General features: G+C 40.9%; 1 protein-coding gene across 1 annotated transcript; it reads right to left on the reverse strand.

Moving 5' to 3' along the window:
* Positions 1 to 172,001: 172,001 nt before the first annotated feature.
* On the reverse strand, positions 172,002 to 174,861 carry LOC147466009 (farnesyl pyrophosphate synthase-like). The gene is made up of 13 exons (XM_086523350.1): positions 174,599 to 174,861; positions 174,439 to 174,463; positions 174,210 to 174,325; positions 174,030 to 174,116; positions 173,710 to 173,826; positions 173,544 to 173,632; positions 173,347 to 173,398; positions 173,183 to 173,248; positions 173,033 to 173,077; positions 172,864 to 172,953; positions 172,712 to 172,783; positions 172,551 to 172,631; positions 172,002 to 172,405 (listed from the first exon to the last, which is right to left on the reverse strand). Exons 1-13 carry the CDS (start codon positions 174,749 to 174,751, stop codon positions 172,358 to 172,360), a joined length of 1,041 nt encoding a protein of 346 aa, XP_086379476.1. The 5' UTR covers positions 174,752 to 174,861; the 3' UTR covers positions 172,002 to 172,357.
* Positions 174,862 to 288,358: the final 113,497 nt, after the last annotated feature.

Genomic DNA, 288,358 nt, shown 5'->3' on the forward strand with positions numbered 1-288,358 from the left:
ACTCAATCAAAATACAAATAATAAAATTTTGTAATCAAAACATATTCTCATATACAATTGGTTTGAAGTATACCTTCCAAAGTAGTTGCGCAAGGACAGCCATTGGCAATTTTAGCCACTTAGACTTATTTGGACCTCTAAAATTCAAAGCCCTTTCGGCTGCCAAACGCGCTCTTTCAGGGAATTTTTGCAGAAGTGATGTAGGGTCCGCCAACCCTAGCTTTCTCATCATGAAAATATCATGAGCAGTCGTATGAGGCACTGAAACCCTCGTGGCCCTGTTTAACAATCGATTGTAATTTATATAGTTTACAAGTAAGATGCATTTACATTAGCAAAAAAACAAAGGGCTCACCTATTGATCATACCCAAAACCAATAGAAACTCCGCTGCCTCATGTGGCTGAAAGTCAACTAGAACGCACTCCACCTTTGGCGCTTTCTCAATTGGAATGTCATTCTTGTTTATCCACCGCATCCATGCCTCCAATCGGTGATTACCATCCCAAACCACAAAGTACCTCTCGACCATGTGACTAAGCTCCGGGATTTGGCGAAGCTCTTCATCCAAATCATATGATATTGCAAGATCCCTCGTAGCGTGACCATGGCGAGTAAATTGTTTGTGATCCTCCCCAGGATTTCGTTCACTAACAATAAATCTTGCCATTGTTGGTTGGTAGCTTTTGTTTGCAATAGAGATTTGCAAATCGGTCACATGGTCATCATGCGTGCGGATGGCGGGGTTTGAGAGAAGTCGACAAAGAGGCAATCGTGGAAGTTTCCCATCGTATGGTACTCTGTGAGAATCCACCCAACCCAAAGAAATGTGTTTGTCGACAACATTTCCAAACACTTCGTCTTTGACATTTTCAATAGCGGTACATGTTTCCACAAGATGACTGGGTCCGGCGCTTGATTGTGATGTTCCAACCACTCCAGTTACAATGGATACAATACGATCCAAAGAACTGAATGCCTGAGATTGTTGGGTATCCTCTGTGCCTAACGAAGGTACTTCTTGTGAGGTAGTAACATCCACCTCATCAATTGCACTAGTATTTTTTGTTTGGTTTCTTGTTCTCATGGTTGCAAGAAAGAAGAATAATGTATAAGAAATAGATATAGGATGATTTATGAGAATTTGTAGGTTGGAAGTTTGAGATGTGAACTTGAGAGAGAGAGAGACAGAGAGATCTGTGTAGCACAAGAGAATAGAGAAGAAGAAAAATGAAAAAGAGAAGGTCACTTTATAAAGCTTTTAATTTTTTTTTAATTTTAATTTTAATTTTTAATTTTTAATGATTGTGTGTGTGAGAGAAAGGAATGTGTCTCTGTGTGTGTGTTTTGCCATGTCCGTGCGTGTGCTTTTGTGTGTATGTGCAGCGTGTGAGCGTGTATGTGTATGTGCAGCCTGTGAGCGTGTGTGTCTATGTGTGTGCAGCGTGTGCGCGTGCACGTGCACGTGCGTGTGTGTGTGCAGCATGTGTGTGTGAGTGCGTACGTGTGTGCGCGTGTGTGTGTGTGCAGCGTGTGTGTGTGTGTGCGCGTGTGTGTGTGTGAAGCGTGTGTGTGTGTGTGCGCGTGTACGTGCGTGTGTACATGTGTGTGTGTGTGTGCGTGCGTACACACACACGCTGCACGCAGGCGCACGTGTGTGTGCGCCATTGCGCCACACACACACACGCTGCACTGAGGCGCGTGTGTGTGTACACACACACGCACCCGTGTGTGTGTGTGTGCGTTTAAGTTTGCGTGTGTGTTCACACACACACACGCTTTTTGTGTGTGTGTGTGTGTGTGTGGACACACACACGTGGCTAGCCACGTGGACACGCAACGCAGGTGACCGTTGCGTGTCCACGTGGTTTGGCCACGTGTACCGTCGCCAACCGACGGTACACGTGGCCTACCGCGTGGTCACGCGCACTGCCACGGAGGTAGTAACGTGGCCACGTGTCCCGCCCCGCCTCCACTCCTGCGCCCACGGCCCCCCCCCCCCCCCCAACCCAACCTGCGGCCTCCGCCCGCCCCCGCCTCATCTCGCCCCTGCCTCCGCTCCTGCGCCCACGCCCCCCCCCCCCCCAAACTCAACCTATAGCCTCCGCCCGCCCCCGCCTCATCCCGCCTCCTCAAGTTTTCCAACCAGTAGATGGATTTCATAAATGAAGTTGCCTAACTTAGTCTAGCATACCTTATTAAAATTGGGCTCAAAATTGGGGACGCCTACTACAGAGAATCATTTTCTCAAATTTCGTAGGGATAAAACAAAGCTTACACTTCGTACTCAATCAAGAGGACATTCACATTGGCAACGGTTAACATGACTTCAGCAAACTTTTTTGGGTGGGTTGTAACTCTATTGATTTTGCTAGAATTATGAACCCTTCTCTTCTACGCCTGCGTCTTTCTAGGCGAATGCAACAACAAAAGGACCATCTTGCGTTTAGTGCCTTGCTTTCGTCCACGCAAAACGCTCCAGCCCGTGATCACACACACAGTCACAAACAAATATTTTGTAATTTTTTTTTAAATTTTCATATTTTTTAACATTAATTTTTTAATTTAATAAAATAATATTAATTTTAAATTTATAACGGCTACTTATTAGACGTGAGTATATAATCAATTTGTTTTAGCTTATACAATGTGATCTTGTGCTTAATTATTTGCTTAGCATATTATTATGGCTTGCTCTTTATATTTCTTGGGTAAAGAGTTTTCTTATCCTTTTTACAATGGTAAATTCATAATATCTGAATCATTTCTTTTAGAATTAATTTCTCCAATGCAATTTACAACTTTAGATGCTGTTATCGAAGTAGGTGATATTGAAATGAATTTGCCTCTTGAGAGGACTCTCAACAATTTGTGTGAATTCATCTATGTATTGGATGAGCAGCTTCCACGTAAATACAAAGTCAACGTATCTCATCAAACACAGTATGCGGGCTCACCTAGCATGATTCCTATTTTCATTGTGGATAGTCCGTCAAAGATGCAATTTGGTCCGAAGGAGTTAATAGATCTATGTACCCCCCCTCGAGTTTTGCCCTTAAACAGCTTCAAAAGGAGTACAAGACAAAAGCTCTTATAGGCCGAGAAGAAGGGCAGATTGACAAAGCTGTTAATGCAAATCGCAGTAGTGGAACAAGTTACAGAGATTCCAAGGTCTTACAATGGCGATCTCGTTCTAGAATTTCCACCTACCATGGGAAAGTTGCACCATATGGATGCGATGGAGCATAAGTATGATCCTCATTTGTGGTCGAAGCCTACTACATCCAATATTGTATTTGCAGGTGTAGTGCGTCTTAGTCATTGCATAGGATCTCTCAAGTGCATGAATGAACAATGTGTCCGCTTGGTTAATTACCATATTCCCAATACAAGTCATTTCAACGGATACATACAAAAAGCAACTAGACCTGGGGAATATTGTAAGATTGGAGATAAGAGCCTTACATGCCATTTTTGTAAGGCAATTGCTTTTTGTATTGCAACATGTGATTGTGTAGTATACTATGTCATGCCATCCGATGAGACTGCCACTAGAGTCATGATTCATCGTGGCACACATCGACACGATGTGCGCAGCGGCACATCCAAAACACTAATGGACAACACCAAGCTGATGGTGCAAAGGATTTTGATTGTTGACCCACACGTAGGAGCCAAGAAGGTTCAAATGTGTTTGGCAAAAGAAATTATAAGTACAACACTTCTTCGCAACAACACTAATGAAGGTATTTTAGGCGAGCAACAGCTATTTGCAATCGCTGAGGAGTTGGGCCCGTTGGTGCAAGATAACTGGTATGAGCATTTCGTAGATTCTTATTTTGATGCAAAACTCTATGCTAAATTATTTTTTAATCTAAACACTTTTAACATTGACAGGTTTCGGAGGTCAGTATCTATTTTACGTAGAGGGGTTGACAAAGAATCTTTTGGCATTGATGCACTCCTAAAACTGAAGCGAGACTGCACATATGAGTTTTTCCATGGAAGCCGGTTTCCTGGTCAAGGTATGGAGGGGGAGAAATGTTATGTCTTCAAAATGTCCACAATTGGTCCGGCATCCGGTGTGGACCTAGTCAACCGAATGAGACAAGACCGGGATGGTGATCTTCGACGTGCGTGGATCCAATTTGATCACACCAAACGTGTTAACGATTGGGTGACTATGGCCTGTCATGTCTATGATCCAAGGTACATGGCCTATCTTAAGAGCTTTGTGGCTTTCCATTTACTCTCTCTAAAACAATTTGTTTGAAGCATGCAGGACCTTTTGACTATTGCAACTTGTGAAATGAAACGGGAAGACATGGAAACACAATGTTTGTTTTGGGAGTGCCTTAATGATGTAATGATATCATGTGGATGTGACAAAGCAAATTTGTTTGGCTACATGGCTGATGAAGCTCAAGAAAATTGGAATGCAGTTCAAATTGTTTTCAATGGTGGTGACAAGACCAATACAATGAGCGGCCGAGAGCGTTCTTGTCTTTTCCATTGGAAGCAAAGCTTGAATCAACACACAATGAAGTATGTGGTGCAAGCTTCTCAACACACACACAAAGAAATGTGTGAGAAGTGGAGGCAAGCACCAACAAAAGAGGCTGCAGCAGCAGAGGCTCGTCTGATACGCCAATGGTGGCGTAACGGTCATTACATAGACCGTAACATTCCATACATGGATTCATGGCTTAGTTGGTGGGAAATTTGTATTGCACATTGGGGTGGCATTATGACATGCGTAGAAAGTAGCTCTGATGGACCAAACACTCCACGCACTAACCTTGCGGAGAGCAAGCATGGCAGCTGGCTAGCAGGGGAGGGTTTCCGTAAACGCATATCATTATATGATGCATGTACAACCGACCTTGCAAATTCCATCTTACAGAGCACAAAGGCCATTTCATACAGCCATGGAAAACACATTGGGAAGGGTCCATCAATACAAAAGCTTACGGAGCGCCATGAAAAACGTCCTAGCCAAGTGATAAGAGCAGTGAATGCGGCTACTGAGGGCACTCCAATGTATAAACAACCAACTCCATTAACAGGAGATAAGGAGACATCAAGGCAAAAATGGAAGACAAATGAGTTTATCAACGTGGAAGATGATGCATCACATAGGCCTGAGTACAACTCGGTCACCAAAGATCGCAAGAAGTGTGGAAGACCACGTAAGATCAACTTTGCAGAAGAAGGGATATCACAAACCCCAAAACGAATTATAGGTTCTAGTGGGCAGTATGTAGTTGAGCGCAAGGTCAATGAGGCAATGTGGGCCATACGTCGAACTCCACAAGGTAGTAGGGTCACATGTAGCGGCACACCAAGAGGCGGACGCAGGTGTGGATGCAGTATAACAGGTTCTAGCCTTGGTATACCAGCCCCATCGTTTGAAGGATATCAAAAACATCCAAATGGTGTGGTGCGTCAATGGTTTTGGTTTTGTCCGGATCATGTCTTGCATTGTCATATAGTAGACCAAAACATTGAGCCGCAGCCTCTTCATCCACCACACACTTGGCCCGTGCATGTGGGCACCAACCTATCGGAGGATGAGGTGCAAATATTGCATGAAGGGGGGTATCAAGTGGAGCTAAGCAAAGAAGGAGTATGTAATGTAACGCCAGTTGCTCAAGAAAAAAATATGGCAAACTCTCCTTTCAAGTCAAAAGATGCATCCACTCCTGAAGGCAGTGCAAGAGCCATAGTGCGAGATGGTCTACGTGTACGGTATTGGACTTCCATTTCCGAGGATGCTGCTTGCAAGATCAGTCTAGCACTAGCCTTGAGAGCGAAGGTCGTAGAAGAGATATGTGCAACAGATGGTGTTAGTGAGGTCTTCAAACTAAAGACGAACAGTGAAGATGGTCATGTCAGGATGTACAAAGTTTGTATTAGCAACCAGCCATCGTGTACATGCCCAGACTTCATGGAACGGGTGTCAAAGCAAAAACCATATCTTGCATGTAAACATTTGTATTTTATTTATCTGTGTGTGCTAGGGCTAAGCCAAAATGAGAACATGTTTATCCATCAACCAATCCTGGCAGATGTTGATATCTTCAGGGCAGTAAGTCGAAGCCGGACTTATCCAGGCATGGATGCATAGCATTTGACAATGCTCACTTCTTCTTAGTATGCTTTACCTAAAAAATTGTACTACTTTCTAATTTTATCTTAGGATGGTCACATTGGGATACATTCATTTGCAACTTTTTTTCATGATTGAGTACTAGTTGTTTATGTGTCAAATCGTGTATAAAATAATATAATATTACCACAGTGGCTATAAATTGCCATAACTTGAGTTATTTTTTGTGAAAGCGTCCACTAGCTTCCTAGCACACCTCTCCTTCTTTCACTATGTCCGACGATCTTGCGAGTAAAACAAAGTCTGCCTGGGATGCCATGGAAGCCATTCCAAATGGAGAGGCATTGTATGGAGCCGACTGGTTTCGTCAGGCTCTCAAGGCAACCATCAACGTGTATCGCCTCTATCAATGCCGAAAGGAACTCAATATGCGGAGCTTAATCAATTTGAACGAGACAGGACAACTAGATTTCTCTTGCTGGAAGAAAATTGGGCTCATCACAGAGGAGGATGAGGAGGAAATGAGGCAGCAGCTAAGCAACGTGGTGAATCTTAATATGCCAATCGAAGGTAGCACATCAACTACTAAAACGGGGCCTTCCAACAGATGAACACTTCTTGTTTATGTAATGCAAGTTTAATAAAATGTAACTTTTTTATTATTAATGGGAGTTCTTGTTTTAAGTACCCCTGTCTATATTGTTTTTGAAACAATTTGTCTAGCTTCCATACCTATAGTTCTCTCTCTCTCTCTCTCTCTCTTTGAGAGAGAGAGAGATAGTCCACAAAGAGGAAGGGAGAATCTTTTTAGGAATCTGCTCACCTGATTCCTAAAAAGCGCTCGTCGGAAACTGCTCGCCCAGAAATATCCCCTAGGAAATAGCAGAGCCCAAAAGTGCAGGATCTGTATTGGCAGACAAGGTAAATGAGCAACTGGATGCGTTTCTAAAAGCTTATGAAGCTCGACTTAAAAACAACCAAACCCAAGAGCAAAGGTGGATGACTTATCCATATGCACAAATAGAAAAACAAAGGTTGGATATGTGTAAAAAGATGATCGAGACGGCTTAATCATTGATGGAAGACCCGTTGGGTAAACCGGCAAATTTTCATGACGCACCAGCTCCAACCCCTATCCATCCAATGTTAGAGAAACATGAAGAAACAAAGGAAAGACTCACTAATGATTATGAATCCAAAGGAGAGCCTATCATAGTGCCAAATACCACCGATGGGGCAAGTGACGGGGTCCATCCTAAAATATTGGCAGAAATGGAAAAGGACGGTAACGGTCTAGATGATCTGTGGAAGCAAATCCGAGAGGCCAACGAGGCTAATAGGATGAGTAACCACATGAATAGCATGAAAAAGGAAAAGAACGTGATCTTACCTCTTATTGAAGAATTTGAGGCAACATCACAAATGAACTTTGAGATACATTCACAAGGGGGAGACCAAGGATCTATTAGTTCGGGGCACAGCCAACCAGACTCTTTGAGAACTTTACCCTCTTACCTGGGAGAATATGAAGCTAAGTCGGAAGTGAGAGCACTCCCATCTCAAAGACTTCCTTCTAACAAGGTGATGAATTCACAAGGATTGATTGAGCTGTTATCCACCCCGGTGGCATGCACAATCACGTTAGTAGAACTCCTAAGGTTAAGGCCAAACATGTGGACCACAGTAGGAAAATGCCTAGAAAAATTTGGAGTGAAAGACCCCACCTTGAAGCTACAAGAAGGAATCAGGGAGTTGGACAAACCTAACTTGAACACTAGACCTGTACCATTGAATAAGGTTGGAGAATATTGCGAGGGAGAAGACGGAAACACGACGCTACCGGTAGAATTCCAAGGAGTAGTTTCCAAAGCTATTCTTGACAGTGGAGCGGGAGTTGCTATCGCCACCAAGGAAATCTAGAAAAAATGGGGAAAACCAGCTCTGAGGGCTACCAGAATGAAGCTGCAGTTGGCAGATGGGTTCATGGAGAAGCCTCTCGGACTCTTAGAAAAAGTAATTGTCACTTCGTGCGGGATCGAGTATGAGCATACATTTGCAATAGTCGATTTTGACAAAAGAACAATTATGAGATAATCTTGGGACGACCATTCATGCGACAACTGAAGATGGTCCAAGATTGGGGTTATGACCACATATACCTCAGACATGGCGATACGACAACTAAAATACACCTGAAAGACCATAGTTACAAAGATGTAAACCAAACACCAGTGGAAGAGTTTGATTCGGCTACAATAGCAGGATCGGAACTACCAGCATGGTTAGGGCAACCAAAAGAGCTATGGATGTGCGGAGCTTCACATTGTGGAAGCTTAAAAAAAGAGGAATGCGTCTTAGAAAGAACAATTGAGGACAAAGAGTATACTCCGGAACCTTTCCCTGAAGATGCCTTGGAACCTCTAGAATGGGAAGACATACTGGCAACATTAGATGTCTGTACCATTACCGATAGTCCAACAACAAATTTTTGCGATAAGGATGGCTACGATGTGCTACCCTATTACATGGTAAGCGTTGTACCAGAAAAAGAGACGGTAGAACCTCCAGAACAAGAAGAGTTTTACAACTCCTCTGAACAATTGGAAGTAAATGATGAGGCAGATAATGAGTGTTCAGACACCTCAAGTGAGCGTGGGAATGAAGCCGAGAATATCAAGTTTTATGATTTTGCTAATCAACTCCCTAGACGCCAAGAACGCTTTAGGAGGAAAAGAGCAGGAAGGAAAGCGAGAGAGAACTTGATGCCTAGGATAAAAGGTAAAACTCACTATTTGATGCTTGTAAAAGCAGAGGATTGTGTGAAAGATCAAATATCAGGGAAATTCTCAGAAAATCAAAAAGAACGAACGCCAGAAGAAATAAAACAGGTAAGAAAAGCTAAAACCGAAACAAAATCTGAAAAATCTGAAAAATCAAAAAAAGAACCAACGAAAGACTAAGAGTGGACCAAACTGGAGCGTAAACAGAAATACCAAGAACTGAAACGGTCTTTGAGAGAGATATGGACTACTGAAGAAGATAGTGATGGTAAAGGGGAGTCAGAAAAGGGCAACATGAACGTACCAGCACACTATCGGAAATTTACTATCCAAGATAGAAAAATCATCATGACACCACCAATCAGGGAGAGAACCAACCAAGAATCTTACGATGGGCCTGAAAATGCCAAAAGAATAGACCTCGCAGAACCGGGTGAAAAGCCTCAGCCGGTCTATATAGCTAACGATTTAGAGCCTGGGGAGGAAGCTCAAGCCGAAGCACAAGAACGCATTGCAGAAAGACGGCTTCAGTGACAACAACATCAAAGTAAACCACCATTGAGATTCAATGCCATCCGACTGATGAACTTGGAGAAGGAAACAGTAGAGCCAATAATTACAGTCAAAGTGGGCAACAATCAAGTTGAATCAACAACCTTGCTTGATTCGGGTGCTCAAGCAAATTTGATCTCTTACGGATTATACCAACAGCTCAAAGTCACATATGAACCTTATCCTACCCCCCAAGTGCTGGAAAATAGCACATCACACCCATTGAAAACATTAGGATGGACTATATTGCATGTACAACTACCTCAATATATTTACCCACACAAATTCTATGTGGTGACAGATGAAAGCACACAACACCCAATGATGCTAGGGCAACCTTGGCAAAAAGCATACAATGTCCAAATAGACTGGAAAGCAAAGGCGGTCAAAATTCAGCACGAACATGAACAACAGGTGATAGCTTTTGCTCAGAAATACCATCATGATCAACTGCAAGCCATGCAATCACTGGCAACAGAGACAAAAGAACAAATACCATCAAAGACCACCATGAAACCTGAGACTAACAACTAGGTAAAAGCCAACCATACTAATTACAGATAGCTGAAGTCACTAGCCACAATGCAAAAATTTAGGCTACCAAAACAAGGTAAACGAGTATGGATGCGGAAGGATAGAAATGCAATGGCGACAAAAAAACAATGTAACAACCGGATTCCAACAAAGCAGACGGTGCAACCCAAAACCAAGGTCATAAAACAGATATGGATCCCAAAGAAAATGCTTAGCCATAACCCAAATGTCACTCACATTTGGATACCAAAGCAAAAGCCAAAGGAATTCCTACGGTACAAGCAACAATGGAAAGCAAACATCTGCAGGTCAACAAGGAGAACCGATATATGTGGATACCGATGACATACAAACCAGTGGCAAACAAGAAAGTGCCAGACCATCTACAAAAGTCGGCAGCACCAAACTACCAATGGAAAGACAAGGCCATAAGAACCATAACTATCACATCCCAGCCAATTCTATCCTCAGAAACAGCTATGACTCCATCAACCGTGTCGGCAAAGCAATTGCCTCTTGCCAAAAAGACAATTAAACAGAGAGCAGTAGAGTTACAGCTGCTACTTGCAAAGAAAGTAGGAAGCCTCGACGGCGAATGCCAATAAGCATCTTGCTTATTCCCTTCTGTTGCACATCATTAGTTTTTCTATGCATTGACCGAGTATGCATAAAATAGGGCCACATTAATCGGCCAGGCATTAGCACAATTTTTTCAACCTATGCACGGCACATACTCCAAGGCGAAACCTTGTCGTCCGGGAGGACTCCGACTAGGAGGGGGGGAGGCATTCTCAATGCGGAACCAATAACAGAAACAACAAAAAAGGGCATGATTTTCGACTATTTTAAGGGTTGACGTTTGATTGCGAAATTTTCTGGAGTAACCAAAGTATATATGCCCTTATACAGCATGAAGCTACAGGTATAGGGGGCCAAACGCCAAATCAAGCCCCTAGAAGTGTGTATATAAGTAGAAATAGAAATTTTTCAGGCAAAATATTGGTAAAATGGAGAAATCCGGCCATAAAAATTGCATGTGAGTGTATATAATGTGTTGCGGTGATGTTTGTGATCTATTATGATTTTTGGGAATTTTCTGTGTTTGATTTGCTATTTTCCTTTTAATTTTGCTAATTTTCGGCAGAAAAACTTCAAAAATACAAAAAGCAGGTGAAAAATAGTCATAATGAAAAACAAAAAATATGGGGATGACCAGTGACTAAAGGAAAACCTATGGTACAGTGGGGGTGCAATTATGAGACTGGAGCGGAAAGCGTGTTTTGGCTAGGTTTTGACCGAAATGACAAATTTCTGGTAAACAGGGCAAATGGAGTCCAAATCAAGAAATTTTTTAAGCCTAAACTGCATCTCGCAGAAAGATAGGAGCACATGTCAAATTTCATGAAAAATGGTTCGGGGACCTCCATTATAAGAAATTTCCACCCCATTTTTAGCTCATTCTCACTATTGACCTTGTGGAGAGAGCTTCTGCCATCTAGAGCGGATCGACCTTCCAGCAGCTTCTACGACGTGCACGTCTACCCGACCAGCTCCAGACATGAGAGGTAGGCTCACCACCTTGAGCTTTTCGCGCATGTTTGTCATTATGTCGAGCGGTAGAGACCTACAAGTAGAGACGGCGGCCTAACGGCTAACCCGAAAGCAACAAGACTTCATCAGCAGCTTACCCTAGTCTAGGAGACCACTCCTTGATAGCCAAAGGCAGTGGGAAACCATCGGGAAAAACTCTAATTCCCAGAAACCCGCAAGAGGCCACCAAATGGGAAATCAGCGAAATGGCGACCAAATGCTACCAAAATTTATGGGTAGGAGCATCTCGACATGCTTGACAAGTCCATATGACCCGCATGACCAAAAAGTGACCCGAAGCGGCACTAAACGTCAGAAACGGCATCAGACACACAAAGCGTCAAAAGGCACTTGCGGCCAAACTGCAAGTCCGTTTGCCACCAAACTTCACGAGCGGCTTTCCTAGACCATCAACAACCAAGTCCTATGGTGGTAGACCACCACAAATTATCAAAGGTATGTAAACGCAACCACGGGTGCTTCTAGAGCGACAAATTGCCAAATGGAGCTCCGGTGAAGCCAAAGTCGACAAAAACCATACGGCAAGGATCCCGAAGGGATTGGGAAGCTATGGAGACCAACATCGAGAAATTTCATCGCCAAAAAGCACTCCAAAAGTCAGAAAATGGCTCGGAGGCTCTGAAGTCCACACAGGGAGTTATACTCTATCCATTTGACTTTTTTGTTGAAATTAGGCTCAAAAGGGACTTAGGGGGGCAAAGGGCAAGCACTGGGAGCACCAACACTGAAAAAATCATCAGGAGACATCCTACGCGTAGGATGTCTCAAAGGCACTTTTGGCACAAAACCCAACAATTTTTGTCATGCACATGTTCTGAATGACATTTACAAGCCCTACACCAAGTTTCATCACATTTGGACCAGATTTGACCTCATATGCATGGAAAAACGCAAAGTTAGGGCATAGAGGCAATAATGGGCCATTGACCTACCAAATCTTGTCCAAATCTCATGAAACTTGCACAACACATTCACATACACATCAACAAACCATCTGTGTGGTCAGGGAGTAAAAATGATGAATTAAATTAGACATCCTACGCGTAGGATGTCTAATGGACCTTTTTGGCATGGAAGGGAAGTTTTGTCATTCCAGATTTAATTACCTCATCAGCAAGAGCCCATATGTCAAGTTTGAAGCCATTCTAATCACTTTTGACCCCCAACACCTTTAGGATACACTTTTTGAGCCCAAAAACACCTCACAGAGCCCTACAGGCATCAAATCTTATCCAAATTCAAATCCAAGAACATGGCCATGCTCCATAGGCAAAGGACAACCCACAGAACAAGTTTCATGCAATTCTGATGAAAAAGACATCCTACGTGGAGGATGTATTTAGCACATATTTAGCCTTCTGTGCAAGAAATGACATCATAGGAGCCAATACCATGATGCATTGAGCCCAAATACCAAGTTTCAACCCATTTGAACATCAATTGCTACCCATGATGGACAATCTACCCAACTTGTGACCTAAAGCCTAAATCAGCCCAAAAATCCACTTTTTGACATCCAAATTCAAATCCAAGCTTATAACCATGTTCCATGAGCCTTACACTACCTGCATGTCAAGTATGAACCAATTCTGAAGAAAAAGACATCCTACGCGTAGGATGTCTAGATGGAATTTTTTGGCCAGATTTGCACTATGAGCACATGCACAGCTTCACAAGTTCCTTTTAAGCTATACTTTCAATTTTCAAGTCATTTGGATAAGTAAAACTCAGTTTCGCAGCTAATATGAAAAAAACGCAAACTTTGGATTACTGAGTGCAACAGGATCTATGGCAGCCTCGAAGTCACCGGAAAAGAAGAAAAGAATGACAATCAAAGATTATATGGACGAGGTGGAACCTTTTGTCATTCCAGAGGGAACATGCTGAAAAAGAACGGGATAATCTGACACTCCAGCTAGCAAAGGAAACTAAAGAAGTAGAGGCCATGAGGAATGCCAAGGAAAAGGCAGAGATAGAACAAGAAGAAAGCCTGTATGAAGTCCTTGAGCTCAAGGACCAGTTAAAAGTCAAAGATCAACCCATCCAGAGGCTGCGAGCATCACCTGCTAGAGTTAGAGCTACGAGATCGACTCAAATCATTTCCGAGAGTCAAATATATGAAGAGCAGATGCAAGAACTCCAGAAGGAGCTGACTCTCGAGAAGAAGCAGAGGTTAATGATGGCTAAAGGTTCTATTGCAATGCAAACAAGAATGGAGGACAGCCAAAAAGCCCTACAAGAAGAATTGGAGAGCATAAAGATAAAGTTCGAGGACGCTGAAAAAGTAAACGCTGAACTCAATGACCTCCTCGTGACTATGGGCGGAGAAGCCGAAGCGGAAAAGCAGACACTCCTCAAGAAAATTGAGGAGTTGAAAGGCCAGCAACAAGCAGAAGCAGAAAGCTCAGGGCCAGCTGCCAATGAGGGCATCGACCTTGACAATGTGGCAGATCCTGTGGACACACCCATGCCAGAGGAAAGCACATCAGGATCCTCTCAAGAGCCACAGGATCTAACACAAGAAGAGGAGGAAAAATTGCGTAAGGAAATAGAGGCAGAGCTAAGAGAAAGCACAAAGGAAGCCTTGGAATGGGAGCAGAGGGTCTTCAAATCTATGACCATTCAGAAGATCGACGCCAGCAATCTCAAGCGTGAGTGGCTTCAACCCTCTCTCCCATATCCATTGCTGAAATATGAGGCAACAACAATAAACAGGCGAATCAAAGAAGAGCCAATGGTCCCTCTCTACAACGCAGACACCTCGAGGCCCGAAGGAGTTAAGCTCATACTAGATTCTCAGCCAAAGTGGAGGAAGGCTTGGCTTACCAAGTACCCACAATACCTAATCCACTTGGTAGAGGCACCTAAACATATCAGGGACAACCTCAACTTCTGTCCTCTACCAAGGGTTAGAGCGTGGAAGGCACAAGAAATCTTACAAAGAAGCCAACCCACTTGGCTGAACTACCCAAAGCTGCCGGGCGTGAAGGCAGGTGAGAGAATAAGTGTACAATACATGGTGAAAACCCTAACGGGCGCCATAAAGTTGTTCACTGGCTCACCTGACCTTACATGCATTATGATGAGAAAGATCTGCAGAACCATCCTAGCAGTGTTCGAGACCTTCAAGCCAGGCCAGGTGACTGACAACATATTCTTCTCCCAAGACACATACAGATGTGCTTATGATATGTCAGGTCAGCCTTCCAAGGAGGTGATACATGCATTGTATCAAAGAATTATGTTTCTACCATCCTATCACCTCCAGGATTTTGAAGAAGCATTCTACACGGGGTTCTTCACCATGCATACAGATATCTTTGGCCCAACAATGCTGAATCTACATGCAAGGTACGAATCACTGCTAAAGATGAGGGAGACCATAAGATGAAGCAAAGGATCAAGGCCATGTCGGGGACGACATGAACAAGGAGGGGGGGGATGTTAGAAGCTGGACACACCCCACGGCATCTAACTACTCGCGGACTATTATTTTTGTAATTATTCATTCATTGAGGAAAACCCGATTTTTCACCTTGTAAATATTGGGACTTACAGAAGTTTCCAGATTGTATCCCAGTTTTGATAGTTAGATTGAGTAGATGGTTGATTTTGGAACTTTAGGGTTTGAGAAGTTGTAAGGTATATAATTTTTGACCTTAATGAAGGACCTTTTGTCATTTAAACAAGTTGGAAGTCTGTGAGTGAGCGTGCTGTGTATGTGAGAGAGAGTGTGAGCTTCGTCTTGACGCTATATGTGCTACGGTGGTCGAAATTGAGTGCGGAGAAGTGCAGCATGTTGCCCCCGACTAGAGCTACGAGCCGATACCAACATTGCGCGCGTACGGTCCGGTTTTGGGAGCTCTTTCTACGAGCTTCATCTGTTGTTTGGGTGAGCATACGTTATCTGATTTCGCATTGCAACATATCCACGCGTTCACATTGAGTAGAGCTACATATTCAGCACTTCGGATTTCGGAAACGAAGACCTGCAGATTTCGGCCAGACATCCTACGTGTTTCTGCACCGGGTGTTTTGGGTCGTGATTTTGGTTCATAGACCTTAGGGAGAGCGGCCTATAGGTATTAGTAAGGTCTCCTTCAAGTTCTATGGTGTTTAGAAAGTGTTTGATGGGTGTTCGGCTCTAGCAAGCGTTGTAGGAAGTATCCTCTTTTGCACTCTTGAAGGCTGTGACTTAGACAATTGGTAGGGACCTCTGTAGGAATTAGTTAGGAGTCGGTCGAGTGTAGGTTGACACCTTATGCTTGCTTCCACGCGCCTACGGGTCGAGCTTCGTCCTTAGCTGAAATTACTTGTTAGGTGAGTTCTCGCTGTGCTGACGTCCGTCGCGGCGTATCCGTCCAACACAAATCTTTGCCATTTTCCACTCCAAAATTTACTTAAAGTTCAATTAATCCCAATAGATATCATATGTAAAGCATATCAACCAAAATTCCATCAAAGGCATTTTTGCTTCCATATTTGGTATACATAATGAGAAAATCACCCTCAAGATATTGATTAACCTTGGTCAAATTTTCATATTTGAATAATAGAAGTCAAATTTCCAGCATTTTAAACAAAAATGAAGCATCTTCTTTGAGCTTCTTCTCACCATGCATGTAATGCACCAATCATTTCACATGAATATGCATATCCTCTGGCATGTGCCACCCCTTAAAATCATTTTGGTCTTACCCTTAAGGTAAGCATATTTTCCTGTTTAATCCTCTATCCCAAGTTAATATTTTCAAGTTAACATCTCTTCCTTTGTAGGAATAATCGGCATTTGCCCATACTTTAGCTCTACTCACAAATAACTTTTCACAATACTATGAATATCATAATCAGCCCATAAAGCATACAATAATAACCTTGGCCATTCTCCAGAATGTCATTCACATGCTTTTACCAATGACTTACTAATAGATGGATGCTGCATCCACTCTTACCATTTCCCTAAGGGTGATATGGGCACAAAAAATATGTCGTGTTTGGCAATGCCTTGGTCCATATGTATGTCGAATGTGGTGCCCATTTTAGAAGAAGGTCCAAATTCTTTGTTTGTTTGCGTGATCTGATTCTTTCCATGGTAGTAGTACATACTGCACAAACTATATGGTGCAAATCTAGCAAATCCTTGACTTCATGGCCTTTCCAGAGTCACAGTCATGCATGATAGGTGCCCCAACATTGAATTTGTTAAGCTTTGTGTCATCATGCTCATGAGCACCCTAGCCAAGGTAAACTCATGAAAGCATGAGAAGTTCCTAATTGATGTCATGTTCAAACTATCATCACTATTATAGATAAGCCCAACTTGGCTATAACAAAGAAGCACTCTGTTGGAAAGAAGTGAAGGCCTCTTTCCAATTGTCCATATGCAATCACTTATGGTTGCTTCTTGAAGGTGTGTGGTTTTATGCAAGACATTGACATGGGTGAGAGTGAGATTACTAGTTAGGGGCTATTTGAAAAATTTATGATGCTTGGTAGTGCTTTGCTCGATGTCATCATGAAAGCACAAAAAAGCCTTGATGGGAATTCTGTCAAAAATGTTGGAGCATGTTGATTGCAGGATATACCTATCAAGAACCTTTTGTAATAGACCAAAGCTTCCTTGCCACAATGTCATGCTTGGCAATGCCTTGGTTGATATGTATGCCAAATGTGGTGCACTTGAGAAAGCACAAAAAGTGCTTCCTATTCGGAATGATGCCTCTTAGTATGCACTAATTGCGGGATGTGTGCAACAAGAGCAAAGCTAGAAATCTCTATGTTTTTTTTAGCTTCCTATCCTCGGAGTGTGGACTCTTGGAATGCATTGATTGTAGGATTTGCCCCAAGAAAAAGCTCTAGTCTATTTTCAGCAAATGCAATCACCTACGCATGCATCTTGAAGGCATGAGGCTTTGCACAAGATGCTGATATGGACACAAAATTCTAGATTGATATTGTTAGTCAAGGGCTATTGATGAAAAAAGATGGCGTGCTTGGCAATGCCTTGGTCGAAATGTATGCCAAATGTGGTGCGCTTGAGAAATCATAAAAAGTGCTTGAGGAGCTTCCTATCTGGAATGTGGCCTCTTGAAATGCATTGATTGCGGGATGTGTGCAACAAGAGCAAGGCCAGAAAGCTCTAGGCCATTTTCAACAAAATCAAAGAAAGTGTATCCCTCCAAATTCAGTCACCTATACTTTTGTCTTGAAGGCTATGCTTACATCTTGAAGGCATGTGGCTCTACCCAAGTGCTCAAGGAGCTTCTTGTCCGAAATGTAGACTCTTTGAATGCACTAATTGCAAGATAGTTGTAGTCCATTTTCAACAGAAAAAAACCGAGGGACTCTCTCTAGATTCTGTTTTTAAAAGATAGCATTGGAATGCACTGGTTGTGGGCGAGAAAACTCTGGGCTATTTTCAAATTCCTATCCAAAGTGTGGACTCTTGGAATACATTGAATACTAGGTTTTCCACAAGAGAAAGCTCTAGCCTATTATTAGCAAATGCAATCACCTACGCACACATCTTGAAGGAATGTAGATCTACTCAAGATGTTGATGTGGCACAAAAATGCACAATTATATTGTTAGTCCAAAGGTTGTTGTAAAACAATGTCGTGCTTGGCATTGTCTTGGTTAATATGTATGTTAAATGTGATGTGTTCAAGAAAGCACAAAAGGTGCTTGATGAGCTTCTTGTCTGGAATGTTGCCTCTTGGAATAATGCACTAATTACAGGATATGGGGGACAAGAGGGGCCCCAAAAAGCTCTAGGCTATTTTTAGCAGATTCACCCAATCCAAAATTCAGTCTAAATGCATATGCTTGCACCTTGAAGGCTAGTGACGTTATGCAAGCTATTGACATGGGTAAGAGAATTTAAAAGAAGATACTTGGTCCGATGCTCTTGGTGAACGATGTAATTCTTAGTAGTGCTTTGGTTGACATATATGCCAAATGTTGTATTGTTACGAAAGCATGAAAAGTTCTTGATGGGAATTCTATCTCGAATGTCATCACCTGGCAATGTGTTGGTTGCAAGATATGGCCAATGTCATAAAGTCTCCAACCCAAATGCTTTTCTCATATTAAAATGATCATTTAATGTGGGAGAATAAATGGGAACAAGGGTTAGAATATAGAAATGGCTTATAAATCTATCTCAACATGGGCCAAAGTCAAAGGGTCCAAATGAAAGATGGTCTGTCAAAGAGCAATGCAAGAATGGAGCTTAAAGACCTTAGGTTTAACTTCATTAAAGACCTCCAAAAGGTTAGTGTTAAAAGTCCTTAGACCTTAGGCTAGGGCTGAGCTTGGGGTGGGAACCCGACCCTTGAGGTGCTTATTGTGCTTGCTGACTAAGGTGCTTAATGACTAAGGTGCTAAGATGCTTCATGACTAAGGTGCTTGATTGGACGCTTAAGGTGTTCCAAAAGTCAACAAATATCCCTACTCATGGGGAGGGCGAGCCCTCATTGTAGGGGCATGAGAGACACACCCTCACACAAGGCAAGCCTAGTCTAAGGAAGCAACAAGGACACATGTCAAATTCCTCTCCATGTTGCCCTCATGGTGTGCCTAAAGCCTATTGGCTGGCCTCTCAAGGGGTCCAATGATAATTTAGCTAATTAAATTAATTTTGTATGAATTTATCAAGTCCTCTCTCTCAAAGGGGAAAGGGGGACACTTGTCCTAAGGCTAGCATGATTGCTTGATATGCACTCTACATGTGATTGGCTAAGCTTGTAGGGGTACAATCATTTTGAAGCTTGAGGTACAATGAGGGGTCGACCAAGGAAGCTAGGGGCTTTCTTGTAGGGTATACCCCCCCCCCCCCCCCCCCCCCCCCCCACACACACACACACACTCATTGTGTAAAGTGAAAAGTGCAAAGTGCAAGAGACCCATGTCCTTCTCCAAGCTTGTTGAGAAGCTGAGAGACTACATCAACACTCTTGACTATGGAATGCAAATCCAATGAAAAGCCATGCTTCACTGCTTAAGCTTGCCATCTTCTTCATCATTATTATGCTATTGTGCTATTCTATGCAAGAAGAGTGATGATAAGTGAGGAACTATCTCTTTCTCGTATGTTACTTCTTCTTCCTCTTCCCTACCCTCTCATTCCCCGCTAGCTCTCTCCACCTTTGAAGGTTTTTAAGGCCTTGGGACTGAGGCGGGGGATGGTTAATCCTTTTACAAAGTTTATGTTATGCTGGTGATGCATGAAGCTTTCCATCTTCATAGCATCACCTAGGTCACAAGAAACACAAATATTGTCTCTCTTTATGGGAAAATCTATAATACAAAAGCCTATTGGAGGGGGGACCGACTCCACATTAATCTGGTCCTCAACTATTGTCTTGTTCTCTAACTCTCTCGCTTGAAAAAGTATTGTTTATGCCAAGTTAATTAAGTATAATGGTTATGTTGCTACCGCTAATTAAGTTCACCCTCTATGTTCTCAAAGTAGTCTCATAAAAATTCTCACTCTTATTCTCTTAATTCCGCTATTGTCAAAGTTCATAGGCCATTTCCATTACATTGGTAACAGAGCTATTGGTTTCTCTTTTCTTGCTTAAGAAGAGAGGTCCTTAAGTTGTCCATGAAAGTTTGGGCGTGTTTATTGCAATAGGGTAAGTGGGATAAGGATCTATTATCTTGGTTGAAAAGGACTTAGTTTGAGGTACACCGTTGTGAACTATAGTTTTAATAATGGAGTCTCTCGGGGCTTGCCTTTGGCTTAACCATTATTGAGCTACTAGCAAGCTCAACAGGAACATAATCAACCGAGCAATGTTAGACCCGCTCCACTAGTCTTTGCCATCAACAATGTCTAAACCATGGTTATGGCTGCTTGAGAACTAATTTTCAAAGGTAAAGAAGAGTAGTGACTAAGGTTTTTGAGGGTATTAAAGCACAAAGTAATTAATACATAATTTTAATTAGCATGGTTGACCATAACCAAGAGAGTAGAATGAATATTAACAACTTTGATTTTTCACATGAAGGTGCTAATGATGATGCCCCCATGTTTGTTTATTATCTTGTTACTAGGTTGCAACAAGCTATGGGAAACCCTGCTTTGCAAGCCAAAGTTACTCAACAACTTCATGCTTATGTGATCTCCCATCCTCTCCAAGAGGAGAGAGAGCTTAGGAGCCCTTTTGATGACACTCCCAGAAGAAGACTCTCTCCCATAAGAGAGGAGGAATCCAAAGAACGAGAAAGAAGAAAATCATTAAGATCTGGCTCCACAAAGACAGTGGTCTAGACGGTCGCCAACTCCTCCCAAGAGGAAATGAACAACCCATAGTGCTTCTCCTCATCACTCCACTAGGGAAGAGAGGACACAAAAGAAGAAAAAGGCAAGAAAGAGGTTACCCTCTTCTCCTTCTTCTTCAGCTTCCTCCTCTTCCGACAAAATCAATAGCTATTCTCCTAGAGAATACAAGAGGAGAGGACATCACAAATCCTACCCTGCATGACGAAGGTCCCAAAAGCTCAAGAAATTCAAAGAGGGAGGAAAGAGTATCTCTTTTCTCACCTATGATGTCAACTTTGGTGCTATCAACAACATATTGTCCTTCATCCAAAAATTCAACGTGGCCTTTGGAGAGGTGTTCTTCACAGAGTCCTCCAAGCTACATCATGTAGCTATGCACTTCCAGAAATCTTCTTGTCAATGGTGGGCTAGTATTTGTGGAAATGACAAAGCCCCAAAGACATGAAAAGCTCTATGAGTTTCCATTGTGAAGCATATCCCTGCAAGCAATGCAAAGGACAAAGTGCTTATCGAATGGTGGAGTTTGAAGCTACTCTCCAACGAGTCTATCCACAAATATGTGGACAAGTTTTGGGATTTACATCTCAAGACTATCGTCTCTCAAAAGATAGACTTCACCGAGCAAAAGCAACAATTTTGTGCGGGACTACCTGAAGAAATGGCCAAGTATATCACCTCCCAAGGGAGTGATTCTGTTGCTGAAGTAATCCACCACACTATGGTTACTTCACGCATCAATTTCCAACAAGGGGCTAAAAGGAATGCCAAGCCCATGGGAAACAAAGATCAAAATGATGCAAAGGTGAAGAACAATGCCTAAAACTCTTCCCAAGGCAACTCTAATAACAACAACAACAACAACAATCGGTCCAAGGAGAAGGGAGTTTACAAAGGTAAAAATAAAATCTCTCCTGAAGAGCTCGAAGCTTTTTGTAAGGACCACAAATGCTTTAATTGTGGGGAGCAAGGACATGGCTATGATTCTTGCAATGAGACTCTTAGAGCTTCCATGATTGAAGCTCCAAAAGAAGATGCTCATTGCAAAGGATCACCTCTCTCCTATGCTTGCGGATTCATCCTGTTTAACCCTAGCTCTACTCACAACTTTATATCAACGGAGCTGGCCACTAAGTTGGGCATTCAAGATTTTGAGATGGGAGATACTGTAACTGCATATGGATCTTTCAAGGGATAGCAAGCCTCCATTACTCCCTTGATTGGGAAGTTGAGGCTTCATGCCCAAAGCTACGTCAACAAAGAAGATTTTTTCATCTCTCCTCTCCAACATGAGGATGTTATCCTAGGGGCACCATGGTTCATGGCTGCCAGCATGAAGTTCCCTGAAAGGAGAATCTACTTCACCTATATGGAAAATAGCATATATATAGATGCTAATGAGTCCGATCGTACTATACCGCTTGTAAATTCACCTGCTTTTGATAAGTCAATGAAAAGCTCAGTTTCTATGTACATGATTTCGGTCAAAGAGTCTCTACATCATACTAATATTTTAACAAAACAAAGTGTTAGGAATCAAGAAGAATTAGACTTGTCTAATAATCTAGATGGATTTCAGGATGTTTTTATCGATGATATCCCTTTCGACTTACCTCCAAAACGAGGGGATGATGATCATCAAATTGAGCTCCTACCAGGAAGCTCACCGCCTAACAAGCCTCCTTATCGAGTTTCCCAAGCTCAACAAGAGGAGATCATGAGGCAAGTACAAGAATTGGTAGACAAAGGGATGGTGAGGCCTAGCTCCTCTCCCTTTTGTTCTCCAGTCCTTTTAGTGCAAAAGAAAGATGGTATATACTGCATGTGTGTGGAAAATTGAGCGCTAAACCATATCGCTATCAAAAATAGAATTCTCGTACCACGGGTAGAGGATCTGTTTGATAAGCTACAAGGTTTGAACTACTTTAGTAGGATTGACCTTAAAAGTGACTATCATCAAATAAATATAGTGAATGAAGATATTGTAAAGATCGCGTTTTGTATAACGTTTGGTCTTTATGGATATCTTGTCATGCCTTTTGGTTTGACAAATTCTCCAGCCACGTTCAGTCATTTAATGGAGAAAATATTTAGACCCTACCACAAACTCATTGGCTTTGATGATATCATCATCTACTCCAAGTCCTTGGAGGAGCACAAGAAACGTCTCCAGGTAATTTTTCAAGCTTTGAGGGAGAACAAGCTTTTTATCAACCAAAAGAAGAGTGAATTTTTCCTTCACGAGATTCAGTACTTAGGTCATATTATCTCTCAAAATGGTATCCGTATGGATCCATCAAGGTTGGAGGTAAAAAGCATGGCCTAATCCCTACATGAGCTACAAAGCTTTATTGGTATGTGTGCATACTATCATTAGAGAATTTGGGAGGTTATTTGGAGGGCCTTATTGAGGAGAAAGAAAAGAAGGTGCATCCATAGAACAACAAGCCAACGTAACATAGACATAAGAAGAAATAAGTCAAAAAATACAAAAGAAAGAGCAAAAACATGAGGTAAAACCTTGTTTTTATGACATTTAAGGTATCTATATGTGGGCGCAGGGTCTGAATGTAGTTAAGGTACTAATAGACAGCTACGATAATGTATCATACTCCTGCCACCAAAAGCTCTTGCTCCATTAACCAAGCGTTCAAAACTAAATTTCCCTCCATTGGAAGCAAGTTCATGCTCTCTTCTACCACTCAAAAAGAGCCATGGTTTCTTTTACTTATTCTTCCCGCCCTCTAGGGGTTGTAGTGCTCTCTCCCCATCTAGCCTCGCCATTAGTCTCCCAAGGAGGCCAAGTAGCATCATAAACTCAATCACCATCTAAAACTATATCAATATAGATAGTCAATGGCAACAACACACAATATACAAAGGTTCTAGGGTTATTATGCGACCAAGAAGGAGGAAAAGATCCTCAACAACAAATCTATTTCGTTTGGCAAGGAAAGTAGAGTGCTAGATTCAAAGTGGAGGTGGGCAAGAAAAATGGAAAGGAGGTTTTGGTACAACATGTCTATAGTCACTCCGATGTGATTGCTAATGGCGGAGATGTCTCATTGAATTATCATTCTTGATGCAATTGTAAGTGTGTTCATAGCCTTCCATCTCTATTCTTTCTTTGAGACCTTGTTGTTCTCTTAATCTTTCTCTTTTTGAAGAGGTAGAACAATATTAACAGAGGTAGATAAAGTTCTCATATAGTGGAGCGTATTATAGGTCTCATCTCTATAATCCACGCTGACGTTGGTGTTTTACAGTATGATGGAAGAGCTAACAAGAGTCTTGCAGACGAGGGAATTTTCTTCTATGAGCACTTCTACCAGCTCAACCAAAAAAATAAAAAGGGTACTCTGGTTAAACTCCATGTCCCTACCAATTGGAGCTGTATTGACTGGCCAATCCCGGACACCACAATGTGTGACGCTCTTAGAAGCAAGTTTTTTAGGGATGTGCATAGGTCCCTACAAAATTCAATGCCCACTAATTTGGTTAAGATTGCTAGTCGTATAAGTTTATTTGTTGAACTATTTCACACCTGCCACATACATGTTGCAAAGACAATGTTGGTATGTAAATCTCTAGAAGCTTGCTTCTGTGACAAGATTCTTGATAGAGGGTGGTGTGTTAAAGAGATGGATGACATACATTGTTAGGTTGCACTGGACACTTTGGTGGCCAAGTACATGATTGGCACACAATCCCTTCTCATCTCCTTCTGGTATCAACACTCTCAAATTGTTGCAGGCTACTCTAAGTTTATTCCTAGTGATCAAGAGTTGGCAAGCATGGAGAACAATGGGGTCATAGATGTGGAGGTATTTGACAAAGAGCTCAATCTTGTGACATTGGCCACAATAAGAGATCAATGCAACCTTCTGCAACTTTGGTACGACATCGTGGACGAGACCGCAAAGAACGGGTCCTCCCAGTTCTATTTATTAGTTGGTGGATGCAAAGTAATGAAACGAAGGGAAACAAAGATTTTTTATAGAGAACTAACTGGCCAAGTCCAAATCGTGCCAATGTAGCTTGAATGAATCTATACTCATAACTTCCATTCCAACATTTGTTAGTTGGAAGTGTGATTACTGTATGCAAAGTTTGATGTATAATCTCTCTCTCTCTTGTAAAGAATGAGGATGCAAGAGAGCTACACAAGACAAGCACAAAGCACACAGAGATGGAAAGCTTCTTCTTCTTCTTCTTCACAGAAAAGAGAGTACAAAATGACTAAGTGCTAAAGCTGAAAAGTAGCACACATGTACATGCGGTCACTAAGTGTGAACTCGCTAGAAGCATACTAGGCTGGCACTATAAGTGTAGTCTAGCTGTAGAATCACTGGCAGAGATCCTCCGTGTCGGTCACCTAACGCGCCAGTGAGTAAATGCCGTAAGCGGCCAAGACCCGTAGTGGATGCCAGCTCAAGGTGTAGAGCTCGACATCTCAACACTCCCCCTCGAGCTTTGCATGTCGCAGAGTCCAAGCATAGTCCGGAAACGTCGAAGCTTCTCAGCTCCGAGGGCCTTGGTAAAGATATCCGCTATCTGCTCCTCTGTGCTGACGTAGACCAAGTCGATGTCGCCCGCCAACACTCGCTCTCGAACGTAGTGGTAATGGACCTCTATGTGTTTGGTCATGGCATGGAACACTGGGTTCCTAGCCAATTGCATGCTGCTGAGGTTGTCACAATGGATGAAAATCTGCTGGTCCACCTGCACTCCCAAGTCCTCAAGTAATGTGCGTAGCCAAGCTACCTTGCACGCCGCAACTGCTGCACCTCTGTACTCGGCCTCTGTGCTCGATAAAGCAACCGTAGGCTGCTTTTTGCTGCTCCAAGTAACAGCAGCACTCCCAAAAGAGAACATGAAGCCACTCGTAGATCTCCTATCAACAATGCTACCTGCCCAATCTGCATCTGTATACCCATACAATGCTAATGGTGCATCTGCTGCATAGAACAATGCGTAGTCAAGAGTACCTTGCACATACCTAAGTGTGCGTCGTACTCCATCCAAATGTGGCTTCCTCGGAAGTTGCATGAACTGACTCTCCAAGCCTACTGTGTAGCTCAAGTCTGGCCTTGTGATAGTCAAGTAGATTAGACTACCCACAATCTTCCTGTACATGTTGACATCCTCAACAACATCACCCTTCTCTGCACTCAGCTTTGCATTCACATCCAAGGGAATAGAAATTGGCTTACAATCAGCCATACCATACTTTGACAACATGTCCAAAGCATACTGTCTCTGTGATAGCCATACACCCTCTGGAGTCCTGATCACCTCAATGCCAAGAAAGTAGCGCAGCTCGCCTAAATCTTTCATTTCAAACTCCTGTTTGAGAAGACCCTTGACATGGTCAATCTCCATAGCATTGTCACCAACAATAATAAGGGCATCTACATATATGGTAATGACCACAATCCCCACATCACTCTCACGTACATAGAGTGAATGATCAGCATGAGCTCTCCTAAAACCAATACTGACAAGATACTTGGCAATCCTGTCATACCATGCTCTAGAGCTCTGCTTCAAACCATACAAAGCTTTGAGAAGTCTGCATACATAATCTGGGTAACCTGGATCGACATAACCAGGTGGCTGATCCATATACACTTCCTCTTGCAACTCACCATTCAAGAAGGCATTCTTTACATCCATTTGATGCATAATCCATCCTCTAGATGCAGCCACTGCTATGACAGCTCTCACAGTCGTCATCTTTGCCACTGGAGCAAAGGTCTCCTCATAGTCTATGCCATACGTCTGTGCATAACCCTTTGCGACCAGCCTTGCCTTGTGACGCTCAATGTTACCATCAGCCTTATGCTTGGTTTTATACACCCATTTGTAGCCAATAGCTTTCTTGCCACTTGGCAATGGCACCAACTCCCATGTGTCATTTGCTTCCAATGCAGCCATCTCTTCATTCATTGCATCATCCCAATGCACATTTCCAACTGCATCCTCAAAACATGTGGGCTCCACATCCTGTATCACCTTAGCCATGTAGGCTTGGTGATGCACTAGATACCCATCATAAGTCAATTTCTGAACTGGATTTCTGACTCTATTAGATCTGCGCGGTCCTGGGTCACTCCTTTGCCCTCTAGCATCTTCTTGTACTTTCCTTACACCAGGTGTCCTGACAGCCGGAATTCCAAATTCCTCATCAAGACTTTGTTCAGAACCATCTGAATCCATGTCTACATGTGAAAAACCTAATGATGTATCAGCCATAAAGGGAGGTTCATCAACCTTTTCCTTTCCTTTTCGTGATACATTCCCTGTACCTGTTGGTGGAGTAACCTGCGTACGTAGTCTACCATTCCATGGTTTCTCAACAGAGCCACGAGAAGAGGACTCTTGTGGTCCACTCAAAACCTGTGACTGTGGCCTCACATTTTGTACAACCACATCATCTTTTACATCAGCCCCAATAGTGCCATGTGCATTACTGTACCAGCTGCTCATCTCATCAAAGACTACATCTCTGCTCACTCGTAATTCTCGTGTAGTAGGATTGTAGCACCTGTACCCCTTTTGTTCAAGGGAATATCCCACAAGAATACATTTCTCTGCTTTAGGATCCAATTTCCTACGCAACTCATCTGGTACATGCACGTAAGCTATGCAGCCAAACACTTTCAAGTGTGCCAAATCAGGCTTTGTACCTGTAAACTTTTCCTCAGGTGTTACATCATGCACCGCAGCTGTAGGTGTCCTATTCATAATGTACACAGCTGTATTTACAGCTTCAGCCCAGAAATGATGAGGCATGTTCTTCTCATTCATCAATGCACGTGCAACCTCTGCAATGTGCCTGTTTTTCCTTTCTGCGACCCCATTCTGCTGTGGAGTATATCTGCATGTAAACTGCCTGTGTATACCATGCATTCGTAGAAAATCTGAAAAATCATTGGAGAAGTACTCTCCCCCTCCATCTGACCTCAATGTCTTGATTTGCATATCTGTCTCCTTCTCAATCATGACTTTGGAGTCTTGAAAGTGACCAAACACTTCACTTTTGTTACGCATGAAGTAGACCCATACTTTCCTTGTATGGTCATCAATGAAAGAGACATAATACCTGCAACCATGTATACTTGCAGTATCGGTTGGACCCCAAACATCTGTGTGCACCACCTCAAGTGGATTTTTACATACATTGCGCTCATGTGGAAATGAGCCCTTTGACTGTTTTCCAAACTGGCATGCTGCACACACTTTATGCATACCATCCACCTTGAATTTGGGCAAACCTTTTACAATCTGTTTTGATTTCATGCTGCGCAATCTCTGCTCATTGACATGGCCAATGTGTTTGTGCCAAATGTCAACATCAGCCACAACACCTGTGCCCTGTGCAAATAATGCAGCTTTTACCTCAGGCATGTCTACATTCAGCGTAAACATTCTGCCCACACATTTGCCCTCTGTGATCAGCTTACAGCCATTCTGGAAATCTTCTACATAACAGCCATTTGGATTGAAGCGAACCTGCAAACCCTGCTCAACCATTTGTCCAACAGAAACAAGATTCTTTGTAATGTTTGGGACATGAAGTACATCTGCTAAGTACTTTGATTTCCCATTCTTTGTATTTAGAGGTATGTCCCCTACATGAGCAATGGGGTGAGCTGTGTCATCTTCTGTCTGCACATAGCCTGACACATCTGGTTTGCACATATCTCTAAACCACTCTCCACGAGACTTCATGTGATTAGAGGCACCTGAATCCACATACCAAACATCATCTTGGGTGGAATTCTCTGCAGTCATTGTATTCATTACATGCTGCATAACAAACATGCGCTCGTTTTTGCTGTCATCTGCATCTCTGCTAGTAGATGCATAGTTGCCCTGTTCTCTCTTTCTACTTGCTTTTCCCTTTGGACAGTCACGTGACTTGTGACCTCTTTCACCACAAGTCCAACATTCTCTACTATCTGGAGTATGTTGCTGCCTGCTTGATCCTGCACCACGACCTCTTTGACTCCCCCTGCCTTGAGACTGGTTTCCCCTGCCACCTGTATTGTTTTGATTTGATTGACCTTCCAGAAATTGGCCCCTGCAACCCCTTGGGCCTCGACCACGACCTCTACCTCTACCTCTGTTGGAGTTAGAATAGAAGGCCTGTTCAGAATTATTTCTGCCATGAGAAGAAGATGTGTCAAGGTTCTTCTCCTCAAGAATAAGCATAGAAATCAAATCTTGGAACACGGGGATGTCGTCTCTTGTATTCATGGAAGACCTAAAATGTACATACTCATCTCCTAGACCATCCAAGCATGCACGGATAATGTCATCGTCTTCCACTGAGACTTTAATAGATCCATGAGCCTCAATGATACTCTTGATCTTCAAAGCATAATCATTGATGGAGAGGTTGTTCCTCTTAACCTGATTTAGCTCCGACTTTAGTTGAAGCTTCCTGGCCTTGGTGTTCACCTCGAACACTCTGCCTAAGTTTTTCCATGCAATGGCGGGGGTTTCAGCATCCTGTAGATAGCCCATCATGCCATCTGTGATGCTCATAGAAAGCCAATACATCACTTTGCTCTGGCCTTGTTGCCAGTCCCTCAAAGCTTTCCTTTGTTCTGCTGTAGCATTTGCCTCGGGAATCTCTGGTTCCTTTTCATTGTCTCCTTCTACATAGTCCCAATAACCTTTTCCTTTTAGGAAATTTGTTATTCTGAACTTCCATGCAGGGTAGTTATTTTTCTCAAGCTTCTCAGTAACAATCTGACTGAAACCGTCAGACATCTTGAAGCACCAAGACAAAATAGCTGCAATCTGCAAAAACCTGCAAATCTGCTGAACCTACTATCGTGGTTCTTGTAACGCTTTCTACACTCAACGAGTGTCCACAATCAAGCGTTTCACAACCACTATACTTGTACAGTAAATCTCTGTATACTGCACTTTGGATTGCGAACGAAGGGATTGTGATGCTCTTGCTCTCTTAGCCTCTCTTGCCTGCACCAGGCTCTGATACCATGTAAAGAATGAGGATGCAAGAGAGCTACACAAGACAAGCACAAAGCACACAGAGATGGAAAGCTTCTTCTTCTTCTTCTTCACAGAAAAGAGAGTACAAAATGACTAAGTGCTAAAGCTGAAAAGTAGCACACATGTACATGCGGTCACTAAGTGTGAACTCGCTAGAAGCATACTAGGCTGGCACTACAAGTGTAGTCCAGCTGTAGAATCACTGTCAGAGATCCTCCGTGTCGGTCACCTAACGCGCCAATGAGTAAATGCCGTAAGCGGCCAAGACCCGTAGTGGATGCCAGCTCAAGGTGTAGAGCTCGACATCTCAACATCTCTCTCTCTCTCTCTCTCTCTCTCTCACACACACACACACACACACACACACACACACACACACACACACACACACACACACACACACACACATACTCACTTCCATGGCACCACATTGAGAAGTACAAAGAATCATATTAATGTAGATAGTTAGCATTTTGGAGAGTATTTGTTAGTACAAATTCTGAAACAGTCAATGGGCTGAAATACAAATTCTGGAGATAAGAGATCAAAATGTCCTCTAGATAAAAGTCATGGTCATGAACTTCAAATGAGGGTGGGGAGAGAGTGGTGCCCGATGGATTTAGAAAACCCTCATCTATAAAAAAAAGTGTTATATCATCATATGGAACATGATATCATCATTTAGCAAACCCTCATCTATCAAAAAAAGTGTTGATATCATCATATGGAACATGGAATTGAAAAAAAGGTTTATAGTATAGGAATACATTTGGTTTGGTAGGGTGATAGTGGCCATCAATGTAAACACACTCCTTTTGTGAATACAAAAAATCAAATTGCAAATGTTTGATTCCTGCTACAGTGCGAATCATATTTACAAGAGGATTGAGGTTTCTCTGTAGTATAGAGGACCATATCGCAACCCATAATCTTAGAAGTAGAAATTGTATAAATTCCTTGGTTCTCGGATGCACAATGGATTTGAATCGACTATTCTGAAGGTGCGCAGGTTGAAAAGTTTTGTGTGGGGATCATACGGCTCTCGAAACAACAAAAATCCAAAATAATTAGTCTTTGCAAATATTTTGTAAAACAAATTAGTAGTTAGACAATATGTTGACTTTCATATTCTTTTACATTGGTTATTATCGAAACAATTGTAATGGAATTGGCCTATTTAATTTGAGAGTAGCGGAAATTAATGAGAGTACTTTTGAGCAATGACTTTGTGAGCATAGCGGGTGAACATAATTGAAGATAGCAACATAGTCATAGCAATTAGTTAACTTGGCATGAACAATACTTTTGCAAGAGAGAGAATTTAGAGAACATGACAAGAGCTGAGGACCGGATTTATGTTGAGCCGGTCCCCCCTGCAATAGGCATTTGTATTATGATTTCTCCCATTAAGAGAGACTTGTTACAATACAATCTTTGTGTTCCTTGTGACCTAGGTGATGCAATGAAGATGGAAAGCTTCATGCATCACAAACATAACATAAACTTGAAGAAAGCTTTAACTATCCCAAGCCTCAGTCCCAAGACCTCAAACACCTTCGAAGGTGGAGAGAGCTAGCAGGGAATGAGGGTAGGGAAGAGGAAGAAGAAACATTTCGTAGGAGAAAGAATTACTTCCTCACTTATCATAACTCTTGTTGCTAGCATACATAATAGCATAGTAATGAAGAAGAAGGAGATGGCAAGATTAAGCATTGAAGCATGGCTCTTGGTTAGATTTGCACTCCATATCCAAGAGTGTTGGTGTAGGCTCTCAACCTCTACTTGCTTGGAGAAGGAGAGGGAGCTCTTGCACTTTTCATAGCACACAATGAGAGTGTTTGTGAGTGTGTGTGGGTGAGTATACCCCCTAAGCAACCCCCTAGATTGCTTGGGTCGAACCCCCCTTGTATAGCTCATGCTTGAAGCTCATTAGACCCCTCCAGGCCTAGCCAATCACAAGCAGGAGGCATTACAAGCAGCAAGGGTAGCCTTGAGACAAGTGTCCCCCTTTCCCCTTTGAGAGAGAGGGATAGATAAACGCTAAATCAATTAATTAAATCTCCTAAATTATTATTGGACCCCTTGGGTGGCCAACCAATAGGCTTCAGGCACACCATGAGGGCAACATGAGGAGGGACAAGTGTCCCTCTTGCTTTCTTTGTACCATGCATGCCTTGTGTGAGTGTGTGGGTGTTCTCTCTCATCCCCCCTCATGTAGGGCTCGCCCCCTCCTTGTAGGGATTGAATATTTGACTTTTTGACACCTCAAGCCCCTCATACATAGGCCCAGTTACCACCACAAGCTTGGCCGTTAAGCACTTTAAGCTTGGGCTAGGTTCTCACCTTAAGTGCAACCCTAACATCTCAAGCATGTCAAGCACCTCAAGCATCTCAATAATTAATCACCTCAAGCATCGCAAGCACCTCAAGCACCATAGTCATCAAGCAGGACAAGAACCTCGAGCTGGGTCGGGTTCCCGTGCCTCAAGGTCAGCCCTAGCTTACCTAAGGTCAAATGACTTTTACACACATTATTGGAGGTCTTCAATGAAGCTAACCCTAAGGTCTTATGCTCCATTGGTTAGCCTTGATCTTTGATAGACCATCTCTCATTTGGGCCCCTTTACCATTTTCCCCATGTTGAGATAGATCTATAAGCACATGTCTATATCTTAACCCTTGTTCCCATTTATTCTCCCACATTAAGTGATCAGTTTAATATGAGAGAATCATTTGGGTTGGTTAGATATTAGATATTAGATTTTATGACACAATCATGCCAAATGTCTAGCAAAGGTCCATACTGGGATTGCCTACCATTGAGGTTGTCTTGTCTAGTGTTGACATCCTCGAGCTTCTTCTCTTGTTCTTTTGCTGTTCAAGACTCTTGTGTCTCCAGTGTTGAGGGCTCCATTGCACATGAATTAGCTTCTAATGTGCTATGATATGTTTGTGTGTCAGGCATAAATGACTCTTGATTTTCAAGCTCATTAGGTGGAATTGTGGCAGAGGTATTATTTGCTTAAGGGTTAGAGTGTTCTTTCTCAGCCCCTCCCTTTGCATAAACTTCTTCCTTCTGAAACCCTCCAAGTGCAGAGGGAGTTTCATCATTTATTTCTGTGTCACCCCTCAATTTGTGTGATCTTGGTCCTATATAGGCTTTCCCTCATTTGGAATTTTCTCCTTGTCAAACTCTCCCTCTGCAACATTTCTCTTCTCAAAAGTTCTTCCCTCCTCTTGCTCCTGTCCTTTCTCAGCTGTCCTTATGAAATTTGTTTGCTGTTGTCCCTTATCTGTCATCATTAACTCTACAATGTGGTCGTCCAATAGGGTCTGTTCTGCATCCATGCTCACGGGATATGAAACTGCAAGCAGATTCTTGATTAGGGTGGCATGATATTGGTGCAAATACTCTACAATGTACTTCTCCAATGCACTCTGCAAAAGACAAAACAAAAACAAAAAGGAACTAAGACACATTTTTGTCCAAACTGTCACAATGTTATAGTAATGCTGTGCAAAATGCATACCTTGGACATGAATGGCTTTAGTGCAAAAAAGCTATGTAGTATATATTCAGCATGGAGGAGGCATCTCCATCCACACAAGTTGCCATCCGCCCGTAAAGGCATGGTGACTTCCTTAATTTTAGACCTGTACAGCTCTAGATTTCTCATAGCCTTTTATATACGTGCAACAGTCTTTTTATGCATCTGCAAGCAGGAGGAGTTGGTATGAGCCCATCACAACTGTCTCCATACTTTATCCAAGATAAAACCAATTTATAATTCTGAATTCTCACAGTCTTAATTTTGGATGCGTTCCTCGAATTGAGTTTAGTGTCCAAACACTAGCTTGTCAATTTCAATGCAAACAAGGCTCCAATGGCGGTTGGTCTCATATGGTAAAATTATGGTTGTTACTTGCAGTATTGGACAATGGGCAAGCCACTTCTTGAATGTGCCGATATGGGTGTTTTAGGAATCCAAGATATATACTTTTGCATGGCTTTGTGCAGGTAGCTAGCTCTTGATCAAACTACAAGATAACTACTAGTTGTTAGTCTCTAGCCTCAAGGCTGAATAAAAATATGTTGAAGCTGGTGAAAGCATCTTACTTCAGGAAGATATATACAATTGAATGTGTGATTTGAGAATCTGGATCCTGTAATATATTGATATTTCTAGAATCTAACGAAAGTCTTCTTATACCAACTTCTAGCTGTATATCTACTGTTAGTCCTTCCTCCGTAGATGATAAAATATTGTTGTTGCTGAGACCGATTTTGTGTGTAACAATGTGGTAGCTGTTAATCTCTTCTTCTATAGCATTTGCTGCCTTTTCCTTCTCTTTCAATTTATTAATCTCCTCTGCACACTAATTTTCCTGCTCAGCCCTGGCCCAGTATTGACATCATGGGGACTTCTACAATCTTCACCACCTTTGGCTTTGATGGAGAAATAAGCAAAATTTCCTTCATTTTATTGTTTATAAATTCATTGTGTTGGAGCAGCTTATCATATCTCCACCTTACTCTTTTAAAAGTTTCACTATCCTTGTCCATAATTGTTACCTTGTGTGAATGTGCTGCAACAATTATTATGTCATTGAAATACTCTAGCAAAAAATCTTCTGCTACCTCTTGTAGTGCCAGCAGTGCAATAGGTTCCCACCTCATGGTCCCAAAACATGCTTCCTCACATATTCACCTGAGTAGTCTTTGGAATGGAAGCTTTGGTACTAGAAGCTCAATACATTTCTGAGCCTTCCTAATTTCCTTGAACAGCTTGATGTGTCTTTGTAGCCTCTTCATCCTTGGAGCTTTCAATATTTTCATGGGCTTTCTTGGTGTATTTTTTAAACTAGCAGTTCTTCCTCTTGCTTTAGCAGCCAAAACCTGGTCCTTTGCCTGCCTTTCTCGCAGTCACCTTTGTTCTTTCCATTTACCTGTAAGCCAATCTCTCTCTCTCTCTCTCTCTCTCTCTCTCCCCCCCCCCCCCCCCCCCCCCCCCAATGAAAGTGGCATTATGACGCGCGGGGGTGATTTAGCAAAAGATAGATTGATATATGCCCTCCATTGTGCACACTAGTCCAAGTCATTGTGCCATAGCATTAAAATTATTTTTTATTACACATAGGGATACCCACACACACACACCCGCTCCTCTCTCTCTTCCTTTCTGTACCATAGTTGTACTTCTCCTTCGTGGTTTTATTCCCATATTTGACTCTCTATCTGCGACAAAGTGGTAGTATGGCACGTGTATGATGTTTAGCTAATAATAGAATCGTCTCTGTGCGCCATTGTGCAAACTCAACAAAATTATGTGTAGTTGTCTTATTGGCTTATGTACTAGTCCCAATAACGTACCATTTCTAGTTTAGCACGCGCGCGCACACACACACACACACACACACACACACACACACACACACACACACACACACACACACACACACACACACACACACACACACACACACACACACACTACTCTCTATCTCCCCTTTCCCTGCTCTTAATCTACTTCCCTCTCTATGTCTCTCTCTCATACCTGCATGTATATGTAGAATTTGGGTTTCTCTGATGGAGAGCAAGACCCTCTATGTTGTCACCTTGTGTGATGCTCTTTTGTGTTGTGCTTTCTTTTCCTGTCTCTCTCTCTCTCTCACACACACAATGAAGTGTGTGGGCTGTATCTTCTTCTTCTTCTTCTCCTCTCTCTCTCTCTCTCTCTCTCTCTCTCTCTCTCTAATGTGCTACAATAAGCATGCCAACAAATATTATACAACCCATTATGTGTGAAAGTGACCTTCTCAATCAAAATTATATGGTGCAATAAATGCCCACTAGTTAATTTTATCCGTTTGACATGTGTAAAGCATGTAGTTATTTTCCATGCATGTCACCAATGGTACTATGAATGATTAGATTATGTGTGTGTGTGTGTGTGTGTGTGAGAGAGAGAGAGAGAGAGAGAGAGAGAGAGAGAGAGAGAGAGAGAGAGAGAGAGATACACAAAATTAGAGAGTAGAGAGTGAAGGCTTGAAGTGTGCCCAAGGTCCCAGTGAGGTTTTCATCTCTGGGAGGTTGCCATGCCAAGCCCATGAAAAGGTAACAACTACAATTGTTTATTTTTTATAGGCGTGGTTTAATGTAAATTTTGAGAGAGAGAGAGAGAGAGAGAGAGAGAGAGAGAGAGAGAGAGAGAGAGAGAGAGAGAGAGAGAGAGAGAGAGAGAGAGAGAGAGAGAGAGAGAGAGAATGAATACATTTACTTGTCTTATGGCACGCAGACGGGGGTTGCTGGTCCAGTGATTGTTGTTCGCACGCTGTAGAGCACAAAATAGGTATGTAGGGGGGTAGGCACTCAAATAAGAGGAGATGCTCTACTAATATCTTTAGAGACCATACATTTTCCTCCATGACATTGAAAGTATATGTTCTTTAAGGGAGGACTTTGCACTTGCCACCATATCCAAATTTCAAGAGGGGAGGAGTGTATTTGTATGTGATGACAATAGTGACGACAAGGTGATGGAAACCTCCAATAACCCGGGAGTGTCTCAAACTCTGCTTTGACGAGGGCGAGAAGTATAGAGAGACACTCCCAGATAAGGCTATCCTCCAAGCTTTCAAAAACAGCCTCAGGCCACGAAACAGTACTCAGGAAGTAGAGGACTGGTTTACCGTCCCGCACAAGGGACCATGAGGTCAGTGGACCTATGGAAGGATGACTTATATATGCAAGATGGGAGCTACATGGAAGCCCCCCCCCACCCAAAAATTCTAGCTGTCACTATCTTTCTCTAACTCATCCTTTTGTGTACAATCATGGATTACTAAAAAGGATGACTTCCTTTGTCGTTGGACAAGAGAGTATCGTGGAAGGGATGCAGCACTAGATGCAACTGATATTCTTCCAGGAAGCTCACCGCCTAATAAACCTCCTTATAGAGTTTCTCAAGCTCAACAAGAGGAGATTATGTGGCAAGTGCATGAGCTAGTTGAGAAAGGCATGGTTAGGCCTAGCTCATCTCCATTTTGTTTATTAGTGCAAAAGAAAGACGGCACATATTGTATGTGTATCAACTAGTGAGCACTAAATAGAATCACTATCAAGGATAGATTTCCTGTTCCATGGGTAGAAGACCTATTTGATAAGCTACAAGGGTCGACCTACTTCAGTAGGATTGACCTAAAAAGTGGCTACCATCAAATAAGGATAGTTGATCAAGACATTGTAAAGACCACATTTCGGACTACATTTGGTCTTTACGAGTACATTGTCATGCCTTTTGACTTGACCAATGCACTAGCCACATTTAACTGCTTGATGGAGAAGCTATTCATGCCTCACCAAACCTTTACTGGAGTGTTCTTTATATTCCAATTCATTAGACGAACACAAGCAATACCTCTAGTTAATATTTCAAGTTTTATGAGAGAATAACCTTTATATAAACCGAAAGAAAAGTGAATAAATTAGTTTACAAGAGATTCTGTATTTAGGTCACATTATCTCTCAAGATTGCATCCAAATGGATCCATCAAAGTTAGAGGTAGTAAAAGGATGGCCTAATCCAAGGAATTTGCATAAATTAAGAAGATTTATAGGTATGTGTGCATACTATAGACGCTTCATAGAAAAGTTCTCACAAATCGCGGGACCATTACATGACCTAACAAAGAGAAACGTTAGGTATATATGGTCCACCAAGGAGAACAATGCTTTCAAAAAGCTTAAATAGAAGCTTATCTCTCAACCTGTGCTTACACTGTCGGATCTCTCAAAGCCATTTGAGGTCCAATGTGACGCTTGTGGTGATTTCCTTGGAGTTGTTTTGCTCCAATAAGGGCACACCATATCCTATGAAAGTCGAAGGCTCGACCCTGCTCAGCAAGCTCTAGGCATATATGAAAAGGAACTCTTTGCAGTTCTACATGCTCTAGATTCCTGAAAGCACTATTTATTGGGGACTCCTTTCATTCTATGAACGGATCAACAAATCCTTAAGTACTTCATGACGCAGACCAAGCTCTCCAATATAAATGAGGTGGGAAAATTTTCTTTCGCTGTTTCATTTTCATATTGCTCACATTGTTGGCAAGAAAATCAAGTAGCCAACGCACTCTCAAAACGATCGAGAGTGAATGCGGTATCCATAGCAACTCACAATGATCTATCTTCTATGATAGATGAGTACGCTATCGATCCCAATTTTAGAGATGTGATTTCAGCCCTTGCACTAGGGAAGAAGGAAGAACCATTTACCCTACAAGATGGTTATCTTCTCTATGGCAATAGACTATGCATTACCTACTCACTATGTGAGAAAGTAATGTATGAATGTCATGCTCCTCCTTATGCAGGGAATAGAGGGATTCAGTCTACCCTAAAAGGGATAGAAACATATTTCTCTTGGTGTGCCATGAAAGCAAACATACAAGAGTATGTTTCAAAATGTGTGGTATGCCAAAAGACAAAGTTTGATAGAGGGAAGCAACCTAGATTGCTTCAACCATTGCGAATCCCTAATTCACCATGGGAGAGAATATCCATGGATTTTATCTTTGGCTTGCCCAAGTCCATCCATGGGAATACGAGAATATGGACAATAGTAGACATGTTTAGCAAACAAGCACATTTCATACCTGTCAAGAAGACTATCAAGGCCCATCAAATGGCAACCCTCTTTATATCACAAATCTTCAAATACCATGGCTTGCTAATGTCTATAGTGTCGGATAGAGATCCTAGAATGACCAATAATTTTTGGAAGGGGCTCTTTCAGAATTTAGGTCGTACAAGGTTAAACTTCTCTTTGGCCTATCATCCCCAAACGGATGGCCAAAGTGAAATAGCTAACCTAACCATTCTTGATCTACTAAAAGATTATGTCACATAAGTAGATCAAAAATCCCAATGGGAGAAGTACTTACCCTTAGTGGAGTATGCCTTCAATAATATTGTACATACTTCCATGGGAAAAGCACCTTTTGAGGTCATAGAGGGAAGATAAAAAAGTCCCTTGCTACTCAAGGTACATGGGAAGATCTTCACTGCAGATGAATAAAGTCAAGACCTGCAAGAATCTTTCCAAAATATTAAAGATGCTATATCCATATCTCAGCAAAGGCAAAAGGCTACTGCTAATAAGCACAAAAGAGACCTAGCCTTTAAACAAATTGATTGGGTCTTGCTTAAGTTTCCCAAGGCTTGATTAAGGCACACAACGGGCAAGAATCCTTTAGGACACCAAAAGCACTATGCTAAGTTAGCAAAAAGGTACTATGGTCCCTTCCAGATTCTTAGGCCAATCAATCAGATGGCCTATCAACTCAAGTTGCCCAGCCATTGGCTCATACACAGTGCTTTCCACGTGAGCCTACTAAAGCCTTATAAAGGAGAGCCACCTCAAGAAGCAATTATTGAAGGTCCATTGGAGATTAAGGACCAAGAAGAGCTGCTGCAGCTCGAGTCCATTCTCCGACACGAAGACAAGGTATTACGAGGTGGTAAGACTATCCGACAATATCTTATAGAGTTAAAAAATTATCCTTTTGAAGATGCTAGATGGATGCAAGGCATACAATTAAAGGATAACCTAAACCTTGTCAATGCTTACAATGATTCCCTAGAGTATGTTTAAATGAACAAAGTTTTTGTCTTATAAGAGTCTCTTTTTCTTTATTGTGCACAAATGTCAATGATTATGCATGCTTAGGATCATGTTTGTGGAGACGAAGTCTCCCAAACATTAAGTAGAGCTTGTCACTCTACTATAGAAGATTGATACGGACTAATGTGCAGACATGCTTGCGGCAGCACGCTCTCAAGCACCAAATGGACTAGTCATCCATTCTCAAACTATGTCGTAGGGTAAAATAGGGATCCTCTACCCGCTAGCAAACGGGCTAATGACTAGGCTTTATCTTCTCTACCTCGTAGTCGAGGCCGACTATGATTTCAAGAGAGAGGTAATGACATAAAAACTAATATGTAATACTCTCAAATGATTTTCTCATGTTAAACTGATCATTTAATATGGGGAAGTACCAGGGGAGTAAAAGCTAGAATATTGGTAAGGCTGCCAAGTCTCTGTTCGAGATCCAAAGGAGGGAGAATAGGGATCCAAAGGGGGACAGTCTCTACAAAAGAGCAATGTGCTTCAATGGGGCTTAAAAGACCTAAGGTTCAACCCCATTAAGACTTCCATAGGCTAAAGTTCCTAATTTTAATTGTATTGTCCAAAGGCCAAAGTAGGGGAAATATTGGATGGTCATGGGAAGACTAAAAAGTCTTCCCACATCCCTAGGAAGGAGGGGGCGAGCCCTTATTGTAGGGGATGAGAGAGAAACACACACACTCCAAAGCTCCCCCTTCATACAAAGGGAATACTGGACACATGTCAGGCTCCTAACCTAGTTGCTCCCAATCTCCCCTCAAATCCTATTGGATGGCCATAGAGGTGGACCAATGAGAATTAGGTTAAAATAAAATTTAGTCTAATCAATTTAAAAATTCTCGATAAAATAATTAATAGAAATTAAGCTCCCTAGAAGACTATTGGACAGTCTACCAAGGGGTCCAATGAGCATCCAACAGCCCAATGGCTTGCCTGATTTCTATTGGCTAGAAGACAAAAAGATAAAATGAGAGTTTAGATGAATTATTTAATTACCTAAATCTCTCACAAAAAGGGAAAGAGGGACACATGTCACAAGGCTATCCACCATTTTGGGTCCATCGTCTTTGCAGGCTCCATGCAATACAAGCATGATGGTGCCTTTACCATAGCACCCATTCCACAATTATACATACACTTCAATGTTTTAAGGTCAAATGCAAGATGCCATTGGACCTAAAATTCTCCTCTCCCATTGACAACCAACAAATTTCCTTGATTCATTTGTTATCAATGATATTAGGGATAGGGGTTTGATGAAACAGTCAATATAAAATATCGTGGTCTTCTTTCTATATCTTCAAGATTAAATCCACATGAGACGTGAAACTAAATCTAAAATTAAATCTCAAGAGGGCTCACCAAAGCTGAAGAGAAGATGAAAATGGAATACCTGAAAAGCACCAAGCCACCATATGTTTGTTTTTTATTGAACATTGAAGTATGAAGGATCATCAGTGAGGCATTTTGAAAGAGCCCTATTCATCAATGTTATTGTGACTCGTTGTAGCTTCTTGTCTTTGAGAATCTCACACTCATCTAGCTTCAAAACAAAATGCTTCTAGAATGCCACCTGTATCTTCAAATGTTACATTGTAGAACTCAATCATTCTAGTTTGCAACAAAGTGAGGTCCATGAAGATACTTTTGTACTCATCGTAGGTTACATTTGTTCATTGAGATCTATAAATACCATCAATATGAAATGGACATCCAATGAATTTGTCTATGCATGGTTGAGTTGAAGTCTCTCTTTCCAGACACTTGGTGCTGTTGGTAGAAGTTTAGACTTTATTCCATTCTTCACAAAAATGGAGGAGATAGACTACCAAATAGCTGAGTACCCTCTCTTACTCACGCCAAGGGATTCAAGTGTGCCTTGTATTTCACCGGCAGGCACTGCACTCTTTGTAATAAAATGGTCAACAACATCTCACTGCAGAATCTTATACTTTTTGTCATGCATTATATTCTTTGCGAGACCACTTGTTATCAAAGGCTTCAACTACTTTCCTACATTGGCCTTTGGATCTATGTTTTCTTTGTCTGGATATATAGCATGTCTACATAGAAAATATAACAGACATAAGAAAAAACAATGTATAGGTGAAATAAACTAAAAGATTCACAATCCTGACCTCAATGCTTGGATTCTTTTCTTGAAACCTCCAGAGCCAACCTTCAAGGTTTCAAGATTCCATAGTCTCTTCTTTTGCACACGAGCACCTAAGCCTGTATCTTCCTTTGTAAGTTCTGCACTTTTTCTTGCAATACCTGTATTTCTTGTGCACACTGCAAAAGGATTTTTTTGGTCCTCACAATGCAAATTAGAAAGTTTTATAATCTCATTTTATTGATGGTGAACCATGCTTTTTTGAATTTTTGATTTCCCAGTTAGAGCTTTGTAGTAGCCAAGTAAACCATTCTGTTTATCACCTGCAAAGGTCAATAAAGTAGTGGGATTTTCAAATGCAAGGGAGGCATTGGTCATAGGATTCAAAGGATAGAGTGATCCATTTGTCCATAAATCTATGTGTTTTGCTCCCTCTACTCTAAGTCTTTCTTTCTCCATGGGTGTTACTATTGTGTTTGTTTTACTTCACTTGCATAAAGGCTCATATTTAGGATTCAAATCAACGTGTAGATGATATTTATGTCATTTAGTGAGAAGGTTTGAGGTGGTGGATGAAGAAACCATGAATACACACTCAAGAAAATCAAGAAAGAAAAGATTATAGTGCCATTACTCCCTAGACTCCCTACTGCATACATCGTATGGAAAAGAAATTCCCTCCTATATGATGAGGTGCATTCAATATAACTAAAAATGGACATTCCCATCAATCATTATGACCGTTATGACTCTGTCGAAAGAATCCACTTTGAAGTACACTTTTTGAACGGTTGACGAGGACATATTTTCTTTTACCACACCAATTTTCTAGCAGGAGAAGGCAAAAAAATGTATTTTCTTAGAAGGCCCTCCAAATGATCTCCCAAATTTCCTAATGAGACACTTCATAGCAAAATTCTCTCAAATAGCAGGACCATTACATGACTTAACAAAGAAGAACGTTAAGTACTCTTGGACTGCTAAAGAGCAAAATGCTTTTGACAAGCTCAAAGAGAAGCTTACCTCCCAACCAGTGCTTATGATTCCGGATCTCTCAAATCCATTTGAGGTCCAATGTGATGCTTGTGGTGATTGCCTTGGAGCAGTCTTGCTTCAAGAAGGGCATGCCATAGTATATGAGAGTCGAAGGCTCAATGCCAATGAACGGATCTTGGGCATATACGAAAAAGAGCTTTTAGTTGTTCTACATGCCCTAGACACATGGAAGCACTATCTATTGGGGACTCCATTTATTTTGCAAACGGACCACCAAAGTCTCAAGTACTTCATGACGTAAACCAAGCTTTTCGACAAACAAATAAGGTCATCAAATTTTCTTTCACAATTTTATTTTTATGTTGCTCACATTATTGGTAACCATAATCAAGTGACCGATGCACTTTCACGATGAGCAAGAGTCAATGTTGTGTCTATAAAAACTCACAATGATCTATCTTTTATGATAGATGAGTATGATACTGACCACGACTTTAAAGAAATAATGTCAGCCCTTGCCTTAGGGAATAAAGATGAACCACTCACCTTGCAGGATGGTTATCTTTACCATGGCAACAAGCTATGTGTTACTCACTCCCTTCGCGAGAAAGTTATGCATGAAGCCCATGCTACTCCCTATGCGGGGCATAGAGGTATTTAACCTACTCTTTGAGGAGTAGAAATGTACTTCTATTGGCTTACCATGAAAGTAGACATACAAGCGTATGTTTCAAAATGTGTGGTATGCCAAAAGACCAAATATGATAGAGGGGCCAATCCCTAATTCACCATGGGAGAGTATATCCATGGATTTTATCTTTGAATTACCTAAGTCTATCCATGGGGATACAAGAATATGGACAATAGTCAACAGGTTTAGCAAGCAAGCACACTTTATTCTTGTCAAAAAGACTATTAAGGCACACCAAATGGAAACTCTTTTCATATCACAGATTTTCAAACACCATGGATTACCAACATCCATTGTGTCAGATAGAGATTCTAGAATGACTAGTAATTTTTGGAAAAGTCTCTATGAAAATCTAGGTACAAGATTGAATTTCGCTTCGGCCTATCACCCACAATCGGATGGACAAATTGAGATTGCCAATCTTAGGATTCTTGATCTACAAAAGACTTATGTTAGAGAGGTAGATCACATTGGGAGAAGTACTTACCCCTTGTAGAGTATACATACAATAATACTGTCCATACTACTTTGGGAAATGCACCTTTTGAGATCATAGAGGGAAGGCCTAAAATCCCTTGCTACTTAAAGTACACGGGAAGACCTTGGCTACTAATGAGTATAGCCATGACGTACAAGAATCATTCCAAAAGATTAAGGAGGCTATATTCATCTCTCAACAAAGGAAAAAGCCTATCGCTGATAAACACAGAAGGGTCTTAACATTCAAAGAGAACAATTGGGTCTTACTCAAGTTTCCCAAGGCTCCATTAAGGCAAACGATGAGAAAAAATCATATGGGCCACCAAAAGTATTATGCTAACTAGCAAAAAGATACTATGGTCCTTTTCAAATCTTGAAGCCAATCAATGACATGGATTATCAACTCAAGTTGCCCAACCATTGGCTCATACACAGTTATTCTTCTCATGTGAGCCTACTTAAGCCCTACAAAGGAGATCCACGAAGAAAACCGAAGACCCCCATAAATGGAAGACCAAGAAGAGGTGCTACAACCTGAAGCTATCCTTCGACATGAAGACAAGGTTCTACGACATTGTAAGATTATCCAACAATATCTTATCAAGTTCAAAAATGAAGATTCTAGATGGATGCAAGGAGTACATCTTAAGGATAGTATGAACCTTGTCAATGCTACATTAGAGTAAGCAAATGTACATGTATCTTTTAAATGATCAATGTTTTTGTATTAGAAGACTAATTCTATTTTTCTTGTGCACAAATTTAAGTAGTATGCATGCTTAGAATAATGTTTGTGTTGACGACATCTCTCAAACACCAAGTAGAAATTTTCACTCTACTTTGGAATTATGATATGGACTAAAGAGTAGACATGCTTGCGGAAGCTATGTCTCCCAGGCACCAATTGGATTAGTCATCCATCTTGGAATGATGTTGTAGGGTAAAAAGGGATTCTCTACTCGCTAAGAAACATCGACTAACGACTAAGGATTTATCTCTTCTACCTCATAGTCGAGGACAACTATGATTTCAAGAGAGAGGTAATGTCATAAAATCTAATATCTAACCAACCCAAATGATTTTCTCATATTAAACTGACCATTTAATATGGAAGAATAAAAGGGAACAAGGATCAGAATACAGACATGGCTTATGGATCTATCTCAACATGTGGCCAAATTCAAAGGGTCCAAATGAGAGATGGCCTGTCAAAGAGCATTGCAAGAATGGAGCTTAAGGACCTTAGGGTTAGCTTCATCAAAGAACTCCAAAGGTTAGTGTTAAAAGTCCTGAGACCTTAGGCAAGCTAGGGCTGAGCTTGGGGTGGGAACCTGGCCCAAGCTTGAGGTGCTTGTCTGTTGGGGGTCCCAAAGTTGCATAGTTCCAATGACCAACAAAATTATCAATTTGGAGGAATGAGCTACCCGGCTAGGGCATGGCAACACTCACACAATTAGTGAGCTAATCATGGCAACAAAAATGGTTAACTCTATGAGGTGAGCTTCTCGGCCTATGGAGGAGCTAAGCTACAATGAAGGGCAATCTCCACATCCACTTCTCTTCACCTCCAATCAACCCAATCACACACAATAATGATTGAAAAATGCACACAACACTAATCCTATCATGCAACACACTAATCACAAGCACACACACATAGATCTATTGAGCACCACACTCTAATCAAGAGAGGACAATCACACAAGATTAGAGAGGGACTAACCACTAATTAGTCAAGATCTAGTTAATCTAAGCATCATAGGCAATCATAAGAAGCATGAGAGAGGCATAGTGAAAGAGAATTAATCATTGATTAGTGTTAATCAAGTTGCATGAGCAAGGAGAAGCTCAAGGACTCCATAGCCACACACCTCAAGATCTCTCACCAAAGAGTGCTCTCAACCAATGACATTGAGAACCCTAATTTCTTTTACACATTGCCTTATATACCTAGGGTAAAAATATGCAATGTCCAGGTGCCCAAGGTGTGCCCAAGGCCTTTAGGGCTCCACCACTTACTGAATTTGCTACCTAGGCACACTAACTGACCTAATATTTACAGCTTAGAACTCCCATTGAGCCCGTAACACATTAGAAATATTACAATGGCTTGAAATAAATCAAAAATTTACAATACATTAATATTTTGGGAAAATGTGTATCTCCAATCTCTACTACTTCTTTCTATTGATCTTTGATGTGCATCCATACGTCTTCATTCTTTAGCAGCTTCTGTTAACTGAGATTGACTCAGTTAACATTCCCCTCTTCCGATTTTAGTGCCCGTCCTCGGGCACTGTTGAAAAGTGTCCGTGGAGGCTGTGGAAGGTTTTTAATTGGTTGTTGATGGGTTGATCGTCTTCATTTGTCATTGAATTTGTTGATGAGGTTCAATTTGTTGCAGCATCTTCATTGGTCCAAATATGTCTGATGTGAGAGATGATGTGTATTTGTCCGTTGTAATAGTATAATGATGTTGGACAACCTCTACTCTGGCTACTCGTCCAATTTTGACCCATCTAAGTTACTCAAAGAAAGGTTATAAAGTTGTGTTAAGTTCTCCCTGTAAACTTTCATCTATACAAACTCTTAAAAGCTTTCATCTCTCAACAAGTAAACTATAATCACAAAACAAAGTAATTGATACAAAACAGTATTAGTTCTTACATGTATCTTTGTAGCTATTGACTCACAAGTTTGAGGGCAGACTCTGTTGGGAAGCCATAATTTTGAAACATAAAAACTTCCTCTCATTTTTTTGTTTTCTCACTTCTTCCCCCCCCTGCGGCCGCCCTAAATATGATACCCCCCTCCCTTATTTTTAAGCTTGGGAGATAAATTATTGAGGGCCTGCCCCTAACTTATACACTTACCGCACTTACGTGGTGCGGTAAGTTTTCCATGGTGAATCCCCCGGGGATTAAAGCCGCCTCACCCCCCCCAAATTTGGGCCCTAGATCCCCTCTGATCCTAGAGCCATGCCATATACTGACGAGGGGCACCTATGGTAGAAATAGAAATGAGGTCAAAAGCTAAATTGAGTGCACCCTTGTGATCTACAGCATTTAGGAAGCATATGTTAGCGGTTTGCCACGGTGGACATCTGCAGCATATCCTTTTGGTACTAACATAATGTCAATACTCAGGGAGGTGACTCGGATGGGACACGAAGACTCTTTGAGATCGTCAACGCAAGAAGTGAACCTTAACAAGCAAACACAACAACTCTACAAGAAAACCAACACTCAATGATCAGGAAAATGTGCCTATGTCCTTTCTCACAGCTCTAGGTCATCACATCATTTCGACACTCGAACGGACTTGGAATACAACGAAACTTTAGGAGGAGTTCTAGGACACCTAGGGGCACTATCCTACCAAGTCTGATCACAATCTGACAAGGTAACAAAATCACGATCTATCATGAAAAAGGTCCTAAAAACTACTACAAGTCAGTCTAGAAAGGTCGCCCTATTGTCTATGAACACTCTCCTATGGTCAAAATGACTAAAAATAGTGATTTAAGCACTCAAATTTGAAGATTAATCTCACATACGCGTACTCGAGAACCACAACAAAACTGACAATGCTTACACTTGAATGAAAGAGCAAAGAGAGAGGAACACAATGCAAGTTTCATAATTGAAATTTGATTACCCATTCATTAGTTGCGTTGATTATAAGTTGGAGCAGCTTTGTAGCTTGAGCGTACGTATAACATAAGTATTTCTTCTCTCTAAAGATAAACCCTTTTTCACATCAAGGTTATTGACCTTTATACCTAGGGATTTCTAAATGGCCAGTGGCCGGCTCACATGGAATTTTACAAATGTCATGACAACATTACAACTCATGGAATTGATCTGCTACTCTGGAATTAGGATTTACACAAAGTATCACTACACTAGCTTGCAAAACTAATAGAGTACAAATGTGGTGTCCGGCTACGTGTTCAGCCAAGTGGGTGCCCGTTCGATCTGTCTCTTAACATTCCCCCCTTCTTAAATCTTGTTGTCCCTTGACACGACCTTGTGTAGTCTTGTCATAGGGTTGTCTTCAGCTTTGTCTTCAACGTTGGTCTTGTTAGCTTCATTAGCTTCCAAAGAGCTTTGGCGTTGATGAAGCTCCCCCCTTCCTTGAGTGATTCATATCTGCCATGTTGTTGATACATGATTTGATCTTTGATTTTCAAGGCAACTTTTCTTCTTGTTGTGCATTCGCCTCTTTGTTGCCAATCTTAGCCGCTGTAAAGATGGATGTTGATGTGTCTAAACTTGTAGAACTGGTCCTCTTTGTGGCACGGTCTTTACGGTGGATTTGCTTTCAGGGTCCACTGCAATTTGAGTTTTCAGTTTTTGATGGAGCTTTGTTGCTCGCAATAAGCTTGTTTTGATTTACAACTTTATCTCCAAATCGTTGATGATTGATTTGGGTAGCCATTTCCTTATTGTTGATGTAGAAGGAATATATACAAGAAGTTGATGATGAGGGTTTCTAGATTAGGGTCTTAAAACCTAGATGACCAAAGGAAAAAAACCCGGTGGGAAAAAAGTACCTTTGGTATACGCTCTTATTGGAGTTGAGCATTTGGACTTGAAGTACCTGTTATGCGTTAGTGCTTGGGAGAAACAAAGGAAGAGTACCTAATGCAAGTGTCAATTATGGAACACTCTATATGATTATGAGAAATTTGTCAAACAAAAGCATGTAGTGTAAGAAATGGAGTTGATGGGTGCTTCAAGGAACAAATGTAGCACATGTGACATCAAAGGACGTCTCAATAACTTCCATGTTTCCAAGAAGGGTTTTCGATGTAGAAGCTTGGCCACTCATACCTCACTGTGCTGAGTGCGTGAGTGTCTTTTGGATTCCTTCTTCACTTCACCACTATACTACAATGACTTTGACTCTTATGCCCCCCTATACAAGCATGAGCGACACAACATAAATATGCTCAACTTTTCCAGCTTGAGCAATACCTAGAATAGCTAAGACGCCTAGAATAGCTAAGACAGATAAAAGTTGAAAGGATCAAATTACCAGGACAACTTCAACCTCTTGACATACCCCAGATGAAATGGGAATGCATCAATATGGATTTTGTTACAGGATTAATCACCTTCTACAGGAGGTTATGATTCTGTTTTTGTGATTGTTGATATGCTCACAAAAGTGGCTCATCTAATACCCGTAAAGACAACCTTTACTGCTTCAGATGTTAGCCGGGTATTCATCAAGGAGATTTTTAGGCTACATGGTCTACCCAAGCGTATCGTCAGTGATAGAGATGCCAAGTTTACATCAAAATTTTGGACTTCTCTTTTCCAATCTATTGGGTCACAATTAGCTTTCAGTAAAGTGTATCATCCACAGACAGATGGGAAAACTAAAAGAGTTAATCAAGTCATCGAGGACATTCTCAGAGCCTATTGTTCGCAAGAGCCAAAGAAGTGGTTACAATATCTACCTTTGGTGGAGTATGCTTACAACTCTTCCGAACACAGAAGCATTGGAATGTCACCTTTCAAAGCTCTTTACGGATAGGACTGTTTAGCACCACTGAACTTCTCAGATCCAACCATCACGGTAAAAGCATCTAGGAAGATGTTAGAAGATATGGAAGCACAGACTAGATCTATTCACCAGGACATTCAGGCCGCTCAGGATAGACAGAAGCACTATGCAGATAAGAACATTTCAGAAAGAACTTTCAAAGAAGGGGATAAGGTTTTTTTGCGAGTCCGACCAAAGAAAAACAACTTATCTCTAGCCAGATATAAGAAGCTAAGCCCAAGGTATTGTGGACCATTCGAGATCATTAAGTTTGTGAGTGACCAAGCTTACAAGCTAAAGTTACGTGCAAACTTGAAGGTTCATGATGTGTTCCACGTCAGCTTACTCAAACCCTATATTCCTAACCCTGATCAATTCTTGGACTCAGATCAGATAGTCATGCCAGCGCAAGGAGTTCTCGAGCTCCAACCTGACTATGTACTTGAAACGAGGGAAAGGAAGTTACGCAACAGAACAATCACGGAGCATCTAGTAAAGTGGAAGGATTACCCTGAAGAAGATGCAACTTGGGAGGACGAACCAACACTCTTAAAAGATTACCCAAACACAATCTTGAGATGAGGACATCTCAAATTTTTCACGTTGGGGAGGTTGTAAGGTCTCTGACCGCGATCAAAAGAGCACCATTGTACCTTGAAATGAATATAATGGAAAAAGTTACTATTTTTAGCAGTTTTCCAAATTCTGTCAGTGCCATGATGTTTAGAATATTTTAAATCTTTGAAATGTGAAATAAAATAATTTTTGTAAAAAAATTCCAAAAATAGTAAGTTTTTGGTCACCCGACCCGTCCAGTTATGACCGTCTCGAAAAACTACAACCGTACCCCAAATCTGAAAAAAATGCATTTTTGGACCTAGGACGCTGATAAATATGCCAGGTACTCGGGTCGGTACGCCTTAGTTAGAGCTTGCTATAGCAATTTTCGGCATCAAAATCTGACTTGTATGATTCGTTTTAGCCTAGAACCAAAATTTTCCCAAAATTGTCCGGGGAGGCTCCGGGGGCCCGAGGCTGTGTGGGAACAAGTTCTAGCCCACTCCAGCTCAGCTTTAGCAACTAGGAGGCGCCCTCTTGCCTTGTGGGAGTCTTGGGAGAGTTTCTAAGCTTGCTACTAAGTGTGAGAGTCATTTAACCAAGCCAACTGGACACTTGGTGGGTAGGCAACTGGACTTGACATGCTTAACTAGAGAGGCTCCCAGCTGCAAATAGCAACCCGGATCAATTTTCAGCTTGAGGAGGCCTATTTAAAGGTGTGCTCACACACACACACACATGCTCACACACACACCCAGTATACACCCACACACCTACACACACCTTGGGGAGGTGCTGCCGGTACGCACATAATTTTTGAAGGAGAAGCAAGGAGGGAGGTGCTGCCGAAATTCTCATCTTGAGGATTCATTGGATCAAAAAAATCAGAGGATTCTCAGCCCCTAATCACGGTAATAATGGTTTAATTACGGTTCTTCTTAATTCTCATCATTACTCTCTCATAATTCTCGTCTACTATGCCTTCTTTTAGCTATAATTCCCAATAGCTGCTCTCTAAGTTTACATAGCTATACTCCGTTACATAATCATCATTCAATTAGCTAAATTATGTAGCCATTCATCATCCTTAATCAAGGATTAATACATGATTAGGAAAGATTCTCTCTCTAGGCAGCATAGTTAATAATTTGTCTGCCGGCAATAAAGTAGATTTGATGGAATTCATTCTTTTATCATTCAATAGTATTGCAATTAAATTAGACTCAGTCTTCTCTCACATTAAAATGTGATTAAGGCTGAAAATTAAACCATCATTAGGCAATTAAGAAGAGAATTTTCTATCACACATGCCTGCGGTAATTCTGCATCCTCAAATTGCTCTAGGAAAGTGATTGAACTCGCTTATTTCGTCTCTCTTGTAAATCAATTAGTAAATTTTTGAATTTCTTAATCATCTAAGCCAAGTGATTAACTTAGAGCTAGTTCCCATAGGGCAAGTAAAGAACTACCCATAAAATTGCTAAGTCTCGAAGGAAAAATCAAATCTCTTGTATAAGGCGGATTCATTAATGATTCTAATGTGCCAATTGGTTTGTTATGATGCTCTCGGACTTTAGCTCTTTTTCAAGTTTATCATTTAAAGTGGTGAGTAAAATGGCCCCGGTTAAGAGAACTCGCTTCGGTGGTGTCCACGACCGCGAGGCGGGAACAAGCAATGTCAATGGAAAGGGAAAAGCTCCCATGGACGAACAAATACCGGCAATCTCATGGGCCATTGACGAAGAAATGGAAGAGGTAGGTCATAATTTCATTCAAGTTGTTTAATTTAACAATGCACACGTTTAGCTAGGAACGAACATATCCCCAAAAGTGTTGGAGAAATTCGACGGAAACCTCGGCATTAAACTCATTTGTACATTAAAGTCTAAAGTAGGAAAGAAATGATTAATGGGTATGCTGTTTGCAATAGGAAAGAATGTCTGCTAGGAAAAATTTAGCTCGATATGTTCATTTTATTTCCAATGTTGAATCAGTCCTGACCCCCCTACTGATCACAGGGGGCAGAGTTCCTCGTTAAGGGCTCTTGAATCCACAGCTTGCTTTCTATGCGGTGGATACCCACGACTTGCTTTCTTTGTGGTGGGAACCCACGTCTTGCTTTCTATGCGGTGGGAGTGTCCATGTTTTGCTTTCTATGCGGTGGACATACCTAGTTGTATGGGCAGCGAGGCGACAATGGGAGGAGTAAACTCTCGCTGGAGGGGGGATGTTGTACATTTAAAACATTGGAATTTTAATGAATAAGTTTGAGTAGAATTTTTACTAGAATACTGTCTTGGTGTTGTTTGCAATACTGGTTGAAGGGCTGTATTAATGAACAATGTGATTCGGAATTAATCAAGGAATGTTTATGTTGAATAATCATTGTGGTAGTAATTAGGTCACACAAGGAAGTGTGAGTGTGGGGGTGGAAAGTGGGGGCTTGGCTCAGGTTGCCAATGCCTATGAGATGGGTGGTCCCGATTGGTCAGGAACTCTATGTCCCCATAGTGTTAAAATCGATACTAGTAATACTCATTGCCCCTAGAGCGGCGAAGTCTCAAGTGTACGTGCCTCTGAATCATGGGGAAAAAGGCACTCGAGGTTTCTCTCCTCTTGGAAGGTGGGTCTTAGGATCGCTAGATAGTTTAAGTACGCTTCCCCTGCGAGGTGGAGCTAGATCTCTTTGCTAGTAGGCTCGAACTCGATTCACTTTGTGATGAGAGATCGTCCGCTAGTTGAACCCTGAACCACTTTGTTTGCTTCCGTTATAGATCTAGTGGCCACCAGGTTCACCATCAGATCCCCCGTTTGATACGGCGGGGTGGGGACCTCACACCTGGTATTAGAGCCTAGGTTAGGCTGGGAAATAAAGTCGTACTGTTTGAATATTTAAAAAGGAACTGAAAGTATATAGGTAGTGATCCGAATTCCTTGCATTGGTGTTGCAGGAAGACCCCATGCTAGAATATCGGAATTTCCAAGTGTTTGAGCTTATTTATGAACAAGCTCAAAGATCCCTAGTTTACCAGTTCAAGCGAGATGTCATGGAGATACTGATGAAGGCTCATACGCCACACTCCACTCGCATTGATAGAGAATGGGAACTTGATTGGACATTTCCAGGAGGGGTTTACTACATCAACGCTCGGAAGCTAGGATGCCTGGCTACCGATTTGAAGAGGATACGTTGGGGAGTAGAGTTGAGGGTAGTGCAGTTATTCTACTTGCTGCCTACCCGATTAGACCTGACTGTTTCAGACGACTCCAATCAAACCATCAACGACTGGCTCTTGGAAAAGGTCACTGAGGTGATCCCAGCAAACAGAGTCAAAACTTTTGGAGTACCCAAAGAGGAATTCCGGCTTGATATCTTAGTTTATTATCCACTCAAGGATGAGTACAGGAACTATTTCACCAACAAAGTAGTGCATCATGTGAATACCATCTCCTAGGCGTATTTTATACGCAATCCAAAAAGCCATGTAATAAGTTGATCATCAGTTATCCTAAACCTTGAGGGGTTTCAATTGTAATAAATTTTCATCAATAAAGTACTTTTTGTCTTTGAATCTCTGTCTCTTGATAAAGTGGTATCTTGAATTTTATTTAAAGTCTCATGTCTATTTTGAAATCCAAGTAATGGTATCAAGAATCTCGTATAACCTCTATAGGCACCGCCTATTGCTCTATACTCGGCAGCGCAAGAGAAGAAGATTCTCCTTAAGCAAGCCCAACCTCCGATCTTTAAGGGCGAGGGGGCAAATGTGGAGAGAGATGCGGAAGTGTGGATGGAAGCCATGGACGACTACTTTGAAGATGCGGGGACCCAACCCGTAAATCAGACCATGCTTGCGATGTTCCGCTTGACTGGCGATGCCAAGATATGGTGGAAGCAACATTGCAGGGACCTAGATATTAAGGGATCTTCCCAATCCTGGGAAGACATCAAAGCTGCGATAATGGGGCATTATTTACCACCTGCCTATAGAACCTTGAAAATGAATGAATTCTTTTCACATCGGCATCTGACTTCATTTGTCGAAGAATATTATGCAAAGTTTGTCACTCTTCGGGGATACGCTCCTAAAATGACCTTGGAACAACAGGTGGCAAGGTTCTGCCAAGGGCTAATCGACCCTTTGAATACTCGATTGGAAGCTCTCAGGCCAATGACACTACAGGATGCCTTGTTGAGGGCCAAACCTCTAGCTCTTGAAGTACAAAAGGTTAATCAGAACAGGAGGAATCATTGGACAAAGAGAGCAAGGACAACTGCTTGGAATAACAGACCAACCAACCAAGCATATGACTAGCGTCCTATTGTGGCTACCGCCACAACCATGGAGTTCCTAGATGTTTGATGATATGGTTGCGGCGAGTATGGACATTATAGATCCAAGTGCCCCAGGAACATTCAGGCAACCAACGCCAATGCCATACCCTTGAATACCCATGGGCGTGGCCAAGCTAATGGAAGAGGAGGACGTGGAAGGATGAACAGAGGGCGAGGGCATGGAGCTACCGCTAGAGTGAATGCCGCAGTGGTACAACCAACTGTGGGTGACGAAGTAGTGGAGAGAGCAACCCTGCATGCTGCAATTGACAACCCCAATGGTTGCGAGAAATACGCAGTCATTCATACGCCAGGATCTCTCAGAGGTGAACAAGTTAACTTCCTTATAAATTGTGGTAGTACTCTTTCATTTCTTTCACCCAGATGCATGAGGAAGTTAAGGCTAGATAAGTATCCAACAAGCAAGCTAGTTGTAGAGTTAGCAAACGGAAAGGAAGTAGTATCTCAACATTCTGCAGGAAAAATTGACTTTGATTTAAGGGGACACCCAACTTCTGCCCAATTTTGAACCCTACCCTTAGGATTCTTTGATGGGATACTAGGGATGGACTGGCTAAAGCAAAATAGGGCCCACATACATTGTGCACAAAGAAACTTTACCTTTACAAATAACTTGGGTAATGAAGCCTTAATCCATGGGGAAAATGGGAGACCTAGGGCTACTCTAGTGAAGGCCAGCAGACTTTTGAAGGGATTAAGAAAGGGACAACAAATTTATGCGGTAAAGCTCAACAAAGTAGACCAAGCAGATACCTCACTTCGACCAAACTGGTTGAGGGAGTATGATGATGTATTCCCAGAAGACCTTACAAATCTTCCGCCACATAGAGAGGTAGATCATGAGATTGAAACTATCCCTGGATGTGAACCTATCTCAAAAAGACCTTATAAAATGTCACTTCCAAAGGCCATCGAACTCAAGGAACAACTTAGGCAACTCATTGAGCAAGGATTCATTCGACCCAATACTTCTCCTTGGGGTGCTCTAGTTCTTTTTCAGAAGAAGAAGGATGGAACCTTAAGGCTATGCATAGACTACCATGGACTGAACTAGGTAACTGTCAAGAACAAGTATCCAATTCCAAGGATTGACGAACTCTTGGACAGGCTCCACAATGCCAAAATGTTTACAAAGATTGATCTAAGGTCAGGATATTACCAAATCAGGATCAAGGAATCCGATATTCCAAAACAGCTTTCAATACTAGGTATGGGCACTACGAATTCACAGTAATGTCTTTTGGTCTAACAAATGCTCCTGCAAGCTTCAATCAACTTATGCAGGATATTTTCAGACCTTACCTGGATGATTTTGTCTTGGTTTTCTTTGATGACATTCTGATCTATTCTAAGAACGAGGTAGATAACAATAAGCACGTTCGCAAAGTACTTGATCTTCTTCGGGAACACCAACTTTACGCTAAAGAGAGCAAGTGCACTTTTTGCTCACCAAAGGTCAACTATCTTGGATTTGTCATATCGGCTGAAGGGATCTCAGTAGACTCCGACAAAGTCAAGGATATCATTGATTGGCCTCAACCATCCACCGTCAGCGAAGTAAGAGGATTTCTTGGGATAACGGGATGGTATAGGATTTTTGTCAAGGATTATGCACGTATTGCTGCACCTTTGACGGAATTCCTGAAGAAAGGAATGAGGATCGAATGGAAGACTAAGCAGGAGTCTAGATTTGTTAAGCTAAAACTCCTATTCTAAAGCTTCCAGACTTCAGTAAAGAATTTGAAGTAGCGACTGATGCTAGCAAATTTGCTTTACGTGGAGTTCTTACTCAAGAAGGAAGAACGGTGACGTATACTTCACGAAAGCTGAGGGATCACGAGAAGAATTACCCTACTCATGATTTGGAACTTTTAGCAGTTATACATGCGCTGAAGTTATGGAGACATTATCTTTTCGAACGCAAGTTTCAGCTGATTACAGACCACAAGAGCTTAAAATGGATTTTTACTCAACCTATTCTCAACATGCGACAACGGCGATGGATAGAGCTATTACTAGAATATGACCTTGACATAAAGTATAGACCAAGAAAGGAAAATGTAGTTGCAGATGGTCTTAGCCAAAAATCTTTTCTCGGCGCTATCTCTATTCCAAATAACTCTATCTGGGATAGAATCAAGGAAGCATCCTTGATGGATCCAGAGTACCAACGTATAGTATCATTAGTTCAGCAGAATAAGATGCCTGAAGCTAAAGATTACTCTCTCATGGGAGGATGTCTTTACTACAGACATAGACTCTCTGTACCCAGAGACCCAGCTCTAAAGAAGGCTATTCTGTATGAAGCACACGATAGCCCTACATCTGGACATCCAGGCTATGCTAAGACTCTTCATGCTGTTAGGAGGAGTTACTTTTGGTCTGGAATGAAAGGAGACATACTTCGCTATGTGAGGCAATGTCTTTCTTGTCAGCTGATAAAAGTTGAAAGGATCAAATTACCAGGACAACTTCAACCTCTTGACATACCCCAGATGAAATGGGAATGCATCAATATGGATTTTGTTACAGGATTAATCACCTTCTACAGGAGGTTATGATTCTGTTTTTGTGGTTGTTGATATGCTCACAAAAGTGGCTCATCTAATACCCGTAAAGACAACCTTTACTGCTTCAGATGTTAGCCGGGTATTCATCAAGAAGATTTTTAGGCTACATGGTCTACCCAAGCGTATCGTCAGTGATAGAGATGCCAAGTTTACATCAAAATTTTGGACTTCTCTTTTCCAATCTATTGGGTCACAATTAGCTTTCAGTACAACGTATCATCCACAGACAGATGGGCAAACTGAAAGAGTTAATCAATTCATCGAGGAAATTCTCAGAGTTAATCAATTCATCGAGAACACAGAAGCATTGGAATGTCACCTTTCAAAGCTCTTTACGGACAGGATTGTTTAGCACCACTGAACTTCTCAGATCCAACCATCACAGTAGAAGAATCTAGGAAGATGTTAGAAGATATGGAAGCACAGACTAGAGCTATTCGCGAGGACATTCAGGCCGCTCAGGATAGATAGAAGCACTATGCAGATAAGAACCGTTCAGAAAGAACTTTCAAAGAAGGGGATAAGGTTTTTCTATGAGTCCAACCAAAGAAAAGAAACTTATCTCTAGGCAGATATAAGAAGCTAAGCCCAAGGTATTGTGGATCATTCAAGATCATTAAGTTTGTGAGTGACCAAGCTTACAAGCTAAAGTTACCTGCAAACTTGAAGGTTCATGATGTGTTCCACGTCAGCTTACTCAAACCCTATATTCCTAACCCTGATCAATTCTTGGACTCAGATCAGATAGTCATGCCAGCGCAAGGAGTTCTCGAGCTCCAACCTGACTATGTACTTGAAACGAGGGGAAGGAAGTTACGCAACAGAACAATCACGGAGCATCTAGTAAAGTGGAAGGATTACCCTGAAGAAGATGCAACTTGGGAGGACGAACCAAAACTCTTAAAAGATTACCCAAAAACAATCTTGAGATGAGGACATCTCAAATTTTTCACGTTGGGGAGGTTGTAAGGTCTGTGACCTCGATCAAAAGAGCACCATTGTACCTTGAAATGAAATGAATACCTTCGAGCCGGTACACCTTAGTTAGAGCTTTCTATAGCAATTTTCGGGATCAAAATCCGACTCGTATGATTCGTTTTAGCCTTGAACCAAAATTTTCCCAAAATTGTCCGGGGAGGCTCCGGGGGCCCGAGGCTGTGTGGGAACAGATTCCAGCCCACTCCAGCTCAGCTTTAGCAGCTAGGGGGCGCCCTCTTGCCTTGTGGGAGTCTTGGGAGAGTTTCTAAGCTTGCTACTAAGTGTGAGAGTCAGTTAACCAAGCCAACTGGACACTTGGTGGGTAGACAACTGGACTTGCCATGCTTAACTAGAGAGGCTCCCAGATGCAAATAGCAACCTGGATCGATTTTCAACTTGAGGAGGCCTATTTAAAGGTGTGCTCACACACACACACACACACACACACACACACACACACACACACACACACACACACACACACACACACACACACACACACACACACATACTCACACACACACCCAGTATACACCCACACTACACACACCTTGGGGAGGTGCTGCCGGTACGCACACAGTTTTTGAAGGAGAAGCAAGGAGGGAGGTGCTGCCGAAATTCTCATCTTGAGGATTCATTGGATCAGAAAAATCAGAGGATTCTCAGTCCCTAATCACGATAATTATGGTTTAATTACGGTTCTTCTTAATTCTCATCATTACTCTCTCATAATTCTCGTCTACAATGCCTACTTTTAGCTATAATTCCCAATAGTTTCTCTCTAAGTTTACATAGCTATACTCCGTTACATTATCATCATTCAATTAGCTAAATTATGCAGCCATTCATCATCCTTAATCAAGGATTAATACATGATTAGGAAAGATTCTCTCTCTAGGCAACATAGTTAATAAATTTTCTGCCGATAATAAAGTAAATTTGATGGAATTTATTCTTTTATCATTCAATAGTATTGCAATTAAATTAGACTCAATCTTCTCTCACATTAAAATGTGATTAAGGCTGAAAATTAAACCGCCATTAGGCAATTAAGAAGAGAATTTTCTATCACACATACCTGCGGTAATTCTGCATCCTCAAATTGCTCTAGGAAAGTGATTGAACTCGCTTATTTCGTCTCTCTTGTAAATCAATTAGTAAATTTTTGAATTTCTTAATCATCTAAGCCAAGTGATTAACTTAGAGCTAGTTCCCATAGGGCAAGTAAAGAACTACCCATAAAATTGCTAAGTCTCGAAGGAAAAATCAAATCTCTTGTATAAGGTGGATTCATTAATGATTCTAATGGGCCAATTGGTTTGTTATGATGCTCTCGGACTTTAGCTCTTTTTCAAGTTTATCATTTAAAGTGGTGAGTAAAATGGCCCTGGTTAAGAGAACTCGCTTCGGTGGTGCCCACGACCGCAAGGCGGGAACAAGCTATGTCAATGGAAAGGGAAAAGCTCCATGGACGAACAAATACCGGCAATCTCACGGGCCATTGACAAGGAAATGGAAGAGGTAGGTCATAATTTCATTTAAGTTGTTTAATTTAGCATTGCACACGTTTAGCTAGGAATGAACATATCCCCAAAAGTGTTGGAGAAATCCGACGGAAACCTCGGTATTAAATTCATTTGTACATAAAGTCTAAAGTAGGAAAGAAATGATTAATGGGTATGCTGTTTGCAATAGGAAAGAATTTCTGCTAGGAAAAGTTTAGCTCGACATGTTCATTTTATTTCCAATGTTGAATCAGTCCTGACCCCCCTACTGATCACAGGGGGCAGAGTTCCTCGTTAAGGGCTCTTGAATCCACGACTTGCTTTCTATGCCGTGGATACCCACGACTTGCTTTATGCGGTGGGAACCCACGTCTTGCTTTCTATGCGATGGGAGTGTCTATGTCGTGCTTTCTATGCGGTGGACATACCTAGTTGTATGGGTAGCTAGGCGACAACGGGAGGAGTAAACTCTCGCTGGAGGGGGGATGTTGTACTTGTAGAACATTGGAATTTTAATGAATAAGTTTGAGTAGAATTTTTACTAGAATACTGTCTTGGTGTTGTTTGCAATACTGGTTGAAGGGCTATCTTAACGAACAATGTGATTTGAAATTAATCAAGGAATGTTTATGTTGAATAATCATTGTGGTAGTAATTAGGTCACACAAGGAAGTGTGAGTGTGGGGGTGGAAAGTGGGGGCTTGGCTCAGGTTGCCAATGCCTATGAGATGGGTGGTCCCGATTGGTCGGGAACTCTCTGTCCCCATAGTGTTAAAATCGATACTAGTAATACTCATTGCCCCTAGAGCGGCAAAGTCTCAAGTGTACGTGCCTCTGAAACATGGGAAAAAAGGCACTCGAGGTTTCTCTCCTCTTGGAAGGTGGGTCTTAGGATCGCTAGATAGTTTAAGTACGCTTCCCCTGTGAGGTGGAGCTAGATCTCTTTGCTAGTAGGCTCGAACTCGATTCACTTTGTGATGAGAGATCGTCCGCTAGTTGAACCCTGAACCACTTTGTTTGCTTCCGTTATAGATCTAGTGGCCACCAGGTTCACCATCAGATCCGCCGTTTGATACGGCGGGGTGGGGACCTCACACCAAGCAGGTACCTTGTTTTCCTCTTTAGTTGTGGAGTGTAATTCTTTCCCCAAGGTTCTCTTTACATCCCTCTTATTATGATCCTTGACACTGATTCTTGTTGTGACCTCTTTGTGTCTCAAGTAGATATAGTCATAGCCCCAGTCTTGTGCCATTTTGAACTAACGCATGAATGGTCTACCCAATATGATATCAAAGTTGCTGCTCTTGTCAAAATTCATTATGGCAAAGGTGTGCTCATAGTCTATGCCACATGAGGATACAATGTGTAACATTTAATGGCTTAAAAACTTGTGTGTAGCGGAAATTAGCATGAACATAGTGGGCATTTCATTAGAATAGATTCCTAATAAGAATTACAAGAGTGCTTGGGTGGAGAGAGCAAAAAAAAGCATAACACCTAGTTAGATAGCATGAACAATACTTTCAAAAGAGAGAGAAATTAAGCTATTGACAACAGTTGAGGACCGGATTTGCATGGAGCCGGTCCCCCCTCCAAAAGGCTTTGTATTATGGTTTCTCCCATCAAGAGAGACATTGTACAATACAATTCTTTGTGTTCCTTCAAGACTAGCTAGTGCAATGAAGATGGAAGCTTCATGCACTAAGCAAAACACTTAGCAAACACAACATCAATTATTCCCGGTCTCAGACCCAAGACCTCACACACCTTCGAAGATGGTGAGAGCTAGCAGGGTATGAGAGTAGATTGAGAGGAAGAAGGAGTATCTTACGAGAAAGATGTACATCTCCTCACATAATCACTCATATTAGCATAGATTAGCTTAGTAATCAGCTTGGCAGAGGAGATGAGCATGCATTGAAGCTTGGCTCTTGGTTGTATTTGCATCCACATGCCAAGAGTGTGTCGATGTAGGCTTCTATCTCACAAGCTTGGAGTAGGTGATGAGCTCTCCATTAAAGCTTGGGAAGAGATAGTCTTCTTTACTTCACACATAGACTGTGTGTGAGTGTGTGTGTGTGATAATGCCTTGCAAAAATCAGCCCCCTCTCTCTCTTGGGCGAGCCCTCTTGCTATTTGCTCTTGCTCTACCCTCATTGGACCTCCCCAAGTCAAGCCAATGACAATTAAGCAGCATAAGTGATAGACTTCTGACATGTGTCCCCCTTTTCCCTTTTGTGAGAGCTTTAGGTAATTTAATAATTCAACTAAACTCTCATTGGACCCCTTTGCCTCCTGGCCAATAGGAATCAGGCAAGCCATTGGGCTGCTGAATGCTCATTGGACCCCTTGGGAGACTGTCCAATAGTCATCTAGGAGACTTAATTCTCATTGGTTCTTTTATTAGGTGTTTTTAAATTAATTAAACTAGATTTACTCTAGCCTAATTCTCATTGGTCCACCTCCAAGGCCATCTAATAGGAATTGGGTACACCTTGTGGGCATCTGTGCTAGGGAGCTGATATGTGTCCCTCATTCCCTTTGTGTAAAGGGAGCTTGTGTGTGTGTGTGTGTGGCTTTCTCTCTCATCCCCTACAAGAAAGGCTCGCCCCCTCCTATGTAGGGATGTGCAAAGACTTTTTAGGACACACACAAAGCATCCAATTCCCCTATGGTTGACCTTTGGACACGACCTTTGAATTTTGGAACCTTAGCATTTTGGAAGTCTTAATGGGCTGAACCTTAGGGTCTTTTTAGCCCATTGTTGCACATGGCTCTTTTGCAGATGGCCCCCCTTTTGGATCCCTATTTTCCCTCCTTTGGATCCCTACAGTGGCCGGTCTGCTAGCTTAACCAATATTCTAGCTTTTTCTCCCCTGGCACTTCCCCACATTAAATGATCAGTTTAATATGAGAAAATCATTTAGGAGAATTAGATATTGATTATTATGAAATTACCTCTCTCTTGAAATCATAGTCGTCCTCGACTATGGTGTAGAGAAGATAACGCATATTCATGAGTCCTTTTCTTAGCGGGTAGAGGATCCCTATGTTACCCTACGACATCATTCCACAATGGATGACTAGTCCATTTGGCACTTGAGAGACTGAGGCTGCCGCAAGTAAGTCTGCACATTAGTCCTATCAGTCTTCCATAATAGAGTGACAAGCTCTACTTGGTGTTTGGGAGATGTCGTCTCCGCAAACTTGATCTAAGCATGCATACTACTTCATTTTTGTGCACAATAAAGAAAAGAGAGAGTCTTATAAGACAAAAAACTTTGTTCATTTTTAACATTTTGTACATTTGCTTACTCTTGGGAAGCATTGTAAGCATTGACAAGGTTTAGGTTATCCTTTAATTGTATGCCTTGCATCCATCTAGCATCTTCAAAAGGATAATTCTTAAACTTAATAAGATATCGTCGGATAGTCTTACCGCCTCTTAATACCTTGTCTTCATGTCGGAGAATGGACTCGGGCTACAGCACCTCCTCTTGGTCCTCGATCTCCACTGGGTCTTCAATAGTTGGTTCTTGAGGTGGCTCTCCTTTGTAAGGCTTTAATAGGCTCACATGGAAAGCATTGTGTGTGAGCCAATGATTGGGCAACTTGAGTTGATAGGCCATCTCATTGATTGGCCTAAGAATCTGGAAGGGACTATAGTACCTTTTTGCTAGTTTAGCATAGTACTTTTGGTGGCCCGTGGGATTCTTGCCTGTCGTGTGCCTTAATCGAGCCTTGGAAAAATTTAATAAGACCCAATCATTTTCTTTAAAGGCTTGGGCTCTTCTGTGCTTGTCAGCGGCAGCCTTTTGCCTTTGCTGTGAGATAGAGATAGCATCCTTAATCTTTTGAAAAGATTCTTGTAGGTCTCAGCTATACTCATCTGCAGCGAAGATCTTCCCATGTACCTTAAGTAGCAAGGGACTTTTTGATCTTCCCTCAATTACCTCAAAAGGTGCTTTTCCCGTGGAAGTATGTACAGTGTTATTGTAAGCATACTCCACTAAGGGTAAGTACTTCTCCCATTGGGATCTTTGATCTACTTCCGTTACATAGGCTTTTAGTAGATCGAGAATGGTTAGGTTAGCTATTTCACTTTGCCCATCCGTTTGTGGATGATAGGCCGAAGAGAAGTTTAACCTTGTCCCTAAATTCTCAAAGAGACCCTTCTAGAAATTACTGGTCATTCTAGGATCTCTATCCGACACTATGGACATTGGCAAGCCATGGTACTTGAAAATTTGGGAAATGAAGAGGGTTTCCATTTGATGGGCTTTGATAGTCTTTTTGATAGGTATAAAATGAGCTTGTTTACTGAACCTATCTACTATCGTCCATATTCCCGTATTCCCATGGATAGACTTAGGCAATCCAAAGATAAAATCCATGGATATGCTCTCCCATGGTGAATTAGGGATTGGCAAAGGTTGAAGCAATCCAAGTTGCTTCCCTCTATCAAATTTTGTCTTTTGGCATACCACACATTTAGAAACATACTCTTGTATGTTCACTTTCATGGTAGGCCAATAGAAATATGTTTCAATTCCCTTTAAGGTAGACAGAATCCCTCTATGCCCCGCATAAGGTGAAGCATGAGATTCATACATTACTTTCTCATCTAGTGAGTTAGTAATGCATAGTCTATTGCCATAGAGAAGATAACCATCTTGTAAAGTAAATGGTTCTTGTTTCTTCCCTAATGCAAGGGCTGAAATCACATCTCTAAAATCAGGATCAATAGCGTACTCATCTATCATTGTAGATAGATCATTGTGAGTTGCTATGGAAACCGCATTCACTCTCGGTCGTCTTGAGAGTGCATCAGCTACTTGATTATGCTTGCCAGCAATGTGAGCAATATGAAAATGAAATTGCGAAAGGAAATTTGCCCACCTCACTTGTTTGTCGGAGAGCTTGGTCTGCGTCATGAAGTACTTAAGACTTTGGTGATCCGTTCGCAGAATGAAAGGAGTCCCCAATAAATAGTGCTTCCATGAGTCTAAGGCATGTAGAACTGCAAGGAGTTCCTTTTCATATATGCCTAGAGCTTGCTCAACAGGGTCAAGCCTTCGACTCTCATAGCCTATGGCGTGCCCTTCTTGAAGCAAAATAGCTCCAAGGCAATCACCACAAGCATCACATTGGACCTCAAATGGTTTTGAGAGATCCGGTAGTGTAAGCATAGGTTGAGAGATAAGATTTTCGAAAGCATTGTTCTCCTTAGTAGACCATGTATACCTAACGCTTTTCTTTGTTAGGTCATGTAATGGTCCCGCAATTTGTGAGAACTTTTCTATGAAGCGTCTATAGTATGCACACATACCTATAAAGCTTCTTAGTTCATGAAGATTCCTTGGTTTAGGTCATCCTTTTATTACCTCTAACTTTGATGGATCCATTTGGATGCCATCTTGAGAGATAATGTGACCTAAATACTGAATCTCTTGCAAGAAAAATTCACTTTTCTTTCAATTAACATAAAGTTTATTCTCTCTTAAAACTTGAAATATTACCTGGAGGTGTTGCTTGTGTTTGTCTAATAAATTAGAGTAGATGATAATATCATCAAAGAACACTCCAGTGAAGGTTCGATGAGGCCTGAACAGCTTCTCCATCAAGCGGTTGAATGTGGCTGGTGCATTGGTCAAGCCAAAAGGCATGACAATGTATTCATAAAGACCAAATGTGGTGCGAAATGCGGTCTTTACAATGTCTTTATCAACTATCCTGATTTGATGATAGCCACTTTTTAGGTCAATCCTACTGAAGTAGGTCGATCCTTGGAGCTTATCAAATAGGTCTTCTACCCGTGGAACGGGAAACCTATTCTTGATAGTGATCCTATTTAGTGCTCTATAGTCAACACACATACGATATGTGCCGTCTTTATTTTGCACTAATAGCACCGGTGAGAAAAATGGAGACGAGCTAGGCCTAACCATGCCCTTCTCAAATAACTCATGCACTTGCCGCATAATCTCCTCTTGTTGAGCTTGAGAAACTCTATAAGGAGGTTTGTTAGGCGGTGAACTTCCTGGAATAAGTTCAATTGCATGGTCATCATTACCTCATTTAGGAGGTAGCTCACAAGGGATGTCGTCAATAAAAACATCTTGAAACCCCTTGAGAAAATTGGATAACTCTAATTCCTTTTGGTTGCTTTTATTTTCTTTTGCTAAAGCATTACGTTCATTTTGAGAATCTTTAACAAAAATCATGTACACGGAAATAGAGCTCTTTATTGACTTGTTGAAAGCTGGTGTATGTACAATGGGGATAGTGTTACCCATTTCCTTAGCATCTATATACATGTCTTTTTCCCTAAACTTAAAGGAGATTCTCCTTTCAGGAAATTTAACATTGGCAGCCAGGCAATCAAACCATGGTGCCCCTAGGATTACATCCTCATGCTTGAGAGGAGAGATAAAGAAGTCCTCTTTGTCCACATAGCCTTGGACATGAAGACTCAATTTCCCGATTAAGGGAGTGACTGAAGCTTCTTGCCCCTTGAAGGCACTGTCTGCGAGTAGGACATCTCCCATCTCGTAAGTTTGTATGCCTAGCTTGGTGGCCAACTCTATAGATATAAAATTGTGAGTAGAACCAGGGTCAAAGAGAATAAAAGCATCATGTTCTCTTACCTTTCCCCAAGCATGGCATAGAGGATATCCTTTGTGATGAGTTTGGTGAGTCTCCTCCTCTTGTATTTCAACCAAGGAAGCTCTAGGAGGATCTTGGCGGTTTTTCTTTTGGGGACAAGCGCAGTACGCATGCCCTTGTTCGCCGCACTTGAAACACCGATTATCCTTGCGATAACGCTCAAGCTCTTTAGGAGAGAGTTTGTTTTTACCTTTGTAAACTCCCTTCTCTTTAGCTTTGTTGGAGTTGCCCTTAGGAGTCTTTTGGACATTGTCCTTCCCCTTAGGCTCGTTGGAACCCTTGTTTTCCGTGGGCTTATTATTTCTTTTAGCCCCCGTTTGGAAATTGATTCGAGAGGCCACCATAGTATGGTGTATTACCGCCGATATGGTACGTGGCCTTTGGGAGTTGACATACTCCGCCATTTCTTCGGTTAAGCCCGCACAAAATTGTTGCTTTAGCTCTACAAAATCCAACTTTTTGAAGACAGTGGCTTTGAGTTGTAGGTCCCAAAACTTGTCTACATATTTGTGGATGGATTCATAGGGAGAGAGCTTTAAGCTTCACCATTCAGTGAGTACTTTGTCTTTGGCATCGGTGGCCAAAAACTGCTTCATAATGGAAGCTCTTAAAGCTTTCCATGTTCGTGGAGCTTCACTGTTGACTCGTAGGCTAGACCACCATTGTATGGCGGACTTTTGAAAGTGCATAGCTACATGGCGTAGCTTAGAGGACTCCGTGAAGCCCTCATCTCCAAACGCCGCATCAAATTGCTGGATAAAGGCCAAGACTTTGTCCGTAGCACCAAAGGTGCCATCATAGGTAAGGAAAGAGATTCTCTTCCCTCCCTCTTTGAACTTCTTCAGCTTGGATGACCTCTTCCATGCGGCATAGGATTACCTATGGCCTCTTCTTTTTGATGGTTCAAAGGTTGCACCATCACTTTCTTCAGAAGGTGAAGAATTTGAAGAAGGTGGAGAAGAGGGTGACCTCTTTCTCGCCTTTTTCTTGTCTTGATCTTTGTCGTCTTCACCATCACTTTCATAAGAGGAAGAGGATGAAGAAGATGGAGAAGAGGGTGTCCTCTTTCTCGCCTTTTTCTTCTCTTGCTTTTTATCATCCCTCTTTGAATTATGATGTGGAGAAGGGTGCGATGGTCTTCTCTGCTTTGGTGGTGATGGAGAGCGTTTAGCCCGCCGTCTTCGTGGAGCCATCTCCGCCGAGGTGGCGGGAGACTCACTTCTTTCTTGTTCCTTCGGTGGAGGCTCTTGAGTTCTCCTTTGGGAAGGAGATGCATCATCAAGAAGTAAATTCTTGAGCCCTTCATATGGATTCTCTTCTTCTTCCCGAATCGGAGAGAGACCTCTTTTGGGAGTCTCACAATGAGGCTTCCTAGGTGTTCTCTCGTCATGGTGATGAGCTTGGAGAATCCCGTGAGCACGGAGCTGCCGTTGCACTTCACTTTGGAGAGATGGATTTCCCATGGCTTGTTGAAGCCTAGAAACAAGATAGTTAACAAGCATTGGAGCATCATTAGTAGCTTGCTCATTAGCAAAATCAAAGTTATCAACATTAATTTCACTCTCTTTACTATTGTCAGCCATTCTAACAACTTTTAGGTGTAAAATTTTTAGGTGTACTTTGGCACTTCAAGCCCTAGTTGCTACTCCTCTTTACCCCTTCAGAAAAAGCACTCAAGCTACTGTACCCGTGGCTCGAATACCAAAAAGCACTCAAGCTACTGTACCCGTGGCTCGAATACCATTAATTGCAAGGAATAGAAGAGAGGGTATTTCAACACCAAAACAGCACCGGCTCCTGTCAAGCTTCTAATAGCTCAATAGTGGTTAAACCATAGGCAAGCCCCGTAGGACTCCACTATTAAGACCATAGCTCTCGACGGTGATGCCCCGTTAACTCCATGAAGACAGGCGCACTGCAAGGCTGAAAAATCCCTATTCTACTTACTCACAGGCAATTAATAATACCAACCATTTATAGCTAGCTTGAGGACCTCCCTTCTTGAGCAAGAAAAGAGAAACCTTGTGCTCTGATACCAATGTAACATTTAATGGCCTAGAAACTTGTGTGTAGCGGAAATTAGCATGAACATAGTGGGAATTTCATTAGAATAGATTCCTAATGAGAATTACAAGAGTGCTTGGGTGGAGAGAGAAACAAAAAGCATAACACCTAGTTAGATAGCATGAACAATACTTTCAAAAGAGAGAGAAATTAAGCTATTAACAACAGTTGAGGACTGGATTTGCATGGAGCCGGTCCCCCCTCCAAAAGGCTTTGTATTATGGTTTCTCCCATCAAGAGAGACATTGTACAATACAATTCTTTTTGTTCCTTCAAGACCAGCTAGTGCAATGAAGATGAAAGCTTCATGCACTAAGCAAAACACTTAGCAAACACAACATCAATTATTCCCGGTCTCAGACCCAAGACCTCACACACCTTCGAAGATGGTGAGAGCTAGCAGGGTATGAGAGTAGATTGAGAGGAAGAAGGAGCATCTTACGAGAAAGATGTACATCTCCTCACATAATCACTCATATTAGCATAGATTAGCTTAGTAATTAGCTTGGTAAAGGAGATGAGCATGCATTGAAGCTTGGCTCTTGGTTGGATTTGCATCCACATGCCAAGAGTGTGTCGATGTAGGCTTATATCTCACAAGCTTGGAGTAGGTGATGAGCTCTCCATTAAAGCTTGGGAAGAGATAGTCTTCTTTACTTCACACATAGACTGTGTGTGAGTGTGTGTGTGTGATAATGCCTTTCAAAAATCAAACCCCTCTCTCTCTTGGGCGAGCCCTCTTGCTATTTGCTCTTGCTCTACCCTCATTGGACCTCCCCAAGTCAAGCCAATGACAATTAAGTAGCATAAGTGATAGACTTTTGACATGTGTCCCCCTTTCCCTTTTGTGAGAGCTTTAGGTAATTTAATAATTCAACTAAACTCTCATTGGACCCCTTTGCCTCCTAGCCAATAGGAATCAGGCAAGCCATTGGGCTGCTGAATGCTCATTGGACCCCTTGGGAGACTGTCCAATAGTCATCTAGGAGACTTAATTCTCATTGGTTCTTTTATTAGGTGTTTTTAAATTAATTAAACTAGATTTACTCTAGCCTAATTCTCATTGGTCCACCTCCAAGGCCATCCAATAGGAATTGGGTACACCTTGTGGGCATCTGGGCTAGGGAGCTGACATGTGTCCCTCATTCCCTTTGTGTAAAGGGAGCTTGTGTGTGTGTGTGTGTGGCTTTCTCTCTCATCCCCTACAAGAAAGGCTCGCCCCCTCCTATATAGGGATGTGCAAAGAATTTTTTGGACACACACAAAGCATCCAATTCCCCTATGGTTGACCTTTGGACACGACCTTTGAATTTTGGAACCTTAGCATTTTGGAAGTCTTGATGGGCTGAACCTTAGGGTCTTTTTAGCCCATTGTTGCACATGGCTCTTTTGCAGATGGCCCCCCTTTGGATCCCTATTTTCCCTCCTTTGGATCCTTACAGTGGCCGGTCTGCTAACTTAACCAATATTCTAGCTTTTTCTCCCCTGGCACTTCCCCACATTAAATGATGAGTTTAATATGAGAAAATCATTTAGGAGAATTAGATATTGATTATTATGACACAATGATTTGTTCTAATATTCCAATCGATTTCTCCATGTATCCATTTGCTAATTGTAGTTCTAATCGAGTTTTCATAAGAGCAGGCTTTCCCCATTTTTTCCATATTTCTTTGGTTGCAATGGAAATTCCTACCCCACTATATAATATAGCAATCGTCTTTACTCCTTTGTACTCAAGTGGTAAGGTGGTGTTTTCTTCTTCTCCTTCACAATAGTCACCCACCTTATTTACCGGTATCGGCTTTGTTTGTGGTTTCTTAGGCATGGTGTCATCCATGTTTTTGTCCCCGCTGCAAGTTGGTCATGTGAAGGGATTTTCAACCCCAGGTTTTCCAAATTTTTACTCATTTGGCCCCATAGATGCGGTCTAATTTTTAGCAACTCTGAGAGATAAAGTGTGCATTGTATAGGAGAAGATATCAATTCATGCAAGCTCTTGGTATCCATCATTTTTGGTGTGTCTTTCCACTGAGAAGGTACCATTTTAACCTCCGATTGTGTTTCGTGTTCTCCTATGAAAGATGGAAAAGTTTGTAGAGAGCGTGGTTTACTCTCTTTAGATGTGACAGACCCGGCATCCCCATATAGAGATCTTATATCCCCTAGGAAAAATTCATGATCCATGTTTATTTTAGGGATATGTGTTGATTGTAAAGTAGCACTACCATCTTTTTGGTTTCTAATCGATTCCCATAAGGATTGTGGTCATGGTTCTTCTACCTCTAAAATTGGCATCACTGCTTGTGAGTCCACCCATATATGTGGTATTGGCTACTTCCCTGTATCTAAAGGTGCCTCAACTTCCTAGTCTTTGTTTACAATACCATGGCTCTCCATTTCCTAGATTTATTTGTGGATTAGTACCTCCATTTTTGGAGCATTTGGAACATGTGGTTCCATAAGAGCTTGGGCCTTTTGGATGAGCTCCTTGCACATTTGCAACCTCTCTTTTTCATACCCTGGATGAGGATATGTCAGTTATCTATCATCTTGGGTTTGATTTGGTTTTAGCCTAGCTTCATAGGCCTTCAAAATTGCATCTAAAGGTTCAAAGACTTTGTCGACCAAGACTGAACCTCCAGAGTTAGACTTTGACTCTTTAGGTCCCTTTGTATTTTTCTTGCTTTCTTTCTCTCACCTAAGTTGTTCTTTTGTTTGATTCAATTTAGTTTCCAAAGAAGCTTTCTCGTGTAACCTTTTTGCTTTCATTTTATCCCATTTTTCTTTCCATGATTTTCTTCATGTTCTCATTGATATGTTCTCAATTTCTATTTGAATAGGAAATGTGGCTTCCTCCTCAAAGATTGCTTCTTTAGCAGCCTCTTGAGCTTGAGCTTGAGCTTGAGTCATCACCTTTAAAGGAATGGAGGGTTCTACCTCGGATTTGCTTGAAGAAGACATCACGTCTACAACATTCATTGTTGCTTTCCCCTTGTAGCTTGGATTTTTAGCACAGTGTTGGCGTAGATGGTCTCTCCCACAACGTTCATAGAATACAAATATTTCTATTTGTGGACCCTTGTTTGGACAACTTTGTGCCCAATGGTCACCTCCGCATTCATAGCATGAACCTTCTTGTTTCATAGCCGATGATCCAGCCAATGGTTGTTCTTGCCTTGTGAGGATGTTCTTAGATCATTCTCTTGATTAGCTATGAACATGAGCGTATTTGTATCCATGGAATACCGGTTCTTTAGGGGTTGTGGCACGTGCATTGGCTAAGTGTAGTTGACTCCTACTCTACTATCATTCTGAAGAGGTGATTGTTGCCCTAGCATATGTTGTGGATTTGGCTGAGTGCTATACCATGGAGTGGGATGATCCCTTCCACAAGTATTACATCTCCTTTAATGTGGTTGTCATACATTCAAGTTTTGTTTGTAGCCTTGGTTTATTCTTCTAATCACCCCCTCAACCACTTGATCAATGATTGGTTCCCAAGGAGTTTGAAAATCTCTCTTTATTGTGGATTTGCTCTTTGGAGATTAGGCACTACTAGTTGCATTGTCTATATCTTCAGTCACCTCTCCGTAGGCCTTACAATTGTCAACTAGATATAGAGCTTTTCTAGTGACTTGGTCAAATGCCATGCATCCTTTAAGATGTAGGTCCTTTTTTAAAGTTTCATTCCTCAAGCCCTCTATGAAGAGAACTGATAATCTCTCATCTTGTGGTAGCTCTCTCATAGGACATCTCTTGATGTATTGTTTGAAGCAAAGCAAAGCTTCCTTCACTTTTTCATTTGCTTTTGTTTGAAAGCATAGATGTGTGACACCGTGTTATGCTTGCTTCCCCTTTTTGAGAACTCCTCCACAAAATCTTGCAAGAGTTGTGCTATGATGGGAAAATCATCTCTATTCAATGGTTGGAACTAAGTCAAAGCTGTTCATTCTAATTTCAACCCAAATCCCTCATACTACTAGCTATGGAAATCCACAATTTGTTTAGCTCTCAAAACTTGTTTGAAGAGTGAGACATGAGCATATGGATCCCCTGACCCACTGTAATTTGTCTTGACACATTGAGCCACTTGATATGGTTTTAACCATTGTGGTTTAGTCACTAATTTGGCCAATTTGTGGTCTCGTGGAAAGACGTCTCATGCTCTCCTCTTGTCTTGGAGAAAATCCCGATGGAATCCTCTCTAGTGTGTACTTTGGCATCGTTATTGGTTGTAAGTAAGTAGAGATCGGAGTACCCTTGTAGGTATATCTCTAGATCAAATGAATTGACAAGTTTATACTCTCTTCCATACTTATCTACCATCAAAACTTGCACTGTGTGGGCATCTGTATATGTGAACACATAGAGGTTGTTGTGGGTGGTCAAGTCTCTAGCATAAGGCTCTACACACTTGTAGAAGATATATGGATCCCCGTTTGTGAATCTATATATTCCCTCATGCGCATAATCTGTAAACACCTTCATGGATTCATTGGCTTTAATGAATCTCACGTTCGGTTTGTTGATCAGAGGATGATTCTCCTCTAGGTATTCTCCCAATCCCCCTGCTGTCAGCATTGCAACGTTTTTCATGTCTCTGAGTGAAGTAGAGAACCCTAGTGGATGATTTGTCATGATTTACGCTCACTCAAGATTCTCAAGATAGTCTCTTACAAGCCCACTTTGGCTTAGTGCAACTTATCCCTTTTTGCCCATGGTAAGGTCCCTCAAAACTCAAAAATTTGTTACTTTTTTGTCTCTGGAAATTATTCTTGGGGTACCCTAAAAGTTTGGATTTAGGAAACTTAGAAAAATATTCTATTGCCCGCAAGCTTTCTTCCTGGTATACTTGACTCAATTAGGAGTTGTCCTATCAAAAGTTAGAGCAATTTCAGTGAACTACACTTGAAACACACTCAAGACAATCGCAAGACCAGAACACAAGAACTTTGTCTTGTATCTTGTCTCGAGAAGGTATTTTCAGCTCAAACTTGAGAATTCGGATGTTCTCAAGTATACAAGATCATCAGTTTAGATGCCCTCACTATGCTGAGGTACATGGATCGCGATCCACATTCCTCTGTCAAATTTTTTTCTCCAAATTTTCTCAAATTTTGACTGTGTAGACAAGGTCAAGTGTAGGATCTATGCAAATTTTCATCAAATTATGAGGTTAAGGTACATGGATCGCGATCCATGTTCAACCACATCAGGACTTGATCTCTTAGGAGTTTGTCCCTAACTATGTCCACAAGCTAGATCTCAAATATTTTTGAATTTGGACTTGGTTTGATAGATCAAATGCCCCATACAAGCTCTGCACTGCGGGGAAATGGTATGTCACATGTTTTGCTCCCTTTTGACCCAAATTTGCTCAATTTTCTTCACAACTAGGCTTGGTGGAAAGTTTTAGGTCAAGGTGTCACTATGGGTACATGGATCACGATCCATATTTGGAGCCCAAATTGACTTCTATTGGTACCATCTGATTCAACATGATTAGTAGGTCCTATGGTATCAATGTTTTTGAAAATGGGCCTCTAGATTGAAAGTTAGGTCGATTATGGCACTTTGTCAGAGTACTTGGCAGTTCTGGGCTTTTGGTCAGCTTTTTGGTATCCAAATTCACTTTTGGAAAAACCACTAGACTTCTTGGATGGGGGAGTTCTAGAGAAGGCCTTGACAGGTACCCCAATGAACTATTCATTTCTCAAAGTGTTTGGGTGCGAGGCTTTCATGCACATAGATAGAAACCTAAGTTCAAAGCTAGATGCAAAGTCCAAAAAGTGTTTCTTCATCGGCTATGGAGAAGGTGACTTTGGGTGTCGCCTATGGAATCCTGAAAGTGGTAAAATATTTAGGAGTAGGAATGTAATTTTTAACAAATAAAATATGTAAAAAAATTACTTGGAAAGAAAACAAACAAAAGAAGCAGGTGATGAGTACATGGAGCTTGATGACGGTGAAGACTCAAGGAGTGCAAATGGTGACAACGTACAACGACGTTAACCAAATGAGGTGCCTTAACCTATTCTCCGAAGATCTACAAGAGCAAGTAGACCTCCAGAAAGGTTTATTCCTTCCTTCAACCATCTCTTGGTTTCAAATTTTGGAGAGCCGGAATCATACGAGGAAGCTATGCAACACAAATCCAAAGAAGAATGGATAAAGAGTCTGCAAGTGCAGATGGACTCATTACATTGCAACCAAACATGGGAGTTGATTGAGTTGCCTAAAGGTAAGCGGGAACTTCAGAACAAATGGGTGTACAAGCTGAAGGAAGAAGAAGGTGGGAAGAAAAGGTACAAGTCTAGGTTTGTGGTAAATGTGTTTTGTCAAAAGAAAGGTATTGACTTCAACGGAATATTTTTTCATGTTGTAATAATGACTCAATTAGGCTTGTCTTAAGCCTTGTGGCTGCTCATGATTTAAATCTTGAGCAAATGGATGTAAATATAGCATTTCCTCACGGTGACTTAGAGGAGGAAATTTACATGCTTCAACCAAAGGGGTATGCAGTAAAAAGTAAGGAGAAAATGGTTTGCAGATTAAAGAAGAGCTTGTATGGTTTGAAGAAAGAATCAAGACAGCGGTAGTTGAAGTTTGATCGATGGATGTTGGATGAGGGATTCACAATATGCAACTCAAATCATTGTGTCTACACAAAGAATTTGTGTGAAGGGAAGCTCATCATCCTAATGTTGTATGTTGATGACATGTTGATTGCAAGTGCTAACATGTAGGACATCAAAGACCTAAAAGAGGAGCTGTCTAAATCTTTCTCAAGATATCAAGGGATAGGAGAAAGAATGTTGGTTTTAAATCCCAAGTGGCCTCTTATACGGATATGGCCGGCCGCCCGCCTAACTCGCTTATCACTAACTCTTTGTATATACTCACTTATACTTGTGTGAATAATAAGTTTTGGGAGATAACCCTTCAACGAATTCTCTGCATACTGTGTAAGCTCTCTGTCTGTGTATTTGTGTGTGTGTGTGTGTGTGTGTGTGTGTGTGTGTGTGTGTGTGTGTGTGTGTGTGTGTGTGTGTGTGTGTGTGAGAGTCGATTGAAGCTCCGCTCTGCGACTTCAATTGGTATCAGAGCAAGGTTCAGTGCGTTTTCACGTAATCGCGTGTGCGCACTTTTCAGGCAAATTTTGGATCCGGAGCTTGGAAATTCACACTCGGCGTTTCGGGAGTATTTCCAAGGGGCGACCTGCGGTTTTACCCCCTTTTCAAAGTTGTTTATGCTCTCAGAATTTTGTTCTGAGCACTACATCAAAAGATAGGTTTCAGTCACAAAGAAACACGTCTTGTGTAGATTGGCAAGCAGGAGGTGGTCAGCATCAAGATCGGCATCCACATACATCACTCATTAGTCTTCAAAGCATCATCTATAGACCAGGTACACATATATATCATCAGATATATATATTGCAGTCTGCATTGCTACTTCTTGTGCTTGCCAGGTTCCAGGGGAGGTGTGGCCATACGACGGCTTGACACCACTGGCATGTATTGCAGATTGATGTAATGTGATTGTGGGTCTGCTAGTTGTGAGTCATGCTAGAAGACAGACCACCGCAGCGGTCATTGATTGGTCTATTGTAGGATGTATGCTAGTTCTGGGTAGTTTGTTGAGCCATCTGAGAGGGTTGTGTGTGAGGTTTTTTGAAGCCAAGCACTGGGGGCTGGGTTACCCAGTGTGAGGTGGATTAGGTTGTTGGAGTTCCCCTCTACACTTATCCTCTTCGGCAACTTTTATCCCATAAGATGTATGACTTTGTGAAGACATTGGATTGCATCTTATGCGTCAGGCCGTTGAGACATTGTGCAGGGTTCAGTTTTGAGACAAATACAGGTTCTGTGATCGCCCAAACAGGAGACAGTGTATGCTTACAAGCTAGCATATTACAGAGATTTCTAGATCTGTCACTGGTCAGCTATTTATGGTTGTTTTTGAGCTATCTTTTGGTTTCCAGAGCTCAGTTTACAGGGGAGACTCTGTAAAAAATTTTCAAAATACTGACAGTCCTTGAGGAGAGGTGTTCAGCTTGTTGTTTACAACTTGTTTATTGTGCACAGAGGCCAGTTTACAGGGGAAACTCTGCCAGATTTTTCCCAGGAGTAAACAATTTGGCAGACATGGCATCTTCTCAAAGTGAGACTCTTTACAACATAAAGAAGTTGGATGGCACAAACTTTCCATTCTGGAAGAAGCGGATTTGGCAGGTTTTGGTGCAAAAAAAAACAAGTGAAGCCACTGAAGCTCAAAGGGGAGAGACCAGAAGGTATGGCTGAAGATGAGCGGGAAGAGATTGACGAGTTAGCTTGTTCCACAATCATGTTGACACTGGCAGAAAATGTTTACTTCAACATAGCAGAAGAGACTACATCGTATGGCGTATGGCAAAAGCTATGTGGTATGTACGAGAAACAAAGTGCTGCTTCTCAAATTTACTAGCTCAAGAAATTGGTGGATTTGAAGATGAAGGAAGGGACGCCATGTCAAATCATCTCAATGAATTTCACACAATTTTCAGCCAATTAACAACACAGGAGATAGTCTTTCCAGATTCAGTGAAGGCTATGTTTCTCTTAATCACTTTGCCAGACAGTTGGGATACTTTTCGCACGGCATTAAGTAATTCCGTTGTGCCAGAAGGTCTTACAAGTGCCAATGTAGAAGGTAGCTTGCTTACAGAGGAAGTGAATAGGAAGAACATTGACAAAGGCAAAGGCAGTAGTGCTTTGGTCGTTCGAGGGAGACAACAGTCTAAAGAGAAGAAGGGTAAGAAGGCACAAAACCGAAGTAAGTCTCGTGACTCGAAGTCAAAGGATGACATAGAATGCTACCATTGTGGCAAGAAGGGTCACATGAAGAGAGACTGTACGAAGTGGAAACAAGAAAAAGGCAAAACAAAGAGTTCTGAGCAAGATAAAAAGAAGAGTTCAGTGAAGATTGAAGAGGTGAATGTCACAGGATCTGGTTCAGACAGTGATTCCGGTATAGCAACTGGTGACATCTTCCTCACAAGGAATTTTGATTCTATTTTCTTGACTGCAGAGGATGAACATGCTATGAGTGATTGGATTATCGACTTAGCGGCATCTTTACATGTTTCTGCGCACAAAGAGTGGTTTACATCATATGTGGATACTAAAGATTATGTTAGACTTGGCAACGAGCAGGTTTGTGACATACTTGGAGTGGGAGATATGTAGTTGAAGTTTCAGAATGGCTCTTCTTTATGGCTCAAGAATGTCAGACATGTTCCAGCAATCCGAAAGAGCTTGATTAATACAGGGAAGTTGGATGATGCGGGTTATGTGACAGTTTTTGAGAACAGTGCTTGGAAGATCTCCAAAGGTTCGATGACTGTAGCACATGGTAGCAAGTCAAGAACTCTGTACACTTTACATGTTTCAGAGGTTAAAAACCATATAATTAATGTGATTGAGCAGCCAAGTGTGTCACTATGGCATCGTAGGCTGGGACATATGTCAAAAAGAGGAATGGAAATACTTTCTTGTTATGGTTATTTGCCTGGCTTTCCATTTCAAGATTTCGAGTTTTGTGAGCATTGGGTTTATGGTAAGCAAACACAAGAACCGCACAGATCAAAGAGGAATCATAGGGACGAACGGTTAGCTCTTGTGCACAGTGATCTATGCGGACCAATGCCTAGTTTGTCACTAGGGGGAGCAACGTACTTTTGTACATTCATAGATGACTATTCTCACAAAGTATGGGTTTACTTCTTGAAGCACAAGGATGAGATGCTCAAGGTCTTTAAGACATTCTTGCAACTTGTGGAGAATCAGAGTGGTCAGAAGCTGAGATGCTTAAGGACAGACAATGGTGCAGAGTACGTTTCCAAGGCTTTCCAAGACTTTTGTGAAGCAAAAGGGATAAAGTGGAAAATTACTGCACCATACAATCCTTCACAAAATGGAGTTGCAGAACGTATGAATAGGACCATTCAAGAGAAGGGCAGAAGCATGTTGTCAAATGCTGAGTTGACTGATGGATTTTGGGTGGAAGCAGTGGCTACAGTAGTCCATTTGATCAACAGGTCTCCTAGCAGGGTTCTGGATAACAGTGAAGTGGCCGAGATGCTATGGACAGGCAAGGCACCTTCTTATAAGCATCTCAGAGTCTTTGGTTGTGAAGCTTATAGCCATATTTCTAAGGATTTGAGAAATAAGTTAGAACCAAAGAGCAAGAAGTGTATATTTCTTGGCTACGAAGAATCAGGCGAGATGGGTTACCGGCTTTGGGATCTTGAGTCCAGAAAAGTTATTTGTAGCAATGATGTGCATTTCAATGAAGCCAAGTTTCACGCTAACCAAAGAAGACAGAGGAGATCAGAAGAGTTGTCTTCAGGGAAGATGGACCTAGTGCTAGCACATCAAGACAGCATGGTCAAGCTCAGGAACAGCCTATAGTGGCTAGAGAGGCAGAATCAGTTGTGGTGAGACGTTTTGAGTGTGTCTCCAAACCACCTGATCATTATGTGCCACCTCTAAATTATGTCATGCTCACGGATTGCGGAGAACCATCTTGTTACAAGGAGGCATTACAAGTGGTTGACTCGAAAAAATGGTAGTTGGCCATGCAATCAGAGATGACGGCTCTGCATAAGAATCAAACGTGGGATTTGGTTCAATTTCTAGAGGGCAAGAAATCTCTACCTTGTAAGTGGGTTTACATGTATAAGCTTACTCCTCATGATGGACAGTCAAAATACAAAGCACGGTTGGTTGCTAAGGGTTTTAAGCAAGAACACGGAATAGATTTTGATGAAGTCTTTTCACCAGTTGTCAAGATGACAACATTGAGAAGTGTACTTGCTTTGGTTGCCAAACATGATCTGCATTTACATAAGATGGATATGAAAACGACATTTCTTCATGGAGATTTGCATGAGGAGGTTTATATGCAGCAACCAGAAGGGTATGTTGAGAAAGGCAAAGAGAAATTGGTATGTTGTTTGAGAAAGAGTCTCTATGGCTTGAAACAGGCACCAAGAGAATGGTACAAGAAGTTTCACCAATTTATGCTTTCTCAAGGATACAAGAGAAGTGAGACAATTCATTGCCTGTATACTTGACAAGCTAAGGATGGTGGCTTGATAATCCTCATCTTGTATGTGGATGACATGTTACTTTTGCCGGTAGACAAATGGCAGAAATTTCAGCTCTTAAGTCAAAAATGGCAAAGGTTTTTGACATGAAAGACATGGGTGAGGCAAGTCATATACTGGGTATGCGTCTCCAACGAGATAGTTCAAAGAAGATGCTTTACTTATCTCAGGAAGAGTATATTGACAAGGTGTTGCAACGTTTCCATATGGACAGGGAAAAGGCATTGATGACACCATTGCTGTCATATGTGAAACTAAGCAACCAAGATTGCCCACAATCTGAGGTGGAAAAGGTTGAAATGGATATGGTGTCGTATGCATCTGCATGTGGGAGTTTGATGTATGCAATGATTGCTACACGTCCGGATATTGCATTTGCAGTGGGAGTGGTTAGTAGATATATGTCAAATCCTGGCAAGAAACATTGGGAGATACTTAAAACATACAAAGAGTATGCACATATGCTATGGTAGTCAGGATTTGAGTGTCAGAGGATACACTGACTCAAATTATGTAGGAGACTTGGATAAGAGGAGATCTACATCAGGCTATGTCTTTACATTGGCTGGAGGTGCCATATCATGGCGATCTCAATTACAAGATTGTATTACGCAGTCTACTACAAAAGCTAAGTATGTTGCAGCAAATGAGGCATGCAAAGAAGCTATTTGGATTCGTAGATTGGTAGCAAACTTGGGAATCAAAGTAGATATGCCAGAGTTATATTGTGATAGTCAAACTGCTATACAATTGGCAAAGAATCCAGTGTTCCATTCGAAGACTAAGCATATTGATGTGAAATATCACTTCATTAGGCAAGTACTTGAAGATAAGCAGATACAACCGATGAAGATACACCAAGGACAATCCTGCTGATCTACTCACAAAGGGACTTCCAAGAGAGGGCTTTGTGCATTGTCGTGAGTTATTGGGCATTGGATAGATGGAAGCCATGTAAATCTTTGTACAATTATGTTCATAGATTTACAGTAACTTAAAGTGCCACATTGGACTTTAAGTGGGAGGTTGTTGGGATTAAAGGCCAAGTGGCCTCTTATATGGATATGGCCGCCCGCCCGCCTAACTCGCTTATCACTAACTCTTTGTATATACTCACTTATACTTGTGTGAATAATAAGTTTTGGGAGATAACCCTTCAAAGAATTCTTTGCGTACTGTGTAATCTCTCTGTCTGTGCATTTGTGTGTGTGTGTGTGAGTTGATCGAAGCTCCGCTTCGCGACTTCAAAGAAGACAATGAAGCTATTTCAAGAGGATTACATCAAGAAGGTACTAGAAAGGTTTGCAATGCAAAATGCAAAAATGGTTTCTACACCTTTGGCTGGTCACTTTAAACTAACCAAGGATATGTGTCCAAATACACAAGAGGAGATAGCCTATATGTCTAAAGTTTCATATGCTACAGTGGTAGGTTCTCTTATGTATGCTATGGTCTGGACAAGGCTCAAACATTTCACATGTAGTGGGAGTTGTAAGTAGATTCATGGACAACCTAGGTAAAGAGCAATGGAAATCTATGAAGTGGATACTTAGGTATCTGAAAGGGACAACAACAAATGCTTTATATTTTTGAGGAATTGATATTTTTCTTCCAGGGTATGATGATGCAGATATGGCAGGTGAAAAAGATACTCAAAGGAGCACTACTGGCTATGTCTTCACGGTTGGAGGCACAATAGTAATATGGGATTCAAAGCTGCAAAAAGTGGTCTCACTTTCTACCACGGAAGCAGAGTTTGTGGCAATGACAGAGGCAAGCAAAGAAATTCTGTGGCTACACAGATTCTTAGAAGAGCTTGGATTCAAACAAGACAATTGTGTCTTGTACATTTATAGCCAAAGTGCCATCCATCTTGCAAAGAACTCAACCTTTCATTCAAGGACAAAGCACATTGAGGTGAGATATCACTTTATACACACACTTTTGGAAGAGGGACAACTAAAGCTAGGAAAGGTGCATACAAGTGAAAATCCGGCAGACATGTTTACAAAGGTGGTCAACAAGGAGAAGTTGAGCTTCTCCTCATCTTCAATCGGAAATTGGCATTCAAGGGTAAGAAGCCAGGATGGAAAGCACTCACAGGTTGGTTTGGAGATCAGTCTCCAAGTGGGAGATTGTTAAGTATGGAGCCTGATTTACCCCTTGTAATTTTTTGTATTAAAAATGCACATCTGTAAGGCTCTCATTATGTGAGGAGAAGCCATTGTGCGTGAAAAAAAAGTACTCGCCAAAAGCCAAATTTTTTCATCATCGGAATATTTCTTTTTGCCTGAAATATTATGGCCGGATGGTGGCCAAAAAGTGATCGGATAACGGCTGGTCATTTGGCCGGTAGTCAATGGCCACCTGGCCAAATTCAATGGCCGCTGGCCGATTTCAAAGGCAGACTTGTCTTCTCAAGGGCAGCCACACATGGGTGGATTGGAGAGTCCATTTGGACTTGTCTACACAAGGACGGCTACACACAATTGTCTCTCATGAGAGAGGGCAGCCCTTTTGGCCTATAAAAGGAGGCCATTTCTACACACATTTTGGAGTGTGAAGTTGATGCAACAAGGTGGGTGTGAGGTGGTGAGACTGAACCAAGGTGTGAGCTCTATTAAGGGAGTAATCCCTTTGTAACCTACTTCTTGTTTGAACTACTAAAGTCATTGAGTGGCTGATTTCCTGTGGATGTAGCCCACATTGGGCGAACCATGTATATCGTGCTCTCTCTCTCTCTCTCTCTCTCTCTCTCTCTCTCTAATCTCGTGTGTAAAAATTTGTCTCTCTTCATTAAGTAGCCTACTCAAATATCTATTTAGCTACGTCTTATTTCCTAACATGAACTACCTACACAAGCACAATTGATGCTTATGTTTATCTAGGGAATGAGACTTGCGGGTCTTCAAAAGGATCTACATATGATAAGGAGCAAGACACTAAAGAAATTGATCAAAGAAGCTCTTTATTTGGTGGATAAGTGTGAGGAATATAAAGATAAGGATTGTAATATTCAAGAGGATGACACATCTTCTCAGCATAGTGATTCACACATAATTGAGTCCATTGCAAAACCAGCGGCACCCATCGATTAAGAAAATTCTATCAACAAAATAGTTAAGAGGTTAGATCCTCTTGTAAATGTTGATCAAAGGGAGCTTAAGTGGTGAAAAATGGAGAAGAAATGGACAAACCATACAAGAAAAGAGTGTTAATATGGGATGGAAAATGCTAGGGACAGGTATGTACAACCTGTTCCAGTAGCACCTACTCCACCCAGATACATTACAAAGAATGCAACAGGTCCAGTAGGAGTTTCAAGACCACACTTTGTCTTAGGACAACAACCTCCACTGCCAGGTGCTAGAATGCATGTAGACATGAGATACACGCCAATGACGGAAGCATATAATAAACAAGAGATAGTACCAACTACAATATATTATAACAACCAAAGCAGGTACTTTCCTTCAAAGTGATAGGAGATGAGAGAAACGGATGGAGTGTTGAGTCCGGTACAACCTCCACCTCCTGTGTTTTGACTTGAAGAAAGAAGGTATGAGATGGACAAAAGGACATTACGGTTCATTATGGATAGAGGCTTAGCTAGGTCAGAGCCTGTTTATATAGCTAAGAGGAAATGCAAGAAGAAGCTCCTCAACCAGATTGTCGCAAAATCCATGGCAGCCACATGGTCAAACAATGTCCTCAGACGGAGATCACACAAGTAAATGCCTATTGTCTTGACTGTGGTGTCATTCACTTGATCCCGGACTAACCAAAAAACCCAAACCGAGTCAAAAAATATCACAATAAATGTCTCAAGAGTCGTTCAGCTACCCAGTAGCTCAAAAAATGAAAATGTTGTACTAGCTCAGGTAGGTACAAGAGCACAAGCGCAAAAGGAAGCTGAGAATCTACAGATAGAGAAAATAGAAAATGAGGTGAGTCGACCAAAGACCAATGCATTTAGTCAGAAAACCAAGAGCAAATGAAATAGTTGGAAAGCTAGAAAGGCTAGGATGAAAGCACGTAGGGAACAAGAGCAGAAATCCCTAGCTGAAAATCTTACCCAAGCTAAAGAGAAGATAAGTTAACATGAGGAAAGGGTTGCACCGTCTCTTACGGAGGTCTCAACCTCTAGAAGAACCATCCACATAAGAGAAACTAAGAAGTGCCAGTTTCAGAGGATCAATATTGGTCAAGAAGTTTAATGATCCATTAGAAACCCTCCTAAAATCCTATGAAACAAGGCTAAAAAACAATCAAACCCAAGAACAGAGGTGGATGACATATCCCTATGCGGAACAAGAAAAGGACATGCTTGAAATGTGCCATAAAATGATTCAAACGGCCCAAGCTTTACTAGAACCACCAATTGGAAAACCTGAGGGTGTGATCCTTGTCCCACCTACACCAGTAATCCCACCAAGCCAGGAAAAAAAGAGCCAGATTCTAGCCACAAGCACGGACTAAAGCTCAAGAAACCCACATCAGAGCCAAGAATATTGTTGAATACCACGGATAACTCTTTCAAGGGATTTCACATAGCTATACCTGACAGTTGTAAAGAAATAGATGGTCTTGAAGAATTGTGGAAACAAGTCAAAGAGTCCAATGAACCAAGCGAGATAAGCAAACGAGTAAACCAAACGGGTGATGGAAGAGGATTCCACCAATAGAGGAAATTGAGATTGGATCTCAAATTAATCTAGGAGTGGAATTGTATTGGGGAGACAAAGGATCTATATAGTCTCTGGACAGTCAACCCCATTTGCTAAGAACACTACCGTCCTATACGGGAGAGCACGAGGCCAAGTCAGATGTTATTCTTGTCCCATCATAGAGACTATCTTACAACAAGGTCATATATTCAAAAGGGTTGATAGACATTTTGTCAACATTAGCCACTTGTATGATAATGTTAGATGAGTTGCTCAAAATACGACCAAACACGTGGGCTACTGTGGGAAAATGCCTAGAGAAATTTGGTGTTAAAAAACCGATGACTCAAATTGAGGAAGGGATCAAAGAGCTAGAAATGCCTCAGCTAAAAACTAGGCCAGTGCCATTAAACAAGGTAGGTGAGTACTATGAGGGAGAAGATGGGAACACCACTCTTCTATGGAATTCCAATGTGTAAAAACCATGGCAATCCTTGACAGTGGAGCTGGCATTGCCATTGCAACAAAAGAGGTCTGGAGAAAATGGGAAAAACCAGCAATGAGGGCTACTAGGATGAAATTGCATCTTGTAAATGGACACATGGAAAGACCCATAGGACTACTAGAAAAATCAGTTGTTACTTCTTGTGGCATTGAATATGAGAAAGCCTTTGCTATTGTTGACTTTGGCAAGAAGAACAACTATGATATCATTCTAGGAAGACCATTCATGAGACAACTGAAAATGGTCCAAGATTGGGGTTATGATCATATCTACCTGAGACATAAGGAAACCATGACAAGGATAAACTTGAAGGACCATACTTACAAGGATGTGATGAGAATCCCTGTGGAGGAGTTTGATTTCGCTAATGTAGTAGAATTAGAACTTCTAGCACCGGGTTAGGTAAGCCTAAAGAACTATGGATGTGTGGATCTTTGTAATGTAGAAGTCCAAAGCAAGAGGAATGCATCCTAGAAAGGGAAATTAAACATAAGGATTATATCCTGGAACCCTTTCCTGAGGAAGCTTTAGATCCACTTGAATGGGAACACATCTTGGCTACTCTTGATGTGTGCACTATTCAAGACGATCCAACAACGAAGTTTTGTGATGAAAATGGCTATGATGTCGTTCCTTACTTTGCAGTGAGTGTGATCCAGGAAATTCAAGACAAAGAAGAAGACAAGTTCTATGACTCCGTAGAACACTTGGAGCTTCAAGAAGATGCCGACAATGGAAATCCAGACAATCCAACATGTGACATGAACATAAAATTTAACAAATGCATGGTTTTATGATTATCCAAATCAAAAACACAGGAACGAATGTCACTGCTACAAGAATAAAGTGAATCAGAAGTGGATTCCAAAATCCTTGATGGAAATGCAACGGCAACAAGCATCCTCACTTGTGTCTCCCATACATGAAGAAAAGAATCAACCAAGAAGAACAAAACCATGTCAACAAGCTACCAGTGCTCTAATCAAGTGGATACAAAAGTCATTCTAGAAATAGCAATCCAAGAGCAAACAAACAGAAACGTTCTATAACCAGCCAAACCACAAAGGAAAATTGCTAGAATGCAACCCTGCTGAGGATAACAGCAATAGTGATGATTCTTATGATATCCTTAAGAGAAACTCAAGTCATCACTATCACTAATAGCTGTTGTAACAACCAAAGAAGGCCAAAAGAAAAGAACAACAAGTCAGAACCAAAAAGCTCAACAAATCTGGATACCAAAGAGCCAGCTTGGCCAAAAGTAGGTATGGATCAAGAAGACAAAGATCTCTAATGAAAAATCAGAAGATCCAAAACCAAAAGGAAAATAGTCAAAGCCTGCAAGAGCATCTAGGAAAATGTAACAAATTTGGACACCCCAAGTCAAGATTCTACCATGACACAATAGAGATTCACTTCAAAACAATTCACAAAGACAACATGGCCCGGCGTAGTTCTGTGCCAAGAGGTATTGGACCCAAAAACTGGCGCCCCTTTCGGTATTAATCTTTGTGCACAAGTAAAAGGGAGTCGGTAGGGACTCACAGTCAGACTCAACATAGAGATGCTATGAGTAATGAGGCCAACTTATTTATTGGTACAAGGGATGCCCAAAAGCAGAGCCCCAGAATCTTTTTAAACTCAAAAAGAAAAGTTTTCAAAAGCAATTGGTCTTCCAAAAGTTGCTACAACCAGCACAATTTATGGAAAATCCGTACAGCTGCTAGCAGAAATCACGGATGTCCGTATGCTGCCATGTCATCATGTCAGCGTAATTTTTGGATGTCCGTACAATACCACGTCAACCTTTTGGCATAATATTCGGGATGCTACCACATCAACAGGGTGTGTGAGTGTGTCTAGGGTCCAACCACGTCACTAGTTTGTGACATACGCCCCTCTTGAAAGAATTGTAATCACCCTCAATTACGCCTACAAAACAAATAGAGGCCATAAACTCTCTTATAAGACACTGACTGTTAGTACCGATGCACTAGACACAACACATCTAGCACTTGTACAAATCGACAGTCACATCATCGGTCATCACATGACAAATCACATTCAAATTCATTCCAAATGTCAGACCATGATTGTTCGGCAACATATTTAGTAATCGCATCTAGATTTAGTCGAGACCTCACAGATGCACGATTAACTAATCCTTATTGCAATCATATCTATAGAGATTTAGGAGACCAAAATGTTGTAGCCATTTTGTCTTTCAGTTATTGCACTCAAACAAGTCAAGTACAAATCAATCAGTTTCATTTTTGGGAATTCCAGTTCATAAAGTCATACAACAGAATACCGTCAGCCCAAGGGACATCATTGACTATATTAAAAATCGGGGTAATTTGTTGACAAAGGAGCGGAGTGACTCCCCTCTTGTGCAAGCCCGCTGCACTAGATTCACCCATGCTGAAATCGGGGTTCTATCGGAGTAGACTATGTTAAACCAAATGCTTCAGGGTAAAGTTCCAAATTTGAGGAGTATCTACTAGGTCCTCCTCCTCCATCCACTTCGCATCCAATGCATGATAGTTCTTGAATTTAACCAAGAACCACCTAATCACTTTACCTTTAATCTTTTTATCCTTGTGTGCCAATATCTACTGGAACGAGTATCTCGTTGCTTTCGTCCACGTCGAGTTGCTCATCTGGCTCCCCATCATCCCATTGGGCACATCGCCTTTAAAAGGCTTCAATAGACTGACATGAAATGCATTGTGAATCTTCTAAGTATCGGGAAACTTTAGTGTAAACGAGACATCATTTATCTTTTCTTTTATATGGAAAGGGCCATAGTATCTCATGCTAAGCTTTGGAAAAAGCCACTCCTTTCCCTTTTTCTTTCTTAGGCATGCCTTCTCAAAACTCAAGAGCAGCCAATCGTCTTCCTTCAATTTCAAATCACGACTGTGTTGATCTTTTGCCTTCTTGTGTCTTTCCTGAGATTTTGCTAAAGCCTCCCAGACCCTGGCAAAAGCAGTGTCCAAGAGTCCCTTGTGTATACTGGTCGGCTTCAAAAATCTTCTCTTTCGTGCTTAGGAAGGGTGGAACCTTCTGAGCACCTTCAATGATCTCAAATGGTGCCTTCCGCGTCGAAGAGTGGATCGTGTTATTGTAGGCAAATTCCACCAAGGGAAAATTGTTTCCCCACTTAGTCTTCTGATTAGAAATGTAAGACTTCAATAAATCCAGTACAACTAAATTTGCAATCTCAGATTGCCCATCTATCTGCAGGTGGAAAGATGATGAGAACTACAACCGTGTGCCAATGTTCTCCCAAATAGCCTTCCAAAACAAACTCTTGAATCGGGGATCTCTGTCAGAGACTATTGTCTTAGACATGCCATGTAATCTGAAAATCTGTGAAATGAACAGTCTCGCTAAATGATCTGGCTTGACTGATTTCTTCACTGGAATGAAGTGATCTTGGTTGCTAAATCTGTTGATGTCAGTCCAAATGCCATCATGTCCACTGTGTCTTTGGGAGATAAAAAATGAAATCCATAGCAATACTTTCCTAGGGGAGTGTGGGAATGGGTAAAGGTTGTAACAATCCTTGTGCTTTACGCCTGTCAAACTTGACTTTGTGGCATACCAAGCAACTACTTACAAAGTTGTCCACATCCTTCTTGAGTCTTGACCAAAAGAAGTAACGCTCCACACCTTTCAAGGTGGTGTCAATGCCGCGGTGACCCATAAAAGGTGGACAACAATGGCATTCATTTAGAACCTTTTCCCTCAATGGCTGTGTAACGCCCGTATGAAATACCCCGCTACTACCTACCCACTCTGTATTCGAGTGAATACATCAAAAAAATATGGATCTATGGTATACTGATTGACCATGTCCTCGAAACTTCTATGATGAATCGTGGAAATAGCCAAGACTAATAATGGCTTCCAGGACAAAGTATCTGCCACCAAGTTCTTTTGTCCCTGTACATGGACAATCTGGAAGTGAAACTGTGACAAGATGTTAGCCCATCACATCTTCTTTTCCAAAATCTACGTTTGTGACAAGAAGTAGCGTAGACTTTGATGATCAGTGAGAGGACCGTAAAATCGGCTCTAAGTAGGTAATATCGCCACTGAGTAAGAGCATGGATAACCGCAAAAAGCTCTTTCTCATAAATTTGTGCTTTCAATTTCGGCCTTGAAAACAATCGGCTTTCATAGGCAGTGACATGGCCTTCTTGCATAAGACCGCACCCAGAATATGACCACAAGCATCACAATACACTTTGAATGACTTTTGCAAATCTGGCAAAGTCAAAACTGGCCCAGTAGTAAATTTCTCTTTCAATGTCTGAAGGGCAGTCACCTCTGTGGGTCCTCACGAGAAAGGGACTCCTTTGTTTCTCAGAATGTGCAAAGGGGAAGCTACCTCTGCAAATTTTTGAATGAACCACCGGTAGTAAGAACATAAGCCCAAGAAGCTTCTAGATTCATGAACATTCTTTAAATCAAGCCATTCATGTATAGTGTCAATCTTGGCCGGGTCCATCTGTACTCCTGTTGCTGAGACGATGTGTCCCAAAAAGTGTATCTTCGGCAAGAAAAATTCACTCTTCTTGGCATGATAACTAACTTGTGATCTTGCAATGCTTGAAAGACCTGAAGTAGATGGTGTCTATGTTCTGCCTCATCCTTGGAGAAGACTATAATGTCATCTATACTCTCTAAAAATCCTATCAATCATTCAATTGAAAGTAGCTGGAGCTTTGGTAAGGCCAAAAGGAATCACCAAAAATTCATATAAACCAAAGCTAGTTGGAAAGGCTATCTTGTAGACATCTCTTGGTGCAATTTTGATATGATGATATCCGCTTTTCAAATCAATCTTACTGAAATAGGAGGATCCATGTAGTTGGTCAAGAATATCATCGATCCTTGGAATCGGGAATCTGTTTTTGATGTGGTGATTTTATTGAGAGCTCTATAACTTATCAATGTACATTCTCCAAGATCTGTCTTTCTTTAAAACCAAACAACATTGGAGAGAAATAGGGTGAAGTACTTGGCTAGATAAGACCCTTTTCCAAAAGGTCCAGAAGAAGATGGCAAGCTTAAGCATTGAAGCATGGCTCTTGGTTGGATTTGCACTCCATATCCAAGAGTGTTGGTGTAGGCTATCAACCTCTACTTTCTTGGAGAAGGAGAGGGAGCTCTTGCACTTTGCATAGCACACAATGAGAGTTTTTGTGAGTTTGTGTGGGTGAGTATACCCCCTAAGCAACCCCTTAGCTTGCTTGGGTCGACCCCCCCTTGTAGCTCATGCTTGAAGCTCATTGGACCCCTTCAGGCCAATCACAAGCAAGAGGCATTACAAGCAGCAAGGGTAGCCTTGAGACAAGTGTCCCCCTTTCCCCTTTGAGAGAGAGGGCTAGATAAATGCTAAATCAATTAATTAAATCTCCTAAATTATTATTGGACCCCTTGGGTGGCCAACCAATAGGCTTCAGGCACACCATGAGGGCAACATGAGGAGGAACTTGACAAGTGTCCCTTTTGCTTTCTTTGTACCATGCATGCCTTGTGTGAGTGTGTGGGTGTTCTCTCTCATCCCCCCTCATGTAGGGCTCGCCCCCTCCTTGTAGGGATTGAATATTTGACTTTTTGACACCTCAAGCCCCTCATGCATAGGCCCAGTTCCCACCACAAGCTTGGCTCATAAGCACTTTAAGCTTGGGATGGGTTCTCACCTCAAGTGCAACCCTAGCATCTCAAGCATGTCAAGCACCTCAAGAATCTCAATAATTAATCATCTCAAGCACCTCAATCATCAAGCACCTCAAGAACCTTAGTCATCAAGCATGACAAGCAATACAAGCACCTCGAGCTGGGTCGGGTTCCCGCGCCTCAAGCTCAGCCCTAGCTTACCTAATGTCAAAGGCCTTTTACACACATTATTGGAGGTCTTCAATGAAGCTAACCCTAAGGTCTTATGCTCCATTTGTTAGCCTTGCTCTTTGATAGACCATCTCTCATTTGGGCCCCTTTACCATTGGCCTCGTGTTGAGATAGATCTATAAGCACATGTCTATATCTTAACACTTGTTCCCGTTTATTGTCCCACATTAAGTGATCAATTTAATATGAGAAAATCATTTGGGTTGGTTAGATATTAGATATTAGATTTTATGACATTACCTCTCTCTTGAAATCATAGTCGTCCTCGACTATGAGGTAGAAGAGATAAAGCCTTAGTCATTAGTCAATTTTACTTAGCGGGTAGAGGATCCCTTTTTACCCTACGACATCTTTCCAAGATGGACGACTAATTCATTTGGTGCTTGGGAGACATAGCTGCCGCAAGCATGTCTGCTCTTTAGTCCATTTCATTCTCCCAAAGTAGAGTGACAAATTCTACTTGGTGTTTGAGAGACGTCGTCATCACAAACATGATTCTAAGCATGCATACTAGTTAAATTTGTGCACAATTAAAAAGAGGACTAGTCTTATAAGACAAAAACATGAGTCATTTAAAAGAAATTTGTACATTTGCTTACTCTAATGTAGCATTGTAAGCATTGACAAGGTTCATACTATCCTTAAGCTGTATTCCTTGCATCCATCCAGCATCTTCAAAAGGATAATTTTTGAACTTAATAAGATACCGTCGGATAATCTTACCATGTCGTACTACCTTGTCTTCATGCCGAAGAACACCTTCGGGTTGTAGCACCTCTTCTTGGTCTTCAACTTCGGGAGGGTCTTCAATAATTGATTCAGTTGGTGGCTCTCCTTTGTAGGGCTTAAGTAGGCTTACATGAAAGGCATTGTGTATGAGCCAATGGTTGGGCAACTTGAGTTGATAAGCCGTCTCATTGATGGGCTTCAAGATTTGGAAAGGACCATAGTATCTTTTTGCTAGTTTAGCATAATACTTTTGATGGCCCGTAGGATTTTTGCCCGTCATTTGCCTTAATCGAGCCTTAGGAAACTTGAGTAAGACCCAATCATTTTCTTTGAACATTAAGGCTCTTCTGTGCTTATCAGCAGCAGCTTTTGCCTTTGTTGAGAGATGGATATAGCCTCCTTAATCTTTTGAAAATATTCTTGTAGGTCACGGCTATACTCATCGGCGGCGAAGATCTTCCCATGTACTTTGAGTAGCAAGGGACTTTTAGGTCTTCCCTCAATGATCTCAAAAGGTGCTTTTCCCATAGAAGTATGTACATTATTATTGTAGTCATACTCTACAAGAGGTAAGTACTTTTCCCATTGTGAGCGTTGATCTACTTCGGTAACATAAGTCTTGAGTAGATCGAGTATCGTAAGATTCGCTATCTCACTTTGGCCATCCGTTTGTGGGTGGCCTAAAAGGAAATTCAATCTTGTTCCTAGATTTTCAAAGAGACCTTTCCAGAAATTACTGGTCATTCTAGGATCTCTATCTAACACGATGGATGTGGGTAATCCATGGTGCTTGAAAATCTGAGATATGAAGAGAGTCGCCATTTGATGTGCCTTAATAGTCTTTTTTACAGGAATAAAATGTGCTTGCTTGCTAAACCTGTCAACTATTGTCCATATTCCTGTATTCCCATGGATAGACTTGGGTAATCCAAAGATGAAATCCATGGATATACTCTCCCATGGTGAATTCGGGATAGGCAATGGCTGGAGTAATCCAGGTTGCTTCCCTCTATCATACTTGGTCTTTTGGCATACTACACATTTTGAAACATACTCTTGTATGTCCACTTTCATGGTAGGCCAATAGAAGTACGTCTCTACTCCTCGGAGAGTAGGTTGAATACCTCTATGCCCCGCATATGGAGGAGCATGGGATTCATACATAACTTTCTCATGAAGGGAATGGGTCACACATAGCCTATTGCCGTGGAGAAGATAACCATCCTGCAAGGTGAATGGTTCCTCTTTCTTCCCCAAAGCAAGGGCTGACATTATGTCTCTAAAGTCAGGGTCAGTAGCATACTCATCTATCATAGAGGATAGATCATTGTGAGTAGCTATAGACACCGCATTAACTTTGGGTCGTCGTGAAAGTGCATCGGCCACTTGATTGTGCTTACCAGCTATGTGAGCAATATGGAAATTAAATTGCGAAAGAAAATTTTCCCACCTCATTTGTTTCTCGGAAAGCTTGGTTTGCGTCATGAAATACTTGAGACTTTGGTGGTCGGTTCGTAGGATAAATGGAGTCCCCAATAGGTAGTGCTTCCATGTGTCTAGGGCATGTAGAACAGCTAAAAGCTCTTTCTCATAAATAACCCAAGACTCGTTCTTCAATATTGAGCCGTCGGCTCTCATATGCTATGGCATACTTTTCTTGAAGCAAAACTGCTCCAAGGCAATCACCACAAGCATCACATTAGAACTCAAATGGCTTTGAGAGATCCGGAAGAACGAGGACTGGTTGGGAAGTAAGCTTCTCTTTGAGCTTTTCAAAAGCATTTTGCTCCTTAGCAGTCCATACAAACTTAACGTTCTTCTTAGTTAAGTCGTGTAGTGATCTTGCTACTTGAGAGAATTTTGCTATGAAGCGTCTATAGTATGCACACATACCAACAAAGCTTCTTAGCTCATGTAGATTTCTTGTGTTAGGCCATGCTTTTATTACCTCTAACTTTGATGGATCCATTCGGATACCATCTTTAGAGATAATATGACCTAGGTATTGAATCTCTTGAAGGAAGAATTCGCTTTTCTTTTGGTTGAGAAAAAGCTTGTTCTCCCTCAATGCTTGAAAAATCAATTGGAGATGTTGCTTATGTTCCTCCAAAGACTTGGAGTAGATGATGATATCATCAAAGAACACTCCAGTGAATTTGCGGTATGGTCTAAAAATTTTCTCCATCAAACGATTGAACGTAGCTAGTGCATTCGTCAAGCCAAAAGGCATGACTAGATATTCATAAATACCAAACGTTGTGCGAAACGTGGTCTTTAAGATATCTTCATCCACTATCCTTATTTGGTCAATCCTACTGAAGTAGGTAGAGACTTGTAGATTATCAAACAGATCTTCTACCCGAGGTACGGGTAATCTATTTTTGATAGTGATATGGTTTAGTGCTCGATAGTCCACACACATACGGTATGTACCATCTTTTTTTTGCACTAAAAGGACTGGAGAACAAAAGGGAGAGGAACTAGGCCTCACCATCCCTTTGTCTACCAGCTCTTGTACTTGCCTCATGATCTCCTCTTGTTGAGCTTGTGAGACTCGATAAGGAGGCTTGTTAGGTGGTGATCTTTTAGGAAGGAGCTCAATGCGATGGTCATCATCCCCTCGTTTTGGAGGTAAGTCCATAGGGATATCATCGATGAACACATCTTGGAATCCTTTTAGAAAATTAGACAAGTCTAACTCTTCTTGATTCCTACCATTTACATTTGATGAAACATTAGTATCTTTTAGAGACTCTTTGACAAAAATCATGTACGCAGAAACTGAGCTCTCCATTGACTTATCAAAAGCAAGAGGATTTATAAGTGGAATAGTCCGACCACGCTCACTAGCATCTATGTACATGTTCTTTCCCCTGTAGGTGAAGTAGATTCTCCTTTCAGGGAACTTCATGTTGGCAGCCATGCAATCAAACCATGGTGCCCCTAGGATAACATCCTCATGTTGGAGAGGAGAGATGAAGAAGTATTCTTTGTCAACATATCTTTGGACATGAAGCCTCAACTTCCCAATCAAGGGAGTAACAGAGGCTTGTTGTCCCTTGAAAGCTACATCCGCCACTACTATATCTCCCATCTCAAAAGCTTGAATGCCCAACATGGTGGCCAACTCCGTTGAAATGAAGTTGCGAGTAAAGCCAGGGTCAAACAAGATGAAGGCATCATTCTCTCTTACCTTTCCCCAAGCATAGGAAAGTGATGATCCTTTGCAGTGAGCATCCTCTTTTGGAGCTTCGATGGTGGAAGCCCTAGGAGTCTCATTGCGAGTATTCTTCTTGGGGCAAGAACGATAGCCATGTCCTTGCTCCCCACACTTGAAACACTTATGGTCCTTTTGCGAAAAGCTTCAAGCTCTTCAGGAGAGAGTTTGTTTTTACCTTTGTAAACTCCCTTCTCCTTGGACCGAATGTTGTTGTTGCTAGAAGTGACTTGGGAAGTATTTTGAACATTGGTTTTCCCCTTTGCATCATTTTTGTCTTTGTTTTCCATGGCCTTGACATTACGTCTAGCCCCTTGATGGAAATTGATGTGTGAAGCAACCATGGTGTGATGGATTACTTCGCTAATAGTACCAGGCCGTTGAGAGTTGATGTATTCGGCGATCTCTTCAGGTAATCCCGCACAGAATTGCTGCCTTTGCTTGGCAAAGTCTATCTTTTGAAAGACAGTAGCATTGAGATGTAAATCCCAAAACTTGTCTACGTACTTGTGGATAGACTCATGAGAGAGAAGCTTCAAGCTGTGCCATTCAGTAAGCACTTTGTCTTTTGCATCGCTTGCAAGGAATTGCTTCATGATGGAAACTCGTAGAGTTTTCCATGTCTTTGGGGCTTCACCATTGCCACGAAGGCTAGCCCACCATTGACGAGTTGATTTTTGGAAGTGCATAACTACATGGCGTAGCTTGGAGGACTCTGTGAAGCCCTCGTCTCCAAAGGCCGCATCAAATTGCTGGATGAAGGCCAACACTTTGTCGATAGCACCAAAGGTGCCATCATAGGTGATAAAAGAGATACTCTTTCCTCCCTCCTTGAACTTCTTTAGATTTTGTGACCTTCGCCATGCAGGAAATGATTTTCCATGTCCTCCCCTCTTGTATTCTCTAGGCGAATAGCCATAACTTTCATCGGAAGAGGAGGAAGGTGAAGAAGAAGGAGAAGAGGGTGACCTCTTCCTAGCCCTTTTCTTCCTTTGTTTCCTCTCTTGCCTTTCAGAGTGATGAGGAGAAGGACTATGTGGTGATCTTTTCCTCTTGGGAGGAGTGGGCGATCGTCTAGACCGCCGTCTTCGTGGAGCCACATCTTCAGAGGAACTTAAACTTTCATTGCTTTCTTGCTCTTTGGATTCCTCCTTTCGAATGGGAGAGGGTCTTCTTTTGGGGGTCTCTTCAAGAGGCCTCCTAAGCTCTCTCTCCTCTTGGAGAGGAAGGGAAATTCCAAAAGCATGAAGTTATTGAGTAACTTCGGCTTGCAAAGCAGGGTTGCCCATAGCTTGGCATCATCATTAGCACCTTCATGTGCAAAATCAAAGCTATCAATGTTCATTCTACTCTCTTGATTATTGTCAGCCATGTTAACAAAATTTATGTATGTACTTAGTGTATGCTTTGGCAATTCAAAACCTTAGTTGCCACTCCTCTTAGCCTTTGAAAATCGGCTCTTAAGTATCTACACCCACGGCTCGAAGTGGTTAATTATAGAGAGTAGAGGAGTAGGTCTAACATAGCAGAGTTGCCAAGGGCTAGCTCCTTTCGGACTTCTTATGGCTCAATAATGGTAAAGCCGTAGGCAAGTCTAAAAAGACTCCATTATTAAGTCCAAAGCTCCCGAGGTGTGCACCATCCCCCACATAACGGGCTCAACAAAACCGATAATAGATCCCAGTTCCACTTACCCTAATATAATTAACAACATCAACCATTTATAGGCTACTTAAGGACCTCTCTTCTTAAGCAAGAAAAGCGAAACCAAATGCTCTGATACCAATGTACTGGAATTGGCGTATTTAATTTGAGAGTAGCGGAAATTAATGAGAGTACTTTTTAGAAATGACGTTGTGAGCATAGCGGGTGAACATAATTGAAGATAGCAACATAATCATAGCAATTAGTTAACTTGGCATGAACAATACTTTTGCAAGAGATAGAATTTAGAGAACATAACAACAGTTTTTATGTGGAGCCAGTCCCCCATCCAATAGGCATTTGTATTATGATTTCTCCCATTACGAGAGACTTGTTACAATAAAATCTTTGTGTTCCTTGTGACCTAGGTGATGCAATGAAGATGGAAAGCTTCATGCATCACAAACATAACATAAACTTGAAGAAAGCTTTAACTATCCCAAGCCTCAGTCCCAAGACCTCAAACACCTTCGAAGGTGGAGAGAGCTAGCAGGGAATGAGGGTAGGGAAGAGGAAGAAGAGACATTTCGTAGGAGAAAGAATTACTTCCTCACTTATCATAACTCTTGTTTCTAGCATACATAATAGCATAGTAATGAAGAAGAAGGAGATGGCAAGCTTAAGCATTGAAGCATGGCTCTTGGTTGGATTTTCACTCCATATCCAAGAGTGTTGGTGTAGGCTATCAACCTCTACTTGCTTGGAGAAGGAGAGGGCGATCTTGCACTTTGCATAGCACACAATGAGAGTGTTTGTGAGTGTGTGTGGGTGAGTATACCCCCTAAGCAACCCCCTAGATTGCTTGGGTCGACCCCCCCTTGTAGCTCATGCTTGAAGCTCATTGGACCCCTCCAGGCCTAGCCAATCACAAGCAGGAGGCATTACAAGCAGCAAGGATAGCCTTGAGACAAGTGTCCCCCTTTCCCCTTTGAGAGAGAGGGCTAGATAAATGCTAAATCAATTAATTAAATCTCCTAAATTATTATTGGACCCCTTGGGTGGCCAACCAATAGGCTTCAGGCACACCATGAGGGCAACATGAGGAGGAACTTGACAAGTGTCCCTTTTGCTTTCTTTGTACCATGCATGCCTTGTGTGAGTGTGTGGGTGTTCTCTCTCATCCCCCCTCATGTAGGGATCGCCCCCTCCTTGTAGGGATTGAATATTTGACTTTTTGACACCTCAAGCCCCTCATGCATAGGCCCAGTTCCCACCACAAGCTTGGCTCATAAGCACTTTAAGCTTGGGCTGGGTTCTCACCTCAAGTGCAACCCTAGCATCTCAAGCATGTCAAGCACCTCAAGAATCTCAATAATTAAGCATCTCAAGCACCTCAATCATCAAGCACCTCAAGCACCTTAGTCATCAAGCATGACAAGCAATACAAGCACCTCGAGCTGAGTCGGGTTCCCGCGCCTCAAGCTCAGCCCTAGCTTACCTAAGGTCAAAGACCTTTTACACACATTATTGGAGGTCTTCAATGAAGCTAACCCTAAGGTCTTATGCTCCATTTGTTAGCCTTGCTCTTTGATAGACCATCTCTCATTTGGGCCCCTTTACCATTGGTCCCGTGTTGAGATAGATCTATAAGCACATGTCTATATCTTAACACTTGTTCCCGTTTATTCTCCCACAATAAGTGATCAATTTAATATGAGAAAATCATTTGGGTTGGTTAGATATTAGATATTAGAGTCTATGACACGACGTTGTTCTTATCGTACCAAGGGACTCCAAGGAGGAAGTCACAACCTTTCAAGGGCATTACGTAAAAGTCCTTGTGCCCCAATTACCCCTAACAATGCAACCAAAGTTTGCCAATGACATGTGTCATGGCTATGTCCCGTCCAGGTGCCACTGGAACTCTCTTTGCTGGTGGTCCCATCCTATCAGGTGTAATCTCCAGTCGTACTGCCAATTCAGGTGAAATGAAGTTGTCCTTGGCTCCTCCATCAAAGAAAATCGGGGCTTCTTGATCTTTCACTTTGAACCAAGCTTGACAAAGTTTTGTACTTTCATCAATCATGCTTGGGTCAGTACCCATGCAGTTGGAAACCAGGCCTACTTTTATCTTGCCTTTTTTGCCATGATTCTCTACTGCTGTCAAACTCTCTAGACTGTCTTTATGTTGTTCTTGTTGTACCTTTTTGGGGCACTTGTTGGGTCAAACTCTCTAGACTGTCTTTATGTTGTTCTTGTTGTACCCTTTTGGGGCACTTTGCGGAGATGTGGACATGTTCCCCTCATCTAAAACACTTCCCTTCTTTGATGTAACTGGCCCTCTCTCAAAGAGTAAGCTAGGTCGTGTATCCTTGTCTTTCTTTCTTGGAAACTCTTTTTCTTTCTACTTTCATTGTGAAAGGTCTATTGGGTTCTCTAAGTCAAGATCTCATATGTGGGGTAGGTCAAGTTTCTCAAATGTATTGCAAAACCCCGTTTCGCATGACCCATCAATTCTTGAATAGAATTGGACTTTTGTTCCAGGCAGTAGTATCGGATCTCTGTAGGGAGTCCGTAGCAAACCGCCAATTTGCTCCTTAAAAGAGACCTTCTTAAATGACGAGGTTGGTAGAAAAGAGTTCCAAAATTTCTTGCAATAAGCATCCAAAGAATCTCCCTTGGTCATCCAAAGATGATTCCAAGTGGTCGTATATCTTGTTTGTACTCTCGAGTCATCCAAGAAGAAATAAAGAGCCTTTTGAATTTTAACCATTTAATTGGAGCTTCCTTCTTCAAAAGAAGAGTGGACCACCACGTTTGAGCATTTCCTTTGAAGAAAGATGTAGCCCTCCTAATCTTGGAGTGCTCTAAGTAATGCCCTCCAGAGCAAGCTATGTCAAATTGTTGAATGAAGGCCAAAGCCTTCAGAGCATCTTGGAACCCAAAAAAGGATTCAAATTTAATCGATTGCCCACCTTCTTTGAATTCTTTTACTTTCTTGCTTTTTTCTTCGAGAAAGTCATATTGGTTGGCTCTGTAAAAATCCTTCTTCTTTGCATGAAACATGTGGTTGTTGGAGTCCGGACTATCTGAGGATGACTCCTCTATAGAACTGGCACACCAGATACGAGGCAAGGGCCTCTCTCCAAATTCTATTTTCAAAAAATAGCATAAGAATACACCGGTCACTAGATACACACAAGAGGAGCACGACCAAAAAGCTCCTGGCTATTTTTTGCTTCCTATCTAGAATGTGGACTCTTGGAAAACATTGATTATAAAGAAATCTCATCTATTTTTAGTAGACACAATCACATACGCATGCATCTTGAAGACATGTGGCTCTACACAAGATGCTGATATGGGCACAAAAAGTCACAATTGTATTGTTACTCAGAGGTTGTTGAAAAAATATGTTGTGCTTGGCATTGTGTTGGTCAATATGTATGCCAAATGTGGTGTGCTTGAGAAAGCACAAAAAGTGCTTAAGGAGCGTCCTATCTAGAATGTCGCCTCTTTGCACTGTTTGTAGGATACACACGACAAGAGTAGGGCCATAAAACCCTAGGCTATTTTCAATGGACGTATCTCTCCAAATTCAGTCTCAATGCATATGCTTGCACCTTGAAGGCTACTGGCCTTATGCAATCCATTGACATGGGTGAGAGCACTAACAAGAAAATACCTGGTTCGATGCTCTTGGTGAAGGATGTCATGCTTGGTAGTGCTTTGGTTGATATGTATGCCAAATGTTGTCCTATCATGAAAGCATGAAAAGTTCTTGATGGGCATTTCTCGCCGGAATATCATCAATGGCAATATGTTGGTTGCAAGATATGCCCAATATGTTTGTCATGCAAGAAAGCCCTCAACGATTTTAATGGAACTTTTTTCTCCAAATGGATTCACGTATGCTTGCACCTTGAATTCCATAGGAGAAAACAAGCAACATGTCAACAAACTCATTCTCAAAGCTTTAGCCAACATCATCGTGTTGGTTACAACAATTGACAAATGAATGTCGAAACAAAATGGTATGTAAAATACTTTGAATTCTTTACTCATTACTTACAATGATGTGAAACCAATGCACTACAATTGCACAACTTCCAAGGAATGGTAGGTTTCCCCATATTATAAAAATTAGGGAGGACTGTGCAAACTTCCCCATGCAAGGAGACTTGCATGTGTTCTTTTCTTTCCAAACATAAAAAGGCAACAACATCTAAAAGTGAACATATTTGAAATGATCCAAATCATCACTTTATATAAATTCTAACCCTTATTATGGTTCTTTTGTGAGTTACGCGGCTCAAAATCGGGATATCATGATCGTAACGTACTAGATATCATATCGATTGAGAAATAAAAAAACATGTGATGAAAGGTAACAAGCTCTCTCTCTCTCTCTCTCTCTCTCTCTCTCTCTCTCTCTCTCTCTCTCTCTCTCTCTCTCTCTCTCTTACGTGAGAAAGTAATGTACGAATCTCATGCTCCTCCTTATGCGGGCATAGAGGGATTCAATCTACCCTAAAAGGGATAGAAACATACTTCTATTGGCCTACCATGAAAGCAAACATACAAGAGTATGTTTCAAAATGTGTGGTATGCCAAAAGACAAAGTTTGATAGAGGGAAGCAATCTGGATTGCTTCAACCTTTGCCAATCCCTAATTCACCGTGGGAGAGCATATCCATGGATTTTATCTTTGGATTGCACCCAAGCTATCCATGGGAATACAAGAATATGGATGATAGTGGATAGGTTTAGCAAACAAGCAGATTTCATACCTATCAAAAAGACTATCAAGGCCCAACAAATGGCAACCCTCTTTATATCACAAATCTTCAAGTACCACGGCTTGACAATGTCCATAGTGTCGGATAGAGATCCTAGAATGACCAGTAATTTATGGAAGGGTCTCTTTGAGAATTTAGGTACAAGGCTAAACTTTTCTTTGGCCTATCACCCGCAAACAGATGGCCAAAGTGAAATAGCTAACCTAACAATTCTTGATCTACTTTCTCTCTCTCTCTCTCTCTCTCTCTCTCTCTCTCTCTCTCTCTCCCCCATTTTCTTTGCCTCCATTTTCTTCTCTAAGGATGTTTACTCTTGTTGAATCTTCAAATGACACAACCATGCTCACACAAACTACAAGAATTCACATAATAAAGCAAGATTGAATTAGAGAATTAACACGATCTAAAATCTAAGGACAATTTAGACATATCAAAATTGGGACATGAAGATCGTAGCATTCTAAACACAAGATTATGTCAAGTTAAGGTAGCAAGATTTGTGGAAAACAAAGTGCAAGCTCTCTCTCTCTCTCTCTCTCTCTCTCTCTCTCTCTCTCTCTCTCTCTCTCTCTCTCTCTCTCTCTCTCTCTCTCTCTCTCTCTCTCTCTCTCTCCATCCCTAAGCTTTTCTCTTCTAGGCTCTTATTTATGGATACATAGTCTTGAAATATATTCTTGTTGAATGTTTGGATGAAAACAAAATGGTAAATACAATCTTGTATGTATAAAAAGTATGCACACAATAGTGAGATTGAATTAAAAAAAATAGCACATCCAATTTTCCCTCACTTCAATTCAATACACATGCAGCTAATGAAGCACTGTAGTTGCTTATAAACATCACATAAATACCCTATGCCTTAGATTACCCTATAGTACGCGAACCCCCCCCCCCCAAATAAATAAATTGTTTGCCTTGGTGGCAAACAGTTTCAAAGTTTTGCACTGCTTATTTGTACTCAAATTGTGAGATACTGCTTCTTTAGTAATAATATCTAGAAGGCCAAGAACTATCGTGTCTACCTCTCGGCGACTAGCTTCTCAAACTCTTGTACAAGAAAGCAAGGAGATAATATATGTGGTAAGTAAAAGGTATAGCTCAGATGATTGTCTTAGGGCATCCCTCACCATCCGATTGTGCCATGCGCAGTAGTTAGCTACTAGGTACTTGTGACTAAGCCTAGTTGTAACCCTCTATCCCTCAAGGCTCGGACTGAGCTTGAGGCTGATTTGTAATCTATTGGTGACTTTATAATACAATCACTCATAATTGTGAGTTTTGCAACAAAAAGAAAAAGAAAAAGAAAAAAATAAATAAGTTTTAATAATTAAAACCCACATCTTGTGTAAAAGTATAATGCAAAATTTTTCCTTTTGCCATGAAGAAATATGTGGCTTCATGGTACCTTAAGCTTTAAGTGGTTAGCATGGTAGAAGTAAATGAAACATATAAATTTTTTATTTTATTTTTATTTTTATTTTTTTACAAAACTCAACTGGTGAGTATATTATATTAGCATAACCAATAAATTTACAAATTCAAGCCATGCTCGTATTGAGGCATGGCATCTCCTAGATGCCATAGATACATTGGCTAATAGGGTGGCCATCCCAATACAATAGTTGGACACCAAAGCAAAGACTGGTTGCAAAGAAGAAACCCTCAACATGAAGAAGAACCTATACACTCAAACATGTATGTCAATCATTACGGCACCAAATTCCCTCTTCCACTCTTCAAATTTCTTTTGTTTCCCAAGTGGTGACAATCGTTTCCCTACTTTCTTGAATAATTTTTGCGAAATGTTTTTTTTTAAGTGCTCAGTTGAGCTTGATTTGAATTAACTCAAAATAGTATATGAAAACCTTGGCATATCCTTTGCATAGGGACATCCAGCATACACAAAAAGTTCAGTTCAATGGGCATAAAGCCCCTTGAGGAATTTGAGACCATTGACCCTAAACGCACCCCTAATCTATGTTACAACATTTTTATATTTTTATCAAGGATTTCTTACGTAGTTAGCTAGTAATGCATAGCCTATTGCCATAGAGAAGATAACCATCTTGTAGGGTAAATGGTTCTTCTTTCTTCCCTAGTGCAAGGGTTGAAATCACATCTCTAAAATCGGGATCAATAGTGTACTCATCTATCATAGAAGTTATATCATTGTGAGTTGCTATGGATAGGTTAGATGGCTGACAATAATAAAGAGAGTAGAGTGAATATTGACAATTTTGACTTTGCACATGAAGGTGCTACTGATGATGCCCCAATATTTGTGAGCTATCTTGTTACTGGGTTGCAACAAGCTATGGGCAACCCTGCCTTACAAGCCGAAGTTACCCAAAAACTTCCTGCTGATGGGATTTCCCTACCTCTCCAGGAAGAGAGAGATCTTAGGAAGCCTCTTGTTGAGACTTCCAAAAGAAGATTCTCTCCAATAAGAAGATGAGGAATCCAATGAACAAGAAAGAAGTGAATCTTCAAATTCCTTTGAAGATGTGGCTCCACAAAGACGGTGGTCTCGACGATCCCCAACTCCTCCCAAGAGGAAAACATCATCCTACATTCCTTCTCCTTGTCACTAAGAAAGGGAAGAGAAGAAAAAAGAGAAGAAAAAGGTGAGAAAGAGGTCACCCTCTTCTCCTTCTTCATCATCTTCCTTCTCTTCCAACAAAAGCAGTTGCTATTCTCCTAGAGAATACAAGAGGAGAGTACATTGCAAATCCTATCCTCCTTAAAAAAGGTCCCACAAGCTTAAGAAGCTCAAAGAGGGAGGAAAGAGTATCTCTTTTCTCACCTATGATGGCACCTTCGATGCTATTGACAAAGTATTGGCCTTCATCCAACAATTCAACATGGCCTTTGGAGACGAGGGCTTCACTGAATCCTCCAAGGTACGTCATGTAGCTAAGCACTTTCAAAATTTAGTCATCAATGGTGGGCTAGCCTTTGTGGCAACATCTAAGCTCCAAAAACATAAAAAACTCTACGAGTTTCCATCATGAAGCAATTCCTTGCAAGCGACGCCAAAGATAAAGTGCTCACCAAATGGAGGATTTTGAAGTTACTTTCCAAGGAGTCTATCCAAAAATATGTAGACAAGTTTTGGGACCTACATCTCAAAGCTACAGTCTTTCAGAAGATAGACTTTGCTTAGCAAAAGCAACAATTTTGTGCGGGATTACCTGAAGAAATGGCCAATTTTTGGACCAGATCAGCCAACATTTTTGCACTTGCAGAAACCCATGGAAAACAAAGATTGCAATGATGCAAAGGGAAAGAACAATGCTCAAAATTCTTCCCAAGGCAATTCCAACAACAACAACAAGACCAAGGAGAAAAGAGTTTACAAAGGTAAAAAACAAACTCTCTCTTGAAGAGCTAGAGGATTTTTGTAAAGATCACAAATGCTTTAAGTGTGGGGAGAAAGGACATGGTCATCGTTCTTGCCCCAAAAGAAATTCCCACAATGAGACTCCTAGAGCTTTCACGATCAAAGATCCAAATGAGGATGCTCATTGCAAAGGATCATCCCTTTCATATGCTTGGGGAAAGGTGAGGGAACATGATGCCTTCATCCTATTTGATCTTGGCTCTACTCACAACTTCATATCAACGGAGTGGCCACTTAGCTAATCATTCAATCTTTTGAGATGGGAGATATTATAGCTACAGATGGAGCTTTCAAGGGACAACAAGCCTTCGTTACTCCTTTGATTGGGAAGTTGAGGCTTCATGTCCAAAGCTACGTCGACAAAGAAGACTTTTTTATCTCTCCTCTCCAACATGAGGATGTTATCTTAGGGGCACCATGCTTCAAACGCATGGCTTCCAGCAAAGTTCTTTTGAAAAGCTTAAAGAAAATCTTACTTCTCATACCATGCTAACACTATCGGATCTCTCAATACCATTTGAGTTCCAATGTGATGCTTGTGGAGATTTCCTTGAAGCAGTTTTGCTTCAAGAAGGGCGTGCTATAGCATATGAGAGTCCAAGACTCAATTCTGACAAGCAAGTATTGGGCATCTACAAGAAGGAGCTACTAGCTATCCTACATGCCCTCAACACTTGGAAGCACTTTCTATTGGGGACTCCGTTCATCTTACGAACGGACCAGTACTTCATGACGCAAACCAAGCTCTCTGACAATCAAATGAGGTGGGAAAATTGTCTTTCACAAATCAATTTTCATATTGCTCACCTTGATGGCAATCACAATCAAGTAGGTGATGCACTACCACGATGGCCAAGAGCCAATGCAATGTCTATAACAACTCAGAATGATCTATCTTCTATGATAGATGAGTATGCCTACCGACCCCTTGCTTTAGGGAAGAAAGAAGAACCATTCACCTTGCAGGATGGTTATCTTCTCTATGGCAATAGGCTATGTTTTACTCACTCTCTTTGTGAGAAAGTGATGTATGAATCCCATGCTCCTCCCTATGCAGGGCATCAAGGGATTCAACCTACCCTTCACAGAGTAGAGAGGTATTTCTATTGGCCTACCATGAAGAGAGACATACAAGATTATGTGTCAAAATGTGTGGTATGCCAAAAGACAAAGTATGATAGGGGGGAGAAACCTAGATTGCTCCAACCTTTGCCAATTCTTAATTCACAATGGGAGAGCATATCCATGGATTTTATCTTTGGATTGGCCAAGTCCATCCATGGGAATACGAGAATATGGACAATAGTAGACAGGTTTAGTAAACAAGCACATTTTATACCGGTTAAAAAGACTATTAAGGCACACAAATGGAAACCCTCTTCATATCACAATTTGTTAAACACCATGGTTTGGCAACATCAATAGTGTCGGATAGAGATCCTCAAATGACCAGTAACTTTTTGAAGGGTCTCTTTGAGAATCTAAGGTACTAGGCTTAGTTTCTCTTCAACCTATCACCCACAAACGGATGGCCAAAGTAAAATAGCCAAACTTACAATTCTAGGTCTACTTCAGACCTATTTTACCAAAGTAGATCAACGTTCCCAATGGGAAAAGCACCTACCTCTTGTAAAGTATGCGTACAATTACACTGTCCATACTACTACGGGGAAGGCACCTTTCGAAATCATTGAAGTAACCAGTTCTTATAAGAATTTCAATGGATATCTAAAGCATAATTATGTCTGCACTACCATCACTTGATACTTGCATACCACACACCTAAAGACACAAATTTTCCTATTTAGGCAGTGCCTCTCTTCAAGTGCAAAATTACCAGTTTAGGCAACACTAGTGTATATCCGCCGATTTAGGCAACATGAACTTAAAATGCAGATTCATCAATCTAGGCAGCATTAGTGCAAATTTGACGATTTAGGAAACACAAAATTAAATGAAGATTCTTTGATCTAGGTAGCATTAGAGTACATTGGCCAATTTAGGTAGCACGGCCATTGGTGTAGATCCGCCAGTTTAGGCAACACCAATTACAGGACCACTCTACTAGTGTAGATTGGTCCAATTTAGGTTGCACGTCCATTGGTGTAGATCCACCAATTTACTGTAGATTGGCCAATTTAGGTAGCATTCCCATTGGTGTATATCCTCCAGTTTAGGCAACACCAATTACTGGACCACTCTACTAGTGAATGGCCACCACTGTTGCTAGTTTATTTTTGGTAACAATTGAGGACAATTGTCTTTCAACCCCGAGATATGTAATGGAATTGGTAATTTTGATAGAATGTTATGGATTATTTGATTTATTTTGAGCATTGCAATGTTAATTTGATTTGTGGAAATATAATCACTTGTCAAGTGTTGTGCTAGCAGATCAATGAAACGGTACATGTTGGACAATAAGGCAATAGCAATTATTTAGAATAAAACTATCACCATTGGATTTTGTGGCAATCATTAGTATTTTATGGTTCATTTATAAGTTGAGATGTAGATAGTTGTTTATTGTTATATTGAGCTCTGTATGAGCCGTGACTATATTTATGCCCAAATGTGAACTGATGTAATCAAATTTGAGCATGGCCTCTATCTATAAATTAAATACGTGCAAGAGGGACATTCTCACTCTTGCACGGGGGGAGATTGCACCCATTGCTCGTGCCCTCTCTCCCTCTCTCTCTCTCTCTCTCTCTCTCTCTCTCTCTCTCTCTCTCTCTCTCTTTGATCTTCGTGATTAGTTGAGATCATGTGCAACCATGGTTTATCAGGCGCATCACGCAACCGTTTGTAGTAGATAGCACATGGAATTTCTACATCTGCTATTGTATACAATCCAAGTATTATGACTATAGTGCTACATAGGATATGGTGTAGATCATAATAGAGATATTGTTTGCAATACCACAAATAAACCAAGATATTTTCTCTATATGCTATATAGCACAAGATTGTGGTATATGACATGCAATGTGCTATATAACACATACTTCTATTATAGTGCACTATATAGCACATAGCATAAACTCCAAGTATTATGTACTATAAGTGCTACATAGGATATGCAATATAGATCATAACAAAGAGACTATTTGCAATAGCAGATATAACACAAACGTTTTCTCTATATGCACTAATATGCAATGTGCTATATGACATCTAGCTCTATTTAGAGCATGCTATATAGCACATAGTGTGTCACATATATAGTGTGTTATGCAGAGAGACAATGATAATATAATATAACACTAGCTCTATTTAAATGTGCTTTATATAGCACATAGAACATAGTCACACACAATCCAAGAAGATATTGTGACCATATACACAGAGTGTGCTATGTAGCACATATCACTTATAAATATTATGCTATATGGAGCATATCACAATTCCACACACACTTTCAAGCTACATTGTGACCATATAGCACATAGATTGTGCTATATAGCACATGCCACAATCCCCCACATACTCTAGGGCTATGTGGTGACCATATAGCACACAAATTATCCTATATAGCACATATTACAACTCCATACATACTCAAGGGCTATATAGTGCCCATGTAGCACAAACATTATGCTATATAGCACATAATACATATATAGATTGTGCTACTAATTACACAGATTCTGGGAAGATGAGGGCTATACTGTGAGCATATATCATCTAGATTGACCTATACAACACATAGCATAACCACACACACTCCAAAAAGATTAGAGCCATTTTGTGACCACATAGCACATATTATGTACTATGTAGCACATAGCATATATAGATTGTGCTATATAGCATATGACACATAACCATACACTCCAAAACACACATATCCACATGGAAATGAACCACAAACTCCAAAAGGAACCCAAGAACATGTAGGAGGGTGATATGTGAAGCACCTTGTCCACGGCCACCTTGGCTTCTAATTCAGTAATTTTCCCTGGAGGGGAATACAAGAACTCTCCAATCAAATCAATCAAGAATTTTCCATTTGTAGGGTCTTGCATGCAATCAATCTGCATTTGTAGCTTCATCTCCAAAGTGTTTGATCCTTGAGTACCCTCAACCCTATAAAATTCTCTAACTCATCCTCTACCTACATATTTTCATCCTCCAGCCTTTACTTACAATCTTGAAATCTAGCCTCTATAATATTCTTCTTTGCTTTGCAGATTGTGTCTTTCCTTTGAGGCTTTCATTGCCTTCTCTTAAAAGATAGCCCAAGCAATTTGATGCTTGCCAAGACTTAAGGAAACTTCCATGTAGTTTTCCAATGCAAAGGAATTTGCAAATTATGTCCCTATTTCATACATGAAGGGACCCTCCTAGTACACATCCCAATGTCTCCACACAATATTTTCTGTAATAACTTTGATCAAGCATGGTATGCCTTCACTTCTTTTAGATACCGAGAATAGGCTTTGGCAATATGAATTCATCCTCCCATACCTCATAAAAATTTTCATTGGTCTGTGTCAAGGAACAAGGGTCAACCCCCTCCAATGGCAGTCCACGCTCTGTATGAAACTCGTTGGCAAGGCGACAGAACTTTGAGTGCACAGGTGGCTCGATGTTCCTAATCAGGTTGTTGCTTGCATGCGATAGGGTCTTTGAGAAAGGTGTCGTCTTGGTATTCTTGATCTGCCTACACATCACACAACTAGTTGTTGTAGTATGAAGTTGAGACATGCTATGTGTTGACTCACGACAGCTCTACATGCAATGAGCAAAGGATGGTATGGACATGTTTGTGCAAAAAAAAATATGGAATGCTATAGAAATGTGGCACGTGAAACTCTACATGCGGCACAATAGCTCAATGTGCATGCAATATCCTTGCAGAAGAGGATGCACATGCAACAATGAACATGTGGATACATACCTTGAATAGAAGCACAAGTAGCTCAACAAGTGGTTGCCTTCGAGCACAACAACGGTCATCCAGGACTCCAACCACAATAGCTCATCCAAGCACAATATTGCATTGGGAAGAGGTGCACAGAAGAAGAGAGAGAGAGAGAGAGAGAGAGAGAGAGAGAGAGAGAGAGAGAGAGAGGAGAGAGAGAGAGAGAGAGAGAGAGAGAGAGAGAGAGAGAGAGAGAGGCGGGGTCCCGCTTGAAACTGCTCCCATTAATGAAAAAGAGTGGAGATGAGAAGACAGAAGGACTATGCTAATTTATTTTTTTTAAATGTATATTCCAAATGTGCAATATGGCACAACATTTTCTTTTGCTATGCTGTTATTTATATTACATGAATAGCTTTCCACCTTTTCATGCTTTCACCCGTCTATGAGAAGCATCTAAGATTGGTATCAAAGTATGATTTGTAGCCTCTTACATCTATTCATGTTTGGTAGAATTTGTTAAGAGATTGTGCCATGCATCACTTTTAGAAATGCAATAGACTATATATGTAGATAGAGAGCATTGATAGCATTTTCTTGGAAGTGAAGATAGCCCTGTGAGAATAGAATTGATATTTCTTTGGCCACAACAACACGTGGATCACATACTAGTCTAGTTAATATAAAATCAAATCTCTGGAAGAATCTAAGCAAGATTAAGAAGTGGAGTCTTGCCAAACTGTTATGAGCATGTCTTGAGCTAGAAAAGAGCGAGAAAATGTGCTCACAATATACAAGATCACATTACAAGACTAGAGTACAAGGCAAGACTTGATTATAAGAACAAAACCTGAACACAAGATAACTAGAAGAGGACTTATCTCACAACTAGTGTTGGGTGGTAAGATTGAGGGGCTTTAGCCCAAGACCTCCATTTATACTTTTGCTTAGGGAGGTTAAGAGAGACACATGTCAATACAAGAGTGTGCCACATGGCATGACATGCACATCAATACATGGTTCACATGCATGGTGACACATGGCGTAGGAGGTATGATAACATAAGTGATAACATAATTTGTAATATTTTTTCCTTTTTGAAATAAAATAAATGTGCCATGGTCATAAATTGAGAATGCAGGGTATATAAATTGGTTAACTCTTAAACCAAAATAAGTTGCTTTTGAAATTTTTGGAATCTTAAGGATAGATTTAGTTCGATTGAATATGTTTTGAATCAAATTCAAATAGAAATTGACCCCAAAATCATATCTAAAAGGTTACAAGGATAGTTTAAATAATGAAAATTTTGAAAGCCCTAGTAGATACTATATCACATGGGCTAGAAGACATTAAATAACATGGACTAACATATATACATATTTCTAGTTGAAGTAGGAAATTGCAACCAGAGTTAGCAGAATCATAGTTTCAAGCGCATATGCTTGGGAAATATGTTTGGCCACATACCAAGGACTAAAATAGCAGCACAAGGTGCCTAGGGAATCTAAAGGCCTACTTGGGAAGTTGGGTGGTGCTAAAGGATAGCTTTGTTTGCTAAGAATCTATAAAAAGGACGTTAGCTCTCACAATTTCTCTTAGACTCAAAGACCTTGTCATTTTATCCCTAGCTTTAGAGAGACTCTTCTCAAATTCACTAAGAGAACAAAATTCTAAGTGAATTAATTGAACTAATTAACCATAAACCTCATAAATTGATGAAAGACAAATAAATTTAGGCTTATTTTTACATTCATATCATAAATTAGGAAGAATTATGCCTCTCCACATTTTAAATTAGCTTCATTATATATAACTAAAAATAGAAATTACATGTTTATTAGAATATTTAGGAGTAAAATTGCTTATTTCTAGCTTATATATTGAGGAAATATACTAAAATAATTTACACAATAATGAGATAATTTTCAAACCTTTCACACACTATTGAAAATTTGTTTAAATTATATCAAAATTACATTCATAATTTTGATAGCTATTAGAGTGGATACTATCTACTTTTAGCCCTAAAATTAATGAGAAATATAGAAACATAACCTTCATAATATTAGTAATTACTAGGCTCAAATCTCTTTGTTTTCATAAAATGTCAAAGAGAAAAATTAATACATTAACTTAGAAAATTATGTGATAACTTTCAAAGTTAAAACACATTGCTAGAAAGTCGTAATAAAAATATCTTGATTAGATAATTAGCTTAGCTAATCACCAAGTCTAAAGTTCTTTATTTTAGTAAAAAATTAAAGGAAAAATTTTATAAGTTTATTAAAAAAATTATGTGATAATTTTTATAGCTAGAATACAATGTTAGAAACCATGATAAAAATATCTTGATTGGATATTTAGTTTAAATAATTACTAAGCTCAAAATTGTCTATTTTTAGCAAAAAATGAAAGTGAAAATTTAGTAAATTAACTTAGAAAACTATGTAACAATGTTAAAAGTTAGAGTATTATATTAGAAAGTTGTGATAAAAATTCTTGATGATATACTTAGTTTTCATAATTACCATGTCTAAAATCCTCTAGTTTTAGTAGAAAATCAACAAGAAATGTTGATAAATTAAGAAGGAATGTTGGAAAATTTATAAGGAAATTTATTGAATTAACTCAAAAAATTATGTGACAATTTTAGAGTTAGAGTGAACTATTAAAAATTCATGATAAAAATATATTGATCAGTTATTTAGATAAGATAATTATCATGCCCAAATTTTGTGTTTTTTATTATAAATCAAAAGAGAAAATTACAAAGTTAGCTTAAAAAATTATGTGATAATTTTGTATAGCTATAACACACTGTTAAAAAGCTAGGATAAAAATATTTCATTTCTATAATTGGACAATCTATATTTTCAACAATAAGTTAAAGGAAAAAACTAGCAAATTAGCTTTGAAATTTATGTGATAATTCAAAATGCTAAAAAAAGGTATTAAAAACCCATGATTTTAAAATTGTACCTAAAAGGACTACATGTAGTACTATAACTTAAAAAAATTCTTAGATTCTTGAAAATTGGATTAAATAAAGTAGGAAAAATGCATCATGGAAATTCTCATGGTAAACTTTTGAGGTGTCAAAAATACTTTACATAAATAATGGTTAAGTATCCTTTTACATAACAGTTAGGATAGGGACTCAAAAAGAATGTGCGCAAGCCATCAGATAGAGGAGGACGTCACCGCAAAGAGGGCCATTGCCACTCACGACCATGAGGCCGGTATGAGTAGCATCTCAATTGATGAGAGTGTTTGTGTTCCCTAAGCCACAATAGATCCTAGCTTTGAATTAGTGCTAGGTGGGTGATTGGCTATTAAAAATTTTGTAATTTAGTGTAAGTTCTTTAAGTTATAGCATTGCATCCATTAGGAAGTAGATAGGTTCTTAGGAAATGTTAAACTGACCAAGCATGCATGGAAGGACATCTTCCAAGAAACACAATGAACTTGTTTAAAAAACTTAGAAAGAAATGATTTGGTTAGTCTGGATGAGCTAGGGAAGAACTATTTGATCATCCTTGAAACACCTTGTCACTTTTAAGCCCGCCACTCTCGTGGATGATGAGTCTCTACTCAATTTACCTCTATGTTTCTATATATGTAGGATACCATTTTCTTATCCTAAGGAAGCTGCCTTGTTGTATGGAAAATTGCTTAAGGTGTATAGTGGGCATCCAATCTATTGGGTGTTCTTCTACCCTGGTTTGGGAATAAAGCAATGGTTGTTGTTTTTTACACCTACTTATCAAGAATCTATAAAAAAAGTTGGTATCTCTCACAATTTCTCTCAAACTCAAAGAGTTTGTCATTTTAAATGTAACAAAATTGAACTTATTCTTTGTAACTAGAGAAAAACAGAATGACTTAGTGAGCTTTACATTAAGCAAACTCCTTATAAAGATAGATAAAGTGCTTGGTTGGAGATAGCATCATGATCTACACATCTATCTAGCATGGCATGAACAGTAACTTGAAAAGAGAGAGTAGGAGAGAGTGACAACAGTTGAGGACATGATTTACTTGGACCCGGTCCCCCCCCAAAAGGATTTTGTATTATAGATACTCCCATGAAGAGAGTCTTGTTTACAATACAAACTTTGTGTTCCTCAAGACAACTTGGATGCCATGAAGATGGAAACCTCATGCATCACAACATGCTTCTTTCTACAACATAACATATCCCAACCCTCAGTCCCAAGACCTCAGACACCTTCAAAGGTGGAGAGAGCTAGCAGGGAATGAGGAAAGATCGAGGGAAGAAGAAGTATCATACGAGAAGGAAGTATTCTTCTCATCATAGATTACTCTTAGAGCATAGCATAGCATAGTAATGAAGATAGAGAGAAGATGAGCTTGCTTTAGCTTGTTTCTTGCTTGGATTTGCATTCCGTATACAAGAGTTGTCGATGTTGGCTCTCTACTTCTCAAGCTTGGAGAAGGAGCTGAAGCTTTCCATTAAAGCTTGGCACTTTGTCTTCCTCACAATGGGAGTGTGAGAGAGAAGAGAGCACTCCTTGCTCATGCCTTGAAGAATAAATGAAAATACACTGCAAGTACTGGTTTTGTGTGTGAGGGGTTTTCCTTATGAGTGCAGCCTCAAAATTCCACATTCACTCTGCTCACTCACACACACACATTCCCCACACACACACGCGTGCACAAGGTTCGAATTTGACCTCCCTTAGAGTTCCTTGGGGCATACCCAAGCCCTCCCTTTGGTTATTTTGCCTCTCACATCCCCCTCTCTCAAGCTTTCATTGGCCACTTGAGCAGAAGGCCCATACCTTGCACTTTGCATGCCTAATTTGTATTGGATAGCTTAAGGAAGCCTTTTAGCAAGTAAGTGAGGCTATGTACCTTAGTCAAGACTTCCCCTTTGATCCAAATGACTCACCTTATCTTCTGGAAGTCTCCTTGAGCCCATGTGAATACATGTCCATGTGCTAATCCTATGTGGCATGCTCACATGGCATGCCTATGTGGCATTAACCTTATACCTTAGAATGACCTTAGTCTTTTAATTGAACTATAGACATAAAATTATAACATAAACCAATAGGACCATCTTTTAGCTATAATTTAGGGAAGGCTATGCGGTCGCCTCGGGGTAGCAACTACCTGCTAATTTGGAATTGACCAAATTAAATTGTCTTAGGTAGGCTCCTCGTACCCTAGACCACATACTTAGTATTTATCAAGCATGTTGACAAAGTCAAAAGTGCTTCCTATATTTTAGGATAATTTCCTATAATTTAGGAAATGCTAAATTATAGCTCACGATGTTCCCTGACTTTTTATCTAATGGTCCTAGCCTTCAGGACTTGAAACACTTACCTTTGGAGGCTTTAACGAAGCAACTCGTGAGGTCCTTGAGCTCCATTACATGATCATTGCTCTTTGGTAGACTGTCTCCAATTGGAACTTTAGAGAGATGATTGCATCTCTCTCTTCTTGATCCCGTGCTGAGACAAGACTAGTAGCACATTCTAATATTCCAACCCTTGTTCCCTTTATCCTCCCGTATTAAATGATCATTTTAATAAAAGTGAATCATTTGGAATTGTTAAATATTAGTTTTTATGACATTACCTTGCCCTTGAAATCATAGTCGTCCTCAACTATGAGGCATATATGATAAAGCATATCCGTTAGTCCATGTTGCATAGCGGGTATAGGATCCCTTTTTACCCAACGACATCATGCCAGAATGGATGACTAATCCATTTGGTGCTTGAGAGACTAAGCTGCCGCAAGCATGTATTTACTTTAGTCCATATCATACTTCCAAAGTAAAGTGACAGGTTTTACTTGGCGTTTGGAGAAGTCGTCACCACAAACATGATCCTAAGTATGCATACTTTCAAATTTGTGCACAATAAAAGTGAAAGAGAGTCTGACAAGACAAAACTTTATTTATTCACATTGCATTTACATTTGCTTACTCCATTGTATCATTGTAAGCATTGACAAGGTCCATGTTATCCTTAAGCTGTACTCCTTGCATCCACTTAGCATCTTAAAAAGGATAATTATTAAATTTGATAAGATATCATCAAATAATATTACCTTTTGTAGCCTTCTCCTCTTGTCGTAAGATGTACTCAGGGAAGAGTACCTCTTCTTGATGTTCGATCTTTGGAGGGTCGTCATTTACTGTGTCTCGTGGTGGCTCTCCTTTTTAAGGCTTGAGTAGGCTTGCATGAAAAGCCATGTGTGTGAGGTAGTAATTTGAGGCTTTTTGGGCTTATTGCTCTTTGGTAGTCTATCTCTCCTTGTGGACCCATTTATAGATATTTCTAATTCTCCTCTTAGTCCTCTATGGAGATAAATCTAAAAGCACTTTTTTGCCCGTAAAATACCTTAAACAAGGCTTTGAGCTAGACCTTTCATTGTCTGTGAAGATCAAGGCTCTTTTGTGCATAAGAGCAACAGCCTTTCTCTTTTGCTGAAGATAAATTTTTCCTATTTTTTGGGCATAGTTATTAGCAATTAAGATCTTTCTAGATACTTTAAATAGTAATGGACTTTTGGATCTTTCATTTATCATCTCAAAAGGTGTCGTTTCCTTAGAAATATGTACAATGTCATAACTATTTCTCTTATTAGGAACATTGATCTACTTCATAGAGTTTTTTTTAGGTTAACCATTGTACTTTGGCCATCCATTTATAGGTGATAGGCCTAAGAAAATTTAATTTTATATCTAGAGTTAATAGACCCTTCCAGAAGTTACTAGTCATTTTAGGATCTCTATCCAACATCATAAACATAGGCAAGCCATGATACTTGAAAACGTTTGTCTTGTTTCCATACCATGCATTTTGAAACATAACATTGTATATGTCGTTTCATGGTCATACATTTCTACTCCTTAAAGAATAGCTTGAATCTCTCCATGTCCCGCATAAAGGGAGCATGAAATTCTACATATAGCCTATTGCCATAGAGAAGATAACCATCTTGTAAGGTAAATGGTTCTTCTTTTTTTCTTAGAGCAAGGGCTGATATTATATGCTTGAAATTGGGATCAATAGCATACTCACCTGATTTGTTTGTCGGAAAGCTTGGTTTGCGTCATGAAGTACTTGAGGCTTTGTGATTTGTTCGTAAGATGAATGGAGTCCCCACCAATAAATAGTGCTTCCATTTGTCTAGGGCATGTAGGACAGCTAATAGCTCTTTTTCATAGATGCCCAAAATTTTCTCATCAGATTTGAGTCTTCTACTCTCATATGCTATGGCATGTCCTTCTTGAAGTAAAGAAGCTCCAAGATAATCACCACAAGCATCTCATTGGATCTCAAATAGCTTTGAGAGATCAGCGAGTTTAAGGATAGGTTGAGAGGTAAGCTTGTAAGATTTTCTTTTAGCATTTTAAAAGCTTTTTGTTCTTTTGCAGTCCATAATTACTTAACATTCTTCTTTGCTAAGTCTTGTAATGGTCCTGCAATTAGTGGGAATTTCTCTATGAAGCGTCTATGGTATGTACACATATCCATGAAGCTTCTTAATTCATGTAGATTCCTTGGATTAGGCCATTCATTTATTACCTCTAGCTTTGATGCATCCATACAGATTACATACTTAGAGATATTATGACCTAAATATTGAATCTCCTGTAGAAAGAACTCACTTTTCTTTTGGTTTAAATAAAACTTATTTTCTCCCAAAACTTGAAAAGTTACCTGGAGATAAGCTAAGTCTCACTATACCTTTCTCAACAATTTTGTTTACTTACCTCATTTTCTCCTCTTGTCAAATTTGTGAGACCCTATAAGGAGACGTGTTAGGCGGTGTACTCCCTAGAAAAAGTTCAATAGAGTGATCATCTCCCCTCTTTTTGGTGGCAATTCACTAGGGATAACTACGATGAACACACCTTGATATTGATTAAGGAATTGAGTTAACTCTAACTCCTCACAAGATTGTTCATACATTCAAAGAATTAGACTTATTATTCATAAAATCTTTGACAAAAAACATGTACATGGAAATAAAACATTTTAGTAATCTATCAAAATCATGAATATTTACAACTGGTATGGAGTGACCCGCTTAATGAGCTTGGATGCAAACATCCCTTTCCCAAAACCTAAAGGTGATTTTCCTTTTGGGATGCTTCATGCTAGCTCCCATTTGATCAAACCAAGGTAAGCCTAGGATTACATCTTCATGCTGAAGTGGACAGATATAAAAATCTTCTTTGTCCACACACCCTTGGACATGAAGTCTAAGCTTACCAATGAGAGGTGTGACTGGAGCTATTTGACCTTTGAAAGGCTCGTTTGCATTGATGGTTTCCCCCATCTCTTAGCACTCCTAGCTTTTTAGCTAGCTCCAAGGAGATGAAATTGTGGGTGGAACCATTATCAAAAAGAAAAAGAGCGTCATGCTCTCTTACCTTTCCCCAAGTGTAAGTGGGGATCCTTTGCATTGAGCAACCTCTTGTAGAGCCTCTACCTTGGCAGATCTAGGTTGTTCATTACTAGCTTTTCTTTGTGGACAATTCCGACAGGAGTGCCCTTGTTCTCTGCAATTGAAACATTTGTTATCTTTATGATAACGCTCTAGCTCTTCTGGAGCTAGTTGATTCTTAACTTTGTAGACTCCTTTGTCCTTAGCTTCGTTGGTGCTATGAAGGTTGCTTTTGGAAGTATTCATTGCATTATTCTTCCCTTTAAGCTCGCTTTGTTCTTTAGTCTCCATGGGCTTAAAATTCTTTTTAGCCCCTTGTTGGAAATTGATGCGAGCAGCAACCAAAGTGTGGTGAATGACATCGGAGGTAGTCTTAGGCTCTTGGGAGTTGATATACTCAGCCATATCTTCAAAAATCTCAGCACAAATTTTTTGTTTTTGCTCCCCAAATTCTATCTTTTTGTAGACCGTAGCTTTGAGATGTAATTCCCAAAACTTTTCTACATACTTGTGGATAGATTCATAAGGAGACATATTCAAGCTCCTCCATGCAGTAAGAACTTTGTCTTTGGCACCTCCTGGAAGGAAATTGCTTTATTATGGAGACTATCAAATTCTTCCATGTCTTTGGAGCTTTCCCATTTGCCCGGAGACTCACCCACCATTGTCTGGGAGACTTCTGAAAATGCGTGGACACATTTCAGAGCTTGGAGGACTACATGAAATCCTCATCTTCGAAGGCCATATCAAATTGTTGGATAAAGTCCATCACTTTTGTCTAAGGCCCCGTAGGTGCCATCATAGGTGAGAAAAGTGATGTTCTTTCCTCCCTCTTTGAATTTATTCATCTTGTTGGACCTCTTCCAAGCAGCATAGGACCTCCAGTGTCCTCCCCTCCTAGGCGGTGATAAGCCGCTACTATCATCAGAAGAGGAAGATGAAGGGGAGGTAGAAAGAGAAGATGGATATTTCTTCCTTCTCTTTGCCTTCCTTCTATCTTTCCTTTCCCTCTTCTTGTCTTGGTGAGGAGAAGGAGATCTCTTACTTTTTGGTGGTGATAGTGACCTTTGGGGCCTTCGTCTCGTCGAGGAGCTACATCCTCATCATTGGAAGAATTAGAGGGATGATCCTCTTCCTCCATTGGAGCTTTATCCTTCTATATATTTCCATGACTTTGATGGGCAATTCCTTGCCTCTTTGCTCATGGAATATCAGTTGGCTTTGCTCTCTTTTTCCCTCAGGAATTTCTATTTTGGAAGTCTCACCATGAGGCCTCTCAGAAATTCTTTCATTTTGGGGAAGAGTGAGTAATGTGCTAGCTTGAATTTGAGCTTGCACTTTAGCTTGTAAAGTAGGATTACTCATAGCTTCTTGTAACTTGGTAACAAGAAAATTCACAAGCATGGGAGCATCATTAACAGCAACTTCATGTGCAAAATCAAAGTCATCTACACTAATTCTACTCTCTTTATTATTTTCAGCCATGTTGCTAGATTGTGTAACATCAATTCCAACCTTCATGATCTACTCTAGGACCTCTCTTCTTAATCAAGAAAAGAGTAACCTAATGTTCTGATACCAATGTAACGAAATTGAACTTATTCTTTGTAACTAGCAGAAAACAGAATGACTTAGTGAGCTTTACATTAAGCAAACTCCTTATAAAGATAGAGAAAATGCTTGGTTGGAGATAGCATCATGATCTACACATCTATCTAGCATGTCATGAGCAATAACTTGAAAAAGAGAGAGTAGGAGAGAGTGACCACAGTTGAGGACCAGATTTACTTGGACCCCCTCCAAAAGGATTTTGTATTATAGATACTCCCATGAAGAGAGTCTTGTTTACAATACAAGCTTTGTGTTCCTTAAGACAACTTGGATGCCATGAAGATGGAAACCTCACGCATCACGACATGCTTCTTTCTACAACATAACATATCCCAACCCTCAGTCCCAAGACCTCAGACACCTTCAAAGGTGGAGAGAGCTAGCAAGGAATGAGGAAATATCAAGGGAAGAAGAACTATCATACGAGAAGGAAGTATTCTTCTCATCATAGATTACTCTTAGAGCATAGCATAGCATAGTAATGAAGATAGAGAGAAGATGAGCTTGCTTTAGCTTGTTTCTTGCTTGGATTTGCATTCCGTATACAAGAGTTGTCGATGTTGGTTCTCTACTTCTCAAGCTTGGAGAAGGAGCTGAAGCTTTCCATTAAAGCTTGGCACTTTGTCTTCCTCACAATGGGAGTGTGAGAGAGAAGAGAGCACTCCTTGCTCATGCCTTGAAGAGTCAATGAAAATACATTGCAAGTACTGGTTTTGTGTGTGAGGGGTTTGCCTTGTGAGTGAAGCCTCAAAAGTCCACATTCACTCATGCTCACTCACACACGCACATTCCCACACACACACACACACACACACACACACACACACACAAGGGTCGAATTTGACCTCCCTTAGAGTTCCTTGGGGCATACCCACGCCCTTCCTTTGGTTATTTTGCCTCTCACATCCCCCTCTCTCAAGCTTTCATTGGCCACTTGAGCAGAAGGCCCATACCTTGCACTTTGCATGCCTAATTTATATTGGATAGCTTAAGGAAGCCTTTTAGCAAGTGAGGCTATGTACCTTAGTCAAGACGTCCCCTTTGATCCAAATGACTCACCTTATCTTCTGGAAGTCTCCTTGAGCCCATGTGAATACATGTCCATGTGCTAATCCTATGTGGCATGCTCACATGGCATGCCTACGTGGCATTAACCTTATACCTTAGAATGACCTTAGTCTTTTAATTGAACTATAGACATAAAATTATAACATAAACCATTAGGACCATCTTTTAGCTATAATTTAGGGAAGGCTATGCGATCGCCTCGGGGTAGCAACTACTTGCTAATTTGGGACTGACCAAATTAAATTGTCTTAGGTAGGCTCCTTGTACCCTAGACCACATACTTAGTCTTTATCAAGCATGTTGACAAAGTCAAAATTGCTTCCTATATTTTAGGAGAATTTCTTATAATTTAGGAAATGCTAAATTATAGCTCACGATGTTCCCTAACTTCTTATCTAGCGTTCCTAGCCTTAAGGACTTGAAACGCTTACCTTTGGAGTCTTTAATGAAGCAACTCGTCAGGTCCTTAAGCTCCATTACATGAGCATTGCTCTCTGGTATGTCTCCAATTGGACCTTTAGAGAGATGCTTACATCTCTCTCTTCTTGATCCCGTGCTGAGACAAGACTAGTAGCAGATTCTAATATTTCAACCCTTGCTCCCTTTATCCTCCCGTATTAAATGATCAGTTTAATAACAATTGGAATTGCTAGATATTAGTTTTTATGACATTATCTCTAGCTTTAGAGAGATTCTTCTTAAATTCACTAAGAGAGGGAAACTCTAAGTGAACTAATCAAAGTAATTAACCTTAAATCTTATAAATTAGTGAAAGACAAATTAATTTATGTTTATTTTGATACTAATATTATAAATTAGGAAGGACTAGGCTTCTCCATATTGTTAATTAACTTCATTATTCATACTAAGAGTGTTGAACATTCTTTCATAACCAAAAAAAAACTACATGATTATTAGAATACATTAGAAATAAAATTGTTGATTTTAACTTAAATAAAGAAAAAAGACACTTAAATGACTTAGATAGTTATGAGATAATTTTCAAAGCTTCCACACACTCTAAAAAAGATTCAATTATTAGATCAAAATTCTATTGATTATTTTGAAAATTATTAGGGTAAAATATATATATATATTAATCTAAGATATATAAAAACATACGGAAATAAGTATGTTAACTTAGAAAATAAGGTGTTTATTTTTGTAGCTAGAATACATTGTTAGAGATGGATAATAAAAATATATTGATTGAATCTTTAGTTTAGATAATTACTAAGCCCAAAATTCTATAATTTTTGCAAAAAATAAAGTGAAAATTTAGAAAATTAACTTAGAAAACTACTTTTCAAAGTTATAGTACTATATTAAAATTGCATAATTAAAAATTATTGATCAAATATTTATTTTAGATAATTATCAGGCCTAAAATTCTCTATTTTAAGAAAAAAATCAAAAAGAGAAATTGGTAAGTTAACTCAAAAAATTTAGTGATAATTTTTAGAGCTAAAGACATTGTTAAAAGGTGATAATAAAATAATAAAATTATCTCGACTAGATATTTAGTTTAGATAATTATCATGTATAATTTTTTTGTTTGTGATTATACATCAAAAGAAAAAGAAATTAAAGTTAGTTCAAAAAATTATGTGATAACGTTTAGAGCTAAAAAAACAATGTTAAGAAGCTAGGATAAAAGTATGTTCTTTAGACATTCAATTTAGGTAGTTCTTATGTTAAAAAACTCTATTTTTTACTATAAATCAAAGGAAAAAGTTAACAAATTATCTTTGAGATCTATGTGATAGCAATCAAATGTAATATAAGATATTGGGAAGCCATGATAATAGTACATATAAAAAAGAACTACCAGTAGTACTATAATCCAATAAAAGGCTAAGATTCTTGAAAATGGGACTAAATTAACTAAAAAAAATGCATCATGAAAACTATCGTTGAGTTTTCAATACTTTATCCAATTTTTAAACATTCTTTTATATAAGGATAAGGATGTGGCCTCGAAAAGAATGCGTGTAAACCATTAGATATAGGAGGAGCTCACCGCAAAGAAGGCCAAGGCCATTCATGACCATGAGTCTTGTCCGAGTAGCATCTCAACTAATGATAGTGTTTTTGCACCCCAAATGCCATTCCCAAATTAGTGCCAGATTGGTCCTTATAGGAAACTTGACGAAGTAACAAACCTCTGAGGTAGTACTAGAGCTAGGCATAGTTGAGAAATCTAAGAGTGCTAGTCCTCGCATGGGTGTGTGGGTGCTACATAGTGGCACTATGGTGGTGGCTATTGGTGATCCTTGATGGCACTTGTTGGTTGTCTTCATGTAGGCTTGCAAGGTTTGGTTCCTAGAGAGGGGGGGGGGGGGGGGGGGGGGGCTTGGCACCCTCTTTTGGGATGAATCTTGGGCTTGTTTCACACTCGTTGTGGTGGGTGAGGAAAAGGTCATGGTTGGCATTAACCAGGTGGCATGCATGTGGAAAAATTACCAAAAGGAGTGGGACACTTGTGTGGTCAAAAGCTGAATTCTAAAAAGTAAAGACTCCCTTTTTGTATCGACCTTGGAAAGCATGTAGGAGTTTTATTTTTGGATTGTGTGAAGAGCAAGAGTAGGTTGAAAACCTTTTTTGTAAGAAGAAGCTCCGTAAAAGTTTTGGGTGCTCAATCACATTGTTTTCATTTCTTTTCAATGTCAATTTACCCTTCGCCTTCGTCTTTTTTGTGAGTCTCTTATCCTTGTTGTGCCAGTTGAGAGAGAGAGAGAGAGAGAGAGAGAGAGAGAGAGAGAGAGAGAGAGAGAGAGAGAGAGAGAGAGAGAGAGAGAGAGAGAGAGAGAGAGAGTGTGTGTGTGTGTGTCTGTGTGTCTGTGCATGTGTGTGTGTGCGCCCGTGTGTGTGTGTGCCTCCGGGATTGTGGATGTCTACATAGGGGAGAGAGAGACAGAGAGAGAGAGAGAGAGGTGTTTGAGCGTGTTGGAGAATCAAAGCATTGGGGGTGTGTGTGTGTGTGTGTGTGTGTGTGTGTGTGTGTTGTGTGTGTGTGTGTGTGTGTGTGTGTGTGTGTGTGTGTGTGTGTTGTGTAGTTGTATTACTTATATAATAAAACATAAATGAACTTTAAAGCTCAAAAGACAGCTGGCTTTAGACAGTTAACTGACAATGATTAGTACAAAAATAACTCAGTCTTAGAATTATTTTTGTACAATTCTATATGAATGAGGTCTCATTATAGTGTAAAAGTACAATAGTTGATCTCAAAAGTATGTTCCAAGAAGTAGTAAGAGCCTGTGATGTCAAGGATAGACAATTTCTTTAAGCCAAAAAGAATCGAAGAAATTGAAGTTACTTCATATGCCCTAACCTGTGGTTTTGGTACCCATATATGTCAGTTACCTCCATACTACTCTTGCTCTTTTAAGCTCCATTGTGATGCTATCCATCCCATATGTTTGTCTTTCTGTGTTGATTCCCTGTCTTTAATCCAAACCGGATCATTGACTTTGACTAAACTGCTCGGAATAAATACGTGCTTGACTTTCCTTTGCTTTCTTGAGTACTTTGGTTGATATACCTTTGATTTGTTGGGTGGCTCCTTAGAGGTTTTAGTTGGGTCAGCAATTGACTTTAAGTTTTGAAAGCCTGACTTGCTTGAAGAAGCTGATCCATGAGGGTTCTTTGATGTAGAGGCATATGCTGTCACATCTTCTTTGCTAATTGGTGGAGGGTCCACTTTGGCCTTACCTTTGTCTGCAAGATTTGTCTTCTTTACCTCTGGTCTCGGTGGCATTCTCTCCTCAATAGCTTTCGTGGTTGTTCTTTGTTGTGTTTGATCTACACTTGCTATTGCCTGATTTTCTTTAAGCTCTTCTGAAGTTCTGATTGATGAAGATGAATCATCTCCAATAAGATCTGCGTTAATATCAATCTCCATTTGAACTGTGCTTTGAGGACTGTGTGTTGTTGTCCACAGGTGACCAGTCTTGATCTTCATTCTTTGTTGTCTCTGAAGACTACATCCTGTTTACATCTTGTATCTCTAACATCTTCTAGGCCATTGGCCTTCCCATTATGATGTTTTCTAGCATATCTTTTGCTATGATCATGTGGAATTGAGCTATGATTATCTGTGAACTTACTTCAATGGTGGTGGAGATGATTCCCCTGCATTCTGTTCGTTTGTTTCCTGATATGCTCACAATTTAGGAGCATCTTCCAGTTGTGGTTGGCCACAATTTTTCCAAAAGCAAAAAGACAAGAGGTTTTTGTCTAGTTGAAAATCTAGCTTTACTTCTCTTGACAACTTTTCTTCGTTTTCAACAATGTTGCACTTGATCGTCTCATGAGTGGTTGTGTCCTTTGGTTGAGCTTTATCTGAAGTTTCTTTGCTTTGACCACATGCTTCAATCGACGTTGGCTCCATTGGCTATAATATTGTAGTTTTTTTTGCAACTAATGAGCATTATCTGCCTGCATCTGAGTAACCTTTGATCTTAATAGATCCACTATACTTTCTGGCGGAATCTGTCTCTTCGGAGGAGATTTTGGTGGTGACATTTGTGTAGCTTTTTGGACTTTAGCTCCCATTGAATTTGAATTTTCTTTCACCTGTTCTGACATCTTGAGGCTTTGCATCATCTTCAGATAGTCTTTGAATTTAGTTGGGCCATCCGTAGGGGTTTGTACAAGGTCATGATCTTGCTGATATTTGTTCCCATGTGCATCTTGATATGCATATGTGAGCTTGATCACATGTAACTGTTTGAAAACTATTGGATTTGTTGGCTTTTGGATTTGACTTGTGGAGATCAGCTGAAACTTCTGTCCTTGATGATCTTCATAGAGGCATTTGTCTGCAAATTTTGAGGGAATCTGGGTCATTTGGAAACTTCCAACAACCATATGATCTTTTAATGGTTTCTTTCTTGAAGGGGTCTGTTGGTTAGAGGCTCTAGGGCTTCTAACTGGTGTAGCATTTCCTGATATATAACTGAGCTTGATGGATTTACAGCTCCCCCCTTCCTAGGGTGATCACTATAGCCTGTTTCATTTATAAGAGTTCAAAATTGTTTGGCTCTGGTTTAATCTCACCTTTTGGAACTGTGAAGACACACTTTGGGTGGCACTTTTGATGTTTGGCATCTGTCAACCTTCTGCATAGTTTCCTATGTATCTCCTTGAAACATGACAAATTATTCCCCAAGTCAAGCTATAGATAGCATTATTTTGCCCTGATATTGTCTATCCCATGGGTCTCCTATGATATGAGCTTCTATGGTTTCAGGACCCAAGGCATCATAGATCGTCTATATCTATGAATGTTTTGGTCAAAGTACGTGCTCGTCTGGTCACAACATCCAAGTCTAATTTCTGATGGAGGAGAGTTTGGCACCGAACAAATTTCTGGGTTCACTCGGGTGATATCCTTCAACTCTAGAGAGGATGGGCTATAATAGATTCTTTCCTCTGAAATGAACCATCCTTTATGATCTATCACGCACTTCTATAAGTTGGTATGTGGGCCGTTCAAACACTGGTTGATCCTTTTTGTACAGGTTTCCTTTTTGGTCTACATAGTGTGCATATGAATTATGGGTGCGATACAATGCTAACATCATTATGTTTGATGTGTCTCTTAGACTTGTGAATAATTCCACACTTGTGGAAGTGGATGTAGAATCATTTGCAAACCTAACAGTCTTTTCAACCTTTGGTGATATCTGGACACCTTGACCAAATTCATGCAGGTATCTATTGCTCAAAGAATCAATTTTAATCTTTTCCGGTTTTTGTGCATCTTTATGCTGATTTTGAATTTGCAGTGTTTTTACTGGTGCATCTAAAGGTAATGCAGAATCATTTGATTGCATTAAAAGTGACGAGTTAAATGCACTTACATCGAGATTCTCATTTCTATTTTTTTATGTACCTTGCTTGGCAGTTGATGTATCCTTGTGTCTGAATTTCTTGGACAATCTTCAGAAAAATTTCCACCTTTTCGTCCACAATCTCAGCAATACGCCATGACTAGTGGTATTTCATTTGGTTCTGTCATGTCAAGTAACTAAGGAGCTTCTGCTTCTATGCTGGCCAAGTTGTCGGCATCTTCTTTTAAAACACTGAGCATCAAGCTATAGACTGCTCCATCTTGACCTTTGTACCGTCTTTGACTTGGTTCTTTAATTAGACTGGCTCCTATTCCAATTCCGATTCTCGATTATAGATCTGACCACTGTAATCCATGTACAATGACCCTGATTGCATATGCACCAACTATATGTTTTGCTGGCTTATGTAGATTTCTAGATAAACACTTGGGTTGATTTTTTGCACTTCTATTTGCACTTCATCTTTGATCTTGCAATACCTAGTTCCATTGAATTTTGTGAACATCTGGGAGTTCTCTAAATCTGGCTTCACTCTGATCAATAGGATCTTGGCTCTTGTGTTTCTTTTACTGCTCATCAAGTATCTATGGCCTTCTGAATCTGCATATAAGACTTTATCTCCATTGTAGCCATATAGTTGTAAAATCCGGTCTTGTGCAGTTGTACATGTGTTGCCACTGCTAGTAGCTTGCTCTGTTGTACTTCAACTCTCTGCTTGACTTGAGTCCATGTTGGCTTATTCTGTAAAAACCGTTTCCTAGCAAATTTTGGTATCGATTAGCAAAATTTTTGCTATTCTTACTAGCCTAATCTGCATTCACATGTGAGTGTACCCCTGTTCGTCTGACTGGGAGCTCAATTTGCAATGCTATACTTGCACCTCCTCGTTTCTCGCATGCAAAATTTTGAAATTTATTTGCCTGACGCTCTATTGCTTGGAGTTGGTCTTTTTGCTCGTTTTTTTCGACTGATCTTCTGCTATTTATGACTGTTTCATTGTTTGCTCATTTCTTTTCTCAGTTGTTGCTCTCGATTTTCACTCGCTTTTGCTCGGTGTGATTCTCCAACGTGTGTTTTTCCAGGCGTTGAATTTTTTGCTTTTCTGGCTTTTTCTGGCACTTTCGATGACTTTCTTTTTTTTTGAATTTTGAATTTTCTTAATTTTTTGGTCTTTTTATAATTTTTAATGATTTTTTTAGAAAATTTTGACTTTTAGGAAATTTCTTGTGAATTTTCTGAAATTTTTATGAGGTTTTTAATTGTTATGGTTTTTTTGAAATTTTTGTGATTTTTTTATATCAGTTTATGATTTTTTATGATTTTTCGTGGCTTTTTATAAATTTTCTATGATTTTTGGTGAATTATCTTTGTATTTTCAAATTTTTATGATTTTTTATGTGTTTTTTATTTTTTTGTGAATTTTTTTATTTTTTTAATGATAACTTTTTGACTCTTTTTTTTACTTTTTATGAAATTTTTAGACTCTTTTTTTATTTTTTTTGAAGATTTTTGTGATTTTTTTAATCCTTGTTTTGATTTTTTTATTGGAATTTTTTTGTCAATGTTTGATTTTTCTAATTTTGTGTGATATTCTAAACACTTTTTGATTTTTTAAGAGTTCTATAAATTTTTTTGGTGATTTTTTATTCTTTTTTATGAGTTTTATTCTTTTTTATTCCTGTTTGATGTTTTGATTTTTGAAAAGAAATTATTTTTTATTATTTTTTGTGATTTTATTTGATTTTTTATTATTATTTTTGTAATTTTTGAAACTCTTTTTTTTTAATTTAATAGCAAAACTCACAATTGTGAGTGAATTATATTGAACGGCCCAAAAAATTACAAGGTCTTGACATGCTCTTGTTAAGCCATGACATCATCTAGGGACCATACTTACATCGACTATCAGGGCAGCCACCCCTACCAACCCGCCCCCTCCTCCTTGATACACAAGGTCCATAATCTTGTTATTCTTAGATCTTTTATTTACCGATGACCAAGATTTGCCCCCATCCTAGGCATTCCATCTGCTGACAACAAGGCACAAGTAGTCCTAGACCAATCCTCCGAGTGTTGCTTGCGCCTGAGTGTCCATATTAGCACTTTGCTTTCTTGTATAATTTATGCGAAGCTTGCCACCTCAAAACCTCCTTCAAACACACAGCGGTTCCTTGTCTGCCATACATTATATAAGAAGAAGTATCTGACGATCTGAGTGATGACGAGGAGTGCAGGACTACTTGAATTCTTATCTCCAAGGAATAGGTTAGTTTTGAGAAAACTAATTTTCCATGTTCTTTGGACCCACTTGCATATTTTCCTTGCGAGGCCTTTGATAGTTGGGCAATCCATGAATAGGTGGGCTAGATCTTCACTAGCCAACCTGTATCCCAAGCATCGATCTGACCCAATCCCTCTCTCCTGAATCTTCACCCCCGTCGGTAGAGCCCCCCACATAACCTTCCATAAGAAAACCTTCATGTGCTGCGGAACCTTTGGCTTCCATATGTTCTCCATTACATGCTCCCACCTTTCCTCCGGCCATTGCTTTTTCCACAGCTTGTTAAGAGGGCTAGACCAATTCTTCTTTTGCATCATTGTCTAATAAATGCTTTTAGTATGGGGTTTCCATAAGAGACTGCTTCCAGGCCATTTCCAGGCATTCCAGTCCAACTCCGAATCACAGATTGGCATCACTAGATTGTCAAGCTCTTTCATCACTTTGTGGACAAGCAAGACCTCCAAGCTATTAAGTTGGTACTGGGTAACCATAAGGTCAATGGTTTTCCAACTCTTGTTGCCATTGTCCTAGAAGTGCCCAAGTCGCTTCAAACCCTTATTATTCAGCTTCCTGGTTGTCTCAGTTTAATGGGGAGTTTGTGGTGGATCTACAACTTTGGAAAGCCAGGGGGACCAATGCAGAATGGAGTTCTTGAAGTATCTGGCTTCTTCTCCCCACTTTAAGACTCATGCTACTCTATTGCATTTTCTTACCAATTCTCGTGAGCTCCCCCCTAGTCTTAAGGTAGACCACGCTGGGGCTAGCAGTTTGTCATGAACCACCACCCCTCTCCACTTTCCACCCTTCGAAGTATCTGGCTTCTTCTCCCCACTTTAAGACTCATGCTACTCTATTGCATTTTCTTACCAATTCTCCTGAGCTCCCCCCCAGTCTTAAGGTAGACCACGCTGGGGCTAGCAGTTTGTCATGAACCACCACCCCTCTCCACTTTCCACCCTTCGAGCCAAGTTTAGCTGCTTCTATCATATCTCTGATCATGACATCCCAAACTTGATCCTGTTTAGTCAAGGAAACAACAAATTTGGCGCAACAAGCTTTTGCATGGACCACAGGGTTGAGAATTTTGAGGCCTCCTTGATTCCCCAACCGAGCAACTGATTCCCAACAGGCCCATTGCCATGGCCTTGAAGATTTCGTGTTATTTTTCCATAAAAACCTTTTTACTGGTTTCAAGAACTCTTTCCAGTGACACTTAGCCATCTTGAGAAGCGGGCTAGTGAAGGTAATATAAGGGATCATAAAGGCATTCATCACTTTTATCCGACTTGGGAATGGGAGAAGAGCATACTCCCACCTACTCATTTTTGTTTTGATTTTTTCAAGCACCCACTCAAATCTTTGCTTGTGAGTTACGTCCACCCCCAAGGGGGCTCCCAGATGTCTAAAGATATTCCCTTTTGTGACAATCTCCCGCGACCAGACAAAAGGGTCAAATGAGTCATTTTCCGATAGGGAGATCAACCTTGACTTCTCTATATTACACTAGGACCCCGAATGTACTGAGAATATTTGTACAATCTCCAGAGCTTTTCTGATGACCTGGGGGCACGCCTTCAAGAAGAGGAGAGAATTGTCTGCAAAAAGTTCTGCCAGGAGTTGGCTATTTCCTGGTAAGGCAAGGCCTTGCAACTCCCCTCCTTCCGCACTAGCTTCGAGCGTCGTGATTAGAGGATGTGATCCTATGGCAAAAAGTAGGGGGGCTAGAGGGCATCCCTGCTTAATAGACCTTTTGACCTCAAAAGAGACCACAATTCTATCGTTGAATAGGAGCTCTGACTGGCTTCCAGCCCCCATTACACGTACTAGCCGACATAGGCGAGGCCCAAAGCCCAGAGCTTCCATGACGGCTTCTATATATGTCCATGTTATTCTGTCATAAGCCTTGTCCATGTCCAACTGCATCATAATGCACTCCTGCTTTGTGACAGTTGCGTATTTGATGCCCACCATTGCTGCCAAGATGTTATTGTAAATGGACCTTCCTTTGATGAACCCATGTTGATGGGGTGAGATGATCTTGGTTAGTAAGGGGGCTAGTCTGAGGGCTACTGCTTTAGCTATAATTTTGTAGGCCATCGACATCATCATTATAGGGCGCCAATGTTTCAGTTGAGAACAACATATCTGTTTTGGGATGGGTTTGATAAGCCCTCTCTTTACACTTATCTCCAACGACCCTTCGACCATGGCTTTATTGGCCAATCTTGTGATTGGGCCCTTGAGATCATCCCAAAATTCTCTATAGAATTCCACCGTCATCCCATCCCAACCAGGGGACTTTTCCTTGCCAAGGGCTTGCAATGCTATTGAACATTCGTCTTCGGAGAATTCCCTTTCCAAGCAATTAGCTTCTGAGTGGGGAGTTTCCTTCTTGACACTCTGAAGTAAGGTCCCTATGGCTTCTTCCACTTCTTGGGACGGGGTCTCTAGCTGTCCAATGATTTGACTGAGATAGCTCAATGTCATACCATCCATTTCATCTTGGTTATGAACTGTTGTCCCTTTCTCATCATCGAGCGAGCAGACGTGGCCCCGGCTCTTCTTGATTTTCAAAGCCCTAAAAAATTGAGCTTGATTGGAGGCTTCAGGTTGAATGAAAGTCTCCCTGGAGAGAAGCCTTGCCTTTTTTATATCTTCTAACTACTCAGTAGCAAAGTTAGATTTGGCTTCGAGCCATCATTTGTGCTCCTCCTCAGTAGCATGCCCATTGGCTTTTATGGAGGTAAGCAATTGTACCTCTGTAGTAAGATGCAGAAGGTGTACCTCCCTAGCTTTCTTGATTCGGGGGCCCGTGGTTTTGATTTCTTTCTGGATGCTCCGAGCAAAGAGGTCCCACGCATTTTGTTTGTTGAGGTCGACATCTTTTTTGAGCTTACCCAATGCTTTCTTGGTTAGATTCCTGAAAAGAGGGTCTTTGAATAGGTGTGCCCCTGTCACTAACAGTTTTTTCTCACCTCTTGGGGTCTTCTCCTCCTCTTTATTCTTCTTAAAATGTATGTGCAGAGGAATGTGATCCGAAAGGCTTTTTGTTGGGACTACCTTCATCTCCATCAACGATGGTATCCAGTCAGCTTGGTGCGAGCAATAGCATCAGTCCAGCCTGGAGGCAGTGCAGGAATACTGGAGGCTTGTGTAGGTGAAACCAGGCGTGCATTGCCCACTTTTTGCACAAACTTTTCCATTTAGACCTTTCTGAGCCAGCTAGCATACTAGAGGATCCTGTTCTATCCCTACTCTTTTCTACCATACTAAAGTCGCTAACCAACAGCACTCCCCTTCAATAGGGGTATCTCTAAGATGCATCCATAGTTTAGCTCTATCTTTTGCATTGCAAGGGCCGTACACATCCCCAATGGTAAAGAGATGCCCTTCCCATCTGATTCTAATCCCCAGGATTCTGCCGGATGGGTATTCAAGAACCAACTTCGCTTCCAATTCTCTGTCCGCAATGCTGAGGACGCCACTAAAACCGTTACTTCCTTCTCCATAGAATACTAGTTTCTTTCCTAGCACCTACTTTCTCTTGCTATGGGCATCTAAGTGGTGTTCTTGGATGGCCCAACAGTTGACTGTCTTCTCCTTTCTTATTTCCTCCTAGAATAGGGTACTCTTCTTACGGGTTTTCAACCCCTTTACGTTCCAAGATTGGATAGTGAGAGACTCCATCATTAATGAGGGGTTCATTGGGATAGAGGAACAAATTCTTCAGCATCCGAATCATTCCCCCTCCCTTCTCCTTGGTCTCAGGAGAATCTGGGGGTTCCAAGTCAGGGGATTCCTTTTCTTGCAGTGCTGCAAATGGATTGTGCAGTGGGACAATGAACCCCCCTCCTTTCGAAGGGGTGGAGGATGAATTAGATCCTTTCACCTCAAGTGTTCTCACGACTTGCAGCACTTTGGAGTCTCTTGCCACTGCCTTCACTCTTTTGGCTCTTTTCAGACCAGGGACTTGAACAATCGTCGTTGTTGTCATTGTCATAAATTTGGGGGTAGCAGCGGGAGTAATGATCCTATTATTATTTCCTACACCTTCTAAAGTTCCTTGTATGGGAATCAATTCCTCCACAATCTTTTCCTACATCTTAATATCTATTTTCTCACATACCATATCCCATTTATCCTTCCCTGCATTTTTCCCTTCGTTACTGCCTCCTTGCTTCTCCAGCCCTTCCATCGGGGATTCCATTTTATTGGGGGCCTATGCTGTCGGAGTTGCAGTATCATTAGACTTCAAGGGGCAATTCTTGGCGAAGTGCCCAAAGTTTTTGCATTTAAAACATGCCCCAAAAATGTTTCAAAGTTTAGCGGGATGGTAACAAGCCCAGCTCCGACATTGATAACCATGCTCTTAAGTGGCGTTTTAGACACATCCCATCCTATACAAACCCTATTTGAGGTTCTGCCAAACCCTCTCTTGCTAGATATAAATAAGGGAGTGCCCAGTTGGCTAGCAAGCATCTTGAGATTTTCCCACAGCCAACTAGGCAGTCCCACAAACTCAACCCAAACCGGATGAAACTCTTGTAGAGATTCAACTGAGTCGAACACTCACTCCCAAGGCACCACACAAACCGTAGTTCTATTAAATAATAGGGGCCCTTTGTCAAGGATCTTTTCTACATTGGAGGCCCCTTTGAATCTCACTGAACAAAAACCTTTAGCTAGGTAAAAAGTACTTTCAACTGCTCCTCCATGACCAAAAATTTGAGGGCCCTGAAGCCATTGGATCATCTCAAACCTGTTTGGGATTCTTCCATTGAACCCAACTACAAGCGTTAGCTTAGCTTGCCTGGCTAACTGTTTTTTGATAAGTGTTGGTGGATCGCTACAGTAATAGCCTCGGCAACCTCCAACTGTTGTGGAAAAGACTTTTTTAAGCAGAAAAGGCTCGATCTGCCAAACCGTCTTCTATCAGCCCATTGTATTCTGTTTGGAAGCAAGTTCTTTTGTTGTTGTTAGGGCCGGACTCAATCATTTTGCTGACTTCCATGAGCTCTTGTTGACGTCTAGCTTTTGTATTCTGCAGGTTTTTGATATCTCCTTCACTTGACATCCCTTCTGCTGAGCCTTTTCCGTAATCCTTAGGGTTAGGCCCCTTGAGTATGCTAGCAAACGAAATACCTGGCCTGCGAGTAGCAGATGCACTTGACACTTTATTTACGTTCACACAGATGGGACCCTGAGGAACCCCATCTTGGAGGGTTTTTACCTTGAATTTGAACCCTTGCGCTGAGCTCATTTTCTCTCTTGTTTCCTTAGAGGGAGCTTTTTCAGTTGGGACAGTTTTGTCCTCTTTCATGGCTGGAGCCTTTGGCGAGTTGGGGCTTGACATGTCCGTATCATGTATCGGTCTCAAGACGGAGCCACTGCCTACATCCATCGGCACGGCTAGCTCCATTTCGGATATTTTCCCCGTCGCTAACATCTGTGAAAATTTGACAATATCCTCACTTGCGACTAGAGCGTTGAGTTCCATTATCAACAGACTTAGAACCCTTGATTGAGCTCAAGACCTTAAAGGCACATAGGCAAAGAGACAAAGAGGTTATAATCTCTTGCTTGATAAAAACTTAAGGCTGGATTTTGGGAAGCAAAGTGATAATCTTTAATTTAGATCACCAAACAAGAAAAAAAAACGTAGGCAAGAGCTAATAATCGTTGTTACAAACAACGATTAATAGCAGGCATAACAGAGAAAGAGGGAGCAGGGGTGGCGGGAGGCAATGAGGTGCTCGTCATGCAGCTTCTGTGCATAGGAGACAGTGACGATCCTGACTCAGGCAAGGCGGACGCAAGCACAACTCTGTACACGTTTTCTGCTCGCCATAGCTTAGGTCAAAAAGATCTTCTCCGGCTTATCAATGGTAGCTCACATCTTGCAGCAGTAGCTCATACCTTGTTGAGCTTGCAGGAAAAGATGGAGAAGGCAGCTCTGTGAGTTTGCGCCAGTCTTACTATAGCATTCTTCTCCCCCTGTGTAGGTTTTCTACCTTACTCAACATGCTCTTTACAACTCTTCTTCTTAAACTCTTTTTTATCTGATTTTAATTTTTTTATTAAATTGAATAATCAAACTAACCTAAACAAACTTAAATAAACTAACTCAATTAAACTAAGGCTTACCTGGGGACAGCGTTGACTTCAGAGCACGAGCCCTGGCAGCTGAGCGGCGAGCAGAGCAGCAAGCACAGATTACGGGTCAGCGCACGCGCGAGCAACAACAGACGAGCGTGGACGGGGGCGGCCTAGGTCTGGCTTGATGTTTCGCACGTCTGGGCTGCAGCTAGTGAAAGAGAGAGAGTGGAGAGAGGCTTGGCACCGGTAGTGGAGAGAGGAGAGAGAAAGTCAACGGCCAGTGGGGCAGCGTACACTAGCAGGGAGGTACACGCCAAAAGGAAGAAGAGAGAGTGCGTGCACGTGGGGAGGGAAAAGACAACACAGTGATGTGGCGGTGGCAGGCTGAGTACGATGAGGACGGGAGCGTGTGTGTGTGAGAGAGAGAGGGAGGTCACGCTAGGAGAGAGAGAGTGAGGGTGTTAGAGTGAGGGTGAGGGGGAGGAGAGAGATGATTGATAATCGTTCTTGTTGTGAGAGGGGGAGGAGAGAGAGAGAGAGAGAGAGAGCGAGGGTGTGGGGGTGTGTTCACGCGGAACGAGACAATCGTGGACGGAAGGAGAGGAAGAAAACGAAGAAGATTTTTCTAGCGTCGTAGGAAACTATCCCAAGAGATCGTAAAGATCTATCCGTAGAGGGATTTTATTAAGCTTGAAACCGGCCGTTTTTATTATTGTTTTTTTTTATTTTTAAATTTCCAAAAATGCCAAAAATAGGTCAAAAATTAGTCGAAAGCGCTAAAATTCACTAGAAAATCCAAAAAATTCTTGAAAATTTCTAGAAACCTTAGAAAATCATCGTCATTCACAACCAAACATTTTTGACACGCAAAAGCACACCAAAAACACAAATTTTACCGAAAATGTAATTTGCGACATAATCATCAACCCGACCCTCGAAAATAGCAAAACGCTCAAAACTCGACCACAAGGGGCACAAATGCGAACAAATGATGCCGTAAATACGCACACACAAAATAGCTCATAAAGATCACAAAATATTAAATTTTTATAGAATTAATAAAAAATTAATGCAAAAATTATTCAAAAAATACCCAAAAAATTTCTAAAAATTTTCCACACAGGGGAATAGCGCAGCCAATTAAAATTGCAAAAATCTCATCAATTCAATTGCCAAACAATTTCATCAATAAAATCAAGTCAAGGCAATTAAACCGGCAAAATTATTGACAAAATTAGGTAAAAAGTTGATGCAATTGGAGTGTGTAAATCCCTGTTTTAAGCACAAAAACGTAGCAATTAACCATTACACACATCAAATATGCAATCAAAAATCAAATCAATCATGCAAATTAAACACTTTTTAGGCACACATACACTAATACAATTGGCATTTTTTACCAATCTTTAGGTGCGCACACAAAATGGTAAAACTTGTCGAAATTGCAATGTGATTTCACAAATCATTAGTTGGGCATGACCACAACACAAATCAATCATCACAATTGAAAATTCATTAAGCACACATTAAGTTTTAGGTGCACAAACATGAGCAAAATAGTGCACACACATTAAATTAGGCATACACACACTCAATTAGAATGCACACACACTTGATTTTAGTGCACACACACTTGAAATTGACCATCCAAACATGCAATTAACTCAATTAGGCACCCAATTAGCAATCCACAATCACCAATTAGCAATTGAAACTTGTCAAATTCATATGCCAGCAAATCTTAAAAATTTCGGGATTACGACGGTATGAAAATGAATAATCAAAAAATTTTCAATCCAACATAGCATCGACATTGCATTGCATCATGGTGGGATCTCTACACAATTTTACACATCCTTAGATTCTAGGGAGGTTGAGAATACCACCTTGATTACCTTTCCATTGAAGATCAATTGAATGGTCGAATGCTCCAATCCTTCATAGAAAATTAGTAAGATAGCAAAAATTAGTCAAATTAGCAAGGGTTTAGTGTGAAATTAGAGTGTGTAAAATACGGTGACACATTAGGAAAATATGAACGCATTGCTTCATGCACACACATCCAAAATCCACAAAAACATAAACACACAAGTGAAATTAGTGAGGAAACACATTCAATTATGCCGCAATTACACTAGTGTAGGCGGCAACAACGCCAAATGTTGAACGGGTGTCTAACCTCACCCCTATCTTATTGCAGATTTAGCGAGAACCACGATTAAGTTGTCAATCCATGGGATGAAGCTGACTCGACTAGTGCATAGAGGACAAGAGGTTGTCAATCTCTCGAAAAACAACAAACAACTCATATCTAACTCAAGCTACACTCAAGTGATTGAAATCACCAAAAGCCAATCGCTCATCAGCGAACAAATCACATCCGTTACAACATCAAATGACATCCAAATGTAACGAAACTTCTAGGACAAGTTTATAAGACCTAAGCACACATGCTTATGGTTTCAAATCCTACTTTAGGTCAAGTGCAAAAATCACGATTATTAACAGCAGTTGATTTTTGACCTAGTCGTTTACGACCCAGAATGCATCTAAATGCTTAGCAATGATGCCCCAATACCTCTCCTATACCTAGTTTTTTATTTTGATTCGTCCGTGGGTTGGCAATGCCAAAAGCTATGAAATACCGTGAAATGCTTACGCCAATGCGTAGAGCTCTTACCTGCGGTTGCAACGCAACAGACGCGACTGCAATGTGACAAACCGGGGAGTGAGTAGGAAGCGCGAGAAGGAGTGAAGAGAACGCCGTTAGCTCACGTTGTGTATTTCATTATCCAAAACTTAAAAAATAACTTACAAAAATTGGCTTTTATACCTTAGCCAAGGTTTTTGGTGGTCAAAACTAATAATCTGGGAACTCTCACTAAAGATGGGTAAAGAGAGGTTGATATAATCTAGAAGCTTGTAGCCCTGGCTCATCAATTACAAAGTTTATCCAAAAAATAGGAGTTACAATATTCCTTGTAATGGAATTTGCCTTAATATGTGAGAGTAGCGGAATTTAATGAGAGTACTTTCAAGAAATGATTTTGTGAGCATAGCGGGTTGACATAATTGAAGATAGCAACATAATCATAGCAATTAGTTAACTTGGCATAGACAATACTTTTGCAAGAGAGAGAGTTTAGAGAACATGACAACAGTTGAGGACCGGATTTATGTGGAGCCGGTCCCCCCTCCAATAGGCATTTGTATTATGATTTCTCCCATAAAGAGAGACTTGTTACAATACAGTCTTTGTGTTCCTTGTGACCTAGGTGATGCCATGAAGATGGAAGGCTTCATGCATCACAAACATAACATAAACTTGAAGAAAGCTTTAACTATCCCAAGCCTCACTCCCAAGACCTCAAACACCTTCGAAGGTGGAGAGAGCTAGCAGGGAATGAGGGTAGGGAAGAGGAAGAAGAAACATTTCGTAGTAGAAAGAATTAGTTCCTCACTTATCATACTCTTGTTGCTAGCATACATAATAGCATAGTAATGAAGAAGAAGGAGATGGCAAGCTTAAGCATTGAAGCATGGCTCTTGGTTGGATTTGCACTCCATAGCCAAGAGTGTTGGTGTAGGCTCTCAACCTCTACTTGCTTGGAGAAGGAGAGGGAGCTCTTGCACTTTGCATAGTACACAATGAGAGTGCTTGTGAGTGTGTGTGGGTGAGTATACCCCCTAAGCACCCCCCTAGCTTGCTTGGGTCGACCCCCCCTTGTAGCTCATGCTTGAAGCTCATTGGACCCCTCCAGGCCTAGCCAATCACAAGCAGGAGCCATTACAAGCAACATGGGTAGCCTTGGGACAAGTGTCCCCCTTTCCCTTTTGAGAGAGAGAGGACTTGATAAATGCAAAATCAATTAGATAATTCAAGTAATTTATCATTGGACCCCTTTGAATCCTAGCCAATAGGCTTCAAGCAACACATGAAGGTAACATGGGTAGGGACCTGACATGTGTCCTTGCTGCCTCTTCAAGCTGGGGCTTCCCTTGTGAGTGTGAGTGTGTGTTCTCTCTCTCCAATCCCTACGAAAAGGGCTCGCCCCCCCTCTTGTAGGGATGCTTTTGACTTTAGGAGCTCAAGAACCTTAGTCATCAAGCATGACAAAGCACTTGAAGTAGGGGGTGTTCCCACAAGCATCTCAGGCAAGCTTCGCAAGGCACCTCAAGCACCATAATCATGCACCAAGTCAAGCACCTCAAGCATGGAGCCAGTCAAGCACCTCAAGCATCTTAATCAAGCACCTCAATCATGACAAGCACCTCAAGCACGACAAGCACCTTGAGCTTGGGCCGGGTTCCCACCTCAAGCTCAACCCTAGCTTACCTAAGGTCAAAGGACTTTTACACACATTATTAGAGGTCTTCAATGAAGCTAACCCTAAGGTCTTATGCTCCATTGGTTAGCCTTGCTCTTGATAGACCATCTCCCATTTGGGCCCCTTTACTATTGGCCCCGTGTTGAGATAGATCTATAAGCACATATCTATATCTTAACACTTGTTCCCGTTTATTCTCCCACATTAAGTGATCAATTTAATATGAGAAAATCATTTGGGTTGGTTAGATATTAGATTTTATGACATTACCTCTCTCTTGAAATCATAGTCGTCCTCGACTATGAGGTAGAAGAGATAAAGCCTTAGTTATTAGTCAATCGTACTTAGCGGGTAGAGGATCCCTTTTTTACCCTACGACATCTTTCCAAGATGGATGACTAATCCATTTGGTGCTTGGGAGACATAGCTGCCGCAAGCATGTCTTCTCTTTAGTCCATTTCATTCTCCCAAAGTAGAGTGACAAATTCTACTTGGTGTTTGAGAGACGTCGTCATCACAAACATGATTCTAAGCATGCATACTAGTTAAATTTGTGCACAATTAAAAAGAGGACTAGTCATATAAGACAAAAACATGAGTCATTTAAAAGAAATTTGTACATTTGCTTACTCTAATTTAGCATTGTAAGCATTGATAAGGTTCATACTATCCTTAAGTTGTACTCCTTGCATCCATCTAGCATCTTCAAAAGGATAATTTTTGAACTTAATAAGATACCGTCGGATTACCTTACCACGTCATAGTACCTTGTCTTCATGCCGAAGGACAGCTTCGGGTTGTAGCACCTCTTCTTGGTCTTCAACTTCGGGAGGGTCTTCAATAATTGGTTCAGTTGGTGGCTCTCCTTTGTAGGGCTTAAGTAGGCTTACATGAAAGGCATTGTGTATAAGCCAATGGTTGGGCAACTTGAGTTGATAAGCCGTCTCATTAATGGGCTTCAAGATTTGGAAAGGACCATAGTATCTTGGATAATTCAGCCATGTAGGCCGCTTCTTTGTTAGTGCCTCATGTGCTTGCCACGTCCTTACTCTTGGTACATGACAAAAAGTTGGATCTTTTTGAAGTGTCGTAGGTGCTCTTGTGAACAGAATCAGGTATCTAGGATTCTTGTTCACCCAGCTCTTTCTCCACTAAGGGCGGACTTCATCTGCGCCTTCTATTTGCATGTCTTTATAAATTCTTTCCTTGACTTGGAACAGCTCTACTTTTATCAAGGCATATGGCAGTGATTGATGATGCCATTGGGCATTGATTTGGTTGGGAGTGAGTTGAGTAACATTGGCAGAGTGAAGAACTCTCAACTCCCAATCCATCGTTGCTTTCCATTGCTCATCTGTCTCGTGGGTAAACTTTTCTTTAAGTGCATCTTTCTCAGCTTTTGACAGCTAGACCATTGGCACTTCATCAGCTTTTGTTAATGGTACTTGGAAATTTTCTTCACCACCTAGCCCTTCTGCTCGGCTGTGTAAATTGGTGTTTTTTGATGAAAATGTTAATAATTGCAATTATTTACTGTTTTGCCAAGATGGGAAAAAATCGCAACTTTGCTATCATGGGACCAAAGTACATGATGTCCTAAGCCCACTAACCAAATTTGAACAAATTTGGAGTTCAAAATCTCAAAATTCCTTTACATCTACTGTTTTCAGAGACCTAAAGCCCAAATCTGGCACCATTTCACCCTGTACACCCAAATGAGCCCACACTTCACTCAGAGTATCTAATTGATACATACTTCAAGCCTATAATGTCAAAATTGCAAGAAGAAGAAAAAATATCTCAGCTGTAAATAATCACGATTATTCACTTTTGTTGGAAATTTTTGCTTGGACTTCATGATTTTGATCTTTACATGTTTTATGCATCTATGCATGTTCAAAAACTGATTTGAAGCAAATTGGACTCAATTTGTTAGCAATTCAGACTGAAGGACAATTCAAGGCGGAATCTGCTAAATTTTCTAACTTTGACACTCTATTCACTTAACAGGAGCCATGCAAGATGCACAGAAGGCCAAGACAAGGGTCTCCCAAAAGGAGAAGCTGCAAGAGCTACCACCATACCAACTGGACCCCATTTCAGTAAAGAAAGCCAAAGCAACCTATTTGTCTAAAGAACAGCTTGAGGAGAATAACACAACGATTTTCATAGGTAGATTCAAAAGTGAAGAAGGACATCAGGTAGAACTACAACTTCTGCCAAAAGAGGTCTATGATGTCGCAGCAAAGCCCAAGACAAAAGAAGCTAACAGAAGGCTTGGGCTCAGAGAGTTCTACGACCAAGAGCCGTGTGGAGTAGATTTTTAGAAAGCTTATGAGCTCCTGTCCAGAGTCAAGAAAGATGGAACACCCCAGATCTCTGATCAGCAAGGGAACAAGGTCAAAGTGGTAATTAGGAAGGAGATAGTGGCCAAAGCCCTCAAATTGCCAGCAAAAGGGATGACCATGAGAGCTAGAGATAGAAAGACAGTAGATACCTTCACCAAGGAAACCATTGCGACAACCTTTTCCGACCTTATCTAGAAGCAAATGGAAGAACTAGCAAGATCATATCATCAACACTTTCACTTTCTTGCAAAGAGACAACCAAGATACACAATACCCAATCATGTAGTTGCAAATACATTTACACAAGTGTTAAAGTCAACAACCAGGCAACCCCTCAAGCACGCACAATATGTTTAGTCCACATTGAGGGAGAATTTAGGGAATTATTCAAATCCCATTTTTTAACATAGGACTTGAAAACTCAAAGCTTTTTGTCTCTTTTGCTCTAAATTTAGCACATATATTGATTGTTCCATTTATGATCAAGGCACTAGAAGATCAATTTAGGAATGCCCTGAAAAGTTCATCCCATCTTTTATAATGGTGCTTCTAATTTTGGCTATCTAAAGGAGTCAATCATGTAGTGTATACTATCCTCTTAATAGTGGAAGAATATATGCTCTACAACTAAATATACATATACATTTTAACTATTTGGAGATAAAAAATTTGATAGTGTTCTAATGTTACATAAAAATTAACTTCACTTTTTTAAAATTTTGGGCAAGGTAAATTTCAAAATAGTAACCAATGATTGGACTTTTTCCAAGAACAAAGATACAGTTTTCCTCCTTTAGACCAAGTTTATGCAAGAAAAAATAAAACATGCTAATGCTTATAAAAGTTTGAAAATGTCTATCACAATTCTTGAAACAAGCTATAGGTTTGTGATCTCTAAGAAAAAGGTTTTGTTTAAAGTTTAGAATTCCCACAAGGGTCAATCTTAATTTTGAGCCTTCAACATTTTCTAGGAATAAAATCGGCATGAAGCTTGAACTTGAGCTTCGACCCACTTATAAGCACAAAATGGGCATGGGTTTTAGCCTCCACCCCATTTTGGGTAAGGAATGGGCAAGATCCTTGAACTTAAGGGCAAGCCTTATCACTTGCTAGATAGAAAATGGGTACAAGGCTTGCCACTCCACCCCTACTAGCTACAAAATGGGAAGAAAGGAACTCACATGGATATCTCAAAAAGAAAGTGGGCATGAGACCTCCTCTACCTTGTAAATTGTTGTAGAAATAATGGGCATGAGGCTCGAACTTAAGTTCGAACCTCCACCTCATTCACACAAATTATTGGTATGACGCTCAGATTCAAACACAAGCCTCCACCCCTACTAGGTACAAAATGGGAAGAAAGGCAGTTACATGGTATATCTCAAAAAGAAATTGGGCATGAGACCTCCTCTACCGTGTTGTAGTAATAATGGGCATGAGGCTCGAACTTAAGTTCGAACCTCTACCTCATTATTTTGACACAAATTATTGGCATGAGGCTCAAATTCAAACACAAGCCTCCACCCGTACTAGGTACAAAATGGGAAGAAAGGCAGCTACATGGTATATCTCAAAAAGAAATCGGTCATGTGACCTCCTCCGCCTCGTTGTAGTAATAAATATGGCCATGAGGCTCGAACTTAAGTTCGAGCCTCAACCCCTCCAAGGTACAAAAAAGGCACAAGACACCCACATGGCATAGTTCAAAAACCTAACATAAGGCAACAAAAAGTAGAGAGAGAGAGAGACAGAGAGAGAATGGATTCTACAGAAGATACTTGGTGGACGCAATCTTGTTGCACACAAGATATTCTTAAATTCAGAATTTCCCTGGTCCAATGCTGTTAATTTAAGCTGACTAGCACAATATGGCATAGCTCTTCTGGCTACCTGGAGGTCTGTTGGAGGTTCTCTTCAAAATGACACACACCCCTTGTGGCCTACTTGAAATTTCTCCATTGTTGGTAGCAGCTCCAACCTGATTTGCTATCTTGTTAAGCAACTTCACCAAATAAGCCTGTTGTCGTTTCCATGACAACGGTCGCCTCCTAGTGGTGGACAAGAGCCCAAGGGTGGAATGATAGTGGTGCATTGAATGGTGAGTTTGAGAGTTTTATCCTGCATGAATCAAAGAGCTTTGCTTTGTAGAACTCACTACTCTCAACACACACATTTGGCAGCAGCATCAAGTTTCCAAAACTTTTAGCGTGGGCTGCTAGCAGGAAACGGTGGCAGATGGTTGCCAAAAGGTTCAACATAGGCAGTGGGCAATGGTGGAGGATCGTTGCCGAGAGTTTTAGCAGGGACAGTAGGCGATGGTGGAGGATGGTTGTAGAGAGGTTTAGCAGGGAAAGTGATCCCCTTTTGCTTCATCATCCTCCAAAGCTGCCGGCTTGTCCCTTCTTGTTGCAGGAGCAGTTAGGATCATGCCGCCTCACACTATACATTTGTCTCTGCAAAGCCACAGATGCTGGCAACAATCCAGGCGACATAGAGGCGGATGGTTTAGCATGGACTTCTAGCACGAACGATCATTACTGGGCGGTTCAGCAAGTGGGATTTCCACCTCACACCGTCCGTTTGTCTCTGTAGATCCACAGATGCTAGAAGCAGTTCAAGCGATAGTGGGGTGGAGACTCAATGCTGAGAGGTTCAACATGGTGACAGTGGGGTGCGACTCAATGTTGAGAGATTCAGCATGGTGATAGTGGGGCTGATGGTTTCCAAGAGGTTCACCATGGTAATCGATAGCAGTGTTTCCAGATCCGTCGTTAGTATATGACGGCCGTCAATTTCAAAATTCAAATTAAAGTGTTCTAAATTTCGATGGGTGGCCAAGGTCGATCATACAAATTCTTCATCGTGCGGATGGGCCACACCCTTTGTTCACTTAGAGATCAAGAGTAGAGCATCCATTGACCCTCTAGGCTCGACCTCAAGTTTGAGCATTTGGTTCAAGACTTTGTGCTAGACTTGGGGGAAAATGCATTTGAGCCTCCAAGGTAGTTATGAGTGAGAGTCCTGTCTCGCTAAATTGAGTGTCTGCAAGGGCTCAATGTGGTGCAACAACTTGGTGCACATGTCATGAAAAGTGCTTCCAAAACTTGGAGGGGATGGATCTACGCTCTATAAGCACTCCAAAAGCTGGCTTGATCATGAGGTTTTACAAAGCATCAGCATGCCAACCGATTGTGCCAGGTCACAAGTAGCTCAACAAAGCAAATAACCTATTGAAACTGCTGCAATAAAATGGGCAAATTGGTAAACCCTTACTTGCTCATCGGAAGGCTACCTACAAATTTCCTTGCACTTTTTCATAGTCGTGTGCCAGGAATGAGTGCATATAGAACGTGAGAATGGTGAGCCTCTCCAACCCTTGCAAAAAGTGTTAGGTGGGATGTGGCTCTGAGGGTGTTTACAAGTCATAGACTTGAGCCTCAACAGCAATTTTGATTCCATCTTTCCTAATCTATTATCACCACAAAGACTCTACAATTGTTTTTGTTTGCACTGGCAAGGAGCCTGAACCTAGAGCTTGAGCCTCCACATCTCTAGACACACCCTATAATTGTTTTTGTTAGTTAATGCATTGGCAAGGAGCCTAAACCTAGATCAGCTTGAGCCTCCATGTCTCTTAACAAAACTTTTGGTCTTATTCTTGCTCAATAGTTACTAGTCACTGGTGGACATAGCAGTCATAGGAGTAAAACATCACATGTTTTCTTTATACACATCTTTTTATGTTTTAGCACAACTAGAATTTTCACAAGATCGAGACTTATGCATTGGCAAGGAGACTCATCCTAGAGTTTGAGCCTCTAAATCTCATCTACCACAAGCTTTGTTTGGGGATTTGAGGACCACTGTTAAATTTCAATTATTTACAGCTTTCTTGCAAAACTTGAGAATTTTGACCTAAACATATTCTATACACCTAAAACAAGTCCTAAATTGAATTTGGTAAAATTTGGAGTTGTCGGCATCACTTCGTGCTTTATCGACTCTGAAATCACTGATTTTTGTGACTACATGGCCTGTACAGTTGGTTAGTCACTTTTGAAGCTATGGACTTGTCCGCTACATAGTCCTGAAGCAACTCATCCAATTTTGGTCCATTTGGAGTCAATTTGACCTCGTATGGCTTTTTCTGCTTTTTAAGGGCTTGCCTTGATTGATTTTATGAAACCAATCATATATATTGTGTCTAGACCTCATATATAAGCTGTTTGTGGAGTCATAATCCAATTCTGGCATTTGCCAAAAACCTAGCTTTTCTACTTGGGACCCCCTCAACCCTTGCCGAATGGTGAACTGTTGATACAGAAGTGTTCTATTATGTTGGGGCCTGCTACAGTTCAAGTCTCGTCTGATTTGGTTGAGCTGACAGGCCGCTATGGTCGATTTTTGGCCGTAGGTCTTCGCGCACTGCTCGGATTCTAGGGTTTTTTTCAGGGGTTTAGACTAGCTACCGGCCATACAGAATGGATCATTGATAAGTATAGAACTTACCCCTCATGTGTTGTGTAAGATGACGCTGAAAACAGGCAGCTGTGGACTCCAGAAAATGCACGCAAAGAAGGTCGAAAAGCTCTCTCTCCAAAGGCAACAAGTGGAAATGAGGTGATTTTAGCCTACCTTGGGTATCTATACTCGGACTTCCCGAACCATTTTTTTCCAAATTCCTCTGTTAGTCCTACTAGGCCGTGAAATCTATGTTACTCAAAAATTTTCCCAAGCGGATTCCTGTAGCTCATTCTGCAAGAATTCTACAAAAGTAGGTCTGGCCGCCTAATTTAGGCTTCCCGCTTCCATCTGCCGATTTGATTGAAATTTTTTGTGCATGTCCGCCTTGTCTTTTTTATCATCAATGTATCTTCTGTTTTTCATCTGAGCTCCTTTGCTATTTATTATTAATTTTTGACTTGTTTATTGGAAAAATCAAAGAAAATAACAAAATACGCTAAAAAAGCAAAGTAGAAATCAATAATTAAGAAAATCCATTGAAAAACACACCTTGACTGTTTTTTGTTGGATTTTTCCATTTTTAAGTCTCAATATCAAGAAAAATAACCAAAAAGGACTATTTTTTGATGATTTTTTGATAGTATATACACTATTTACACTCATTGGGGAGATATGTTAGTTAAATTTCCATGTTGATGATTTATAAGGGTATTATTAGATAATTTTGCAAAAAAAATTGCACGTTAATATCAAACTTTTTCCTTCCTCTTCAAACATTGCCCTTAATTATTTAGTGCCCTTCCACCCCTCCTAGATGGCGTACTCCGAGACGACTGTGTGAATGGGTTGAACAATCGTATCTATGCATAGCCTTAGTTGGCTCTACCATGCTTTTAAGATCTGTGCAGTTTAAACCATTATGTTGTGCAAGAGTTGGGTCTTGAGTAATTAACTCAAGGGTTGCTGATGTCGAGGCTAACTGATGTTGTCTTCAAAAGAGCAATTCTTGTAGCTTGTGTGTTGTTTGCTTGATTGTACCATCAAGATGCTTTACACGCTGATTGCCTGAGCTGTTGGTATCACTTTTGACTGTTGTCGAGTTTTTAGCCGCCATTGATATCTTGGTTTGTCTTGGTCACAAATGGTGTGGTTGAGTTTTCTGAGGCTTAACTCTCCATTGCTTGATCAGTTTTATAGTTTTCGGAGAAGATAAGTGCTCTTTTTTCTTCCAAATCCATTTCGTGTTAGGTTCCTTGCTCAGAGATGCTTGTCTCTATGTTGTACTCTTTGGAACCGTCTTTGGTATTGTCGATGATGTTTTGGGCATCCAGATTTGAATTGGGTTGTCCTTAAGCTGTGCTTTTGGTACCCAAATTTTCTTGACTCCTTGCATGCTACTTGTAGCATTTGCTTGTTGAGAGAATTGAGAAGAATGATTGCTTTGTTGTTTGCTCTGTTGATTACTCCCTTTCCACTCCTCTTTGCTTGGTGCAATTGGAACAATGAGTTGTCCGCCTTTAGGTGATAGCTTGAGCTGATTTGTATCCCAATCTGGTACTGCCTTGTACGTCCACATCCATGAGATTTCAAGAATCACTGTCTCATTCATGTGTTCATATAGTAAGCATACAACCTTATGAGGACATGAACATCCATGTACTATCATATCTAAGTTGACTACTCCCAATGTTGGTGTTCAGTTCTTGTTGCATCCTTTGATAGTTGTTATTCCTGCTGTTTAAGACTGACTTGTTGCTTTCTTGTACGTGGAATAACTAATTGCATTTACTTGGGCTCTTGCATCGACCAATGCATTTGTGCTATGATTGTTGAGTTGTACTTTGATGCAAAGTTCCATTCCATCTAACTATTCATCATCTTTTAACACTGCATCTTTCTGCAATTCCCATTGTTGGTCATCTATTTCCAGGGTGTTAATGGGAATAGGTATTTGTTGATTCTTGAGAGCAGATTTTCTTTTGAGTACTTGAAGCTGAGCTTCTTCTTAGGCTTCATCAATAACCTGTTGTTGTTTTATCTTCCTTTGCTTAGCTGCATACATTCTTTCTAGCAATTCATTGGTTAGTGGCACATTATACTTCTTTAATTGACAGTCGCTAATCCAATTAGCCATTGGTTCACCATCTAGGGTGGACAACTTAACTGCTCCACTTGGAGATACATCTTCAATGATAAACAGTCCGTTTCCCTTTTTCTCCAACTTGGAAATGTGTTGCTTAAGAGAATAGACTAAAACTAAATCCCCTTTTTTGAAGATTTTTGTAATTAGATGGGAATCAAAAAACTATTTTGTTTTCGCTTTTGTGCATAGATGTGAGCTACAGCAGTTAGCCTTTGCTCATCTAGCTTTTCTAAATCTTCAAGTCTCTCTGACAATTCATGCCCAGTCCACTCAAGATCCTTAGCTACCCTTAGTGTCGGCAATAAAACCTCTATTGGTAGTATGGCATCAAGACCATAAACAAAGTTAAAGGGTGTAGTATTTAAAGTTGTTTTGAATGAAACTTGATAAGCCCATAGAGCTGCATGGAGATTCATTTCCGAGTCTATCCTTCGTGAACTAACCACTTTGGTCAATACCGAGCTAAGAATTTTATTCATATGCTCAGCTTCTCTGTTTGCTTGGGGTTGATAGGAGCTGATTTGTTATGGATGACCATAAATTCATTAAGCAGATACTCGATTACCTCATTGAGGAAATGAGTTCCCCTATCACTGACAATATCTATTGGCAGTCCATATCTTGTGAACACATACTCATATAAGAATGCGGCAGTTGTTCTGGCTTCATTCTTTTGAGTTGCCTTAGCCTTGGCCCACTTGGTCAAATAGTCCGTAGCTACAATGGTATATTGAGCTTGGGTTCTATAAGCAAGTGGCTATATTGGCCCAACAAAATCTATATCCCATTTTGCGAAAGCTCTAGCTTCCATCATTGGTCTTAAGGACATGCTATCTACACGTGCTGATATTTTTGCTTATTAACAAGCATCACACCTTCGAACATATTCTTTGGCATCTGCAAAAAGTGTTGGCCACCATATGCATGCCATTAAGATTGCTCTTGTAGTGGTCTCACTAGAAAAGTGACATCCAGCTAGTCTAGCATGTGCTTGTTCTATAATTGGAATATATTCGTCTTCATTTGCACAAAGATGCAGATGTTGGTCCTTACCTCTCCGATACAATTGATTTCCAATAAGAGCATAATCTCTTGCTTTAGTTTCAATTGCTCTTTGATGACGTTTACTCATATTCTCAGGAAATGTTCGGCTTGATACGTAAGTAACTAGATAGTTACTCCACTTAGGAACATGCAACATTTGGAACAATGTTACATGAGGTATGGGTGTTTGTTTTTTACATTGAGGATAATTTTTCACAAAAAAATAAATATCACTCCTCATAGTTGGCCAAAATACTCCAAGTTTTAAGATCCGTCGCATAGTTTGATCTTCTACAAAGTGAAGTCCTACTATGGTAATATGTGCTTGACTTAGGTATTGGGTTTTCTCCTCAGGATTGATGCATAAGAGCAATATTCCATCCGATTTCTTTTGTACAACCTTCCAACTAGCAATTGATATATAGCCAATTGCTCAATTAATCCGGTTATAATAGGAAGTGGTATTTGCGAATCCACTTGAGCTATGGTCATCAATGATACCATATTTTCCAACCATCGAGGTATCATTTCCAGGGAGAACGGATAGGCATCTGGTAGATCACTGTCTACTCCTTTAGGTGGTTCCCCTGAAACAATCCTAGATAAATGATCTGCTCTTTGATGAGTAGTGCCCTTTTTCACAACTACAATGAAATCAATTCCAGAAGAATGATGAACCATCTCACTATTCTTCCTGTGCTACATGGCTTGTTGATCAAGTACAATAAGGCTTGGTGGTCCACAAAGAACACTAATTTGTTTGCTAATAGCTAATGTATGTACTTTTTTACGGCATAGATCATTCCTAGTCCTTCCCTTTTGGTGGTGGTATAATTTTTTTCTGCCATATTCAACTATCGGCTATCATAAAAAATAGGAAAAACAATTTTCCCGTCTCTTGGTTGAGCTAGTACAGACCCAATGGCAAAATTGGAAGCATCTACATGTATGTGGAATATCTTATTCCAATCTGGTGCTTTCAATATCGGAGCTGAAGTGAGAGCTTGCTTAAGCTTCATGAAGGATTCTTCACATGCCTCAGTCCATTCAAAGTGTGTAATCAAGCTATACATGGGTTTTTCAATAATAGCATACATATAAATGAACTGTCTGTAATATCCCCAGTGCCTCATGAGGCTTGAACCCCCTTGACTGTTGTCGATCTAGGCAAATTAGTAATAACATGAATTTTTTCCATATCATTAGCTATACCATTTTTAGACACTATATGTCCAAGAATTTTTCCTTTTCTCCCCATGAATGTGCATTTCTCAGGATTTAAGAAAATCCTATAAAGTCTACATTTTTCAAATACTTTTTTGAGGTGTTCAAAATGATGAGCTCGGATTGATGAATGTACGCATAGATCATCCATATATACTTCTAAAAAATTCCTAAGATATTCCTTAAAATAATGGCTCATCAATCTTTGAAATGTAGCAGGAGCATTAGTTAACCCAAAAGGCATAACTCGATGGGCAAAAATACCTCATTCTGTTGCAAAGGTAGTTTTATTCTAGTTTTTGGGGTCAGCCAAAAGTTGATTGTATCCCAAAAATCCATCTAAAAAGCTGTAAGCTTCTTTACCTACAAGTTGTTCTAAAACGTGCTCAATGATTGGAAGAGGAAAGCTGTCTTTAATGGTAGCTGCATTCACTTTCTTGAGGTTGACACACACTCATAATTTGCCATTTTTCTTGGGTACTACCACAATTGGAGACACCCAATTTGTGTGTTCAATTTCATGAATGAATTCAACCTCCCTTAGCTTTTCAATATCTTCTTTGATCTTCCTAGCAAATGTTTCATTGTATGTGTATGGCCTTTGTCTACTTGGTTTTGCATCATCTCTCATGGGTATGGTATGTTGACAGATTTCTGGATCAACACCCTTGAGATCCTTGTAAGACCAAGCAAAGATATCTCGATATTCTTTCAGTAATCTTAACAAAATCCATTCTTCTTATTTCGTAAGGTCATTTGCAATGTAGACTGGTCTAGGCTCTTCTCCTGGTTTGGCCATATCTATCTTTTTTGCGTTTTCAGGTCCTTCATAGGACTCCACCTGTTTTTGTAGTTCCCTTACAGGTTGTTCAACTATGATTTTTTGATCTTAGAGAATATATTTCTTGTAATGGGATGGAACACTTATTACATCTTTACCATCTTCTTCAGTGGTTTTCATTTCAGTTGTATATATCTCCTTTAGAGCTTTTCTTAACTCTTGATATTTCTTTTTTCATTCGACTCTTGTCATGGTTGAATCCTTGTCCTGGTTTTTAGGTTTTGTTTGAGTGTCCTTTCTTGTTTTTCTCGATGTTTTTGACATTTCTAGATTTTTGTTTGAAGGATATCTGCCACTCATTTTGTCCTTGACACAATCATGTGCATCTATCTGCATTAGGAACTGTGTTCTACTGGAGACTGATGGCATAGGTCTAGCTTTCAAATTTCTAGTGTCTCGTTTTTGTCTATACCATTCCTGTCTTCTCGGTTTCTGGTTAGGAAAGTCAAAAGACTTTTCCTCCCCTCCTTTCATGAGTAGCTTAGCTCTAACATGTTTTTTTTCCGACCCTGAATCATCTGAGGTAGCTGAGTGTTCTTCTAACTCATTTGTTGCATCATAGTAGAGGTCTGAAAAAACTTGTTGAGCTTTCATCAAGTCCTCGGGTTCTTGAATTTCGTCTTCAATGTGGAGGGTTGAGATCGTTTGTATGGGAATGATGTCATATCCATCCTCATTGCAGAATTGAGTAGACATAGACGTATTTACACATACATCCATTGTTGCTAAAATTTGAGTCCGGTCAAATGGCTCAAACAAATGCTCGAGAAAGGGTTCAAGTACATAGGCTTCGTCTATGCAATCCCTTTCTAAGATACATTCTGATGGTTAATTCTTTTATGAAGTTTATGTTATGCTTGTGATGCATGAAGCTTTCCATCTTCATAGCATCACCTAGGTCACAAGGAACACAAAGATTGTATTGTACCAAGTCTCTCTTTATAAGAGAATCTTTAATACAAAAGCCTATTGGAGGGGAGATGTAGACCGTTGGGTCAATAACACAACATAGCTCAATTTTTGTACCAAAGTCTAATTTTCATGAGAGTTATGAAATGCTATCAATTATGATTGAAAACATCATCTGGAATGAGTAGTTACTCTAGTTGAAGAAGCCGGGGTGCAATGGCACTTCTCGATTGTACATACAAAGCCATTTTACCCCTTGAACTCTATTTTAGGTTTAACCTATGGTAGCCTTAGTATATATAAGGTACCTATATCATTTTGTAAAGAAGAAATTTTATCATAATCAAGTTTTAAGCTGTTGTCGACTGTGTGAGAGAGGAAGAGAGAGAGTGTGAGCTTCATCCTGACACTGCTCCCCATGCATTCATCACATTGGAGATCTGACTGCACCATCATGATAGCCTCGACAAGAGATACACATTGATACCAAGCATTCCTTGCAGAACGGAGCACACGCTCTAACGCATCTACGAGCTATTTGCGGCTATAAGTGTATCAAACAATGTCTATTTTTTGCCTGTAAGTAGTCATCAGAATCATGGCAACGTAAGCTATGCCTAGGGTCTCATAGATTTCAATTTTGGACACTTCCAAAATATTGCTCTGTCTTCATATGCATTTGAGTGTAGAGGCTTTGGGACAGGTGTATCCTAGTGAGGGGACGGTGTTCCTTAAGTTTCGTACAATTCTGGTATGATTTGGTGAGTTTCCTTCTGTTTGTGTGTATGTGAGTTGAGTGATGTAGTTGAGAGCAGTGAGATTCTAGATTGTGGTTTAGTTAGCCTTCCAAAGTGTTGTATGCATGGGATGGTCTCAGCCTGACAAGCTAAAGAGATTCACTCTGTTCACCTATCATGTCATCTATGTCCTCGATGGACATTATGTTTATCTAGGTTGTGTTGCATGCACTTTATGGTGGTGTGATTTGCTCCCGCAACATTGGCGCCACTGTCAGGGACACAAGGACTTGAGTAGGTAATCCTACTAACACTCGTGTGATGGATGCTTGCTTTAGTTTTGGCTAAAGAAAGCATTTTTCTTAAGTGGATCCGGAAGAGGTTATTCCGAGATCAAGTGGATAGCCTAGAAGCGTGTGTCTTGCCGAGGGTCTGTGACTAGGTAGATTTAGTTAGAATTTGTAGTATTAGATGTAGATTAGAGTAGTTGTTGGTTGTTGAGTGTGATTTGTGACGTGATAAAAACGTTTGCTAGTCCGTGTGTGGCATTGAAACGTTTTTTCTACTCATAGATGCAAAACCCCATTTGATGTGTAGGAGTAACTTTAGGTAAGTGATCTGATTTTGATCTAGAGCTATTCATCATTGATTTATTTTGCTAAAGTGCTTGTTTGCATTTAGAATCTCTGAAAAGTCTCCTTTTGAGGAAAGAATGCAATAAACAGCTTTCTGTTGCTATTTTTGCATGATTGATTGATATTGAGCATATAAGAGGGCATGTGCAAGGTTTCTATGAAGAAAAACTGAAATTCTATAAACTTGGACATCATACGCGTATGATGTCTCAAGAGGCTTCTGGAGACCAAATCTGAAAAATTTGACTACACCAGAGTGTTCAAAAGGGGGGGTTTACCCTAAGTACACATTGAGACTAGAGTTTTGACCAACTCTTGACACCCAAAAGACAAAAGACGGAGTGTCAGAAACGGAATAACAAAAAACTGTGATTTTGAGCACATTTTTGCATGAAAATTGGTAGAAGTGCTTGAAAACTAGTCCTAGAGACTTGGGGATGCTTGTGAATGAATTTTGACTAGAAATTCATTAGCAGACATCATACACTTATGGTGTTTGAAGGGTGATTCTGGCAGCAAATTTGAATTTTTGACATTATACCTATCTTCTGCATGTTGTATTGATTGAGCACATACACAAAATCTCATTTCATTTGGTCTTATAGATTGAGAGTTAAGGGGATTTTACTCTTTCAGGGGATTTCCTTATGAAAAGTGATGATTTTGTGCAATTTTGGCATCCAAAATTTGTTGAGCACATATTCTGTTCTACACATTAAGGGTAGCACCTCGTCACTATATGGCATGGCTCCAGCCAATGGCTCCAGCCAAGGGGGATCTATGGTGGAAAAGAGAAGCGAGAATTGCAATGCAATCTCAATCGTCCATCGACGCAGTGAACTAGGGGTAAACTAGGATGAACTCGGGGCAAAAATGGTGCCCTGAGTTTACCCCTAGTTCACTCGCCTCGCAGGGTGTGGGTTAAACCCGGGACCTCTCGATTGCCACACGAATGTCCTACCACCATGCTAGCGCATGTTGCTGCCGATGTTGGCATGGCACATGATCACACCCTAGTTTACCTGCCCCTAGTTCACCCTTGGTTCACCCCCAGTTCACCCACCCCTAGTTCACCCTAGTTCACTGCATAACGCGATGGCTAAGATTAAAGCCCAGGGGATTCACTCTATATACAAAAAAGGACGCCACCTGCAAGCGGACAACTTTGATAAAACCCCTATATACGACTCATATTAGGGAATATGACCCCCCTTTCTACGATTATACGACAATCAATGAAGAAAACTATCATACCCCTATCTTACATATAAATGAAGGAAACTATGATACCCCTATAAAATTTAGGTCTCGCATTATCTAACATAGTAAAACTAGTCAAAGAGTGTGTAGCATAGTGATTGGCAACATACTAAGGAACCACTCTTCTATTGATAACTAGATGTACCCTCAATTTATCTTCGTTTAACTTTCAAAGTATGTGTTCCATTCAAACAAGACAACAGATATGTTAGACTTGAATTTGTCTTACACGTGTCAATGGACTTTATCAGTTGTTATACATGTCCATCTTACAACATTTTCAACTTAAAACTATTATCCAATCATTTATTTTTGTGTTTGAAAAAAGTCTCAAGGTGTGAGTTATATCTGGTTCTTTTTAAACTTGTTATCAAAAAGGTCATCACTCCTTTAAAATACAAGTATGTTAACATAGGTTACAGATAAGGTTATTACATACCTCATTTTTTTATTATCTTTAAAAATTGCTTATTTAAATAGTTAAAATTTTGATCAAAAGGTCACCACCCCTTCCGATCCAAGTGTCTTAATCCCTGTTTTTGTCCAAAAAGCATTTTGTGTCTTTTATACCCAAAGTATTGTATGTAAAAGTCTTTTGTCTGAGTCAAACAACACCATAAATTAGTCAAAAAAACAATGTTCAATCCAGTCCAACCTTATAATCTATATGATTGAAACCAGTCAGACATCACGGTAGAGAATAGTTTGCCCAGGAGCACAGATAACCCAAGTTAGGCCCCAAGCTATAGCATCCATGGTACTGGGGTTGTGTCCGACAAAAAGTCCTTCAAGTTTACAGGGCTAAGAGGGAGAGTTGTCAAAAAGGTAGTAGTGTCGAACCCTCCAAATACCAACCAGTTTAGCTTGATAAACAGATTAGTACTACATTTCTTAAGCTACAACAGATTTTCAAAATAGTAGACAGTTCTGCAGCTTATTCCTCACCGCATCATCAATACCCAATCAAAACATGTGAACACCATTCACATTTGGATAAATAAAAACCATAACCCATTGTCTTAAACCAATCCAACTTAGATGATAGCCCTAATAAGCTTGTCTTGGAAAGGACCAATCACGACTGAGACATTATAAAATGACAAAAAACCCCTTATCATTATCGATCAAATACGATCAATACAGAGTTTTTGTATCACCTTATTAAGTGCCACCTATTTCCAATAGGTAAACGAAATGCGATACCCATGAAATAAGTCTTAAACTTGCGATCAGTATGTGTTCGAGGCAGGACACCCCACCAGTTTATGGTGCTCTTAGGTCATGTTTAACCAAGAAACTGATATTCTCTTCATTGTGAAGACTACTATAAATCAAATCAATCAACAAGTAGTGCAATCTTTCATTAACTAATTTCCATACTCACAATAATGTAAGTGTCCCGTTTTTTATGCAGCGGTATGCTTATGCGAAGCTCACAAACCAAAAACAAAAACTGATGAAGTAACCAGATCATTAAAGCATGAACCATATACCAAAAAACCTTTAGAACATTAGTATATCAACCAGATTTATGAGTTATCAAAAGCTAAACACTGACCTGAGAGGGTTGTTCAGACAACTCCATAATTGCATAGTAAGTGGCTACTCACTCACTCCTCTCTTTCACATACACACTCAAAAAGAAAATCACCCAAGGCTAAGTGAGGGGCCAAAGAACCCTCACCTCTTATATAGCAGTGTTGCAAGGCTCAATCCTTTAGACTTAGCAAGGCGGTAAAAACACCCACGATCCCTGTACTCATCAATAGGTGCAAGTTTCCAAAAAGCTAATACGACCACCCCTACTTGTATAGCAGGGGTTGAGAGGGAGAGAAAAGGCAGGATTTAGTGTGGGGTTGCCCTGGGTATGATGCAATAGGGACAAGGGGAGAGGGCGTGAAAGGTCGGCTGGTTTTTAGAGGCATGAATTTCATGTTCCTTAAGCTTTGTACTACAGGTGGGTATCCATAAGGGGAAGAAAGAATAGAATTTTCCCGGTTATCAAATTAAGAAATGTTGAGCCAAAGGATGGGTAGAGCAAGTCTAGGGGGGATTTTTTGTGGGCATGAGGTGTATTTCTTAAGGGTTTTAAAAAAATAGTTAGACAAACACAATTTATATTAATGCTAAACAACATAAGTTGTGATGTTTTCAACAGAAAATCTGTAGTGCATGTAAAGTAGTTAGCTGTTGAAAACATGATCTTGGTTTATGGGTACCCCAGTTTATTAGGGCAAAGGTTCCTATGGGGGGAAGGAACTGTGAGGGCATGGGTCAACCAATCAAAGTTGGTAGCAATACCACTCTGTGTGTGTGTGTGTGTGTGTGTGTGTGTGTGTGTGTGTGTGTGTGTGTGTGTGTGTGTGTGTGTGTGTGTGTGTGTGTGTGTGTGTGTGTGTGTGTGTGTGTGTGTGTGTGTACCCAAGGTTTCCCACTTGTAACTAATTCCAATGTTTTACCCAAAAAAAAAGTGTGTGTGTGTACCCAACCTGTCCCAAGCTCCATACACAATGAGTCAGTAGTAGGCCCATTGTGCATGGACCTACTACCTAATTAGAGAGATGAGGTTAGCACGACTGAGTTGTAGGCCAGGCAAGTCATTTTGAGAAATAGTCTTGATGATTTTGTTTATTAAGTCATTCCTTTTGAATCCGTTAAGGAAAAACTTGTGAATAAGTAGCTTGATGTCTTCCCATGCTAAGAAACCGTTAGAGGAAGAATATAAGATTAAGTATAGGAGGATGATGCATGTACTAAGAGCATCTTTATGAGGTTGGTTACTGTTCTTTTTTATGAATTCTACGGGAGGGATATTCAATAGGCCTCTTTTCCAAGTGAAACGGTAGTCATAGCCACCATTACAAGGGTTATGAAGTATAATTTTAAAGTTAAGGAGTTGTGCCGATGTAGAATAGAAGCCAGAGGTTGTGGTAAAACCTTAACCATAAGTTGGTTCAATCTTGAGGCAGTTAGGGTAAATAAGATTAATTTTTTCCAAAAAACATTTATTGTTGAGGCTTAGGGTGTCATCCATATATCGGTACGTATGTTCAAACAGGGAGAGTTTATGATAGCCATCTTTATCTTCCATGGTTTTGAGAAACCATTTGTGGTCAAAGAAGGCTAAATATAGATTACACATAAGGGGTGAGCAAGAAAATCTCATAGGGATGCCTAGGATTTTTTTAAAGCATTGGCCTCAGAAGAGTATAGTATAGTTATCTAGAATCCAAGAAATGTTATTTAATAGTTTTTCCTCATTAAAGTGTAAGGGGTGAGAAGAGTGGGGCTTTTAAATCCATCTTGGTATATTGGTAAGAGAAAGTAGAAGAAACCTTTCTTCCTAGCATGTTTAAATGCTAACCCAATCATTTGTAATAGAATATTATTCAACCCTATATCTCCATCCAAAGGTATATTCTTGTAGCATTGAGTGATGCCTGTTGTGAAGAGATGGAATATTTTTTTGGGAAAGTTAAGAGTGACCTCAATAGAATTTTTAACTAGCCAAAAGGGGTTATACTGTATTTGGAGGAAGTTAAAACAGATTTTTTGTTTAGTTGCACAAACAGATTTAAACTCTGAAGTACAAGGTCAAGTCAAAGGGTGATATCTTTAGTAATGTTAGTAAAAATCCCATTCAAAGCATCTGATATCCATCTGAATTTATTCTTATGATGTTTATATATGGGAAAAAGGATGGGAAGCTTGATAGTCTAAAGAATAGCTAAGATTCCAAAGATGCTTAGAGATCTTATCTCAGTAACCATACGAGGAGAAGCAGTGTGAATTCCTTCCCAGATTTGAGAGTGAGCTACTTTCCAAGCCAAGTTTTTGCACATAAGAATAGGATAGTTGGAGCTTTTATCCAGCCCTACTACAAACCAATTTTGTGAAAGTTTTTGAAATTCAACTCCAAGATGTGGTGTGATCTAGGAATTCTCAGTGGACAATCATTTCAATGCTATGAAAGGATTTTTTGAAAGAAACATTGTTCAACTAATTTGGTCAAGTCCAGTAGGATTGTCTTCTCTAGTCGCAGAGTACTAACAAGGTCAATTAAGCAGCTAAGTAAAGCTAATAAAGCAAGATATGGGTTTTTTGGAAAATTAGGGATGTGATTTAGTCCTTTAGCTAAGATTTTTTGGACAGTAGTATCCTTAATTAAATAAAAATCACCAAGTGCAGACATGCTTTCCATAGTTATCAAAATCCTTAACAAAAGAACCGTATTTATCACAAGCCATTCCGGGATAGTGTTGTGATGTAAGAAATCATTCTAGTAGACAATACTCTTGATAGGTTCTTGATACCTTGGGCCAATGAGCACATTATCAACAATTTCATGATTGCCAATAATTAAGTCAAAGCACTCACAGAGTACCGTTTTGGGGTGAACCCAATCGAGAAATTCATTGTGGAATAGACATTGTAAATAGATAAACTCCTTGGAAGAGGTCTTCTTTGAAAGATGCATCCTTTCGCAAGGGCCAAAAGTAACCTACACAATATCGATGATCATAAGTCAAGGAGGTGCCAGATGGGAGTATTTCTTCCTCTTCCCCTAGTAAAGCTACGAGACTTTCCTCTGTTATAATTGGAGGAAGAATTGGGGGTCAAAAAAGATGTGAACGAGTTATTGGGGGTGGTTAAAGAGTTAATTCTTTTCAACGAAGGGGAATCATCATCTTCAATACAAGGCTTAAGTAGACTAGTGATGGTTTTGACACCTTTATAGTTGGCATAAGTGGTCAGATACCTGGTTCATCGGATTTGAGTTCTTTAAGGATATTCAACGTAAGCCCACAAAAAATATGAAAAGCAATTTGAGCAACCACTAATTGTTTGGCTTGGCCTCCTAATTAAGAACAGATAAGGGATGAATGAAGGTCCACCGGTTTCTCGGGGAAGAGTTGGTCAAGATGGTTGAGGATATACCAAATAGCATGGTCGAACCACATGAGGCTTTGGGGTCAAGAAACTTGCAAGCATATTTTACATATAGCCAAAATACATTCCAGATTGATTCAGTGTAAAAAGTCAAGATTGCTCTTAGCAAACTCCATGTTCCCTTTTGTGCGAATGTACAATCCTTCATTAGAGGAGCATTTAGAGCGGTCAATAAAGTAAAGGTTGAAGGGTTCTTTGATGAGTTCCCCTTTGTCAAGGAATTGTCCTCCTTTCAAAATCCTAAGTCTACAATCCTCAACTATGGAGGCGGGTAGATTTGCGAAATAAACCCAAGTTTCACTCAAAATGGGTGCCAAAAAGGCTTTGTTAGGTAGAACCTAGAGCTGCTGATCCTCTCCAAATGACTCAATTTCAATTTGTCTAATAGGTAGAAAAGGAAAAACTTTGGAAACTTTGTGTACCATTTCTAAAAGTTTAGAGTCACTAAGGGAGCAAAGATTGTTTTGAAACTCCTTGACAGCTTCAAGCGCAACACTATCTCTGCAAAAGATGCCGTCTATTTGAGGAATAGCTAGAGTAGTGGGGATACTGATAAAAGATGGATTGAGGCCACAAAATTTTTTGAGAAAGTTAGATACATTAGGGAATTTGGGAGGTCATTTGGAGGGCCTTCTAAGAAAATACAATTTTTTTCCTTCTCTCTCTAGAAAATTGGTGTGGTAAAAGAAAAGGTGTCCTCATCAACCGGTCAAAAAGTGTACTTTGAAGTGGATTCTTTTGACAGAGTCATAACAGCCGTAATGATTGATGGAATGTCCCTTTTTAGTTATCTTGAATACACCTCATCATATAGGAGGAAATTTCTTTTCCATACGATGTATGCAGTAGGGATTCTAGGGAGTAATGGCTCTATACTCTTCCGTTTCTTGATTTTCTTGATTGTGTATTCATGGCTTCTTCATCCACCCCCTCAAACCTTCTCAATAAACGTCATAAATATCCTTTACACATTGAATTGAATCCTGAAAATGAGCCTTTATGCAAGCGAAGTAAAACAAACACAACAGTAACACCCACGGAGAAAGCAAGACTCAGAGTAGAGGGAGAAAAACACATAGATTTATGGAAAAAATGTCTCGCTCTATCCTTTGAATCCTATGACCAATGCCTCCCTTGCATTTGCAAATCCCACTACTTTATTGACCTTTGCAGGTGACGGACAAAATGCTTTACTTGGCTACTGCACAAAGCTCTGTCTGGGAAATTAGAAATTCAAAATATCATGGTTCACCATCAAGCAAACAAGATTGTACAACTTTCTACTTTGCATTGTGGGGACCAAAAAACCCTTTTGCAGTGCACACAAGAAATACAGAAATTGCAAGAAAAAGTGCGGAACTTACAAAGGAAAGTTACAAGCTTAGGTGTTCGTGTGCAAAAGAAGAGACTACGGAATCTTGAAACCTTGAAGGTTGGCTCTGGAGGTCTCAAGAAAGGAATCCAAGCATTGAGGTCAGAATTGTGAACCTTTTAGTTTATTTCAACTATAAATTGTTTCTTCTTATGTCTGTATATTTTCTATGTAGACATGTTATATATCCAGACAAAGAAAACATAGATCCAAAGGCCAATGTAGGAAATCATTTGAAGCCTTTGATAGCAAGTGGTCTCTCAAAGGATATAATGCATGACAAAAAGTATAAGGTTTTGCAGCGGGATGTTGTTGACCGTTTTATTACAAAGATTGCAACAGTGCCTACCAGTGAAATACAGGGAACACTTGACTCCCTTGGTGTGAGTAAGAGAGGGTACTTAGCTATTCAACAGTCTATCTCCTCCATTTTTTTGAAGAATGGAATAAAGTCTAAACTTCTATCAACAGCAGCAAGTGTTTGGAAAGAAAGACTTAACCTCAACCATGCACCGATAGATTTCATTGGATGTCCATTTCATATTCATGGTATTTATAGATCTCAAGGAACAAGTCTAACCTACGATGAGTACAACAATATCTTCATGGACATCACTTTGTTGCAAACTAAAATAGTTGAGTTCTACAATGTAACATTTGAAGAGACAGGTGGCTTGGTGCTTTTCAAGTATTCCACTTTGATCTTCTCTTCAGCTTTGGTGAGCCCTCTTGAGATTTAATTTTAGATTTAGCTTCACGTCTCATGAAAATTTACTCTTGAAGGTAAAGAAAGAAGACCACGACATTTTATATTGGGTGTTCCATCAAACCCCTATCCGTGGTATCATTAATAAACAAATGAATCAAGGAAAGGTGCTAGTTGTCAATGGGAGGGGAGACTTTCAGGTCCAATGGAATCTTATAGGTGACCTTAAAACATTGAAGTGTATGTATAATTGTGGAATGGGTGCTATGATAAAGGCTCCATGCTTGTATTGCATGGAGCCTGCAAAGATGATGGACCCAAAATGGTGGAGAAAGGCTCCTACTTGCCACAATGAGGATCCTAATTTCCACCCAGTTTTGGATATTCAACTTGTCAATGCATGCTCTTTGCAGAATTGTGGAGAAGTTGGTGTATCTATACATCAGGTTTGCTTGGAAAATCAAGAAATCAAAAGAACAGAAGGCTGCAGTAGAGGCGCTTGAATTGGTTTTGTCAAAGATGGGTCTCCATGGAGGCAATGTGAAAATCCAGCGGGACGAGAAAATGTCAACCAATGATAAAGATGTACCTTGCAAACCATCTATTGGTGGGATCAAGGCACGTCATTTTTTATCAAAACCAATAGGCGTCAAAGATAAGAAGCTAACCAAGCATGGAAGGATATATCAGGCCACTTATGTCAACAAAATTGAGTTTCAGCAATGGAAAAATCTCCATATGGCAGTGAAGGACCAAGAACCCACAACTCGCAATGCCAAGGGTGAAGTGTGGCATTCCATCGATGTGCTATTTCAGATGTGTGACAAAGATGAGTAGACACATAATCATCTAAACAAGTTTAAGGAGAACCTTCAGCTACTAAAGAAAGCATTTAGGACAGCATGGACTGAAACTCAGATTACTCATTACATGGTATTGTTAAAGCACCCTTTTAAATCATAAGGGCTAAAAGGTTGTTTAAAATTCCTGACAACTTGTTTTATTTGCAGTACATCATTTTCAATCACTTACCATACTTCATTTAAAAGTATGGAAACCCAGGCATATGGAATACCCAAGGCTTGGAAAAGTCTCATTACATGGCCAAGAATGCATATTTCAAACACACACAACATGATGGCTCTCGAGATAAGGCAAACAGTTTGAAAGAGTTGCTTCAGTGGTTTTATCACAGAATCCTTCATTAGCTGTAGGCAAAAACATGTACTCGATTGTTCGGCAACAACACAAGCAATTAGGCATTTGCAACAAAGGAAAAAGAAATGAGTAGAGGCATTCAACAACTCCAATGCTCGTGAAGGCCAAAGAAAGTGGAGAGAGACAATGCATCATGTTAACTATAGGTGGATCAAGAGATTTTGATTTTAGGTTACAATATGTGTAAGAGATGTCTAATGATATAATAGATATATTACAAATCACAAGTCTCTCAACTTGATGAAAGATAGTGGATATCTTTTGGCACATTACCCTTGTATCGGATCATTAAATGTTTGCCATAATCTAATAGTTCATTTTGATTCCCCAAAGTGAGTGCCATTGTTGTGTATGTGTAATAATAAGTTGCACGACCACCAGTATGCCCCGGACAGTATCCAAAACATTCTATAGCAAAAACTTTGTCGATGATGATAACTTTGTCTGCATTTTGTGGTAGGCTTGGTCCACCTAGGAAGCGTGAGAGCGTCTTGAGGGTGAGTGTTGCAGTACTTCCCTCTTGGGACATTCCATTGTGAAAGGCTAGTGTGGTTGTCTCACAGAGTTTGGCAAGGTATTGTCCTAGTGTTGCATCCCTTCCGTGATACTCTCTTGTTCAATGACAAAGGAAGTCATCCTTTTCAGAATCCATGACTGTACACAAAAGGATGAGTTAGAGAAAGTCGGTAACAGCTAGAATTTTTTTTAATGTTTTTTAGTTTTTTTTTTTTTTTGTGGGGAGGGGGGGGTTACCATGTAGCTCATCTTGCATATATAAGTCATCCTTCCATAGGTCCATTGACCTCGTGGACCCTTGTGCGGGACGCGTAAACCAGTCCTCTATCCCTAAGTACTGGTTGATGGCCTGAGGTCGTTTCTGATAGCTTGGAAGGTGGCTTCATCTGAAAGTGTCTCTCTACACTTTTCTGCCTTCTAAAAGCAAAGTTTTAGGCACTCCATCAGGTTACTAGAGGTTACCATCACCTCCTCCTCACTGATGTCATCAGATACAAATCAACTCCTCACCTCTTGAAATTTGGAGAGCAGGGCAAGTGCAAAGTCCTCTCTTAAAGAAAATATACTTTGAATGTCATGGAGGAAAATGTATGATCTCTCACCAAATTTGAACTCTGGCAATCCAAGAAGCATCAATGTGGCTTGCTTCTCACTAAAGCCAGAGACATCTAAGGTAGTTTGATGTCAGATGTTTTAACTGTAAGTATTTTGCGTTGTTGCACCTCTTTAGCCTCTACCTCAAGATTAATATCCTCCTCAATCTCAGGAACCTCATTGGACTCCATGTCCTCATCATCTTGTTCATCGGGTGGTTGATCCTCCTCATCCATTACCTTTGTAGGATCTTTCAATAGACTAGCAAATAGAGAATTTAAGAATAGAAGGAACCCAAAGGATTCTTTGATTATCTTGAAATCTCGCTCGTGCATAGGACACTGTGAGGGTCTATAGATGATAGGCAACTGATGGTACTTCTTGTATTACCATCTTGTGGAAGTGCACCATCACCATGTCAGCAATAGCCACCTTGCTCTTTTGGACCTCAAGCTCAAACTTGTCTCTTTCATACTTAAGGAATCATTGTGCTGAGATATAGGTCATCCAGAATGAATGGGGCATTGAAGATAGAAGAGACCTTGCCGAACATTTCAGCAGCTCCTTCAGATACTGCAAAATCAAACAGTCCTTCATCCACACATACAGGATCTTGTAATTTATGCTCATTTAAGAAATTTATAATGCATAATTTCTTGCAAAACAAACATTGCTATAGAAAAACCAGAAAGTATGCATATAGATTCCCCAATTGTGTCCCTATGAGGTATTTGTATATAAATAAATGAGTGATCGAACAAATCCAAAAGTGAAATTTGTTTTAAGGCTAATCTTTCATAAATTAAAAATAAGAAGCTCAACATGTGCAATCTTTGGGATATGACATAAATCATCAAATGTGGCTTGCATAATTATCGAGCAAAGTATCACCCTAAGTAATGGAGTGATAGATCTAGTATACATGCAACATAAGACTATGCAAATTTAGCTGAATTAAATGTTGCATGTGGTCGTTAATTGAATTCACAAATATTGCATATTTGACCCGAATGATTCTCTGTATTAAATTCTAGTCGAAAAGAAAAAAAATTCGCACAAGAGTTGAAAAAATGTAAAGCACATATATAAGTGGTAACCGTGGATTATTGCATGCACCCCGCTCATGTTTTTCTTAGACTAGGGAGCAAAGTTACTGAAACATCAACTTTTGTTTTGCATAGGTGCTTTTCATGAGTGTAGTTACTATTGAGGTTGTGTGTAAAAGTGAGGGATTATAATTTTTATGAGTGCTTTGTCTAGCATTTTATAAGTTTGCAAAATCATTTTTTGAGATGTTTTCTACATTTCTTGTACCAAAGTAGTGCTAATTTTTACAAATAGCTCATTCATATGTTTTCATTTGGACCCTAGAATGAGAAGCAAGTTTTAAATGTCCAAAAGAGGCCATTAGCATGAAGCCAATTCTTCGTCAATCCAAGTCTAAAGTTATATTCCATATTCATGTGGATGTATTTGGTATGGCGATGAGGGCTATTTTTGTGCAACCTGGTGGGAAGGCAGACTACTCAATATACTTTGTCAGTCACAGATTTTGTACGGCAGAGTTACTCCACAACTGAGAGAGGCATTGGGAATGGTGTTTAATACAACCAAATTCAGACATTATCTGTTGGGTTGCACTTCTATATAGACCATCAAGCACTTCTCTTTCTGATTAACAAAGTGGTTCAAGGACGATTAATCAGATGGGTGATTTTTCTGTTAGAGTTTGAATTTAAGATCTCCCATAAGACAAGAAAAACTCACTGTGATGCTGACTTCTTATCCAGAAGTACTGAGAGAATTTTAGCTACATCATTAAGAGACGAACCAGTTGATCCTGAACTTTTCCAGACTACGGCAACGGATGGGCCAGATCCAAAGTGGTAAGATGTGTATGCTTTTCTCTAGTTTTGAGGCTTTCTAGAGGATTGGTAACAAGAAGGCTTTGATAATCAAAAGCTTAAAATTCACTATCATAGATGGATCACTACACAAGTTAGACATTTGAGGGAGTTTTGAGAAGATATGTGCCGATGCAGGGCAGAATGCAAGTCAAGACTAAGGCTCATAGTGGGAGCTCACGAGAACATTTTTCCATTGATATCACTTACAAGAATATTTTACAAGCAGGGTTATGGTGGCAAAGTATGTTATCAGATGTTAGGGATTTTTACAAAACATGTGATATTTGCAAGAGAACAAGCAAACCAACTACAGCAGACATGACACCTCTAACCACAACATAACCATCGGGCATCTTTATATGAAATGGGGTCTTGACTTCATGGGTCCATTCAAGAAGGTTACTCTCAGCGAGAACAAGTATATACTTATAGGAACATGTTATTTGAGCCCAAAGAAACCCAATCTAAAGATAGCATGGTTAGGACCATATGAGGTGGACTCATTATTCTTGAATGGCATTTGATTCTGAAGATCCCCCACTCAATCTATTCTTTATAAGACCAAAAGAGGTCAGGATAGTTGAAGAAAGGCATTCAAATGATGATATGAGGGTCACAAAACTTCAGACTCAGATAGGGGATAATCACAAGGCATATAAAGTTCATAACAATCACTGGTGGTGCATTAAAGAGCGTATCTTTTTGGATAGCCCATCGGTTATCATTATAAGGGTAGAACAATGCATGAACGCCACGTCAATAATGGCTAGTATACTCTCGATGTGCGCAAAGAGTGGAGTATTCATGGCTTGAATTAGAATAACTACGAGAAGGGTGTGCGACCCCTGAGCATTCCTTCACCCCCTACGTGCACAAATCTTCCTACTAGAGACGCTCCTCTTGTATCTCCTCCACCTCCAATTGCTACACGTGTTGATAAACTTGAGTACTTGTGGTTTGCATCACCTTCTTCCTCTAGTGAGTTTTCCTTTTCTAACAAATTTTGTCATAGGGCTCAAAGATGGTGAAGCGAGGTGCAATTTCTACTCAATCCATGCAAACAATGTTGGTTGGATGAGTAGAATCAACCATAACTAAACTCTAGCAAGGGTTGGTACATCCTGAGTCACAGTCCACGGTGCCCATGAAAACATCAACAAGAATGTGTTTCAGGAACAAGAGAAGGAGTTCTTACAAACTTGGGGTATGATGGCCTTAGTGAAAGCTATCAGGTTGTCATTTGATGCCAACATCATCCAGCAGGTCATTGATACCTTTGAATTCGACGTAGGGAAATCCATTGTCAATGGAAAAAACATTCAGATCACTGTTGTAGCTATCTCTCAAGTGTTAGGTTGCCCTTTGACCAAAAGGCATGAACCGCCCATCAAGAAACAAAAACTTACAAAAGAATTATCGGTTCACTAAGAAATCTATCACCACCTCAACTATTGAGAATAAAGTGAAACCAATACCCGACCATGCTCTTGGGACTTCAGGAGCAACTGTAACTATATTGCCTTGCACAACTCCAAACACAACCATTGAATTGCAAAAAGTTCCATAGCAAGCAACTACATCTAAGCAAACTACTGTAGTAACCTCTACAATCATCAAAACTCCAGTCGATCGATTGCAAGCGTTTTAGAAGAATTTGCTGGTGGGCAGCGTGGTGATGGATTCATCACAAAAATTACCACTGCCATACAAAGTTTATGTGCTCACTTATAGAACCAACAAGACAAATCCAGAAACGATTACAGATGGGTGTGTAGCAACCATCCAGATTGGGTGCAACATTATGAAGTGCAAGGCTCAGTTAAGCAGTCTGATATCACCCATATGGAGGAAGATCTTGAGAGAGAGAAAATTATTTCACTTAAAGAATATCTAATTGAAGAGGAATGGAGAATCTAAAGACCATCAAGGAGCTCCAACAATAGGTGGATCAGTTGACGCTGCAAAATTCCACTTAAACGCTGATAACTGGAAACTGACCAAGGACATGTCGGCATAGTGGGTGCAGTTGGATCAAAAAACCACTACTCTCAACAATGTGAAGGAAGTGCACAATGTCACGAAACAATCCATTGACAAATATATATATCAGCCTCTGGTTGATATTTCCAACCCTGAGAAGGAAATCTAACGTTAAAACTTGAGGATTTGTAGAATATGGCCAGTACTCTTGAATTCGAGCTGGATCTACACCAACATTCTAGCCAACCAAGCTCTCATCGAGCATTTCACTCACAATGTTGATGATGATGAGGATGGGGATGATGAACAAGATAAGGACCGAGAGACTTGGGGGGGGGGGGGGGGGGGGGGGGGGGGGGGGGGGGGGGGGGGGGGGGGGGGGGGGGGGGGGGGGGGGGGGGGGGGGGGGGGGGGATGATGATGACGAACATCCTCCACCCCCTCCGGCTCCTAGATCTACTTCGGGTGCCAATCATCCCAGTTCAAGAGAGGGAGACTCTGTCCAATGGACCAGTCGGCTGATAAAACTCAAAGCCAGGGTGACCAAACCAAGTAAGGGCAAGCTGATGTGCCACCAGATCGGCCACCACAAGTCCAACAGTAGAGGATGAGGATCACCAGATGGGATAAGGGAAAGGTCGTGCTAATAGGGTTAGATTCATAGCCCAACACAGGCTTCTCCAACCACTATCTAACCTCTCTCCAAGTCTCAACAAAAGCCTACGTCAGGAAAAATCCCTCCAAATCTAGAATTTTCTACATGATGATGACACTTACTCACATCTAGAGAGGTTTCAGATGTTGTATGTTGATGCTAAAAGCATGATCCAACAATGGAAAGTCATTAATTATCATGAATAGGAAACCTACACATTACCTCCTCACCCTAATTCCATTCAAGTAACAGACTCGGTTTTGGACAGAGTGTGTACTAACACAAGATAATCTACTGGTAAACCCCCAAACTCAAGAGTTGAGCACGATGAATATTTAGAGTTTGGGTATTCATCTGAAAATGTTGCTAGGGAACCAACTAGCTTAGAAATGTATGAAAGATGTGAGAATGGAGATGTGGGCTCTACTGGTGAAGATGTAGATCAACATGAGGCTGCTAGACCACAAAGTTACAATCCTTCTGGAAAATAATGCATCCAGTAGCAAAGGGCCACGAACTTGGATGAGCCTCAGAGAACAAGAGACTGCACTAAAAAGCCTATTTCATCCAGTTAGAATTTTGAGAAAGGTGATGCAATAGGAAAACCAATTTGTCTTGAACTATATTGGAGCAGTTTTGGACTCACCAATACTTATGTATGTCATTCATATGAAAGATGATGAGCTATATTGTCTCAAACTATATTCAAGCAGTATCGGACATACATAAGTACCGGACTCGCCAGTACTTATGTATGCCATTCCTATGAAAGATGAGGAGCTACCACGCTTCTATCCTAGCTCTATACTTATGTATGTCAAACCTATGAAAGATGACGAGCTACCATGCTTCTATCCACCTTTGTACCCGAAGTACAATGAACCAGTTTATCAACATAGATATATCATAATTGTGGATCAGATCAGAGAGTGATATAAGTAGAACAAGGCACTTCGGGTCACCTAGGAGAATGTTTTGAATGAGACAAAGTAGAAAACCACAGTCTCACATCTCAAAGAGGAGCTAATCAATTTCAGAGGGATTATGACTCAGTGGAGAAGCCAGATCAATCTATTGATCAATTGTACAAATGAGTTGTTACAACTCTCAAAATCAAGGCTTTCAAAATCCTTGAGAAGGAATTGGCCAGCAAATCCAGCTAGTTGGACTCATACTGCTTCAATCTTTCATAAATTGGCAAGGACATGGCTTACCAAAGGCTAGAAAACTTGTACGACCCCGACACTAAGACATGGAATGTGCTGACGCCCTACGAAGCGCAGATGATGACGAAACATTAAAAGCAATCGGAGCATGAAGCTATCTATCGCATCAACTAGAAGGAGAACACTGGCATTGGAGCTCAAGGTTGTAGCCAATGAGGATTCTTTCAGCACCACAGACGATCCAAAAGGCCACTATGAAGAAAGCTTCAAATAAACGCAAGTGCAAACGCTAATTTCAGCACAGTATCCTAAATTTTGAAATACATCAAAATCCCAAGAAAGGGGAGGAGGATGTAGATAGTGATATTTGCCTCTATACAAACACTTCTACGTAATCAGATTATCAATCACCAATAGTAATTACAATTAGTAACTATAACAATGTACGATCAGTTAGAACCCAGTGCGAACACCTATAAATAGGACATGCTACTTTCATTTTGGGGACCTTGTCACTCTATCAGTCTGTCATTAGCCGATCAAGTTGCTGGTCTCATTGTAACCCAGCACTCAGTGCCCATTGATACTTTTGATTCATTATCTGAATACATCATTTCTAGTGTCTTGTGTCCAATATTTGACTTTGTGCTTTCAATTTAGTTCATTATCTGATTTTTTTTATGTTCATCTTAAGAATGGATCTGTTGTCCTATCAATCTAACATCAATATTTAACTTCGTGCTTTCAGTTCCCGTTCATTATCTAATTTTTTTGATGTTCATCTTAAATCTAGATTCATTGTCCTATTCAATCTGACAGCTGGCTTTGAAACTCGAACCTGGAATAGCTGTTAGCGTGACCGCCGCATTCCAACCTCCAGCGATGTCTAGGCAAGCTTTTGTGACCAAGATGGTTAGGATAACAAAACCAATGAGGCACATATTAAGAAGCATTTAGAAAGTTAGATATAATATATCAAAGTGGTAGCTTCTACAGGCGAATAGGCAAGAGATTGTGATTATGAATAAGTCACAATTGTTTAGATTATGCCACAATCGAGTTTGATTCTTTACATACCTCTTCTATGGTACTTCAATTAAAATTTTAGGGTAAAACGCAACTTCACTAACACGTGGATGTCAAGAAGAACAAAACATCGCGGCTTGGGAAAAGGTAGACTCGCTTTATCGAGTACCGATTCACATTAAAGAATGGCCACCTCAAATTTTTGCAAGAAGGATTTGAGGCAGGCTCAAATCCTTTAGATTTTGAGAGAAAATTACAAGTTTTGTGTAATAACCGCAAATCCTTTAGATTTTGACCTGAACACAGGCCAGCTTCTGGCGGACGTCTGAATGAACCCTGTTTGATAACGATGATGGAAAGGACAGCAAGGTCCCGACAAGTCCAATCAAGTCCTTCGCTTTTAACGTACAGGCTACAGCGTGGCATGTCCACAGCTAGAGTTTCAACTTGAGCAGGATAAAAGGGACAGCAATGAAAGAAGATTGATTGACTGTATGCACACAACTAAAACTAGCTTAGCATTATGCAAGGCAGGAAGCTACCAATTTTAAGATCCACATACACGTCTGATTTTCTGGAATAGTGGGCTTGGAGCACATGCAATTGCAATCCCGCAGAGTTATCTCCAACAGATTCCTTCCTGAGGGACCTTACACTGAGAACCAACTATTTATGGAAAACTAGGGCTCTGATTAGCTGCCAGATGCCCTGCAAATGGAAGGCTGGAAGCCTCGGTTCGAATCAAGAGGGCACACTTTTTTATAATGGCAGAGGGTCCATGACATCTGTCAAAGACCTCTCTAGGTTGCGAACTTGACTCTCAGAAGACCCAACATTCATTTGTTACCCTTGCCATTGGTTACCCCATTCCAGCTCCTGATCCTCGAAAGCAGAGCAAGTTCTAAGAGAAACAGGACTTAAAAAAGCTGGAAAGATGGTTCCCACTTTCAATGCATTGAGGCACAAATACAGCTCTGTTTCACATGAAGCACCAACTCGGTTTGTGATCAACGTACCACCAAGGGAAGCTCCCATTGGGAGCATTGCCATTCACGTACGTCAAAGGACAAATGCAGTGTGGACATTCCCAACAAGGCAACTTACATTCTCAATTCAGCAACGATGGCTCCCAAGCTGCAAGGGCATCCCTTGGCATACAAGGTCCATGACCAGGGGTCCATCACCATCCCCTGGTCTGTTCCCAATTCCCCTGCTACCATACGCACCCCAGATAGCGAGCATAGGATAAAATTTGGCATGATATACACATGCAGTTCAAATATTTGGCAGTGGCAAAAGTGACTAATTGCGTTCATTTAACTCAAAAGTATTGTACAGTTGCATCATAGAGCTGTGGAGATATGGTGTGCAGGGAGGTCCAACAAAATCAGCCTTGAAGATGCAGAATGGGTCTAAGGTGGTTATATCACGCGCTAAAGTTGTGACCCTTGCAATTCATATATTGGTAAACTTTCAAAGAACTTTATTTTTAAGAGTTCAGAAGCTTTATTTTTGACATAGGAGCATGTTGCTCCTCGTAACAAACTGACTACCAGAGAGTGCCAATTCTCCCAGGTCAAGCAAAGCAAACAGAAGAGTACATATTTAACATTTAGGTGAAATGAGCCACTTTTAAGTACTTAGTTGAACCAAATGTACCAATGAGGAAGACGCTTACAATAAGAATATGAAAACTGCCAGTACATAATCACATGCGAGTTTGTTGTAGAATCAATACAAACTCATCTACAATCATGTGGCTTACTTGCATTAGCCTCCAGAACGGCTACATCAAAAAATTTGTTACAATTGGCATTAGCTCAGCTGCAATTATTGCTTGCTTGCATTGACCTCCACAAGAAATCAATGCAACCCTTGCTATTGTCATCAGTGTCGACCATTAATACGACACATGTAAGCTCAACCAACTTCCTTTTTGAGCTCTACACATTACAGTTGAGCCTGTCTCACTTTTGTCGTTTGTGTATCTTTCCCAAGAACGCTTTTAGCACAGTCTGCACCGATATAATCTCTCTCTCTCTCTCTCTCTCTCTCTCTCTCTCTCTCTCTCTCTCTCTCAGCCACACCCATACGTGAACACATATATAAATATAACTTTTTAAAAAAATAAACATGAACCCAAATATAGCAATGACTCACTTGCAATGCGTGATCTTCTTGATTCTCAATTTCAGCAACCAGCTTATCGTAGACTTCCTTCTCGTATTCAGAGAATACTGACTGAAAAATCCCACTCAAATTTGTCAATGGCATAAAGCGCAGACTACCTTAATCCTTGCTGGAAACACAAGCAACAAAACCTGTAAAGCAAGCTCATTGTAGATTGTTTTCACTTTAGAAACACATGTTGGGTCTGCCTTCCCATAATTGTCCTGTAAATAATAAGTGCTCATTACATGGAACATTGAGCTTTATTAAAATACAAATGGAAAAAAAACCCCATAGATATTACAAGAAGACATTGTCGTCGATCACTGTTTGCTCGCTTGAGGGCTTGAACAATAAGCCAAGAGCATTTACTATCTTCTATATCTGTTCCAATCTACCGCATAGCAAAGAGATTGTTACAGACAGAAATCTTGTCAATTTTATAAATAATTGAAACATAAACCACTACTCACTTTCCCAATGAAATGAGGATCTCCATAGCAATCCAAGTAATCATCCTGCAAATAAGTTGCATATAGGTGAGCTTTCAGCTTCTCCACCAGATTGCTTTTTACAAGAAAAACTTAAGCCACCTAAACTTGGAAGTAAGTGCCCATCAACACCAGAATATCTTGTGTGGGCTTATAATTTTCCAAGTTCTTTCCCATCATCAGCAGAGCACAGGCAACCTAACCAAAAAAAAAAAGCTTGTTATTCTCTTCTGTTCCGTGTGAGATATTTACGTAAGAAATGCTAAAAATGTATATGATATTGATAGAAGTCCTACTGGAAGGTAAACAGAGTAATATGCTGTTTTGCATTGCACAATTTTTATGTATCTGCACATTCAAAAACAGGTTTAATATGTTAATGTTGTTGAAAAAAAAATCACAGCCAAGAAAAATTCCACCATGATACTAAAAAAAACCACATTCCAGTTATGGATTCTATAATAAAGCATAAATTTCGAATGGGATCACATACGTTGATATTACGTATTTGGAGAGGTCCACTTCTCCGGCTGGAGTAGTGATTAAACCTAGCATTTGTCCAGCAGATGTCTGGAATTCCACCTGATCAATGGATCAAACTATTAGCATATCGTGCAGCATTAAATATTGTTGAAGACCAAAGACTCTCAACAACTTGCCTCGTTGAAAAGATCGTTTAGTTCCAAGTAGTAGGCTTTGCTTCGAAAGTACCACCTCAGCATTCTGAATATGTGGTTTCGGAGTAAAATTCCATCATTGATGGCAATAAATCCAACCTACACAAAACACTGTTTGTTGATCACCAATACTGACAGGAAAGTCTACACCAATTATTGATAGATGTAATGTGTGTGACCATTTGCGAAACTTGCAAGTAAGAATGTTACTAGAACAGAACACCGTTTCTTTCATCAAATAATAGTAACATGCACTAAGTTCGTCCGATACATTTAAATAGTTTACGACAAATTCAGCAGACCTGTGGAACTCTGTACCAACATGGTTGGCCACGTCTTGTAATGGAGCTGTCCATTATGTCATCCAAGACAAGGAAATAAGCTTGAAGCTGACCAAACACCAGAGATGCATGAAGCTTTAGAGCATGCCATCTATAGATCTTTGCGCAATCAACACTACAAAAAAGAAGGAGCTTGCGTACCCACTCAATACACCATCCAAGTACAGATGCCAAGAATTTTTCCTCTTCAGAAAGCTCTACCCCATTTTTTAGATGTTTTAGGCTGTCAACTACAGACAAACCGCGGTTGAGCTTTCCTGCAAAATAACAAGACACTGTTGTTAACATAAACCATGGCAAACTGGGCATCGGCACTTGCATGAAGCAGAATGCAGACCAAAAAAAAAAAAAACCGCAGAAAGCAACCCACCTCCTGGTACATTATAGTCGAGCATCTGCACAGAAACGTGAAATTTTATAATTCACACTTCAAATGAGGATGGAATTGAAAACAAACAGCAAGCAGAGCAATGCATCACAAATGAACCACCACAATTGTGCCATATATAGCAGATCAAGGTCGATCCTACCCTCGCCACCCATCTTCTGGAATCGTCTGTGTACGTGAAAGCCTCTGTATCTTCCAACAATTGAGATTTAAGCTTCTGATAGACTTCAAGAAACTCTGCGCGATTGGCGGGTGCACCCTTGGCTACGTCAGGATCGGCATTGGGAGCCATCATACACAGGAAATAGCAGACACAACCACAAATTGCGGGTGAATGAAGATCGCCTACACACAACTGCGCAAAGATGTGTGAGAGAGAGAGAGAAGGAAAAGGGAAGGGGGGGGGGGGTATGTTGCTGCTGCTCGGCCCGTGCACTCCTGAAATCTAGCACGGGCCCTATTTCTAAGGTGTCCTCAAGGGCCTCAGCACTATCTCACACGGGCATGGGTTGGATGGGATCAATGGCCCACTCCTATTTCCGAGAGCGGATGCATCATGGGTCGTCCGATGTTGCGATGCACCCGAATCTATCAATTTGTCCGAATTTACTAAATTGACCCGAATTTACACAACGATGGGTTCATCAGCACAGAAGTCCTCTCCCAATGCTTTCAACAAGCAAGCAAGCGCAGGTGAGGTGGTTAAGGTGATAGGCTTGCAAAGGTGATGTTCTGGGTTCGATTCCGGGGGAGGAGAGTAGGGGAGGGAGGTGGGCACCCGAATTTACAAGTTTTGATGCACCCGAATTTACCTATTTTCCCAAATTTACACAAACCGCATCGGAGGCTCAGATCGCACCCGCTCCGGGAAATAGGCGTGGGCCATTGATCCCATCCAGCCCATGCCCGTGTGAGATAGTGAGGAGGCATGAAGGGTAGGCGCTTTTTAGCGTCCATCATCCATCCACGGCACTAAGTGACACAGGATGGGACGTGGGGACGGGTAAGGGGATCGACGTTGAGGGAAGTTTGGCGGGCATCTCGAGGTGGACACGCCTATCCAACCAAAAAATGGGGAAGTTGTTTGGGAGCCGAGATTGGAACCCACGACCTCTTGTCCAATGCCTATTAAGGCTTGAGCTAACCACGTCACCCGTCCTCGTGCATGTGAAAGGAATGCCATTTTACATGGTGTTATAAACGATAAACCTGGACTGGCCTAGAACTAAACCCGGACAAGCCCCATGTCCGGGTTTAGTTCTTGTCCAAGTTTAGTTTTAACAAGCAATCTACTGTGTAGATCGCCTCGACGGTTGCGTGTGGACTTCCCATCCATTGATCCCTCACCCCCCTTCACCACCACCCCCCCCCCCCCCCCCCCCCCCCCCTTTAAATGCTCTGTGTCACTTAGTCATGAGGATCATCCATGGCCTGAAGCATAGACGGAGACTGCTTTGTTGGCACTGTCGTTAAGGCAGGGCGGAATTTTGCTATTGATTGCTTTGGGCAATCGAGATTTGGGGGGGGGGGGCTTACGTATGTTGCTGCTGCTCGGCCCGTGCACTCCTGAAATCTAGCATGGGCCCTATTTGTAAGGTGTCCTCTAGGGCCTCAGCACTATCTCATATGGGCATGGGTTGGATGGGATCAATGGCCCACTCCTATTTCCAAGAGCGGGTGCATCATGGGCCATCCAATGTTGCGGCGCGCTCAAATTTACCAATTTGTCCGAATTTACTAAATTGACCCGAATTTACACAACGATGGGTTCATCAGCATAGAAGCCCTCTCCCAATGCTTTCAACAAGCAAGCGCAGGTGAGGTGGTTAAGGTGATAGGCTTGCAAAGGTGATGTTCTTGGTTCGATTCCGGGGGAGGAGAGTAGGGGAGGAAGGTGGGCGCCCGAATTTACAAGTTTTGATGCACCCGAATTTACCTATTTTCCCAAATTTACACAAACCGCATCAGAGGCCCAGATCGCACCCGCTCCGGGAAATAGGCGTGGGCCATTGATCCCATCCAGCCCATGCCCGTGTGAGATAGTGAGGAGGCATGAAGGGTAGGCGCTTTTTAGCGTCCATCATCCATCCACGGCACTAAGTGACACAGGATGGGACGTGGGGACGGGTAAGGGGATCGACGTCGAGGGAAGTTTGGCGGGCATCTCGAGGTGGACACGCCTATCCAACCAAAAAATGGGGACGTTGTTTGGGAGCCGAGATTGGAACCCACGACCTCTTGTCCGATGCCTTTTGAGGCTTGAGCTAACCACGTCGCCCGTCCGCGAACATGTGAAAGGAATGCCATTTTACATGGTGTTATAAACGATAAACCTGGACTGGCCTAGAACTAAACTCGGACAAGCCCCATGTCCGGGTTTAGTTCGTCCAAGTTTAGTTTTAACAAGCAATCTACGATGCAGATCGCCTCGACGGTTGCGTGTGGACTTCCCATCCATTGATCCCTCACCCCCCTTCCCCCCCCCCCCCCCCCCCCCCCCCCCCCCCCCCCCCCCCTTAAATGCTCTGTGTCACTTAGTCATGAGGATCATCCATGGCATGAAGCATAGACGGAGACCGCTTTGTTGGCACTGTCGTTAAGGCAGGGCGGAATTTTGCTATTGATTGCTTTGGGCAATCGAGATTTGTGGGGGACATGCAATTGTTGTTGGTGTGCAGGGCGGAATTTTGCTATTGATTGCTTTGGGCAATCGAGATTTGTGGGGGACATGCAATTGTAGAGGGCAGTGTAAAGACAACTTCAATTTTTGAGGAAAAGTATGTCCGACAACGGGTACGTTGTACTGGTCTCTACACAGCTTTCTCTCTTCTGAAAGCAAAGCACGTCCTACCTCTCTTGCTCTCAGTTATGAGTTCAGAGCTCTTCAACTTCTAACACTCAGTTATTCCTAATAGCCACAAGGTGAAGAGGCACAAAGGCCTGCTAAGTTAAGGTATGACGAGGCAGAGTAAGTTTAAAGAAGTGCCTATAATCATATGGAATTTTTATTGTGTTTTAATATTAGATTGTATTGTCTATTTTTAAAAAGTGAAATCCTTCTCCACTTGCATGCTGCCCTTCCCTACCTCGATGCGTCCCTTCAAGCCCGTGAATTTGCCTTCTCTATGAGCTTGTGCCTAAGCTTCCCCCACCATTCATGGACTTGCACCTACAGAGAAGTCCCCCAACGTCATCTTCGATATGCCTGGGTTGAGGAAGGACGCAAGAGCTGGAGAGAGAGAGAGAAGGGGGGGGGGGGGAGAAGAAGAGATTCTATCCGCCTATGCGTAATGAAGCGTCCCTACCCCTGCTCTACGACGCGAGAGAGAGAGAGAGAGAGAGAGAGAGAGAGAGAGAGAGAGAGATCTAATTGGAAGGCATGGCATCTTCTCGTCATGGCCTCCCCCTTCTCACTCCTTTACCTCTAAATCTCCTCAGGCATCTTCTCGTCATCTCTACTAATGGGCTATTTTTTTAATTTTTTGAGCCGGTACCCCCCCGCCCCCCTCCCCACTCATAGATGGTTTACATATTACAAAGAGCCCCACTTAAATAATAAGGTAAATGTGCACATTGTTCATCAGCATTTTGAAACAAAATACAATAAAAAGAAAGTTGTTTTTGCTTTCGTATTATAAGAAACGATAGATTCAATAAGCATAGAATGTAATAAAACAATTAAGTGAAATGAATTTTTTTGAAATCTTTAAATGAAAGGACCCTTTATCAATACCTCAGAGAGTGGTTGGAAAAGTCTTTTTGCCGAAATAGTGAGTTTCTTCCTTAGATAGATGCAAAGTGGAAATACTAGTATTTCAAATTTGCAAGATGTTTGAGTTATTTTCTAGTATATTTTATTGTTTTTTTTTTTGCTTTACCATCCTTTGCAACCGATAATCTTGATTTTCAATCAACTCAATATTAAATTGAAGCACGTCTTTCTCGAACACTAAACCTCACATCATGGGATCAAACTCCTATGAATATGTTGTTTAACCTTTTGTTCTCTAAGTCTTTTTCAAGCATACCAAAACAAAGTTAAGGGAAGAATGAGATTTATGAAAAGTAAGTTTAAATGAGTGCTTACAATCACGTGAAATTTTTATTGTGTTTTAATATAAAACTAGTGTGTGACTTAGAGTTGCTGCGGTAATGGCTTTTAGTATTATGAAACAAACATGTGCTTCAATAAATAAAATATCAATGTACAATGGATGTTACATTAATGTATATTAAGTTTTTTTAAACACTCAATACTTTTTGAATTTATTTGGTCATATTAACACAACAGAATAAAGAAATTAAGGTGGACCTATAAACCATTGCATAAACTCATGTACACCATAGGGTCACCAATGATTAAGATTGTATAAATCTCTGGTGCTTTTGTAACTGAGATGATATGGTAGGGTTAGCGAATTGCGAGCGTGGTCTGCACGTGTAGGGACTGCAAGGTCTCATGGTTTCACAATCTGGGGCTCTTTGCGAAGCATGAGGATCACGATCTGAGGACTCGAGGGTAGGAGGATTGCAGTGGAGTTGTGAGTGGCAAGTAGAGGACCTGCTCTACGAACACGTAGTGGTGGCTACACGGCATTGCTCAGCGGGGTCCTGAGGTGCGAAGGGGTGGGAGGTTTGCCCGTAATCTGCTTTGCATTCGAGCCCAGCCCCAGCCCATGTCATTTTCTTGATATTGAGCGTGCGGCCATCTCCCAATTATTATCTTGTTGGCGATTATTGTCTAAGAGACCAAGCTACGATTATTATCATGCTGACGATTATTGTCTAAGAGACCAAGCTACGATTATTAGCTAGTTGTTAAAGCGATTATTATCTTCTTGAAGTTGTTTTTGGCCCTTTAGGTCTTGAATCTATTATTTCTTTAAATTCTTTTTGCCCTTAAAAGTATTGAGGTTAATCAAGTATTGTTAGTCTGCGTCATTTAGCAATGGAACCCGACGCTCTGGTCGTAAGTGAAGACATTGTCAAATTTTTACAAATGTTAGCGGCAGGTAAAATACCTGAAATGGAGGTAGCCGTGCCGATGGATGAAGGCGACGGCTCGGTCTTGGGACCGGTGTATGATGCGAAAATGTCGAGCCACTTCGCCAAAGGTTTCAACCGTGAAAGAGGACAAAACTGTCTCAATTGAAAAAGTTCCCTCTGAGGAAACAAGAGAGAAATTGGGCTTAGCTCAAGGGTTCAAATTTGAGGTAAAAACTTTCAAAGATGGGATTCCTCAGGGTCCCATCTGTACGAATGTAAATAAGGTGTCAATTGCATCTGTAGCTCGCAAGCTAGGCATCTCGTTTGCTAGCATAGTCAAGGGGCTAACTCTAAAGATTATGGAAAAGGCTCATCAGAAGGGATGTCGAGTGAAGGAGATATCAAAAAATTGCATAATACAAGAGCTAGACTTCAGCAAGAGCTCAAGGAAGTCACAAAATGATTGAGTCCGGCCCCAACAACAAAAGAACTTGCTCCCAAACAGATTACAGTGGATTGGTTGAAAACGGGTTGGCAAATCGGGCCTTTTCTGCTTTAAAAAAGTCTTTGCCACAGCAGGTGGAGGTTGCTAAGGCTATCACTGTAGCAATTCCACCAACACTTATCCAAAAATAGTTAGCAAGGCAAGCTAAGCTAACGCTTGTATTTGGGCTCAGTGGAAGAATCCCGAACAGGTTTGAGATGATTCAATGGCTTCAGGACTCTCAAATTCTTGGTCATGGAGGAGCAGTTGAAAGTACTTTTTACCTAGCTAAAGATTTTTGTTCAGTGAGATTCAAAGAGGCCTCCGATGTGGAAAAGATCCTTGACAAAGGGCCCCTTGTAATGGAAATTGTCTATGAACTTTGGAAGTAGCGGAATTAGGAAATTAGGTGAAGCACTTTTAAGAGATTACTTTGTGAGCATAGCGGGTGAACTTAGTTGATGGTAGCAACATAAACATGGTACTTAGTTAACTTGGCATGAACAATACTTTTGCAAGAGAGAGAGAGTTTAGAGAACATGACAATAGTTGAGACCGGATTCATATGGAGCCGGTCGCCCCTCCAATAGGCATTTGTATTATAGTTTCTCCCATCAAGAGAGACTTGGTACAATACAATCTTTGTGTTCCTTGTGACCTAGTTGATGCAATGAAGATGGAAAGCCTCATGCATCACAAACATAACATAAACTTGAAGAAAGCAATAACTATCCCAAGCCTCAGTCCCAAGGCCTCAAACACCTTCGAAGGTGGAGAGAGCTAGCGGGGAATGAGGATAGGGAAGAGGAAGAAGAAACATTCCATACGAGAAAGAAGTAGTTCCTCACTTATCATTACTCTTCTTGCTAGCATACATAATAGCATAGTTAATGGAGATGGAGAAGATGGCAAGCTTAAGCATTGAAGCATGGCTCTTGGTTGGATTTGCATCCCATAGCCAAGAGTGTTGGTGTAGGCTTTCACTCTCACAATCTTGGAGAAGGAGGTGGTGTTCTTCAACTTTCACCAAGTGAGAATGGTGTGTGCGTGTGATGGTGTATATCCTCCTAGCACCCCCCTCCTTGCTTTGGGCGAGTGGAGACTTTTCCACATGCTGCAGGCTCATTGGACCCCTCTCCCCCTGGCCAATCACATGTAGCATGCAGTCAAGTACATGGGTAGACTTTTGACAAGTGTCCTCCTTACCCCTTAGAGAGAGAGAGAGAGCTTGAAAATATCTAGATATTTGTTAGATGGAAGTAGAAGCTCATTGGACCCCTCTTTAGCCCAACCAATAGCATTCAAGCACACCATGTGGTTAAGCTTAGTGAGAGTCTGACATGTGTCCCATGTGCTCTTTTAGAATTCCCCTAACTTTGAGATTTTTATGCATAGGAAGTTTCTCAAGCAACTTCCTCATTAAGTGAGTAGGTTCTCTTTTTTACTCAAGCATCTTACCCCCCCATGCATAGGAAGCTTCTCAAGCAACTTCCTCATTAAACGTGACAAGTACCTCAAGTACCTTAGTCATCAAGCATGACAAGCACCTTAGGTGGAGTTCCCACCTCAAGCACAACCCTAGCTTGCTTAAGGTTCCCACCTCAAGCACAGCCCTAGCTTGCCTAAGTTTAGGTCGGGTTCTCACCTCAAGCACAGCCCTAGCTTGCTTAAGGTTCCCACCTCAAGCACAACCCTAGCTTGCTTAAGGTCAAAAGGACTTTTAACACTAACCAATGGAGGTCTTTAATGAAGCTAATGGTCTTTTAAGCTTCATTAGTTAAACTTGCTCTTTGACAGACCTCTATCATTTGGGCCCCTTTACCTTTGGCCCCATATTGAGATAGATCCGTAAGCACATGTCTATATTCTAACCCTTGTTCCCGTTTATTATCCCATATTAAATGATCAGCTTAATATGAGAAAATCATTTGGGTTGATTAGATATTAGATATTTGATGACTTTACCTCTCTCTTGAAATCATAGGCATCCTCGACTATGAGGTAAAAGAGATAAAGTCATAGTCATTAGTCAATTTGTCTTAGCGGGTAGAGGATCCCTTTTTACCCTACGACATCATTCCAAGATGGATGACTAATCAATTTGGTGCTTGGGAGACATAGCTGCCGCAAGCATATCTGCTCTTTAGTCCATTTCATCCTCCCAAGTAGAGTCCAATAGGATTTTTGCCCGTCGTTTGCCTCAATCGAGCCATAGGAAACTTAAGTAAGACCCAATCATGTTCTTTGAACATTAAGGCCCTTCTGTGCTTGTCAGCAGCAGCTTTTTGCCTTAGTTGGGAGATGGATATAGCCTCCTTAATCTTTTGAAAATATGTTTGCAGGTCACGGCTATACTCATCGGCAGCGAAGATCTTCCCATGTACTTTAAGTAGTAAGGGACTTTTAGGTCTTCCTTCTATTATTTCAAAAGGTGCCTTTCCCGTAGAAGTATGGATAGTATTATTATACGCATACTCTATAAGAGGTAAGTACTTTGCCCATTGTGAGTGTTGATCTACTTCTGTGACATAGGTCTTTAGTAGATCAAGAATTGTAAGATTGGCTATCTCACTTTGGCCATCCGTTTGTGGGTGATATGCCGAAGACAAATTCAATCTTGTACTTAGATTTTCGAAGAGACCTTTCCAGAAATTACTGGTCATTCTAGGATCTCTATCTGACATAATGGATGTTGGCAATCCATGGTGTTTGAAAATCTGTGATATGAAGAGAGTTGCCATTTGGTGTGCCTTAATAGTCTTCTTGGCAGGGATAAAGTGTGCTTGCTTGCTAAACCTATCAACTGTTGTCCATATTCTCGTATTCCCATGGATAGATTTTGGTAATCCAAAGATAAAATCCATGGATATACTCTCCCATGGTGAATTAGGAATTGGCAATGGCTGGAGTAATCCAGGTTGCTTCCCTCTATCATACTTGGTTTTTTGGCATACTACACATCTTGAAAACTTTACCTTCATTTATTGGCAACCATGAAACCAGATCAGAGGTAAAGAAAGTACCATCTCAATGGAAGGCTAATCCTAGATGATGGATACCAAATCTCTTCATGAGCTGATGTCATCTCCAATCCATTATATGCTAACTCTATCAGAGTTACTACATATATAAGATCTCATCTTTGGACAAAGGTGGATTTCTTTTTGGAGAAAATAGGGTTGGTAATTCCGCCACCAAATGCTTCTCCAAAAACACTGAATATCCAAACCTTGAAACAGGCTAAACGTGAGCCAGTACCAGTGAACAAGGTGGGAGACTATTGTGAAGGGGAAGATGAAAATACTACCCTGCCCGTGGAGTACAAAGACGTAAAGTCAATAGCAATATTGGATAGTGGAGTCGGAATAGCCATAGCCACCAAAGCAATGTGGGAAAAATGGGAAAAACCTGCTCAATTGCATATGAACACACGTTCGCTATTATGAATTTTGATGAGAGCAGCAATTTCGATATCATATTGGGCAGACCATTTATGCGTCAGCTCAAAATGGTACAAGATTAGGGTTACGACTACATCTACCTAAGAAACAAGGATGTCACTACAAAGATCAGTGTCACGGACCATAGCTATAGAGATGTGGAATGAACCCCCAGGAGAGGAACTAAACTCCACAATTGACCAAGAAGGAGAAATACCGGCTTGTCTACAAAACAAAGCTCACAATTGGACATGTGAAGCTTCTGAAGGTGGTAGTTTAAGAAAACAAGATTGCATTCATAATAGGTAAACACAAGACGAGGCATATGTACCAGAAACATTTCCAAAAGAGATGTTCGAACCTTTTGGATGGAAGCAAATACTGGCCACTCTTGATGTATGTGTGAATGAGATGACCTTGACCAAATTCTGTGATGAGGAAGGATTTGATATCATTCCATTCTAGATGATGACTATCAGCCTAAATCCAAAATTAGAACTGGAAGTCCCTGACCAGGGAAGAAGTTGCAGATTGTCGACGCATAGTGGATGAGATCTCAGTAAGGAACCTTGACCAAACCAATGAAGAAGCATTCCAGGACTCCACGGATAAGCTGTTAGAGGACAACGCAAACGATGAGCTTTCTAGTAGCTCAAATCAAAACATCAAACGGAAGGATCGACAAGTGATCTATTATGATTTTCCAAACCAAAATCCTCAAAGATAGCGTAGATATTGAAATAAACGCATGAACAAACAAAACAAGACGAAAAGATATTCAGTACCTCTGCTAACCGACAAAACGCAGTACTTAAGGTTGGTGGAAGCAATTGATTGCCTTAAAGATGGGATATCGAAGAGGTACATGAAACCTGACTCAACCAAAACAAAAATGAAAAAGAAGAATACACAAAAACCACAAATGGAGAGTATTTCCAAAAAAGCAACGAAGTTGTCCAAAAGTTAGCTTAAAAACAAGTACAATGAATTGAAACGAGCTTTTAAGGACATTTGGACAACAGAAATGGAAATCGATGAGGAATCAAACGATGATAAATTTGATGCACCTTCCCACTATAAGAAGTATACAATTCAAGATAGAAAAATCGTGGTGCAAAAACCCAAACAAGACCCAAAAGAGCCTGAAACTTCATATGTTGGGCCTGAAAAAGCCAAATGCATAAACTTAGTAGAACCAAGCGAGGAACCTAAACCGGAATACATTGCCACATACCTCATCGAAGAAGAGAGAGGCTTCTAATAGATACACTCAGAAGGTATAAAGATGTGTTTGTTTGGTCATACAAAGACCTAAAGGGGATTGATCCAGAGACCTGTCAGCACCACACGATACCCCTTAAAAATAATGCTAGACCACACAGACAATGTCCTTACACATACAATGAGACTTTTGACAAGAAAATTAAGGAAGAGATAGACAAACTGAAGGATGGGGAGTTTATCTACGAGATCAAACACATTGATTGGGTATCCCCGATTGTGGTAGTACCCAAAAAGAATGGCAAATTGTGTGTCTGTGTAAAGCCCAAACAGAAAAATGTTTCCACCATTAGGGACAACTATCCACTACCAATAACGGATCATGTTATTGAGAGAGTAGTGGGGAAGGAGGCCTATAGGTTTTTAGATGGGTTCTCCGGCTACAACCAGCTAATCATCAAAGCAGAAGATCAACATAAGACAGCTTTTGCAACAGAGTAGAGTATATTTGCATACAAGGTAATGCCTTTCGGCCTAACCAATGCACCTGCCACTTCTCAGAGACTAATGAGTCACGCATTTAAGTAATCTCTCAGACAATTTTTAGAGATATACATGAATGATCTTTTCGTTCATTCTCAGTAATCACATAATGCATATACGGAAAGTCTTCAAAATGTGCATAACTTATTGTATTTGCTTAAACCCTGAAAAATGTGTCTTCATGGTAAGAGAAGGTAAAATTTTGGGCCACATTGTGTCCAAAAACGGGATTTCCACTGATCAAGAAAAGATACAAATAATTGTCACACTACCGAGACCAACAAAAATGAAAGAAGTGCAAGTTTTATGGTACATTGAGGGTACTACATGTGCTTTTTATACATGTATGCTATAATAGCTAAGCCGTTGTATGCCCTCATTGCTAAGTTTGAATGGACAAAAAAATGCGAGCAGGCTTTTCACAACTTGAAGCAACAACTAATTTCTGCTCCAATTTTGCAAGTCCTTGACTGGAGCAAGATCTTTCACATTCATGTTGATGCATCAGCCTATGCCATAGGATGCATATTAGTCCAGCCAAGAGAGAAGAAAATGGATTTTCCCATTTGCTACTCTAGTCGATTAGCTGAACAACATGGAGAAAAAATATACCACTACGGAAAGAGAACGTCTAGGAATGATATATATTGTCAAAAAATTTAGACACTACCTCTTGCAAACAAGTTCGTTTTCTTCGTAGATCACCAAGCACTGTTATATCTGGTAAACAAACCTTGCAACACTGGAAGAATTGTTCGCTCGTTTATACTATTGCTTGAGTTTGATTTCACAATAGTCGTAAAAAAGGGGACACACACAAGAGCAGATCATCTTTCAAAACTGTTCCATGGGGAAGCACCCAAAGGTATTGATGATGATCTTCCAAATTCGTATCTGTTTAACATTGAAATGGTTCCGAGGTGGAGTGAAGAGGTTATCCCTCTACTCACAATCGATCATTACAGGTGGAAAGACGACCATCAATAATACATCGAACAAGAAATCTCCAGCTTTTAGCAGGACGACTGTACATGCACCGTAAGGATGGGATCTTGAAACTATGTGTACAACTAGAAGAATATGAATACTACCTCAAACAGGCTCATATACAACATACGGGGTTTCACAATGGGAAAACACAAACATACCAAAGGCTAAAGAGACTAGGAGTCTACTGGAAAAACATGGAACACAACGTCCATACTTATGTAAAATCATGTGATATCTATACAAAACAACCTCCAGTGGAACATGCCACCCTGTTTCGAGTAGCACAAGCACCCAAATGGAGTACTCACATAACTAAGTACTTAAGAAACAAGACCTTCCTAGAGTGAATGAGAACTGTAGAAGAAGAAGCAAAACATTATCTGCTAACCGCAAACCAACTGTATAGGTGGGAAAGGATGAACAACTACGATTGTGTGCTACCAAAAGCGAATATTACGTTATCCTAGAACAAGAACACTCGGGCCAGCCAGGGGGACATTTCTCTACTCTGATAAAATGGCAAAGCTAGTACTTCACTCATGCATATGGTGGCCAACCCTGTTTAGGGATGCAGAGACCTATGTCAAACGATGTGATGAATGTCAACACACAAAACCACCCCTACAGAGAGATGAAATGCCATTACGGCCAATGATGCGCGTACATGCTTTTTGCCATATGGAGCATCGACTTTATTGGCCCCATCATACCTCCTGCATATAGGTCGCATGCACAATACATCATAGTAGCAAGAGACTACATGACTAAATGGGCGGAAGCAAAGGCAACACTGGAAAATGATGCACGGACTACGGCTTTGTTCCTTTTCAAACATATCTTTACCAGATAAGGTCTACCCATTGAAATAGTGAGTGATAGGGGAACACACTTTCTCAACAACGTCATTGAAAGCCTTGACGAATTCATGGTGATCCATCGCAAATCAACACCATATCACCCACAAGCTAAAGGACAAGCCAAGGGCACCAACAAAATCTTATGCACTGTGCTCACCAAAATAGTCAGTGATTCAAGAAATGATTGGGACCAAAAGCTACACACTACATTATGGGCTTACAGAGTAGCTTTTAAAACTTCCATTGGGACGACTCCTTTTAACCTTGTGTTCGGGATTAATGCAATTTTACCCATGGAATTCTTAATTAAAACACTACAAGTGGCAACACAATTAGGATGGACGGGACACGAGCTGTCGGAGAGACTAGACAACCTGGAGAAATTGGATGAAACCAGAGTAAGACCGGTAGCCAGGATATATGCTCAGAAAGGACAAATGAAAGCTTTCCATGATCAACATGTGATTAGCAAAGAGTTCCAAAAAGGTGATTATGTTTTAGTGTATACCCTTAAACAACACTCCAAAAAACTCAAAAAGTGAGGGATGGGGCCTTTTGTAATACATGATATATCACAAAGTGGCGCCATCAAGCTTGCAACATTGGCATGAGAGGAGATGCCTAATTGGATGAGTGGCTGCAGATTAAGAAATATCTTTTTCTGTTGACACCAGAGGAACTCTAAACAATACATGCCGCAAATCAGCGCAGAAGTTGAGCCCATGACATTCAAGAACAGGCACAACAAGAAGCCAAAATCAGAATATTAAGGCGAAAGGAACATGCAAACCTTTAGAGAACGGCCCAACAGAACAAATGTATCAACTCTCCACCAATAACATCCATACAAATGGAGGCTACATGGTTAGGTGGCATGGATTTACGAATTATGCTGCAACTTGATGGCACCACCGAGCATGCATTAATGGACATTGGGGCAAGAGAAAATGTTGTTAACTACTCCACTTTCAAGCAATTAACAAAGGAACCCCTAATGCCAAATACTATGGGGTTCAAAGTGGAAAAAAAAGGCACAATGGATAGTCTGGGACATATAAATTTACCAATAACTATCGATGGAGTGGTATACATCAGTTTCATGTGGTAGAGGATAAGGATCTTAATGAAGCAATTATTCTGGGAGTCTCGTGGATGTGCACTTATCAAGCCACACCAAACTGGCATGATAATACTTTGCAGTTCAGGCAAGATGACCAATCTTTCGCCACACTCTTTGTACCAATAGACTATGTATGGGAACCTCTCCAATCAACACCTGATCCAGTCCATCAATGTTCTCTAATGGTGGTTAGCAAAATTTGGGTTAAAAAATCCATTATGCAAACTAATCCAAAGAAATTATGGATACCCAAATTTTTACCCAGCAAAATCTGGGTTAAAAAATCCATTATTCAAACCGATCCGAAGAAATTATGGATACCCAAACGACATGGCAATACAAGCCCACCCATGGTGCATCAACAAAAACCTAACCTCGAGCGACAAACTGCCCAAGGTGTTTGTCAAGCAACCTAGGCCAATCCAATCTCAACATCGACAACCAAACAAAGTCAAGTGGGTATAGAAACCAAAACTGCGATGCCTCGACCATAAGACCACATCCAAGTAATTTCAGTGGCGACCAAAACAGAGCCCTCAATCACAAGACAAGGCAGGGACACAACTTCTAGAGGCCACTATCAAACAACGGGCTCGTCTCCTACGAGTACCTCTGTTTGGACCACGCAGCCTCAACATAACCTCACCATCAAAAACCACTAAACTTATTGTTCAGAACCCATATCTTGCACAACATTTTGTTACCACATGCATATCCTCAATTCGCATCATAGAGCCATAATATACTACTATGCATAGACACATACTTCGTCCCATGCACTCTGACACATGTTCGTCTGGGACGACTCACACTAGAAGGGGGGAAAATGTAGCAAGATCATCATTTGATCATCATTTTGTATATGTTATCATCCATTTCTTTTTCTTTTCTTGTAATAGTTTTTCAGAGCCTTATAACTCTTAGCATGCTTATATAATCATGAGCAATATTGACACCATCCAAATGCCAGGTCAAGAATATGTATGTATGAGAGATTACACTACTTTTGAAAAAAATTTGGCCAATTAATAATAATTATAACTAATTTTCCTTTACTAAAAAGCTAAAAACTACAAATAATCAACAAAAATTGATAACTCAAGCCAGGAAAGTTGGAATTGAATTTTGAAAGCAAACGTCGAAACTTCAAAGCAAGGGCTTTAAACATGGCAAATATGGAAAGATTCAACACACGACGGACTTTGAGCCAATTTCTAAAGGATCAAAACTACAGATTGAAGGCTATTTGTTGATCAAATATCAGAATGAAAAACGGTTCAAACCGCAGGTGATATGAACAACAAGATAGGATCAATGGAGGTAAGTATGAATGGGGCATTCCGGGTGTCATAAAATCTAATATCTAACCAACCCAAATGATTTTCTCATATTAAATTGATCACTTAATGTGGGAGAATAAACAGGAACACGTGTTAAGATATAGATATGTGCTTATAGATCTATCTCAACACGGGGCCAATAGTAAAGGGGCCCAAATGGGAGATGGTCTATCAAGAGCAAGGCTAACCAATGGAGCATAAGACCTTAGGGTTAGCTTCATTGAAGACCTCCAATAATGTGTGTAAAAGTCCTTTGACCTTAGGTAAGCTAGGGCTGAGCTTGAGGTGGGAACCCGGCCCAAGCTCAAGGTGCTTGTCATGCTTGAGGTGCTTGTCCTGCTTGAGGTGCTTGTCATGCTTGAGGTGCTTGATTAAGATGCTTGAGGTGCTTGACTGGCTCCATGCTTGAGGTGCTTGACTTGGTGCATGATTATGGTGCTTGAGGTGCCTTGAGAAGCTTGCCTGAGATGCTTGTGGGAACACCCCCTACTTCAAGTGCTTTGTCATGCTTGATGACTAAGGTGCTTGAGCTCCTAAAGTCAAAATCATCCCTACAAGAGGGGGGGCAAGCCCTTTTCCTAGGGATTGGAGAGAGAGAACACACACTCACACTCACAAGGGAAGCCCCAGCTTGAAGAGGCAGCAAGGACACATGTCAGGTCCCTACCCATGTTACCTTCATGTGTTGCTTGAAGCCTATTGGCTAGGCTTCAAAGGGGTCCAATGATAAATTACTTGAATTATCTAATTGATTTTGCATTTATCAAGTCCTCTCTCTCTCTCTCAAAGGGGAAAGGGGGACACTTGTCCCAAGGCTACCCATGTTGCTTGTAATGGCTCCTTCTTGTGATTGGCTAGGCCTGGAGGGCTCCAATGAGCTTCAAGCATGAGCTACAAGGGGGGGTCGACCCAAGCAAGATAGGGGGGTGCTTAGGGGGTATACTCACCCACACACACTCACAAGAACTCTCATTGTGTACTATGCAAAGTGCAAGAGCTCCCTCTCCTTCTCCAAGCAAGTAGAGGTTGAGAGCCTACACCAACACTCTTGGCTATGGAGTGCAAATCCAACCAAGAGCCATGCTTCAATGCTTAAGCTTGCCATCTCCTTCTTCTTCATTACTATGCTATTATGTATGCTAGCAACAAGAGTATGATAAGTGAGGAACTAATTCTTTCTCCTACGAAATGTTTCTTCTTCCTCTTCCCTACCCTCATTCCCTGCTAGCTCTCTCCACCTTCGAAGGTGTTTGAGGTCTTGGGAGTGAGGCTTGGGATAGTTAAAGCTTTCTTCAAGTTTATGTTATGTTTGTGATGCATGAAGCCTTCCATCTTCATGGCATCACCTAGGTCACAAGGAACACAAAGACTGTATTGTAACAAGTCTCTCTTTATGGGAGAAATCATAATACAAATGCCTATTGGAGGGGGGACCGGCTCCACATAAATCCGGTCCTCAACTGTTGTCATGTTCTCTAAACTCTCTCTCTTGCAAAAGTATTGTCTATGCCAAGTTAACTAATTGCTATGATTATGTTGCTATCTTCAATTATGTCAACCCGCTATGCTCACAAAATCATTTCTTGAAAGTACTCTCATTAAATTCCGCTACTCTCACATATTAAGGCAAATTCCATTACATTGGTATCAGAGCATTTGGTTTCTCTTTTCTTGCTTAAGAAGAGAGGTCCTTAAGTAGCCTATAAATGGTTGATGTTGTTAATTATAATAGAGTAAGTGGAACTGGGATCTAATATCGGTTTTGTTAAGCCCACTATGTGGGAGATGGTGCACACCTCGGGAGCTTTGGACTTAATAATGGAGTCTTCTTAGACTTGCCTACGGCTTTACCATTATTGAGCCATAAGAAGTCCGAAAGGAGCTAGCCCTTGGCAATTCCGCTATGTTAGACCTACTCCTCTACTCTCTATAATTAACCACTTTGAGCCGTGGGTGTAGATACGTAAGAGCCGATTTTCAAAGGCTAAGAGGAGTGACAACTAAGGTTTTGTATTGCCAAAGCATACACTAAGTATAAACATAAATTTTGTTAACATGGCTGACAATAATCAAGAGAGTAGAATGAACATTGATTTTGCACATGAAGGTGCTAATGATGATGCTCCCATGTTTGTGAATTATCTCGTCACTAGGTTGCAACAAGCTATGGGCAACCTTGTTTTGCAAGCCGAAGTTACTCAACAACTTCGTGCTTATGGAATTTTCCTTCCTCTCCCAGAGGAGAGAGAGCTTAGGAGGCCTCTTGAAGAGACCCCCAAAAGAAGACTCTCTCCCATTCGAGAGGAGGAATCCAAAGAGAAAGAAAGCAATGACAGTCTAAGTTCTTCTGAAGATGTGGCTCCACGAAGACGGCGGTCTAGACGATCGCCTACTCCTCCCAAGAGGAAAAGAGCAACCTATAGTCCTTCTCCTCATCACTCTGAAAGGCAAGAGAGGAAACAAAGGAAGAAAAGGGCTAGGAAGAGGTCACCCTCTTCTCCTTCTTCTTCACCTTCCTCCTCTTCCGATGAAAGTTATGGCTATTCTCCTAGAGAATACAAGAGGGGAGGACATCGCAAATCATTTCCTGCATGGCGAAGGTCACAAAAGCTAAAGAAGTTCAAGGAGGGAGGAAAGAGTATCTCTTTTCTCACCTACGATGGCACCTTTGGTGCTACTGACAAAGTGTTGGCCTTCATCCAACAATTTGATGCGGCCTTTGGGGACGAGGGCTTCACAGAGTCCTCCAAGCTACGCCATGTAGCTATGCACTTCCAAAAATCAGCTCGTCAATGGTGGGCTAGCCTTCGTGGCAATGGAGAAGCCCCAAAGACATGGAAAACTCTATGAGTTTCCATCATGAAGCAATTTCTTCCAAGTGATACTAAAGATAAAGTTCTTACCGAATGGCGCGGCTTGAAGCTTCTCTCTCATGAGTCTATCAACAAGTATGTAGACAAGTTTTGGGATTTACATCTCAAAGCTACTGTCTTTCAAAATATAGACTTTGCCGAGCAAAGACAGCAATTCTGTGCGGGATTACCTGAAGAGATGGCCGAATACATCAACTCTCAACGGCTCGGTACTATTACCGAAGTAATCCACCACACCATGGTTGCTTCACGCATCAATTTCCATCAAGGGGCTAGACGTAATGTCAAGCCCATGGAAAACAAAGATAAAAGTGATGCAAAGGGGAAATCCAATGCTCAAAATAATTCCCAAGGCACTTCCAACAACAACAACAACAACAATCGGTCCAAGGAGAAGGGAGTTTACAAAGGTAAAAACAAACTCTCTCCTGAAGAGCTTGAAGCTTTTCGCAAGGACCATAAATGTTTCAAGTGTGGGGAGCAAGGACATGGCTATCGTTCTTGCCCCAAGAAGAATACTTGCAATGAGACTCCTAGGGCTTCCACCATCGAAGCTCCAAAAGAGGATGCTCATTGCAAAGGATCATCACTCTCCTATGCTTGGGGAAAGGTAAGAGAGCATGATGCCTTCATCTTGTTTGACCTTGGCTCTACTCTCAACTTCATATCAATAGAGTTGGCCACCAAGTTGGGCATTCAAGCTTTTGAGATGGGAGATATAGTAACAGCTGATGCAGCTTTCAAGGGACAACAAGCCTCCGTTACTCCCTTGATTGGGAAGTTGAGGCTTCATGTCCAAATCTATGTTGACAAAGAAGATTTCTTCATCTCTCCTCTCCAACATCAGGATGTTATCCTAGGGGCACCATGGTTTGATCGCATGGCTGCCAACATGAAGTTCCCTGAAAGGAGAATTTACTTCACCTACAGGGGAAAGAACATGTATATAGATGCTAGTGAGCGTGGTCGCACTATTCCACTTGTAAATCCTCTTTCTTTTGATAAATCAATGAAGAGCTCAGTTTCTGCGTACATGATTTATGTCAAAGAGTCTCTAAAAGCTAATAATGTTTCATCAAATGAAAATGATAGGAATCAAGAAGAGTTAGACTTGTCTACTTTTCTAAAAGGATTCCAAGATGTGTTCATCGATGATATCCCTATGGACCTACCTCCAAAACGAGGGGATGATGACCATCGTATTGAGCTCCTTCCAGGAAGCTCACCGCCTAACAAACCTCCTTATCGAGTCTCACAAGCTCAACAAGAGGAGATTATGAGGCAATTATAGGAATTGGTAGACAAAGGGATGGTGAGGCCTAGTTCCTCTCCCTTTTGTTCTCCAGTCCTTTTAGTGCAAAAGAAAGATGGTACATACCGTATGTGTGTGGACTATCGAGCACTAAACCATATCACTATCAAAAACAGATTTCCCGTGCCTCGGGTAGAAGATCTGTTTGATAAGCTACAAGGCTCTACCTACTTCAGTAGGATTGACCTTAAGAGTGGCTATCATCAAATAAGGATAGTGGATGAAGATATCCTAAAGACCGCGTTTCGCACAACATTTGGTCTTTAGGAATATCTAGTCATGCCTTTTGGCTTGACTAATGCACCAGCTACTTTCAATCTTCTCATAGAGAAAATTTTTAGACCATATCGTAAATTCACTGGAGTGTTCTTTGATGATATCATCATCTACTCCAAATCTTTGGAGGAACATAAGCAACATCTCCAAGTGATTTTTCAAGCTTTGAGGGAAAACAAACTTTTTCTCAACCAAAAGAAAAGTGAATTCTTCCTTCAAGAGATTCAATATCTAGGTCATATTATCTCTCACGATGGTATTCATATGGATCCATCAAAGTTAGAGGTAATAAAATCATGGCCTAACCCAAGGAATCTACATGAGCTAAGAAGCTTTATTGGTATGTGTGCATACTATAGACGCTTCATAGCAAAATTCTCTCAAGTAGCAGGACCACTTCACGACTTAACAAAGAAGAACGTTAAGTTTGTATGGACTGCTAAGGAGCAAAATGCTTTTGAAAAACTCAAAGAGAAGCTTACTTCCCAACTAGTCCTCGTGCTTCCGGATCTCTCAAAGCCATTTGAGGTCCAATGTGATGCGTGTGGTGATTGCCTTGGAGCGGTTTTGCTTCAAGAAGGGCATGCCATAGCATATGAGAGCCGAAGGCTCAATAGTGATGAACGAGTCTTGGGCATTTATGAGAAAGAGCTTTTAGCTGTTCTACATGCCCTAGATACATGGAAGCACTACCTATTGGGGACTCCATTTATCCTACGAACCGACCACCAAAGTCTCAAGTATTTCATGACGCAAACCAAACTTTCCGACAAACAAATGAGGTGGGCAAATTTTCTTTCGCAATTTAATTTCCATATTGCTCACATAGCTGGTAAGCACAATCAAGTTGCCGATGCACTTTCACGACGACCAAAAGTTGATGCGGTGTCTATAGCTACTCACAATGATCTATCCTCTATGATAGATGAGTATGCTACTGACCCTGACTTTAGAGACATAATGTCAGCCCTTACTTTGGGGAAGAAAGAGGAACCATTCACCTTGCAGGATGGTTATCTTCTCCACGGCAATAGGCTATGTGTTACCCATTCCCTTCGTGAGAAGGTTATGTATGAATCCCATGCTCCTCCATATGCAAGGCATAGAGGTATTCAACCTACTCTCCGAGGAGTAGAGACGTATTTCTATTGGCCTACCATGAAAGTGGACATACAAGAGTATGTTTCAAAATGTGTAGTATGCCAAAAGACCAAGTATGATAGAGGGAAGCAACCTGGATTACTCCAGCCACTGCCTATTCCAAATTCACCATGGGAGAGTATATCCATGGATTTCATCTTTGGATTACCCAAGTCTATCCATGGGAATACAGGAATATGGACAATAGTCGACAGGCTTAGCAAGCAAGCACATTTTATTCCTGTCAAAAAGACTATTAAGGCACATCAAATGGCAACTCTCTTCATATCTCAGATTTTCAAACACCATGGATTACCCACATCCATCGTGTCAGATAGAGATCCTAGAATGACCAGTAATTTCTGGAAAGGTCTCTTTGAAAATCTAGGAACAAGATTGAATTTCTCTTCGGCCTATCACCCACAAACGGATGGCCAAAGTGAGATAGCCAATCTTACGATACTCGATCTACTCAAGACTTATGTTACCGAAGTAGATCAACGCTCACAATGGGAAAAGTATTTACCTCTAGTAGAGTATGCCTACAATAATACTGTACATACTTCTACAGGGAAAGCACCTTTCGAGATCATAGAGGGAAGACCTAAAAGTCCCTTGCTACTCAAAGTACATGGGAAGATCTTCGCTGCCGATGAGTATAGCCGTGACCTACAAGAATCTTTTCAAAAGATTAGGGAGGCTATAGCCATCTCTCAATAAAGGCAAAAAGCTGCTGCTGATAAGCACAGAAGAGCCTTAATGTTCAAAGAAAATGATTGGGTCTTACTCAAGTTTCCTAAGGCTTGATTAAGGCAAACGACGGCAAAAATTCTACGGGCCATCAAAAGTATTATGCTAAACTAGCAAAAAGATACTATGGTCCTTTCCAAACCTTGAAGCCCATTAATGAGACGGCTTATCAACTCAAGTTGCCCAACCATTGGCTTATACACAATGCCTTCCATGTAAGCCTACTTAAGCCCTACAAAGGAGAGCCACCAACTGAACCAATTATTGAAGACCCTCCCGAAGTTGAAGACCAAGAAGAGGTGCTACATCCCGAAGCTGTCCTTCGGCATGAAGACAAGGTACTACGACATGGTAAGGTAATCCGACGGTATCTTATTAAGTTCAAAAATTATCCTTTTGAAGATGCTAGATGGATTTAAGGATAGTATGAACCTTGTCAATGCTTACAATGCTACATTAGAGTAAGCAAATGTACAAATTTCTTTTAAATGACTCATGTTTTTGTCTTATATGACTAGTCCTCTTTTTAATTGTGCACAAATTTAACTAGTATGCATGCTTAGAATCATGTTTGTGATGACGACGTCTCTCAAACACCAAGTAGAATTTGTCACTCTACTTTGGGAGAATGAAATGGACTAAAGAGCAGACATGCTTGCCGCAACTATGTCTCCCAAGCACCAAATGGATTAGTCATCCATCTTGGAAAGATGTCGTAGGGTAAAAAAGGGATCCTCTACCCGCTAAGTACAATTGACTAATAACTAAGGCTTTATCTCTTCTACCTCATAGTCGAGGATGGCTATGATTTCAAGAGAGAGGTAATGTCATAAAATCTAATATCTAACCAACCCAAATGATTTTCTCATATTAAATTGATCACTTAATGTGGGAGAATAAACGGGAACAAGTGTTAAGATATAGATATGTGCTTATATATCTATCTCAACACGGGGCCAATAGTAAAGGGGCCCAAATGGGAGATGGTCTATCAAGAGCAAGGCTAACCAATGGAGCATAAGACCTTAGGGTTAGCTTCATTGAAGACCTCCAATAATGTGTGTAAAAGTCCTTTGACCTTAGGTAAGCTAGGGTTGAGCTTTAGGTGGGAACCCGGCCCAAGCTCAAGGTGCTTGTCGTGCTTGAGGTGCTTGTCCTGCTTGAGGTGCTTGTCATGCTTGAGGTGCTTGATTAAGATGCTTGAGGTGCTTGACTGGCTTCATGCTTGAGGTGCTTGACTTGGTGCATGATTATGGTGCTTGAGGTGCCTTGAGAAGCTTGCCTGAGATGCTTGTGGGAACACCCCCTACTAAGTGCTTTGTCATGCTTGATGACTAAGGTGCTTGAGCTCCTAAAGTCAAAATCATCCCTACAAGAGGGGGGCAAGCCCTTTTCCTAGGGATTGAAGAGAGAGAACACACACTCACACTCACAAGGGAAGCCCCAGCTTGAAGAGGCAGCAAGGACACATGTCAGGTCCCTACCCATGTTACCTTCATGTGTTGCTTGAAGCCTATTGGCTAGGCTTCAAAGGGGTCCAATGATAAATTACTTGAATTATCTAATTGATTTTGCATTTATCAAGTCCTCTCTCTCTCTCTCAAAGGGGAAAGGGGGACACCCTTCCCAAGGCTACCCATGTTGCTTGTAATGGCTCCTTCTTGTGATTGGCTAGGCCTGGAGGGGTCCAATGAGCTTCAAGCATGAGCTACAAGGGGGGGTCGACCCAAGCAAGCTAGGGGGGTGCTTAGGGGGTATACTCACCCACACACACTCACAAGCACTCTCATTGTGTACTATGCAAAGTGCAAGAGCTCCCTCTCCTTCTCCAAGCAAGTAGAGGTTGAGAGCCTACACCAACACTCTTGGCTATGGAGTGCAAATCCAACCAAGAGCCATGCTTCAATGCTTAAGCTTGCCATCTCCTTCTTCTTCATTACTATGCTATTATGTATGCTAGCAACAAGAGTATGATAAGTGAGGAACTAATTCTTTCTCCTACGAAATGTTTCTTCTTCCTCTTCCCTACCCTCATTCCGTGCTAGCTCTCTCCACCTTCGAAGGTGTTTGAGGTCTTGGGAGTGAGGCTTGGGATAGTTAAAGCTTTCTTCAAGTTTATGTTATGTTTGTGATGCATGAAGCCTTCCATCTTCATGGCATCACCTAGGTCACAAGGAACACAAAGACTGTATTGTAACAAGTCTCTCTTTATGGGAGAAATCATAATACAAATGCCTATTGGAGGGGGGACCGGCTCCACATAAATCCGGTCCTCAACTGTTGTCATGTTCTCTAAACTCTCTCTCTTGCAAAAGTATTGTCTATGCCAAGTTAACTAATTGCTATGATTATGTTGCTATCTTCAATTATGTCAACCCGCTATGCTCACAAAATCATTTCTTGAAAGTACTCTCATTAAATTCCGCTACTCTCACAAATTAAGGCAAATTCCATTACATTGGTATCAGAGCATTTGGTTTCTCTTTTCTTGCTTAAGAAGAGAGGTCCTTAAGTAGCCTATAAATGGTTGATGTTGTTAATTATAATAGAGTAAGTGGAACTGGGATCTAATATCGGTTTTGTTAAGCCCACTATGTGGGGGATGGTGCACACCTCGGGAGCTTTGGACTTAATAATGGAGTCTTCTTAGACTTGCCTACGGCTTTACCATTATTGAGCCATAAGAAGTCCGAAAGGAGCTAGCCCTTGGCAATTCCGCTATGTTAGACCTACTCCTCTACTCTCTATAATTAACCACTTTGAGCCGTGGGTGTAGACACTTTCTGCCCCCTGCGACTACCTCGGTAGCTCTTACTACATCGGATTCGACAGGTATGATCATTAACCCTACAAGAATATGTATGTATGCCCCATACTGCATCAACATTACCAAAACAACAGATTAGAGCATATCAAAGTCACAAAATCTGCAAGTTGTCAAGGCCCATGGGGGACTCCAAAACTCACCCAAAACCAAAAACTTTTCATCAGCAGACCCCTGGTAACTAACAGAATCAGGCAGTGCAAAAACAGGTGCAAAAGGTGGTGGAACATGGATCGCGATCCATGTTTCCCAAACCCTAAAATGAGAAAAATTTGCACAATAGCATCCCCATATGCCTAGGAACAACTTCCAATAGCTAAAATTTCAAAATGCCTCCCAACATGGATCACGATCCATGTACCTTTTTGCTAAAATCAGGGGAGGAGTGGTTCACTAGCTGGGGGATGCAAAAGTATGTGTGCGTGTCTGTTGCACGTGTCAATGCAAGGAACTTGCCAATACACAGTGTGCGAGCCACAAATGGCTCCAAGCACGCAACTAGACTAAACTAGTAAGCTCAAAGATGGCGATGGTGTGTCACTCACCGCTCTACGCTTACTGTCGTGGAGGATTCCTCGCCGCGAAGAAGAAGGAGCCGCCGCTGCGCCGCGCTCAACCGCTTTGCCGCCGCCGTGCCGTCGTCACAATGCTCGATCGCACACTCTCTCTCTCTCTCTCACGCATACACACACACACACACACACACACACACACACACACACACACAAGGAGATGATGAAGAAGAAGATGGATATGGAGCAAGAGCACTCTTCAATTGCACAAATGAGAGAATGAGTCAATTTTAGGTTTAGTTAACTTTTATATGAGCTCGCCCCATTCACACTTGGGTGCTCATGCTTAGCCAACTAATCCCTTGAATGTTCCAGTTAGAGTGCACCTCTCATCGGCAATCACTCTTACCCTTTTCCTATTGGACCGACAAGCCTGGTACTGACTCTACCAAATAAATAATACAACGTCTGTTGTAGGTGATAGAAATGTGCGTGAGGGTTAACATGCCTCCCTTCCTGATGTAGATTCCGTCCTCGGAAGCTATTGAGTTGAAGCTCGTTCGTTGAGGTGGAAGAGCATTTGAGATGAATGTCCTTAGCCTTCTTCAGTCACTGCAAAATCAAACAATATTGGCACAATAATTGCATTCTCATGTACAATTAAAAAGCATATGTAGTTGTAGGCATGCAATTTGATTGGCAATATAATCAAACACGTAAACAGTTGTAAAGGTGAAATATTAAACAAGTCTGGGGTCGCTAATTTAACGATCGAAAGGCACTAAAGATCGACTATTAATACCATGGGCAAGCTTATCAATTTTCTCTGGTCAATTAAGTTGTTTAATTGCGAGAGCAAAGTATTTCATGTCCGAGGGCTGACTAGAGGCTATACCTAGAAGGCCTTGTAGTTAAACTATGATAAAATTACATTGAATTTAATGTTTGATACTAAGCAAATGTGTTGAATATTATGCTACCAATCACAATTAAAGGGGCAATGATAATGGACAAGAAAACACCTGTTTGTGTTGATGGTCGCGCTTGATTTGAAGTGTGAACGAGAAAAAGATTCCATGAAGGTCCAAATCCTAACAACAGCAACACGTTCCTGTACATACTAGGAAACACAAAGAATACCTCTAGGAGGCACATCAGTGGGAAAAGGTACCAACACTTATCGAACACAATTAAAAAACATAAGGAACCCTAACCTAATTATTTGCACTCCCCCTAGAGAGTCAAGGGAATAGGATATTGTAGAGATTAGGGGGGAACCCTAAGGATAAACCCCTATCTTTGTCATCGAGAAAAACAAAGTCATCATCCATGAGACCATATGTGCCATCTGTATAATCATGTAAATCTTCTTCATCGTCAGAGGCATCAATGTTTACTAAGAAGGTCATTAGACGCCTATAGTCATCTTGGTCAAAAGGATAGGCTTGTGCAATGGGAGATACACTCTCTACTAAGTATGGTCAGTCGTGGTCAAGAGACGTATCAGCCATTCTAACTCCTCAAAATTCCTCTCACATGCTAGCATACCTACCAAATCCCATTCACAGGCAAGCACCGAAAAGACCATGTGAAACATTTGTGAAAAGTAACGAGGGTACCTCTCACCCAAGGCACGAGTGGATGGCTCTAGTGTACTAGCCATATTTGTACACGCAAATAGATGATGGTTAGAGTGCAAATATTACAAGGGTCATGTTCTTGTGCATAATGTGCTTTTATGACTTTGTGTTATGGCTCTTGCTCTTTTACTTTTTAATCTTGTTTGTGAGTATTTATCTTTATATATACATTCCCTAAGATTAGTGATTGAGAGGTCAGTGAAAGAAGGGTAAGAGGGAAATAATTCAATAGGCTGACGTGAATGAAGACTTCCCCCCTTCCTTGGGTAGGTCATAATGTTTGAAATGTGCTCGTCACCCTTTGAAACCAATTGTTCCAGTTAGTAATAGGTGAGGATTTTTGCCAGTAGTTTTCTATTACCTTAGGAGCCTCATTGAGTTGCAAGGTTGGTAAGATACTCTCCCAGGATTGAACTTGAAGTGGTTCATCAGGTGATTCTTGAACACTCGGAGGTGTGGATTCCTTTGTAGCTTTATGGAGGTCCACTATTGTAGGTGGAGGATGTGGAGAAGCTTTTACCTTTATGGATGCATTACATGAGGAGCTAGAAGCTTCATGGGCCCCTTCCTGAGCTAGGTGGAACAAATTGTTCTTTCTTCGGTACCCAAACTAGCTCTGAAGTGCGTGTGTAGCATTCTGTGATTTTTTTCTTTCCGGAATCGTTGATTCGTTTTGGAGCTACGAGATTGGGCTCACATGGGTCAGGTGACATGTAAGAACACAATCTACGTTTTGGCACCCAGATTTGATCATTTCCTTGATAGTAGCCTTCAGCTTCCAATAGTCGTTTAGGAATCCAGCGCCACGTTTCCTTACATTTCTTGGAGCGAGTGGGACGTTTCTTAGCAGGCTTCTACATTTTAGCACTAGCTATGGTCGCTAAAGAAGCTTTAGGGACCCACTTGTATGTTTTCTTTGTTATATCAGGATGAGTCTTGTCAGAAGCTATATGCATTTCTTGTAGCATATTTAAGGGTACGTGCATTTCATCCCCCTCAAGTGTTACCCAGGTCGTCCCCCTGTTTCCCCAAGTGTCTATGGTTGCTGCTAGATGGACCCAATCCACATTGTCTGACTCAGCTCCCAGGTAGTACGTCCATATAAGGAGAATCTTCCCCAACATCAGTGTCCGCTTTACACGTGTAACAATAATCTATGATCAATTATAAAGCTGTTTCCTAGGGGATGTGCTCGACCAGTTACAAGATCCACTCGAATGATAGAATCTTGGAACTGCAAGTAGACATGGTTTTTAGACCAATCATGCACCATTTTTGCTTCCCTCATGAAAGGATGTCCTAAGATCATCTTAGATGCCATAGTGTGCTTTGAGAAATCCATAACAATGAAGGTAACTCTTATTTTATGTCCAAAGACCTTGATCTTGAGGTCTTCTAGCATCCCAATAGGTTTAAAGTAGACCCATTGGCCATCTTCACTACTATGGTTGTGGTCGCAAGGTGAGGTCTTCCCATAGGTTCCCATCAATTTTTAGTCACAATGCTAACCCCAGCGCCACCATCAAGGATTCCCTTCATAGTTAATCCCTTAGTAGTGATTGGTATGGTCGCATTGGATTCATCACCCTCAAAGTATTGTCCCAACTTGTTAACAGGTATTTCTATAACAAGGTTCTCATCTAGGTTGGGTTGTGGATCTAAGTGTTCCTCCTCTATTGGCATCTCCCCAGCTCCATCGATCTGTGCAAATTGTGGTAGCCCAAACTTCAATTCTCCATTGAGGAAGGCTTGAAGAGCTGAGACTAGCTTAGGGTCTTTATATAGTTTGGACATGATGGTGATTCTAACTTCTGAAGACATGAAATCCATCAATTTGACAATGTTTAACGGCACCTTTTGGACTTCAGTCCCTTGACGCGGGGAAGATGCGGTTTCATTTCTTCGATAGGATCAAGTAGTCCCTCTGTAAACATTCTTTCCATTAAGAAGTGAGTACACCCACTTTCCCATGAATTTAAGTCACTTTCTTCTTGGATGACACTAGGTATGGCTAAGGGTCTATGGACTTGGTGAGGTTGTTGTTGCGCAGGGAACACTGTGTCTATAATTTGGATCTGCCTAGGTGCTGGTTCTAGATCCCTTTGGGTATCTTCTACCAAACTCCTTAATTGCTTGACTCGCTCGATCTCCTCTGTAGGTTTTGGATAAGTTCCTATCTTCTTCTTGGATCCTGGCCATTGTGGCTCATGAAGATCTTCCTTGTTGGTTTCTATCTTAGTGGTTGTTTTGGTCTCAATGGTTTCACCTGAATCAGAATCCTCTTCAGCGTCGTTCATATATACGGGGTCGTCACCAGTCCCTATGTTGGTCTTTGAACTGGGGTCTGACTTCGCTGCTTTTTGCGATCTCTTCCTTCGTGTTTTCTTCTTTTCTGAGATTGGGCAATTGATGCCGTGTCTCTTTCCTCAAAAATAATTTTTTTTGGAGCATCGATCGTGTGAGTACGTTTACTGGTACCACATGTATACTTTGTGATGGCTCCTCGGTAACCTCAGTCTAGTTTAATGGCGTGGTCTTCGGTGCATTTGGACATTGGGCAATCAAATGATCTATGCCACATCAATTACACATGAGTATCGGCATTGTAGACGTGCTCGCTTGATTGGTTTGCATTAGTGTGGCATTCTTTTGTAGCCTAATAGGACACTCGGCTACACGATGTGGACCTCCACACTCATAGCATTGAAGAGGTGGTCTCTTAGCAGTGTAATTGCTATTTTGGCCTCTTGCAGTAAGAGCAACTACTTGATAGACAGGTTTGACCTGTTCCCAATAGTCCTCCATGTAGTATTGTGGACTTTCTTCAAGCACATCCATCCCATAGGTGTTAGAAAATAAGACGTAGCTAAATAGATTTTTGAGTAGATTACTTCATGGAGAGAGATAGATTTCACACACAAGAGAATGGAGCCTGATTTACCCTTGTAATTTTCTGTGGTAAAAGCGCACATTTGTAAGGCCCCCATTATGAGGAGAAGCCATCGCGCGTGAAGGAAAATCACTCACCGGAAACCAAAATTTTCATGGACAAGAATCAGGGGAAACTTTAGAGGCCTCGGGGGTGGAGCCCCCCTGAGACTTTTTTCTCTCGTCGGAATATTCCTTTTCGCCGGAATATTATGGCCGGACGGCGGCCGAAAAGTGGTCGGAAAACAACCGGTCGGTTGGCCGGTGGCCGGTAGTCAATGGCCGATGGTCAGTGGTCGGAAGTCAATGGCCGGTGGCCGGTGGCCGAATTCAAAAGAGGACTTGTCTTCTCAAGGGCGACCACACATGGGCGGATTGGAGGGTCCGATTTGGACTTATTCGCACAAGGGCGGCTACACATGGCTGTCTCTCATAAGAGAGGGCATCCCTTTTGGCCTATAAAAGGAGGCCATTTCTACACACATTTCATAGTGTGAAGTTGATGCAACAAGGTGAGTGTGAGGTGGCGAGAGTGAAGCAAGGCGGGAGCTCTATCAAGGGTTTAATCCCTTTGTAAACTACTTCTTCTTTTGAAGTGCTAAGGCCATTGAGTGGCTGCTTTCCCGTGGACGTAGCCCACATTGGGTGAACCACGTATATCGTGTGTACTCTCTCTTTCTCTCTACTCTATAATCTCTTGTGTGTGAAATATATCTCTCTCCATTAAGTAATCTACTAAAAAATCTATTTAGCTATGTCTTATTTTCTAACAACTGGTATCAGAGCAAGGTTTGCTCGTAGCTAAATTATCTCAAGGAAAGGATTCCTTGAATTGAGTGGGAGTTATGGCGGAGGAAGGGAAGCTCAAGATTGAGAAGTTCAATGGCAAAAACTACCAACATTGGAAGACTATCTCTACCAGAAGGACCTCTATTTGCCACTAGGCGGTCTTGCGAAGAAGCCCGCAACAATGGCAGATGAAGCATGGATTGTCCTTGATCGAAAGACACTGGGAACAATCCGGTTAAGCTTGGCATCAACGGTGGCCTTCAATGTTTCAGAGATGAAGACTAGGGAGGACTTGATGAAGTCACTTGACAATTTCTACGAAAAACCATCGGCATCCAATAAGGTATTTCTTATGAAGCGCTTGTTCAATCTAAAGATGGCAGAGAGTGGTTCAGTTGCAGAACACCTAAATGACTTTAACACAAACATAAGTCAACTTCGATCAGTGAAAATCAATTTCGATGACGAAGTGCGAGCTCTCCTTATAGTATCATCTCTACGGATAGTTGGGACAGCCTTGTGATGGCTGTACGTAATTCTATCTCTGGCACAAATACTCTTAAGTTTGATGATGTTGTGGGTGTTCTCCTAAGCGAGGAAATGCGAAGGAGAAGCACAGGAGAATCATCAAGTGCTGCACTATCAGTGGAAACAAGAGGAAGGCCTAAGGAGAGGTTCAAAAACCAAAAGGGTCGTGATCGCTCAAGGCGGAGCAAGTCACGCACAAAGTCAGTTCTTGAATGTTGGAACTACGGCAAGAAGGGCCACGTCAAGAAGGATTGCTGGTCCAAGAAGAAGAAGGAGACAGAGTCTCAAGACAACAAGCCAACATCGGAGGCCAATGTGGCATGTAAAGTAGAGCAAGATGCTCTAATTCTCTCATTAGACAATGTGTCTAATTCCTGGATAGTAGATTTCGAGGCTTCATTCCATGCGACACCACACAAGCAACATTTCCAAGACTACACCAAAGGTAATTTTGGGTATGTATACTTGGGAGATGATGAAGCTTGTGAGATTGTCGGCAAAGGTACAGTTTTTGTCAAAACTGCTAATGAAAATGAATGGAAGCTTAAAGATGTTAGGCATGTTCCTTCTCTTCGCAAAAATTTGATCTGTACAGGACAATTGGACGATGAAGGTCACAACATTGCATTCGGAAACAAACGGTGGAAGATCTCAAAGGGATCTTTGGTGGTTGCCAAGGGAGAAAAAGTCGGTACACTTTACTTGTGTACTATTAGCATGCAACCTTCAGCTTGTGCAGCAACTACAGAAGTTGACAGTGCGGTGTGGCACTACCGACTTGGGCATATGAGTGCCAAAGGAATGCAAATCCTTCAAACAAAGAAGCTTCTACCAGGTGTGAAAGAAGTGGACTTAGAGTTCTGTGAAGATTGTGTTTATGGTAAACAAAAGAGGGTAAAATTTCAAAAATCAGGAAATGAAAGAAAAAATAAAAAACTTGAGTTGGTTCATTCTGATGTTTAGGGTCCTGCAAGTACATCATCACTTGGTGGCTCATTGTACTATGTAACATTCATAGACGATGCGACTAGAAAAACATGGGTTTATGTCATGAAGAATAAATCTGATGTATTTTCCATATTTCAAAGGTGGAAAGCCTTTGTGGAGAATGAAATAGGTACCAAGGTTAAATGCCTCAGATCCGACAATGGAGGCGAATATGGCAGCCAAGCTTTTGAAAGCTTTTGTGCTAGCAATGGCATTCGGAGGCAAAGGACAACCCCAAGGACACCTCAACAAAATGGGATTTCGGAAAGGATGAATAGGATAATCATGGAACGAGCACGAAGCATGCGGCTATATGCAGGCCTACCGCTTGAGCTTTGGGCGAAAGCTGTAAGTACGTCTGTGTACTTAATCAATCGGTCACCCTCAACGGCATTGGATGGGGGAGTTCCAGAAGAGGCATGGACAGGTAAACCGGTGAATTATGCATTTCTCAAAGTGTTTGGGTGTGAGGCTTTCATGCACATAGATAGAAGCCTAAGATCAAAGCTAGATGCAAAGTCCAAAAAGTGTTTCTTCATTGGCTATGGAGAAGGAGACTTTGGGTATCGCTTATGGAATCCTGAAGATGGTAAAATCTTAAGGAGTAGGGATGTAATTTTTAACGAACAAAATATGTGCAAAGATTACTTGGAAAGAAAACAAACAAAAGAAACAGGTGATGAGTACATGGAGCTTGAGGACGGTGAAGACTCAAGGACTGCAAACGGTGACAATGTGCAACAACGTCAACCAAATGAGGAGCCTCAACCTATTCCCTGAAGATCTACAAGAGCAAGTAGACCTCCAGAAAGGTTTGTTCCTTCCTTCAACCATCTCTTGATCTCAGATTCTGGAGAGCCGGAATCATACGAAGAAGCTATGCAACATGAATCCAAAGAAGAATGGACGAAGAGCATGCAAGTGGAGATGGACTCACTACATCGCAACCAAACATGGGAGTTGGTTGATTTGCCTAAAGGTAAGCGGGCACTTCAAAACAAATGGGTGTACAAGCTGAAGGAAGAAGAAGGTGGGAAGAAAAGGTACAAGTCTAGGCTTGTGGTAAAAGGTTTTTCTCAAAAGAAAGGTATTGACTTCAATGAAATATTTTCTCCTGTTGTAAAAATGAACTCAATTAGGCTTGTCTTAAGCCTTCTGGCTGCTCATGATCTAAATCTCGAGCAAATGGATGTAAATACGGCATTCCCTCACGGTGACTTAGAGGAGGAAATCTACATGCTTCAACCCAAGGGGTATGAAGTAAAAGGTAAGGAGAAAATGGTTTGCAGATTAAAGAAGAGCTTGTGTGGTTTAAAGCAAGCATCAAGAAAATTGTACTTGAAGTTTGATCGATGGATGTTGGATCATGGATTCACAAGATGCAACTCGGATCACTGCGTCTACACGAAGAATTTGGGAGATGGGAAATTCATCATCCTAATGTTGTATGTTGATGACATGTTGATTGCAAGTGCTAACATGCAGGACATCAAAGACCTAAAAGAGGAGCTGTCCAAATCTTTTTCAATGAAAGATTTAGGTGCTGCAAAGAGGATACTTGGTATGAAAATATCAAGGGACAGGACGAAGAAGACAATAAAGCTATCTCAAGAAGATTACATCAAGAAGGTACTAGAAAAGTTTGCAATGCAAAATGCAAAACCAGTTTCTACACCTTTGGCTGGTCATTTTAAACTAACGAAGGATATGTGTCCAAAGACACAAGAGGAGATAGCCTATATGTCTAAAGTTCCATATGCTGCAGCGGTAGGTTCTCTAATGTATGCTATGGTCTGGACAAGGCCAGACATTGCACATGCAGTGGGAGTTGTGAGTAGGTTCATGGACAACCCAGGTAAAGAGCATTGGCAAGCTGTGAAGTGGATACTTAGGTATCTAAAAGGGACAACAACAAATGCTTTGTATTTTGGAGGAACTGATATTTTTCTAGAAGGGTATACTGATGCAGATATGGCAGGTGACAAAGATACTCGAAGGAGCACTACTGGCTATGTGTTCACGGTTGGAGGCACAGCAGTAAGCTGGGCTTCAAAGCTGCAGAAAGTGGTTTCACTTTCTACCACGGAAGCAGAGTATGTAGCAATGACGGAGGCAAGCAAAGAAATTCTGTGGCTTCACAAATTCTTAGAAGAGCTTGAATTCAAACAAGACAATTGTGTCTTGTACAGTGATAGCCAAAGCGCTATCCATCTTGCGAAGAACTCAGCCTTTCATTCAAGGACAAAGCACATTGAGGTGAGATATCACTTCATACGCACTCTTTTGGAAGAGGGACAACTAAAGCTAGGAAAGGTGCATACAAGTGAAAATCCTGCAGACATGTTTACAAAGGTGGTCAACAAGGAGAAGTTGAGCTTTTGCTCATCTTCAATCGGCATTCAAGGATAAAAAGCCAGAATGGAAAGCAGTCACAGGTTTGGTTTGGAGATCAGTCTTCAAGAGGGAGATTGTTAAGTATGGAGCCTGATTTACCCTTGTAATTTTCTGTGGTAAAAGCGCACATTTGTAAGGCCCCCATTATGAGGAGAAGCCATCGTGCGTGAAGGAAAATCACTCACCGGAAACCAAAATTTTCACGGACAAGAATCAGGGGCAACTTTAGAGGCCTCGGGGGTGGAGCCCCCCGAGACTTTTTTCTCTCGTCGGAATATTCCTTTTTTGCCGGAATATTATGGCCGGCCGGCGGCCGGAAAGTGGTCGGAAAACAATCGGTCGGTTGGCCGGTGGCCGATAGTCAATGGCCGATGGCCGGTGGTCGGAAGTCAATGGCCGGTGGCCGGTGGCCGAATTCAAAAGAGGACTTGTCTTCTCAAGGGCGACCACACATGGGCGGATTGGAGGGTCCGATTTGGACTTATTCGCATAAGGGCGGCTACACATGGCTGTCTCTCATAAGAGAGGCAGCCCTTTTGGCCTATAAAAGGAGGCCATTTCTACACACATTTCATAGTGTGAAGTTGATGCAACAAGGTGAGTGTGAGGTGGTGAGAGTGAAGCAAGGCGGGAGCTCTATCAAGGGTTTAATCCCGTTGTAAACTACTTCTTCTTTTGAAGTGCTAAAGCCATTGAGTGGCTGCTTTCCCGTGGACGTAGCCCACATTGGGTGAACCACGTAATACAAGGGTAAATCAGGCTCCATACTTAACAATAGGCAATATTAGTGTTAACAGCTGGACACACCCAATGGAGAATGACTGCTCTACGGAATATTATTTTTTGTAATTATTCTTTGATTGAGAAAAACCGACATTTTACCTTTGTAAATAGTGGGGCTTACAGAAGCTTCCAGATTGTATCCCATTTTTGACATTTAGATTGAGTAGATGGTTAAATTGGAACATTACGGTTTGAGATTGTAAGGTATTTATAGCACTTTTGACCTTAATGAAAAAACCTTTGTCATTTTTAAAAAGTTTTGTCTGTGAGTGAGCGTACTGTGTACGAGAGAGAGTGAGAGTTTCATCTTGATGCTACGCGCGCACTGGTGGTCGGAATCGAGTGCAGAGAAGTGCAGCGTGTTGCCCCTGACGAGAGCTATGTGCCGATACCTACATTGCGCGTGTACGGTCTGGTTTTGCGAGCTCGACCTACGAGCTTTATCTAGTGATTCGGTTAGCATACGTTATCCGTTTTCGCATTTCAGCATATCCACGCGTTCGCATTAAGTAGAGCTACACATTAGGCACTTTAGTCTTCGGAAACGACGACCTGCTAATTTCGACCAGACATCCTACGTGATTTTGCACCAGGTGTTTAGGGTTGGGATTTTGGTTCATAGACCTTAGGGAGAGTGACCTATTGGTGTTAGTAGGGTCTCCTTCAAGTTTTGTGGCGTTTCGAGAACGTTTGATGGGTATTTAGCTCTTGGAAGCGTTGTAGGAAATCTCCTCTTAAGCACTCCTGAAGGCTGTAGCTTAGACATTGGGTAGAGACCTCTGTAGGAATTAGTTGAGAGTTGGTCGAGCGTAGATTGACACCCTATGCTTGCTTCCACGTGCCTGCGGGTCGAGCTTCGTTCTTAGCTGACAAATCTTGTTAGGTGAGTTCTTACTGTGCTGACGTCCGTCGCGGCGTATCCGCCAACAGTGGTGCCGCTGCCGATGACAAAAACCCTAGGTAGGTGGCCGGGGCTAGTCCTTGAGGGTAGGGATTCTATGGCTTGTCAAAGTCTTGTTTTACATTTAGATAGGATCAGAGGGTGGAGGACTCTGTAAGTCTTAGGAGGAGTCTAGGGAGCATGTGTCTAACCTAGATCCTTCGGCTTAGGTAGACTTAGATAGTTTTAGGTATTAGTTGATTTGTGGTGTAGAGAGTAGGAGTTGGAGTGGTAGAAGCGGTGAAAGGAGAGCTTGAGAGTCCGGAGAGGACGAGGAAGCAACCAAGACACCATTATCACCATTTCACATGATGAGTAGAAGTAGGTTAAGTAGGACATCATGATTTATGATCTAGAGCACTTCATGCATGTTATACTTGCTGTTAGGTTCATCACAAGGTTGTAAAAGACGCAAAAGAGTGTTTGAAAGCTAAAGTGAAGTTCAAAAGTTGCTGTGAGTGTTTCTGAGAGAGTTGTAGAGCATCAGGAGCATTTCTGTCAGGAAAAAATTAAAATTTAAGTCAAGAGACATCCTACGCGTAGGATGTCTACAGGGTGATGTGGTGGAAATTTTGGAATTTTGAGTTGACCAGTGTGTTCAGAAGGTAGGTTTTACCCTATTTTCACCTGGAAAGTGGAAATTTGACCATATCTTGACAGGATAAGGCCAGATAGACAAAAATTGCCAGACATCCTATCCAAATTGTGCCAAGGCATTATTTTAAGACCAAAACCATAGGATGGCTACATGAGCATGATCTGCATGATTTATTGAGTGCCTAAGGAAGGTTTCATCTCAATTGGGTGAGAAAATTGGATTTTAAGCAGACTTTAGCACTTTTGACTGAAAAGGGCTAGAACAGCTAAAATTGGGATCTTTTGAAATCCAAACCAAAATGTAAGCATAGCACTGAGTTGTTGACATCAAGGGGAAGCTGTGGATCAAGTCTGGTTCAAAAAGGCCAAATAGACATCCTACGCGTCAGATGTGTTCTGTGTGATTTGGCACTCCAAACCCAGATTTGAGCATACCAAAGTGATCAGGACCTTAAGAGGAGTCTATTCTTTGCATTTGAAGTCATTTTGATCAGTTAGACATGCTACGTGTAGAATGTCTAATGCATGAAATTGAAGCTAGAAACTGACTGTAGGAATAGTAGGCTATTGTATAGCATGAGGCAAGTCTCCTAGTCAATTTTGGTCCAAATTGGAGTTGATTTGACTGGTCAGACCAACATCAGGCTGTTGGAACAGATTTTTGATCAATTGACCAGCTTATAGGTGTCTAAATCAAAAAGTAAAAACAGCTGTGGACTTAGCACATCAGGGGGAATCCATAGTGCAAAAACCAAGCAAAACAGAGCAGGAGACATCCTACGCGTAGGATGTCTACTGAGGCTTAGTGAAGTGAAAAGCTGACTGAGGACATACAGTTATGTTCCAATTGACTTAAGAGTTCCAGAATTTCTTTCAAAAGTGAATTTGGACCTTATTTTCCCTTTTGATCCGAGGGAAGTACAGTTCCAGATTAGTAGACCTAATCTAGAACATCAAAAGTGTATAAAATATAGTAGTGGTTGGGGTCAACCCTCCACTTATACCAATCATTACTAAGACCATCTCTAGCGGTTAAATGATTTGATTCAACTGCCGAAATTAAACGCTTGTGTACATGTATATTTAGCGGCCGGCAAGGCAAGAAGTTGTGTGGAAACTGATCCTTTACCAGGTGAGTGGTTGGATTTGTGTTAAATTGCATTGCTAAGTTTGATGAATTTAAGATCAAGAAGACACATTCTTAGAGATCAAAAGGTGGCAGGTGATCAGGGTAGCTTAGTGTCCACCGAAGAGAGTTAAAGAAAGACCTGCTCAGAGACTGGAGATAATTCGAGTCTATGATGATGGAGATAGATTTCGAGACGAAAAGGGGAACCACTATTTGATAGTTAGTAACCCTGAGGATTACAATAGATATGGAGATAATGTGGCAAAAGGAAAAATGGTTTCAGAAACTCAAGAACCGCTACCAAACATTGATCGACCTAGAGCTCTTTTTATGTATGATAAGAAAACAACCTGGGTCTCAACCTATAATGAGAATGTGGGGATTTACAAGCATGAGAGCGAGGGAATAGTCTCTTACTTTCGTTGCAAAGAACCCGACCCAAACGAATTAAGCAAAGACAAGGTTCTTTACTTATTCTCTTACGAAATTGCTATGGGGAAGGATATTGTTTTTGTTGATAGGTACGGGTGAGAATACAAACGTATTCTCCCAGAGGAGGTAGAAAAGGCAACAGTTCCAGAAGCATCAACATATGCCCCCGAAGAAGTGCCAAGGGCCACCTACACCCCTAGCAAATCGACAAATCCATTTTCAAAAGAGTACGAGGCAACCTCATATTCTACCCGACAACAGACGTTCAACTACCAGAACCAACCAGCAACCCAACCATCATTGCAGGCATGGCTTCGATAGAGTGCAACATTAGAACAAGACCGAAACCGAGATGGTTATCAAGCCGCACGAGGGCTAAGGGATTTACAAGAACCACCACTCTATTCACGGTATCAAGGCGAGAGTAAGCCAAAAACTCAAGGGTCAACAGAGCCTGGAAGACCACCCATAGAACGAGTTCAAAGAGATGAACCATCTCTTGCAAGAACCGTTAGAAATTACGGCTTAGGAGCACCATTGGGAGAGGAACCTGCTCACTACTACTGAAGGCCAGAGGAGGTATATCGATTAGGACGAGGAGATCCAATGATGAGATTTGTAGACCATCATAGAATTAGACCTTCTCAAGTGCAAAAATGGGTAAACAAGAAATACACGGGAAACAGAGATCCTAGGGATCATGTAGCAGCCTTTGTGCGTGTAATTAGAGCCGAAGAGGTGTTAGACTTCCCTACCCAATTTGCAGGATTTGAACTAACCCTAGAGGACGATGCTGCTACTTGGTTTGACTGTGTGGAGCGTAGAGACTTTGAGTCTATGGAGGAGGTGTTCAACGAGTTTATTGAGGAATTCTCACAAAGGGGGATAGCTCATAATACAGTCTCACAAATCCATAAATTCAAACAGAAAGAAGGGGAGTCTGTGCAAAAGGCAGCCTTAAGACTGAAAAGATATATTAAGTTCTGCCCTGTGGAAGAACTGCCAACTGAGTCCAGACTTATGATTATATTTATTCAAGGACTAAGGAATGCAGATCTCTAGAAGGACTTACATATGAAGAGGAGCACGACGTTAAATGAGTTAACTAAGGAGGCTCTTTACCTTGAAGACAATTGTGCGGTCTACAAAGAGGGTGAATTCAAGGATCTCAATGACGATTCATCCTCACAACAAAGTGGAAGCAAGTCCGCTAAGACATCACCGAAAGGAGAAGTAGCTGTAAGCCAGGAGCAACTTGTAGAGGAAGTGCTAAAAAAGATTGACCTGTATGCCAAACCTCAGGCCAAACAGCCAAAGTGGTGTGCTATTGAACAAAAATGGACAAACCATGGGACAGAGGAATGTTATTATAACAAGGGGTATGTGAGAGAACGACCTTATGCTTCTTAGGCTCAAGTAGCATCTCCTCAAATTCCACCGATGCCTAGGTATCAAGTAGGCAACCTACCAGGACCTGTAGGTGTAGAAAGACCACAACCAGTGTTGGGGTAGCAACCATCCCTACCAGGATTACGACCAGTCGGCATAAGATACACACCAACTGTAACCGAACCAGAAGAGAGGCTTTGGTGCCTATGCATGCATATTACGAAGATCCCAATGGATATGGTGCAAATCCTGTCTATTATCCACCGGAAGAACCTCCAACGCCAGAACCATGGAGCATGATAGGAAGTGCAGGCCCACCAATAGCTGCACAGGCAGCAGGAGAAGGAAGATATAGCTTGGATGAATGAACATTGTTGTTCATAGCCAACGGAGGCATGTGCGGGCAGAGACATGTATACCAACAAAGAAGAGCTCAAGGAGCACCTCAACAGCCTAAGGGACCCTGCTACAAGTGTGGTCTCACTGTCCTCATGATGAAATCATTAGAGTCAACGTATATTGCGCCGAGTGTGGAATTACTCATTTGATTCCTAATTGCCCTAAGAACCCGAGCAAAGGAGCAAAAACTACCTTGAATATGCTGGAAGCAGTGCCTTCCAGTGGAGGGTCAAAAAACAAGACAGTAATACCTATTCAGGCAGTGACATGAGCCCAAGCTCAAAGAATGACGAATAAACCCATAATTGAAGAGCCAAAAACCGATGCCCCAAGTTAAGAAATGAAAAATCAGAGAAGAACTTGGAAAGCTAGAAAGGCGCGTATGAAAGCCAGGAGAGAACAAGAGCAAACGGCTCTATCCGAGGAGTTAAAACACACGAAGGATAGATTAGAGCAGTTAGAGGATCTAGCTAGTCTAAGTTCACACACTGCAGCAACCATAGCACCCAAGGAAATAGCAGAACCCAAAAGTGCAAGATCAGGAGGATCAGTGTTGGCAGAAAAGGTAAATGAGCAGTTAGACGCACTTTTACAAGCCTACGAAACCAGACTCAAAAAAATCCAAACCCAAGAGCAAAGATGGATGACTTATCCATATGCTGAGATAGAAAAAGAAAGGTTGGAAATGTGTCGAAAGATGATTGAAACAACTCAATTCTTGATAGAAAACCCGCTTGGTAAACCAGCAAGTTGGCATGAAGTACCAACTCCAACCCCTATCAAACCAACTTTAGAGGAACCATTAGACATGAAGGAGAGACTCATGACTGCCTCTGAGTCTAGGAGAGAGCCTATCATAGTACCAAATACAACAAATGAAACAAGTGATGCTTTCCAACTTAAAACATTGGTAGAAATGGGTAAGGATTGTAACGGTCTAGACGACCTGTGGAAGCAAATCCGTGATGCCAACGAAGCTAACATGGCGAGTTACCACATGAATAGCACGAGAAAAGAGAAAAATGAGATCTTACCTCCTATTGAAGAATTTGAGGCAAGATCACAAATGAACTTTGATATACATTCACAAGAGGGAGACCAGTGGTCAATTAGTTCAGGGCACAGCCAACCAGACTCGTTAAAAACTCTACCCTCTTACCTAGGGGAGTATGAAGCCAAGTCTGAGGTGAGAGCAGTCCCATCTCAAAGACTTTCTTCTAACAGAGTGATGGATTCACAAGGATTGATTGCGTTATTGTCCACCCCTGTGACATGCACAATCACATTAGCCAAACTCCTAAGGCTATGACCAAACATGTGGACCACCGTAGGCAAATGCTTAGAAAAATTTGGAGTAAAAGACCCCACCTCGAAGCTTCAAAAAGGGATCAGAGAATTGGACAAACCTCAACTAAACACAAGGCCAATACCTTTAAACAAGGTTGGAGAATATTACGAGGGAGAAGATGGAAACACCACGCTACCGATAGAATTCCAAGGAGTAGTTTCCAAAGCTATTCTTGACAGTGGAGCAGGAGTCGCTATCGCCACCAAGGAAATCTGAAAAAAATGGAGAAAACCGGATTTGAGAGCTACTAGAATGAAATTGCAATTGGCAGATGGGTTCATGGAAAAGCCTCTAGGACTCTTAGAAAAAGTAATTGTCACCTTGTGCGGAATCGAGTATGAGCATACATTTGCAATAGTCGATTTCGACAAAAAGAACAATTACGAGATCATCTTGGGAAGACCATTCATGAGACAATTAAAGATGGTCCAGAATTGGGGTTATGACCACATATACCTCAGACATGGCGAGACTACAACCAGATTACACCTAAAAGACCATAGTTACAAAGATGTAAACCAGACACCAGTGGAAGAGTTTGATTCAGCTACATTGGCAGGGTCCGAACTCCCAGCATGGTTAGGGCAAAAAAAGGAGCTATGGATGTGCGGAGCTTCACATTGTGGGAGCTTAAAAAGAGAGGAATGCGTCTTAGAAAGAGCAATTGAGGGCAAGGATTATATTCCGGAACCTTTTCCCGAAGATGCCTTAGAACCTCTGGAATGGGAACACATACTAGCAACATTGGATGTCTGTGCCATTACAGACAGCTACCCTATTACATGGTAAGCCTTATACCAGCAGGTGAAGAAATGCCAAATTGGATTAGTGGGTGTCGATTAAAACAATATCATTTACCACTAACACAGGATATGCTTCAACAAATCCATCAAGAAAAAAAACGGATGAAGGAGAAATAGAGGGTACGAGAAGAAGCCCAAGCGGAAGCAAAAGAACGCATTGCAAAAAGACGGCTTCTACGACAACAACAACAATGTGGATCACCGTTGCGAATAAATGCCATTCGACTAACGAATTTTGATGAAGACACAGTGGAGCCAATAATTGCAATCAAAGTGGGTAGCAATCAAGTTGAATCGACGGCATTGCTTGATTCTAGAGCTCAAGCAAATTTGATCTCTTACAGGTTATACAAACACCTCAAGCCCAAAGATCAACTACATCCTACTCCACAAGTGCTGGAAAGTAGTACATCACATTCGCTGAAAACATTGGGCTGGATTATATTACATGTACAAGTACATCAATATATTTACCCACACAAGTTTTATGTGGTGGATGAAAGCACACAACACCCCATGTTGTTGGGACAACCTTGGCAAAAAGAGTATAATGTGCAGATAGATTGGAATGCGGATGCAGTTAAAATTCAGCATGCACAAGAACAACAGGTGGTAGCCTTTGCTCAGCAACCCCGGAAGAACCAGATGGTAGCAATGCAATCACTGGATAAAGAAGCAAAAGAATGAGTGCCACTAAAGAACAACATGATACCCATGGCGCACAAACAGGGGACTGCCAACCATGTTCACTACAAGCATAAAATAACACAGGCCGCAGTGAAAAGATCAAGGTTAGCAACACGCGAAAAAAAAGTATGGGTGCGGAAGGATAGAGGTGACATGGCCAACAAACCACAATACAGAAGCAGAAATCAACAGAAGCAGACAGTTCAACCAAAAACCAAGGGAATAAAACAGATATGGATCCCAAAGGGAATGCTCAGTAACAACTTAAATGCGACTCGCATTTGGATCCCGAAACTAAAGCAACAGGAACTCCCTTCAGTACAAGCAACATCGGCATGCAGACATACACAACATATGAAACCGCAAACAGATCTATGTGGGTGCCAATCAGCAGCAAAACAATGACAACCGCGGAAGTAGCAATAAATCGACAAAAAACTCCAAAGCAAAGCTACAAATGGAAAGCAAAAGAGACAAAGACTACGGCCAATTCAGCCACGACAGTTCTCTCCAAGGAGACAACTAGGGCGATATCAACTTTAGCGGCAAACCAAGCGACTTTTGCAAAAAAGACGATCAAACAGAGAGCGATAGAGTTTCAACTTTTACTCTCACAGAAAATTTGCCGACCAATTCAACAACAAACAAGAAACCTCGACGGCGAATGCCAATAAGCATCTTGCTTATACCCTCTTCTTGCACAACATTGATTTTTCCATGCATTGACCGAGTATGCATCATATAGGGCCACATTACACGGCCAGGCATTAGCACAATTTTTAATCCATGCATGGCACACACTCCAAGGTGATACCTTGTCTTCTGGGAGAAATCCGGCTAGGAGGGGGGGAGGTATTCTCAAATGCGGACCCAATGGAAAAAACAGCAAAAAAGGCCATGTTTTTCGACTATTTTAAAGGGTTGTCGTTTGATTGTGAAATTTTCTGAACAAACCCAAGTACATATGCCCTTATACATCATGAATCTACCAGTATATGGGACCAAACGCCAAATCAAGCACTTAGGTGTGTGTATATAGGTAAAAATAGTCATTTTTCGGGCAAAATATAGGTAAAACGGAGAAATCCGGCCATAAAAATTGCATGTGAGTGTATATAGTGTTTTGCGGTGATGTTTTTGATTTATTATAATTATTGGGGATTTTTTGGGTTTAATATGCTATTTTTATTCTAATTTTACTAATTATCGGCAGAAAAACTTCAAAAATACAAAAAGCATGTGAAAAACGGTCGTAATGAAAAACAAAAAAATATGGGGATGATCAGTGACTATAGGACAACCTATGGTACAATGGGGGTGCAATTATGAGAATGGAGCGGAAAGCGTGTTTTTGCCAAATTTTAACCGAAACGTCAAATTTCTCAGAAACTGGGCAAATGGAGTCCAAATCAAGAAGTTTTTGAGCCTAAACTGCATCTCACAAGAAGTTGGGAGCACATGTTAAATTTCATGGAAAGTGGTTCGGGGACCTCCATTATAAGATTTTTTCACTTCATTTTAAGCTCATTTCTACTATTGCCTTTTGAGAGAGAGCTATTGCCACCTAGAGCGAACGGAACTTCCAACAGCTTCTACGACGCGCACGACCATCCGACAGGCTCCAGACATGAGAGGTAGGCTCACCACCTTGAGCTTTTCGCGCATGTTTGTTGTTTTGTCGCGAAAACTAGCGTAGGGTTCACACGGGAAGAGGGCAGTAGAGACCTACAGATAGAAGTGACCACCTAACGGCTAACCCAAAAGCAATGAGGCTTCATCGGCGGCTTACCCTAGCATAGGAGACCACTTTTGAATGCCCAAAGGTAGTAGAAAACCATCGGAAAAGACCCTAACTTCTAGAGCCCTGCAACAAGAGGCCACCAAATGGTAAATCGGCGGAAAGGCGCCCAAATGCTACCAAAACTCATGGGTAGGAGCATCTCGACAAGTCTATATAGACCACATGGCCATAAGGTGACCCAAAGCGGCACTAAACTTCAGAAACGGCATCAGACACACAAAGCATCAAATAGCTCTCATGGCCAAACCGCATGTCCGTTTGCCACCAAACTTCACGAGCGGCTTTCCTAGACCATCAAAAACCAAGTCCTATGGTGGTAGACCACCACAAGTCATCGACGACATGTAACCGCAACCACGGGTGCTTCCAGAGTGACAAATTGCCAAACGGAGCTCCGGTGAAGCCAAAGTCGACAAAAACCATATGGCAAGGATCCCCAAGGGACCGTGAAGCTATAGAGACCAACATCAAGAAATTTCATCACCGAAAAGCACTCCAAAATCCAAAAAACGGCTTGGAGGCTCTGAAATCCACACAGGGAGTTTCTTTCTATGTATTTGACTTTTTTTTGTTGAAATAGGGCTTAAAAGGGACTCAAGGGGACTCAGGGTAGGCACCAGTAGCACTCACCATATAATTTTCATCAGGAGACATCCTACGTGTAGGATGTCTCATGGCCAAACCTGGGCACCAAACTCAACATCTCTTATCACACACAATTTCTTAATAGCCTGTACAAGCTAGTCACCAAGTTTCATCACATTTGGACAAAAAATGACCTCATATGCACCAAAAAAACGCAAAGTCAGAGCATAGAGGCAATAATGGGTCATAGACCTACCAAAACTTGTCCAAACCACATGAAACTTGCACAATATACTCATGAGCACATTGCCAAGCTATCTGTGTGGTCAGATGTAAAAAATGATGAAATAGACATCCTATGCGTAGGATGTCTAAATGACCAATTTGACCCCCAGATGGTATTTTTCAGTTCCAGATCTCTTTATGACACTTTCATAAGCCCATATATCAAGTTTCAAGCCATTCCCATCACATTTGGCCCCCAACACCTCCAAGATGCACTTTTTGAGCCTAAAAACACTACACGTGCTCTTACCAACACCAATTCTTATCTAAATCAAAATCCAAGAGCAGGGCCATGTTCCACATGCCAAGGGCTAACCCCATAACCAACTTCAAGTCATTTTGATGAAAATGACATCCTACACGTAGGATGTCTCCATCATGATTTTGACCTACTGTGCAAGAACTGACTTCATAGGGGCCATTAACATGGTGCAAGGAGCCTGTATATCAACTTTCAACCCATTTGTATATCATTTGCCACTTGTTGAGGACATCCTACCCAATTTGTGAGCCAAAAGACTAAATCTGCCCAGAAATGCACTTTTTGATGTCCAAACCCAATTACATCAAACCCAATTCCAATCACATAGCCATGTTGCACAGGTCCAGGGCCACCAGCCTACCAAGTTCCACCAAAAACAGGCAATGTAGACATCCTACGCGTAGGATGTCTAAATGTTAATTTTTTTACCAGAAAGTTACTGTGGGCACATGAAGAGTTTCCCTAGTTCCTTTTAAGTTTTATTTTCAATTTTCAAGTCATTTGGATAGTTAGAACTCAGTTTCTCAGCTAATATGGAAAAAACGCTAACTTCGGACTACTAGGAGCAACAGGATCTATGGTAGACGCAAAATCACTTGCAAAGAAGAAGAGGATGACAATAAAAGACTACTTGGAAGAAGTAGAGCCATTTGTGATCCCAGAAGGAACCCTGAAGCCAACCAGCACATGGATTCAGGATGATTTGCTAGAGTCCAATGATTTGAAGATCTACCAAGGCGTGTTCAAAGATCCTGAAGGAAATGCACTAGAGCTACCCATGATACCATGGGAGCTCAATGAGTTTGTCAGAAGCAAGATGGGAGATTACGAGGAAAAGCTGGATCTACACAACTACTTTGAAGCTTTGCCAACGGGGATTGACATCAAAAGAGTGTGGGAATTTGTAACCACTATCAAAGAAGATGGAGTGGCCAGAGTCACTGATCTGCAGGGCAAGCCAGATACCATGATTGTCATCACAGAGAGGGTGGTGGCAGCCGCACTAGACATCTTTAACAAGGGAGATAGTGTGACAAAGAGAAGAGATGAAGTCAAAGTCTACTCAGAAAAGAAGAACAATTACACATTTGAAGATATTGCAAACCCAAAAGTGGCTATCATGAGCCAACTCTACAACCAATACTTCCACATGTGTACAAAGTGGCCACAAAAGTATAGAATGCCACTCGAAGCCATTGCTACCACCTTCACCTGGGAAATGCAAAAGAGCAAGCCAAAAGTGATCAATTATGCTGCTTACATCCATGAAAACCTGGTGAAGATGGGCAACAAAAATCCCACCTACATTGTACCTGGTGAGCTAATAACAAAAGGGGTGTATGGAGCATTGCACGCCAAAGGAAACTGGCATGAACCTCCCTCACAGAATGATTGGCTAAAGCTAAAGGAAGACAAGGAGGAAGAACCAGCCAAGGAACCCAGAGTAGCCACAAGGTTGAAGTGCCGGTTAGAGAATGTGCAAGAGGAGCAGCCAAAGTCGAAGAAAGGAAAGAAAGAAAGTTTACAAGTGCCAATCAAAGAGACCAAGTCACAGAAAGCGGCACGGCTAGAACGACTAATGGAAAGCTTCAGAGCTGAGAGAGCACTCAAAGGAGATTTGAGTGAGTTGTGGAAGCCATCCTTGGAAGCCATGTCGGGATCATCTCGAAGGGTGCACCGAGATCGGTTTGAAGACTACATCAAAAACTTTGAGATTTTAGATGCTACAACAAAAAATATCCCGAATATCCCATTTACAGAAGAAGAAGTGGACGAAGTAAGATGGCAACTGCTAGAAGAGTAGGAAGGCCAGGAAAGAGAGAGAAAGACCAAGGCGGACCGGGATTTCAAGAAGAAGCAACCAACTCCACCATGAAGCCGGGAGTCAGCCCACCCCCATCACCACCTCCCCTTAGCCCTCCACAAACCCAACAAAAGGAGGATGAACAAGAAGATTCCAAGCAAGAGAAGAGCCAAGAGCAAGAGCAGAAAGAAGAAGCTGAACCAAAAGAGGAGAACCTAGATCTAGAAGAAAAGAATTTTAGAATATTTCTTGATCTACTAGCTGCGGGTTACTCTCGAGAAGAGGCAGCTACAGTAGCATTTGAGTTGGCAAGCACAAGGCCCAAGGAACAGATGCAAAGCCTGCGGTTAGTAGAACTGAAAGAGATGGCCATTGATACAGTGGACTTACAGCCACCAACCAATGATTGGGATGTGGTGATGCACAAGCTATCCGGGCTCAGGGCAAGATCAATGGCCACGGAAAGTGAGATTGATAATCTCAAAACCAATGAAGTTCAGATCAAGGCTGAAGTCAACTCACTACAAAGACAGAGCCAAGTGCATATGGACAAACAAACAAAGCTGCAAGCTAGTTTGGACGCGGCATTACAAAGATGCCAGGAGATGGAACAACAAAATCAAGCAGCCAAAAACAAGCTTCAAAGAGCTGAAGAGGAATACAAGAAAATCAGCAAGTCATTGACAGATGCAGAGAGAGAAAGGGACAACCTAACTCTACAACTTGTTGAAGAGTCCAAGGAAGTGAAAACACTGAGGAATGACAAGGAAAAGGCCGAGATAGAGCATGAAGCGAGCCAGGATGAAGTCATCGAGCTGAAAGATAAGAATAAAGTCAAAGATCAAACCATACAACGGCTAAGAGCATCTTCGGCCAGAGTTCGAGTTGCTAGCTCGACTGGCACCTTTTCAGAGAATGAGCTATATGAAGAACAAATGAAGGAGCTCCAAAAGGAGTTGACATTAGAGAAAAGCCAAAGGCTGATGCTGGCCGAGGGGTCATTGGTAATGCAAAACCGCCTAGAAGAAGAGAATCAGGCGATGAAGAATGAGCTAGAAGCCATCAAGATAAAGCTCGAGGAGGCGGAGAAAATAAATGCAGATTTAAACGACCTCCTAGTAAACATGGGAGAGCAAGCGGAAGAGGAAAAGAAGACACTTCAGAAGCAGATAGAAGAGTTGAGAGGCCAGCAGTAAACGGAAGAGCAACATTTTAGCACCGGGCCAGCAGTAAACGGAAGAGCAACATTTTAGCACCGGGCCAGCAGCCATGGAGGGAATTGACATAGAGAATGTGTCAGATCCAGTGGACACCATCATGCAAGAGGAAAGCCTTGTGGGACCCTCACAAGAACCCCAGAATCTGACACAAGAAGAAGAAGAAAAGCTACAAAAGGCCATAGAAGCGGCAATAAAAGACACAGCCAGAGAAGCATTGGAGTGGGAGCAGAGGGTGTTTAAGTCGATGACCATTTAGAAGATAGATGCCAGTAACCTTCGGCGTGAATGGCTACAACCATCTCTCCCATATCCTCTGCTAAAGTATGAAGCTACTACGATCAACAAACGGATCAAAGAGGAGCCAACAGTGCCATTGTACAAAGAAAATATCTCCAAGCCTGAAGGGGTTAAGCTGATAGTGGATTCTCAACCCAAGTGGAGAAAGGCATGGCTCACAAAATATCCTCAATATTTAATCCATCTGGTAGAGGCACCTAAAGTGATCAGAGATAACCTCAGTTTCTGCCCTCTACCAAGGATGAGGACGTGGAAAGCCCACGAGCTGTTGCAGAGAAGCCAACCCACTTGGCTCAATTACCCGAAGCTGCCAAGCTTGAAGGCAGGCGAGAGAATACGTGAGCAATACATGGTGAAAACCCTAACGGGCGCCATCAAATTGTTCACTGGCTCGCCTGACCTATCTTGCATCATGATGAGAAAAATATGTAAAACCCTTTTGGAAGTCTTCGACACCTTCAAATCAGGCCAGGCGACAAACAATATCTTTTTCTTTCAAGATACATACAGATGTGCATATGATCTGTCTGCTCAGCCTTCCCACCAGGTGATACATGCGCTTTATCATAGAATCATGTTTTTGCCTTCGTATCACCTCGAGGCATTTGAAGAAGCCTTCTACACCGGCTTCTTCACAATCAACACAGATATATTCGGCCCGACGCTACTAGCTCAACATGCGAGATATGAGTCCCTTCTCAAGATGAGAGAAAGCCTACACTGAAGAAGCAGCTCAATAGCCATGTCGGGGACGACATGAACTAGGAGGGGGGGAGTGTTAGCAGCTGGACACACCCAATGGAGAATGACTGATCGGCGGAATATTATTTTTTGTAATTATTCTTTGATTGAGAAAAACCGACATTTTACCTTTGTAAATAGTGGGGCTTACAGAAGCTTCCAGATTGTATCCCATTTTTGACATTTAGATTGAGTAGATGGTTAAATTGGAACATTACGGTTTGAGATTGTAAGGTATTTATAGCACTTTTGACCTTAATGAAAAAACCTTTGTCATTTTTAAAAAGTTTTGTCTGTGAGTGAGCGTACTGTGTACGAGAGAGAGTGAGAGTTTCATCTTGATGCTATGCGCGCACTGGTGGTCGGAATCGAGTGCAGAGAAGTGCAGTGTGTTGCCCCCGACGAGAGCTACGTGCCGATACCTACATTGCGGGTGTACGGTCTGGTTTTGCGAGCTCAACCTACGAGCTTCATCTGGTGATTCGGTTAGCATACGTTATCCGTTTTCGCATTTCAGCATATCCACGCGTTCGCATTAAGTAGAGCTACACATGAGGCACTTTAGTTTTCGAAAACGATGATCTACAAATTTTGACTAGACATCCTACGTGATTTTGCACCAGGTGTTTAGGGTTGGGATTTTGGTTCATAGACCTTAGGGAGAGCGAACTATTGGTGTTAGTAGGGTCTCCTTCAAGTTCTGTGGCGTTTCGAGAACGTTTGATGAGTATTTAGCTCTTGGAAGCGTTGTAGGAAATCTCCTCTTAAGCACTCCTGAAGGCTGTAGCTTAGACATTGGGTAGAGACCTCTGTAGGAATTAGTCGAGAGTCAGTCAAGCGTAGATTGACACCCTATGCTTGCTTCCACGTGCTTGCGGGTCGAGCTTCGTCCTTAGCTGACAAATCTTGTTAGGTGAGTTCTCGCTGTGCTGACATCCGTCGCGGCGTATCCGCCAACAATTAGGGTCTATATCTTCCTCACAGCCTTCCAAACAAGCAATAGATGACTCACAACTTACTTGATTCACAGAAGTGATTCTCGGATGTGGTGGTTGTGGTCTTAGCACTGGAGGTGGTAAGGGTGTTGTTTGAATAACATTTTGGGCCCTAGGGACCATGTTGTGCTGTTTGTTCAAGAGGTGGAGCAGGCATCAATACAGGCACTCGAGGTGTGTTTGTCCATGCTAAGGTTGGTCTATTGGCCATCGCGCACTTAAATACTATGCAATCCTTAGCTTGATGACCATACCTTCCATAGGCATTGCAATTCCCATTTAATTTTACTCTAAAAGTAGGGCATTCACTAGTACTATGCGGTCCATAGCATACTGAGCACCATTGTTGCTCCCTTCTTGGATACATATGATTGTTTTGCGGAGCATAATTGTCTCTAAGACTCTCTTGAATAGCCTTGGTGAGATCTGCTAAATTCATCTCAGATATCTTTGGCTCCTTAGCAATAGGCTTTAGGATCATTGGCTGATGCCCTGATGCTTACGAGCTAATAGATTTAGGCTCAACAGACACTCTTTCTCCTTGAATCATTAAATTATCCTCCAATTGGATTGCATTGGTGGTGACTGCTTCCCAAGTGGTGATACCTCTAATGACTTGGCCATTGTAGATATCCTCATGTCATAATCCCCTAATGAATCTATCAAGCAATTGATTATTATTGAAGCGTTCATTTGGATTACAACGAGAATTCAAATGCTTCAAGCGAGTAATAAAATCTCTCACCGACTCTCCTTCCTCTCGTTGGGCTTTTTGGAGCTGAGAGGCTACACCCCAAAGCACTCCCTCTCGTATGTATTCTTTCAAGAACAGTCTCCTAAGAGTAGGCTAAATCGTTTTTTCTTCCACCCTTAGGGTTCTATACCAATCCCCTGCCTTCCCACTTAAGGTTAGGCTTAAAGCATTACTCTTATGTAGGTCATTGTGTTCTCCTAGAGAATTGCATATTTGTTCAAACACTTCGATATGCTTTCTCACATCCCCGTCTCCACTAAATTTTTGTGTGAGCTTGGCTATTTGTACTGCCTTACTTCTAGGCTCTCTATCAGGCGTGTTATGAATATTCTCAGTGATAGATCGACCAATAGCTTGAGCAAATGTTGCCAATTCACCTAAGTGAGGAGGCATCGTGGGTGAAGGCCCTCCAGAGACTACATGTGGAGTAGGTATTGGCATTGGGCTTGGCGAATAGGAAGCCCTTGGGTTCCACGCTGGGTATGATGTTGTGCCATGTGGTGGCCCAAGGTTCATATGGGTGGTTCTAGGCATAGCAGACATCGGATGTGACATGCTAATGCTAGCCGGTATAGTCCCATGGAAATAAGAACTTGGGTGTTGTGGTTGTGGAGCATAGGTAGTTGAAACAATGGGAGGGTAGGAACTACATGAGTACGAGGACCCATGGGTGTATACGATTGGTACACTTGTAGGTACTGTTGCAGGCATTGAGCTACCATGTAGTGGTGCTTTACTAACAAATGAGGTCCATGGCTTGTTTCTCGGCATGCCCATCATTGGGGTAGGCATGGTAGCTGTGGTGTCATCAAGGGAAAGATGAGCTAGACTTGGAAAGGTAAAGCTATCACTTGTGGGCTCTAATTGCACCGAGACCCCTGGCAAAACAACATATGGGTTGGACTTATCGAGGGAGTCTCCATTTGCGATAAGGTCGGTTGTTTAGCCTTTCATGTATCCAAGAATCTCATGAGACCCGTTGAAGGCATGTTGATCTCCTTGTTTTGTCCCTCTAACTCAATGACCCTATGGATAACCTCACAAACTCTTTGTTGTTGATCCTCCCCACTAGTAGCACCCATTGTGGATTGTAGGACATCTAACCAACCCACGTGATAGGTGTGACCTGTGTATAGGTTGGTTAGAGTTTTCGTTTGTAGTTCGTACTCCTAGTTCTCATTTAAGAACGCTCCATCTAGGATTGAGGTGCTAGGGGTGTCCTTTGAGCTAGATGCAATGTTGCTTTCTAGGGTTTGGCCCTTAGCGGTTGCTAAGTCAGGAGCACTTGATTGCTCTCTTAGCAAGGATATTGACATAGGGGCTTTCGCTTTCAACTCTCTTCGTTGCTCCACCTTGCGTAAGCTCTCAAGTTCCTTTTCCCTAGCCGCAATGATATAGCGTTCAACCTCTTGCACTTCGGCAAGGCTTCTACCATCGGGTAATATGACCTTGGAGGGGAATAGCTCTGAAGAGTTAGGGGGTGCATAGGGTCTACGGACATAGGGTTTGTACTACCTTGGGTCCCTGTCGAGGGCCCGGAACCTAAGGTAGGTGGATATTGAGAACTCGCGTAAGTCGAAATTCTCTCTAGTTGCTCCGTTTCTAGCACACGACTAGAGTGCAGATGCATGTGCCTTTGGCACCCTACAAGTGTCGGCGAATAACCTCAAAGGTTAACCGCTTACTTTTTTAGGCATCCATTTTCACTCATTTTTTATGTTTTTAAATATTTTTTAATGTTTGGATTTTTGATTAAAGTGTGTGATAGCTTAAAATGAGCGTATCACTCAGAGGATCGTGGTGTGCTTTACAGCACAATGTTCGGTCACCTAAAGCTCCGTTGGTCCTCAAAAAAGTTGATTTTTAGCTACGTGTGAAGCTAAAATAAGTAATTTTAAAGGGCGATTGAGGCCTGAGGTTGAGCGTGAACTTGGACTTGGGTCTGGGAGATATTCCCGATCTCGGTCCTACCTTTATTATTATTATTATTTTTTTGGATAACGTCGCCGCAACTTGTGCGCGAGCACACACACACACACTACCTACCTACTTACAACTAATACACCTACTGTTACATACTAACACACTTCATTAGCTCTAACAGATCTACTTCCTACTTACTGTACTTTACATTACACAGAACTAACAACCTTAATACTAACACCTTATCACAGAGAAAACACTGTACCTTTCAAAACTTCATTAACAAAGAAATACACAGTAGCAAAACAAAATCCTTCTTCTCAACACACACACCTTCATTCCTTACCTTTCCTACAATTGAAATTGTGCCACTCAAGCTTAGTGTATGGCATTTCCCCGACAGCGGTGCCAAAAATGTGCGCATCTGTCGCACGTGTCAATGCAAGGAACTTGACAATACACTGTGTGCGAGCCACAAATGGCTCCAAGCACGCAACTAGCCTAAACTTGTAAGTTCAAAGATGGCGATGGTGTGTCACTCACCACTCTACGCTTGCTGTTGTGGAGGATTCCTCACCGCGAAGAAGAAGGAGCCGTCGCTGCGCCGCGCTCAACCGTTTCGCCGCCGCCATGCTGTCGTCGCAATGCTCGATCACTCTCTCTCTCTCTCTCTCTCTCTCACGCATACACACACATACAAGGAGATGAAGAAGAAGAAGAAGAAGATGGAGATGGAGCAAGAGCACTCTTTAATTGCACAAATGAGAGAATGAGTCAATTTTAGGTTTAGTTGACTTTTATATGAGCTCGCCCCATTCACACTTGGGCGCCCATGCTTAGCCAACTAATCCCTTGAATGTTCCACTTAGAGTGCACCTCTCATTGGCGATCACTCTTACCCTTTTCCTATTGGATCGACAGGCCCGATACCTGACTCTACCAAATAAATAATACAACGTCCGTCGTAGGTGATAGGAATGTGTGTGAGGGTTAACAATATGACTAACCATGCAGAAATAGTCACAAAAAGGCTTTTAATCATCAAATCCTCATGGTTTGTTACCTTCAGTCTGCAAATGGTCTTTTGGCAATAATCAAGGGAAAAATGATATGTTTCCAACAAAAAACTCATGGAGTAGGGTTAGGAAACTTTCCCACTGGCCAGAGCAGCAATTGAAACTTCTTAGGACTTTATTCCAAAGCCAACTAAAACAGAAGGGAGTCCGGAAGAAAATAAAAGACAATATTTAAGGAGATGTAACTTAAAGGTGTAATTAGGGTCAAAGCAAAGCAAAAGGGTACCTGCAAAGTTGTGCAAATTGCCTGGATCAATTTTCCCCTTCATATGAATTCAAAACCTGGTGGAAGTTGGTGGGGAGCTAGGCAAAGCTATAATTTTCAGACACAAATAATCCAGAATCAAGGCAATAACAGTATCAGTCAAAGGATGTGTCCAAAAGTGGTTCCAAAAAACCAATATGGTCAAGACAAAAAAAACATGGTCATAAACTAGGAAATTGAGTAAACATAGGAAAAACATGTCCAAATTTGAAAATATTTCACCAGTGTGCTAGGAAGACCTATAGGAATATGTGTGCAAGAGGTTGTGTCAAAATCCTTCATAACATGGATTGCGATCCATGTACCTTTTTGCTCAACCAGAGAAAAATTTATACCATCTGGCCCAGTATATGCAACAAAGCCAAGCCATGAAGTTTCAAGTCATATGGATTCTCAAATCCACATCAAAATGCCAAATTTCTCTAAGTCTAATCCAAAAATTGACCTAAGTACCAACCCAATGATCCAAATCCCAAAAATTTTGGACGAAGGCACCATCTTGATGAACCCTACCAGCTGGTATCATCAGATTTTCATTATGTTGCCTAGCATGGATCGCGATCCATGTTCCCCAAATCCTAAAACCAGAGAAAATTGTACAGTAGCATTCTCATATGCCAAGGAACAACCTCCCCTAGTTGGAATTGCAAAATGCTTCCCGCGATCCATGTACTTTTTTTTTGCCAAAATTCATCTGTTACCCTATGCCTTTGTGCCTATAGTAATTCTAGATGCACTGGTGAAATTTGGTCAAATTTGGGGCAGTTTTGACAAAGTTATGCTCATTTTTCATTTTATGGTCAAAACTTACGCTTTCTTCAACTTTTTGATAGTTTTTGATCAATAGCTAAATCTTGTTTCCAATCTGAAACTGACCTCAGGATGCCTCGAAGGAAAGCAAAAAGGGAGTGGAAAGCAGCACCATATGAGATCACATGTATATCCTTGAATGAGAAGGCCCATATCATAGAACAGGTGCTCGAAGCAATACTGGCCAATATATTCATCAGAAGATTTCAAGCAGTGGACAGAGAGATAGCAAAAACTACCATCTTTCCAAGGGAATTATGGACACTACACCAGAAGTCCAAAGTGCAAGCAGGGGCCAGGTGCCTTCAATTGGACAACTTTCTATGATTACCGCCATGGGGAACGGATTTCAGAAGGGCTCATGAGCTCATAAGCTTTATTCAATACAATGGGGAAGCCACCCTGACGGACAAAGATGGAGCAAAAATCAAAGTTAAAATCGTCGTAGAAATAATCAATGAAGCTCTCCATCTGCAGCAAGGGACACACAATCTATTGCAAAAGACAGAAGCAATAGATAACGACAAAGCCTTTCTGAGGCAAAGAGGACACAAGTTGACATATCAAGATTTGATCTACTCAAAAACAGAATTGCCATTGCTCCTCATATCGCAACATTTTGAAGTATAGAAGCCACCAAGATACATTGAACCGCTGTTGCACATGGCAGTAGTAATGGCAATGGGCTTAGCAAAAAGAAGAGTGGTCAACTACGACTTTGGCAACTACCTCCTGGACAACATAATAGAAGAAAATCTTAAGGGGAGCCAAAAGAGCAAGACCTACATGAACGCTGGACCATTGCTGACTTGAATTGCCTACCAAGCATTGGGAATGATTGCTGATCTACCACCTGCAGATGCACAGATAGATTTGATCCACAAATCTAGAAGAATAGTAAAACCGATAGCCGGACCATCCACAGGGCCAAAACCAGAGGTTAAACAAACAAGACAGAGCGCAACAAGAATGGACAATGATAGTGAGAAGATAGAGTCGGATGCACCGAATAGCGAGGAAGCGTGGTCTAAGGAAAGAGATACCCCTTCATAGTACCAGTCTTCAGATGAGAAGCATGGGAGTGAGTTTTCTATGAGATATACAAGATTGAAAAAGAGAATAGCCCGGGCAGTAGAGGCCATCCCACTTACCCAAGCCAGAAGAACAATGGAAGGAGCGCAGATGTAAAGAGAAAGAATTCGACAACAGAAGCACGAAGAGAAAATAAATAAGGGAAAAGAAGTGGATGATGAAAAAGAAAGAGGAAGAGAAAGAAGAAGATGTCCTTCACTATGCAGGCAAACATCAACTCTTGAACGGATCAAACAACGTAAAAGACAGGAAGCGGAGGAGAATTTGAATATTGCCAGTGATATGCGGCAACAGATTCAGAATGAGCTCAAACAAAAGGTGGAGCAAAGAGAAAGAGAAGAGGCAAAGTGGCCACACATTGATGATCTTGAATCATCTGACGAATCTACGAAGGCCAAGGAAGAAGATGATAACCAAGAAGAGAAGGGAGAGCAAGACAGCTAGACCAACAAGGTTATGATTTTGAATCTCCAAAAGACAAAGAGGTACCTTCAGAGGCTGGAACAAAATAAATAGAAGAAGTTGTAGACCTTCTAGAACAAGGGTTAGATAAGGTGCTGTCATAAGAGAAGGTGGATCAAGAAAAAGAGACAGCACTGCCAGAAACTACTACAGTTCTAGCTGCTATACTGAAGTACTAAAAACAAAGGAAAGAATGACAGAAGAGCCTGGAACATCGAAACATGGCCAAAGAAGCCAACAAAAACCACGATCACCTCGTTCGCAAGCTGTAGTAGAGGAGGGAGCAGAAATGATCACGTCATTCGACATTGATGCCTATTTAGAGCAGATCAAGATCCAATTCCAATGCCAAAGAGCTCCCTAAAAATTGCGCGAGCTAGAGCTGGAAGACACCAAGAAGGAGGCATCTAAAGCAGTTGAAAACACTCTGCAGCTATAAGAAAAAATAGAGGAGTTGCCAAAAGTTCAACTACAACTCCAATCAGAGTTGCAAAGAGAACAAGAAAATGCGGCCTATTACTACAAGGAGGTCTAGCAATTTAATGAGGCCAACACTGCTCTGCAAGTTGAGCAGCAACGACTAGAGGAGGAGCTAACCAGAGAAAGAGAGCAAAGTGAAAAGCTGCAAGAGTCCTACACGGTGGTCAACAAGACTTTTACCCAACTTTTAGCCCTGTAGGAGATGCCGAGCTCCTCAAGCTTGACAGCTAGATCAAACTCGCTGAACAAAGAGATCCAAGATCTAAAGGAGGCCCTTGCTCAAGAAAAATATGATAGATAAATCATGACAGCAGGGCATAGAGTACTGCAAAAAGCCAAAGACAAAAATATTCAAGATTTGAGAAAGCAGTTGGCAGAGGCCCGGGGAGATTTGGAGGCTCTAAGGGCAACACAAGCAAAGCCTAAACAAATAGCCCTAGTGAAATTTGAACAAACATGAGGATTTGAGCATTTCACTTTTGAAGCTCACCAAACAGATGTGCCAAGTACAAGCATAGGAAAAGTAACGCAGGAATCTGAAGATCTAGCCATGACATCCATCTTGGATTCGACCAAGGAAGAAATTCAGTGCTGGATCTTAGAAGTCAAAGACTCCTCACACAAAGAATATCTACAATATGAACTGGAAGTGTTGGAATCGGCTGCGTTGCTCATGACCACTCTAGATAAAGTAGTGAAAAACTTTGGCCATGAGATTATCACCTTGCCACTGATGCGGCAAGAGGCCAGATTATGGAAACAAAAAATGCTACCTGCCCTTGAGCCAAACAACAGAGGGGATTAAAGAGATGTTCCTGGCACCGTGATACAAATTCAGACTATCATTGACAATCAATCCCTCTAGCAAATGAAATGGTTTGAGCAACAACCAACAGATGAAACATACTATAGGAATGCTCCGCAGGATCTCAGGATTGACCCAACTTACTATCCCATCAACAGACGGCGATCTTGAGAAGCTTTTACTCTTGGCAAAGCAAAAGACCGGCAGTATTAAACTACCCCATCATAACAAAGCCAAGCAATAACAACCCCCCGTCAGAGAAGTATATGGTTCAGACACTCAGAGGGGTCATCAACATGATGAAGGAGATCCTAGATCTTGCATGTCAAATGCTCGTGAAAATTGCAAAGATGCTAATCACCTGCATAACGACATTTAATGATATAGAGGCAGTGGAGCATTCCTGGCAGGTTTTTGTGGAAGGCACAAGAGGACTCTGCTGGAATATGGAGACAAAAATCCCAAGCAAAAATGTCATCATGGGATTCTATGCAGAGTCATGTTCTTGCCCTCCCACTACATGCAGACTTTCGAGGAGGCGTTCATGACCGGATTCTTTGAGGTAGACTCTTCCATATTTAATCCCATGACCAAAGATCTGCCAGCCTGATATATAGCCTATCAAAGCACTCTCATAAAAAATCCTTTCAGAGAGCTGGCGAAAAAAGTGGAGATAGAGGCAAGGGTGCAAAAGTTCATGCACCTCACTGCAACGCTAGAAAAAAGACCGATCAACTACTAGAAGACACTCAAAGACAGATTGCACGAGGACGTGCAATGAATAGGAAGGGGGGAATGTTTGGCGGACACAGCGGACTGACACGTAAAAGGTGGATGTACACCAAACCTTGTAGTGTTCACTCATTTTTTTGAAAGAAGCCGCGTAATTCAGCTAATGAGGATTCTCAATTGTAATATATTTTGTCATGCCCTCTTAGCCTCTCTAAGTCTACACCCCTTGTAAGTGGCCGAATGGTCGCGGGAAAGTGCCCTTAGCTCTTAAGTCAAAACCCTTAGTTTTTGACTAACACATTATCATTAGTTTGAAGGATTATTGGACATTTACTATGAGAGCCTCTTGTTGCTACAATTTGTGATCCATTTTTCTCCTTGTTTGGTAATTAGAATTCATTTTCGAATAGCACATTGTGTTCGTTGTCTCTTGCTCTACAATCTAAGTGTAATCATTCTCGATTCTGTTGTGGTTTGCAAAGTCTTGCCGGTGAGCTAAATGCATTGATTTGAGGTCTTCAATGGTTGTCTTTTGATGTTTTGACCTTGGATAAGTGTTTCTATGCTTAAGGGGGACATTTCCGTGTAGTTTTGTTTCAGTTTTTTGCACATTTTTTGTGATGGATCGTGATTTATGTACCTTCCTAGATGGCTGCATAACTTGGTAGGATTGTACCCTTAGGTGTTGTAATACCTCTCCTTAAGTTTCGTTGCATTCAAAATTTGTTTGGATGCCGAAAAGGCGTGATAACATAGAGCGGCGAGATAAAACATAAACTGATTTTTTGACTAGGAAGTGATTGATTTTCATTTGTCGTAGTATGAATAGCCCTTTGAGTTCACTTTGGTGAGATTGACACGCTCATTAAGTTTCCGTGCCCTATCCCGAGTCACTTCTTCACTTATTGACATTATGTTAGTACCAAAAAGCTATGTTGCAGACGTCCGTTGTGGCGACCCACTAACATACAAGAAATGACATAAGTATTGTTGTAGGCAATGACATAAGCGATGATGCAAGCCATCTTCTAGAACCTGCCAACACTTTCTTCAATCTTGTAGAATCTTCCATACCATTCTTCTAACATCTTCTAGAGCCTTCAAATCCTCTAGCGATTTCTTGTAGGAAACTCAAGAAGACTGACTCTCAAGCATCCTTGACACCCGATACGGCACCCTTGATGCAGTAAGTAATGGTGGATGCTAGCGTGACAAGCCCCCCTTTTTGGCTAGCTTCTCATGATGTGTAGCTTGCATATTGTGTGTCTTCTCCTTCCTGCACTCACCACATACGCTCACATTGGACAAAGTCAACAACTAAGAAGGATACTACTTAAGACTACAACATTCATATCTTTTACACAAAATTAAAGTTGTTTTCTTGAATCTCCATCACACAACTAATACAATCCCAAGTATGGGCATATGCAGATCATAATCTACGCATGGAAATTTGAAGGTAAGTGATTATGGAAGAGGAGCACTTGCATCCCATGCATAAATACAAATATTTTGTATAAAGAATAGAACTTTGCTGCTTCTTCAACAAATTGCATCCTCAAGAACCTCCTTGATAGAAAAAAAATAAAAGACAGCTTGAGATGTCCCACAAACCCCAATCACATGCTTCTTCCATCCATAGGTATGAAGAATTCCAATTGAACATGACATTGCTTGCTTCATGTACCCATTGCTAGAAATGAGAATATCTAAACTCCAAGTGAGCTTTTATGAGAAAACCCTAAAGCAAGCAATCCAACAAATATGTATGACTATAAAGCACAAGAAAGGGCATACTTTTTGTGATCAAGCACCCTTAGGATACTGAAAAGCGAGCAATACAACAAATGTACACGATTATAAAGCACAAGAAAGGGCATACTTTTTGTGATCTTAGGATAGTGAAAAAAAGAAATCCTAACCAATCCACTTTTTTTTTTTTGCCATTTGAAAAATTGAGCTAGTTTCATGGTATTGCCCTCATTTACAACGTTGATGGCCACAAGGACTAAATACTATAGGAGGCATGCAAAAAGGCCCTTAGCTTACTACAAAGTCGTGTCCCATAGCAAAAATCTCCTTATAGGGGTTGCATAGTTCTATAATGAATTTAATAAAAAACTTTTCCATCAAGGAGTTTATGACAACACAGAACCTTTTAAGAATTTTCTTTCTTATTGGCTTGCAAAAGGCCATAGTGTGGTGGGTGGATTTCTGGTGCAAATCGTGGACCGTAGATGCAAGTTGAATGGATGAAAGACACATGGACTTTATGCTTAAAAGTGAGGGGCTTCATTAAGCTAGGTCTTTTCTTGATGTGGCATGAAGGCGAGCGTTTTTGTAGCTTGGATGTGGAGCCTACGCATGCCATGTAGCACATTGAAAGGGTGATGGGGTCAGCGCACATGAGACTGAGGAGGGCGGGACTTCTTTTTGACAGCATGGCGATGCGTGTGTTCCAACTCTACCACTTGAAGGCGGGCGCAGAGTCTTCAACACAAACTTCAGCACGAGGAAAGCTCTATCTGCGGGCAGGAACTGGTTCGATTTTGGGAGGTAGAAACAATGATGAGGTGGCTTGCTGGCTATGCACATGTCAAAGTCTTTTACTCATTTGTAGAGAGCAGGTCCGTGTGAGAAATGTCCAACCACATGTGGGGCAGAGCAGGGCATGATGCTTTTGGAATTTGTGAAGGAGGTAATGAAAGAATAATTTTTTGCATGCATTTTCCATAGTCCGATTGGAGAGTTTCAAGGCTAGGCTTTGTAACGCATTGAATGCAGTAGCATATTGGTGATGATATGTAGCCTTTTAGATCGTCTTGAATGTGTTGTACTAGTGATGGCATTGGGAATTTGCAGAATGCTATGAACATGCAAGTTTTATTGTATTATGCAACTTTTGAATTATGTATAACTCCTCTATATAAGTGCCAAAAATGCTTGCTTTTTTGTGTAAACCTGCTATGCAAGCTTAGGAGATTGTGTGTTTATAAAGTTTGTGGTGATGGCTTTAAACAATGTGCTGCTAGTCCTATTGATGTTGGTGCCAAGATGTGGTACGTGAGTAGTAGTGATGCATCTGTGGAGGCCGAGAGCATGGACTTTGAGCAGGTGAGCTATTGTAAAGGGCTGGACATTTTCACTGGATGTTAATGTGTTTCTTCTTTATGATATATGTTCTGCTCATTAATTGATTTGAATTCTCATTCATCATCTTTATAGTTCTTCATGCTTACTGTTAGTCATATTTACGAGCTTTTTGTGATGGATATTTTGTCACGGTTGTAAGCGTGCTTCTCTGACGTTGTGAGCCACGGCAAGGTTGTCTTTGCCTCCAACCCTCAATCTCCCGTGCTTGTCGGCTTGCCCTTGACACCATGCCGGGTGCCTCTTGATGCACCTGTCCTTTACACATTGTGCAAGGTTGCAGAAATAGCTTCGCTCACATTGGTGATCTTCAATGATGTGCCTATGGTTGAGCTTAGGTGCTGGCTCTACTCTACTGCTAGCTGGGCCTTACGGAAGGGTTTTAGCCTGAACAGTTTGGATGATGTGCTATTGGGGTCAAAATATGTAGTGCGGCCCGAACCAGCAGAGAAACCAGAAGTGTATAAGTTGCTAAAAGATGAGCTTATCTCTTCACAGCTCATGAGAACAATCGGTTCTCCCCATGCCTCTTGCTTGTATTGCATTGCATAAATCTGCATTTTGTCAAGCTGCTTTTGAATCGAGTTGCGAGGGGTGCATTTGTTAAGCTGCTTTTGAATCGAGTTTGTACCAGGCAAGCCCTCCATGTTAGTTTTCAAAGTCCCTTGCCTCCACGTCACTTTAAAGTTTGTGGTGATGGCTTTAAACAATGTGCTGCTAGTCCTATTGATGTTGGTGCCGAGATGTGGTACGTGAGTAGTAGTGATGCATCTGTGGAGGCCGAGAGCATGGACTTTGAGCAGGTGAGCTATTGTAAAGGGCTGGACATTTTCACTGGATGTTAATGTGTTTCTTCTTTATGATATATGTTCTGCTCATTAATTGATTTGAATTCTCATTCATCATCTTTATAGTTCTTCATGCTTACTGTTAGTCATATTTACGAGCTTTTTGTGATGGATATTTTGTCACGGTTGTAAGCGTGATTCTCTGACATTGTGAGCCACGGCAAGGTTGTCTTTGCCTCTAACCCTCAATCTCCCGTGCTTGTCGGCTTGCCCTTGACGCCATACCGGGTGCCTCTTGATGCACCTGTCCTTTACACATTGTGCAAGGTTGCAGAAATAGCTTCCCTCACATTGGTGATCTTCAATGATGTGCCTATGGTTGAGCTTAGGTGCTGGCTCTACTCTACTGCTAGCTGGGCCTTACGGAAGGGTTTTAGCCTGAACAGTTTGGATGATGTGCTATTGGGGTCAAAATATGTAGTGCGGCCCGAACCAGTAGAGAAACCAGAAGTGTATAAGTTGCTAAAAGATGAGCTTATCTCTTCACAGCTCATGAGAACAATCGGTTCTCCCCATGCCTCTTGCTTGTATTGCATTGCATAAATCTGCATTTTGTCAAGCTGCTTTTGAATCGAGTTGCGAGGGGTGCATTTGTTAAGCTGCTTTTGAATCGAGTTTGTACCAGGCAAGCCCTCCATGTCAGTTTTCAAAGTCCCTTGCCTCCACATCACTTTAAAGTTTGTGGTGATGGCTTTAAACAATGTGCTGCTAGTCCTATTGATGTTGGTGCCGAGATGTGGTACGTGAGTAGTAGTGATGCATCTGTGGAGGCCGAGAGCATGGACTTTGAGCAGGTGAGCTATTGTAAAGGGCTGGACATTTTCACTGGATGTTAATGTGTTTCTTCTTTATGATATATGTTCTGCTCATTAATTGATTTGAATTCTCATTCATCATCTTTATAGTTCTTCATGCTTACTGTTAGTCATATTTACGAGCTTTTTGTGATGGATATTTTGTCACGGTTGTAAGCGTGCTTCTCTGACGTTGTGAGCCACGGCAAGGTTGTCTTTGCCTCTAACCCTCAATCTCCCGTGCTTGTCGGCTTGCCCTTGACGCCATACCGGGTGCCTCTTGATGCACCTGTCCTTTACACATTGTGCAAGGTTGCAAAAATAGCTTCGCTCACATTGGTGATCTTCAATGATGTGCCTATGGTTGAGCTTAGGTGCTGGCTCTACTCTACTGCTAGCTGGGCCTTACGGAAGGGTTTTAGCCTGAACAGTTTGGATGATGTGCTATTGGGGTCAAAATATGTAGTGCGGCCCGAACCAGTAGAGAAACCAGAAGTGTATAAGTTGCTAAAAGATGAGCTTATCTCTTCACAGCTCATGAGAACAATCGGTTCTCCCCATGCCTCTTGCTTGTATTGCATTGCATAAATCTGCATTTTGTCAAGCTGCTTTTGAATCGAGTTGCGAGGGGTGCATTTGTTAAGCTGATTTTGAATCGAGTTTGTACCAGGCAAGCCCTCCATGTCAGTTTTCAAAGTCCCTTGCCTCCACGTCACTTTTGAAAGTCCTAGTGTATATGTGTCCATGTGATTTAGCTCAGTTGGTAAATGCTGGATCGACCATCTCAATAAGTGTGCCATTTTGCTCATGATTTTTTGAATTTCCCTAAACCAAGCATGAGTCATATGTCTATGTTGGGCACGTGAGAGGCCCCATGGTTCTGGCAATAGTAAAAATTTGAAATGGTGATCATCATAAGGAAAGATGAAAGGAGCTTCCATTATCGTCATATGCTACACTGCATGACAAGATGTTTTTCTTTCGTTGTTCTTTGTTTGCTATCCTTGTCTGTTGCATGCTTGCATTTTTTCCTTGGTTTGTGTGTTGTACCTGTGCTATGTGAAGTGTGTGGCTTGTCATGTGTGCTCTTCCCTGGTTGTGTGTGATGTTGTGTGGTGAGTGTTTGTCTACTTGATTGCTTGTTTCTTTGCTGGTTGTTTTGGTTATTTTCCCTCTGTTTGCCATATTACATGACCACAATATCTAGTTTTGAGCATTTATGTCATGCTCGAGATACATTGGCTTCTTTCTTGGAGAGCTATATGTTAAGGTTTTGCTAAGAGGTTAGAGCATAAACACTATTGTGTCAGTATTGAATGTTGGGATCCTATGCTCCCTAATAACTGTTCTACAATGATGATAGACAACCCATTTGGCCAAGTTTTATGCTATTATGATTGAACATGAGCTCAGTGTTTGGGGAGTGAGAGGTGTTAGTTGTGAAAATATTGCATTGCAAGAAGGCGCGAGAGAGAGAGAGAGAGAGAGAGAGAGAGAGAGAGAGAGAGTCCTCGCATTCTCAATTGTAGTTGTTCCTCCTCGCATTCTCGACCAGCTGTACATTTGACTCATGCTTTAATATCTACTTTGTCTTCAGGGGGTTGAAAACTAAAGGCTTGCACCAATCACCTAGCATGCATTTGAGATAGTTCACTACGTAGCTAACAAGCCGAAGCACTGTTCCATCTTTTAACATGTCAATATTTTTTGCCAAAATCTTGTTATTGTCTTCTTCTTGAACCTTGTACTTTATCTCTTTTGAGACCCTAGCTATCCCTTCTATCACTCCCTTGTGGAGGCCTCTAACCCTCATAAAGATTTCATTGGCTACTATACCCCTTGTATAAAACATTTCTATGAACTTTGGAATCAAATTTTCTATGCAATCAAACATGTCCAACAACTTAAAGAGATTCTTTGGTTTTGTGTGGCTCTTTGTGAAGGTCCGACCAAATCCAATGAATGAATTCAGGTGCACCTGTATTGTTAGTCTTCCAAATCTATCCTTCCAATGAGATACTTTCATTGAAGCGTGAAAGAATATCTGCTTATACAAGTTGAATTGTGGAGCAAGTAAGAGCCCTACAAAGATGTGCATGTGTTGTGTCCACATCACTTCTAAGCTTGCCCACTCAACATGATTGATGGCATCCGTTGTTTGGTAGCACAAATATATGCCTGGATCTTATATTTGCAAGCTCTTTTGTAGTTTATAGGTCCTCTTTACCTAATAGATCTCCACCCCATCTTCAAGTTTGCCATTGAAGGCTAAAGTTTGAGATATTTGTGTGGAACTAAAAACTTTGCACTATTGTGCTTTGTCAAAGTTTTCTATTAGCTTGAGTGATTAAGTTGTTGGTTAGAAATTTTGATTAGTTCAAGAAGACATTCTCTACTCTCTTTTCGCATCATACAGAGCTCCGAAGGATCACTGAAGGTTCTTCTCAGCAAAGTGGCAAGTCTATTGATGAACCTTTGATTTCTTCCACTTCATCCACGCCATGGGAAAGGTCAAAGCAACAACTTCAGAAGCCTTGCAAGGGAGTCACGTGTGAATTATTTAGCTTGGAGAAATCCATGAACTTTCCATGTGAGATATTGATGCTGTCATTAAATTTTGTATATGAGCTTTGTTTCATAAAGTTGTAGAGGTGTATGCTTATCTGTTTTTTTCTTCGCGTTTCACAACGAAGGAAGTGGTGAAAGAGTGCATTAATGTCGAGAAGGACACACATATAGAGTTGCCTATTCCACTTCATGTATTGAATGAGCCACAACAAGCCACAACTGCCAAATCCTATTAATATTACACCTCTAAACACTACCAACGATCCAATTCCGATTGAAATTTAGCCTAGTGTACTATCCAATCTTACAGTAATATGATGTGGGTCAATCATCTCAATTAGATAGCGAGAGTAACATTATCAGTGTGTGTGTGTGTGTGTGTGTTTCATTTATGGGATGCTGGAGAGTCTGCGGGCTATTCGAGCTGATAGTGAAGGCTAGGGAAGGTGTCATGGAAGGCTTGCATCACAGAGGAGCTAGGGACCGCATGAGAGAAACATACCAACATGTTAGATGGCTCTTGTGAGCGTGAGCAGGTAGAGCTATGACCAGACACTGAACCATGAGGATTGGTCATTCATGGGCAAGACACGGAAGACCTGCAGCTCATCCAATAGGGCACTAGAGAGGCACAAACGGAAGGGCATGTGTGTCTGCGCGAGAGCGGACAAGGAACGGGACCCATAGGTGTCGAATAGAATCTTGACATTTAATTAATTAAAAGGACGAGTAGTTCAATGTTTGAACATGATATAACTAGCTCACACGTATCTGATTGTCTACAGTGAGTTGACATAAGATTGATGATAATTGATTCATATATCTGATTATATTTTAGTTATGGTTCCTTTGAAAAGCACAACATTCCTTTAAAATTCTTAAGGAGTTGCAACGAGCAAGTATGTCAAGAGTTGCATGCACCATGAACATGGTGAAAATTCACTATGGCCTACATAAGGCTATGGAGAAGAATTTCATAATAAGCAATTTCTTTGTGAGAGAGAAAAATAGAAATTGACATAAGTATTTGAATTTTCACCATGAACATGGTGAAAATTCACTATGGCCTGCATAAGGCTGTTAAGAAGAATTTCATAATAAGCATTTTCTTTGTGAAAGACAAAAATAAAAAGTGACATAAGTATTTGAAAACAAGTGGTATCACAATAAAATATTACATATTTTTGAAAAAAGTGTAACAATGATTTATTTATTTAAAAATATATTTCAAAAGCATAAAAAATAATGTTTGACACAATACTCAATGCTTCTTTTTAAAGAGAGAGGTACAAAAATGTCAACACCCTTGCCTTAAAAAAATAATAAAAGAAAAGTTTATTATCATTAACTTGCCATGTGGCAATAATCCGCAAGCTTTTTTCAAAATCCAACCCTTTACTAAAGACTACTTATGTAGTCCAAAAAAAGGTTTCATAGTTCAAAACCAAGGTTTGGTTATCACTTTAAAATGAGTAGGTGGGAGTATGCTCTTCTCCCATTCCCAAGTCCGATAAAAGTGATAAATGCCTTTATGATTCCTTATATTGCCTTCACTAGCCCAATTCTCAAGATGGCTAAGTGTCATTGGAAAGAGTTCTTAAAACCAGTGAAAAGGTTTTTATTGGAAAACATCACGAAATCCTCCAGCCATGGCAATGGGTCCGTTGGGAATCAGTTGCTCGGCCAGTGAATCAAGGAGGCCTCGGAATTCTCAACCTTGTGGACCATGCAGAAGCTTGTTGCACCAAATTTGTTGTTTCCTTGGCTAAATAGGATCAAGTTTGGGCTGTCATGATCAAAGATATGATAGAAGCAGCTAAACTTGGCTCGAAAGGGGGAAAGTGGAGAGGGGTGGAGGTTCATGACCAAGCTGTTAGCCTCGACGTGGACTACCCTAAGACTGGGGGGCAGCACATGAGAATTGGTAAGAAAATGCAATAGAACATTAGGAGTCTTAAAGTGGGAGGAAAAAACCAGATAATTCAAGAACTCCATTTTGTATTGGCCCCCCTAGCTTTCCAAAGTTGTAGATTTTCCACAAATTCCCTATTGTATAGAGTCAGCTAGGAAGCTAAATAATAAGGGTCTGAATCAATTGGGGCACTTCTGGGACAGTGACAACAAGATTTGGAAAACCATTGACCTTCTAGTTACCCAGTACCAAGTGAATAGCTTGGAGGTCTTGCTGGTCCACAAAGTGAGGAAAGAGCTCGACAATATAGTGACGCCTATCTGTGATTCAGAGTTTGACTGGAATGCCTGGAAATGGCCCGGAAGCAGTCTCTTTTGGAAACCCCATCCTAAAGACATTTACCAGACAATGATGCATAAGAAGAATTGGTCTAGCCCCCTTAACAAGATACGGAAAAAACAATGGCCAGAGGAAAGGTGGGTGCAAGTAATGGAGAACATCTGGAAGCCAAAGGTTCCGCAACACATGAAGGTATATTTGTGGAAGGTAATTTGGGGTGCTCTACCGACGGGGGTGAAGATTCAGGAAAGAGGGATTGGTCAGATTGATGCTTGGGATGCAGGTTGGCTAGTGAAGATCTGGCTCACCTCTTCATGGATTGCCCAACTATCAAAGGCCTCGCAGGGAAAATATGTAAGTGGGTCCAAAGAACATGGAAAATTGGTTTTTAGAAGACTGATCTTTTCCTTGGATGGAAGAATTTAGGTGGTCCTGCCATCCTCATCAGCACTCAAATCGTCAGGTACGTCTTCTTACATAATGTATGGCAGACAAGGAACCGCCGTGTGTTTGAAGGAGGTCTTGAGGTGGCAAGCTTCGCAGAAATTATACAAGAGAGCAAAGTGCTAATATGGACGCTCGGACGTAAGCAATAGCCGAAGGATTGGTCTAGGACTACTTGTGCCTTGTTGACAGCAGAGGGCATGTCTAGGACGGGGGAAAATCTTGGCTATCGGTAATTAAAAGATCTCAGAAGAACATGATAAGGGACCCTATGTATCAAGGATAAGGGGGCGAGTTGGGTGGGATGGCTGCCCTGATAGCCGATGTAATTATGGTCCCTGGATGACGTCATGGCTCAACACGAGCATGACAAGACCTTGTAATAATTTGGGTTGATAAATATAATTCACTCACAATTGTGAGTTTTGCGGAAAAAAAAGAAAAAAAGAATGAAAACTTAAACTTGAGAAATAAAATACTAGGCTTTATTTGACATTTTAGTATGTGAAGAAAACATTAAACTTTAGTTGTTACTCTTTACTATGAGACTAGTTATTACTTTATATTATGAAAAGTTAAGTAAAGCTTTACACTGCATAGGGCCAATTTTATGTTCTTTGCTTTGCAATATAGAGGGCCATGGCAAGAAAGGAAAGAGATGGTGTCCACACAGGGGGAGGGGGAGGGGGAGGGAGGGAGGGAGAGAGAGAGAGAGAGAGAGAGAGAGAGAGAGAGAGAGAGAGGGAGGGAGGGAAGGAGAAGGGAGGAGGAGGGGATAGGTAAAAACAAAAGAAGACAATGTCGAGGTTTTGCAATAGTGCATTTCTGTTATGACTTTCAATGGTTTGCTTATGCATTGTGTGGAGTCCCCGTGTAGCAACCTCCTTCCTCCCATGTAGTTGTGTGCAAGAGGAGCTCCCCTTGCTCAACAACAATATGGGACTATGGAAAGGTTGTTCATGGAGTTGCAAGTTTGGTTGGGCATGTCATAAGTCTGGTTGGGCATGCACGAAGCAGATGGTACACAATGCCTTGTCTTGTCCGAAAGAGGTCTAGCGTTAAGGAAACTTAGTGCCAAAAAAAGTAGCTATGGGGATATGTTGTACAAGTTATCCCCCCCCCCCCCCCCCCCCCCCCCCCCCCCCCCCCCCAAAAAAAAAAAAAAAAAACCCTCTCTCTCTTCACTTGGATTTCTTTTGAATGATTTGCTCAGCTTTTGCTTTGCTCACAAAAGTTTGCTCGCCATTTGGTAGAACTCGCTACCAACAATTCCATAGACTCATGCTTTTCTCTCAAGTGAGTAATTGTTCTCTTATTTCAACCAAATGATGGAAGAATGCTTAACAAGAACAAATCATCACTATTTGTAGTTTTAAATTGCAAACGAAAAAATAGTTATTTGCAAATTGGTGTGGAACAATCCCCAAAGTGGCTTTGAAAGAGGAAAAGAAAGTTGCTCAATCCCATAAGGCAAAGACATGTAATTGTACTCATCGGTGCATATTGCTACAGAGTGCCCTTTGCACTAAACACATACATGCCTGCACACATTCATCACTGTTTGCACACACCCCATCACCATAGTCGTTTGGAATTGTATTTTAGATTACTAAGAAAACCCTTTTAACCATGTGAAGAATAGGAGGTGTGTAAGAGAGAGTGAGGGATAAAAAGACTTTTTCAATGCTTTCTCAACTTATGTCTCCAACCCCCTTACCCATGCATCACAATTTTGCCAGCCACATTTAATAAGACCCAAATTTAGTCCAAGCTAAGGAATATTGCATTTTGGTTTTACTCAAGGTGAAGAATGGAATACACAACTTACACAAAGCAAGAGTGCATTTTGTGTAGCTGGACCCGGATAAGGTTTATGACAGAATAACATGGACATATATAGAAGTAGTCATGGAAGCTTTGGGCTTTGGGCCTCGCCTATGTCCTCTTATTGATGCACTAGGGGCTGGTAGCCAATCAGAGCTCCTATTTAACAATAGAATAGTGGGCTCTTTTGAGGTCAAAAGGTCTATTAAGCAGGGATGCCCTTTGGCCCCCTTCTCTTTGCCATAGGTTCACATCCTTTAATCACGACGCTCGAAGCTAGTGTTGAGCGCGGGGAGTTGCAAGGCCTGGCTCTACCAGGGAACCACCAACTACTTGCAGAACTATTTGCAGATGATTCTCTCCTCTTCTTGAAGGAGTGTCCCCAGGTCGTCCGGAAAGCTCTGGAGATTGTACAAATGTTCTCTGTAACTTCGGGGTCCCAATGTAATATAGAGAAGTCAAGGCTGATCTCCCTGTCAAAAAATGACTCATTTGACCCTTTTGACTGGTCGGGGGAGATTGCTACTAAAGGAATATTTTCAGACATCTGGGGGCCCCCTTGGGGGTGGACGTAACTCACAAACAAAGATGTCAATGGGTCCTGAAAAAATCAGAACAAAAATGAGTAGGTGGGAGTATGTTCTTCTCCCATTCCCAAGCCGGATAAAAGTGATGAATGCCTTTATGCTCCCTTATATTGCCTTCACTAGCGCGCTTCTCAAGATGGCTAAGTGTCACTGGAAAGAGTTCTTAAAACCGGTAAAAAGGTTTTTATGGAAAAATAACACAAAGTCCTCCAAGCCATGGAAATGGGCTCCCTGGGAGTCAGTCACTCGGCCAGTAAATCAAGGAGGCCTGGGAATTCTCAACCCTGTGGCCCATGCAGAAGCTTGCTGCACCAAATTTGTAGTCATTCCCTTCAATTGGAATGTTGTTAACCGACACCCATTGTTAGAGCCTCTAATCATAGGGGACATAATGACTTTTGATTTGAATCTTGTTGGGTCACATTAACTTCATGGGATCCAAAGTTGCACCTCTTGGGTTAGTAATCTTTTGGAAGATTTTGAATATGGAAATATCCTCCTCCCTGTTCTCATTTAATATTTTTTGTTCACTTTTAAACCTTCAATCGGTGTAATTCTTGAAGGCGTGTTCCACCCAACTCTCCTTAAAACCGTCTTTTGCTTAGTTTTTGTCTCCCTCCGTAGAGTTCATCTACAAATTCTATGAACATGATTTATTGCATAATTTTCGTCAAGAATTCAATTCATATCATAATTCATTAGTATTGTTCATATGTGTGTGTGTATATGAGAGAGAGAGAGCGCCACTTCAAAGACCTTCTCCCAGGACTTGTGAAATTTTCACTTGTTTTTTTTGGCATGCCAAAAAAGGCCTTAGAGAACAAGGGATTAAGGAGTGCACTCATAAGAGTTCGATCTCTCGATGTGAATATTGACTCATTGAATTTTCTAAATATTTTAATTTTGTGAAAGAGTTGTTTCATTCTTTTGGTTATTAAGTCTACCCTTTCTTATTAAAAAAAAGATATATATATATTTTTAGTTTGCCAATGGGTCATTTTATTTTATTGTATTTATTTATTTTCTTATTATTTTATTCTATATTAGAATGCCAATGTGAGTCTTTCACCCATTTTTTTTTGGCAAATCTCACAATATGTGAGAGGTTATATTAATAAGAGAAAACCATTATATCAGCACCATGCTCAATCTGAGTCATGCCCACATACATTCCAAAGTAGAGCAATCAGGATTTTCACAAGGAGCCCCAACCTTGCATACGTCAAATCGTCATAGTTTTGATGGTGAGAGTTACCCTATTCCGTTTGTCTGAGATCTTGCTTTTCCCAATCCCAATAATAGTATCCTTGCTTTCTTGGATAATCTTTGAGTAGATGGCTCGAGAGATCTTGGACAAACACTCGGTTGTTCTTGGCCTTCTAGATATGGTGGAAGAAGAAGAATCTAACAGCTTGAGTACTTATCACAAGCACTTCGCTTTTCATACCTTTCCCTCCAAGGAGCAAATCATTCTTGGAAAACCCTATCTTACAATTATTTTGGATCCATTTGCACACCTTACCTTCCATGTCTCTAGCACTTAGGCACTCCATGAATAAGTGGGACAGGTCCTCCCTAGTTGTTCTGCAACCCGAGCACCTATCAGAGCCAATACCTCAGCTAAGATCTTGTCGCCTATTGGCCGGGCCCCCATAACACCTTCCATAGAAAAATATTCATTACAAGGGTAGCTGAGGGTCCATATGGTCTTTGTAGACAACAACCACCGAGCCTGCGGCCATTGCTTCCTCCACTGTTTGCTGACTGGGGCCCTTTTTTGTATCTCTCTATAAAAAAAGGGCCCCACTTAAATGACAAACCTTTCATCTTGTTATTTAAGTGGGGCCCTTTTTTGTATAGAGAGATACTACAACTTGAAATTACAGCTCACACACTGGACTTTGTGAGGTGGAGCATCCTAGCCAGATAAAGTAGGTAGAATGCCAATGTGAACCTTTCACCTTGTTATTTAAGTGGGGCCTTTTTTGTATAGAGAGATACCTACAACTTGAAATTACAACTCACACACCCCACTATGTGAGGTGGAGCATCCTAGCCAAATAAAATAGGTAGAATGTCAATGTGAGCCTTTCACCTTGTTATTTAAGTGGGGCCCTTTTTTGTATATAGAGATACCTACAACTTAAAACTACAACTCACACACCGACTTTGTGAATTGGAGCATCCCAACCGGATAAGGTAGGCTAACCCATCATATAGACTTAGGGAACAATCCCTAAGGACTACATGTCATATATAGACTTAGGGAACAATCCCTAAGGACTACATGTCATATGAGTTGTCAAGGGGCTTTCAACATAAGACCTTGGACACAAGAGGCTCTTACTCTATCAACTGAGCTAGCACTCGTTGACATTTAAGTGCGGCCCTTGGTAACATATAAGGATTTGTGATTGTGTGTGTATAATGAAAAATACAGTTTTATATTAAAACGAAACAAAAAATGACATGATTATAAGCATTGTTCAAACCTACCCTCCATAACTCTTATTGCCCTTGACTTAGGCAGCCTTCTTGACTTCTCTTTCTTGCCTTAACAAAGAATGTACAATGGAACTCATGCACTACATGTGCCTTCGCGGGGACAACATTTCCAAAAAGGAGCTATACAATGTGGCCTTATAAAGGAGCCATTCACCAACCAGGGAAATGCACTAAACCATTTGTATATTCTATAACAATAAAACAAAATGTAAGGTACATAAGACGTTATTGAAGATGGGAGTTAGACATGGCACATTTAAAATTGTATTACCTTCTACACTTACTAGTGTGTGACGCGTGCATTGTTGAGGCTAAGAAAAGTATGGCCATTGAGTCATACACATCCACACATATGCAGGTGTGTGTGTGTGTGCATGTGCACAAGCGAAGAGGGTGGAATGTAGTCCTTATAATCACTCCAAGAAGATGGTAATTTTCTCTCTTTTTGATTAGATCTTGAGATCAATACTCGATGAGTAGATATTTGATATCTATTTGGATTGTTCTTCTCCCTCCCTCTCTCTCTATCATCAGGTCTCTCGTCAAGAATGTCTCTCTCTCTCTCTCTCTCTCTCTCTCTCTCTCTCTCTCTCTATCATCAGGTCTTGAGTCAAGAATGTCGCTCTCTCTCTCTCTCATCAGGTCTTGAGTCTCTCTCTCTCTCTCTCTCTCTCTCTCTCTCTCTCTCTCTCTCTCTCTCTCTCTCTCTCTCTCTCTCAGACACACACGTGCACAAAGTTTTGATTTGAAATCTTGTTAGGTAGATCTTTCAGATATCTCTTAGTGAAGAAGAAAAAAAACTATAGTCGATTCTACAACAAGAGATGGAAAACCATTGACCTTCTGGTTACCCAGTACCAACTTAATAGCTTGGAGGTCTTGCTTGTCCACAAAGTGATGAAAGAGCTTGACAATATAGTGATACCAATCTGTGATTCGGAGTTTGACGGGAATGCCTGGAAAGTGATGAAAGAGCTTGACAATATAGTGATACCAATCTGTGATTCGGAGTTTGACGGGAATGCCTGGAAATGGCCCGGAAGTAGTCTCTTATGGAAATCCATCCTAAAGGCATTTATCATACAATGATGCATAAGAAGACTTGGTCTAGTCTCCCTTAACAAGACTTGGTCTAGTCCCCCTTAACAAGATACGGAAAAACCAATGGCCGAAGGAAAGGTGGGAGCAAGTAATGGAGAACATCTGGAAGCCAAGGTTTTGTAGTACATGAAGGTATTTTTATGGAAGGTAATTTGGGGTGCTCTACCGACGGGGGTGAAGATTTAGGAGAGAGGGATTGGGTCAGATCGATGCTTGGGGTGCAGGTTGGCTAGTGAAGATCTGGCCCACCTATTCATGGAATGCCCAACTATCAAAGGCCTCGCAGGGAAAATATGCAAGTGGTTCCAAAGAACATGGAAAATTGGTTTTTCCAAGACTGATCTACTCCTTGGAGGTAAGAATTCAGGTGGTCCTGCCATCCTCATCAGCACTCAAATTGTCAGGTACTTCTTCTTACATAATGTATGGCAGACAAGGAACCACCGTGTGTTTGAAGGAGGTTTTGAGGTGGTAAGCTTCACAGAAATTATACAAGAAAGCAAAGTGCTATTATGGACGCTCGGGTGCAAGAAACACTTGGAGGACTGGTCTAGGACTACTTGTGCCTTGTTGTCAGCAAATGGAATGCCTAGGACGGGAAAAAATCTTGGTCATCGATAAATAAAAGATCTCAGAAGAACTTGATAATGGACCTTCTATATCAAGGATAAGGGGGCGGTTTGGTAGGGGTGGCTTGCCTGATAGCCGATGTAATTATGGTCCCTGGATGATGTCATGGTTCAACACGAGCATGACACGACCTTGTAATTTTTTGGGTTGATGAATATAATTCACTCACAATTGTGAGTTTTGAAAAAAAAAAAAGAAAGAAAGAAAAAAAACTATAATAACCTTTGAGTGTGGCAGATTGGTTACTATAATTCCCTCTTAAATACCATGTCTTAAGTTCAAGACTTGTCAAATAGAGCTTTGAGCTCCCTTGATGTGTTCCTATGATATTATAAATTCCCTCTCTCTCTCTCTCTCTCTCTCTCTCTCTCTTTCTCCATCTCTCCACTTTCACAAGCCTAGGCCAAGTGCATCTTTGAAGTTTGTTGGAAGTTTTTTTTTTTGGTGGGTTGGATATTTGATCGAGTAGATCTTTGATATTTTTTGGATTGTTCTTATGACAATAACAAATTTCTTCTTCTTCCTCCCTTCTTTCCCTCGCTCTCTCTCTCTCTCTCTCACACACACACACACACACACACACACAAAGTTTTGAGCTCAAAGACATGTCGAGTAAATATTTGGGATATCTCTCAGCGAATAAGAAGAGGAAACTATAACAATATTTGAGTGTGACAATTTGGTTATCACAGTTCCCTCTTAAATGTTAGGTCTTAAGTTCAAAACTTTTCAAGTAGAGCTTTGAGGTCTCTTGATTCTCTCTCTCTCTCTCTCTCTCTCTCTCTCTCTCTCTCTCTCGCTTCAAGTCTTGGTCAAGTAGTTCTTTGAAGTCTGTTGGAATTCTTTTTTTATGGTGGGTTGGAATTCTCTTTATCTCTCTTTCTCTCTCTCTCTCTCTCTCTCTCTCTCTCTCTCTCTCTACATTGCACAATGCGTAGAAGCATCAAGAGCTTGAATTTATTGAAGCTCTTTAAAATAAAGTTTCAAGGTAGAGCCACCCTTTAAATGGAATGTGGATGCCTCCAGGACTCCTCTCTCTCTCTCTCTCTCTCTCTCTCTCTCTCTCTCTCCACGCAAGGGTTTAACATATTTTCAATAGGTACACCCCTCCTCTCTTGGTATAGCATGTTGTCTGGTTGGTGAGAGATTGATTGTGGATGTACTGAGCATCCAAATTTTCTACGTTTGTCATTCCTTTCCATTTTGGGCTATTTAGGACACCTGATGTTGACTAAAAACCCAGGATTCAATGTAATTTTATCACTAAAATTGCAAAATCCCGGCTCGAGTCCAAGCTTTCCTTGAAGAAAATAGGCAAAATTTTACAAGTTGGTGTAAACATCAACAATTCTTCAAATTTTGACCTAAAATCTTAAAGAGTTTTATTATGCTCTTATTTATTTTAAAATTGCTTTGATTAGGAAAAATGTTTTTGGCAAGCCCCATATTCCATACCTCTCTCTCTTTCTCACCACATACTCATGTTGTTTCACATTAGATGTAGGTATTGCCAATCTGACTCCAAGACCATCTGACTTTGCCTCTTTGCGCAAAGCTACAATGTGCAATGTGTGTATGGTCAGGGTTAAAAGGACAATGATACATGAAGGTGCCAAATACGAGGTTTTACCTCAATATTGTCCGACCAGTGGAAGTTTTTAAAGTTTGGCCTTTTTTGAAGCTCAAGTATCAAAATGAATCACCATTCAAATTTGAGGGTTGTCCGCGTGCATATTGTGTAGAAAAAATTAAGTGAAAGGGTCACGATGGCTTTCTAAAACAATAAGAAAGTGGTAAAATCATTATGTTGAGTTTAACTAGAATTATATAAGGGAAAGCATTTCTCAAGAATGTCTCTTTTATCAAGCGACCGAGTTTACTTCTTGCAAAGAAGCGAACCGAAAATACTTGCAAAAATATTAAAATTTGTGGATTTTTGAACTAAGTTCTCACAGCTTTCATTGTTTTTTCTTCCCTTTGCCATGGTTTGCTCTCACACACACACACACATAAAAAACTCATGAATATATATGTGTGTATATAAATAAATAAATAAATAAATATGTGTGTGTATGTGTATAAAATTTACTAAAATCATGCAAAAAATAGAATACAAGAGAAATCAAGCCATGTGAGGATGTGAAATAAATAAATCTATTTAATATCTAAAATTCAAAAGAATATTTAAGATAAATTTCAATCATAATCATCGTTGAAAACATTGACTAACTCAACTCTCCTCTGAGTCTTGTTTTAAAAAACCGAAAAGGAAAAAAAAAAAAAAGAGTTCTACTTGACCTTCAAATGGAAAGTAGAACCACCTTTCCAATGGTTTTCAAAAGAAAAAGTAGCCCCTCCAAATTTGAGGGTTGGAATTTCTTTATCTAGAAAAGCCGAGTCTCTTTTCAAATGACACGTGGAGGGTTTCTTTTTGCTTGAAATTTCAAAGGTCCATTACATATTATACACAGTATAAATATGGACCAACCTTTACTTTTACTATGAAGCATTGAAATCTTCTTTTGTTTTTAATTTTTCAAAAGTCCCCGTCGTTTTCAAACCTTCTCAGTTTTGAGGTTTTAGGATGCCAAAGTTAACATTCACCTTGTTAGACTTGAAAAAGCACGCACCCCTGAATTTTGAGCCACAACTTTCAATGAAAATTAAAGCTCACATATAACAAGCAAATCAGGAGCCAACATGTTTCTTTCAAGTTGAAAGAGCAAAGTAGGGTGCAAGAAAAATCTGTTGAAACTTTATGAGAATACTAGTATGTCACGCACATGTTGCTACTGCTAAAGAAAAGCATGGCTTCTATTTTGAAATACGATCCTCCTTTTCAAAGTCAAAAAATTAGCCTTGTTTTTGGTGTTATGTGCACAACAGGGGCACTATTGGCACATTGTACAACCCCCCTAGAAGGTCGAGCACCTATCCTCTTGAACCTTCCAAATAAAGTGATATGTCATATCAATGTGTGTCATCTTTGCATGAAACACTACGTTCCATGATGGCACTTTGATTATCACAATGCAAAATTGAAACTTTTACGTTAATGTCTAAATATTTCACTAGATGAGTAAGCCATATAACTTCTTGCTAGCATCTGATGTAGCAACATACTTTACTTTTGTAATAGAATGAAGCATACAATCTTGCAAACAAGATCACCATGAACTACAACATTAGTTAATGTAAAGACATAATTATGTAAAGACATAGCCTATGTAGATGGTTTGATGTCCACATTCCGTACATAATCTGTATTTGTGTAGCCAATTACGCATGATTCTTTGCCTCCAAAGAATATTAGTTAATGTAAAGACATAGCCTATGTAGACGGTTTGATGTCCACATTCCCCTACATAATCTATATTTGTGTAACCAATTACACATAGCAAGTACACAACTCTTTTGTACAACAAAGTATAACATCACACCAAGGATTGCGCGTGGATCTGCGGCTTGGTAGGAAAGACATGCAAGTGGGTTCAAAAGACATGGAAGATTGGGCTCTACAAAAAGATCTCTTCTTGGGTGGGAAGGTGTTCATGAGCCAACCACTGCTAATCAGTACACAAATTGTCATGTTCTGTTACTTTAAACACGTCTGGAAGGTCAAGAACTATCGGCTATTTGAGAACGTCATTGAATCATCCAGATTTATGGAGATCATCCAAGAAAGCAAGGAAGCGATAATAGCCATTGGGAAATGAAGGAACTTTGAAGAGTGGAACAAGGTGGTGACTATAGTAATATCGAAACCACATGGGTAAGTGCTTTACAACTGCTATGGCGTGGTTCCCTTATTAGCCAATGTACTGATGGTTGTTGGAAGATGTCATGGCTCAACATGAGCATGACTAGCTATTGTAATTCTTTTGGTTTGTTAATATAATCCACTCACAATTGTGAGTTTTGCAAAAAAAAAAAAGAAAAAAAAAGGAGAAGAAGAAATCTTGGTCATATCATCTCTTTACACATGAGATTTGAGACAATAATCTTGGCTTAGTTTCACATACGGAGGCAATGGAATGAAACTGGCTTCCCCCCTCCATATTGAAATGCTTCAAAACATGGCAAATGTACTTTTTTTGGTAACAAGTAAAGAAACTTCTTTTAGTTGTTGTCTTGTGTAATGCACACTTTGGGGTAAAGGTAGTGTGCCTCTTATTTCGGTCGGACACATCAGAGGTCCAATCGTTCGTCGTTACTTCTACACACCTTATTCTTTATTAGTTAGAAGAATAAGTGGCTCTCTCACACACATAGTGTAAAGCTGCTCCACCACATCCATCTCTCTCTCTCTCTCTCTTCCCCCCCCCCCCCCCCCCCCCCCGCACATGCACCACATTTGTGCACTCACATTTGGTATCATAGCTTTGGTTTTACGATAGATGGAGTGCTACAGAGAAGTGAGCTTTCGGCTATGGTGAGCTCGTTTTTGGTGGGAGTTTGAGTTTGGTGAGCAACCACTATATCTATGCTCATGGAAGCTTAATGGACATTCCCAAGCTTGAGAGAAGATTGTATTGCAAGTGTGTATGCTTTTTTGCAGCTATATTTGTAAGAAGAATGTAGCTTTGTATTTCCACAGGTCATTTTTTGGTCTCCAAAACAATGTTTTATACATAACTTTTGCATATGGAATGCAATTTATGCAAGGGCAGGGTGTAACCTAGGGTTTTGGCATGCTCCAAACACAATGGTGATGTCTATTTGGACTAATTTTGACCTCTAAATTTTTTGCAGCGGTAGCTATTTGTTGTGCGTCGTGGATTTCACACATGGTTTTCTCTCCGATGTGAGAGTGGTATTAATTGCATGCTTGCTCTCAGGTGGGAGGATATGATGTAGGCTTGAGTGTGGTTTTTGTGCATGATTTAATCATGGTTTTGAGCATGTTTATGGTATGTATGGTTATTATGGTCAGATAGTCAAAATGCTGCTGAAACTCAAATTTTGCTCCTTCAGTTTTATGCGCATGATTTGATGTAATCCAAGTAATGATTGCAATTTGCACTCAGGGCTTGTGCAAAATCCTCTACAAGTGGGAGATTAGTGGGTGTATGCCTCAATACCGCACTAGGTGAGCTTGGTGATTAGCTCAAAGATTTGCAGCGTCTTGTGCATAGATATAGTTTATGTATTGACATTGTAGAGCTTTACGCTCATTGATTCCAGTTGAGGGATTTCTGGATTGTTTGCCATTGGCTTTGGCATTGTGCAATTGTGTTTTGGCATTTTTTACTTCCTCAGTTTTTTTGGTGACATTTTGCTCCAATTATAGGGGGGACTGCCGATTTTTAATCAGGTTTTATGTGTTTTGTGACAGGTGCTAGAGAGCTATTTTAGCCACATTTTGGCTTACGCCTATACGAATGGTCATTTTGATTGCACTCTCATTGCGTATGGTCACGATTTATGCATGATTAGTTCTTGGTTTTGGAAGAGGGTTATGCGCTTTATACGATTTTTGCCATAGTTTTGGTGGCAGGTGTTTGATCAGCTAGTTTTCTTTTGTATTGTGTGGAGCAGTTATGCTCTTGTGGATAGTGCATTTACACATTGTGTGGGTGATCTATATACTCATTTTGTGCTCGATTATGGCATCTTGCAGTGACAGTTCATCATTGGATACACAGGTTGGTATATCAGGTAAATCTTAGAAGCGCATACATGTGATTTGTTGGCATTGTGGCCGACTAGGGCACATGAGGAGCCGTTGTAGAGAGCTTGAGATCTTGCAAGCGTGTGCGCATGCGCGCGCGCGCACACACACACACACACACACACACACACACACACACACACACACACACACACACACATGTGTACTTATTTATCCAACAATTAAATTATATAAATATAACTAATTTTTTTCACAAGGTTACGTATTTACCTTGATCAAAACTCCTAGGTTATACCCTAAACCATCGTATGGGTTGTTTTTTATAAAAAACTAAAAAACAAGGGGGCAACCCTCTTCCTTTTGTCTTCTCATGGGTACCCACCCCTAAGATATTATGTTTAGATCATGGCATTCATTTCTACCCTACCCTTCACGCCCTCGCCCTCTCTGTCCCCCTTGTCTATACTAGGGTGCACCGCAGCCTAGTGCTAACTCTTACACACTCTCTCTCTCCCTCTCAATTCCCATTATGTGAGTAGGGGTGGCCATAGTGGCGGCTTGGGAACCTGTAGCCACTGAATACTCTGATCGTGGGGCATCTTCTCACCTTGAGCAAACTGGATGAGCTATAAAAGATGAGGGTGCTTTGGCTCCTCACTTAGTCTGTGGGTATTGAGGGGATTGATGGTTTTTTGTACATATAAGCCCATACTGATCACGCGGATGATTATTGTCCGTTTTTCTAGCTTTTTATTATAGTAGGTATACAATGGGTTATGAATTAAAAAAAACCAATTGTAGACTTGTATATTTCCTTAATACATTATGGTTTGGCTTTCCGAAAACCCATGCATAAACAAAGTCCCAGTGCTAGAAAATGCCGTGTTTTGACATAAAAAAAGGGGATTATTGGGTACTTGTTATTACTGCTATGAGTCTAGTAAAGATCTGTCATGATACTACACAGCCTAATGTTTGGGATTTTTTAGGAGAAGTGTTATGATTTTCCCTTGACACTCACTAAAATGATAATGGCGAGGTTCACCCCGAAGGGCAAGTATTACTTGAACCCGTTGTGGGGACTGTGGTTTGCATACTTTGGGATAACCTCTCTTGATACCAGGTTCATACCAGGCTACCAACATATTAAAAGATGCCATTTCTAATGTTGTTTACTAGTGTGTATTAAGTTTTAACTAGATTAAAGCTAGGTGGACTGGATTTAGCTAGTTCTTTTTCTTATTTATTACAACACTTACGAATACAGATTGAGGTAAGTCGGATACTGTATGCCCATGTGGGCCTGAAAGATTTGATTTTTGCTTGATGACATAGCCAAGATTGATGCCTTAACCCAACAATGGAATTTTTATGGTACATATCTCAAGCTGTTGATTATGTTACTTAACGGCTTTATGGTACTTGTGAAAAGAGGAGTTAGGGCCTGACAATATGGCATAGTAATCTTTGAAAAACTAACCTATGTGCTAATGTGGGGATTAAGACACTTGGATCAAAAGGGGTGATGACCTTTTTTATCAGAATGATATGTATGTTAAATATCTATTTAAGGTATTATAAAAATTGGGCTATATAGAAACCATACATATAATTACTTCCAATCAAAAATAAAGAACTCGAAGACATGAACACTTTGGATAGTGGTTTTAAGTTAAAAGCATTGTAAGTTGGATATGGATAACAACTGATATAGTCCGTTGACACTTGTAATACACATCCAAGGCTAACGAATCTGTTGTTTTGTTTGGATGAATGCAGGTGAGGACTCTATCCCATTTCAATTTTTTTTGGCTTAAAGCTTTTGTCTGTCTGAGATTACACTTGCTCCTACCACTTGTGAAGTAATTCTTTATTGGGTCACTATCATTGTATATTAGAATGAGGCTTCATTCTCATATGTCATGTACAAAGATAATTCTAAGATTAAGTTGTTTTTGTACTAATTTTTGCCTTTTCTCTAAAGCCAGCTGTCTTTTGAATGTAAAGTTCATTTATGTCTTATTATATAATTTAAAACACACACACACACACACACACACACACACACACACACACACACACACACACACACACACACACACACACACACACAAAGATGGAGGAAAAACCGTGTTCTTCTTCTTCTTCTTCTTCACTAACTCAAGATAAGAGGTCTACAAAAAATAAGAGAAAAGATAAGAATATAAAGGGAAACTAGTACAAAAATCTACTGTAAACTACTTGTGAGTGAGGTGAATGGATAAGTGTTCCATCAATTGGTAGGTAGACCAACTTGATGTAGTTCAATTGTAGTATAATTGACAAAGATATGTAGTACAACTGTAGTATCATTGGCAAAGATATGTGTATCCACCAAGGCATGCCAGTGATGATGACTATTAGTCATAGTCATCCAGGAGTTGTACATGTTGAGATTGCCATCTCAACACCCACAAAATATATTCCCCATTCAGGAAAAATTCACTCCCTTATCATTGGTCTCAATGGCATATGATCTTCTTTCTATGGAATTTTTACCCTTTGGCAAGCATCACATTGTTCAACATAGTCTTTGTCATAAAGAATCAGAGTAGGCCACCAAATCCTAAGCATCATAATAGATTTAGAAGCGATGCTAGCTGAAAAATGTCCCCCTATTAATCCTGCATGCATTTCTTTTAAGATAGAATTATATTCACATAAGCAAAGTTGTTGGTATTTCCCTGACTATATAGTTGGCCTTTAACAAGAGTTGTTGGTCTTTCCCTGACTATATAGTTGGCCTCTAATAAGAGCATAATCTTGAGCCTCTATTGCAATTTTTCTTTATCTCCATTTACTCTAGGTTTTTTTTTAAAAATCAAGTCAAGAGGTACTCTACTTTGTGTTTCTCCCATTGGGGTACAGCCATAATCTTGAATAGTATGATACATGCTACTGGAGCTACCTCACGACATTGTTCACAACTCTCATGTATTTATGGACATCCATTTTCATTGATGGAAAATAAACACCTAAGCATTTGAGCCTTTTAATAGCTTGACCCTTTACAAAGGGCCAACTTGTTATGGTATCATGAGCTTGGCACAAACCAAAATATTATCTTGCAATTCTATGTGTAGATTTAGAACTCCATTAGAATTTTTTGGATACATATTCTTGCAAGTAATTAGTACATTTCTCATTCTTCAATTATCTTAGAGTTTAATGGAATAAAAATCCAAGTGTCAAATTGTGCTATGCTTATTAGAGTAACAATTTTTTTGACCATTTTATGGAGAAAACTCATGTATTTGGTAGAGCATCATCTACACCTTTAGATGCTTCTCTTGATGTAACCCTAGAAAGTGGATAATCTCTAATATGTATGGTTAAAAAAATATAAAGTCAAATTCCAAAAATATTATGAACCATGTCATGTTTCTACCTTTCTCCCAATGTTAAAGTATACTTCATCTTTGTGGACATCAAATAATGCAAGTTATGTGTGTCCCTAGCTTTCACCACTTTTCTTCATCTCACCTATGTATGAAGATAAGGTTTTAAAAGTATTTGATTTTGAATTCCTAGATTTCTTTTGAACCCCAATCCCTAGACAATCGATTGCATGTCAAATTCCATGGGTGGATGTTCAAAGCACAACTCTGCAAATGGTGCAAACCCTAAAGTCTAACTACCATCATTTGAATTTCTTATAACATCCCATAGATGGTTAAGCCAGACTTCTACCATAAGAAAAATCCCATCTACTCCATCCTTTGTATCAGGCACAATAAAAGTTGGTTTCCTCATGAGCTCATGTTCTTTTTCTTTTCTGTGTCCAACTTTTTACTCGTTTTTTATTTTTCTTATTTTGTTCCAACTAGTGTTGATGGTCTCTTCTTTTACATTTCCAAAAGTTCTTGTGTATAATTTGAACCAAGTTTTGATAAGATTTAAGCTTAGCTTTCTCTAGCTTAGGGTTTTGGGTAGTGTTTCCATTTTTTTTCCAAGTTCTACCTAGCTTGTAAGCCAAGTTAATATGATTCTAGTGAAGCATTTATTGGCTCAAATACTTTGTCTACCAAGACCTAACCCCCGCGGGGTTAGTGGATTCCTCTTTCTTATCTTGGAAAGTGGATGTATCCATTTTCTTAAGCAATCTTTCTACTTTCTTGGGCCATATTTTGGTGTTTCTTTTTTCTCCATAATGTTTTCTTTATATAAATTATCCTATTTTCAAATGATTATTTTCCTTCACCTAAATTTTGTGCAATTTATTTCCCTTGGAGCTTGTTTTGAACTCCGTCAACTTTCAAGGGTATTTCTATCTCACTCTATGATAGACTTGATGGAATTACTCCCACCATGTGAATGGTAGATTACCCTTATGATTAGGGTTTTATGACATTCATTTGGAAAGTGTCCGCCCCTTTTGCAACAATCATAGAAATAGACTATTGAACACATGAGGATATTTGTTCTTTCAACGGCATCAACCCCACAATTATGGAAATTTCTAGTCCCAAGTCTTGTCTTGGGTTGAGGCTATTGCCGTACCAATGGCTATCTTGCCCCTTGATCTACACTGAAATACCCTAGGGTAGTTTTTGATTATGTATAATAGATTGGTTCCATCATTAGAGCTAGTTGTTGTGCATACCATTCCTCTTCCACAAACATTAATGAACTACCCTCTCCATAGATAATTATTGGCACTAAAGCCTTCTCATCTATGAGCTCTTTAGGTTGCATCATTTTGACAAGAATAGCATTGTTGCCTGGCAAATGGAGGTTGTTGACCTGACAAAAATTGAGATTCCATGCCCATTGCAAATTTTTGCACCTATACATAGGATTCTCTTATGGTATCATCAACACGTGTGATATGGTCGCCTCATATTAGGCTTTTAGCAGAACTCATGGGTCTCTTGGTTAGTCCATTTTTGCTATACAACACATCATTTCTAGTTTTGTTGGCCCATTGACAGACTTGCCGGTGGTCCTTCTCTTACTACTCTCAATGCTAATTGTGCTAAGTAGTTCCTTGTTCCACAGTGGTTCTTGCAAAGGAGACATGAGGATTTAGTTTTTTTGTTATTGGGCAAGCATTGCCTGATCGAGAGATCTCTGTACTTTGTTTCTTAAATCTCATGGTCTCCCATTAAATTAAACATGTTGTTATAGTTATCTATGAATGAGTATTTTGAAAGCAATGTCATATGTTTATCTTGAAGATATAGATGATTTTATTGTCATTGAGAGTAAGTGGCTTAGGATTCCATGCCATTAAGAATTTGGTTGAGCTCCAATTGTCCCATTTGTGAATCCTTAGGTCACTGGTGCTTTGTTTTTGGTAGTACAAAAACTTGATAGCACATAATCATCCAAATTAGTGGAAGGTGGACCGTCCTTGACTTTGTTGAGACTGGTGTTGTCTCAGGTGCTATTGGCACTACTAGCTATTTTAAACATCAACATTCTTGTGGTCCTCGATCTTGAGAAATTTGGTACTCTTAGGGTCAATGTAGTAATCTCCCTATCTTAAAGTCAACAAATATTCTTGAAATTTAATTTCATGGTTATCAATACTGCCACATACTCATCCAATGGTTATCAATAGTGACCACACATTGTCACATACTCATCCAATGGTTCTATAGATTTGATTCCCATGTTTATTTTACATATAGAACTAAAGGGTACACAAATACCAAATAGTAGCGTTAAGTCTTGAGCTGCTTGATTGGGAGCCCATTTAGAACAAATGTAGAGTATAACTCAAATCTTCCTTCAGGGATTGTTGACAATTGATCTCCTTGGTGGTACTCTCTTCACTTGATGCGAGACTCTTTGAATCTCTAATTGATCCTAGGTGTCACAGTATATGGCCTGATTTAAGGTGCATAGATTTGTACTTAACAACTAAATTGTAAGGCTAACCTGGATTCTTTTGACTAGTAGTTTGTTGGCTCCAATCCGCTCACACACCACCACCACCACCACCACCACCACCACCAACAATGCTTCAAATCTATATGGGAACTTGAATTATCAATATGGAAGTTTTGTATCCACACTTTGTAGAGGACTAACCTATTTTTGGTCAAGAATTTCCTTTTCCAAGGTCTGAAATCCACAACATACCATATTTGACATGAAACCCCGTTTTGGGTTAAACTTGACTTGTGGTGGGTATTTTTGACCCAATCTTGAAAACCTATAAAGTGCTTATGTCTCTACAATCTTGTTAAGTCAAATAGCCCCCTCATGAACAATAGTCCAATGATCTAGATTTTTAGACCTTCCTAAGTTATGATATGACACAATTGTTTCCTATGTCAAGCATAATACCTTGTCATAATTTGGTCAACTTGGATCACATTAGGTTGTCTTAAGTCCAATTTTCAATCTTGCTAACTCTTTGGTTTTAGTTTTTGGTCTTGATTGATGATAAAGTTGTCCAAATTTGGTTTTGAATTTTTCTATAGGCTTTGTTAAGTAACTATATACACTCTAAACCCAACACTTGGTAAAAATTCTGTTACAAGTCCCTAAGTCAAATATCACAATACTGGACTTTTGTCCTAGCTTTTGAACAAACTTATTATTTTAATAATCCTCTACTTTATAAGACTAATGGTACCTCTTGTGTGCAACTTGGACTTGCTTTAAAGAAAAGTTTTCAATCTCTTGGTTTGTTTGCAAATTTTTCCAATTTTACTCAGTTGGTCTCAATTCAAATGCCCAAATTTGTCAAAAACTGATGTGCACCTTGTAGACAATATGCACTGATAGGTTAGAAGGTCTTTAATCAAATTTTTCCTCAGACTCTAGTATCATGTGACTTCTTTACCTTGATGGTGCTTAGCCTATGTATCTTGTCGTTGACTCTCCTATAGATTGACTATTGTAGCAATTGGGCGCATTAGTTTTAAATTTGGAAATGGTTTCGGATTTGGAAATGTTGAAAATTTGAGTTGTTGATGCCTTAGAGCCCTTTCAGATTCTAAAATATCATTAATCTTTGCATTTAGCAAATGAAATGAGAAGCTTAATTCTATCAAGCAGTTTCTTTGACTCTTTTATCCAAGAAGGCTTGACCATTGTGGGTGCAATGTTCGTAGGACTTAGGCTAGCTTTGTTTGTTGTTGTCAATGTGTAATGTAATTTGCCTATTCAATTTGAGAGTAGCGGAATTTAATGAGAGCACTTTCAAGAAATGATTTTGTGAGCATAGCGGGTAGACATAATTGAAGATAGCAACATAATCATAGCAATTAGTTAACTTGACATGGACAATACTTTTGCAAGAGAGAGAATTTAGAGAACATGACAACAGTTGAGGACCGGATTTATGTGGAGCCGGTCCCCCCTCCAATAGGCATTTGTATTATGATTTCTCCCATAAAGAGAGACTTGTTACAATACATTCTTTGTGTTCCTTGTGACCTAGGTGAAGCAATGAAGATGGAAAGCTTCATGCATCACTATCATAGCATAACCTAAACTTGAAGAAAGCTTTAACTATACCAAGCCTCATTCCCAAGACCTCAAACACCTTCGAAGGTGGAGAGAGCTAGCAGGGAATGAGGGTAGGGAAGAGGAAGAACAAACATTTCATACAAGAAAGAGCTAGTTCCTCACTTATCATAACTCTTGTGCTAGCATACATAATAGCATAGTAATGAAGAATAAATAGATGGCAAGCTCAAGCATTGAAGCATGGCTCTTGGATGGATTTGCACTCCATAGCCAAGAGTGTTGGTGTAGGCTCTCAACCTCTACTTGCTTGGAGAAGGAGAGGGAGCTCTTGCACTTTGCATAGTACACAATGAGAGTGTTTGTGAGTGTGTGTGGGTGAGTATACCCCCTAAGCACCCCCCTAGCTTGCTTGGGTCGACCCCCCCTTGTAGCTCATGCTTGAAGCTCATTGGACCCCTCCAGGCCTAGCCAATCACAAGCAGGAGCCATTACAAGCAACATGGGTAGCCTTGGGACAAGTGTCCCCCTTTCCCCTTTGAGAGAGAGGACTTGATAAATGCAAAATCAATTAATTAAATATCCTAAATTATCATTGGACCCCTTGGGTGGCCAACCAATAGGCTTCAGGCACACCATGAGGGCAATATGAGGAGGAACTTGACAAGTGTCCTTGCTGCCTCTTCAAGCTGGGGCTTCCCTTGTGTGTGTGTGTGTGTGTTCTCTCTCATCCCCCCCCCCCCCCCCCCCCCCCCCCTTGTAGGCTCGCCCCCCTCCTTGTAGGGATCTTTTTGACTTTGGATGAGCAAGCCCCTTAGTCATCAAGCATGACTAAGCACTTGAAGTAGGGGGTGTTCCCACAAGCATCTCAGGCAAGCTTCTCAAGGCACCTCAAGCACCTTAATCATGCACCAAGTCAAGCACCTCAAGCATGGAGCCAGTCAAGCACCTCAAGAATCTTAATCAAGCACCTCAAGCATGACAAGCACCTCAAGCAGGACAAGCACCTCAAGCACGACAAGCACCTCGAGCTTGGGCCGGGTTCCCACCTCAAGCTCAGCCATAGCTTACCTGAGGTCAAAGGACTTTTACACACATTATTGGAGGTCTTCAATGAAGCTAACCCTAAGGTCTTATGCTCCATTGGTTAGCCTTGCTCTTGATAGACCATCTCCCCTTTGGGCCCCTTTACTATTGGCCCCGTGTTGAGATAGATATATAAGCACATATCTATATCTTAACACTTGTTGCCGTTTATTCTCCCACATTAAGTGATCAATTTAATATGAGAAAATCATTTGGGTTGGTTAGATATTAGATTTTATGACACAATGTGACTCTTTGGGCCTTGGGAAGCTGATTTGCACAATCTTTGACACTTTGTGACACTATTGACTCACCTTGACTACTCTTCATAAACTTTTCTTGGCTTTGGGGTTTACAAATGAATTAAGACATTTTGTGAAGAGGACCCTTGAAATACCTCATTAGTTGGTGCTGTTTGTGTGTTAAACAAAGAAATCTCTCGAACACTGGTGGCTTTTTGTCACCAATTTCTTAGGAAGTGGCTTGTAGAGTGCTAAGATGTCAAGCTCAACATGTAGTACTACTCCTAGATGAGTCATTATTACTGATGTTCCTTGGTGGATACACATATCTTTGCTAGTGACACTACAGTTGGATAACATTGAATTGGTCTACCTGTCAAAGTGATGGCACTTATCCATCCAGTTTGCTCACTAGTGGTTCACCTTAAGCTGTTTTACTAGTTTCCTCCTATGTAGCTGTTGTACTAGTTTCCTCCTATGTTGTATTTTTCCATTCATTTTTTGTAGACTTCTTATCTTGAGTTAGTGAAGAAGAAGAAGTACAAGTTTTTCCTCCATCTATGTGTGTGCACGTGTGTGTGCGTATGCTCAAGCTCTCTCTTTCTCTATCTCTTAACACGGTATCAGTTGGTTGTGTCTGAGGAGTTTGGAGCAACAATTAGGAGTAGTAGAAGAAGCCATGCCACGATTCTCGAGAGCCATCATCAAACGATTTTTGATTGAGGTGCTTCTTAATGGAGATTGTGCATGTAGGGTTTGTCTAGTCAAATTTACATTTCAGGTGCGTTTCAACCCCCATTTTGGAGTTAGAGCGCGTTCGCATGCAAAAAGGCTAAAGTTTGGTTTTTACAGATCTACGTTTTGGTGGTGCAAAACATTATGTTCTGGATATTGTGTTCTTAGATATTGCTTATTATTGTGAAACATGTGAATTTATGCATACTATGCTTACTGGTGGCTAGTAGGTTGCTCAGAGACATGGTGGAATGTTGGAAACATGTCATCCAAATGATGGTGGACTCAACTAGATTGTTAGAGAGAAGTTGTGGTAAGAAAAATTTCCATGCTTGGAAGTTTAGAATGACCAATTTCCTTATGGGTAAAGGTTATTGGGAGTACATTGATGGAGAGTATGAGACAACATCAATCTTACCAGAGGAAGGTGCAGCTTTTGTGCAAATAAAGGTATTTATATATTGGAACCAAGGAACTCAAAAGATAATGTATTGGCTTCTATGAGTGTGCAAGGCACTATGATTGAGACATAACAGATGCTCACACCCCCAAGAAGGCTTGGAAAGAACCAATTTATCAATGGCTATTCACTAAAGATAAAGTACATATGTGAGTCCCTTGCATCAATTGGTGTTACAATTGATGATGTGGAAGGATGTTTATGAGGATTAGGTCCAAAATACAAAAAGTTTAAGACTGATATCCATCTTTGAGAAATGTGGAAGTATGTTTGTGAGGATTTGGTCCATAATACAAACATTTTAAGACTGATATTTATCTTCAAGAAATGTGGAAGTATGTTTGTGAGGATTAGGTCCATAATACAAACATTTTAAGACTGATATCCATCTTCAAGAAAATGTTACCACCTTTACAAATTTGGTGTCCTTACTAATTATGGAAGAGAAGGATCTTAAGAAAGACTCCTCTAAATAGGGCATAAATAATTCTAAACAAGTTTTCTTTCACAATAGAGGAAGAGGACCCGATACAGGTCATGTAGGTGGTCAAGGAATTATCAACCACCAAGCACATCAACAAAATAATGCTCAGAGAGAGAGAGAGAGAACATGTGGACAAGGAGACGGTTGGTTTTTTGTTTGGAAATGTAGCGCTTGAAGTGTTGAATGAGCTGGTCTAGACGGAAGGTTATGGGTTAAAAGTTATGGCTATTCAAAGTTGAGGTGGTTTGTAGACCCTAGATGGACATGGCAGGTGGAGATAGTTGGTTAGAGATGGTTTTAGCAGATAGAGGTGTAGAGCTCATCATGTGGAGCATGTTGGTCTTTTCAGATCGTCATTTGGAGTCCTGGTTGCCAAGGTATTGCCAGTTGAAGTTTCACTGGGGGCCAGTTTGTGCTAGTTTGGCTGCATTGGTCGATGTTCCATCTGAGGCCTTTCTAGGGTTTTAATGCAGAATATGTGGTATATGAAGACCATAGGAAATGAATACACGTCAAATAGAGTTCGAATGGGCAATATGCTAAGGTTTGAAGTTGGGGAGCAAATGCACTAAAGTGATGCCATATTATTTTTTTCGATTTTGGTGCGCATCGTTGGAAGGCCCGACAAAGTCAAGGTGCAGTGGGGATTATATGGCTTGAAGTCGACAAAGTGGAGTTCCGAGGGGAAGTCGGGGCTCCTAGAAAGCAGGTATTCATGCATGGCTTGGGCCTCAAGCAAGTTGTCAAGAATAACAAGGGCGCCTTCACATGCAAAGTGGGGGTCCAAATATAGAAAAAGCTCGATAAAAAAAGAGTGGTGGTTCACATGCCCATAAGAGGAAAGTTTTTTGTTATTAAGGAGGTCAATTTTTGGCCAAGAGAGAGGGTCAAGAGGAGCTCTCGAGGGAGATGAGTTTGTGGACATCTTTGGAGCCAACAAGGGCTCCAGCAGGAGGTTTTCCAAATTCTCTCAACGAGCAGAGCAACACGGTGGTGAAGCCAAGGATTGCCAGGTTGTTTTTGCACTCATTGATGCCATGCCAACATAGCCACATTGTAGCAAGTTTCATGGTTGTTGTAGAAAGTGTTTCTTCCCCCTTCCCCCCCTCCTCATCTTTGCTTTGCTCCAACTATCTGGTGCTGGTGTGCAAGATGTGTGTGCCTCCTCGGGCCTCTGTGTGTGTGAGAGAGAAAGAAAGAGTGATGTGTGATGTGTGAAGGTTGTAAACAAGTAAAACTAGTGTGGTGTGCTGTCAGTCGGTGATGCAAAGCATGCGTACATTGGTATGCGTGCAAATGGTGGGTTGCATGTGGTTTGTATCGATTTTTGAAGGTAAACTCTAGTGGATTGGGGTGCAATGTATATCTTGGGCTATAGAGAGGCATCGTGTTTGTGTTCTGGGTGCATTCCCATTTCCCACTTTCCATCTTCTAGTGCCTCCATGGAGGAGCATCTGATTGCTCCTGGTTGAAGGTTAAAGTAGGGTTTTGGTGAAGTCAAGCGTGTAGTTTTTGAAGAGCAGGCATTGGTGAAGAAAGACATGGTTGGGTTATCTGATTTTCACTATGCTGGAGAATGCGAGAACTTGGCTGTAGGATTATGGTTTATTGTGTTGGAGAGTAGACTGTCAAGAGAAGAAGGTGCGGTTTGAGTTTTTTTGCTCCTGGTTTGGGGAAAAGCAAAGAGATGGTACGACAGATTTCAAGATGAAGAAAAGGCAAATTGGATAGCTTTGGAAGTGGATTTTTGACGTCAATTTGTGCGGGATGTGCAGTTGAATGAAGTAAAGCGGAAGCTGGATGACCTAAAGCAAAGTTTGGATGGAAACAGAAAAGCCTAATCTGGCCATAACTTGCACAAACAAAGTTCAAATTGAATTTTGTGAGTGGACAGAGTATAAGGGTGCAAAGAGAAGTGTCGGTGCAAGAGGAACTGAGGGTTTTATGGTTGCTAAGAGACGGAGTGGTTTTTATGCCAAAGATGCCAATTAGGGAAGCTCTAGTTGTGGAAGAAGTGCAAGTGGTTCTAGGTCGGGAAGAAGATGCACATGCAAACTCAGGCATGGTTGAGGAAACTCCATTGGTGAGTCCTAGAGATCAGAGATTGAGGTCTGCAAATGAAGTCAAAGTGATAAAGGTAGAGAAAATCCTAGAGCTTGAGACAGAAGAAGAAGTGAAAACGAAGGATAGCAGTTCGATGTATGCTGATAAGGCATTGAAAATCGACTCGTCCCACTTGAGGTATGAGGAATTTATATTTTGCATGTGGATAAAGATGTGAAAGATGCATTTGAGAAGTAGGAGAAACTGAAAACCAATGTGCCACAGATGAAGTTCAAGTGGAGGAACCCAAGAATATAGAAGTGGACATGCATGTAAAGATGCTATGCACTGCTATGCTAATGGCTATGCTTGTGAAGATTGCAGAGTGGAATGTGCTACAATGGTGCAACATGTACGAAGTTTTTCTGTAAAAGGAAATGCAAACTTGGCTTTGGAAGGAGACGAGGGCAATGCAGTAGAGGATGATTCTCTATCTCCTTTGGCTGAGGATGAAGAGGAAGAGCAGGTAAATGAGGTTGACAAGGCAGAGATGATGATTGATCTTGAAGGGCCTATTGATGAAGAAGGGGTTGATGATACTGGGATTGAGTTCAAAGAAGGTGTGAAAGAGAGCGTGGAGATAATGGTGTAACCATGCAAGAGGTGTGCTCTATGGAAAATGATGGAGATTCCCAAGTTGTGCCAAAGCTTTTTGAAGAGGTATGTAGTTTATTATTTAAAAGTATGCTTGTGAGTGCAACAATAGAGTGTTTTATAAGCAAGATACAGGGTTCTCTTGAGAGGAGAAACACTTTACATGGTTGGGAGGGAGGATCAGACGTGTTTGTTGGTTCAAATGGTGTGTTGGTAGAGTCAGATGTGTTGATGAGGCAAACTATTGCTCAAATGACTCATAAAACTCTGACTTCAATGTTTTATAGTATACCTTTGGACTTCCTCTTTGGGGCTCTTTGAACACGGTGAGCTACATGCCTTCGGGCACATCATTGTGGCTCAGCTGTCGTGGACTCTCACCCATGAGGCTAAGGCCATTTCCTATGGAACCCCTCCTTACTTCAACAAAACTTTCCTTGGCATGGATATTCAATTTTGGGGGACATTAAAACAATGACCACCTGCTTCACACACAAAATACCTCACATGCAACCCATAAATCTACACCGCAAAGTCACAAAATGAGTCAAGTAACTATTGACGTAATGCTCTTCTTTTCCATGATAGTGGAATGCACTCAATCCTAAGCCTTGTCTCCCCTGCTGTTCAAGGTCCTACTGTTTTGTGCCCCTCAGCACCTAATTCTTCATGCAGCATGCTTCTCAGTGTCCATGGTGCTTTTGTTCTTTTGAGAGCCGTCTTTTTTGAGCTTCTATAGAGTCTCTCTCTCTCTCTCTCTCTCTCTCTCTCTCTCTCTCTCTCTCTCTCTCTCTCTCTCTCTCTCTCTCTCTCTCTCTCTCAAGTTGACAAATTTTTTGTGAGAACTCGAAGAGACCTGTCTGCTCAAATTTCTAATTTGGGCTCATTTTGGCCTTTGTTTCCACTACAGGTAGTACTGCACAAGTTATTTTGTCATTTTGTGCAAATTTTTTATCAGTGTCATTTTTTGCATAATAAGTCCCTTACGCTCTTCTACAGTTTGTGCTATATAGCATGTGTTGTTCCCACTCTCCTTCTCCTCTTTTCAACCAATTTTCACATTAGGTGCATCATTTACCATGGCTGACAACAACACATATGTGTTCAAGATGTTTGCTGCTGAGGACAGATTGGATGTGGACAATGACCCTATGTCCTCTTATATGATGCAACATGTTCTTGTGTCAAAGGGCGTTTGGAACATTGTGCAGGGCATTGATGTAATTCTTGGTTCTGAGGATACACGTGATGTTGAGGATGTTGCATGTCTTGCTGCTGTTAGAGTTGTTTTGCCTACTGCAGAACAAGCTTGTTCGGATGTAAAATATGCACAGGCTCATGCATTGATTGGTTTGTCTTTGAAGCACACTATTACTCCTCACAACCTTTCATCAAAATCTACAAAACAGGCTTGGGATATTTTGGCTGGTCTTTATGCAAGTCGCAATGAGGCAAAAATTGCATTGCTACGTAAAGAGCTGGAGTCGAAAATTATGCATGAGGAAGATGATATGAACACTTTCCTTGCTAGTGTCAAGGATATCAATGAGAAAATTTTGTATGTAGATGAAGTCATTTTAGACAATTCCCTTGTGCAAACTGTTCTTGATGCCTTGCCAGATTCTTACCATACTTTTGCTAGTACTTGGAGACTTATGACCCAAGGAAATTTTGAAGTTGTCAAGTTTGATGCATTATGCACATAGCTATTGCAAGAGTCGCATTCCAGAAAAAACAGGACTAGATAGCGTGCAGTTGAACATGACTTTATTGCTGCTCAAAGAAAAGGTGGTATGTCATAAATATAAATCTAGCTTTACCAAATGATTTTCTCATATTAAACTCATCATTTAATATGGGAAGATAAAAGGGGAACAAGAGTTAGGATATAGATATGTGCTTCTAGACCTATCTCAACAGGGGACCAAAAGGAGACAATCTACCAAAGAGCAATGTGCAATAAGTGCTTCTAGACTTATTTCAGCAGGGGACCAAAAGGAGCGGTCTACCAAAGAGCAATGTGTAATAAGTGCTTCTAGACTTATCTCAACAGGGGACCAAGAGGAGAAATGGTTGCATCTCAATAGGGGTCCAAAAGGAGATAGTCTATCAAAGAGCAATGTGTGTCTAATGGAGCTTAAAGACCTTAGGGTCTGCTTCATTAAAGACCTCCAAAGGTTAGTGTTAGAAGTTATTAGACCTTAGGCAAGCTAGGGTTGTGTTTGAGGTGGGAACCCAGCCCAAGCTTGAGGTGCTTGAGAAGCTTCCCATGCATGGGGGGGTAAGGTGCTTGAGGGGCTTGAGTAAAAAAGAGACCCTACAAAGGAGGGGGAATCTTTGACTTAACCTCCCACTCATCCAAAGGGCACCCCCTTTCTCAATGGGCACATGGACACATGTCACGCTCTCCTTATTAGCCACATGGTGTGCTTGAATTCTATTGGCTAGCTAAAGAGGGGTCCAATGAGCTTCTAGTTTAATGCAACAAATATCTAGATATTTTCAAGCTCTCTCTCTCTCTCAAAGGGGTAAGGAGGACACCTGCCCAAAGACTACCCATGTTGCTTGAAATGCATTGTGCATGTGATTGGCTAGGCTTAGAGGGGTCCAATGAGCTTCAAGCTTGAGCTACAAGGAGGGGGTCAACCAAGACTAGCGTGGAGCCTTCAAGGATCAAGAAGCCGCAATTACTCCCTTGATTGCGAAATTGAGGCTTCATGTTCAAGACTATGTTGACAACAAGGAATATTTTTTCATCTCTCCTCTCCAACATGAGGATGTTATCCTAAGGGCACCATGGTTCACTCGCATGGCTGCCACTATGAAGTTCCCTGAAAGGAGAATTTACTTCAATTACAAGGAAAAAGCCATGTATATAGATGCTAATGAGTTGGGGAACACCATATCGCTCGTAAATACGCTTGCTTTTGATAAGTCCATAAAAATCTCTACTTCTGCATACATGATTTTTGTTGAGGAATCTGTAAATGATTCCAATGTTTTCACAAGTAGCAATAAAGGGAATCAAGAGGAATTAGAGTTTTCTAATTTTCTAAATGGATTCCACGATGTTTTCAAATGACATCCCTAGTGAGCTACCTCCAAAATGAGGGATGACGACCATGCAATAGAGCTTCTACCAGGAAACTCACCGCCTAATAAACTTCCTTATCGAGTTTTACAAGCTCAACAAGAGGAGATCATGAGGCAACTGCATAAATTGGTGGAAAAAGGGATGATGAGGTCTAGCTCCTCTCCATTCTGTTCACACCAATGCTTTTAATGCAAAAGAAAGACGAAACATATCACATGTGTGTCGACTATAGAGCACTAAATAGGATCACTTTAATAAAAAAAGGATTTTCCATGCCACAAGTAGAAGATCTGTTTGATAAGTTACAAGTTTTGGCCTAACAAATTCTCTACCTGCATTCAAACTCATGATGGACAAAAATATTCAGGCCACTCAAATTCTCTTGAGGAGTACAAGCGACACCTCCATGTAATTTTTCAAGTTGTGAGAGAGAATAAGCTTTTCATTAATCAAAAGAAAAGTGAATTTTTCCTACAAGAGATTCAATATTTAGGTCACATTATCTCTAAATATGGCACCCGTATGGATCCAACAAAGTTAGAGGTAATAAAAGAATGGCCTAATCCAAGGAATCTACAGGAGGTATGAAGCTTTATAGGTATGTGTGCATACTATAGATGCTTCATAGAAAAATTGTCGCTAATAGCAGGCCCATTACATGACTTAACAAAAAAGAACGCTAAGTATCCATGGACTGCAAAAGTGCAAGAAGGTTTTGAGAATCTTATCTCTCAAATTGTGCTCACACTACTAGATATCTCAAAGCCATTTGAGGTCCAATGTGATGTTTGTGGTGATTGCCTTGGAGCTATTTTGCTTCAAGAAGGGCATGCCATAGCATATGAGAGTCAAAGACTCAACTCCGATAAGCAAGTATTGGACAAATACAAAAAAGAGCTACTAGCTGTTCTATATGCCCTAGACACATGGAAACACTATCCCTTGGGGACTCCATTCATCCTACAAATGGATCACAAAGCCTCAAGAACTTCATGACTCAAACCAAGCTCTCTGACAAAAAAAAAAAGAGGTGGAAAAATTTTCTTTTGCAATTTACATTTCATATTGCTCACATTGCTTGCAAGCACAATCAAGTGGTCGATGCACTTTCACGACAGCCAAGGTCAAATGTGGTGTCAATATCACTCACAATGATCTATATTTTATGATAGATGAGTATGCTACTGACCGAGACTTTAAGTATGTAATTACAGCCTTTGCATTAGGGAAGAAATAAGAGCCATTCACCTTGGAGGATGGTTACTTTCTAAATGGAAATAGGCTACGTGTTACTCATCCATACAATAAGAAACTCATGTGGTATGAATCCCATACTTCTCCTTATGCGGGGCAAAGGGGGATTCCATAATCTATTCTTTGAGGAGTAGAAATTTACTTTTGTTGGTCTACCATGAAAAGTAAACATACAATAATATGTTTCAAAATGCGTGGTATGCCAAAAGATTAAATTTGACTGAGGGAAGCAACTTGGATTGTTTCAGTCGTCCTCGACAGAAACAATCTTGGATATAACCGAGATTCACAAGAATCTTTTCCAAAGATTAAAGAGGTTATATTCATCACACAACAAAGGCAAAAAAGGGCTGCTGCTAATAAGCACATAAGAGCCTGAGCCTTTAAGGAAAATGATTGGGTCTTACTAAAGTTTCTCAAGGCTCATCTAAGGCATACTACGCGCAAGAATCCTACGGGCCACCAAAAGTATTATGCTAAACTAGCAAAAAGATACTATGGTCCTTTAGAAATTCTTAAGCCAATCAATGAGATGGCTTATCAATTAAAGTTTTCCAACCATTGGCTCATGCATAATGTTTTCCATGGGAGCCTACTTAAACCTTACAAAGGAGCACCACCAAAAGAAGCAATAGTTGTAGACCCTCCAAAAATCAAAGATCAAGAATAATACTTCAATCTGAGTCCATCCTATGACATGAAGACAACATATTAAGAAACGATAAGACTATTTGCCCATATCTTATCAAGTTTAAGAAATATCCTTTTAAAGATGCTAGATGGATGCAAGGAACCTAGCTAAAGGATAATATAACCTTGTCAATGCTTACAATGATGCCTTAGAGTAAGCATTTTAAATAAACAATGTTTTTGTCTTATAAGACTCATTCTCTTTCTTATATTGTGCGCAAAATTCAAGAAGTATGCGTGCTTGGGATCATGTTTGTGGTGACGACGTCTCCCAAAGTAGAACTTGTCACTCTACTTTGGAAGTATGATATGGAATAAAGAGCAGACATGCTTGCGGCAGCTAAGTCTCTCGAGCACCAAATGGATTAGTCATCCATTCTAGAATGATGTTGTAGGGTGAAAAGGGACCGTCTACCTGCTAAGAAACATGGAATAATGACTAGGCTTTATCTTCTCTACCTCATAGTCAAGGACGACTAGATTTCAGGAGAGAGGTGATGTCATACAATATAATATCTAACTTTACCAAATGATTTTCTCATATTAAACTGATAATTTAATATGGGAAGATAAAGGGGGAACAAGAGTTAGGATATAGATATGTGCTTCTAGACCTGTCTCAACAGTGGACCAAAAGGAGAAATGGTTGCATCTCAATAGGGGTTCAAAAGGAGATGGTCTACCAAAGAGCAATGTGCAATAAGTGCTTCTAGAATCATCTCCAGGGGACTAAAAGGAGAAATGGTTTCATCTCAATAAGTGTCCAAAAGGAGACGGCCTACCAAAGAGCAATGTGTAATAAGTGCTTCTAGACTTATCTCAGCAGGGGGACCAAGAGGAGAGATGGTTGCATCTCAATAGGGTTCCAAAAGGAGATAGTCTATCAAAGAGAAACGTGCATCTAATGGAGCACAAAGACCTTAGGGTTAGCTTCATTAAAGACCTCCAAATATTAGTGTTAAAAGTCCTTAGACCTTAGGCAAGCTGGGGCTGTGGTTGAGGTGGGAACTCGGCTTAAGCTTGAGGTGCTTGTCATGCTTGCTCACTAAGGTGCTTGTTGAGGTGCTTCTTGTGCTTGCTGACTAAGGTGCTTGAGGTGCTTGTCATACTTGATGACTAAGGTGCTTGAGGTTATTGTCATGCTTGATGAGTAAGGTGATTGAGAAGCTTCCCATGCATGGGGGGTAAGGTGCTTGAGGGGCTTGAGTAAAAAAGAGACCCTACAAAGGAGGGGGAAAGCCCCAAAGTTAGGGGAATCTTTGACTTGACCTCCCACTCACCCAAAGGGAATCCCCTTTCTCAAGGGGCACATGGACACATGCCAGGTTCTCCTTATCAGCCACATGGTGTACTTGAATCCTATTGGCTGGGCTAAAGAGGGATCCAATGAGCTTGTAGTTCAATGCAACAAATATCTATATATTTTCAATCTCTCTCTCTCTCTCAAAGGGGTAAGGAAGACACTTGCCCAAAGACTACCCATGTTTCTTGAAATGCATTGTGCATGTGATTGGCTAGGCTTAGAGGGGTTCAATGAGCTTCAAGCTTGAGCAACAAGGAGGGGGTCAACCAAGACTACCAAGGTGTGTACTTGGGGGTATATTCTCACTTGGTGAAAGTGCAAGAACTCTATCTCCTTCTCCAAGCTTGTTGAGAAGTTGAGAGCCTACACAAACACTCTTGGCTATGAAATGCAAATCCAACCAAGAGCCATGCTTCAATGCTTAAGCTTGATATCTTCTCTATCTTCATTACTATGCTATTATGTTATGATAAGCAAGAAGAGTGATGATAAGTGAGGAACTATTTCTTTCTCCTATGAATGATTCTTCTTCCTCTTCCCTACCCTCATTCCCCGCTAACTCTCTTCACCTTCGAAGGTGTTTGGGGCCTTTGGGATTGAGGCCAGGAATGGTTAATGCTTTTACAAAGTTTATGTTATGCTCGTGATGCATGAAGCTTTCCATCTTCATAGCATCACCAAGGTTACAAGGAACACAAAGATTGTATTGTACCAAGTCTCTCTTTCTGGGAGAATCTATAATACAAAAGCCTATTGGAGGGAGGACCAGCTCCACATAAATCCGGTCCTCAACTGTTGTCAAGCTCTCTAAATTCTCTCTCTTGCAAAATTTAATTAAGTATAATGGTTATGTTGCTACCACTAATTAAGTTCACCCTCTATGTTCTCAAAGTAGTCTCATAAAAATGCTCACTATAGTTCTCTTAATTCCGCTATTCTCAATGTTCATAGGCCATTTCCATTACGTGAAAACAACAATGCAACCACTTCTTATTGTTCTTCTTCGCGTGGAAAATCACTTGTTTATAATGCTTTTTCTGACAGCAATTCATCTGGAAATTTTGGTGATAAGGACAAAAAGAAGATGCATTGTCATTATTGTAAAGCCAATGATCACTTGATCAAGCAGTGTTCTAAGTTGAAGACCAAAGAGGCTAAGAAGAAAGAGGTTGGTTCCACTACTAATGCCGGTTCCACTACAAATGCAACTATTGTTAAGTCCTCTATGAAAGGAGATTGTGATACTGATATTGATGCAGAATGCGCTTCTAGTGCAGAGTGCACCTATAATCTTGTTGTCCATGATGCATGCATGTCAGTTGTTGCAGATTCACAAGTGTGATATTTTGACAGTGGTGCTGCAAAGCACATTACCTCACATCATGATTTGTTCACCTCTCTTGAGTCTGTCCCTCATGGGAATTCAGTTACTCGTGCCAACAATGCCTCTTATCTGGTTCAGGGAGTTGGAAAGATTGTGCTTATTGCTACAAATGGTAGTTCTTTACACTTGTTGATGCATTTTATGTACCTGGGATCAAGAAGAATCTTTTGTCTGTATTTGCACTTGCTAGACTTGGTCTTGTAGTCAAATTTGTGGATGACATATGTATAGTACATGATCTCAATTTTGATGAGATGAAATTGTTGCATATGGCATTTTATGTTGTGGGCTGTATAAGCTCACTTTGTATAACAAGTGTGGGAAAAATTTTGCAAATGCAGTTCTGGATTTAAAAGCTATTTCAGATGCAAAACTTTGGCATGCACGTTTTGGTCATCTGAATTTTTCCAGTTTGCTGCGTATGCAGAAATTTGATATGGTTGCTTCTTTGCCGCCTCTTGAAGCACCTATCAAATATGTTTATGAAGGTTGTATTTTGGGTAAGATGTAGCGTTCAAAGTTTCCAAAGGATGGTTCAGTTAGGGCCACATGTAGGTTGTAGCTTGTGCATAGTGATGTTTGTGGGCCCATGCAAACTCCGTCCTTGGGCAATTACCTTTACTTCGTGACTTTCATTGATGATTACTCCAGGCATGCATTGGTATTTCCGCTTAAAGCAAAGTGCAAAGTATTTATGTGCTTCAAACAATTTCTGGCTATGGTTTTAAATGTCTCAAAATATACTATGGGCACCCTCTTTTCCGATGTCTCATGAATTTAATGCATTTCTGGCTAGTTGTGGGATAAAACACCATTGTACAGTGCCTTATAAGACTCATCAGAATAGCGAACCTGAGAGGAATAATAGGTCACTTACAAAAATGGTACAATGTATGGTCAAAAGTCAAGCTTTGCCGCATTTGTTTTGGCTGGAGGCCATCATGTGTTCCACTTATGGACTTAACAGGTGTCCTATGAAAGCTTTACAGTCTATGAATCCATATGAAGCATGGCATGATAGAAATCCTTTTATTGAGCACATGCATGTTTTTGGCTGTTTGGCATGTGCTTTGGTGCCACAAACACATCATAGAAAATTGGATGATAAGGCTGTCAAATGTATTTTTGTTGGTTATAGTGTTGAAAGCAAAGGTTACAGGTTGTATCATCCACAAACAAAGCGTATTCTAGTTTCACGGGATGTTGTTTTTGTGGAAGATTCTTTTCAGCCCTTGATGTCATGTACTAGAGACAATAATGTAAGCTCATATGAATTTATGACACTTTGTTTCCTCTTTCAGTGGTGGAAGTTTGAATGTAAATTCCAATGAGGCAAATGTACAAACTATGGGGGTTTTTGAAAATGTTACAGATCAGCCTATTACTGATGCAGGTGTACATGATGTACTTGAGGACGAAAGGGTTGAAAATGAGCAAGCTAGAGGTATGCCAAAATGGTTGGTGCATACATTGCGTGATAGTAAATTGGATGCACCTTTGTCTAGTCGCACTTTTTTAGGCTCTCTCCATGCATCTTATGCATCAAATTGTTGTGCTTTGGTTGCTTACATGATGTTGAGGAACCTCTATCTTTTGATGAAGCACATAATTCAAAAAATTGGACGGTTGCCATGAAATCAGAATATGATGCACTTATAGAAAATGACATATGGACTTTATGTGGATTTGCCTCTTGGCAAAAAGGCCATTGCTACAAAGTGGGTTTACAAGTTGAAAAGCCGGATGGTGAGATTGATCACTATAAGACTCGACTTGTTGCAAAGGGTTATGCACAACAAAAAGGCATAGATTATAAAGAGACTTTTTCTCCCACTTATTGTATGACTACTGTGTGTTTTCTATGTGCATTGGCAGTTCATTTTGTTTGGGATGTACATCAATCAGACACTATTACTGCTTTCTTGAATGGTGACATATTTGAGGACGTTTATGTAACGCAGCCTCATAGTTTTGTCAAGAAAGAACAAGAGGATAAAGTGTGCAAATGTAACAAAGCTTTGTATGGGTTGAAGCAATCTCCTCGTGCTTGGTATGAGAAGGTTGACACTCATTTGGTCAAATGAGGCTTTTGTAATAGTCCTACAGAAAGAACATTGTATGTAAAGCATGAGGGTGATGTACTTCTCATTGTGGTTCTCTACGTGGATAATTTGCTGATCCCTGGACCAAATGAGAGACATATTGTTGAATTTAAGACTGATTTGAATTCTACTTTCAAGATGAAAGATTTGGAGATGTTGAATCATTACTTGGGTATACATTTTAAGCAATGTGATGGTGGTATTGCCTTATGCCAGAAAAGTTACATAGAGACATTGCTATTGTGGACACTTCTAGTTGTTAGGCTCAGTACATGGCAATCTTCATAGTTACAGTTGAGTGTGTATGGATCAAATTCCTTATGGATGATTTGGGTGTTGGACAAGACACTACCAACAATAAGTACACGGACAGTCAGAGTGCATTATCAGTTGCAAGGAACCCAGTTTTTCATGCTCGCACAAAGTACATTGAGGTGCATTACCACTATGTCAAGGAGAGGCTCTCAACAAGAGAGATCAGCTTGGCTTATGTGCCAACATAGGACAACCTTGGAGATCTTTTCACAAAGGCATTTCCTTGTGAGAAGTTCAAAGCTTTCCACAAAGCTTTGGGCTTACTCCCTCTGTGGACTGATCATGTCCTCAGGGTATGGAACTTCCCTTTACTCTATGTGCTAGCTCTAGTTCACCGCATCACTCCAGTGGGGATTTGTTACCATATACATGTGGTAGTGATGTGTGTGAACACACTTAGGACCATTGGGGAATTTTTTCCCTCACTAGGATGTTTCCCCCCCCCGTGCATTGTATATACACCCATCACTCTATGTCTATCTATCTTTGCACACTTAGTAATACACTCTCTGTTGTGTGCGTTGAACTTCCTTCATCTTCTCCAAGCTATGTGTGTTTTCCTACAACCCTAATTCCAACAACTACCATGTAGAACACCCATGTAGCAATTATGGCATGCTTGGATGGGGCAAGAAAGCACAATTGGAGGGCCAACATACAACAAGAGAGTTGCCAAGAATAGCGGGCTTGTGAAAACAACAGAGAGGGTCCGATGTATAGAGACAATGTGTGTGTGTGTGTGTGTGTGTGTGTGTGTGTGAGAGAGAGAGAGAGAGAGAGAGAGAGAGAGAGAGAGAGAGAGAGAGAGAGAGAGAGAGAGAGAGAGAGAGAGAGTAGTCATGTGTGTATTGTGGGATCTTTGAAGGACTCATAATTGGGACTAGTTGCAGACTTGGGGATGTCAAAAAGAGAGAGAGAGAGGGAACTTCAGAGGATAAGCTGTGCAATTCTATAACGAGCCCCACCCAATCAATTTCATGCTCAACTCTCCTTTATTATCATTCTTTGCATGCAACCATAAGTCAAAATTACTTGCAATTGATTGAACTTGTCTAAATTCTTCTTGTCACTCTATTTTAGTAAAAGAAATGTGCACAAATTAATCCCAAAACATAATTAGCATTGGCATGCATCCAATCCATAAAGTCTTTCACCATCTTGCAATTCTCGTGTCAATTTGATAATTCCTTTATCACACTTGTTAGAATAGATTGAATTCATTCATGCACAATTTTTTTGGTTTTGAATTCAAATTTGGATTGATTTATAAATTATAATCAATTGAGAGATGCATACATGCGTGATTAATGCATGAATTCCTCACAATTGCAACTTCAATCCCATGCATTGATCATTGCAACTTTTTTGCTCTCATGCCATGCCAAAAAATCATCCAAATCCAATTTGGATTTGTCAATTGGGTCTGCAAGGCTATACACATTTATTTTTTGGATACGATTGGGTACATATAAATGCAACATTGGCATGTTCCTCCTTTGGTTAGTCATTAGCATAGAAATTCACTTAAAATTTGTAACTAGCAAAAGGTACCAATTATTCATTCACACATTAGATTGCACATGCCATTGATTGGAATACACACCCAAAATTAGGACAATTTTTTTTGCAATTAATCCATCAAATTCACATTGCATAGCTCAAAATTCATACTTGATCAAGCATAAATCAATGCATCGATTTCTCAAAAATCAACCGTAATTTGACCTAATCAATTTCACTCCAATTCAATCAAATTAGGCATAAGGTGTAGGTGACTTGATTTACACACCTAATTTTTAGAAAATGATTAACACACATTGGAGCCACATTAACCAATCAGGAATTCAGTTAAGCAAGTGTTAGCGGGTTCACCGCGATGGACGATGGAGCACAGTGAGAACACAGACCAAGAAACTGTCAATCCGAGGACGTAGCTGACCCGACTAGGGCATGGAGGCAATCTCTGGGTTGTCAACCCTGAGCTAGACACGAACAACACTCTACAGTCACTAATCCTACCACAACACTACCATAAAGCAAAGAAACAGACAACGCATCCTACGAAACACTACAAGCTCGAATAGTCTCAAATCATATCAGAATGACTTGAAATTGGAGAGAAAGACTCACAAGGACATATCCTATATGGCCAAACACCTAAACCCTGAAAACCATAACTGTAAGATCTCTAATCGCTATCGCGATAGACTCAAAAAAGCAATTTTCAAAGTGTCCAAAACTGATCTACAAAGACATCAACATGAAGAGCTTCTCGCCCTGATTCTAACGACTGCTCGATCATTCAGAATGGATGTCGTTTGAGGTACTTACGACCAAATATAGCTCGTAGCAGGCGGGCTCGCGATGTGGTCCTCGGCTTGCATTGCTTGCGCCGACGCGGAGAGCTCCTCGATGCTAACACACTCCTACTCTCATATCTGCAATGTGATTAGTGTGCACGACGGTGTGTGTGCGTGAAGCTCACTACTGTGTGCTGCAGAACCTACGACTGTATATTAATTGAGATAACGTAACGTGTCCTTTACAAAGCCTTAGGTTTCAGCTTATATACAAAGCCTTCAAACCTAATGTCCGGCCAAATGACCTGAATTGTCCCTAGGCTTCTACAGAGCTTAATTACAAGAAACTAAGTGGGCTTTACTCATGATACAAGCATCTGCGGCCAAAATACAAGTGCCGATTTAAAATATGAGGTTCCCATAAACATTACAAAAGTGGCCGTAATGGCTCAAAATAATAATAATGGGATATTCGATGACGTCCATGAACTCATATCTTCATGTTGCAGCATCCATCTTCATCTTCATTACTTCATCACCATCTTCATGTGGAATCTTTATAGAATCTTTGAGGAATCTTAATGGAATCTTTGTGGAAACGTTGTTGAAAGGGCGTCCTTTGAACACTCTCCCCCTCCAAATTCTTGTCGTCCACGACAAGACCCTATGTCTTTGCTGGCCTTGATGAGTTCTTGATGTCTTGGTGTTGGTTGAAGTTGTTGTGGCAGCCTCTTCTACAGTTGGTTGCTTTGCGTGATATTAAAGCTGTCTTGAAGTTGTACCTGTAGTGTATCTGAAGCCTGGAAAACTCCCCCTCCGATTGATTGTTGTATCTTGAATTGCATGAGGTTGTATCGACTTGTTGGTGCAGCAGGTCGTTGTCATTGTAGCTCTAGTATTTGCTTTTCCTGTGGTTGTTATCTGGCAGTTGTACCTGTAAGTTGACTTGAAGCTTTGTCAAACTGTTTTTTGGCCTCTCCCTTTTGACTTGTCAGTAGATTTGCAATTAGTATTGTGGGGATATCGTGGTTCTTCTTGTTTTTGTTGTTATAAAAAATAAAATAGTAAAAGTAAAATGTAGCGTATATACAAAATGAAGGTCTTAGATACCTGGATAAGACTAAAGGGAAAAACCCAGTGGGAAAAAATGTCTTTAGTCATAATTAAATGCAAGGCTATATGTACTTAGGTTCTGATGTTATAGAGTTATGCTGAGTTAAAGTACATATGGCCATATGGCTACTAGTATGGACTTGATATACATGGATAAGTGTTAGTAGCTTGAAGTCAGAGTCATTGTTGTTGAGCAAAGGCTTATAAAACCTGTTTCCGCTTGGTCATCATCATTTGTTTGTGTAAGTGCATGGGTGGAATAAAAAAGAGTTCCTAATGCATATGTCCAATGATGGGACATCTATATGCTTGCACAGAGTTATGCATGTTAAACAAGATGCGGTGCGAGAGAAGAGTATTGATGGGTTCTTCATGGAGTTAGTGTAGCGAGCAAAACATATAGCATGAGTGCTTCAAAAGCTTTCACTACTCACAGAAGGGTTTTTGTTGTCGAGGTTTCTCCACTCTTCCTCACTGTGTCAAGTGCGTGAGTGTTTTTGTTTTCGACTACTCCGCCTTCTCCACCTTATATATTATATGGACTTTGACTCTTATGCTCACCTCTTCCAGCATGAGCGACATGACTTTATGTATGCTCAACTCTCCAACTTGAGCTTATACCTATTAGCTAGACTCATAGACCACAGAAAAATATTAACTTGAAGCTTGGGTCTGACACTTTGCTCATTTAGTGGCTTAGCTGCCCGACTCTAGACTCTTATGCCATGTGAGTTTAATGGCGACTTGGACTTACTTGATCATGGCTTGAAATCCAATTCCATATGTTTAGGCCTTTCTCGTTAGTTTCTGTTTGAGATGCCATGTTGTCCAATACATTGGCATATATCTGCTCTTCATTCCTTGGTAGAAAATTGCGGTCGCTTGATGAGACATGTATTGATGTTGAAGCAATGGTTGATGAAGTCTTCTTCTTCCAGATAGTGTTCTTCAAAATTGTGACCTCCGCATTTACCGTTGCTTTCTTTTTGTTGTTAAGAGGCCGTAAAGGAGTTGTGTATCTTTCTTGTTGTTGAGCCTCAATCGCGGATTTTGGAACCCACATTGTTCTTGGGCCTGGTGTGATCTCCTTTGCCACTTGCCTTGTTTCTTCTTTGACTTGATGGTACCTTGTCTTTAACTTCCAAATATGGCTGTTGCTTTTGTAGAAGCCTTGCTCTTGTAGTAATTGACGAGGGATCCATCTATAGGTTGTAGTACTCTTGGGTGTAGCGTGTGGCTGCTCTTAATTTCTTCATGTTTCTTGCTTTTCCTAGGTGATTCCTTGATAAGCTACTACCTTAGGTAACCAGATTTGAAAGTTACCCTCATAGAATCCTTGTTCTTCGAGTAACTCGACTGGAATGAATCTTTGGACTTGCTTGGAGGTGAGATCTTCACTTGACTTTGTTGGGTAGTCTGGTAGAATTCTGATTTCATTACCCAGACTTGTCATATGGTTTGTCCAGTGGAAGACCTTCTCTTTTGCTTTTTGTACCTGTCCTTCCTCTTGGTTGAGTTATGTGATTGACATTGATGGCTTTGTTGATTCTTGTCTGAGTGGTTGTCATGGGATGGATATCGCCAGGCTGTTATCTTGGGCTTGTTGAGCAAAACATATGAATTTCCTTTCTTGTAGCCTTGTGCAATAATTGACTGGCTTGATGTGATCCATCCTGTTACCTTTGCTTGTTGAGGTTGTTCCTGTGATTGTATCCAAATTGGATCATTAACTTTAATATGTGCCTTGGATACTAGCACTTGGTTGACCTGTTTTGACTTCCTTTGGAGACTTTTGGGCGATGGAAACTTCGGTTGATAGACTTTTTGCTTGGGTTTCCATTGTTTTGTTGATGGTTTGTCTTTTGAGGTAGAGGCTTTGTCTTACACTTACATTGGCTGGGCTAGAGACTGTGGGCTTACTTTAGCTTTGCCTTTTTCAATAGCCAAGAATCTTTGAACTGTTGTAGGCTTGACCTCTGTTGCCACTTGATAGCTTGTCGTGATGACCATTGTTGAAGATTCAGGCTCGTCTTCAAAGACTTGTGCCCATGGCTTGGACAAAATCAAGTGTGTTCCCATTTGTCGAGAATCTACCACCAAGATTTTTTCTTTGACATTCTGTGAGTGTAGTTGGAGAGTAGCTTCTGCAATCCCCATACTTATAACATCTACTTCGGGTGAGAGATTTACCTTTAATTGAATATCATAAAGCTTTGGCTTACCTAGAAGTAACCACATGCCATATGACATGACATTAGTCGTGGAATTTGTATCAATTTCTGCCATAAAATTCATCTTGAATCCATCTTGTGCACTTAGCAAAAAGTTGATCTTCTTTGGTACTAGATTGCCTGTGTTCTCTTGAGTGACTTGAGCAATCTTTGGCCTGGACTCCTTGTCGTCTTCTTCTTCATTGTTCACACTTGTGAGTTCATCTGTGTGTTCTAGATCCTGCTTGACCACCATTTCCTCTAATATGTCTTTTGGAGAGACAAAATCAACATTTGGTTCTTGTAGAGTCATAGGCTCTTCTTCCTCGGCTTCAACTGTTGAAATGTCACCAATAGTGTCTGAACTTCCTGTCAATTGCTGCACCTCTTCTTTGATTGATTCTAAGTCTTCATATTGCTCATTTGTAGGCGCTGGACCTGAAGCATCTTCTTTGGATCTTAGCCCTTCTTCCTACAACTTTGCTTTGTTGACTTGCGGCTCCTCCTTTGTACTATGCATTCGAGTTGGACAATTTGTAATCAAGTGTGTTATCGCACACTGATCGCAAAGAGAACCTATTTCTATATGACTAGTATTCGGGCTAGGTATCTGGTTTTGTGCTATCCCCATAGTTGATAACCCCGTTTCGAACTCATACTCAGATTCTTCATCTATCTCACACATAACCCTTAGCATGTAGTAGGGGACTATGTCATACCCATTCTCATCGCAAAATTTTGTTGGTGTGATCTCATTAACACAAACATCCAAAGTAGCCAATATTCGAGTCCACTCTAGCGGTTCTAACGCCTCTTTCAGAAAAGGTTCTCTTATGTAAGCATCATCTTCTAAGACCCTCTCTAAGGCATTCTCATTTCTCCCAAAGTCACTACACTCCGATGCTCCGCACATCCAGATTTCTTTCTTTTTACCCATCCACGGATGGTCTGTTGATCCACTTTGTGTTGCAGAATCAAAATCTTCCACGGGCGTTCTAGTTACATCTTGGTAACTATGATTTCTCATATTTACACGTGTTGTGGTTTCAGCATGTCTCAAGTATAGATAATCATAAACCCAATCTTGTATCATCTTGAGTTGTCTCATGAATGGTCTTCCAAGGATGATTTCATAGTTATTTTTCTTTTCAAAGTCAACTATGGCAAAAGTATGCGGATACTCTATACCACAAGAAGACACCACTATCGCTTCTAGCAATCCCATGGGTATTTCCACATGCCCATCTGCTAACTTTAATTTTATTCTGGTTGTTCTAAAGGCGGGCCTACCCCATTTCTCCCATATTCGTTTTGTTGCTATGGCAATTCCTGCTCCGTTGTCAAGTATAGCTTTCGTTTCAATCCCATTATACTTGACATGCAAAGTGGCATTACCATCTTCTCCTTCACAGTACTCTCCTACTTTGTTCAGAGGTACCGCTCTTACATTTGATCTAGGCTTCTCGATCTCATCTAGCTCTTTTTCCACGAACCTTAACGGGCTTTTGATCCCAATTTTTTCCAAGAATATTCCTATATCCGTCCACATACTTGGCTTGATTTTTAAAAGTTCTGCCAACATAATTGTGCACTTCACTGGCATGGATAGCAAGTCAGTCAAAATTTTTGTGTCCAATTCTTTTGTCCCTCCTAGCCTGTGTGATGGAACTCTCACAATCTCAGACTTTGCCTCAAAATCTCACATGTATCTGTGGAAAAGTTCTTAACGATGCAGGTATACTATCTTTGGAGGCTACCGATCCTACGTCACCATAATATGACCTCGCATCAACACTCATTTGTGGTCTATCTAATGTGATTTCAAGAAATGGTGCTGGTCCAGCATCCTCTTCTCTTTTTTGGGCATCTCGGACAGCCTTCCATAACTCCTATGGCCACTGCTCCTCAACTATAGGAACATAAGGTGGGAAATCCCTCATTGATTCATCTGTTGTATTTTGGACTACCCTTGAGTCTTGCGACCTTGGCAGTGGTTCTTCCCTATGATCCACCTCTTCTCTAGGCAATTCGTCTACTTTAATGCTCTCGTCTTTGTGCACTGGGGTGACTATCCTATCCTTCAGTTCTGGTGGAGGTGGTTCTAGCAATGCTTGAGCAGTTTCAATGAGCTGCTTACACATTTCTAGCCTCTGCTTCTCTAGTTCAGGATAAGGATAAGTCATCCATATTTGTTCTAAGGTCTGTCTATTTGCCAATCTAGCCTCATAAGCCTGTAAAATCGCGTCTAAAGGCTCATTCACTTTGTCCACTAGGATAGATCCTCTTGAACTAGCACTCTTGGGTGCTTCAGTTGGTTTAAGGGTTTCAACTTCCCTTTGCTGTGTCTGTTGCTCTTGAGTTGTTTCCAACTCAGCTGTAACAACCTTTTCTTCTCCTTTTTCCCTTTCTAGTCTCGCTTTCATTCTAGTCCTTCTTGCTCATCTAGAGTTTCTATGGCTTTTGGAACTCTTACCAGTCTCTCCATCTGTAGGCTTCTGCTCTTGCACTTTTGCTTGTGCTCTTGTGACAACGTTTACTGGAGTAACTTGCTTACTTTCATCTTCTTGTTGTTTAAGCACCCGTTCTTTTGCAATTGTTTCTTGCTCTGTTGTTGTAGTCGTCTCTCCTTTTGTTGCGGCTCATTCTTTCTCTGATTTGATGGTAGAAGGAAAGGTAACATGTGGTTGCATTTTACCTTTCTTTCTTGGATTCTTCGGAAAATCCAAAATCATATGTGTGACTGCACACTCATTACAATATACATTTATCATGATATCATGGTGTGGAAAATCCTTAATCAAGTGATCACTACTACCACATCTGTCACATGGACATTTTGGTTGTTGTGGCAATACTTGATATTGAAGTTGAAGTGGCCTCTGATCTACCACATTTCTTTCTATTTAAAGCTCATGACTCACATATGCATTTCTAGCAGCTATGGGTCTTTCACTTAAGAACACTTGTTCCACTATAGGATGATATCTAGGCGGTTGAGACATAACATGCTCAAACCCTGGTGGAGTCTTAGGTCTATAGTCAGGAAAATGTTGCGCCGGTTGGTCCCCTCCACATGTCATGCACCTGTGTCGTTGAGGAACTCTATAGGCTGGTACTCTGTTAGAGTGGTTGATGTGTTGCATCACATTCTCTATGATTTGCTCCTCAACATTTACTTGTTTTTGTCCTAGATTCCCTCTTTGATCCTCAAGATCAACGATTTTCTTTTTCTCAGTCGCATCATTCATCTTCTTATGACCATCGTCATAGAATTCGCAATTGTCAACTAGGTCAACTGCCGCTTTGGTCACCTCTTCCAAGGTTTGGTATCTTTTCATGTATAGGTCCTTTTGGAGATTCTCATTCCTAATCCCTCTGATGAAGCATAGGATTTGACGTTCTGGCGTGGGTAACTCTTGGGTAGGACATCTAGCAACATATTGCTTGAAACTCAGTATTGCATGTCTCAATGTTTTTGTTTCGCCTTGTTTAAATTCCTGAATCTTAGGAAGGGTGTTATGTTTTATGTCCCTCTTGGTGAATTCTTGAACAAATTCATCCAACATTTTCTCAATGGTTGTGAACTCTCTCCGGTTCAATAGTTCAAACCATGCTTGTGCATTGTCCTCCAATGTAAGTCCAAAACCCTCATAATGTGTGTGGAAGTTCTCTACTCGTTCTGCTCGTAGGACTTGCTTGAAAGCCGAGACATGGGCGTATGGGTCTCCTATGCCATTGTACTTCCTATTTACCCATTTTCTTAGCTAAGATGGTCTTATACTTTGGGGTGCAAAGTATGGAACCATAC

The sequence above is a fragment of the Adiantum capillus-veneris genome, chromosome 1, assembly GCF_014529385.1.
Source record: "Adiantum capillus-veneris isolate H3 chromosome 1, ASM1452938v2, whole genome shotgun sequence".
Lineage (NCBI taxonomy): Eukaryota > Viridiplantae > Streptophyta > Polypodiopsida > Polypodiales > Pteridaceae > Adiantum > Adiantum capillus-veneris.

What these genes read in the sequence shown, in the direction of transcription:
- LOC147466009 (XM_086523350.1), bottom strand. Translation starts at nt 174,751, where the DNA reads ATGATGGCTCCCAATGCCGATCCTGACGTAGCCAAGGGTGCACCCGCC. An exon ending in CCAGAAGATGGGTGGCGAGG is followed by an intron (nt 174,464 to 174,598) that starts GTAGGATCGACC and finishes GTTTCTGTGCAG; the next exon opens with ATGCTCGACTATAATGTACC. An exon ending in ACAATGAGCTTGCTTTACAG is followed by an intron (nt 172,632 to 172,711) that starts GTTTTGTTGCTT and finishes GGGATTTTTCAG; the next exon opens with TCAGTATTCTCTGAATACGA.